A 288,358-nucleotide genomic window follows, 5' to 3' on the forward strand; every position below is an offset into this window, starting at 1 on the left:
AATTATCAAAATGAAATTCCCTTATATTATTAATGTGTGACAAATAAAACTTTTTTTAAAAAAAAGAAAGGACAGGAATAAGGTACCTTTCAAGCAAGCATCTGGAAAATCTCAGTACATCTTTCCAGGCAGAGCAAACAGTAAGAACCAAGGCACAGAGGACAGATGTGCTTCTGTGTTGGAACAGCAGCCAGGAGTCATCAGAGAGGTGTCAAGGGATGATCTCAGACAGAACCTTGTCAGTCAAAGCAAGGTCTCTGAATTAATTCTAAGTCAGACAGAAGCCACTGAAACACTGGAGAGGGTTGTTGTAGCTGGCTGTTCTATTGTGAAAACAGACTAGAAGTCCACTTAGAAGACTCCTGCAGCAATCGGGCTGAGAAAGGATGGAGAAATACACACCACAGTCAGTGGCCTAAAGTGATGCAAGGAGGCCCACAGATTCAGCTGGCTCCCTTCATCTCACTCCCCTTATAAAATAGAGAAGCCAGGTGAGGTGACCTGGCTTGATTCATGTAGGATATTTTTCATAGAAGATATATTCATGAATACATTTCATTTGATAATATACTTACTTAAGAACTCTACTAATTTAAATACTTTAGGAAGCTTGGGTAAAACATACCAGATGCCTGCCCAAAAGGTATCTTCTAAACTTCCCAGAGACTGACATAGCCTGACTCAAGAAGGAAAAGTGGTTCTAGGCAACTCTTGTGTAACTTAGCCATTGAAATACCCAAATGCCTAGTAGACACGGCTTCTTCTCATCCACTTTAGTCCTCTTGGACACAATACAAGCATAGCTGTGGTATATAAGTAAAGCACAGTTATATGAGAACATGGGTGGTGTGGACCTACCTGGGGAAGCCTTCATTAATAACCCTACGTGGATGACGATCTCCACCCCTCCATCACTGTTGTGTGTTCATAAAGTTAAAAATGTCAAGTAGTGGCTGGTAGAGTGGCTTAAGCAGTAAGAGGATCTGCCTCACAGGCATAAGGCCCTGAGTTCAAACCCCAGTGTCACAAAAAAAACAAAAGAAAAGTCAAGTAGCAGAGGTCCTTAACTGTCTACTTACTGCCCTGGACCAGCATAGCCACTTCATTGTGCATCCTGAATGTTGTAGTTGTGTGTGTGTGTGTGTGTGTGTGTGTGTGTGTGTGTGTGTAGCCTCACACATTTTCCCTGTGTGTGTGTGCATCCTGAATGTTGTAGTTGTGTGTGTGTGTGTGTGTGTGTGTGTGTGTAGCCTCACACATTTTCCCTGTGTGTGTGCATCCTGAATGTTGTAGTTGTGTGTGTGTGTGTGTGTGTGTGTGTGTGTGTGTGTGTGGTCTCACACATTTTCCCTGTCTGGTGATCTTGAGGCTTGTTTTCTAGTCACTAACCAAAGGACAAGGTTTTGAGGGGTAAATCCCTGATTAGTGAGTTCTCTCTCCTTCCCCCTTCTGCTATGTGGTTATTAGAATGGAAACTTCTCACTTGAAAACCATGTGTCTTTAAACACGGCAAACATAGCAGATATCCCAGCTGGACAGCTGCTCAGCAATGCATGGTAGCAGCCTGAGGTGGGGGTATTAGAAAGAGTAAAAGAGAAGGGGTGAATTTCATCAAAGTGTATGATATTATTATGTGCATGTATATAAATCACACAATGAAACCCTTTGTATAGTGAATTTATACTAGCTACAAAAACAACAACAACAAAACAGCCTGAGGAGCCAGAACCCTAGAAATGGCCAGAAGACCACAGGTTACCATCAGTTCTTTCATCCACCATGTCTGGGGCAAAGGATCCATTGTTCTTCTCACTTTATAATCTGGAGACATTTTTCCCTTTCAAAAATCTTTACTATTCTTTTTTATCTAGCTAAGTTAAGGAAAGAGCTAAGTATGGATCACATGGAGCGACTTGTCTTAGGGATGGCTACATACATGGCGGGAGGTTAACTGAAACAAATGACCAATTCAATCAGCTTTCCTTGAAGACAGAAAAGTATCACAAAATTATAAGTATCATATAGGACCTTTAATTCTAATTGTTAACACAAAACCTTGATTTCTTTAAATCACTTTTTAAATTAGTAATAAGGCTGACTGGTTTGAGCTATAAGGTTTGAACTACTTCAAATAGGAGACTTTATAAACTCTTTTCTTGTGTTTCCCAAATTGGAAGGTGCTTCTACATGGCTGTGCTGATTCTCATAACAAACCCTCTATAGGTCAGGGTCCTCTAGGATTAAAAATGTAATCCCAGTGAATAGAAAGAAAAATGAGATATGGAATGGTTAAGTCTCAGTGGCAAACACTGCAGAGGCTTACACAATACACAGGGGATCAGAGCCCAGGACTTGTCAAGTTCCCACTTCCACACTCACCCCAGGAAGAAATGTAAGTCATGATTCGGGCATCCATAAACCCATGTGGTATATATGCATTCTGACAGAACAAAGTTAAAAGTTTCTAGGAATAAAAATACTTTTATTTGAAAAATTAAAAAAATTACCATTTATTATTCCAATGGCATCCACACTAAAAAGGTAACAAGAAATGTGAAATTTTAATGTTTAAGTCAGTATTTCAAAAATATAATGTCAATATGTAATCAGTATAAAAAGGTACTACTAATGAGATATTTTGCATCTTTTTCATGGTAAGTTTACAAAATCTGTTGTGTATTTTATGTTTACTCTATTTCTTGATTCAAAATATTTTCTATGTATTTAGATTCCATAAAATTTACAGTTGAAAAAGCAGACTCACATACCCAAGTTGTTCCAACCATGCTTGAAAGGTTTCTCGATCACTGAGTTAAGAATTGATATTTAAATTAAAAAAAATTTTCATGAAAAATTCAGTCTGTTGCACATTTCAAATGCTCAAGAATTACAGGTAGACGGGGGCTATGCTCATTGAGCAGAACTGATGTAAATACCCATAGGATGTTTGCAGAGGGTGATTGCATGACAGCATTCAGAGCAGACTGCCTTTAATTTTCTCAAGACTAGAGAACTTTTCTGTAGCTCAAACTTTTGCTGTCCTCATAAACATTTTATAAATGATTAAAATGGTTCTTAGTTGTATTTTCTCACAGTCTGCTATGTTTTCTTATAAACCTTAAACTGCTCTCAGATTTAACGCATAAATGTTCCCGTTACATTACGAACAGACTTAAAATCACATGAATTCTAAAACAACCCAACTGGTCATATATCTTTAACCAATGCAAATGTTAATAACATTGTTAAATTAACCTGTAAAAAACAGCATTAAAAAGCAATCCAATTATAGATTTGTCAAAGCAAGATGAAATATTCCTACAGTTATTTACTCACATAATACCTAAAAATCAAAAAGTGAAAATATTTCTATAGAATACTTTAGAAAGAGCTATCCAATTTAATTCATGATCTGTTGGAAGTTGCATTTAAAAAGTAAATAGTAAGCTACTTAGGTATGAGACCTAATGACAACAGCTGTAGTATTTATTTACCTTACATCTATGTTACCCTGGAAATGATAAGACACACTGATCAAAACAGACACTAAAATCTTTGCTATAAGTGAGTAATTAACCCTGTGCTCAAACTGCTGCAATAATATGAGACTCAGATGTTGGAGGTGATTAAGGTTGTACAAAGGAAGGTTTCTACCACAGGGTATAGAGGAGCTATTCTCCTTACATCCTGGCTGTCAACGTTTTGGCTTGGTCCCGGAGTTCCATTTTTGCGATTGCTGAGAGGTGGACTTCATCGGGTCCATCTGCTAAGCGCAGAGCTCGTATGAAAGCATACCTGAAAAGACAAAAAGAGTAGAGCTCACAGGAGTTATAGAAGAGGATGTGATACTTTAATCTCATACAAATTTGAAGCTATATTCATCCCACCAAGGCAGGGATAAGAAAAGGAGTATAAGGAAAATCAAAGGAGAATGCCAAATAATTTCTGGGAAGCCATTTTAAAGTTCCTACCTTGGGAGGATTCAAGATGGCTGAATAGGAGTACCCAGCACCCCCCTCCTCCTCCATAAAGAAAAATCAAAGTACTACATATAGCTGCATTTTGAGGTTAGAGAACACTAGAAATAAGCAAGAGAGAGACAGGAATCTTACACAGCTCAGAGGAACTAGAAAGAAGGAGAAACAAAATACCCTGGCTTCTCCAACCCCAGTGCCACAGCCAGAGAATTGGGAGCCTCCCTTCTGCAGTGGTCAGGGTGAAAAAGAGTTCCAGAAAACTCAATGAGTGCAAGTGATACCAACCCTCACTGAACTGCATTCTATTTAGACAAGCAACCTGAAGTCTGCCCAGTAGCCTTCTGTTGGAAAGATATTCCACATCATCTCCCAGCAAACGATAGTGTCAGGAACCATCTGGAGGAGTGAGTTATTGTCTGAATTTGGGCTTCTCTAGGACTTACAAACCCCTGCATACTCCCATCTCTGGAAACCCCACAGACAATCCACTGTACTGGCTCAGGGAGTAGGTGCCTCGTGAGCCCAACTTAAACTAGCAGAATGACTGTGACCTAAGCTCACATGGGGCCCTATACTGTAGAGGACAGGTGTTGCAACATTGGGCGGAATGAGGATAGCACCCTTGAAACCAAGAGATCAAGGTATTTGCCCTCTGAGGTTAAACGCATGGTCAGACAGCTGCATGTGGACTCATACCAGTACAGGACTAAAAACAGGTGCCCCTGCAGTTCCTAGCCCCAACCTCTGTATCATGCTCAGGTACCTGTTATGGAGCAGGAAGGGAACACCATGGTTCCTGTTGTTGCCTGCTCCAAAGAGCATGCTGACAGGATATTGAGCAGCTCTGGTGCTCCAGACATCATGCCACCCCCACATGCACTAGGCCAAAGAGGATCAAGAGTAATTTTACCTGAGTTCAGCTGCAGTCCTGCTTCCATACATGCACTACAGATAAAGGTTTCATAACAAAATTCACAGCTCAAGCAGCTACCCTGCTCCCCAACTTAACCCAGTGTGCACTACCACTGAAGCTGCTGAGAGGAATGGCACCATTCTCACTGCCACACCTATTTGGCTCCTGCTGGCACCTACCCCCATGCCTTGCCCAACCACAAAGTATTAACAGGACTGGATATGAGTGCCACAAAGGGAATGATGTGTTCCGGACACTGCCTCTTCCTGTGAAAAATCTGGCCATGAACCACTGACTGAGCAAAGGATAGGTGCACCCAGCCCCTCACCACTGCTGGGGCTGCCAATGCAGAGGCCCTTGCTAGAACTATAGGTGGCATCAACAGTGCCTGAAGGAAATCTCTATTGCCTGACAGGGGTCACCTCCCCATGGTAGAAGTAGCCATGATTACCCCACACCCACTGAACTGCTAGAGTGTCCCCAGTCTTGTGTGACTCACAGTGACAGTGGATCCCTCTGACTCTTACATGGTACATATGGGGCCCAAAGTCATTAACCACAGCCAAAGCTATAGAAGACTACATTGTGGTAGACAGCTGGAAACAAAGCCAACAATGCACAATAAATGTATATCCCAAGACACATCTTCAAAGGAGAGCCCCTTACTAAAACTCAAATCATATGTGGTAGATATAAGTGGTGTGTGAATTTCAAGGTAGAGAACACAAGAAATATGAAACTGCAAAGTAATGGGATGGCTCCAAAAGAACATAATGACTCAACTTAAAATGGATGAAACACCTGGTACAGAATTTGAAAAAATGATTATAAAAAGTTCAATGAGTGCAAAAGACTATTATTGGTAAACAGTTAAATGATGTAAGGAATATAATTCAGAATATGGGTGAGAAATTTAGCAAAAAGAGATTTTTGGAAAAGAACCAAGCAAATATCTTGGAAATGAGCTGAATATATGAAATAAAAAATGCAGTCAAAAGCCTCAGTGACAGACTAGATCAAGCAGAGGAAAAAATATATGAACTTGAAGACAGGTCTTATAAAATATCCCAGTCAGACAAAAAAAAAAAGAAAAAAAAAAAGGAGAACAGGAAGAGGGAAAAGGAGAAAGTGAGCATCTCAGACCTTTGGAATGCCATTAAACAAATGAAACACACACACAGTTTTGGAATACCCAAAGGCAAGAAAAAATGTTAAAGCCATTCAATGAAATAATAAAGGAAAACTTCCCTAATCTTGGGGAAAATGGATGTCTATGGACATACATGTACAGGAGGATTACAGGACCCCAAATAGACATTACCAGAGAAGATCTTCACAGTAGCATGTTTGTAGTCAAACTATCAAAAGAACAAAACAAACCAAGAATTTTAAAACCTGCAAGAGAATAGTGCCAAGCCACATTTAAGGGTATCCCAATTAGACTAACAGAAGATTTCTCAACAGAAAATCTACAGGCCTGGAGGGAATGAAATGATATATTTGTATTCCAAGTCCTGAAAAAAAATAAAATTGTCATACCTAGAAAGACTGTACTTCAGAAATAAAGATGGCTAAAGACCTTCTAAGACAAGCAGAAACTGAGGGAATTCATGATCATCAGACCAACTTTACAAAAGATGCTTAAGGGATTCCTACATTCACATCATGAAAGCATGTAAAAATATAAATTCCATTCCAAGGGTAGAAACATGAAAGAAAAATAGAAAAGCAATGTAACATTATCAATATACTAAACCATCAAACCAGAAAGATGAATGCAAAAGGAAGAAAAGAACACAGAATATTCAAAATAACTAGAAGAAAATAAACAACATGACAGAAATGTCTTTACCTAGCAATTACAACTTTGGATAAAAACACTAAATTCTCCAACTAAAAGATACAGATTGACTGAATAGATTTAAAAAAAAGAACCAACAATATGCCACCTGTAAGAAACTTACTTCACAAGTAAACAAACATATTGAAAGTGAAATGATATCAAATGATATTCTAAGCATAAAGAAACCTAAAGTGAACAGGAGTAGCTATACTCATATAGCTACAAAGAGATGAAGATGACTGTACAATAACCACAGAATCAACTCAACAAGAAGATATAATGATTGCAAATCTTTATGTACCTAATGTCTGATGTGAAAAGTTTCATGAAACAAACACTATTAAACTCAAAGGGAAGTACAGACGTCCAACACAATCATAGTGAGAGGGGCATCTACACACTACTTTCACCAAGAGATGGATCATTCAGACCAAAGAAAAAATCAATAAAAAACAGGAATTAAACTATACTATAGATCAAATGGTCTTAACAGACATTTATGGAACATTCCATCTAAAAGCTATAGAACATACAGTCATCAGTGCCTAGAACTTTCTCTAGACTAGAGCATATATTAGGCCACAAATTTCAAAAAACTTATTAGACCCAATCAATACATTTTTTAAAAACTGAAATCATGTGTGATCACAATGGATCAGCCTTGAGTTCAAATCCCAGAACCACCAAAAAAAAAATAAATACCCCAAAACTGAAGTCAACAAAAAGAAAATTTGAAAATTATACAAATACATGAGGCTGAATAACACACTTCTAAATGATCTCCATTATGAAGTGGGTTCATGAGGAAGTCAGGGAAAATTTAGATACCGTAAATAAAAATGTAAACGCAATACAACAAAACCTGCTGTGATGCAGCCATAACAGGGAAGTTTATAACAATGAGTGCCTACATTAAAAATATAGAAATATTTCAAATAAACAACCTAATGCTACCTCTCAAGGACTTAGAAAAGGAAGAATAAACCAAATTCAAAACCAGTAAAAGGAAGGAAATAGCAAAGATTGGAGCAAAAGTTCAATGAAACAAAGATTTTTAAAAAGACTGACAATATCAACAAAACTTTAGCTAGACTAACCAAGAAAAAAGAGAGAAGACAAATAAAATAAGAAGTAGAAAAGAAAACATTATGAATGATACCAGAAAAATACAAAGGATCAATAGGGATTATTATGAAAAACTCTATGCTGACGAATGGGAAAACCTGGAAGAAATGGACATATTTGTAGACACAAATGACCTACCAACTTTGAACCAAGAGGACATTAAAAAAAAAGCCTGAATAGACCAGAAGTAATATTGAATCACTAATAAAAAGACTCTGAGCTGAAGTATAGCTCAGTGATGGAGTAGTTACCTAGAATAGGAGCCTATGTGAGGCCCAGCACTACCAAAAAGAGTCTCCCAAAAAAGAAAAGCCTGGGTTTCACTGCTGAATATTACCAAACTGTAATGACAATTCTTCTCAAGGTGTTCTGAATTGAAAGGGAACCCTTCCAAACTCATTCCATAAAGCCAGAATTACTCAGTTCCAAAACCATACAAGGATGCAATAAAAAATATAAATGAGTATTTCTGATAAATGCATTCGGTAAATTCTCAACAAAGGACTAGTAAACACACTTATATGCCACATCAAAAAGATCATTGCCATAATTAGGTTGGTTTCAACCCAGGGATGCAAGGATGGTTCAATATACAAAAATCAAGAAATGTCATATATGACATCAACAGAATAAAGAAGGAAAAAAACATATGGTCATCTCAATATAACAAAGGCTTTATATGACAGTCTAACAACCATCAACATACTGAATGGGAAAAAGCTAAAAGAATTTCTTTAAGATCAGGAATAAGGCAAGGTTACCCACTCACCTTCTTATATAATACAGTACCAGAAGATTTAGCTGGAGTAACTAGGTAAGAGAAAACAAAGGACATTGCAAATAAGAAGGGAGGAAGTGAAATCTCTGCCGCACATGGTAAGATTCCATATATAGAATCCCAGAGACTCTGCCAAAAGACTAGTGGATAAATTTCTGATAAATTCAAAAAAAGCAGCAGGAAACAAAATCAACACACATAACTTAGTAGCTTTTCTCTATGCCTGCTGGCAAATTTTCTAAGAATGAATTCATGAAAGCAATTCTATTTACAAAAGGAATATTAGGAATATGTAGGAATAAACTTAACCATAGAAGTGGAAAACCTCTAAAAAAATTAGAATGAAAGATATTGAAAAAGACAAAAAATGAAAAACCTCTAGTGTTCATGGATTAGAAGAATAGTCAAAATGTCCATACTACCCAAAAGGATCTACATATTTAATGTAATCACCATCAAAATGCCAATGACATTCTTCACAGAACTAGAAAAAACAAACCTATAATTCATATGGAAGCACAAAAGCCCTGAATAGTCAAAGCAATCCTGAGCAAAAAAAAAAAAAAAAACTAAACTAAACTAAGTTGGAGGCATCACAGATCATAGTACCTGATTTCAAGATACACTATAGAGCTACAGTAACCAGACACCATAGTACTGGCATAAAATCAGGCACATTGATCAAGGGAGCTAAACAGAGTTCTAGGAAATAAGCACACATACAGCTAGCTGATTCTTGACAAAGGCACAGAAAACACACAGGAGAGAGAACCTCTTCAATAAATGGTGCTGGGAAAACTGGATATTCACATGCAGAAGACTGAAACTTGACTCCTATTTCTCACTACTACCAAGTCAACTCAAAATGGATCAAAGAACTAAATGTAGAACCCCAGACTCTGAAACTACTAGAAGAAAGCATAGGGCAAACACTTTAAGACTTTGATACAGGCCATAATTTTTCTGAATAAGGACCCCAAAAATCCAGGGAAAAGTGACAAGTGGATTATATCAAAATAGAAAGCTTCTGCACAGCAGAGGAAACAATCAATGGAGTGAAGATAAAACCTACAGAATGTGAGAAAATATTTGCCAACTATTCATCTGACAGAGGGTTAATGTCCAGAATACTGAGGAACTCAAAAATCATAACAAAAAGTAATTCAATTTAAAAAAATGTGAAAATGACCTGAATAGATACTTCTCAAAAGAAATACAGATAACCAACAAATATATGGAAAGAACTTGGTATCATTTGGCATCAGGGACATGTAAATCAAAACTAAAGTGAGATACCATCCCATCCCATTTAGTCTAGCTATTACTTTAAACAAGCAAACAAACAAATACGGGTGGTGATGTGGTGGAAAAGGAACAGCTGTACACTGTTGGTGGGGATGCATATTAGAATAGCCATTATGGAGAACAGTTTGGAGGCTCCTCAATAAACTAAAAATGTCTACTGTATGACAGAGCTCCCTCAATTCTGTGTATATATCCAAACGAATTGAAGTTTGTATACAAAGCGATACAGGCACACCTGTGTTTACTGTGGCATGGTTCACAGTAGCTAAGGCATGGATCCAGCCTAGGTGCACATCAACAGATGGATAAAGAAAATATGTACATAGACACAGTGGACTGTTATTCAGCCATAAAGAAGAATGAAATCTTCTCTTTCGCTGTAAAATGGATGGAAATGGAGGACATTATGCAAAGGGAAATAAGCTGGATACAAAAAGACAAGTACCACATGTTCTCTATGCAGAAGCTAAAAATGTCAATCTGAAAGTAGATTAAGTGACCACCAGGATCAGGGAGGGGGAGGAGCTATGAAAGGGGTAGATGGATACTGTATTACATATGTGACAATATCATACTGAAACCCTTTAATACAGACAATTCATACATGTTACAAAATAAATGAAGTTCCTCACTTAGAAAAAACAATCTTTTCTTTTTGTTTTTTGAGGCAGAGTCACGCTAAATAGCTGAAGCTAGTCAATTCACTATGTAACCCAGGCTGGCTTGGAACTCTTGGTCTTCCTACCTCTGTCTCCCAAGTGCTGGGATTACAGGCCTGCACCACCCTGCTTGGAGGGGAAGCAGAATCTTCAATGGCAGGGTCAGGGGGGTTTGTCTCACTCTTGGATTGCTACAGCTGACTAGAAGTTGCTAGAACTAAGAGATCTTAGGTGAGCCACAGGCAGTAAATGGTATGGCACGATATAGTTAGTTCTTTCTTAAGGTTAAAAATTTGTAGGTGTGACATTCTACCTCCACTGTGATGGAGAAGGTGGCGCTGTGCTGTGTATAGAGATAGACAGATGGGGAAAGGAGAATCTTCCTTCTTTCCTCCCAGTAATCAGAATCTAGATGTTAGGTGGTCACTGCCCTGCATTGCAGCAAATTCAGCTGCTGCCTCCCTTGTCCTAGTGGACACAGAGCTCGCTCTGCATCCCTCCTCTTCTTCCAGTTTTAACGCGAAACTCCCTGTTCAGTCTACAGCCCAGGAACCCTCAGTGGGTCCCTCAGTGTAAAGATTAACATAATGGAGTGAGATGATGATTGTAATCTTCCTGTATGAATTGATTTAGCCTTCAATCACCTTTAAAGTAAGATGATATTTTTATTTTCTTCATAAATAATTAGTATCAAGGCATATGTAGATTTTATTGTAATTTATTTTTCGACTGACACATGATGTTTGTAAATATTTCATCTCTATATTTTGAATTCCAAGCCTATCAAGTAAAAAACATATATTTTTTATTTTGTGTGTGTGTTATATCAGGATTTGAACTCAGGGCCTTGTACTTACTAGGCAGGCACTCTTCCACTGGAGCTACACCCCAACCCCATGCCCCCTTTTTGTTTCTTTGAGACAGGGTCTTACTATGCAGCCCAGGATGGCCTCAAATTTGTGATCCTCTTGCCTCAACTTCTGAGTGCTGGGATATAGGTGTGTACCACCATACTAAAATTACTTAGCAGTTAGCATTTTTTTTTACAGTGCTGTAGATTGAACCCAGAGCCTTGCAAATACCAGGCAAGCCCTGGTCTACTGAGATACATCCCCAGCCCTCAAATACAGACATTCTTAAATGGCATCTACTCACATGCTAGCCAGAGGGTAATCCTGTGAAACACCAGCACCTCCACACACCTGGATGGTCCTGTCAACGATTTTGCAGACGGCCTGTGGAGCAGCCACTTTGATCATTGCGATCTACATAAGCAAAACATGGAAAGAATGCTCCTTTTTTAGGCTACACACAATGTGCTAGAATTTGATATAATGTGGATTTTCTCTGTGAAGCGAAACAAGGAAACTTTCCCACACCCAACTCATATTAAAACAGGATCTTTGGTGAAAGCCAACAAAGAGATCTCCTGCACTGCAGGGAATGGCCATATATCAGTCAATAAAGACCTTCTGGAAAGAGACGTCTCTTCCAAACCAGATTCCATTCATTTATTTTTAACTTGCCTTGTTTCCAAAAGAATTTCCGGCAGCTCATAAATCACATTCATCACATTTAGGATCATAAAGGGGTTGCACTAATCAGCTTTCTCTTGGCAATTTTATGGGCTTTCAGAATTAAGTGATTAATTCCATACAAGCCAGAAACATAAGACGATGGGATAACAGTGCCTTTTATGAAAGGTTCCTCATACAGCAGACCCATCCTGTGCATTCCATATACATGGTCATGGTTCCCCTCCACAAGAGCTCCAGGCCACAGCCACAGAGGCAGATACCTTGCTCCTGACCACATGGCTAACACAGTGCTGTGGTGTGTACTATTAGGTCCAGGTCTGCATAAAGAAAGCCTAGGACTTCCCCACTCCTTGTTGCTTCATCTCAAGAATGCTGAAGATATTCTGCATCCAAAAAATTAGCAAGTGAGAGAAATTTATAACTTTTAAGCCAATATTACATGTGGACTTTCAAATATTCTGAGAGCCACCTAGGCTTCATGAAACCTGAAATTCCTGGGAGGAAGTGAAAGCAGCTCTGTAGTTGGTGGTCCGGAGGACCTCACCTCCTTCCTGGCCTTGGCACTGCCCAGAGTATCTATTTTGTGGGCAGCTTTCAAGGTCAACAAGCGGATCTCCTCAATGGCAATTCGGCTTTCAGCGATCCAGTGAGCCACAACCTCCTGCAGGGGAGCAAAGGGAAGTGGAGATAAGCTGGTGTCTCACAGCCACGTGGAACAGAGTCTTGTAGTCTCATGAAAACCCTTTCTAGCCCAACTGTAGTTCACAAGCCTTACTGTATACAATGACAGAGTTCATTTATTCAATATTCACCAGCCTAGTCATATACCTGTGGAATACTACAAAGTTGGATGAGTTTAGAAAGAAATTTTATTTATTCAGAATCAATTATTCTGGATACCTTAATGTCAAGGTGGCTGAACTGAGCAAATGTCTTATTGACAAACTACTTATGAGCTCTCTTCAAGGCTCATCGCATGCTCTCATTGAAACAGATGGATTGTGGGTGATCTGGTCATAGACAAACTAGATAATACCCAGCACAGTTTCAGTGTGGGGATGGTCCAGCAGCCCTTTATTGTGCTATTTATGAAAATGATCCTTTTCTTTGGTAGATAGTTCTGTGAATCAGGTACAGACTGGTGTAACCATAATTGGGATACACAGTAGTTCCATTTCACTCCCCAAAAAAACTCCTTAATGCTTCCCCTTGTGGCCTTACCCTCCCCCACCTAAACTCTGGCAACTACTGGTAGGTTCTCCATCTCTATAGTTTTGCCTTTTCCAGAATGTCATAAAAAATTAAATCATCTAAGTGGAGGGGTTGAATTCAAGTATGATATATTTGATACATAGTAAGAACCTTTGTAAATACTCCAATGTACCCCCACCCAGCACAACAATAATTTTTAAAAAAATCAAATCATCTAGCATATATTCTTTGGAGACTGGCTTTTTTTCACTCAGTGTAATGCTTTTGAGTTTCACCCAAATTGTTCTGTTTATCAACTATCCATTCTTTTTAACTGCTGAGTAGAATTCCCTTGTAGGGATGTATTATAGTTTGCTTATCCATTATCTGTTGAAGGATATTTGGGTTGTTTCCAGTTTTCAATTATTAATAGAGCTTCTGTAAACATTTACATTAATAAAATAAAATTAAAAACAAAACAGTGGCTATCAATGAAACAAAGATCTTGTTAATGTTAAGTCCTAACATAGCTTAGGTAAACTAGGCCACTTACTCTAAAAAAACACAAATTACCACAACTTATCCAATATACAAAGATAATTTGAAGAACCCTGCAGTTATTAGACTGAATTTAAATTTATCATTCTACCCTACCCATCTAGTCTTTATTCTGCCTCAGATAGTTTCACAAAGAATTCTACCAAAAGTTAAAAAAAAAACACTAATTTTAGAAAATCTCTTCCATAAGGTAAAGAAAAAAGTAGAACATTTTCCAAATCATGTTGTAAAGCTAATATTACCATGATGCCAAAATCAGATAAAGAGAGTAAGAAAAAGTAAACTATAGACTGATAGACCTCATTAATACAGGTGCAAAAATCCTTAACAAAATGTTAGCGAATAGTGGAATAGTCATTACCAAAGGCTGGAGAGAACAGGAGGGAGGGTGGGAAGAATGCAGAAGGGCTGGTCAAGGAGCACTGAGCTAGTTAGATAAGAGAAATAAGTTCTGATGTTCACTGCAGAATACAGTGTAGATGATGATGAACGATCATCATATGTTGAATAAGAGTGGTAAAAACTGATATCCCCTCTTTGTGAATAAGGGAACACTAAGCATATGTGAACTATAGGTTTTTGGTAAATGTTCTTGATCAAAGAACATTTGAGGTAGATGATGATGCTGTACTGTATATTTGAAAAGAGCTGATTTTGTTTCACCACAAGGAAATGATAAATATTTGAGGACATTGATATGGTTACCCTAATTTGAACACCACATGGTACCCATAAACACGCAAAATTTAACATGTATCAGCAAACAGAATTTGGAAATACACTAAAATCTTTGTACCATGGCAGTGGAAGGTTTCCAAGGATGCAAATCTGGTTCAGTATTTGAAAATCAATGAATGTACTCCACCATATCAACAAATTAAAGAAGAAAAATTATATAGTCATATGAATCAATGTAGAAAAAGGGTTTGTCAAATTATAACATTCATTCATAATAAAAACTCTCAGAAAACTCGTTACAGAGAGGAACTCAATTTGATCAAGAACATTTACCAAAAACCTATAGTTTACATTATGCTTAATGTTCCCTTATTCACAAAGTGGGGATATCAGTTTTCATCACTCTTATTCAACATATTCCTGGATATTGTAGCCAGTGTTACAAGGGAAGGCAAGATAATAAATGGTATAAATATCAGAAAGGAAGAAATGAAACTGTGCCTTATGTGTAGATGCCATGACTATTTATGTAAAATTATAAACAATCTACAAAAAAATCTCCTAGAATTAATAAGTTCAGCAAGATCACAGAATATAAAATAAGCAAATAAAAATTGACTATCTTTACATATACCAGTAAAGAATGTGTGGGACACTGGAATTAAAAGCACAATGCCATTTATAATTGCTCAAAAGCTAAAACACTCATAAGTAAATATGGTCATGTGTTGCTTAAGTATGGGATGCATTCCGAGTAATACGTTGTTAGGTGACTTTGTTGCTTGTGAACATTGTAAAGTGGACTTACACACACTGACACAGGTACGTCACTACCCCCATTGTATATGCAATCCATTATTAACCTTAACACCATTATATAGCGCATAACTGCATAACAAAACATGGATATATGACTTGTGTAGTGGAAGATATGCATAGATGAGAGAAGAAACCAAAGAAAAGCTAAACAAATGGAGAGGCAAACTATGTTCATGGCATAGAAAACTTTACACAGTAAAGACAGCAATTCTTCCTAAACTGATGTATAGCTTAATGTAATTACTATCAAAAGCCCAGCACGTTTTTTTGCAGATATAAACAGGATTATTTAAAAAATTATATGCAAAAGCAAAGGGACTAACATAGTTGAACCATGTTTGAAAGGGAAGAATAAAGACAGAGGAATAAGCTTAGGTTATTTGAAAACTAGTTATATAACTACAGCTAGCAAGATTATGGTGCTGGTAGAGAGACAGACATAGATAATAAGGACAAAATTGAGAATCAAAAATATGCCTGATTGAAACAATTCAATGGAGGAAAAATGCCCTTTTCAATAAAAGTTGTTAGAGTAATTAGACAGCCACAGGCAAAAAAAACCCCATGAACCTTGACCTAAGTCCCATACTTCATACAATAATTAACTCAAACTGTACTGTACAATCAAAAACTGTAAAAAAAAAAAACCAACCTGTTTTTAGAAAAACAGAAATCTACAGGATATATGGCAAGGCAATGAGTTCTTGGAGTTGACACCAAAGTGTGACCCATAAAAGCAAAAAAGAACAAGTTAGCGCTCATTAAAATTAAATAATTTCGCTCTGTGAAAGATGTTGTTAAGAGGATGAAAAAACAGAGTGGAAAAAAGTATTTGAAAACCACACATCTGACAATGGACAGTATCTAAAATATTTAAAGAATTCTTGAAACTCAACAGTAAAGACACAAACCTATCCAGTTAGTCGGTGGGTGTAAGATGTGAACTAAGAGAATATAGATGGCAAAAAGCACATGGAAACATCTTCAACATGTGTAGCCATGAGGGTGATGTAAATTAAAGCTTCTTGAGACATCGCTAAAAACCTATCAGAATGACTAAAATAAAAAACTGTGACAACACCACATGCTGGTGGGGATGTGTGGAAGTTGGGCATCCACAGTTGATGAGAATGAAAACGTGTTTCTTAAAAAAATTAATCATAAAATTACCATGGGATCCAGTAACTGTACTCTTTGGTATTTATCTCAGGTAAATGGTGACTTATATTCACCCAAAAACCTACGCAAATATTTATAGCAGCCTTATTTGTAATGTCCCTAAACTAGAAACAACCTAGATGTCCAATAGGTAAACAGTTAAGCAAACTATGGCACATTCATACGAAGGAACTCAACAGTAAAAAGGAACCAACTATTGATCCACACAACTTGGATGAATTCCCAAAGAATAATGGCTGAGTAAAAAAAGCTAATCCCAAAAGTTTACATATTGTATGATTCCCTTCCTGGAGTGAGATGATTATAAAACCAGAGCATGGATAACTGGTTGCCAGGAGTCAATAAGGAGGTAGGGTGAGAGCAAAGTGAGTGGGGGCCATAAAAGGGCAATACGAAAGACCCCGAAGTGATGAAAATGTTCTAGGTCCTAATAGCGTCCATGACGACACCATGCTTCTGATATGGTACTACAGTTTTACAAGATGTTACTGCTGGGGGAAAACGGGGTAAAATCTGCATGTGTGTCTGTAATTATCTCAAAATTAAAACTAATAAAAATTGGTACTTGCTTCTCATTTTGCTTCGGGAACATTCTCTGCGGGTTTTCCTCATTATTCATAACTTCAAGAAGTGGGAAGGTAAGTGGAAGAATATGGATTGATCTATCATAAATCCCAGAAACAACTAAACCATCATTCTGCACTGAAGCCTAAATGTGTCTGGTTGGCTGAAATGGGTTCTTTCGGTTCCGATTTGAAACTCAGAATTCAGTTTACAGTGAAGACGACTGTTAAGATAAATTAGAACAGCAGGCAGTGCTTTGATTTAAGCCACATAACCTCCCACAGGCACGTTTATGCTTAGTCTTCTTTGCTCCAGGATGGTTTCTTCAGCTGAGGATGCTTGATTTGAGTTTCCCTAGAGCAGTGATGTTCAGTATGACAGCCACTAACCACACATGGTTACTGAACATTTGAAAAATGCCCAGTCTGACTGAAATGTAATATAAACTGTAAACACTCAATTGTCAAGAATCAGCATTAAGAAAGAATGTAAATTATCTCATTAATGTTTTTATATTCATGTTGATCACACTTTGGATATATTGGGTCAAGTGAAAAATATTTTAAAAATTTACTTCATCTGTTTCTTTTTACTTTTTAAAGATGTTGCTACAAAGCCAGCATGGTGGTATGTGCCTGTAATTCTAGTACTGGGGAAGCTGAGGCAGGAGGATCACAAGTTTGAGAGCAGGATACATAGACCTGATCTCAAAAACTTAAAAACATTAAAATGTTGCTACCATACCCAAAGATTTAAAATTACATTTGTGACTTGCAGTGTGTATAAGTCTACTTACTGAGTGTCCCTGCCTTAGAGGGTGAAACATGACTCTGAATTAGCAAACAGGCTGCTGGCAGTCAATGCGTACTTTTTTCAGGCTGGAAGTCCGGGTAATTATAACTTCATGACCAGATTCAAAATGCATTTACTTAAGAGCTTTAGGATAAAGGGATGTGTTTTCAGCTGGATCTCTATGGACCCCAGACTTGCTGGAAAGCATTAAATGGGTAGAAATGAGTGCTCTAGGAAACTGCCAAATTTATTTACTAAGATGGAACTTTGCCTCAGAGCCTGGAATAATTTAGAAGACAGCTGGGAGGAGTCTCCAAATTCAGGGAATTTTATAAATTGAAAAAAAAAAGCTGGCTCAGATTTCTGTTTGTGACATGCTCACACATCTCTTTTTGCTTTTGCCAGCTCATTTTATTTATGCCAGATGTGAGAAGTTTCCCAAGAAGAGAGGTGAATTTGTTAAAAGCCCAGGCTTGTTCTGCATGACACATTAAACAGGTAGAAAAGAGCTTTCTCTGCAGCACAGTATTCAAACAGCACTCAGAAGCAGCACCTGGGTAGAGTGCTTTTATGTGCAAGATGCCTGTGGGTCGGCTTCACTGTGTCCTCCCTTTACGCTGCTCCAGGGTGTGGATGGCAAGCTTAGAGGAAAGGGGAAGCAGTCATGGTCAAGGCCATGAACAACTCTTTAGTTCCTATTCAGCAGCAGCAGGACAGTATCCATGACCCAAAAGGTTGCACTTTCCCACTGCCTCCCACAGTGCCTATCTACAGTGCTGAACCCTTGTCCCTGTCATGTACTACAGGGGTTCCCCCAAAACTATTCCCAGGTATGGTGTCATAAAGCAGGCTGCATTTTCCCCATAAGAACAATGTTGCAAATCAACCATATATATAATGAATGAGCATAAATATTTCACAAAATACTACCATAAGTAACCACTGCCATGTTTTTGCTTTTCCCTCCTTCCCTCCTCTCCCCCTTTGCACTACTGCTAATATGAATATTAGCATTAGTAACTATTGCTATTTTTACTAACATCGAACATGTAATATTTCACAAAAAGCAGACATAGCTATAAGAACTTAGGTAGAAAATGTACTGCAAAATTTTGTAAGCTGTTCATAAATGTACTTTAAAAGGGCATTCATATACTAAAATATACATGCCCAGAAGACACAAGTATGATTATATCAACACAAGTTTGACCTAATAATATGATAGATATTTAATAATAACTTTTCTTATTTTCTTAAAAATTACAAATGGCTTTGGGTGATGATTTGGCTGTCCTGCCTTCTGTAAAAAGTTTTCCAAGGAAGTCTGTTTACATATTTACTAATCTTGATTATACTGCCTACATGTAACCATGTTTACAGTGCTTTATAAATAACAGACTCAGTGGTATATAATTTACAGATGAAAATTCAAAACATCACAAGCATCCCGCCCATCCCATTTCTACGTGCATTTCTCAAGAACAGGAAATTTACTTCCTCCTGAAGCAGTCCTTTTTGTTTTTAAATCTACTGGAATATTCCTCTTTTCTTTGTGTTTTGGGCTATTTTCCTTTATATTTAAACTTCTCTTGTCCTAATTTCTTCCAGAAAACTGAAGGACAAGGCAAGTAAATGCCTTTTTCCATGACAGCCTCCTTCTATCCACAGAGAGCTCTAATGTACCAGGTTTTCTAGAGAACCAGAGTCTGAGATTGCTGAAGCAATTGTCCACACTCTGTGCTGAGATGTGGTTGCACATTAGGAACTATGCACTTTCATAAGGATATATTTCTTATCAGCCCATACTTAAATAGGGAATGTAAGTATGCTTTATGGGAAAGAATCACTTTACTTGTGGAGAGGGACCTCTCTTGCCTCTAACACTGTATTTGTTCATTGTTACTGGAGTGAACTGGCTATACTAAATTCAAATAAGAAATCATCCTTACGTGCTCATACAGTTTCCTCTTAAAGGCTTCCCTCTGTGCTGACCGTTCACACATGATCTGCAAAGCACGTTCTGCCATTCCTACTGCTCTCATACAGTGGTGGATTCTCCCAGGGCCAAGGCGGCCTTGGGAGATTTCAAATCCCTTACCTTCACCTGTGAGAAAGAAAATGGAATGTGAAAATGAACAAGCCCATTCCTTTTCTTACTTATTTACACAGGCCCTGAAAAAATGAGCTGCCCTCAATCAAAATGATCTTCTGGTGCAGAAAAAGTGAATTCTACAATAAAGTTTACTATATGTTTACGGGAATTTTGATTTCTCTGTTTTTTTAAAGCCACTATCATTAAACATTGTAATCAAATTTAAGAATAGTCCCTTGAGTAAAACATAAGTTACTTTATTAGTGCTTCAAGAGTTACAAAGGTAGATGAGTAATAGTCCCTAGACTAGGAATTTGGGATCAAGATGGAACAAGGGTAAGGAGTATAGAGAATATCAAAGAAAGACAAAGGAGGGAGAGACTGTTTATCACTGTAACCTTAGGGCCTGGCAGATGTCAGAAGCTTGTTGAGTGGATAGGGTAAGAAACACAAAAGCATTCTTGAAAGGGGTGGCATTTGAAATATCCTTTGGAGTCTTATCGACTCCACCCAATAAACAAGAGGATCATTCCAGTGTTGAGTTATTTGTTCTACTTTGTATCTAAGACTTGAATTCAGAAAGTACTAAAGTTTTCTTAAAACAAGTAGAGGCCTACGGATCATGTCTTAGGAAAAAGTATGTTGCTTAGAATTGTGTGATTTTTGTATTTAGCTATGTTTTCAATTGATGTAAAATACAAAACCACATCTAATATTTAAATAGAACTTTACCACTTCATGTAGGAAAATCTGTCCTTGATAAGTGGAGCAAATAAAAGGGGAAGTATCTAAATTAAGGCTGACTGCATATCCCTTTCTAGACTTAGACATGAAAGCATGAAGACACAATACTGGAGAAGAGCTTTGCAAACTTATTTCACCTAGTATCAAATTGGTGGCCGGAACTCGCACTTGGTTAAAATGGATTTCCATATGCCCGCCATGCAATTGATCTATAAAACAGAAAATAAAATTTTAAGAGAAAAATGAGTTGACCAAAAAAAAGTCATAGATTATTAATCTGCTGAAGTATAAAGCAGGATTTAAAGAACCCATTGACATTTCTAGTAGATATCAATCAGCCCTGAACTCCCATCACCTACCACTCCAGAAAGCTCATCAATTGTTCAAGTTAGAAAAGATTGTAGAAATCATTTGATCCAGAGACTTTCTAGTTTGTTCTCTGAAGCTGCAGAGCTATGGGGATGCAAAACTGAGCTCCATAATGTTTTATTATTGCTTTTTCTTTTAATATAGTGTGCATTTGTGTGTGTGTGTGTGTGTGTGTGTGTGTGTGTATGTTTACAAAAGTTTGCTTGGAAAAAAAGACTCAATGTTTAAAACACTGAAAGTAAGTAGTGTAAGTCAAGTTAATGCTGGCAGATTCAAGGGTCCTGTTTGGGGAACAGGCTGTTTCAGCACTGGTGACAAAGCAGACTTGGGCCTGCATTCAGGATTGCCACTCCCAGTCTGTACTTGTTCCATTCTGTGCTGCCTGTTGATAATGCTGGCACTTGAATCACTGAGACTGGGAACCCATCCACATTTTTGTCTTTGCTTCACCCACCCCTTCTCTTCATCAAATTCTGGAGATAATCTCCTGCTACCTCCACCCTTTTCCTGTCAGGATAGAATTAATAGATGACTCTCTCCACACTGTTTCTTTTGGCCTTGGGATATAGGGAGTTGGAGAAGTGCTGGTGAAATTTTTCGTACTGAAAATTCAAAAGTAGGCTCTGCAGTGGAGCGTATTTTTACCTAAGCTACACTTAAGTTCCTGTTGGTGTTTTTCAGGCTGTTGCTATGCAGTGCAACCTCTCATATGGAGTTTGCTTCAGTGAGCTTGTTCATCTCACTTCACCCACTGTACCTAACCTGTGGGTACATTATACAGCTGCATCACACAGGTTATGATGTCAAACATTCTATAAAATTGCAAGTCTTTTAGCTGCTACTCAAATGCATTCATCAGTCATGTTCAACAATACAGAGAAAGTCAGACTCAACACTGAACCTGAAGTTCAAACATTTTTTTGTGAAATTTGTCACCTGCAAATATGCTGTAATTTACTTTTTTACATGATTGTATTATTGTCTCTTTTTTTCCACCAGCATGTAACTCCACAAACACAAGGGTCTTAGTCTACTGTGTTCACTCATTCATTAATGCTCTAATCACCTAGAACAGTACTCAGTGTTTAGCAAATACTTGCTGAGAGGGTCACCCGTGGAGCATGGGCAGGGTGGACATGTGTATAGGATGGAGGACAGGAAACAAAAGTAGTCTTGCTTCTTAGAAATTCTACCCAAGGGCAGAAGAAAGGAAATGATTTTCACTCAAATAAATCAAAACCCAACCTAGCTCTTGTAGGTTGACCAACAAAGCTGAACTCGGAAGACAAAAACTGGACGATCTTGATTGAATTTAACCATATCTACTTCATTAATCCATTCTCATGGAAGTCTCAAGAAGACTGGGAGTTAGAGGTGCTGTTCCTTGAATACAACCTGCCTTTTCTCAAGCAGCAAACAAAATGAGGCAGAATGTTGCACTGTCTCTTTTTATCTGCTCTATCCTGATGTCCACCAACACATTAAGAGAGCTGTTGGGCCAAAGGGATTTCCAAGTATACAGGGCACACATTAAATGCTATCTATTCCTGCCAGGCACCTGTGGCTCACGCCTGTAATCCCAGCTACTCAGGAGACAGGATTAGGAGGATTGTGGTTCAAAGCCAGACCAGGCAAATAGTTTGTGAGACCCTATCTCAAAAAAAAAAAAATCCATATCAAAAAAGAGCTGGTGCTCTTGGGGATATACCCAAAAGACTGTTACTCCAGAGGCACCTGCACACCCATGTTTATTGCGGCACTATTCACAATAGCCAAGTTATGGAAACAGCCAAGATGCCCCACGACTGACGAATGGATTAAGAAAATGTGGTATCTATACACAATGGAATTCTATGCAGCCATGAAGAAGAACAAAATGTTATCTATCATTCGCTGGTAAATTGATGGAATTGGAGAACATCATTCTGAGTGAGGTTAGCCTGGCCCAAAAGACCAAAAATCGTATGTTCTCCCTCATATGTGGACATTAGATCAAGGGCAAACACAACAATGGGATTAGACTATGAGCACAGGATAAAAGCGAGAGCACACAAAGGAGGGGTGAGGATAGGTAAGACACCTAAAAAACTAGCTAGCATTTGTTGCCCTTAACGCAGAGAAACTAAAGCAGATACCTTAAAAGCAACTGAGGCCAATAGGAAAAGGGGAACAGGTACTACAGAAAAGGTTAGATCAAAAAGAATTAACCTAGAAGGTAACACCCACGCACAGGAAATCAATGTGAGTCAATGCCCTGTATAGCTATCCTTATCTCAACCAGCAAAAACCCTTGTTCCTTCCTATTATTGCTTATACTCTCTCTACAACAAAATTAGAAATAAGGGCAAAATAGTTTCTGCTGGGTATTGGGGGGGAGAGGGAGGGGGCGGACTGGGTGGTAAGGGAGGGGGTGGGGGCAGGGGGGAGAAATGAACCAAGCCTTGTATGCACATATGAATAATAAAAGAAAAAGAAAAAAACAACAAAAAAAAAAGAGCTGGTGAAGTGGCTCAAGGTATAGGCCCTGAGTTCAAGCCCCAGTACTACAAAAAAAAAAAGCTATGCAGATTCTAGTCTTCTTGCCTGTTAGTTCTTGGACACATTTATTGAGTACTTACCCAGGTAGCCAAAAACTGACAAAGGCCTTATTACTTGTATACCAGGTGTGTCCATTGGAACAAGAATCATGCTGTGTTGCCTGTGTCTAGTCAAAAGAAAAACAGTGTTGGGGAAAGCTTGCTAGGAGGAGAAATGACCTGATGTCAGGCAGAGTCTAAAGCATCTTTGTTGTTGTTCTTATCATGGGATCACACAAGTAATGCTGTCTGGACTGGGAACCATGTAAAAGACACACCTAGCACAGACTGATGCAGGCTGTGATTTGAAGCAAAAATAGTGATTCAAAAATAAGTGAAAATTCTTTGAGGTTTCTTGTTGCTCAACAATGGTAACTGGGAACTAATGTACAAAATTAAACATTTCAAGGCTATTGCCTTTGATCTAAACATCTAATCCAGTATTACAGACACTTCTGAAAAATGTCATGTCTAATCATCTCATCCAAACAACTTTGATGGCCCAGTGACACTTTCCAGTGCCAGAAAGTCCAGTGAACACAGCAACACTCCCTAAAATGCTTTCTAGCTTTATCTTTCTGTAAAATACTTGTAAAATGCAAACGTATGACAACTAATCTTAATAATAATCATATTATTATGATTTGTGAGCCCCACTGGTGTGTTTTAAGTAAATGAAATTGGTAGAAAGTGATTTATTCTTACATAGATGTCTCAATCAGAATTATGTTACCTGGATACAGTAGTTTCAGTTCTTCCCAAAACAATTGCTAGTTTGCACTTGGGATTCCCAGCTCCTAAAACCAGGGAGGAAGTGAGTAAAATACATTATAAAAGGAAATTTCTTACTTGACATTTCACTCTGAAGGTTCTGATCCTTCCAAGTTTAACTCTGGCCAAAAAAAAGAAAAATCTGTGATTCATAAATATTAATTCTTTGGACAACACTGTATATCACCCAAGAAAAATGGTTAGGCAAGGACAAGATTGGATTTCATCATTAAAAACTTCTGAACAAAAATAACCAGAAGTCAAGGAAGCATGAAATGGCTATAACCCTTACAACAAAACAATGGCTCCCATTCATACCATTTTAGACATCAGCACAGTAGAGTAGCCTGTGAAATTTTATATGACCAATATAATAGTTTATATGTCCACATAAATGAGGCTCTGAGCTTACCCTCAGAAAACTGGTTTCTCATTTATTGATTTATTAAGGATGAAAAATTTGACAACATAATGCTATTTTCATTTTAATGCAAAATTTTATTTTTATCATATTTCAGAAGTTTGTGAGAATTCCCAAAAGGAGCCTTCTTACAAAAAGTACATTTCATATTCACCAGTAAACTGAAGAACATAGCTGATCTCTCAGGGAAACTACTGGCTCTCCAATTACAAAGTCACGAACAACTGGATTGGACTAACTTAAACATATCTATACCAAGTTTCAACCAAATGATCAGATAAAAATTTATAATTTCTTATAAAAAAGAGGTTTGAAGAGATTTGAAATCATATAAGGATTTGGTGAGAAAATTAAGGAATTATGTGAGAGTTGAAAAACACAATAAAATCCCAGGAGAGATGGAGGGGTAACATAGATGAAGGGAGACTTAAAAGGTATGCCAACCTCGTCAGATTTTAGAGTTTACAACGGATCCCAATTTGATCAAACAAAATAAAAAGTACTAATGGCAATTATGATTTTTAAAATTATTGTTGTACTGGGGTTACTCTGTGACATTTACAAAAGCTCTTACAATATATCATAGTTGGATTCACCCCCTCTGTTATTCTCCTTTATTCTCCTCTCCCCCCATTCCTGGAATAGTTTTAACAGGTCTTATTTTTCCATTTACATACATGTGTTCACAGTATTTGCGCCATATTCACCCTCCTACACCCTCTCCCCACATTATTAATGATAATTATGAAACCTACATTTGAATACTTGCTGGGTATGTAATGACATTTAAGTTACACACTGGATATGTGAGATATTAAGCCTCAGAAAGGGCTCCTTTTTTTTTTTTCAGGTGCTTTCATTTTTATTTATTCATTCAGAATAATTGGTAATTTACATATGTAGTTAAAATTATTCATTTTATTTATATTTTCATATTCATCTGCATAAAATTACAGATAAAAATTTCGTGGTAGTTTTTTTATGACCTTCATGTGTATAGTATAGTGTCCCCCTCATGTCTGATTGTGTGTGTGTGTGTGTGTGTGTCTTCACTGTGTTTTCTTGTCTGATTTTGTGTGTGTGTCTTCACTGTGTTTTCTTGTCTGATTTTGTGTGTGTGTCTTCACTGTGTTTTCTTGTCTGATTGTGTGTGTGTGTCTTCACTGTGTTTTCTTGTCTGATTTTGTGTGTGTGTCTTCACTGTGTCTTCTTGTCTGATTGTGTGTGTGTCTTCACTGTGTTTTCTTGTCTGATTTTGTGTGTGTGTGTGTGTCTTCACTGTGTTTTCTTGTCTGATTTTGTGTGTGTCTTCACTGTGTTTTCTTGTCTGATTTTGTGTGTGTGTGTGTGTCTTCACTGTGTTTTCTTGTCTGATTTTGTGTGTGTGTGTGTGTCTTCACTGTGTTTTCTTGCCTGATTTTGTGTGTGTCTTCACTGTGTTTTCTTGTCTGATTGTGTGTGTGTGTCTTCACTGTGTTTTCTTGTCTGATTTTGTGTGTGTGTCTTCACTGTGTTTTCTTGTCTGATTTTGTGTGTGTGTCTTCACTGTGTTTTCTTGTCTGATTTTGTGTGTGTGTCTTCACTGTGTTTTCTTGTCTGATTGTGTGTGTGTGTGTCTTCACTGTGTTTTCTTGTCTGATTTTGTGTGTGTGTCTTCACTGTTTTTTCTTGTCTGATTTTGTGTGTGTGTGTGTGTGTCTTCACTGTGTTTTCTTGTCTGATTTTGTATGTGTGTCTTCACTGTGTTTTCTTGTCTGATTTTGTGTGTGTGTGTGTGTCTTCACTGTGTTTTCTTGTCTGATTTTGTGTGTGTGTGTGTGTGTGTGTGTGTGTGTGTGTCTTCACTGTGTTTTCTTGTCTGATTTTGTGTGTGTGTCTTCACTGTGTTTTCTTGTCTGATTTTGTGTGTGTGTCTTCACTGTGTTTTCTTGTCTGATTTTGTGTGTGTGTCTTCACTGTGTTTTCATGTCTGATTTTGTGTGTGTGTCTTCACTGTGTTTTCTTGTCTGATTTTGTGTGTGTGTCTTCACTGTGTTTTCATGTCTGATTTTGCGTGTGTCTTCACTGTGTTTTCATGTCTGATTTTTTTTTTGTGTGTCTTCACTGTGTTTTCTTGTCTGATTTTTTTGTGTGTGTGTGTGTGTGTTCACTGTGTTTTCTTGTCTGATTTTTTTTTTTGTGTGTGTGTGTCTTCACTGTGTTTTCTTGTCTGATTTTGTGTGTGTGTGTGTGTGTGTGTGTCTTCACTGTGTTTTCTTCTCTGATTTTTTGTGTGTGTGTCTTCACTGTGTTTTCATGTCTGATTTTTTGTGTGTGTATGTCTTCACTGTGTTTTCTTGGTGAGACTTGCCTAGACCTTTATCTCTTCTTTTGGACCTTTTCAAAGAACCTGAAACCAGCTTTTGGTTGTATTATCAGTAAGGGCTCCTTTATAAATGTAACCACAATATCATTAGCACACCTAAATTCTTACTAGATATGTAATAATATTAAACAATTTAGGCATGCTAATTATATCAAAATTACATTTATAAGGAGACCTACCTAAGATGCATAGTAAAATATGTGTGAAAGAAACGATATGATGTCTGGGATTTATTTCAGAATAATATGGTGGGGGAAGAATGTGAGTAGGGACAAAGTAAGATTGACCATGCATTAAAAATTACTGACTTTCAAAATTATTCAAAGAGAATTCCTAGGAAACTTCAAAATGCTGTAGGGATGATGATGAGGAATATGGATGGTGTAGTGAAATGTCTGGAAACAGCCTTCTAAGAGTGACCATCAGGAGTAAAGGGAGACAGTGCCCAGAGGAAAGAGCTGCTTTGCCTCTATAGATGGAGAAGGGGTTGGGAAGAAGACGCAGTGAAGAAACAAGCCAGAATTAAGAGAATGATGACTAGGTAAGAAACAGAGAGCAAGGCAAGCAGCAGGAAAAAGAAAAAATATAAAATTGAAAAGCAAAGTTAAGAGAGAAGAATAGTCTGCCTTAAATGCTAGCACTGGTATCTGAAGCTTTGAATGTCCTTCCAGTTGAGCCTGTGATTCTAGAAGAAACAAATGCACTCAAATGCATCACTATAGTTCCTGTAGAGCCTTCAGTCTAACTGAGGAGATAATAAGTAACAGAGAAAACTATGCAATGGAAACAGTCTAGAATTTCCTGAAGTTCAGAATGGAAACTGAGTTGGCAGCTTTTCTAAAACCAACTTAAAGAGATTCAAAATGGTAGAAATCTAAGTTTGCCTCCCATTACTCCTGAGAGTCTCATTGAAATAAAATATATATATATAAAAGTACAATGAAGATGTAACTGACAGAAAAGGAAGTAGAGGAAGGGAAGCACAGGATTGTGGGTAGTGATGGCCACCGGCAGGGGAGTGATTTTGGTAAACATGGAGAAACAGGCAGAAGCAAGTTGTCCAATTAAATGGGCAGAGAAGTCGGTGTCTAGAAAATGATGTAAGGGGAAGAGTTCTGTCCTCAGAAAGCATAACTGAGAAGTGAGGCTACGAAAGAGGGATTAATCAAAGATTTACAAGTAAGGAAATGGAGCAGTTGGCACTCTCACAGGCAAGTAGCTAACATTTAGACTGAAGGGGGAAAACATACATGAGTGACAAAGAAATTGAATAAAGTTACTTGGATACTGGGTGGCTATAGCCTGGAAGCTAGTTTCCTTATTAGCTGACCCTAAAGGGAATCCCAGCCCTGTTTTCCTATAGAAGTCCTACTCAAGAAAAAAATATTGCTGGAAGAAAGTTCTGTTAGTAACAAAAACACCTTAGCCAGTGGCCTTTCCTTTCTTCCTAAGTATGAATGGAAAGCCAGCTGTATGTGAAGAGCACCTGCAGCGTTCAGGAGAAAGACTGGCATAATATAAACTGGAAAACTGATCACAAAGAAATGAAATTAAATGAGAAACAGAGCAAACCTGAAAAGTAAACAAACAAACAAAAATCTGAGGCAAACCAAACAAGAAGAATTCTAGCATGAAGAATTCTAGCATAGAATTCTAACATGAAGGATCCAAATGTAGCACAGCCATAAAACCAGAAAAGGATGTTGCCTGAAAATAAGAACATAAGCAGGTATAGAGATTAGCATGATTGCTAAGACAAAGCTGGAAGAGAAGCACTAAAAAATTATGAATGTAGAATTAAAGATGCAAATTAGACTACAAGTGTGTAAAGAGTAATAACAATAAAAGCAAATAATGCAATAAAAAATGGTGATAAGAAACTCCAGGAAAATACTTTTTACATGTACATCTGATCTGTGGTCCAAAAATAAAACAAACTGTAATGTGGGAATGTAAAGTGCTTAAGAAAGCCATCGTAAGCCAAGTTGTGGAAACAGCCAAGATGCCCCACTACTGACGAATGGATTAAGAAAATGTGGTATCTATACACAATGGAATTTTATGCAGCCATGAAAAAGAATGAAATGTTATCATTCACTGATAAATGGATGGAATTAGAGATCATCATTCTGAGTGAGGTTAGCCTGGACCAAAAGATCAAAAATTGTATGTTCTCCGTCATATGCGGACATTAGATCAAGGGCAAACACAACAAGGGGATTGGACTTTGAGCACATGATAAAAGTGAGAGCACACAAGGGAGGTATGAGGATAAGTAAGACACCCAAAAAACTAGATAGCATTTGTTGCCCTCAACACAGAGAACTAAAGCAGATACCTTAAAAGCAACTGAGGCCAATAGGAGAAGGGGACCAGGAACTAGAGAAAAGGTTAGATCAAGAAGAATTAACCTAGAAGGTAACACACATGCACAGGAAATCAAAGAAAAAAGAAGAAGAAGAAGAAGAAGAAGAATTAACTTAGAAGATAATACACATGTACAGGAAATCAATGCATGTCAACTCCCTGTATAGCTATCCTTATCTCAACTAGCAAAAACCCTTGTTCCTTCCTATTACTGCTTATACTCTCTCTTCAACAAAATTAGAGATAAGGGCAAAATAGTTTCTGCCTGGTAGCAAGTGGGTGGGGGAGAGAGGGAGGGGTCAGGGGGGTAAGGGAGATGGCGGGGGGAAGGGGGGAGAAATGACCCAAACACTGTATGCACATATGAATAAAATAAAAATTAAAAAAAAAGAAAGCCATCGTAAAGGACCGTGAGGGTAGAAGCGCTCCTTACAACGGCCAGCTCACTTACATTGCGTCAATTATGGAAGGACACAGACTCCAATGCATACTTAGGCCAGCACCCTACAGTACTCACAAAGTCCTAAAGCGAGTGCTATGGGTTGGCTTCCAAAGTTTAGAGTCATCCTGTGGTCAGCCATGACTGTGGTTACAAGACAGAACATAAATGTTAGCAATCCTGACAGTGTAAAAGAGGAAGGGACAAAAGGTAGAGAAAGAGAAAGAAAAGAACTTGTGTTCTTATAAAGTAGGGCTTAAGGAGATTGTGTCAAATGAGGGTACAGAGAGAGACTTAAAGATTATCTGTAACTTAACATTGCGAATATTTTAATGTTAAAAATTAAAATAATAGGGATGGAGGTGTGACTCAAGGGGTAAAGCTCCTGTTTAGCAAGTGTGTGAGTTCAAGCAATTTACCACCAAAAAATAAATAAATAAAATAATAAATTAGCTATATTAGGATAACGCAGAGAGCTACAATACAAATAGGCCAAAATGTCATTATTCAAATTGCAGTTTCAGTGTCAAAAATTAATATCTTGAGAGTAAGAAAGAAAACACGTTAGAGTAGAAACCAGAAGGCAGATGTTGGGCATGTCCAGGGCATGGCATGGCGTGTGGAGATGGAGGAAACAGAGTATGCTTAGATATCTTCTCATTTGTTACCATTTCTAATTGGATGATAACAACAGTTTTACAAGTATTAAAGAAAAAATATCTAGCCTACCATCTTGTAAACAAATCTGTAGATCCCAATTGGGAGGAGACTGAGAGGTTTGCTGAGTGAACTATAATTTTTTTTAATTATCTCCTAATTTCCTTTTAACCTGAGCTTTCACTCTGCAGGCTGTGGCGGCATCATTTCCCTGCTTCTATGTGATAACACGCAATTCCAGAAATCTGTGTACACTACCTGATGAAATCCTTAAAAACATTCAAAATAAGCTTTCTCTGGGAAGGGGAAGGAAGAGAGAAGACGGCATTGTGACTAAAAGGTGTGACTGTCCATCCCCAGGCTGGTCCCCAGGCTCACGGCAGGTAAGGCCACACCTAAACTGACTTAGAGCTGGAGTCATAACACTGGTTTCTCAAAAATCACAGCCGCAAGAATCGTATGAACATGTAATCACAGCTATGATTTTATCTAATACTAGAAAGGGAGAGCCATTTTAACTAACAGAATAAAATTGGCCAACACATTGTATAATCAGATCACAAATATGTTTAGCAAAATTGTTTCTCCCCAAATACATGACTTATTGCTATGTTATGTATGAGACAGAGATTAAAACCATTTTCTCCACCCTTCTGGGCTTTTGCCATATAATCTTTTTGCAAAATTTCATTGTTCCAAATAACATAAAATCAGAAGCTATTATACTGAAAAGGAATGAATGTTTTTCATGAAAAGAAAAGCATCAGCATTTTCATAAACACTAGTAAGAAAAATGTAATTGTTCAAGGACACTTCACTATGCCTCAAAATTCTGAAGCATTTGTACTGACATTAGAACAAAAGTCCTTAATTCAAAAGAGACACCCTTATATCAATCAATGCTATGGTCTAAATGCTATAAAGTCCCCAGGGTGCCACTAGCGGGAAGTGGTAGAACCTCTGTGACTGGAGCCTAGTGCAAACTCCTTGCATCACTGGGGTGTGCCCTCAAAGGGCATTGTGGGAGCCCGGCTCCTTCCTCTTCCACATTTCCTTCCTTGTCCCAAGGTGAGCAGTTTGCTCTACCACAGGCCCCTGTATTTCCACCCAGCACCCCTACTGGGTCTAAAAGCAATAGATCTCAATGATCATGGACTAGACCTCCTACCCACTTACTCTCTCACACATTCTCTCTCTCTCTCTCTCTCTCTCTCATTGTGGAGTTTTGAATTCCTTATCCAAAAATAATCAACTAAAAAAAGTATTTTTTTAGGCCAGGTGCAGTGGCTCGAGCCTGAAATTCTAGCTACTCAGAAGGCAGAGATCAGGATGATTATGGTTAGAGGCAGGCCTGCCCAAAAAGTTCTAAGACCCCATTTTGGTCAATAAAACCTGGATGCAGAGGCATGTGTCTGTCATCCCAGCTATGTGGGAAGTGTAAATAGGGGGATCTTGGTCCAGAACAACCTGGGCATAAAGTAAGACCCTATGTTGAAAGTAACAAAAGCAATAAAGGGCTACCTTAGAGTGGCTCAAGTGGTTAAGCCTACCTAGCAACCATGAAGCCTTGAATTCAACACTCAGTACCACTGCCAAAAAAGTACTTTTCTTATCCTTGATTGGCCCTGACTGTGCAATAATACAAGTCATGCCTTGGTTGCTAGAAATCACAGAGGAAGAATCTTTTATAGAAGGGCTCACTTTTAACTTTCAACGATAGTTTTCCACACGAGCGTCTTCAAGGTTTTGGTTGTTGGGAGCTTTGGCCAGGGCTCAGAGGCTTACAGGACTTCCAATAAAGTACAAAGCTGAGTCTCCTTGCCCTACCATCTCCTTGTGAGCAAACTTCTGAGAACCACATTAGGACAGAATGACACAATTTGAAGTTGACTTCTTAAGAGTTCTTTTCTTTCTCTGCTCTCCACTCTGGCAATCAACAACATTTTGGGCAAATCCTTCAAGGTTTCACAGATCCTAGAAAAGAAGCTGAGGCCTTCAGAAGTATAATCTTCTCTACCATTCCTCTGAATCCAGTCAAAAGCTTTCTCTACTACCCTTCAGAATATATCATTTTTATCTCTAATATTTCCTAATATGCTTACCTTGTTCTTTCTACCATGAAAAGATTGTTGCACCACCCTTAAACAAATCCCCATAAATTTCAGCTATTGGGTCAATTTTGAAGAAAGTTAAAAAATAAAGCAAATAAGTCTTTCATTTTGCCTTGCTCAATATAACACAGAGAACAATTTAGATTCTAAAAACAATATCTAACTTGGCTCTTTGTGTGATCATTAAGTAGAGGAAGGAAGGGTGAATGCATGGTTTATGAAATTTAAAATATTTTATTTGACCTTGATGTTTCAGAAAAATGAGAAAAAACCCTCACAAATATCTCATCCCCTCTTAGCTGCAAGCAGAAAGAATCTGACAGGTGCAGCAGCTGAACGCCCTCTTACAAAGAGCATTTTTCCTCTTTTGTATCATTTTTAGTTAGTGAACAGGATACAAAATGTCAGAACACAATATATCAGAGGAAATATGAATGGTCCAGAGAAAATTTCAACATATCTTCTGTCATAGGCCTTCATGAATGAAAACAGATGGCATACATGAAATATTTTCTGTTTTTAATCCAGATTCTGTGGCATTCCAAGGCTGCCCAAATGCCAGGATTAAGTCAGACTAAAAATTATATCTTCCTGATATTTACTTGTGATTTTTAAGTTCTCAGGCACTTGAAACTACATGGTTATCAAACAAAAACATTTTCTAACAAAAGGAAAAAATGACAAGTGGCAAAAAAGCATGACCATCACGTATGGATGTGGTGTGACACAATTGAAAGATTGATGTAAACAAATTACATGACATGACGTGACACACAGCTGACCTTCACAAAGTCTCAAGTCTGCTTCATCTACCAATACTGAATTTCAGAGGTAAAATACTTCACGCTCATTTGGCCTCAGCAACAATTCAAAGTGGAATAATAATAATAAAAAACCATTGAGTTCAGTACCATTTTACAACAAATTCTCATTTGTAAAGAAAGGTGTTTTTTTTTAATCATACAATCACACAGTTAAGGGAGAAAACACTACCTTGAGCTCTCAGAGCTCATGTTATTTATAATGGGGACACATGCTTTCACATTCACTGAGTCCACCGTAGGAAGGTTTACGTCCACATAATAAGGATACACGTAGCTGTGATTGGCTGCTGCACTACAGCATATGATTGGATCAAAAACCATCTTTCTCATACTATCCCTTCTTTTTTCATCCCCTTCTTTTCTTCTCTTCTAGGAAACCATTTAAATATATTGGTTTCTTCCAAAAGTAAGTGAAAAACCCTCCAAGTCTTGTTTCCCCCGTCTCCCCTACATAATAGGAAGCATAATTTAAGTATTCTTTTTTTGCATTGCTTTGATCTGAACAGCTTGATTGATGTATTATTGCCTTACAAAAAATGCTCATGAGTGAGGTGCGGTGGCTCACCTATAATTCCAGCACTTTGGAGTTTGAGGCAGGAGAATCATCAGTTCAAGGCAAACCTGGGCACATTGTCAGGCCTATCACAAAACAAACAAACAAAGAAAAAAAAACCAAAAAACAAAAAACAAAAATAAATAAATAAATAATAAAAAAAATTCAAATAGAGTTGAAATTTTCAAAAAATTTAAATAATCAGCCCATAAAAAACTAGAAGAAAAATAATAGTTCTCAATCTCTGGATGGGAAAGAATTTTAAACTTTAAAAATTATAAATGGAGCAAAAGAAAAAGATCAGTTGGGCGCCGGTGGCTCACGCCTGTAATCCCAGCTACTCAGGAGGCAGAGATCAGGAGGATCGAAGTTCAAAGTCAGCCCAGGCAAATAGTTCACGGGACCCTATCTTGAGAAAACCCATCACAAAAACAGGTTGGTGGAGTGGCTCAAGGTGTAGGCCCTGAGTTCAAAACCCAGTGCTGCAAACAAATAAAAAACAAAATTGAAAAGCAAAAGACTTTTGGGGAAAATATTTCAACAGTTATGACAAAACACTTACAGCACGTCCTTAGAATGAAAATCTGTGTAAACACGAGCCGACAACAAATGTACAAAGAGAGGAGATAAGAATTAAAGAGATTTTTGAAGTGTTTCGCTTTCCTACTAATCAAATGCAGAACAAAGCAATTGTGGCATGCCATTTTACCATCACCTGGCAGGGATGATACTCAACACCACTGTGTGGTCCAGTATTTCCCATGTGGTTGGCCAGGGTCTATAAAGCATCCTGACTACATTACAAGTCATTCAGAAAGCAAAGTGTAACTAAAATACATTCTATTGGTAAGGTTGTGTCGTTTGTTTGCTTTGGTGGCACTGGAGTTTGATTGAGCCACACCTCCAGTCCATTTTGCTCAGGTTGTTTAGAGATGAGGTTCTCACAAAATATTAGCCTGGCCTGACTTGGAATCACAAACCTCCTGGTCCCAGTCTCCCAAGTAGCTAGGATTACAGGCATGAGACACTGGTGCTGGCTTCTACTGGTAAGGTTTCAGGGAAAGAGAAACTTCCATACATTACTGGGGGGAGAACAAAGTATACCATTCCTCTAGAGTACAATTTGGCATTGTCCAAATAGATGCATTTAGTCTTTGACCCATCAACCAAAGTTCTGTGCTTAGTCCTATAAATATGGTTGTTCCTGTATGAGATGGCAGGTATTCACTGCAGTAGGATTATCTGTATTTGCAGAGAACCGGACATCAAACCAATGTCCACTGATAAGAGACTGTAGACGTACATTATGAGGTATGTCCACACGATGTATATGTATGTCTTCTAAACAAAGACTCTGACATGAAACAACTCCAGGGTTATTATTCAGTGTGAATAGTCTGAACAGTATCTTTGGTGCAAGAGAAAGGGGATAATTATTTAGAGTTGGTCATATACTTAAAATTCCTAAGTGAGATTAGATTAAGTTCATTTCCCCACAACAGCTACAAAGTAGCTCTCCATAACATTATTCATGAAGCAAAACACTGTAAACAAGGCCAGGTGTGGCAGTGGATGCCTATAATCCCAGCTCCTTGGGAGACAGACATAGGAAGATTGTGGTTTGAGGGCAACCCTGGGTGAAAGTTACTGAGAGAGACCCTATCTCAAAAATAAGTTGGGCATGGTGGTGCATAGTGGTTCCAGCTACTCACAGGCAGAGGTAGGAGAATCATGGTCCAAGGCCAGCCTGGGCAAAAGTGCAAGACTCTGTCTGAAAAACAGAAAGCAAAAGGACTAGGAGCATGGCTCAAGTGGTAGAGTACTTTCAAATAGTGACACAGCAAGTGCAAGGCCCTGAGTTCAATTCCCAGTACCTCCAAAGTGAAAAAAACAAAACAAAATGACAATAACAAAAACCCACTGGAAACAATGCACAAGTCCTAGCCAGGCACTGGTGACTCATGCTTGTAATCATACCTACTCAGGAGGCAGAGATAAGGAGGATCTAGGTTCGAAGCCAGCCTGGGCAAATAAATCGTGAGGTCCTTTCTTGAAAAACCCTTCACAAAAATAGGGCTGGTGAAATGCCCTGAGCTCAAGCCCCAGTACCACAAAAAAAAAAAAAAAAAAAAAAAAAAAAAGTCCTATAATAGGAGGGTAGTAGTCAAACTATGATAATTAATGCAGTAAAAGATTATTTAGCTACTGAAAAACACCTTTCGTAGTGAGTTTGGAATGACTAATGCATTTTGCTTAAATAAATATATGACTAAAATCTCATCCGTGATATGAATTCAATGTAGAGACACTCAGGGAAAAATCATAAGGTTATCTAAATAGTGCTCAAGACAGACTTCAACATCAGTGATATTCTCCAGGATAATTTAGTCAAACATCTATCATTGAGCAAAACAACACTACAAGAGAGGAGCTGAGAAATGGGCGTGGGGAGAGAGAGTCTCGGAACAAGGGACATTGCTGTACAAAGACAGGAGATCATTTTGATGTTCCATTTATGGAAAATCAGAATCGTAGTGTCTCAGTTCTTAGGGACATCGCAAGAAATGGAGGAGAGGTTCAGGGGAAAGGGCGCTAAAGAAACATCACGTAAGTGATTTGAAGAGTCGTCTAAGGTGAGTGATGCCTTTCGTAGTCTCTAAAGCTGAATGACTGCCTTTCATTTTGTTCCTGTTTTGAGACAGCGTTCATGCTATGTAGCTCAGACTTGCAGCTCTTCTGCCTCCAGCCTCCTGAGCTGGAATTACAGATGGCATTATCACACCCAACTAGCTTTCAGATTTTGTCAACTCTCTCTTAGTTGGGTGTGAAACAATGTATAGCTGCATCTTATTACTTTGTTGAGAGGCTTGTTATTTCTCTGAGAAGCCAGTTGTTTCCCACACCTCTGTAGATGTCTGCTTGTAAAGTGTCTCTCTCATCCAAAATGAGGTCATCTCTGTCACTGCTCCCTTACACTACTTGGGAGGTGGAGGCAGGTGGCCCACACATGCAAAGTTACTGAGACCCTATCTCAAAATGAAAAAGAAAACAAAAGGACTGAGGGCATAGTTCAAGTAGTAGAGTGCTTGCCTACCAAGTTCAAGGCCCTGGGTTCAGGAGGAGAATGTAGAAGAACTTGGCTGTATTCTCAGACATCACTGGGGGAAAAATAAAGAGCAAAGAAGGCAGACACAAGTGAGCCTCTTGCATGAATCAATAAGTGGGCTAGATAAATCTCTTGGAGAAAAAAGCAGCACAGGTCTAAAATAACTTCTACACATGGACACTGAGGCTGGCGTTGTATGAGAAAATAAGTAGGGTAACTGCCATGCCAATGTGAGGAGAGCTGAGCTCAAATAGAACACCAGGAGCCCTCAGTGTATACATTTTCTTTCTCTAACTCTTATTTGTTTGGAAGCATGGGAAAATAAACAGCCTCCCCAGACAAAAGGATTTTGAAGGGGTATATTCTAATCCTTGAAGGAAGAAGGTGCAAGAAGACAAGTGAGGGTAAAGCCATGGGAAAAGGCACACTTTGGCTCAAGAATGGAGAGAAAGTACAGTGAAACCAGAAGTCTAACAGTTTAATATTAAATGATGAGGCATAAAATATTATGCCTATAAATGCCTAATAATTACTTATAACTTAGTCTTCAAAAAGATAATTTTCTGAGTTAAGATCTCTCCTTTTTTTTTTTTTTCTTTTGTAGGCAAAACTTCCTAGAGTATTCTAGATGCTTCCAGCCACTGCCTGTGGCTGGCTGCCTGGATGCCAGGGGCTCTCCTTTTCCTTTAGTATCTGTTACTCAGCTGCAGGCACTTTCTTGCTCCCTGAGCTGAGTGGAAACTTTGAAAGGTCTGCACTTTTGTAAATAAAATGGAATTTGTATGGTAGGACACTTGAGAATTTGGATTTGACTTCACAGGACAGTTTTCAATAAAATAAAAGATCAAGTGCTCATGAGGTTAAATTTCAGGAAAGTGCTCTTGGATCCAAGATAAAGGCGGGGTGTAAACCGAAAACAAAAGCAGCCCCGAGTGAGAAAGGCCCCTGATTTTCTGCTCTGTACTCGAGAGTGCTCCTCTCTGCTGGATGAAACAGGTTGGTTCCTTCTTTCTTTTCGCATTCTGACTTGAATATGATTTTTTTTTAAGCTCAAAGATTTAAAAAAATCTTTTTTTTATACAGATTTCTGTATTTTTACCTATAGAGAGGGAGACCTGATGCACAAAAGTTTAAATATTTATTTATATGAACAGAAAGAGCAATTTAAAAACAGCTGTACACTTTGACATTAAAATGGAAATCTGAATTTAGCAAGAAGACAATATGATTTTCAATATTTGTAAAACTTTGTCAATGAGCAATGAGGTTTTGCTCTACCATTTTTCTGCTTTCTTTTTATAAACAATACTTTTTGTTGTTAGAGTAATTATAAAAGCACGTCTTTATATATATATTTCTGAGAAGGATAATTTCTACAAATAATTTCCATTTCTACTGTTATTTACTCACGTTATTTGTAAGATGAATCCTACTTTAAAATACCCTTCCCTAATATTTTATATTTGGGCATATTATTCTTTATCATCAGGTTCAAGATTCTATCATGATAGCAAAGACAAGAACAAAGTTCACATCTTGTTAATAATTAATGCATAAAAAAAGCTAGAGACCATAGTCTTCTTCCAGACTGGAACTTTTTAAGTAACCTTAATGACAAAAATAGTCATTTTAAATTGTTGGTCCTTGGCTTTTGTATAAGAAAAACAATTCTGTATGTGGTGTCTCTCCTCAAGGGGTTCACCTGGACTTTGCCTGACTCATTTGGAAAAAGGTTAGTGAGTTTAAGTCTGTCTTGAAAATGAGTAAGTTAGCATGCTGTTTTGAAAATATTATTTTCATGATCGATTCTGTAAGATTACTTGAGATTCTTCAACAGACAAAAATAACCAAAGGAAGTAGAAAAACTAAGGAAAAATAAGACAAAATTCAGTACTACAATAAAAACTTTGAAAGTCATATTATTTAGTTTAGAGTTTGCAAATTCTGTGCAACCTTTACTTAGTACTATGAGGGGGTGCTGTTAATCAATACACTGCAGCCACTTAATGTTGAGGCAGGAACTTTGGGGGCTTCCTGGCATATCGTCTGTCTATTCTAGAGCAACAACTGCTGGCAAAACCTTCGGTTTCTCAAATATTTATTGAGCAGCTAATGTGTGCCAGCTATGTCAGTAAGGTTTTAACTACAATCACAAACCAAGCAGCTCATACTTTAGGGAAACTGAAAGCCTAGGACCAGGTAGTCCAGGATATGCATCTTTTCCATTCAGAAAGGCTCTGGGAGACAACATCCAAGTAAATTAAGAACTGGCTTTTCACAGGAAGGGCAGGAAATAGTGCTGGATAAAGGAACAGAATGAGCAAAGAGGTCGACAGGTGTGGCACGCTGCATGCCAGGTAGCTATCTGCTGGCACATCAGCATATCACTGTGGTGGGCAGCACAGAGCAGAGGTGGCTGGAGCTGTGAAGAGCACCACATGGCAGAGGGAGCCTTGACTATCATGCTAAGGAGGCTGCAATATGTCTTTTCGAGGAAGGTGTGTTTCCCATGTAAGGAGCTAAGCAGGGGAGACAGAACACTCTGTGGCAATACGACTTTTTTTTTTTTTTCCACAGTGCTGGGGTTTGAACTTAGAGTCTTGGGTGAGCACTTTACCACTGAGCTTTATTGCTTTAGCTGTTTTTCAGATAGGGTTTTGTGCTTTTGCCTGGGGCCAACCTCAGCCTAGATCTCTGCCTCTCAAGTAGCTGGGATTACAGACATGCACCACCACACATAGCCCAAGAAAAATGTTTTAGACAAGGAGGTGTCAGGAGAATTCCAGATAAGCAGAGAATGCAATAGATAGAGCAGGGGAGAAACATGAGAGCCAGAGAGTCCAGACTGGATTGAGGAGACATATTTAAGACCTATCTGAAAGGGAAAATCAGGACTTATGGACTGATTGGCAAGGATGAAGGTAAGAGAGGAGTCAGGGATGGTGTGGGCTTACAGCCTAGACAACCAGGTGACAATGGTGCTATCAAATAATAATACACAATAAGTAAGTGGTGACAGATTTTGGAGAGATGTTGACTAAAAATAGGTTTTGTTTTATAAACTAGTAAGACCCAAGATAAATGCTACACTGAACTTATTTAACATATTCAAATTAAACTTAGAAATAGCACAGCAATGAAAAATTAAAGTACATTTATTTTTAAAAATAAAACAATTTTAATTTTTAATTTATTGTAGATACAGTCCATGAGACTAAGTTATGTAGGCAAAAATTAGAACTGATTAAATCTGACTAAACTTTCATACCTTAAAAAAGATCTTTACATAAAAGCTTTCAATCTATTTAGGACTTAATGATTAAGAAAATTCAGGGTACTGTTTTTCAACCCTGTGCAAATCCCAGTTCCTATGTGCAGACTTGTCAAAATAAAGGATGGGTACTTAATCTTGGGGATCTACTTCAATACAGAACCTTTGAAAACTTTTTAAAGAGTGGCAGATTTGGGCTCACATATGTTACAGCAACAATCTATTCTCTAGCAAAAGCACAAAACACATGCTGGGCAAAAACTCATTCCTTTGAAGCAATATTAAAATTGGTGTCTTGTATTCTTTCTGCCATGTAGATCGGAGCCATGGCTTTGGAGCATAACCAGTCAACAGATTACTATTACGAGGAGAATGACTTGAACGACACTCATGACTACAGCCAGTATGAAATGATATGCATAAAAGAAGAGGTCAGACAATTTGCAAAAGTTTTTCTCCCTGCCTTCTTTGCAATAGCTTTTGTCATTGGACTTGCAGGTAATTCCATAGTGGTGGCAATTTATGCCTATTACAAGAAACAGAGAACCAAAACAGATGTGTACATCCTGAATTTGGCTGTGGCAGATTTACTCCTTCTGTTCACTCTGCCTTTTTGGGCAGTCAATGCCGTTCATGGGTGGATTTTAGGAAAAGCGATGTGCAAAGTGACTTCAGCCTTGTACACAGTGAACTTTGTCTCTGGAATGCAGTTTCTGGCTTGCATTAGCATAGACAGATACTGGGCAGTAACTAAGGCGCCCAGCCAATCAGGAGTGGGGAGACCTTGCTGGATCATTTGTTGTTGTGTCTGGATGGCTGCCATCTTGCTGAGTACACCCCAGCTGTTTTTTTATACAGTAAATGACAACAGCAGGTGCATTCCCATCTTTCCCCACCACCTAGGCGCATCCATGAAAGCATCGATTCAAATACTGGAAATCTGCATCGGATTTGTAGTCCCCTTTCTGATTATGGGGGTATGCTACTTTATCACAGCATGGACACTCATCAAGATGCCAAATATTAAAAAATCTCGGCCCCTCAAAGTTCTGCTCACAGTGGTTATCGTTTTCATCATCACTCAGCTGCCTTATAACATTGTCAAGTTCTGCCAAGCCATAGACACCATCTACTCCCTGATCACCAGCTGTGACGTGAGCAAACGCATGGACGTGGCCATCCAAGTCACCGAGAGCATTGCACTCTTTCACAGCTGCCTCAACCCCATCCTCTACGTTTTTATGGGAGCCTCTTTCAAAAACTATATTATGAAAGTAGCCAAGAAATATGGATCCTGGAGACGACAGAGACAAAACATGGAGGAAATTCCTTTTGATTCTGAGGGTCCTACAGAGCCAACCAGTTCTTTTAGCATTTAACTCTAAAACTGCTCTGCCTTTTGCTTGGATGCACATGAATGATGCTTCTTCCTTAGATTAAACATTTGCATTATTCTGAAGCTCAAATCTCAAATGCAGTTGCTATAACTTATAACAAAGAAGAGCTTGGGGGTGGGGGTGAAATGAAGGAAGACAGAAGCCAAGATGAGGAGACAATAAATGTAAAAACATGAGAATTAAATAAAATTAATAACAGGAAAATACTACTAACAGGCATAAACAAAGAAACTAGGCTATAAAGATCTTTGTGATGATGGAATAGGTTTATATCTTAGTTACACAAGGGTATGTACTTGATATAATGACATACAACTCTACACATTGTATCAGTTTCAACTTCCTGGTTTTGATATTATTCTAGAATTACCTAAGATAAACCACTGGGTTCATTCATGGGTGAAGGGTACCCACCATTACTCTGTACTATCTTTGTAACTTCCTGTGAACTTATAATAATTTCAAAACAAAAGTATTTTTTTAAATCACTATGCTATAAATTAGGTAATCTAAAACTGACTAATAAGGAGGTTATTTAGGGGGCATTTATAATTTTTTTAATTGTCCAAATTTTAATGTAAGAATTTTCCTGATAATGTTAATGCTTGAATAACTCTGCAGGTAAAAATCTATTTTTTTCTGTTTCATAATTTATAAGTAATTTTGTAAAATTGCAGAAAGAATAACAATTAATAAGTCCCCCCTACCTCGGCACCCTCCCAAAAGAAACAAACCACCCATAAGCTCTTCTGGTCCTTTTTCTGGTAAGTTTCTAAACACATAATTTGCTTCTATGATGTCAACTTTCTTTAATAATAAATAAGGAAAAGTATCCTAATATATGTGAGGTTTATTGTGTATATCCTAGAAGCAATCTTCAGATAATTTAGTTATCTAGATTCTAATTTTTATAACTTCCTAAATAACTCATCCATTGAACTGGAAATGTTAAGTGAAATAAGCCAGACTGAGAAAGACAAATTTAACATGTTCTCTCTCAAATGTGGAATGTAGAATTAAAAAATAAAATGAATGACATGAGTGTAAAACATGGGTGGGGTTTGGGGTGGACTGGTAGGGGGTGGGAACCAGAGAAAAGGAGGAAAGTGAAGGAGTGGGTAAAGGGGAGGGTGAGTATGATCAAAGTACTTCATTTGCACGAATGAAAATAGAAAAATGAAACCTATTAAAACTGTTTAAAAAGGGGAGGAGGTAAGGAAGAATAACAGAAGAGGTGACTTTGATCAAAGAGCATCATATGTATATATGGAAATACCACAATGAAACTCCGTTGTACAATTAATATTACCAATAAAAAGAGAGGAAAAAAAGAATATCCATTTCTGTGAGTTGATTACTGAGAGTTGACTAATATTTGATGTATATTTTTATTTTTCATTTAAACATGTATATTTTTACTAATTAAAACTATATACCACAATAAATTATTATTGTTTTTCTTATTATTACTGATGGGGCTTGGTATAGGCTAAGCAAATGCTCTACTACTGATCTAAACCCCAGATCCCACAATAAAGTATTTTTAATAACATGTACAGCTTATCTTTTTAAGTTGCTGTTCCTTTTACCCATTGCTGAATTTGAAAATGCTTTCAAAAGCAGAATTTAGAGAATTATGAAGATTATTAGTAACTATGAATCTTAGCATTATTGTAGCACAAAGGATTAAACTACTGAGTGAAAACATGATCATAAACACTCACCACTGCTCCACCATTTCTTGCCATTTATTATGTAGCTATCGCCATCTCGCTGGATAGCACATTCAATATTTGTAGCATCACTGGAAGCTATGTCAGGCTCTATAAATAAGCAAAGGCTGAATTTACAGGCAGGTAGATGTTAGTTTGCAAAAGACACGTAGGTAAGGGATGCAAACTCTTTGAGGACAGAGATATCCTTGTCTTTTCATCTTCCCATTCATCCACCATTCCACCCCGGTTCCCTCCCAACATATGCTTTTCAGGTATTTAATAAATGAGCATTAGAAGAAGGAGTGGATGAAGTCTACCAGACACTTGGGTTTAGCATTCTGAATTGTGCTCGTTTCCCTCATTGATGTGTGGCTTAGTATACCACTCACTCAGTCATTTCTCCAGTCACCAAAAGCAGATATGATATTGTTTTTCACTTTCCACAGTGAGAATCTGCACTAAATATTGGCAAGCTGGGTCCCCCTACCATCTAGTTTCTGTCTTAACAAATTTTAACTGTGCCTTACAAGTTCCATTGGGATGCTTTCTCAATCTACATATCTTGAATTTTTTGTAGCCTGTTCAACACTTAGGTCTCCAGAAAGGTTTCCAGGGATGCTCTTCAATGACCGCTTGACTGTATGGCATTTAGACCTACCTTGCTCTCGCACTCACCTGCACTTGTTTGTAGGCTTCCATTTTAAATGAGTCCTTCAGATATTTCTAAGACTTGACACTCAAGTTTTTAGAAATGGGACTGTGTACTTATTTTGTAACTATCAGTTGCTACTATGTAAATAATACATCCTACTGTAAGTGTTCTGCAAGTTCTCTTGCTGACTTAAGTATAAAGAACTTTGTTATTATAAATTGTTACAGAAAACCCTAAGATCTGGCTGTTAATGAAAGCACTTAAAATTATGGCCAAATCAAATTCAGTTTAATCCCAGATTCAACTATGAGACAATGATTTCTGTCTTTTAAAGGGTTCTTCATTGATGTTTCCTGCATACAAGCAGTACCAAAGCCACTTCTATTAACATGCTCCTAGTTTTATTTTCCTGCATCCTTAAAATTTGAGCCACATATCCACCATCAAGTTCTACTTTTCTAAGTTTATGGAACCGTTGAGCATTTTCTATCAATATAAAATGATCACAAAAATGAATACTTCATATATAAGGACAAAAACAATCTTAAATAGCCATGGATAGCAATTTTAGAAATGCAAGTTAACAGATTAAGAGACTAGGTTTACTCTGCTGCTAATGCTAAAGCAGGTAACCAGAAAACATTATCTGGTGTTGTCCCAAAGGGTAGGACAACTTTATTCTGTACATTTAAAAATAGCAATATTTAAAAACAGGCTCAAAACAAGCATATTCACATTTCAGGTGATGAGGAAATTTGACTAGCACACAGAGCCACATCCCATGCTGCTCAGCTGACCTACAATAACCCCAGGGAGGAGGCTGATTGGCCTTTACCTGTCATGCAGAAGGCAGAAGCAATGTCCCCTTGAAAAAGAGGCTCCAGCCACTGCTTCTTCTGTTTCTCACTTCCATACAGGTGCAGCACCTCCATGTTCCCTGAGTCTGCACATAAGAAGAAAAATCATTTGCTTTACATTAAGACTTAAGTCCACAACCTCCTGTAGATAATACAGACATGTATCTTCAAACGTCTGCTAACAAAAATATTCTGAAACGTATATTACATATGATTTATAATGATGGCAGGCCATAAGTAATCACAAGTGTATGGTGTTCTCTGTATATTTATCTGACTTGTTCTGAATCTCAGGCTAGTTTATTCCATGGCTTTAATGAGGTCTAACTCAATTCAGACTGCAATAAACAATTCACTGGTCTAAACCTTGCCTGTAAACCCTGTATGCTCTGCTGGGAGTGGGTGCACTGGTCCTGGAGATCAATTCACATCACAGCTCTTAAATCTCCTTGCTGTTCCTCCAACATGCCCTGTTCCTTCTGACTCCCGCACTTTTAATTGGACCAGGTCTTCTCTCTGAAAGTCTACCAGTTATTCATAAGTAAATTCCTGCTTATGAGACACCTTTTCTGCAAGCATCTCCAATGATCTCCTCTGAAATATCAACTTCCTCTGAACTCACATAGTAATTACTGTCTGTTTACTGCTAACATGGCTCTTACTTCGGTGCATACCACCTGGAAAAGTACTAGGTCCTCTGTCAAGCATGTGACAGAGTCCATGCCCTGGATAGAAAATAGCAGATCACTTCAAAGATCCCCTGCAACCCCTGGAGGGTGATGTTCAGTACATGATACACTGTGCTGTGTCCCTCAGCTGTAAAGATGCTTCATGCTCATCCTGGTGCCTTTCTCAGATTGCTACGCCTATAAAATTTCTCAAAATACTGTTTAAAATCTTTCTCTTGGATGCTGATCACTCAAGATTTTGAGGAAGGAAATTTCATTATCAACTCTTACCATGACTTTAAGGATAGTTGCTGGAATACCCATGCAAACTGAGTTAAGTCTAAGTTAAGTCTTGTTTGTGCTGTGTTCAAACCCTCCTTAGAAAATTAATGTTATACCAAGATGCACGAAGTTCCTTGTAGATGAACACAAGCCTAACATTCTTTGTAAGTGAGAGAGAAAAGAAGTCCTTGGTTATAATTAATGAAGTTCATTGTTTGCTTAAAATTCAGTGTTACTTGTTATAGTTAAGATAAATATTGAATAAAAACTTCCCAAATTATCAGTTTGAGAAGTTGGCAAAGTTAGCATTTATGGGGTGGAAAAATAAGCCCAGATATTTTTCATAAAATTTTTTCCATTCAAAAAAAAAATCATCCCAAATTCCACCCTCCCCCAAATTTTAATTTGGGATTAAAATTGCCATTTTCAACATTCAATGTACGATATTGTATGGCTTCTTGAGGGCACAAATAATAGGACAAATTGGAAGACACATATGTTTCCCGTAAGCTTTTCTAACTACAGTATTTGGGAAGTTACTTGGGTAGTTTAGATAGAAATTAATCCTCCTTACTTCAGAAACCTTCCAAACTATTTAATCAGCATTAGTTACATTCCTTTCTTTATCTGCTTTGAAACCCCTCCAAACACAATGTCCAAAACCTTCATGAAGATATCTTTAGTGCAGAAAGAAAACACCTAGTTTTCTGCATCCAGTTTTACACAACCTTATTTGCTTAAGAGAGTTGCTTAATCATTCCTCAAAGAAAATGAATTTCTCCAGTCAACTTTAAAACCTCAACAATTTTGTGATATCATTTATAGTATACCTGCTAGACCTGAGAAATTTTAATTCTAGGAAAAAGTATCCATTTAGTGGCAAGTGACTTCGAGGTTAAATGAAAAAATAGTGTCCAAGCTCTAGCTTATAAGAAAACCTTCAATAGCAAGATTTGTCATTAGTATATGGTATCTGTATTATTAGTGTATCATGAAACCAATTTAATGGAATATGGCTAGCATTCTCTAAAAAAGAAAATTTAAAAAACCCAATATATTAAACTGCCTCATGTAGTGAGGAAAAGCACTTTTTCATGAAACCTCTCTCTTGGTAATATTTAGTAATCTTTATCCATCCACCCATCTACCTATCATGAACCCACATGTACAATTGCATATGCTACATATTAAGTCACAACAAAAATTTATTCCTTACTATAAACAGCAGTTTAAAAAAGTCTTAAGCAGCAGGATACAGTGCTCATGCCTATAATCCTAGTTACTTGGGAGACAGACTGGCAGGAATGCAGTTCAAGGCCCGTCTGGGCAAAAATTTCTAGAAACCCCCATCTCAATCAATAACTGGGCATGGTGGCACATGCCTGTCATCCCAGCTATGCAAGGAAACATAAATAGGAGGATCATGGTCTAGCCTGGCCTGCGAGTAAAGTGAGACCTTCAGAATGGCTCAAGTGGTAGAGCATCTGTGGCTGGTCAGCAGGGAAATGACAGGGACTCACAGGGATCAGGGAGTGTGCCACGGCTAATTTGAAAACACCTCCTTCAGACTACATTCCAGGTTTACTCCGCCTTCCTCTGTCTTTCTGAGTTTTCACAAATAACCTTGGAGGCAACCTAGAGTCCCCCTTTAATCCCTCCTATCCAATCAGGAAATCCTCTTGGCTCCACCTTCAAAATATATTTACAATCTTTCCATTCATCACCCCCTGTGCCCCAGGTTAACCCACTATCATCTCTCACCAGGATTGTGAAGCAAACTCCCTGCTTCCTTCCTTCTTCTCATCAATCCTCAACATGGCAGCTAAATGATCCTTTAAAAACTTAAGTTATATATTGTCCCCACTCTGCTCAAAATCTCCTGACTGTAGAACCCATATCTGCCCTGTAAGGCCCTTTTCTAGCCACACTGGCCTCCTCAGCTATTCATAGGATACAGTGATCACACTCTTGCCTTGGGGTCTTTGCATTTTCTGTTCCCTCTGCTGTGAAAAGTCTTCCCCAGGTATCAGCCTGGCCTTGCTGATCATCCTTAAGCCTTCACCGAATACTGTTTTCTCAGTGAGGTCTATACCACCCATTTTATTTTAAATTGTAACCCTCTGTCTCTGTCCCTTAGTGCTCCAGAACTCCCCTACCATGTTCTGTTTTCAAGCTACTCTTCATTTCTACGTTTACTGCATAATTTACTTGTTTGTTATCATTATTGTTTGTGTTTATTTCCCTTTATCAGAATTAGGTCATTAGAGGCAGGGATCTTTGTGTATTTTATTCACTGATACACTGTTGTAAGGATCGAGGAATCAATAAATAACCGGTGAATGAATGGGGAGACAGGCTAACTAAAAACCTTGGGACTCTATCCATTCCACCCAGCCATAGAAATACCCAATCTCCAATCAGAATCCTGATATACCAAATACCTTTGGTGGCTACTTCTATTCACCTATACGCTTACTATAATGATGTTCCACAGAGAATAGTTAAATGAAAATCTCAGATCCATGTTTGTATTTAAATTAAAGTAACTGATAAGTAAAGTTATAGCAGAACCTAAAAATGAATGACTGTGTAGAAAAACTTATGCAAGAAAGAAATTTTCAGGACTGTTCAAAATATCAAAGAAGATTCTGTTTTAAATTAATAAAGTAACCTGGTGCTTGGCAGTTAAAGACATTTGGAGCAAAATGGCATTTTCCTGTTTCTTCAGCAATCAGGGCATAGTCCACCTGGCTGAGCCCGCTCACCGCTGGGAGGAACAGGTTCCAGAGGCCCTCGGCTTTGGCCATTTCCTGTCAAGGAGGTGAACAAGCGAAAGGGATCCAAACTTACCACAACCCAAAGTAACTTATTTGTGAAAGATATTGGTGCTTACGCTTTTCAAAATTTAAAAACATTTATGGAGTAATTTCTTTGTATTCCACAGTGTACAAAACCAAGTGGTTACTAATTCATTGTAAATCACTGGCTGTTTGGACCTCTTAAAGACATATCTTTCTTCTAGGCTTCCTTAGATTTCACTAAAGAACTAAATTTGCTTACTTTAGAGTTTCTCAAGAAATCAGAATTATCACAAAATTTCCCACATTTGAGTATAATTATGTCAAATGTATTATTTTATGCATTTAAGTTTCTTACATGTGTTGCCAGTAGGACCTGAAGACATGAAACATGGACTCAGCCCTTGTGGGGCACTGAGTTACACCCCAGCCCCCAGATACCCTGCTTTGACTTCAGCCTAGATTTAGTGCTGGCTGGTAACAAGTAGTTTTGATCTTACGTCTTTCTTTCTTTGAGCAGCTGAAGAGTCCGTCTTCACCAGCTACCATACACAGAGCACTATGTGGCCTAATTTATAGGTCATGAATTCTATTTTTTAACTTTCTTTTTTAAAAAAAGTTATTATTATATCAATGCAATTATCCTCTAGATATATAACAACAAAAATTAAGGTCTCCAGAAACACTTGCTTATGAATCTCCCGATGTTAAAAGCTTTCTGACTTTTCTTACCTTGAGTTTATCAATCACTGAAGGTTGTTTCCACACATCTGCTGAATTTTCATTTCGAACATAGTACTCATGTACCTCCTTCAAGTAAAGAAGGAAACAAAATTATTAGCTTCAGTTAATGCAGAGTAAATCGTGTCATAAATTGAAAATATCTAAAGTAAACATTTTTATGTGAAGAAACTTTTTAGCGGCTATCAGATCAGTAATACATCTTGTGTGTGTGTGTGTGCGTGTGTGGTGTGTGTGACAGCATTTATGTAGCCCAGAACTCACCATCATTCTCCTGCCTCCCAAGTGCTGAGTTTACAGGCGTATACCACCATATTAACATATCTTTTAAAAATCAGACACAAAATCATAAAATTCCAAAGGTTTGCTGCCTACAAAAATATGCTGCCTGTCTCAATATTAGTTAGTAATCACCCAGTATGGGCACAGAAACCCCTCAACTAAAAGGCCAGGCAAAACACTAAAAATAATTAAAGTATGTATTTAGTAATATCTGGCTCTGCTGGAAGGGACAGAAGTCCCTTGAGGCCAGGAACAAACAAGTTTAACTCTTGTTGTTCATGCAGCCTGGAGCCAAGCTTGTCTGCTATGGAGGCTGACCTATGTTAGCGAAGGCCTGGCTTTAATTGCCTACATGGGCAGGGGTAGAAGACAAAGTCAATGCCTGAAGCACAGCAAGAGGGAGGGTTGGGGGCCACCTCTTCCTTCCACCAAAGGTAGGATGCTTGATGGGTAAAACCTAAGTGGGAAAAGAAAGAAAAGAAAAAAAAAACATAAAAATCCTCATACTTCAAGGTTTTTTTTTGTGGTACTGGGGCTTGAACTCAGGGCCTACATCTTGAGCCACTCCACCAGCCCTTTTTTTCTGATGGGTTTTTTTGAGATAGGGTCTCAAGAACTATTTGCTCGGGCAGCTCAAACCTCCTGATCTCTACCTCCTTAGTAGCTACGATTACAGACTCATCCAAGTTGGAGATCTCAACTTAAGACTATGTGGCCCTGAAACCTCAAGCCAGAAATTAAGTTTACAATGTTCCTGGTGACAGTGCCACCCAAAAGCCTGGCAGAAACAAAAATGAATCCTCTCTGGAGGAAAGCGCTTTAAAGGAAAGCCTTAAACAACTCTTTCAGATAAGATTACAGTCCAAGGAACATGAGTTCACCATGAAAAAAATCAATAATCAGGAAAATAAACAGGCCACCATGAGCAAAAATTAGCAAAAACAGTAATTCAACAAAGCTGAGTCACGTTTCCCAAAGAATCTAAATAATGTTCTCATAGACGATATACAATATTGTGCTCGGTAGATTCTAAGAATAAAGAAAGGACTTTCAAAGGTGACAAGACAAATCTGAAAAAGAACTGAATGCAACTCAAGGAAAAGAAAACCTACTGTTAAAACCTTGACAGCAGTGGTTCTCAAACATTGGCAGGTATCGTTATAACTTGGGGAAGTTGGTAGAAAAATGGGAGCACAGGCCCCATCCTACTTCAGTGAGCCTGAATTTCTGAGTTTTTAAGAGCACTATAGGCAATTCTTGAAACACTCCAAAGTTAGAGAACTGAGGTTATGTGGATGATTGAAAAGTAGATGAGAAACAATCGAGAAAAATTAACAAATTGGAAGAAAGACCTAAAGAAAATATTTAGGATAAAGTGCAGAAGTTCAAGAGAAGGGAAACACAAGTGAATAAGAGATTTGATGGACTCACAGAGAGGTTCTAACAGAATTGTTTTTGAAGACATAGATTAAAAGAGTCAATATTTAGAAAAATTATTCTTAGAAGTTTTCAGAACTGATCAAAGACACCAACTCTTAAATTCAGAAAGCAGAATGAAACCAGAAACAATAAAACTACACAACATCAAAGAGAGAGAAAAGCTCTTAAAAGGAGAAAGCGGAGGGGGAAAAAAGAAGATTAGTGGTCATTAAAACTGAGATCAACAAATGAAGCCAGATATCAATGGGATAATATCTTCAATTACTGGCAGAAAATGACCAGCAACCCAGAATTCTATATCCAATAAAACTATCTTTCAAGAATTAGGGTAAAACAAAGGTATTACCAAAAAATAAAGTCATTATTCCTCATCGCCCCAAAAGAGATAAAAGAGAAGTTTGCCATCAGATTCTCACTAAAAGAAACTGATTCTAGAAGAAATATCTGAGTTGCAAGAATGAATAATAAACAATGTGAAAACTAATTTGGGCAAATTTAAATTGAAACTCTAGATAAAACTATACCAACATCCACTTTGTCAACTAAAGGAAGTAAAGTACAACAAAAATATTGGACAACAATGGCATTATCCACTGCTTTGGAAATGCATTTATATTTATAAATATTTATAGGATCTCTATATCTCTTGATTTTTCTATACTAGATAGAATTACTGGGTTAAAGGCTTATGGGTATTGCCAAAACTCATCCATACTGTCAAATTATTTTCCAAAATTATTCTACCAAGATACACTCCTATCAGCAGTGCACTTAAGTGCTCCTTTTATTGAAGAGTCTACAGGACTTCTATATTTGATGACAACTTTGAGGAGACAAAGGTCTGAACTTTCGAAGGCACCCGGATGAATAGGTCTTGTCATTTCTGCCAGGAAGTCAGTTAAATTGGAAGATTTCCTGTTTGGGATTGTTTATTATTTCCATCCCTCATATTGCCATAAAAATAGTCTATGCTATTGTGTTTGGTAATAAATATATTGTGCAACACATTTACAATGACCTCAGCTCTGGCTACCTTCTTGTGACCCTACAGTGCTGAGAAATTATACCAGTGTTTATACAATTGTTTTGAAACATTATCTGTTGCTTCATATTCTAAAGTCCATCTATTTAGAGAACTGCAACATGTATTTGTGGTATTGTAGGACTCAGAATTAAATAAATATCTCATTGCAAAAGAATCTTATTTCTTATGAAAAATAATTTATTCAGCCAGGTGTGGTGAGGTGCATTTATAGTTCCAGCTGCTCGGGAGGCTGAGGCTAGATAATTGCTGAAGGCCAGGTAGAAGGAGCCAAGATGGCTGGCTAGAAGTATTCTTTGCACAACTCTGCCAGAGATGGCACAACAAAGAAGCTATGTTTCAAGGAGTGAGAGAGAGGGACAAAACTGGGAACCAATAAATAAGTGAGGGGATGGATCCCTAAACAGCATGGAGACTTGGAAAAATCAGAAAATATACTTGATGTCTGGTCAACCTTCCCAAAATCCCAACACTAACACACTGCTGCCTCAGTTACTAATTAAGGTGCTACTTGGGTTGGGTCAGAATCTTAAATCTGAGCCTCTAAATAACTTTGTAATTACTGTTTTTTTTCACTTTAAACTTACGTCTACTAGAAAGAATCTACAGTACCCTGACCCTAGTACATTATTACACTCAGTAGGGAAGAATGTTAAAATTGTGTACTCCAGAATAGGCTGTTGCTAGTTCCTGTCTGACATGCTATTTTTAGTATTCCTGATCAACTTTAAATAGGAAGAATTGACTTTTTACATTTTCATAGATAATGAGTTATATTCTCACTATATACTATTAAAGGAGTTTCAAAAGGTCATAGAATAGTTCCATGAGGCTTATTTTTTCTCTTTATAGAAAATTTGCAAAATATACAAAAAGTCACTAAGAATCACAGCAGCAAAAGGTACATGATGTTAAAATTTTGGTGTATTATACAATACAACCTTAATTTCTAGATATGACTGTTTGGGTTTTTATAAACTCATAATGAGGCAGGCTAGAAGTAGGAAAAGTTTGGGGGGCAGGTAGGTTGCCTAGGGATGGACCAGACCACCCTCACCTGGCCAGGAACCACCATGTCCCTCCCAATCATTAATTATTGGCTAGGAACCTCCTCCTTCTCCCCTTCTGACAGGTTACCATAGGTTCTGAAAGCATCTGACAGGGAGAAACATGCTCTTGACCTGTGGCTTCCACCTATGCTTCCCTTTGTATTTCTCTTCCCTAACTTTTAATAAACTCCCTTTACACCCGTGTGTTCTGCCATGAATTCTTCCTGGTGGGATACTAAGAATTTGGAATTATTTTGATCACAGCCTGCACCAGCACCATTAACAATAATATTTGACTGAATTTTCTATGTTTTCGCCTTTTCTTTTTTTCTTTACTTTTTTTTGGTGGCACTGGGCTTTGAACTCAGGGTTTCATGCTTTCTAGGTAGGTGCTTTACCACTTGAGCCACTCTGCCAGTACCCCAACCCCATCCCTTTCCATTTTGAAAAAGCTATTTACTTTTCTTCAAGTATTCTTCCAAATGTGTATGTCCCAAGCCAAAGATTAGTATTATTCAGAACCAATTTTTAAGGGGTAAGACATTTTTACAATGCTGGTACAAGTTTTTAAAGGAAGAAAAGCTGCAAGTTATCGAAAATGGGTATGGCCCAGATTTCAAAGATTTGAAAGATAAAATGTGGCTTTTCTTACAACACAAAACTTGGTTAGTCTTCTCTTTAAAGCTCCGGGTTTTTTTTTTTTTTTTTACTTGCAAAGCATTTTCTTTTTTTGCAAAATCTTTATAGTATTTTAACAACTGCAGGATACTAAGTTCAGAGATATATCCCATCTCACCTGAGACCTTTTCTTTTGTGCTGCAATTTCTCTTGAATGCCTGTTCATTCACATTTAGGAACAAAAGGGCAAACCTGTAGGTTTGGTTTCCTCTGCCAATTCTATCCTGTGTTGTGAATACTGGGCTGATTGCAGGCACTAGCACACCAAGAGATTGGCTTCCTTTTAGGTAGGAATTAGACAGGCTGACAAGTAGTCCAGGGTCTCTACGCAACATCCCACCAGACAAGCAAAAAAAAAGCAAAAGCCAAAACACAGAGGGCCCTAACCTTCATTTTGAAGTCCTGGCTTCTTTGAAATAGATCAGTTGTTTTATTTTTCTAGAGTACTTCCATCGCCTTCTGATTGGGGCAAACACCATTGCTATGCAGGGTGGTGAGAGACCAAGTCAAGCAGCCCATCTCATTATTCTTCTGTTCTCATTCTTGCTCTCCTTACTAGCGAGAGGAGTCCACTGTGGACTAATGGTTACCACCCGTGCTACAGCCTGCTCTTATTTCAAACCTCTAAAAGATGTGGCTTCCTCTGTGGTGGCTCTTTCCTGGGTAGAAAACATTCTCTTTCAAAATCTAATTTCCTCTTTCTTTTTCAAAACTGTTAGTCATCTATTATGCCCTCCTGCTTTCCTGCTCTTACCAATTTATCCTATTGTCTTAAGACTTCTTTATTGTTAATTCAATGGGATTTTTATTTGAAGGAGGGGAAGGAAATATTGAATTTAGATCCTCTATTATGAACTAAAAGTATTGCATTTCCTTTTTAATACTCAAAAGTCCAGAGTTTTAAGTCCCTATATTTAACAAATACTAACTAGAGCAGAGAATATTCAGTAATATCTTAACATCTGGACAGAAGAGGTGACTAGTTTTTAGAAGGAATTTCCTCAGATTTAAGTATTTTTAAGAAACTACACCCCACTCTATTGAGAAATGTTCATCTCAATCAAGATGTTTACTGAAGATCTGAAAATTATTCCTGTAATTCAAAGATTAACATGAACTTCCCTATAAACCCATATCACTCTGAACATAGTTCTTAAAAGAATTTTGGTCTTTTTAATTTTCCTATTTGATTTTTGTCAGTCTAGCTCTAGGCCTCTCAGAATCACACACAATTAGAATGGGAATTTATTGCCTATCAAGTCAGACATAACATTGTAGGTGAAGAAATTCAGGCCACACAAGACCAGCTAGCACAAGACCATCCAGCCTGTGTCAAGTATCAACTAGGATCAAACCATTAAAATGCTCACACCATCGTTTCATGCTACCTCCCTTACATACTGTCATAAGAGCATGTATCTTCTTCACAGCATTTATTGTCTCTTATTTAATGTCCCTCTTTCTGGGTAAAGTGTAAACTCTCTAGAAGTACAAACCTGCCTATCTTGCTCTTTCTTTCACATTCAGTTGCTCCCTGGGTGCCTCACCTGTCATTAGGTACCCAATAATTTTTTTGCTAACTGAATGAATGATACACCATGTTGTCTCTCTGCTTTCCATGACCTTACTGGAAATGCACACCTTAAATTAGTAGCTCATGGAGGAATGGAGGGCCAGTATCTTCAAACAGTTTGAAATGATACGTAATTTCTCTGGGCACATCCATCTCAGGAAGTCTGTGGTTCTCATTACATTGAAAAAAAGAAGCAGAAAGTCACTACTTTAGGAAAAGGTATCCAAAGTAGAGTTTTACTCCAACATATTCCAACTTCCAAATGCTAAGTCCCATTGGCTTAGCTTTAGTTCCACAAACTTATCTGTTCATTCCTTTGGCATATTTTAGAAGCTTAGAATTTCCCAGGCTCAATTAAGGTAAGGTGGAGAATCTGGGAAGCACTGACTACAAAGGAAATGACGCCATGGTTTTCCTATGGCAGAGACAACAGATGCGTTCACCTATGGTCCTTTAACAAACACACTGTGTACACAGTACCTTTTCAGCCGGCATGATGTGTTGTTTCATGAAATGCTTCACCTTAGCAAGAACTTCCTGGCCTTTCCTACTTTGTACGAGCAGGTGTCTGGTGGTATCAACCTGTGTCAGTGCAGTATTGAAAGTTCTTTGACAAACAAGAAGAGGAGGGGAAGAAGAAAAGAAAAAAGAATGGTTACAATTCCAAAATCATTATGATCTATTTCTGAAGATAATGAGAAGTCTCTCCAGCTAACCAAAACTATCTCTCACAAGGAGGTGCCATATTTTGAGGGTTTTATTTCTTTCTTCTTTTTTTTTTTTGCAGTGTAGATACCAAACCCAGGACCCTGAGAATGTTAGGCAAGTGCTCTACCTCTGAGCCGTGTCTCCAGTTCCACGTAATTTTCTGCTTTTCATATCACGGAGTGAAAGTAGAACCACACTCTCTTGGACATGAAACTTTAATGCTTAAAACACTATTTGGGAGAAATATAAGCTTAGCATGACCTCAACCAATGCTGCTTTGAACATCCATTGAAATCAACTCTCATAATCTCTAAAAGGAAGGAAAGGATGTGAACGCAAACATAATCATTCTCTCAGGATATGCTTCACAAATACATTGCAGGATGCTGTGAAGACCTTTACAAATCAATATGGAGAACTCTGCTCAGAAGCTCCTAGACACCATCAATAGCTACAGCAAGGTAGTAGGATATAAAATCAACATAGAAAAATCACTAACATTTCTATACACTAACAATGAGCAAACTGAGAAAGAATGTATGAAAACAATTCCATTTACAATAGCCTCAAAAAAAATCAAATACCTAGGTGTAAACCTAACAAAAGATGTGAATGACCTCTACAAGGAAAACTATACACTTCTGAAGAAAGAGACTGAGGAAGACTATAGAAAGTGGAGAGATCTCCCATGCTCATGGATTGGTAGAATCAACATAGCAAAAATGTCTATACTCCCAAAAGCAATTTACATGTTTAATGCAATTCCCATCAAAATTCCAATGACATTCATCAAAGAGATTGAAATACCTACTGTTAAATTTATATGGAAATACAAGAGGCCACAAACAGCCAAGGCAATACTCAGAAAAAAGAACAATGCTGGGGGTATCACAATACCCGTCTTCAAACTATATTACAAAGCAATAGCAATAAAAACAGCATGGTACTGGCACAAAAACAGACATTAAGACCAGTGGAACAGAATAGAGAACCCAGATATGAAGCCACATAACTATAACCAACTTGTCTTTGACAAAGGCGCTAAAAATATATGATGGAGAAATAGCAGCCTCTTCAACAAAAACTGCTGGGAAAACTGGTTAGCAGTCTGCAAAAACTGAAACTAGATCCATGTTTACCACCCTATACCAATATTAACTCAAAATGGATCAAGGATCTTAATATCAGACCACAAACTCTGAAGTTGATACAGGAAAGAGTAGGAAATACTCTGGAATTAGTAGGTATAGGCAAGAACTTTCTCAATGGAACCCCAGCAGCTCAGCAACTAAGAGATAGCATAGATAAATGGGACTTCATAAAACTAAAAAGCTTCTGCTCAACAAAAGAAATGGTCTCTAAACTGAAGAGAACACCCACAGAGTGGGAGAAAATATTTGCCAGCTACACATCAGACAAAGGACTGATAACCTATATATATAGGGAACTCAAAAAACTAAATTCTCCCAAAATTAATGAACCAATAAAGAAATGGGCAAGTGAACTAAACAGAACTTTCTCAAAAGAAGAAATTCAAATGGCCAAAAAACACATGAAAAAATGCTCACCATCTCTAGCAATAAAGGAAATGCAAATTAAAACCACACTAAGATTCCACCTCACCCCTGTTAGAATAGCCTCATTAGCAACACCACTAACAGGTGTTGGTGAGGATAGGGGAAAAAGGAACCCTCTTACACTGTTGGTGGGAACGTAAACTAGTACAACCACTCTGGAAAAAAATTTGGAGGCTTCTTAAAAATCTAAACATTGATCTACCATATGATCCAGTAATATCACTCTTGGGGATATACCCAAAAGACTGTGACACAGGTTACTCCAGAGGCACCTGCACACCCATGTTTATTGCGGCACTATTCACAATAGCCAAGTTATGGAAACAGCCAAGATGCCCCACTACTGACGTATGGATCAAGAAAATGTGGTATCTCTACACAATTGAATTTTATGCAACCATGAAGAAGAACGAAATGTTATCATTCGCAGGTAAATGGATGGGATTGGAGAACATCATTCTGAGTGAGGTTAGCCTGGCCCAAAAGACCAAAAATTGTATGTTCTCCCTCATATGCGGACATTAGATCAAGGGCAAACACAAAAAGGGGATTGGACTTTGATCACATGATAAAGGGAGAGCACACAAGGGAGGTATGAGGATAGGTAAGACACCCAAAAAACTAGATAGCATTTGTTGGCCTCAACGCAGAGAAACTAAAGCAGATACCTTAAAGCAACTGAGGCCAATAGGAGAAGCGGACCAGGAAATAGAGAAAAGGTTAGTTCAAGAAGAATTAACTTAGAAGGTAACACACATGTACAGGAAATCAATGCATGTCAACTCTCTGTATAGCTATCCTTATCTCAACTAGCAAAAACCCTTGGTTCTTCCTATTATTGCTTATACTCTCTCTTCAACAAAATTAGAGATAAGGGCAGAATAGTTTCTGCTTGGTAGCAAGAGGTAAGGGGATGTAAGGGAGGGAGCGGGTGGATGTTGGAAGAAATGACCCAAACATTGTATGCACATATGAATAAAATAAAAATAAAAATAAATTAAAAAAAAATCAATATGGAGGCAAGCACAGCTGGCTGTGATGTTACAAAGACTACCCATATCCATCTAGAAGATGGAGTGTGAAAAACAGCTGTTCTAATGTTATGTCAGGGGTACTGTGACTAAAGCATCATGGCATTAAGTACGGAGAATGTGACTGGAAAAGTGTGTGAGATGCCTCAGAAACCATGGAGACATGGTTTTCACAGACACTTGATAAATGTCAGAATAAAATTTCATGAAATATGATGGTGAGAAAGAGCCATATTTCTAAATTAATAAATAATCTTATATAAAACATAATTTTAAACAGGTATATGTAAATAACTTAAATATTAGAAGGAAACATTTGAGAAATTTTCTTTTTATTATTATTTTTGGGGGGGAGTAGGGTTTGAACTCAGAGCTTTATGCTTGCTAGGCAGATGCTTTACTGCTTGAGCCACATCTCCAGTCCTTTTTGCTCTTATTATTTTGGATGTCGGATCTTGCTTTTTTCCCAGGCTGGCCTGGTCCTCAAATCTCCTGTTTTAAACTACCTGCCATAGCTGGGATGATAGGCCGAGCCACCACACCCAGCTTTTTTCCACTGAGATGGGATCTCACAAATATTTTTTGCCCAGGTTGACCTAGAACCATGATCCTCCCAATCTCAGCCTCTCAAGTAGCTAGGATTATAGGTGTAAGCCACTGGTGCCTGGCTTGAGAGTTTTATCTGTATTATGCATCCAACTATTAAAAAATACTTTTAATCATAAATATTGAAGCATATAGCAGATTTACAAAAAAAAACCCAAAACCCTACTGTGACTGGCAACAGCAATCCTAGCATAAATAATACAAATAATTCCTATCCCTTTAAAAATCATAATCTTCACGTAATTATTGTTAACTAAGTGAATGAATGGAGATGCCACATTGCCTCCCCATTCTGCGTGAACTTATTGAAACATACCCATTGAAAGCTTGAATTTGAATTATCCAAAGAATCTGTTTTCCTTACCTTCTTGAGAGTTGTAATCCGGTTTCTGCCAGAGGTTGCACAATATTGGCAAACAGAAAGCTATCCTCAGATGAATTATTTCCCAAAAGATATCTATTGTACACTCCCTGTAAGTAAATTAACATAGGGCAATTATAATTCATTGAAAATGTCCTTCAATCATCCAATCAGCCTTTCCAGTTTCTCAGCTATGTGGGGAACTAAACTCAAAAGGGAAAAAGTTGTAAATTATACTAGCAATGTTATAAACTTACATGAAAGTAAGTCTTACTCGTACCATGTACTCATATCATGTACCACTTTCATCCAGGCAGAATTGTCACAGATAATCAACCCAAACTTGAAAATGATCTCAACAGTTACTAAAGGAGCAAACCTGCAAACTCCATAATTCATCTCTAATAATCACCGTCTTCCCTTCACAATGGCAGTAAATCTAAAGAAATCAAATGGAATCAAACACTAAAATGACAGAGAAAGCAATGAGATGACCTCTGATATCTGATCTCATTTTTGGACCCATACTTTAGGTAAAACTGTCTCCTTAGGTGTTCACTGAATGTTAATCATTTTTTCATAATTCCCCATTCTGTACTTCAAATATAATGCACTCCCCTCCCCCAGCACAAACGACTACATTTCATTATTTTCTTTATTTAATAAACTACTGTAATAGTTTTTCTTTTTCCAGTTTTGTATTTTCAGTTACAATGGAATGCTATGATCATCTCTAAGGCTAGTACAATATAGCCGATGATGTACATTTTAATTTCAGTCATAATCTATGTCAAACTTTATTAGAAATAAAAGCCATTTTAAATTTAAAGCCTATTTGGTACCTGATTTGTGGAAACTGACAGACACAGAAGCTTACTCATTTTTAAAAACCTACTCATTTGACATTATCAACTTTTTTAGAATATAGGATGAGATGTAATTTAACTATTTCCTAGAAGACATTTCAGTTATTATGAATTCTCAGGACAGGGAAAAACTAGCATAATTTTCCTTATTCCTTCTTTTCTCATTCATTTTTGTCTCAAAAAGTCTTATTTACTTTTCTTCCTCTAAATCCTAGTCTTGATGAAGCATCTAAATTTCTTAAATCCTTTAGGAGTCAAAGTACCTTGAAATTAGATTAGGATAAAGAAGAAGGTATTTGTTTAGATGTAACTGGAAAAACACAATTTTATGCTCAATTTCCGCACACTTAATCACATAAGTATAACGCTAGAAAGTGGAAAGTTTTGTTCAACTATTCACTCTAAAACATATTAAGAAGCTGCTAAATGCCAGGGACTGTACCAGCCTCTGGTAATTCTTCCCTTGCCATCAGCTGTGGTTAATAAACAGCTTTCGGTCTCAAGCGGAGGTCACGAAAAGATTTTAGTTTGTTTTTACACTGGCTATTCAGGAACTGCAAATTCTCACATGCTTTGGTCTACTTTGTCATTATATGTCTTCCTCTCATCTTCTATCTTGCAAATTCATTATAAAAAAAAAGAAAGTGGTAGCACTAAAGTCCTATTCTATAAATTCTAGACTTGTATTTTACCTGTATCTGATACTGGTCAATCAGAAGCAAAATTGTCTAAGTGTAAAAAATATAAAAACCTTGAAGACCAGGAAATATCATTGATAGTACATTAGTATAATGGTGAAACATATGTTTAAAAAAATCACCTGTGCTATTCCAGCCAACTTAAAATATGAGAAGGCAAGAAAGAAATTCCAGTTGGGAAGATTAGGATTAATGCCTCTGCAGTGACAATATATAGAAATCAGTTCTTCCACTGCTGGTACTCCTATAGAAACAGCACATAAAATAAACTTTAATAAAAAATGTCATGGTGACTACTTCAAAATGTCATAATACAACATATAAAACATAACACAGCATGTGAAACAAAATATAGTAACCATGAATCCACACATGTTCTAAATATTGAACATGTTCTAAATATTGGAAATATTGCAGTATGTTATACACAAAGGATTATATTTTGTCATAAACTATCAAAAATAGGATGGTAAATTTAAAGTCAATAAATCAGAAACATTTTCAAGAAACAAAATCTAAAAATTACAAGATGATTATAGTATTTTACTTATGACAATAATCTAACTTTATACTAACAGCCATCTACACAACATTTGCTTTTGTACCTATGTTTTCTTGAATATGAGAACCTTGATTTATCATCGGAAGTGTCCTTGGCCAAAAGTAGAACAGGGAAAGATGAGCTAAGTCTGACAGAGGATGACCAATGGTTGACAGCTCCCAATCCAATACTGCTATAACTCGAGACTGTAATTTAAAAATAAAACAGCTAAAATAAGGAAATAGCAGAAACAGAATACATTCAAAATCATGTTTTCCTTCAGGAGCCAATATAAGGCCATATTTTCCAGTCTTTACTCATGTTGGCACGTCTCATTTATGAAACAACCAGTTCTCCTTGGCTGCATAGCACCAGGTCCTCTGGTGCTATTACTGGCCATCAGGCCTTCTGTGTTTTGCTTCACCCAGCCTTACTATCTCTAATATCAAGCAGAGCCAAAAGTAGGTGAAACTTCTCAACTGGGAGTAACTATGGTAAAGAATTTTTATATAATTACACATTTGCTCTGGTGATGAATCTAACTATAGGACAAATATTATACAAGCAGCTTGAGAGTTTGAGAAGAATGGAAAATATTAGAAAAAGTCATTTGAAAAAACTCATATATTTACTAAGAGATGAAGTTATAGTCTAGATAAAATTACGCAGCCAAAATTTCATGACCCAAGTTCCAGGACAGAGATCATACAAAGCCAAGGGGTAAGAAGTGTCTGGAGTAAGAAGTAATGTAAGGTCAGGAAACTTTCTAACTCTCACAATACACATTCACAGCTCAAAAGTTATTAATTAAATTGATTCCAAAGAAGGTAGCTTTTGAAGTAACTGGGTAAGAAGTGTGGCCCCTACAGGATAAGAAGTCAAATAGAGTCCTGAAGGAACCATGGAGTCTAAAGTAAGAGCAATCAAATTTGTAGCATCTTAAAGGAGGTGTGAAGAAGTAAAAGAAACCAGGTGTGGTGATGCACACCTGTAATCCCAGCATTCAGGAGGCTGAGGCATTCAGGGAGAGGGAGAGGGAGAGGGAGAGGGAGAGAGAAGAGCAGAAGGTAAGGTAAGGGGACATGATCAGAGATAAGGGGTTTTAATTTCTAGATCACTGAAGCTGACCAGTTCCAGTGGATGAGAAGTCTGCAGGTCTGAGCTCAATACCTTCTTTACCACTGTTTTGGACTGCCTGTTGTGAACCCCAAAAATCTTATGAAACTCTAACTACCAGTAGATGGCATTAGGATTTGGGGCCATGGGGAGGTAATCAGGTCATGTTGGTAGAGTCCTCATGATGGGATTAGTGTTCTTATAAGAACAGGAAAGAACTTGCTCTCCCCTCTTCTCCTCTCCTCTTCCTTCCCTTCCCCTTTCTTTGTTCTCCCTTCTCCCCTCTCCTCTCTCTTCTTCCCTTTCCTTCTCTTCTGGTATGACTTAGAAGAAGGCCAATTGCAAACCTAGAAGAGTACCCTCACCTGACATTGGATCTGCCAGCACATGGACTTCCCAGCTTCCAGAACCATGAGAAATACACTCTATCGCCCTGTGTTACAACAGCCCAAGCTGACTAAGACAACTACCATAGAGCACTTAGTAAAGATTCTAGTGGGTGAGACAAACATTTTAAAATACTTGTAAAAGTAGAAAGGTTAATAAAAAGATTCCTGTCTTTTCTAGCTATAAAATTAAGCTTTATAACTATGTTTTTCTTCTACTGCCCTGACATTTTAGAGACAATGAAGAAATAAAGAGAACTATACACTAAGAGTACAAGTTTTGGCTGGGGACATGGCTCAAGCGGTAGAGTGCCTGTCTAGCAAACACAAGACTGAGTTCAAACCAATACTGCCAAAAAAAGCAAAACTACAAGTCATGTTTTGTATATTAAATCATTTTTTTCTTTATAAGCTTATCCATAAAACTCTGCAAAGCAGATAACTTCAGAAGAACCAGGAATACATCTGTGATCTTAAATATATTTGAATAATAATTACTGAATGCAGATGAATATCTTTGGCTTTATCTGTTTTTAATTAAATATTTTTGCCTTTCAAGTTGAGATGACAACATGCAGATTTCATATTAAACTCCCAAATCTTCAACATTTATCTACCAGGTTTTTATATTTGGAAAGCTCAGTAATATTTTCCAGGAAAACAGCTTCTTTTTCACACACTGGGGTGAGCATGTTGTGCTACTGAAATACTCTAGCGTGCTTCACATGCGTAACAGATAATTCACTGGGAACGACTGGGGCTTGAGTAATACATTGGTTTTGCCATACCCTTTAGCAACCTTTTACTGGCTCACCCTGTACATTCCTAGAAGGTTTGTCATCTAAAACTTGCTTTGGTTTTATTTTTTCTTAATTGTTGTGTTTTCTTCTCTTTTCTAAGAGAGGTTCTGGTATGTAGTGCAGATTTGTCTTGAACTTGTAATCCTCCTACCAGCCACCTGAGTGCTTGGATTATAGGTGTGCACTACCATACCAGCAACTGTTATATTCTCTGATAATGGAAATATAACATTGCTGTTGCTTAAAAAAAAAACCAACCTGAAACCATATAGAAATACACAATTACAAGTCTACCATAAGTCTATCCCTTCTAACCACTGATGGGGTTTTAGTGCGTATTATGAAAGATGTGCATATACCTCAATATTTTTCTGAAGAACAGAGCTTGACAGGGATCTTTGAAAAGCGGAATGGGAAAGTGGAGAAGAAAAGAATGGAAAAGAGGCTCACTGAAACAACGTGATCGCCAGTCATGTGCCAGGTAGCCGTGACTCACTCCACTCCGATTACTCCATTTTAGCTGCCTAGCAACCCTGAAATGTTGGAGGGTTTCCCCAACTTAAAAGACACATCGATTTGCTGGCTTTGATGCTGTACTACAGTTGTGTAAGATCATTTTGGGGAATCTGGATGGATATTCAGGAACTTTCTGTACTTGCTTTACAGCTTCCTGTGAGTTCATAATTATTTCAAAATAAAAAGTTAAAAGATGAGGCATAATTTGCTTTAAGTTTACAGTGCTACGGAAGGAAAAGTATAACTATATGGAACTGCAGGAATTAATCAGTGATTTATTCACTGCCATCAATTCCTTCAACATGGATTTATTCAGTATAATGTAAGCACCTGCTCTATAGAGAGAAGATAGGGCCACTGCTTTAAAGGAGCTACAAGGCAAGTTAAGTTTTGCCTCGTTGGGAATCTGTTGTACAGATTCTAGAGCAAAAGTAAGAAAAACAGGTTAAAGACACAATCCTCAGCCTCAAAAGAAAAAAAAACGTTCAGTCCTGACCATAGAAATATGGACAGGCGAGTACACGCATACACATATTAACCCCTGTAACTCTGGGGCTGATTTTGCAATTTGTGGCATGACCTCATAAACACAGAAAAATAGTCCAAGTCCTTGTTGGGAATTTTTTAAAAAACAGGTGGAAATGACACACTATTAGCTAAATTTACACTTTACAGTTTTGTAGCTCCTAAGGTCACCCTCAGTGGGCATCTTCCCTTCTCTGGCTGCTCCTGTAGCTTGCCTTGAACGATATGACAGCCTAACACATACAGTTCCCATGCTGTCTCCTGGGTATCTTCCCTCTCCACCTGTGTTTTAAACTCATTAAGAGGTATGTTTCCTTTCCAACCCATGTTTCAGAGCACAGAGTTGATAATGAACAAATGCTAGATGGCTTGGATTCTGTCAACAACTTTTATTGTCAAGAGGTGCATGCTTTAAAAATGTGTTAAATAAAATGAAATTCTGAAGTTGCAAAAAGGAATGGCTACAATATTTATTGGAGGCAGAAGTTGAGTAAATTAAACTAAAAATTATGACACTGCTAAATATAAGATAGAAGATATTTTTCTATCATATAACCCTAAAACATTAAAAGATAATGATGTATATTAACAAATTAGTATTGCAGCTAAATAATGAAAAGCTGTATCTATTATCAGTTGTTTCTTTTAAAAAAAAAATGCCTCTTCCAAACAATTCAAGACTTTGCTTGTCTGAAAGTAAATAATATCTGTTTGGCTCCTTTAATCCTATAAAGAAATGATTTTAAAATATGAGATCAAGTGTGAAAGGGGAAAACAATTTGATCTTTACTATAGTTTACCATTACTTTCAGCAAATTAAGACTAATCCTAAAATTTAAACAGCTTAGTAAACAACATATAATCCACTAGCGAATCTAAGTTCAGATTTCCCTTTACTTGCTTAAGCAAAGACTAAAAAGCAAACTGGGTGTGGTGGTGCACACCTGTGATCCCAGCACTCTGGAGACTAAGGCAGGAGGATCTGGAGTTTGAGGCCTGCCTAGACTGCATAGTGAGTTCAAGACCAGGCTGAGCTAAATAGCAAGACCCTGTCTTTAAAAACCAAGGGCTGGGGTGTAGGTCAGTAGAAGAGTGATTGCTTGGCATGCATAAGGCTCTGAGCTCAACCCCCAGTACCACACGAAAACCAAAGGGGGGAAAAAATCCCTATAGTTAAAGAGTACGTAGAGAAGTCTATATTCAAAGATAGGCTCTGAAATATTAGCAAATTAAAAGTATAGGTCAGAGAGCTAGGGATATAGCTCAGTGGTTAAGTGTTTGCCTAGCATCACCACTGGATCAATCCCCAGTACTACAAAACAAATATATACATATATATATATACATATACACACATACGTGTATATATATTTATACGTATGTGTATACCCACATACATATATATCAGAGACAAGCCAGATCCAGGTGTTTTATGTATAAGCTTCTAGAATTTTTCCAGATATAAGGTGACAAAATTAGAATTTGGAATCCAAATAAAAGGTTTACACACACACATGTACACACATGCAGTCACCTTTGTATGATGGTAGGGTTTATCATTTTTGTTACTTTATGATGGGACAAAGGCCATATGTATTCAGTACAATCCAAGTTTGAATTCTGAATTTTAAAGATCTCTTGGTAGCAATCTGTGGTTCAACACTGACTTGTGGTTCTGGACAGTAGCAGTGAGCAGCAGCTCCCAGTCAGCCACACCATGGCCAAGGTAAATAACCAATACTCCACAGTGCTCTGTGTTGCTAAACTATGATGTACAATAGGTTAGGTGTATCAAGTGTATTTTTAACCTACAACATTTTCAAATTACAGTGGGTTTATCAGAATATAACCTCAGTGTAATTTGAGGAACATTTCTGTATACTTATAACACATATAATTTTAATACCAAATTGACTTTTCCATAAAAAATTTTTCTATCCTGATGGTTCATGTATCCACATGTCTTAGCTTCTGAGATCAGATGAGATCAGGAGTATTCAGAGTGATATGGGCATAGACCCATGTGTACCTAAAATTATTTTGGGACTTAGAATTGATATAGCACTACTTTGAATTGGAACAACAGTGCAATTTGTAATGGTATTTTCCCTAGTACTCTTCCTGTAGGGAAGGAATATGAAACCTAGAAGTGAAGTACATGAATTTGTAGCAGCAATTCCTGTCTTAAACAAAATTTAGTGTTGTAAGAAAAACTAATGGAACCAGGAAATGCTCCTCTAAGAAGTAAGATTCAGGGATCTGTAAATCTTTGTATTCTTTACAATTCTTTTGAAGCCTTAAAGAGGCTTCTGAAATTCTCTTTTCTGAGCTTATGATAAACAAATGAATTCTTCATGACACATGACCAAAGAACCCAAAGAAATGTAAATGAGTCAAAACAAAGAGCAGGACATAGACAAACTGAATACATTAAGTAGTAGATGGAAACTTTCTTTGAAAACAGGGATACACATGTAAAAATTTCAAATCCTTTTTCAGTAGTAAATCCTATACCATTTAAGATTAGAACCAGCCATAGAGGTAGGCATCTAGCTTTGGTAGGAAATCTGCAGGGCGGATTTCTGAAAGTTTTGAGCATGAAGACCTTCCTGAGCTATAGGGGAAGAATGGGGCTGAGTTGGCTCCTTCAGTGCTGTGCTCTGGGGGAACAATTATTTAGTGCTTGTGTCTCAAATCAGACATACTTGATTTACTGTAAACATGCTTACGGCACCTCTTTAGGGTGGAAAATGATGTTATCTAGTCTGAAGTCTCCATGAATCAAGTTCTCCTCATTGTCATTATCTGGCAAGTTCTTCATTAGCCACTCAGAGAGCTGCTCCATGGCTGGGATGTCCTGATGAGCTGTGGCTTGATATTGCTTTGTCCAGACCGATACCTAAAGTGATGTATAAGAAAAATAGTAAGGGCTAAGAGTGGAATGCAAGATTCAGCAATTCTAAAATAAGATAAAATTAATCAAGTCACATTTCATTTTACTCCTAAAATGCTCAAGACAAAGGCTTGTAAGTTAAACTCATGGCAGCCTAAAATCTTAAACACTTCAGTTTCTCTTCCCACTAGCTAGTTCTATTTTAGCTACCTAACTTTTTATTGGGAAAAGAAAAAGTAGTGGTCTAGGCATCAAGAGATGTGTGTTATAGTTTTCATTCAGTAATGACTTCAGGGATGAAAAAAAAGAATACATACAAATACATACCTATTGACAAATGAACATCCACACTCATGGAAGAAACAAGTAACCCATGAAAAAGGAAATACTGAGTCAAGGAGGAGAGTTCTTATTTTTAATTTTAATATTCTTTCCTATAACCAAAGAGTCTCCTAAATATACTATAGGTAAGAGTAGTACAAAGACTTTCTACAGCTCTTAGACTTAAAAGAAAACAAATCTACTTATTCTCACAGACCTCCAAGAAGTGTGACCATATTATTTATCTGCTTATATCTTTCTTCATTTTCCAATGTATCTCTGTTTAATTTAGTGCAACAGAGCAAACATCTTCATATCTCTAAGTCTTACTGATCTACGTTTAAATTATATCAAAGCCATTTACTTGTGTGTTACCTAATCAGTGTAAACCTCACTGTTGTTTCCTCACTAGCAAAATGGGAGTAATAATACCTTGTTGTCAAAAAGATTAAAAAAGAGAAGATCCATAGGCTCAACTAGCATGCTAGCTGGCATGTAATGAGTAGTCTCTAAAACTCAGCTCCCTTCTCTCCTCAGTCCCCTCCCCAAGATGACATGCTTATAAAAGGGAATAGCCCCATACATATCCGATCTTGCTTTCTTCTGATTGAAATGGTCACTGTCTCCTCCCCACCACTCTAAATTCTCTTTCATTATTGCAAGACATATCTTTCCCAGGAAGTTTTCCATCCAAGTAATGACATCCCAATCACCACGTTCCTCAACACAGCTCTCATGAGGAACACCAAATAATTCACTAATAGATTATGTGTACTTTAATGCCATCGTCCAGTTTTGTGTATATAAGATTCGTGTATAGGTCTGTCAAAAATGACCACAAGTTTCTTTAGAGGAAGAACGTATTCCTATTTTCTATACTTTTTCTATTTTCTTGATATTTAACACAGTAAGGCTTAATAAACATCTACTATTACAGCTCTGAAAAAGGAAAACTGGATAGAGAATATATTGGTGAATTAAGTGAAGAATCTGAAACAGATGCCTTTGCCCAAAAAAATCCAATAAAAACACCAAATTATTTTATTTTAAAAGCAAGCCAATGTGAAGGATGATGTTAAAATAGCAAATTTTCAGAAAATTATATAATAAAAAATGGGGTTTTGACTAATAATGCACAGTAAATTATTTCTCAGAATCTTTTAAAATATGCTTTTTGTACAGATGTCTTACCTGTCTTTTGCAGTACCCAGCACCTATTCCATACCCTTCCAGCTGCAAAGACTGTCTATCCAAGGAATGTAGCCGAGCCAAAGTTTCTGTCATGGCCACATAGATGGCTGAGCGTTCCGCTTGGCTGACTCCAGGAATTGTGAAATCACGAAAGATTCGACCCTGTGAAAGGGATTACAATAGGAATTTAAATGTATGACAACCCAAACCAGTACTTCATAGAATATTTTAGAAACGTGTTCATTTGTGAAACGTGTAATACGAGTATACGTGCTAAAGGGAAAATACAAGGATGCGCCAAGATTAACTCAGAGGTGCAAATTACTACAACTTGAGTTGTACACACAAAAGAATTAAAACACAATTTGAGTTTATTCTTAATGGCTTGATCTTTCTATGTGGAGCGGGTTTCCACTGTGCCTTCTGGACAATTCTGATAGTGTCAGTACAGCTCTTTACTGACACCTAGAGGAAACTTCAAGAATAAGTCAAGGTGACCTAAATATTAAATTTGTTCCTAGTCCATTCCAGCCCTCCCTTATTGAGTGTACTCAAACTAAAACAAAATTTTAAGCTCCTGCAAATTCAATCGACTAAACATTGAATAAACTATATCATTTAAGAATATCACAATAAAATTTCATCTAATAAAACACAGTTAACTTCATAATTAAAAATAAAAGCAGCAAACAAATAAGATTGTTAACTTACTCTCACGTGTTCCATCACGTAAAATTCTGTTCCAATGACAGAGACGTCACTGCAGTACAGCAACGGCTTGGGAACGGGGAATCCAGTGGAAAACAAGGCTTTCTGAACTCTAAACTCTCTATCAATCTGAACAGGATCATAGATTATTAAAAACCAGACACAAAGAAATTTAGTAACTACTCATGAGCTAACCTTAACTAGGGCTAAATGTCATTGTGCAAAGATATTGACAAATAACCTAGAAGAGAATACTAAGAATTTTTTTTTTTTTTTTTTTGGTGAGACTGGGGCTTGAACTCAGGGCTTCACACTTGCAAAGCAGGCACTCTACTACTTGAGCCATACCTCCAGTCTAGTACAATCATTATAATTATCAACCATACAGCTCTAAAAAATGATCATTTAATGGGATAAAAGGATGGGGTTTAATCCTAGCCATGGTAATATGAAGGCAATAGCTTCTGACCACAATATTTCATAGGTTTTATTGTAAAGCATGACTTTGTTCTCATAGGTGTTCTGCTCACTGACTTGCTCTCGCCCTTCCACATCTCTCCCAAGGGGCTCGGGCAGTGTTTCTTCTGTATCAGTCAGCTATAGGGAGCTGGGGGAGAAAAGGGTGGTGGTAGGAAGAGAAAAGCTCCTGCCCCTTCTGGAGATGAAGGGAGGCACATATTTCCAAAGAAGGGGTATTGGGCCTTTCATGGTATCCAGGGCTACTGTGGAGGGCAGGATATCTAAATGCTATCTACCAGTAAGATAGGCAACTAGAAGCGAACTGGTACTAAGGTCAGACACCAAGTAATATAGCAAGAGGAAAATGGCTTCCTCCACCAGGTCTGATGTACAGACCAAAGACCCAGGGCAGAGCTTTGACGCAGACTGAGGCAGTGGTGACTGGCTGTTTCTAAGAAGGGGAACTATACAGCTTGCCTTGTCATCAGGAATTAAAGTAGCGACCGCTGCAATAACTGGAGGAGGAAACCAACTAAAGCCAAGTCCAAGGTGAAAGGAGCCAGGGGCACCAGTGACTGTAGAAAGTAACTTTTATAACTACCCTGGTGCCAGGAAATGAATGGAAAATGTGAAGGGGGAGAAAACAAAACGGTTAGGGAGACATAAAGTGGATGGCAAAGTGGGAACCCTACTTTTTCAATAAAGATTTGGGGAAAATCAAGGAAGTTAAAACAAAGTACTCCAGATTCTTGGAGCTGGACTTGTGCTAAGAGCATTTTGTTGCATTCTAATGGGTTCTGGTAGAACACTATCAGGAAGAGAAGCAAACAGTGCTTCTCTTATTGTGACATAAGTGTCTGGATATAGATGGGACTCTCCTTCAGCCATGCTCTATTGAGATTTGATAAGTTACTCAGCTTTTAAAAAATCTTAAGCATCTAAGTTATTTTATGTTTCTGGGAATTTGCATTTTTCTATTACTGTGATAATTTTAAGTCTACCCTACAATGGTCCTTCCCCAGTGAACTGGGCCTGGGGAGCTCCTGTTAGTCATACTTGTAATAACACCCTAAATATGAACAGTGTTTTCAATGATACTCTCATCTCTGCCCTCTCCTGTTCTCTAAATATCCATACATAATACCCAATTTTGCAAACAGGAAAGCTTAGTTTTTTTAAATTGACAAATGATATTTGTACACATTTATGTACTTATGAGGTACAATATGATGTGCATATATTGGGTACTGAACAACTCAGGGTAATTAGAAAAACTTGTTTTTGAACAAAAGAGGATTGCCATAGTAAAAATAGTAAAATAATTCAGCAAGCAAATGTTGTCATTAGATGTAATAATTTAAACATCTAGAGCTGAGTAGCACTGAAAATATCCACTGGCTGATTATATTTCTAGCCAAGTGTCTAGGAAGAATCAAATCCACTAGAAGACTGAGTTTTACTCAAGATTAATAGTTGAGGGCTGGGAATGCAGCTCATGGTAGAGCACTTGCCTAGCACGCACAATGCCCTGCTTTGAGCCCCAGGGTGGTGGGGGTGAGAGAAGAGGAGAGGAGAGGGAGGGACGGAGGGAGGGAGGGAGGAGGAGAAGGAGGAGAGAAAAGAAGAGAAGAGGGAAGAGCAGGAGGAGAAGACAGAGAAGAAATAGTCTAAAGATAGCCTTAGATTTCAATCCCAAATTCTCTTTTTTTTAAAAACAAAAGGGCACCATTCAAGTGAATTTTTAAATAAGAAATAAAATGCACTTCCTACCAGCTAGTAACCATAAGATGATTTTTAGAAGCAATTTTAATTGCTCTTGTGTTCATAAAGGCATTCATCCGTCACCAAAGAATTTATTATATATCTCTGTCATACCTTATGTGCCTTAGGAAGAAGTGTACCTGGTGGTTTTTTCCTCAGTACATATGCTTGGAAGCCCTTTTGGAGATAAAAGGTTGGATTCGACTGTCCTGATCTAGGTAAAAATAAACAAGAAAGGTCAATTAAAAGATATGTTTACTTCTTCCCCAAATTCTACTGAAATGTCAGAAGAAAGAAGAAATGAAAATAAATCCATGTCAACGTTGGAAAGCCAGCAGGACTGCCAACAGAAGTCCTACCAGAAGCTCCTAGGCAGTTCTCCCAGTGGTGTTCAAACAGACAGTAACATACTTGCACTGAAGAATCTACAACCCACACAGGCAGAAGAGAAGACCTCACCCTTTGACTGTACAGCATGTTTTATCACAAGTCCCTCGGGAGCAATGCCTAGATCTAAGCAAATAAAAGAGACCGTAGGTGATATGATGGGTCAGAAGGGAATTACAGGAGGCTGGAACAGTGGGTTAGTGCTCTTCGTCTGTCCATAAAGCAATAACCCCACCAGTGTTTCCAATGCTAGCATCTGAGTACAGCTCTCTATAGAGGAGAGCCATGTGACATCTCAGAGCGGACAGCTGGGCCAGGGAAGTATAACAGAGCCCCAGGCAACACACAGATACCAAGGCATTGACTTTCCCTGCCAGGTGAACAGAAATCCTCCCGTCGATTAAGGATATACACTCGAAATAACAAAACTATTTATCTGTATTTTCACTTATAATACCGACCAAGTTTTAAAGAACCCATTAGTACAACAGAAAGAAGCAAAACTGAACAAATAGACAAATCAATCCCCAAAACATCAGGTAATAGAGGAAAGTGAAAAAAAATCCTTGAATTTTCTTCCCAGAACTCCACCCTTTACTGGGAAAGAACATGAGGAACTCCTGAGCACAGTGGCTCACGCCTGTAATCTCAGCTATTTAAGAGGCAGAGATAGGAGGATCATGGTTCAGAGGCCAACCTGAGCAAAAAGCATCAAACTATCTGAAAATTAAATTAAAAGCAAAAAAAAAGTGGGGGGCTGGGAGTGTGGCTTAGGCACTAGAACACTTTCTAGGCGCTAAGTGTACATGTTTCTTCCACAAGCAAATATATTCTCCCCAGTACTCAGAACAAAGAGCACTGATCTCAACATTGCCTAATGCTGTGTGGGTGTCTTTTAGTGCAGAAAAGGAGAGACAGTGATTGTTGACGGTCAGGTATTGGGATCTTCTCAAGCTTTGTTGTCTTTATTGACATGGGGTAACTTTTCTGTGATATTGCAAGATTCAAGTGACAATGAACTTTACAAACACATCTTTAATGCCCAATGTCTGACTGGATGGGTTAATAATGAGACCATTCTTCAGTCATATCATACCAGTCTTTCATGATGGTAAATGACCTGGTGAAACATAAAAGGAAAACCAAGAGCTTCTTATTGAAGACAGAATTACCATGTGACCCAGTAAGTCCTCCCCTATGTATATATCCACGAGAATCTAAAATACTAACACATGCAAGAACATGTACGTGAATGTCCACAACAGCCAAAAATTGGAAATAACCCAAATGTCTTTTCACAGATGAAAGAATCAACAAAATGTGCTATAGCCACAGATGGAGTATTACCGGGCTGTAAGGGACGCTGGTACATGTGACAACATGGAGGAGCCTTGAAAACACTGTGCTAAGTGAAAGAAGCCATACACATTATGTTGACTGCACTTTCGTGAAATGTCCACCACAGGCAGATCCAGAGTGACAGGAAATAGATGAGTGGCTGCTAGAGCACGGGGTGGGAGGAGGGAGGAGGGAATTGGGAGGTATGAGATGTCCCTTGGGGGTGACAAAAATGTTCCAGATGAGATAGTGGTGCACAGAGATTACACAATAGTGTGACTACACTGAGAACTGAATTATGCACTTTAAGACTGTTAGAATTATGAATTTTATGTTACATGAATTTTATCTCAAAAACAAGAATTTAAAAAACTAAAAGCTTTTCTCCTAAGCAAATACACCATGGTTCTAACAAAGATATAAATAAATAAATAAACAAACAAACAAATAAATGCAGAATCCCACCTGCAGTATCGGGTTATTACCAACACTGTCAGCACAATCCTGCCAAATTTAACCACTCCAACCATCAGGCCTCCAAACAGTCTGGAACCACTGAGGATCTCAATGTAAGAATCACCAGTGAGCCCACAGCCAAAACTATTACTTAGGACTTGGGTAATAAGCCATTTGGTGCAAAAAGAAAAATGTTGATCTATAACTTAAGAGGTGGCATTTTTACTTTTCTAATCTCTATGAATAAAGACAGAATCCTTACATTTAGGTGTGCAGCTAGGGACACTCGCTTTGTTGGGGAAGATTTTGAGTACACCTCAATCTCCTGAGATCCTAATAGGCCACTCTTCACATTGGGTCACTCAGAAGAATATAAAGATGAAATGCGCCATGCAGGCAGGACAGCATCAATGAGTTTCTTCAGCAGAGTCTCACAGTGACCCAGGCAGCAGCCTAGGGTCTGCTCATGTCCACTATACCTCCACAATGAGATTCCGAGGCAAGGAAATGAGAGCAGGCATGGGGTACGCGTGAGAGCTGCTCTGGCTGAGAAACCCGTCTTAGTTCACTCAGGATGCTGTAACAAAATATCATGGACTGGGTAGTTTATAAACAACAAACACTTCTAGCTCATATCTATCTTGGACCTGAGAAGTCCAAGATCAAGGCACCAAAAGATTTGGTGTCTGGTAAGAACTTGCTTTCTTATAGATGGTGCCTTCTCACTCTTTCCTCATATGGCAGAATGGGCAAGGCAGATCTCTGGGACCTCTTTCATCGCACTAATCTCTGCCCTCCTGCTCTAATCATCTGCTAAAGGCCCCCCCCTCTTAATATCAAATTCGGGGGAGCACAAACATTCCGACCACAGCAATGCTTCACGCTCCAAAAGAGCCATTCTCTCTAGCAGTAGTCTTTTTGGGCATAATTTCCAGTGCTCTAGCAAGGGACATGACCAGTTGCAAGGACTCACTACAATTAGAGAAGCCCAAAACCCCCAACTTCCCAACAGATACAGTTTATTTACAGACCTTCCAGTCCAGATGCAGTTTATCAAGTTAAATGCTGGTAATCTATGCTGGCAGCTATATAAGATGCCATCTTGCCCCTTGCCCAGAGATAAATTTGCTGATCCTCTATATCACTCCTTTTCTTTTGGTATGGATGCCACTGGTGGAGTCTTGACTATTCTGATCAAATAATACTACTGCCCACACCAAGCAGCCTCCGACCATCACCATCTGCTCTGAAAACCAGTTTTGTTTGTTCATTCAGGTTTGTGAAATCAAGTGAGCAATGATGAAAATGAACAGCCTGCAGGCATTCCTCCTGCATCCTTTGGCTTTTCACAGGCTGAATTTTTGGTATTAATGACAATAGCATCTCAAACATGTTTGCTGTAGAAAAGATAAGGAAAAAAAAAGATTATTAAAAGTCGAATGACACGATATGTGAGCATAGAAAACACCGAGTATAGCATCCAAAGGGCATAGCACAAAGGTGAAGATGAGAAGCAAAGAGGCAAACACTCTCTAAGAAGTCTCTTGGATTCTGTGCATAATAGGCCATAGTGGAAGATGAGAGACATCACAGATGAAGCCAAATAGTTGGTACTGGGGTTTGAACTCAGAGCCTGGTGTTTGCTGGGCAGGCCCTGTACCACTTAAGCCATACCCCCAACCCTTCTTGTTCTTCTCACTTTTTAGGCAGGGTATTGCATCCCCCCTCCCTGTGCCTCCTACTTAAGCTTCCCTCCCATAGCTGAGATGACAGGTGCACACCACCGGGCCCAGCTATTGGTTTACATGGGGTCTTGCTAACTTTTTGCCTGGGTTGGCATTGAACTGTAATCTTCCTAATCTCTGCTTCCCAAGTAGCTGGGATTACAAGTATGAGCCACTGCACCCAGCCAAAGAGAAGATTCTTGACAAGTACAATGGAATAATCAAACAGCTGGCCAAGAATCAGATTATTGAGAAGGAAGAATTTAACATCCACAGAAAGATCTGGAGAAGGTCCAAAACCCCATAATATCTCAGTGACCAGAGAGAGCAGGTACCATCCTAGGGGCTTTGCTGGGGGCTTCTCTGGACGTAGTTGTTCTTCCCTTTGGAGGTGCCCCTTCTGGAATCATGACTACAGACATAAACTAAGCCACTCAAAACACAGCATGTATCTGAATATGAACACGACTGTGAATTTTAAAGGACTGTGATTTTGTAAGAAGTTATTTCAGTGGCATTTTAAAAAAATCGGATTTGAGCTGAAATTCAATATTGCAATACAGGGCCAGGCACAGTGGTTCTTGTCTGTAATTCTAGCTACTTGGGAAATAGAGATTGGGAGGATCATGGATTGAGGCCAGACCAAGGGTGGGGGGTGGTTAGCAAGACATTAACTCATCAAATAATCTGGGATGGGTATAGTGGTACACAGCAGCACAAGACCCTATCTGAAAAATAACCTAATGTAAAAAGGGCTGCTGGTGTGGCTCAAGTAGTAGAGCTCTCAGTTCAAACCCTGATATTGCAAAAAAAAAAAAAAAAGTCACTAGATATTTTGAGTCCCTGAATATACACAAGGAAAGGATCTACCTACAGCTGCACTTTATCCATATGCTAAGTAGAAAGTGCAATTCATCATAAAACAAAGTATTTTAAAATTGACATCATTTGAAAGAAAAAAAGTGACCCCAGTGCACTTGGTATGAGACTGTCCACTTCACTACAAATACCTACTGACCCCTTCCTACTTGTGGCTACTCACTGCACAGCTGTCCTAAGACCACCAGAATTGGTCACCTTGTGTTCCTCACCCCTATTTATGTCATTGACTATTTATGTCATTGACACAAGAAGTCCCAAATTCCCCCACTTGTCCAGCATTATAGTTCCCATAAGGGTTTGTACATTTCCTGTATTGTTCTCCTACCTAACCTCCTGACACCCTTCTACTGTGTCTCTGGAACTCAGCCTTCTTCCTTCCTCCCTCCTTCCTCCCTCCTTCCTCCCTCTCCTTCCCTTCCCCTCCCTCCTTTCCTTCCTGTCCTTCCTTCCTTTCCTCCCTCCCTCCTCTCTCTTTCCCTCCCTCCCTTCTTTTCCTTTCCCCCACCCCTTTCCTTCCCTCCCCTCCTCCTTCCTTCCCTTTCCTTCCTTCCTTGTGGAAAACCAGCTCATGTTTAATTGTGACATTTTAAAATTGCACAAGTTTTTGACATCTGTCCTCCCAACCCCATATTTAGTTTCTTAAAATGACAGCAAAGCATTACCAATCACAGGTTTAATAAGTTTACTCACTATTCATTTGAAATATCATTCAGATCTGGCCATGGCGAACAGTCAATTTCCATCCTCCAGTGTTGAGAAGTTTGTTTTCTGAGCATTCTGTGTTGCAATCACACCTGTCCAGAACTGGTACCTTCACATAGTTGGGGAACTTTAAATGCACCAGTGAAAAAAGTTTTTTTCCCTTCAATGGGAAGAAAGGAAATTACTCCTCAATACCCAGCTGCTCTGGCTGTGAGGTCTGTGAGTTCAAACCCCAGTCCTCCCCCCCCCAAAAAAAAAAAAAAGAAGAAGAAGAAGAAGCAAAACAGTGATGGCTATAAAGGGCATATTGAGGTGCAACTCTCACATAAGCTTCACAGAAAAATAACAAAAATAAATCCACAAAATACAACAGAGACAAAAATTCCAGTTGTTCAGAGAGAAGGGACTATGCAGAGAGCTCTTGGCAGAGGGTCTTGCCTGCCCTTGCAGGGGAAGGAGAACAGAAGAAAGAGCCCCCATCCAATCCTACCCATCCCTTCTGGACAATAGGTGACTCAGTGGCCTGCAGCAGCTTTCAGTGTCTCCAAAATAAAACAAATTTCTCCTCCATCTTCACTCTCAGCTAGCCTCCCGAGTCAGTGAGAAAACAGAAGCAATCAGACATGAACTTCCACATGCCTACACTAGTAAGTCTACTGTACACCATCATCAGTATTCATATATATGTCTTCCCTCCAAAATCCATAGAAGAATGTTCCCATCTCTGCCTAAGAACAAACCCATCTCGTGAGAACTGGATTCCAGTCTACTCTTGACCTGTCTCAGTCTTTGTTCTCTACCTTCCTCCTGTACAAATTCTAGATCATTGCTATCAGTATACAAACTTACTATTTTTTTTTTAAAGAAGCCTTTTCTCAATCTCGTTTCTACTTAAAACATTCAACTTCCATTTTGTAGAAATGTTCCTGGTTCCAATGCTCCTTCTATTCTAAGACCTACTTCAATCAAGCTTTCATTCCCATCTTTCCACTAAGACTACTTTGTCAAGGTCACAAGTACAAACCACAGTTCTCTCCCACCTCTCTGTTCAATCCTTCTCAGATTCCTTTGTATCTTCCCCTTAATTCTCCAACTTCTTAATACGGGGTATTGTGGACTCAGCCACTAAACCTCCACCTTACATAGACTCATTTTCTAGGTAAGTGTTTCAATGTCCTGGCTTTAAATATGTTCTCTTTGTCAAGGACTCTCACATTTGTGTCTATTTCAGATCTCTGACCAAGCTACAGACTCATGTAGATGTTCAACTACCATACATTTTTACTCAAATGTCTAAAAGGCATTAAAACTTAACGTTCCCAAACTGAGCTCCAAGTATTCTCCCTCTAAGCTGTAGCCATCTCTGTTTCAGTTCATGTAACACTATGCTTCCAGTTACCCCTGGGAAAGCAGAATATTCTTTCTTTTCCTCTCCTGCCCCACATCTGATCAGTTAGTAAATCCTTCCAAATAGACCTTGGAGTCTGACCACGTCTCACCCATCTTATGCTACCTGTTGGTCATGCCTCTAACAGCTCTTTGCTAGAACACTGTATTACACTGGTCTTATTTCTACACTTGTCCTCTTCAGTCGACTCTCAAGAAAGCAGAAATTCTTAAAACACACACACGCACACACTCACACAAATCACTTCCTTCTTCTGCTCAAAACCCTCTAATTTCTCCCCATCTCAATTCAAAATGACATCCAAGTCCTTAAAACAACTGGCAGGACTCCTATTGCCCCTGCTTATATCACATGAGCCACACTGGGCTGGATTCCTCCACGCCCTAGCACACTCCCACATCAGGGCCTTTGCTTTCCTGGTCTGCTGGCCTGGAACACTCTTTTCCCAGATATATACATGGTGCACATCCTCATAGCCAAGTTTTTGCTAAATGCTACATTCCCAATGAAGCCTTCCTGTCACCCCTTTAAATATATCCTAGTCTTTCTCCCCCCAGTATGTATTGACTTCTAGAATAATATTTAGAAATTGATTTTGTTTGTTGTCTTCTTCAAATAGAATGCAAGTTCCAAAAGGAGAGGTTTTTCTTTTATTATATCACCAGTGCATGGGATAGCACCAGGTACATATTAAGCACTTAGCTGCAAGTCACAAGTTTTGTTGTATCAAGCTATAATAATGCTTTCATAATTCTTTAATTCTAGGTATTTTGTATTCCCAACATGATTTAAAATTTGAAAATTAAAACAAATTTTGTAGAACTAAAAAGACAATGACAAAATGAGTAAGGCATAAGAATAATATCACAAATTCCAATGTCGTGGAAATTACGACATTGAAGCCTTCTGTGTGTCCTGAGTTTATATTTATCATTCTCTTGAAGTTTATCTTTTTAAACAATATGCTCTTTATTTGTCCATGTTTTTATTGTGTTGTGGACAGCTGTAGCAGAATTATTTTCACCACTATAGGATATTCCACTGTATGATTATTCAATTTATTCATCTAGTCTGGTATTGATAAATATTGTTTCCTGGATTTTTGCTATTATAAACAGTGCAATGAATGTTTTTGTAGATTTTTCTACTGCTATGCTAGTCTGAAAAATTCTTCAGTACACCTAGGAAGTAGAATTTCTGGGTCACGAGGGCGTCACTAACTCACACCCCTTGTTGTCCCATAGCATAACCAATGCTTCCTAATTTAAAATGTCAGTCTGGTGGTATGAAACGGAATCTCATTTGTTCTTAAATGTGCACTTCCCATGTTACTACAATGTAATGAGGCTAAGCATCTTTATGTGTTTTGCCCATTTTTCTGTTTGGTTATTGTAGTTCTTAACACTTAGATAGTAACTTTTAAAATCCATGATATGCAGTGAAAAGTGAGTGGGACTTTTGAATTAAGATGTCATGGTATCCACATGGAGATAGACAAACAGGTCAATGAAATAGAATAAAAAAATACTTTAATGTATGACAGTGCTAGCAGGAGAATCAGTGATGGAGGGGGCCGTGAGGAGAAAGATTTCAATAAATTTTACTGGAGTAATTATTATCTAATGGAAAAAGTTGACATTAGACTCCCTATTATACCTCACCCAGTCTGGGGTAGATAAGAGACTTGAATGTTAAAGGCAAACCTAAACATCTGGGAGACATATAAGACAGGGTCAGTCTCCATGTGGATACTGTGTCATCTTAATTCAAAAGTCCCACTTTGTTATTCTTTAGGGGTGTTTCTGCTATTGTTAGCTCTGCTCTTACACATAAAAATGAGGAGCAATTTTTTTTTCAAATTAGAGGGAAATTAGGATTTTGATTAACATATTGAATTTATAGATCAGATGGGAAAAAATTTTATAATATATTTCTTTTTTGTGTGTGGTACTAGGGCTTGAACTCAGGGTCTACACCATAAGCCATTCTACCTGCCTTTTTTTATGATTCTTTTTTTGATAGAGTCTCACAAACTATTTCCTGGGCTAGCTTCAAACCACCATCCTCCTGATCTCTGGCTCCTGAGTAGCTAGGATTATAGGTCTGAGCCACTGGTGCCTGGGATTCTTCTATTCATGTACATGGTATCTCAATTTTTAAATTCTTTTTAAACTCCTAATGCAGTGTTGTCACATTCTTTACAAGAGTCTTATAAATCTTTTATTAGATTAATATTTAGGTGATTTATCCCTTTGATGCTCTTATTATAGTTTTCTTGAGTTTATATTTTAACTGCTGCAAATGTGTAAGAATGCAATTGATTTGCATACAGATCTTTTAATAAACTATTATTATTCATGTAGATTATTGGCTTTTTAACCAAGGAATCAGTTAGTTTCTTAAGCATGTATTTGTTAGCTGTCATTCTTCTGTTAAAATTTCATAACAGATATTCTGAAAATGTGTTGCTTTTTTTTTAAAGATTGATACTGCAAAATTTTTAAGACTTCCTTTGTGGTTTACTTTGTCTTCAATTTTGTTTTTGGCAATATTGGAGTGTGAACTCAAGGTCTGACTTGCTAGGCAGGTGCTATACTGCTTGAGCCACTCCACCAGCCTTTGTGATTTTTATAAAGTCTGTCATGTTTCCTGGAAATAAATGTGTATTGTCTGTGGGATCCATAGTTCCATATGTGTTTATGAAATCAAGCTTGTGTAACATTTGTGTATTATAAAACACAGGATGGTCTGGAACCAGTGCTCTTTCAGCATGAGCCTTTGGAGTGCAGAGGATACAGGTGTGTGTCATCATGCCCAGCTCTGGAAATAATTTTTATGCCATGACTAATTTACTGAGTGTGATTAAGGTTTAAGAATTGAGTATCTCTTAATTAGATAACTTTCCCACAACCCTATTAAATATTATTAGCTCATTTTTGCCAAAGCCGGACTTGTTGTTCAAAGGGCAAGCTGGCCAAATTCCACAGTAAGTGTATTAACAGTTGAAATTTGAACTTTGACCTATTTTAGTTTATTTACAGCTCAAGGCTTCTAGACTGGAAACCTCAGCTACTGTTTATACCACCTCTCCTTCAGTGCCAATGATAAAACACCATTACTATATCGTGTGACTGCAATGCTCAAGTTCTTTCATCCATATATAGTTCATTATTCTCACGACTTATCAGAATGGGCAAATATTACAAATTAGGGGAGTTTATGTAACATAGTTAAACTGTGCTTATAAAAACACTATTTTAAAATAAAGTTTAAAAAACTTTATTATAAAACACTAGATGAAAGCCAGATTCATGATGGGAAGGGTACTCTCATTTACCTTCATTCCCTCCCTTCAAAACAGAATTAAAAAAAAAAAAAAAAGCATGCTCAAAATGGTGCTGTGAATCGCTAAGTGGAAGGACATGGATCCAAACGTATCCCCCAAGCGGTGCCATTAACTCAGCCTCTGGAAAATACGGCCAGATAAAAGGACTGACACCAGATTCTCAGAAAGAGATCAATGTAAAGGTTGTAGTACAAAAGGTCAGAGCAGAGATCTATTTCTCAATAAGCTTCCTGCCTCGACTACCTCAGTGAATTCTCTAGCACATAATTTCATTCTTTAACAAGATTCACTTGCATAGAATACAGAAATGTTATTGAGCTTCTATTACTGTTCTTGAATTCGGAGTATCCCAGAATAGAATTTGGGTGACAGATCACAGCAGCTCCTGCCTGCAGGACCCGTCACTGCAGGAAAAGAAATCGGTATAGGGGAAACTAGGAACCCACCTAGGGCCAGAGGAGGCGAGGCGCAGTGCAAATTTGTTAGGCTGGAGGCGAAGCCTAGTCTGGATACCTGTATTGAGTGACCGTCAGCGCAGCCCCAGGATCTGCCCCAAATCCAGGTAAGTGCTGATTTAGGTAGGCCTCCAGGGACTTGCAGTCGAACTTGTGCTGGGGCAGCACTTCAATGGTCTCGGGTTGGTCGGTGGCACCTGACTCCATGATTGTCGCCACTGCTGCAGGCCACAAAGGCGTGCAATCCACAGGATTTGAGTGCCAACTTCGCTCGAGTGTAGCAAGTACACACCGGAGCGTGGGGGCGGGGCCTGGCTCTGACCAATCACACGCCCCCTGCTGCAGGTGTGAGCAACGTGTCTGCGTTGGCTCTAACCGGAAAGGCGGGAGGCTCCCAGGCTGTGTGTATCTGCGTCAGGGATGGAGGCTTCGGTTATCAAGGAAACAAATTCACAATCCTCTATGTGGGCGAATAAGGATGCAGAAGCCTCTTACACTCCCCCCCATTGTTTGCGGGAGAGTTTACTGAGATAGAAAAGTAGCAAAAAGTACAGCTCTGGAGGGATCCCAAGAGAGGCTGGCCCCATCCCCAAATTAAATGCACGATCCGGCCGGAAAACCGGTTCAGAAAAGAGACCGTCAGAACCCCGAGCCCAGGAATAAAAGGTCCTAGTGTTTCTCCTTGTCTCTTAGAACGTCAACTTCGCGGTTCGCCTGCTCTGGGCACTTACGACCCGGGTTCTGCTAAAGCCTGCTTTAGCACATCCTGCGACAAAAGGAAGCCCAAAGAGGCGAGCTTTTGCTGTGGCGGAGCGATGAAGGCGACGCACCGGAAGTAGTGCCGTGGCGGGCCCGTGGGAGGGGCGGAGACGTGTCGGTCCGGCAGGCATTGGGAGCACTTCCGTAGGTCTCTGAAGCAGGAGGGCGAGGGCTGGGTGTCTTCCCTACGCGACGTACCCGTGGTGGGCCCAGCAGCGTGGGGCGGCGGCGGCAGCGGCGGAGGTCCGGGCTGGGAGCTGTGGCAGCCGGGGCCCCAGCCATGGCGGAGTCGGTGGAGCAGCTGCAGCAGCGGGTTCAGGAGCTGGAGCGGGAACTGGCCCTGGAGAGGAGTCGGCGGGGCCCCGGGGGCGGTGACGGAGGGGGCGGCCGGGCCCGAATCGAGAAGATGAGCTCAGAGGTGGTGGATTCCAATCCCTACAGGTGATCAGCGGCGCGAGTCGAGTCGAGGGGGGCGAGGTCCCGGCCCGCAGGTGGTCAGGAGCAGCCCGAGTCCCGAGTCCCCTTCTTTTGGTCTGTGGGTCCCATTCCCAAATGGACAAGGCCACGTCTTAGTGCTAGTCAGAAGATAGCCTTTATCTTTTTATTTAAAAAATGCAAGCGAGTTATCCATATGGTTGCTGCTCTTGCCAACGTGTCCTTGGTTTCCTGTCGCCCTTGTTTCTACTGGTCAGTCCACCTCGCTGTGTTAAGACTGATACTTAGAACTTTCAGAAGATGACATCAGATATGAAGCCCGCTAAACATCAGCTGCGAGTTTTATAAAAGCCTATCAGTGCGTTTTAGATGGGGGCAGCGCGGGGGGGGTGGTTAGCCCTACTCTGGGATATTAGGGTGCTCCTTAACGTACTCTTAACCATTCGACTTTGCGAGGCCTGCCTGCCCCTCTCTTTGCCTTTCTGAGTTTCTCAGAAGGCCAGTCAGTACAGCAGGTGAAATACAGTGTCATCCTCAAGAATAAGGACTCCACAGCTGGACTGATTGGATTAAAATCTCAGCTGTTTTAGTAGCTGGGTAATCTTGAACAAGTTCTGAACTTCTCTGCTTCAGTTTCTTAGCTGTAGAATAGTAGTTGCACATGGTAAGCCTTGTCACAAGACTGTTGCACAGTGCCTTCAGTAGTAAGCAGGTGTTGAGATTTTTGTTACATGCTAAGCTCTTTACATACAGGTCTCTTCTCACCACACCCCTCAGGGATTGCTGTTATTTTACCCCCATTATTTCGGTAAGAAAATTGAGGCATAGAGGAGCTGCCTTGAATCAAATACAGTAGTAAATAATAAAGCCTAAGCTAGTGTCCTGTGTATATTAATCCAAAAGTCACATGGAACCATGTTCCAGGTAAAAGTCAGTAAGCCAGTAGGTAGTATGGCTAAATGCTGGATAGTTTTAACGTGGGTGAAATAGGGAAGGTATAATTGTTGCTCTTTTGTTTTGGAGCATGATTTGATTTTTAAGACAGGTTTTACTTGTGTGTGACACATAAAGCCTCAGTGACAGTGTTAGGATATGCTTTTTAAACTGCATTGCCAAATATGAAGGATACAAAATATTTCGTTTTGAGCAAGCATGGACAGTTACCTCTATTCGGAGTGAGTGGAAACTATTTTACTTGACATCTTTTTCATTTTACAAATAAAAATGTTGGAATTTTCCCTCAAAGGAATATGGGTTATACATGTGAAGTTTTCTTTCAGAAATTGTAAGATGGTCCCTTGACACTATAATAATTACAAAACTTTTAGGACTTGTCTGAACATTGAGTATTTTCTGTCTCATTTGCACCATTTGCCTTTTTAAAAAACTGCTACAGAGGAGATGCCAATTGATACCCAAGGGTGTTCACTAGTATATGAAAATTTGGTCAGCTTTATTTTTATTTACTCATTTTATTTATTTTTTTGGTGGGACTGGGGTTTGAATTCAGAGCTTTGCACTTGCAAAGCAGGTGCTCTACCACTTGAGCCATGCCTCCAGACCATTTTGCTCTGGTTATTTTTAGAGATTGGATCTCAAAGACTGTTTTTCTGGGCTGGCCTCCCAAATAGCTAGGATTAAAGGCGTGAGCTACTGGCACTGGCTTTCATTTCTTAAGTATAGACTCCATGGATACAAAGTAGACATGGCCTTTTCTTTTCTAAACTTACCAAATGAGTGTGGGATACATAGAAAGGTAAAAACATGCAGTTTCAATACAGGTGGTGAAAATTATGCTAGTAAAAGTACAGGGTAATTGCAAACTATAGGAAATGGTTTTGTATGTGTTCAACACCACTTTAACCTCATCAAGTGATACAAAAGAAATACAAAGTCCCTCACAGAGTCTTTTTTAGTTTGGAAGACTAAACGTACATGGAATAATGATCAGACAACACAAGTAACTGAAATTAAGTGGTGTAAAATATAATTATAAGCATGTGGAGAGACTTGAGAGGCAGCAGAGGCTTTGAGGATAGAACACCTGGTTTCAAATCCTGACTCAAACCCAGCTCTGAGTGCTGTTTGCCGGTTAGCTGATCTTGGACAGAAAGTCAATATGAAACTTTTCCCTTATTTGTGAGGGAAGATTGTAATACATTTTTCTCAGGTTATTTGTAAAAATTAAAGGGAGAATAAAGGTAAATGCTAATAGATTGATCACAGGAATGTACTATCACTTTCCCCAATCCCACTAAATGGACAATAAAGGAATTTTTAAGTAGGAATATATCCCTCATTGACAAAAGAGGGTTTATGTTAATTGTGGGGAGAGAAGCTGGATAATGCATTTGAAGATTATAGTGACAGGTTTGGAAAGTAGAAAAGGGATCAATGAAAGTTAACTGATTGAATAGCTTCTAAGAAGCTGAATTTTAGCCTACATTCCAGCTTGTACCACAGAATCTCCTAAAAGGTTCAGAAATAGACACAGACTTCTAGAAGGGCTTAAGGTAGGGTTAACAAACTTTTGTTGAAAGCCTTTTGAAAAACCAAATCCCATGGCCCCTACTCCACTGTGGTAGCTGGACACATGTCCCTTCAGGAGAGTAAAATAGAGGATATACAAGTCTTTGTACCTGAAGGGACAGAAAATAACTGAGTACTTAAATCCTGAATGCTGGTGCTCCCACATCTCCACTTAAACAACTCATAGCCAGGGGTAAACACCTTTCAAGGGAGAGTTTGAAAAATTCTTCAAAAAAAAAAAAAAGAAAAAAGATCAAAAGACACATATATCCTGGCCAGATCACCCTATAGCAAAGCTTTTTTTTTGTACTGAGGTTTGAACTCAGTCTAGGCAAGTATTCTACCACTGGAGCTATACCTCTAATCATTTTTGCTTTTAGTTTTTTTTTTTTGAGCGTTTACCCAGGCCAGCCTCAGATCTTGATCCCCCTACCTCAGCCTCCTTCCTGGGATTACAGGCATGCCCTACCATGCTCAGCCTCCATCAGGTCAAACCCCAGGACTGCTGGGGTTTGAAGTGAGGGCCTTCTCCTTGAGCCTCTCCACCAGCCCTATTTTTGTGATGGGTTTTTTCGAGATAGGGTCTCACGAACTGTTTGCCTGGGCTGGCTTTGAACCACAATCCTCCTGATCTCTGCCTTCTGAGTGGCTAGTATTAGAAGCATGAGCTGCCGGCACCTGGCCAACCTCCTTTTGTTATTTTATTTTATTTTTTGGCAGGACTGGGGTTTGAACTCAGGGCCTCACACTTGCTGAGCAGGTACTCTACTACTTGAGCCACTCCACCAGCCCTGCCAACCTCCTTTTGAATACCATTTGAGAGCTGCCTGGGCAAAAAGTTAGTGAGACCCCACCTCAGTTAATAAGCCAGGATTGGTGGTACAGGCCTGTAATCCCAGCTACATGGGAGGTATTGGTAGGATCATAGTCTTAGCTGGCCCCAAGCCAAAAGCAAGACCCTATCTGAACAACAACTTAAAGCAAAAAAGTCTGCTCAAGTGGTAGAGTGCTTGCCTAGGAAGAGCAAGGCCCTGAGTTTAAACCAGAACCAACAATAATAATAATAAATATGATTTGAACAAAGGGTTTAAGAAGCTCCTAACATCAAAGAAACAAAAATAGCAACTGGGGCAGGCTAAGTTCTTATTAGTATTGTCATGAGAGAAACCATTGCATACGGTGCTATAAAAAGCATCATTCAGATAATTAAAAAGAACTGTTATAAATGGAGATAACAGAAGTGAAAGCTTCAATAGAAGGATTGGGAAATAAAGTTGAAAGGAATCACCCAAATGGTGCAGAAAACTAGAATGGAATGGTAGAAAATTGGAGAGAGAAAAATAAACATAAAGGAATATCCAGGAGGCCCAGCTTCCAAATAATACTTCCAGAAAGGCAGTCTAGTAAGACAAACCAAGGAAATAACCAGATTCTTTGAGGAAATTTCCTAGAACTAAAAAATGTGGGTTTACAGTTTGAAAGGATCCACCAAATATTCAGCGCAGTGGAGGAGACTAGATCCACACTCAGGCACATTGTAAAATGGCAGAGCTGGAACCAGACACCAAACACTGAAGCAGTACCTTAGAAATTTTATGGAAAATTCTTTCCTACTTTAGACTTCTCTATCAAGTTCAGCCATCCTCTGTGTGTGTGTGTTTGTGTGCGTGTGTGTGTACGTAGCTTTCCACACTCATATTCTTTTCATTGACCATTTTTATAAGGAACACAATTTTAATAAAGAACATTTCCAAACATACAGTCTCTCTAAATTTACCTTTGTATTTCTCTTTGCATAGCTACTAGAAAGTGTTCCTTCAACCATAACATGAGAAAAAAATAATCTATAGCAGAAGCTTTCAAACTTTAGTTTGCATAAGAATTACTCAGAGGGCATGTTAAAACATGGATTGTCAGGCTCCACAGTCAAGGTTTCTAATTAAGAGGGTTGGATGGGGGCACAAGAAACTGGCATTTGTAGCCAGGTCCCAAGAGGTGCTGTTCTAATCCTCAGGCAACACTTTAGAGCCATGCAACTGTATGATGCAGGAAGCATAGAAATATTATGTAAAGGAATAAAAGAGGATTCGTAGTACAACTACTAAAGGAGACACAAGGAAGGGAGCTGTGTATGCAATAGGTCTAGAGACACCACATCAGATTCAATTTCATTAAGATGAAATTGGTAGGACAACTCTGAATATGAATGTGTCTAGAGGAATTGTAGACAACTGGTTAAGAGTGGGGCTTGAATAAGAGAAAATATAGGCAATTAAGCACAAAGGAAGACAGTTACTATGTTCAATAGGGGAAAGAGTAGATTCTAAAATACTGCATGGCCCAGTTGTGAACAATTAACATCTAACTAAAGTGACCGTATACCAGTGTTTGGAGGCTGTGGGATAGATGGTAAGAATGAAATCTTCAGATAATGCCTAAAACTGAAAATCAAGAAATAACATTGTTAGTGTGTGAGTGATAGTGATAGTGAGTGAAGAAAGGAAAAGGGAGTCGGGACCAGAGGACTAATGAATTTCCTAACACACCTGGTAGATGGATCATTTTGACACTTAAAGTGCAAACATGGAAATCGTATATGTATAGAGATTTTATATGATATATATTATATAAACTTTAAAACTTAAAGTACCTAGTACCTCTTAGAGCCCTCAGCATACAGTAGGTGCTTACTAAAAGTGGGCATCATCCACTATGGGCAGTGGCAGCAAGTGAGTGGAATTCTAGCCTTGAGCATATTCTGATGATGGAGATTCAGTGTTGATGTTAAATATCTGCGTACACTAACAAGCATGGAAAAATGCTGACAATTCACTTCAACCCTTAACTTTTAAGCCATGAGATGTTGGTCTTCGCCACGCCTTTGAAGGAAGGTGCTTTAGAAAAGAATATTGTTTCACACGCTACACTTCAGAGAGTATGTGAGCGTCTGTGTTTCAGTCCCACCCAGTAATTTTGTTTCATCTAGTAAAAGCCAGCTGGAGGATTCTTTTTCTTTTCAAGGAGTAGTAACGATTGAATTTCACTGTTTATTTTCTGTGGTGATATATGTCTGTTCATGTCACTATTAACTAAAAGATTGCAAACTTTAAAAATTTTTTTTCCTTTTTTTTTTTAAGCCGCCTGATGGCTTTGAAACGAATGGGAATTGTAAGCGACTATGAGGTATGGTAAACCTTTCCAAGACTTTGAAGATATTTTGAGTAAATGAAAATAATTTCTATTAAATGAATTATTAACTAGCACATAATTTTGTATTCCACAGAAAATCCGTACCTTTGCTGTAGCAATAGTAGGTGTTGGTGGAGTTGGCAGTGTGACTGCTGAAATGCTAACAAGATGTGGCATTGGTAAGGTAAAAATATTTTTCTTGTCATGTAGGGAACTACTCACTCCTGGACCAAATCAGGTACAAATTAGGACTTTTTTTTTCCGCCCTCAGTCAATGGTCTCTTGGTTTGTGGTGTATTATTCAGAGCGTTCATTCTACCTAAAGGGTTGAGACATATCCCTATCCAAACAAAAGCTGATGTAATTGTGAATTAAAGATTATTCAGTTGTGTTCAGGAACTTTTTTGGCGGGTGGGGGGGGTTAATACATAAACAATTTGGAATAAGTGTTTTAGGTATACAACTTTTGGAAAGATGACTTGAATCAATAGTATGAGTAAAACATTGAAACATCTAATGTTTTATTGAACACATAATTAAGCACATAATCATCATAAAAAGCATGAACATTTCTTACTTTTGAAATTGAACTAGAGGATGTTCCAGATATTTATTTATTTATTTTATTTAGTGGTGTCTGGGGTCAAACTCAGGGCCTTATACATGCTAGGAAGGTGTTCTACCATTGAAATAAATCCCCAGCCCTCCAGATATTTTTTAACCTATTTTAAAATTGATTTGGATTGTATGTGGGAAGGAAAAGTAACCCTGTACCAGAATTCAATCCAATCTTAAATTTATAAAGCCACAGTATATGATTAGATAAACTTTCCACAATTACGCCCTTGGATTTTAATAGAGCAAATATTTTCCCATATAGTTTATCAGCCCTCCTTTTCTTTTTGGCAGTACTAGGGTTTGAACTCAGGGCCTCACTCTTGCTAGGCAGGTACTCTGCCACTTGAGCCACTCTGCCAGCCCCTATCAGTAATTTTTAATATATTGGGCTACACCAAATTCATGAAAGATAGTGGTTTCAAATTTGACATTCATTCATCAGTGTAAAAATACCAACACCAAAATACTAAAAATGTTTATTAAAATTTTAATATGCAAGTGGATTACAAAGGCAGGCTAGAAATTGCTTATAGCTGACTTAAGTATCTGACTCATGACTTAGGGATATTAGAGATCATTGAGATGAGTGTTCAAAGTGTGTTTGAGTGTGTTATCAGAATCACTTGGGAAGGCTTGTTAAAACACAGATTGCCAGAACCTACCTCAGTGCTTTCAATGCAGTAGGTGTCAGGTAGATCTAATAGTTGTCATTTTTAACAAGTGCCCAGGTGATTGTGATGATGTTCTAGTGACTAAACTTTGAAAACCACTGGAGTCTTGCTACTCCAAGTCTGATCCCCAAATAATAGCATCAGCATCACCTGGGGGCTTGTTAGAAATGAAGACTTCAGTTCCTACTCAAACGAAACCACTTGAACTGTAACTGCATATGAAAGTTGGGGCCATACTTTTGCCCCTCCAGCAGGCTCCAGGTGACACTGCTGCTACTAAAATTAGCCACATTTTCAGTAGCAAAGAGATAATTACTGCTGTAATTGGAATCACCTCGGAAGATTTAAAAAGTTCTGATGTCCAGATTGTACCCTGTGCTTGGTAAATCAGTCTCTGGGGGTTGGATGCAGACATCATTTTTAATAACTCTCCAGTGATGCCAGTGAGCACTCAAGTTTGTAAACCAAAAGTCTAAACAGGTAAGTTTCAGGAGCTCTTTCTTCAGTCTATAAGCCGATAAACAAGAAGAGGCCCAGAACCCATTTCTCATCCCTGGAAGCAACTGGTACTCCCTGGATCTCCAGATCTTGGCCAACTGCTTTATTTTATAGCTGAGAAAAAGTCAGTGCTCTGTCTGTGATCAGAGCTAATCTGTGGCAGAGTTAACTCAGTTCCAATTCCCAAATTTAGATTTCCTGCAACTTACTCATAAGCTATGAGGCAGAGCCTCAAATTGAATACTTGACCTCACCTTGTAAATACTTATTGGATGAGACTAAGTAGTTAAAAAAGTTAGAGAGGGCATAAGTGAGATCTTTTTTGGCAAAATATTAACAGTTCTGTAGGTGGTGTCATCATGGGCCAGGTTATTTTTTTAAGTTTCTATATATAGAAGAAGGAAATCTCATCTTTGTTTTTATTATTAAATTTAGGGTACTGAGAATTGTACTGCATATTCACAGAATTTTAGGTCAGAAAGAGACATTGAAAACCCTTGGTTCTAACCTGTTCTTTCTGATAAGAAATGTGGTCTTTTGGCTGTTTGAAACATAGCCATCACTTATGAAGTGAGTTCTTGACTTTTAGCCAAAAATTGGAATAAAGGAGGGTTTTGGCACAAATTTAAAAACTGGAATGAAATGGAAGGAATGCTAATTTCTCAGGAAACCCATTTAGGGAGGCAGCACAGTATTGCGGTTAGAGGGCAGATGTGGATTAAGATGCCTAAATTTGAATCCTGTTCTCAATACATAGTAACTGAGTGACTTTTTTTTTTTTTCATTTTTCTTTTATTATTCATATGTGCATACAAGGCTTGGTTCATTTCTCCCCCCTGCCCCCACCCCCTCCCTTACCACCCACTCCACCCCCTCCCGCTCCCACCCCTCAATACCCAGCAGAAACTATTTTGCCCTTATCTCTAATTTTGTTGTAGAGAGAGTATAAGCAATAATAGGAAGGAACAAGGGGTTTTGCTGGTTGAGATAAGGATAGCTATACAGGGCATTGACTCACATTGATTTCCTGTGCGTGGGTGTTACCTTCTAGGTTAATTCTTTTTGATCTAACCTTTTCTCTAGTTCCTGGTCCCCTTTTCCTATTGGCCTCAGTTGCTTTAAGGTATCTGCTTTAGTTTCTCTGCATTAAGGGCAACAAATGCTAGCTAGTTTTTTAGGTGTCTTACCTATCCTCACCCCTCCCTTGTGTGCTCTCGCTTTTATCATGTGCTCATAGTCCAATCCACTTGTTGTGTTTGCCCTTGATCTAATGTCCACATATGAGGGAGAACATACGATTTTTGGTCTTTTGGGCCAGGCTAACCTCACTCAGAATGATGTTCTCCAATTCCATCCATTTACCAGCGAATGATAACATTTCGTTCTTCTTCATGGCTGCATAAAATTCCATTGTGTATAGATACCACATTTTCTTAATCCATTCGTCAGTGCTGGGGCATCTTGGCTGTTTCCATAACTTGGCTATTGTGAATAGTGCCGCAATAAACATGGATGTGCAGGTGCCTCTGGAGTAACAGTCTTTGGGTATATCCCCAAGAGTGGTATTGCTGGATCAAATGGTAGATCGATGTCCAGCTTTTTAAGTAGCCTCCAAATTTTTTTCCAGAGTGGTTGTACTAGTCTACATTCCCACCAACAGTGTGAGAGGGTTCCTTTTCCCCCGCATCCTCGCCAACACCTGTTGTTGGTGGTGTTGCTGATGATGGCTATTCTAACGGGTGAGGTGGAATCTTAGTGTGGTTTTAATTTGCATTTCCTTTATTGCTAGAGATGGTGAGCATTTTTTCATGTGTTTTCTGGCCATTTGAATTTCTTCTTTTGAGAAAGTTCTGTTTAGTTCACATGCCCATTTCTTATTGGTTCATTAGTTTTCGGAGAATTTAGTTTTTTAAGTTCCCTGTATATTCTGGTTATCAGTCCTTTGTCTGATGTGTAGCTGGCAAATATTTTCTCCCGCTCTGTGGGTGTTCTCTTCAGTTTAGAGACCATTTCTTTTGATGAACAGAAGCTTTTTAGTTCTATGAGGTCCCATTTATCTATGCTATCTCTTAGTTGCTGTGCTGCTGGGGTTTCATTGAGAAAGTTCTTACCTATACCTACTAACTCCAGAGTATTTCCTACTCTTTCTTGTATCAACTTAAGAGTTTGGGGTCTGATATTAAGATCCTTGATCCATTTTGAGTTAATCTTGGTATAGGGTGATATACATGGATCTAGTTTCAGTTTTTTGCAGACTGCTAACCAGTTTTCCCAGCAGTTTTTGTTGAAGAGGCTGCTATTTCTCCATCGTATATTTTTAGCTCCTTTGTCAAAGATAAGTTGCTCATAGTTGTGTGGCTTCATATCTGGGTCCTCTATTCTGTTCCACTGGTCTTCATGTCTGTTTTTGTGCCAGTACCATGCTGTTTTTATTGTTATTGCTTTGTAATATAGTTTGAAGTCAGGTATTGTGATACCTCCTGCATTGTTCTTTTGACTGAGTATTGCCTTGGCTATTCGTGGCCTCTTGTGTTTCCATATAAATTTCACAGTAGATTTTTCGATCTCTTTAATGAATGTCATTGGAATTTTGATGGGAATTGCATTAAACATGTAGATTACTTTGGGGAGTATCGACATTTTTACTATGTTGATTCTACCAATCCATGAGCATGGGAGATCTCTCCACTTTCTATAGTCTTCCTCAATCTCTTTCTTCAGAAGTGTATAGTTTTCCTTGTAGAGGTCTTTCACATCTTTTGTTAGGTTTACACCTAGGTATTTGATTTTTTTGGAGGCTATTGTAAATGGAATTGTTTTCATACATTCTTTTTCCGTTTGCTCATTGTTAGTGTATAGAAATGCTAATGATTTTTCTATGTTGATTTTATATCCTGCTACCTTGCTATAGCTATTGATGATGTCTAGAAGCTTCTGAGTAGAGTTTTTTGGGTCTTTAAGGTATAGGATCATGTCGTCTGCATATAGGGATATTTTGACAGTTTCTTTACCTATTTGTATTCCTTTTATTCCTTCTTCTTGCCTAATTGCTCTGGCTAGGAATTCCAGTACTATGTTGAATAGGAGTGGAGATAGTGGGCATCCTTGTCTGGTTCCTGATTTTAGAGGGAATGGTTTTAATTTTTCTCCGTTAAGTATAATGCTGGCTGTAGGTTTGTCAAATATAGCTTTTATAATGTTGAGGTACTTTCCTTCTATTCCTAGTTTTCTTAGAGCTTTTATCATGAAATGATGTTGGATCTTATCAAAGGCTTTTTCTGCATCTATTGAGATGATCAAGTGGTTTTTGTCTTTGCTTCTGTTAATGTGGTTTATTACGTTTATTGATTTTCGTATGTTGAACCACCCCTGCATCCCTGGGATGAAGCCTACCTGGTCGTGGTGAATAATCTTTTTGATGTGTTGCTGAATTCGATTTGCCATTATTTTGTTGAGGATTTTTGCATCAATGTTCATTAAGGAGATTGGCCTATAGTTCTCCTTTTTGGAGGTGTCTTTGCCTGGTTTTGGGATAAGTGTAATACTGGCTTCATAAAATGTGTTTGGCAGTTTTCCTTCCCTTTCTATTTCATGGAACAGTTTAAGGAGGGTTGGTATCAGTTCTTCTTTAAAGGTCTGATAGAATTCAGCAGAGAATCCATCAGGTCCTGGACTTTTCTTTTTGGGGAGACTCTTGATTGCTGCTTCAATTTCATTTTGTGTTATAAGTCTATTCAGGTGATTAATTTCCTCTTGGTTCAGTTTTGGATGATCATATGTATCTAGAAATCTGTACATTTCTTTTAGATTTTCAAATTTATTTGAATATAGGTTCTCAAAGTAGTCTCTGATGATTTCCTGGACTTCCATGGTGTTTGTTGTTATCTCCCCTTTTGCATTCCTGATTCTACTAATTTGGGTTTTTTCTCTCCTCATTTTAGTCAGGTTTGCCAGGGGTCTATCGATCTTGTTTATTTTTTCAAAGAACCAACTTTTTGTTTCATTAATTTTTTGTATGGTTTTTTTGGTTTCTATTTCGTTGATTTCAGCTCTTATTTTTATTATTTCTCTCCTTCTATTTGTTTTGGGATTTGCTTGTTCTTGTTTTTCTAGGAGTTTGAGGTGTATCATTAGGTCATTGATTTGGGATCTTTCAATCTTTTTAATATATGCACTCATGGCTATAAACTTTCCTCTCAAGACTGCCTTAGCTGTGTCCCATTGGTTCTGGTAGGTTGTGTTTTCATTTTCATTGACTTCCAGGAACTTTTTAATTTCCTCTTTTATTGCATCGATGATCCACTCTTCATTAAGTAATGAGTTATTTAGTTTCCAGGTGTTTGCATGTTTTTTGTCTTTACTTTTGTTGTTGAGTTCTACTTTTACTGCATTGTGGTCAGATAGTATGCATGGTATTATTTCTATTTTCTTATATTTGCTGAGGCTTGCTTTGTGCCCTAGGATATGATCTATTTTGGAGAAGGTTCCATGGGCTGCTGAGAAGAATGTATATTGTGTAGAGGTTGGATGAAATGTTCTGTAGACATCTACTAGGTCCACTTGATCTATTGCATATTTTAGATCTTGGATTTCTTTATTGAGTTTTTGTTTGGATGACCTATCTATTGATGATAATGGAGTGTTAAAATCTCCCACAGCCACTGTGTTGGCGTTTATATATGCTTTTAGGTCTTTCAGGGTATGTTTGATGAAATTGGGTGCGTTGACATTGGGTGCGTACAGATTGATGATTATTATTTCCTTTTGGTTTATTTCCCCTTTTATTAGTATGGAATGTCCTTCTTTATCTCGTTTGATCAATGTAGGTTTGAAGTCTACTTTGTCAGAGATAAGTATTGCTACTCCTGCTTGTTTTCGGGGGCCATTGGCTTGGTAAATCTTCTTCCAGCCTTTCATCCTAAGCATATGCTTATTTCTGTCAGTGAGATGAGTCTCCTGTAAGCAACAAATTGTTGGATCTTCTTTTTTAATCCATTTTGTCAAACGGTGTCTTTTGATGGGTGAATTAAGTCCGTTAACATTGAGTGTTAGTACTGATAGGTATGTGGTGATTCCTGCCATTTAGTTATCTTAGTTGTTTGAAGGTTTGATTGTGTGTACCTAACTTGATGTTACTCTCTTCTGTCTTGCTTTTTCTTATCCTGTGGTTTGGTGCTGCCTGCCTTTTCATGGTTAAGTTGGGTGTCACTTTGTGTGCAGGATCCCTTGCAGAATCTTTTGTAATGGTGGCTTTGTGGTCACACATTGTTTTAGTTTCTGCTTATCATGGAAGACTTTTATTGCTCCATCTATTTTGAATGATAGCTTTGCTGGGTAGAGTATCCTGGGGTTGAAGTTATTTTCATTCAGTGCCCGGAAGATCTCACCCCACGCTCTTCTTGCTTTTAATGTTTCTGTTGAGAAGTCTGCTGTGATTTTGATGGGTTTACCTTTGTATGTTGTTTTTTCTCTCTTACAGCCTTCAATATTCTTTCCTTAGTTTCTGAACTTGTTGTTTTAATGATGATATGTCGTGGAGTAGTTCTATTTTGATCTGGTCTGTTTGGTGTCCTGGAGGCCTTCTTGCATTTGTATGGGAATATCTTTCTCTAGATTTGGGAAATTTTCCGTTATTATTTTGTTGAATATATTACGCATTCTCTTCGCTTGCACCTCTTCTCCTTCTTCGATGCCCATGATTCTCAAGTTTGGTCTTTTGATGGAGTCAGTGAGTTCTTGCATTTTCTTTTCACAGGTCTTGAGTTGTTTAATTAATAGTTCTTCAGTTTTTCCTTTAATTACCATTTCATCTTCAAGTTCTGAGATTCTGTCTTCTGTTTGTTCTATTCTGCTGGATTGGCCTTCCGTTTTGTTTTGCAGTTCTGTTTCGTTCTTTTTTCTGAGGTTTTCCATATTCTGGCTGTTTTCTTCTTTATTGTTGTCTATTTTTGTCCTGAGTTCATTTATCCATTTATTCATTGTGTTCTCTCTTTCACTTTGGTGTTTATACAGTGCTTCTATGGTTTCCTTTATTTCTTCTTTTACTTTTTCAAATTCTCTATTTTTATTGTCTTGGAATTTCTTGAGTGTCTCCTCTACATTTTGGTTGACCACATCCAGAATCATCTCTATAAAATTCTCATTGAGTACTTGTAGTATGTCTTCTTTTAAATTATTCTTGTGGGCTTCATTGGGTCCTTTGGCATAGTTTATCTTCATTTTGTTGGAGTCTGGATCTGAGTTTCTGTTCTCTTCATTCCCCTCTGGTTCCTGTACTAATTTTTTGCTGTGGGGAAACTGGTTTCCTTGTTTTTTCTGTCTTCCTGTCATTGTCCTTGGTGTTGTTACTGTCCCTGTACTGTGTGTAATTAAGTATTTTCTAGCTTGTAATAATAACAATGGTAATATTGAGAATGGAAGAGTGAGCTGAGATGGAAAGCAAGAAGTTAAAGAAAAGGGGAAAACAAATATACAGACAAGAGGGAGAAAGCAGAACAAGGTATCAGACAAGAGAGTTTCAAAGGTATAAACAGGGAGTGTTAGTGTACTAATCTACAGTAAGCTGAACAGACAATAGAGAGACAGAGAGAGGATTGAAAGTCAAAGATAAAAAAAATAAAAAATAAGTATATGAAAGTAATATCTATTTATAAAAATGAATTAAAATAAAATGGAAAATAGAAAATTAAAAAAAAAAAAACCAAAAAAACTTCCAAGTTTATATGCAATGCAATTTCAGTCTTAATAATTTGGATGTCCGTCTCAATCTCCAGTCCTGGAGTTGGTGCCTCAGATGTTGTTCTGTAGTTGTCTCATCAAAGGGGATGCATAAAGTAGAACAAAACTACACTCACACACACACAGAAGATAAAAAAAAAAAAAAAAAAGCCCCACCAAGTGTCCCCAGTTCAAATGCAATACAGTTTCAGTAAGTTTTTCAGCTTGCAGGTGTAATTCGGTTGTTCTCTCATCAAAGGTAGGGAGAAAAAGAAAAAAAAGCGTCTGGAGGCAGTTCTGAGAGTGGTATCTGCAACTGTGGCTTGCCTGCCTGCTGCTCTCAGCCTGTAGCTGGTGGCGTTATTTATGCAGATCTCTGGGGTGAGCTAGCACTCACCTGGTCCCACAGGCTTTGTTTGCTCAGAGTTCTCCTGTGCGGGAGCCTCTGCTACAGGCTTTCCCCTTTCCAAGCACTGGGAAAGGTGACACTGCCCCGCGTTGTCAGGCCTGCGTGTTTATTTACAGTTCACGTGGGAAGGGGGTCTTCCCTCTTCTCACAAGCGTCCCAGCTCCTGGTTGCTGGCGCGCCCCGCTCCCGCCAGAGCCTCTCCGGCCGCCCGGCTTGTTTATTTACAGTCCTGGGAAGGATTCCCTTCCCCAATCTTCAGTGCTCAGGGCGCCCCACCCTCTTTCCAGCGTGTCTTAACTGTTCTTATTGCTTAGTACTCAGTTTCTCTTTTTTCCCCGGGTGGAGGTCAGTCTGTCCAGGGGGCTATGCTGCTCTGGCCCAGGCTTGTCTGTGGGGCTACCGCGGTACCGCGAAGCTCACCTGGTCCGCGTCTTCCCAAGCCGTATGGGCGCCGGCCACTGGCGGGGGCCTCCTTGGTTCTCCGTTTAACGTGAAGTGGAGATTCTCTGTGTTGGCTGGAGATGTGGAGGAGTCAAAGTTATGCCTTTTCTTGGTGATTATGCCTGCAAAGTGTGTCTCCAGCGTCTCTCCAAGATTTCACTATAGGAGGCTCGCTTTCTGCTTCCTACCTCTAGCCGCCATCTTGGAATCCTCCACTGAGTGACCTTAAGGCAAGTTTCTTTGTTTCTTAGATGAGGATAATAATACCTAGGTATGTACCTGACATGAACACCTAGTATCTTACGGTTAGCTAATACTGTTCTTAAACTATTAAACCCACCTAATATAAAGTTCACTAGTTTATTATTTCTAGTTTTGGGGGGTATGTTTTTCATCAGAATACCACTGTTTTCATTTTAGTTGCTACTCTTTGACTATGACAAGGTGGAACTGGCCAATATGAATAGACTCTTCTTCCAGCCCCATCAAGCAGGACTGAGTAAGGTTCAAGCAGCAGAGCACACTTTGAGGTAAATGGGATGGTGATTTAAAGAAATACACAGAAATCTATCTGTGTATTTGGTATGGGTTAACCTAATATCTAAATGGCCTTGAATTTTACTCTAAAATGCAGATTTCACTTATGCAAAGAACTCTGTTACCTCAGACATGGGTTGGCAAACTTTGTATAAGGCTAGGTAGTGCGTATTTTAGTCTTTATGAGCCATGTGGTCTCTGGCAACTGCTCACCTATGGAGCTATAGTGTGATAGGAGCCACAGGCAACACAGAGTGAACAAGCATGTCTTTATTCAATAAAACTTTATTTTTGGGTCTGAAACTTGAATTTCATAACATTTTCATGTCATGAAATATTCTTGGTTTTTTCCTCTGCTGTTTAAAAACTGTTCTTACCTTGAAGATTGTACAAAAACAGGTGGCAGGGCCGTAGTCTGTCAACCCCTGTTGAATTCAGTAACACGTATGTTAGGGTCCATGCATGTGTGTACTGAACTGAATGGGGAACAAAAGGCTTTTTTGTCAGGCTGAGCTGCAGCTACCAGAAGTAGCAAGAGCTGACTTTCCAGCACGTAAACTAACCCAGACTGGGGTGAGAACATTTTTGTAATCCTTATGATCTATACACATTTTTAACCTAGTCCTTGAAGTGGGACAAAAGAGGTAGAAGAGGATTTGGGTTTCCTTTGAGTATCTTGAATTCCTCTTCTTTGCTGTATGTCAAATGCACTTTAGGTCTTTCAACTTTTTTCCCTCTCTACTATTTCTTATTAGTAGTCTTTATAGTCACTCTCTGTTTCTTTCTTAGGAACATTAATCCTGATGTTCTTTTTGAAGTACATAACTATAATATCACCACAATGGAAAACTTTCAACATTTCATGGATAGAATAAGGTAAAGTTTTATTTATGAGTATTTTGTGCAATGTCCAGCTCAGTTAAACAAGTTTTTAGAAAAATCTGATTAATTCAGTGAACTGGAAGATTGATGTTTTTCTGTCTTTAAAAATAGAATTTTTTGTGAAATGTCTTATGTTTGAGAAGCTCAGTTAAAAAATGTCAACAAAAGAAAAAAATAAGCCAAACGAGTAAAAATTACAGTAATTTAATAAGGAACCCTCGATTTTAAGTTCTGTGCTCTAAATTGTATTTCTCTCTGAAAATGGTTTCTTCAGGGTCAGAATACCTCTGAATCATGAATTGCATTAAATTGGCTTTTATTACATTTATATTGACACACGAATAAGTCTGTGAAAGCTGATAGGGAAATGGTACCTGTTGTCAACAGACTTTACCCTTGGCCTACTACAGTATGATATAGATAAGTTACTCAGTACTTGATATATACTGTGTTGTAACTATATATGCTATGTTTTAATTGTACTTGGACATTTAATGAAAGAATAAAACTAACTGAATAAAGTCTAATTGGAATGTATTTTGTATCCTGATTTTTTTTCTCAAACAAAATTAATTTTCTTTGACTAGTAATGGTGGGTTAGAAGAAGGAAAACCTGTTGATCTAGTTCTTAGCTGTGTGGATAATTTTGAAGCTCGAATGGCAATAAACACAGTGAGTATTCCTGTTATGTGAGATGTTAATTCAAGGACTTACCTGTTTTTCTGTGTATTCTGTCAGTATGGAATACCCATCCTAAAAATAGTTCTCAATTTAATCTCATTTTGGTGTTTTATTTTTAATATTCTCTTAGCCTACATTTAAAATTTATGATCATAGCTGTGGGACCTGTCTAGCCTTGCTAGTGTGACATAAGTCACAATGTCCCACTCTCTTATCCCTGTGTAAAGTAACAAATACTTCTGATTCATGATTTTTAATAAATGAGTATTTTATAATACGTACTCTTGGGGACCATTAGTTTCAACTTTTTTTAACCTTATTATGTATATACATGTATAAATTGAAAACATTTCTCAAAAATAAAAAATAATTACTGTTCTTTTGAGTTGTTTTTGACTTTTCAGTCAACACTTAGCTTTTTTTTGTGGAAATTTTAGAAAAATTTTTACATTAATCTGACAAGAAATCTAATAAACTATGGCTCAATTTAATAAATAGGTATTTACTGACTGCTTCTTAAATGTTATTTGCTCTCAAATAGTGTAGAAATTGCAAAGGAATTCAGTTATTTGTGACTTTCCTTTCTTATCCTAAAACTTAATGTTTAGAAACCCCTGCTGATCCATTTAGTTAAGTCTTAATACTTCATGAAAAGAAGTTACAGGAAGTTACTTTGCTCTTTTATTTTCTTCCTGTGTTTTCACCTACTGAGGCTTGTAATGAACTTGGACAAACGTGGCTGGAATCTGGGGTCAGTGAAAATGCCGTCTCGGGACACATACAGCTCATGATTCCTGGGGAGTCAGCTTGTTTTGCGGTAGGCCTTGTTTGTTTGGATCACTTTTCACTGTTCTGCGCAGAGTTCTTAGAGGGATTGAAAATGTATCACAATTCACAGAGAAAAATGGCCTGGCATGTGATGGAATACTGCTTGGAGCATGTTATACTTTTCCCTCTTCTTTTGAAATTGTTTTCTTCTATGCTTCTTCATGTAGTGTGCTCCACCCCTTGTGGTTGCTGCAAATATTGATGAAAAGACCCTGAAACGAGAGGGCGTCTGTGCAGCCAGCCTACCTACCACAATGGGAGTGGTTGCAGGGATCCTGGTACAGAATGTGTTGAAGTAAGTGAGGCTAACTTTTGAGTTTTATGTGCTTTTGATCACTGTATTTCATGCAGCATTTCAAAAATTGTAATTGTCAGCTAAATATTTAATTTTTTAAAATTTACCTTTAAATATATTTTTATTTGATGTATATGACACATTTATTATACATTAGGCCATATCGTCTTATGGACCATATAATATATGCGATCGGTGGTTGTTGATCTAAAATGTATTTAAATGTTTCGTGACTGTACTTACAAAACACTGAACAGATAGGTATGTCTCTGCAGACCTGCCCAATGATGGGCACTTAGGCATAAACACACTTGCTTCAACTATCTTGACTTAACTTACTAAAAATAATTCGAATGTGATTAAACATTAACCAGAGAAAACCTTTGCTATCCAAAAACCCATATCCACCAAGTACACATTTTAACCATAGCTAAAAATAAGCAAAAAGAATTCTGTGCAACTGGGAGTTTATGAACCACGTCACACTTTATTAAAGCAGAGCCCTTTAGGGTTCTCTAACACTGGCCATTTTTTTCTTACTTTACAGCTTTAATAAGTTAAGTTCTGTTTCTTAAGCCTCCAATATGGTAACAAATTGCAGCTTGATACAGGGAGGCATCCTGATAACAGCTGCCAGCAAAGACATTGTAGAAAGCATACATTAATTAGAACTCTCAAGATGACAGTCAAGGGCCGTGTCACATAAGAGCACATCGCCCATATGAATGTCATTAGGCCCTGGTAAGCAGAACATTTTATAGTATTGTACAAAAACAGAAAAGAATGACTCCAAAGTATTCCCTGAAGGCTACATCCATCCTCTATTGATGGACATTTACACTACTTACACTTTTATTGTTACTAACAGTGCCACAGAGAACATCTTACATGTATGAATACTAAATTTCTGTATAGTACAGATTTGTATAAATGCAATTTATCTCAGTAGATATTACCAAATTTCTCTTATAAAAGGATTGTACATTTCCATCATAGTATCAGAGTACTTGCTTCACTCATTAGGTATCATCAAATTCTTTAAGCTATGTCAATCTGATAAAAAACTGGGCATTTCATTTTGATTTCCATTTGTAAAAAGGGTTAGGCACTTAGCTTTTCTGTGAGTTACCTATTATCTTTTTCTGGTTTTTTTTGTTGTATATCGAGAACATGCTTTTGCAAGTCTTTTTCCAGTTCCCCTTTATGTTTTATACATGAATTTTTCTTCTGTACAGAAGCTTTAAAGGGGGGCTGGAGGTGTGGTTCAAGTGATAGAGCACCTGCTTTGCAAGTGCCCCCAGTCCCACAAAAAAAAAAAGAAAAAGAAAAATAGAAGCTTTTAAGGAATCACACTTGACATTTACAGGGAAGGGGACACAAAGGAGTTTTATGGGACATTGGTGATGCTCTGTATCTTCATCTGGTAGTAGGATGTATATAAAATTTTACTGTGCTCCACATTCAAGACGAGGTACTTTATATAAAGTAAGTTATGTTAAAAATTCTCAAATTAGTATATTTAGTGCATTATCTCAAGAGATTGTAAAAACATACTTCTTTCACATTTTAATGTCTCTGAAACCATTGTGCTTTTAAGTTTTTAACATGTCTTACTTTAATTGCCAGCATTTTGTCTTTGGAGGTTCAAACAGTAATAGTTAATTTTACAGTTGATTAAATGGAGTAATCTCTTTTTTTCTCTCATTCATCTAAGAAACATAAGCACCTACTGTGAGCGAGGCTCTGTAAAGAAGATAGAAAGTCTCTGTTTTCCGGGTTGCATGTTATGAGCACCATTACCTACCCTAAAATCATTCTTTTAAATGCATTTCTAGTTCTTCATGGTTTTGTTCCTTTTAGTCTACTTTGGCTTGTTTCTACAGGTTTCTGTTAAACTTTGGCACTGTTAGTTTTTACCTTGGCTACAATGCAATGCAGGACTTTTTCCCTACCATGTCCATGAAGCCAAATCCGCAGTGTGATGACAGAAATTGCAGGAGGCAGCAGGAGGAGTATAAGGTATGTGTCAACCTGTCAGTGTCAGAATCATATTGCATATAATAACTTAAAAAAAAAAAGCAGATTTAAAAAAAAAAAAGGTAAATGGATTCTGTATTTTTATAGTTCTAATTTATTCAGCATACTACAAAAATAAGTCTTTCTTGCTAATGGTAAGACAAGAAGCCTGTCTGAATATTGGATGCTTCTGAGAATAATTGAGAATGAGTAGAAACATGTTGGTACTCTTGATTTCTACAGAAAAAGGTAGCCGCACTGCCCAAGGAGGAGGCTGTTCCCGAGGAGGAAGAGATAGTGCACGAGGACAACGAGTGGGGTAGGGGTTCTTCATGAACTGAAGTGAGAGAATAAAATGAAATCTTCTGTGGTAGAAAATACAAGATTATACAAATTTTGAATAGTTATTGCTTTTATGAAGTTTCTTCAAAATTCAGAATCAAATTTAATTCTTCAGGTATTGAGCTTGTATCTGAGGTTTCAGAAGAGGAGTTGAAAAATTCTTCAGGTCCAGTTCCTGACTTACCTGAAGGAATTACAGTGGCATATACCATTCCCAAAAAGGTACTTCTAAAATCTGATTTACCCATAAGTAAATATCAGATAAGAAAAAAAATATGTATATCTTTTTACATCTTCATCCTACCTTGTGGTACCAATGCAGTATCTCCTGCTGTCGGTATTTTATACTATAGACAGTGAGATGTGAGAGCATGAGGTACTCAGTGTTGATAGGGAGACAATGTATGGCTTATTTTAAACTCTTTGAAAACACAGGCACAAAATGATTTTCTTTACTCATTAATGTATAGTACATTTTTGATTAAATGAAGATATTTTTTGTATTGATAGTTTTAGCCATAATACCATTTAAAAATACTTCAGTAGAAAACCTACAAAACCTTTCTTAAAGAAGACACAGAAATGGCCAGCAGGAATATGAAAAATTGCTCAATATCATTAATCATCAAGGGAAAGTAGATCAGAACCACAATGAGGTATCACATTAATCCAGTTAGAAAGGCTTTTATCAGAAAGACAAAAGATAACAAGTACTGGCAGGAATGTGCAAAAAGGGAACCTTTATACACCATTGGTGGGAATGTAAGTTAGTACATTCATTATGGAAACCAGAATGGAGGTTGCTGAAAACATCAAAATTACAACTACAATATACAGGATCCCAACAATCCCAGTACTGGGTATATGTCCAAAGAAAATGTAATTAATATGTTCGACATCTGTACTCGTATGTTTACTGCAGCGCTATTCACAATAGCCAAGATGTAGAAACAACCTAAGTATCCACTGACTAATGAAAAGGTAAAGAAAATGTCACACACACACACACACACACACACACACACACACACACACACACACACACACACACACAGGAATACTACTCAGCCATGAAAAGGGTGAAATCCTGTTGTTTGTGACAACATGAAGGGAACTGGAGGTCATTATGTTATGTTAAGTGAGATAAGCCAGGCACAGAAGACAAGTATCACATGATCTCACTCATGTGGAATCTAACAAGGCTGGTCTCATAGAAGCTGAGAATAGTAAAGGAAAAAGTAAGCTGAGGGAGGAATAGGGAAAGGTTGGTCAACAACCACTAAGTTACAATTAGGTAGGAGAAATAAATTCATGTGTTCTATTTCACAATAGGGTAGCTATTGAAAATGCTCTGTACTGAATGTTTTCATCACAAAGAAATGATAAACGTTTGAGGATGTAAGATCTCCTTACCCTGATTTGAGCACTACACAATACGCACATGTATCAAAACATCATGTGGTACTCATGTGATTTCATTACCCACATGAAATTACTGCCTTGTAAATTAAGTGCCAGTGGGAAAAGTAAAGGACTTTGTTTCTCCTAAAAATCATAATGCATATTTATTAGAGAAAACTTACTCTATAAACTTTGAGCATGGTTTGAAGCTTACTGATTCCTAAGCATAAAGCATTTTATGTAGTTCTTTTTTCACTGTCTTTTGTTGACAGAAAGAAGACTCTGTACCTGAAGTAACAGTGGAAGATTCTGGTGAAAGCCTGGAAGACCTCATGGCCAAGATGAAGAATATATAGATAATGGACTGGTGTATTTTATTTTCTATGCTTAAGCTATTCCTTTAAAATTAAAAAGTCAAAACTAATAAAACTTAGGGCAACATTAGTTGATGTATATTTGTTCACTGAATTGTTGTACATTATGAAAATACTGGCTAGTACTTACTGCTCCTCTCCAACTAAATAACTCTCCTAAAGCCTATGAATTAAACACACTGCAGCATTTACCAGTGTTAATGAAGCTACAGCATTGAAATGGCTTGGTCTTTGGAGGGAGGGAAGGACCAACTGGATCCTATACTTTTTCTTTCCAGTTGTCCCTTTTGGTCTGCTGCCTGAGGACTTGAACATACAGTAGTACAAACACAGGGTGAGGGTCAAGAAGTACAAGCTGTTGGTTACAGCTAGCAAGTATCCCCTCTTTGTGCTTGGAATTGATTCCTGCAAAAAAATTGCCCACTGCTGCTAACTTGACCAACAATGACTTTAAATAGTTAACCTATAAAATAAAAACATCCTCTCAGATGTTTTTTGAAGCACAGCCTGGAGTGTTGTCATTGGAAAAGTTTGTAAACCTATGAATTAAATTCTTAAAATAAGACAAAGGCAGATAAAAGAACACTGTCATCATAGGTAGACAGATAAAGGTACTTTCAGGAAGTATAAGTTACATTTTATCCCACACTGATCAAGAAAAGAAATTTTATCTCTCACACATATATATGGAGTCATTGTACTGTTTTGGAGAACAAGGCATACATTTAGATGAAGATCATCCAGATTATGCCTATTTACATAGGTTTCTCCTGAATTTACTTCATTCATATTTGATTCCCACAGTGGTGAGATTGTTGGCAAGGTCTGTTCTGCATAGTAGGCATAAAAGAAGAGTTCTAACTTGCCTCCACAGTGACTGACAGGTATTTATTCATTCCCTGGTTGTGACTAACCTCCAAGTTGACAAAATGGTTTTCTTAGGAGTTGCATATAAATATTGAAGACAGAGCTTTGAATGGGATACATTAACAGTGTTTTGAGAACCAATAAGTATCAGGAGATGTAACCATTACTCATAGGCTGTTTCTGAGCTGGTCCTCTTGGAAGAATTTTGCTTTGGAGATATTAATGTCTAAATTGAATCCATAGGGGGATAGCAAACAAAAGTACATTTCTCACTTGTAAAATAAAGTTCCAAAAGCCAATTTTAGAAATTCAGTATTTTGAGAGTGTAGGATTGTACTTTGATTCTTAGTGAAATCAGGAAGTGGGATGGTTTTATTAGCTTTGGAATTTTTATATTGATTTGGTAGGTTTACCATTTTTACAAAATCTAGTATACTGAATTACAGAATGGCTTTTCCAGTTACTAGTTTTGGTGGGATTTTGTTTTTCTGGAACTGGGGTTTGAACTCGGGGCCTTGCATTTGCTTAGGCAAGTGCACTACCACTTGAGCCACACCCCCAGCCCTTTTTGCTTTATTTTTCAGATAGGGTCTTGCGCTTTGAGCCCACCTCCAGCCACATTTCCTCCTGTTTCCCTCTCTCAAGTAGCTGGGATTACAGGCATGAACCACTATTCCCAGCTGGGCTAGAGAGGTTTTGAACTTTAAAAGTGAAATGAAGTCTTTGTAGAATAGTTCTTTGAAAACTCTGGTATGTGAGTTTACCAAGAATTTATTTGCAATTAATACATTTTTCTGGTTTGATAAAGTGTAACAAAATCCATCATGTTCTAAAAATCTTTACTCTTAACTGTGCATGGCATCAAATTTTATCTAGTGTATCTCATTCTTTTGTCTAGCATCTTACTGAATTACCAAAAAAAATCTGACAACAGGTATGTTGCACCAGAGTGCCGTCTTGACAGTTTGTCATAAAAGCTTGCATAAGTAGGCAGGAGGTAGTCAGTTTTGAGATGTTAATCATCGCTGGGCTTTGCATCACTCAGTAAGTGTTTGGCCAGATTTATGAATACTGTCGAGTCTAACATGAAAGACTAAAGAGCAGTCCCAGTCATGCCTTAGCAAAAATACTGCAAATGGCAGGAAAACAAATCATCCCACTTTAATTCCTTTGGTAAAGGGACATTATTTTTTATGTAGTAGGGAAAATATGTATTATGGATTTCTTCTCATAAAAAATATTCCTGGATACTTAAAAACACACTGACCAAAAAAGTAGTAACTTCAGGCATATTTATTAAGGAAGCTTTGACTCCTCCCAAGTCATGTTTTGGTTTTTCCTATTTCCCTTCTGTACAGTGTTGATGACAATTATAACAATCCAGTTTTATGATTGCATTGTCTGAAAGCTCTCTCTCATTGTGAAAGTGTATATTAAGAAGCACATAATATGCCTTTTTGAGAATTTCAAATACACTTGTACACAGAGATGTCTATTACAACTGTTTTATCTAAGTAGACATGAAAATGTACAGTACATATTGGTAGTACAATAAATAGATCAGAAAATTTTTTTCATATACTTTTGAAATATATAGTGATCATCACCCAGATAAAATTAATTTTTGCCATAAAGTTACTTTGAAGAACAATAGTAGTTTCTAATATTTCTGTATGTTTTTCAAGTCCAAATTTTAGAGGAACAAAAGAATAAATACTAAGTTTTTTCAAGGTTTGCTTAGGATACTGGTCATATCATCTCAAAGCAGTTTTAAGGTGATAAGTTTAACCATATCTTAACTTCTAATAGCTTACTTCTAAAATCAATGTCTGGTATACCTGTGTTTCAGTTATTCAACATACCTTTCACAGCTAACAAACCGAGAAAGATATGTTATCATCATATTTTATCTTCCTTTTTTATTCCCAAAAGGGGAAGAAGGATGCTCATTTTATAAGATCCTGCCTCATTTCTTCAAAGTAACCATGAGGTGTTTAGAGTTTTACCAGTGCTTCTCAAACTTATGTGCATAAGAATTACCTGGTGACTCAGCTAAAATGCAGATTCTCAGTAGGTGTGAGGCAGAGTCTAATTATTTCCTAAGTTCCCAGGCAGTAATGATGTTGATTCGAGTAGCAAGGACTCACAGAACGCCAACCAAACCCTAGAGTCACCAAAGTTCTTTTTTTCTTGGCGAGTTCTTCAAGTTAGGCATTGACAACATTCAAGTCTTTTGATAAACTGTTCAATGTGTTTCTTAATTATATAAAGTGTGGCCCTCTTATAGAAGCTAGAGTAGAAAAAGAACTTGAATTTGCAATTTTATTTTAAAACCATGAAGTATGATTTTTACATCTTTTACCTTGACATACTAGAATCTTACAACTAAATGGACAATGCCTCTATATAAATACATAAATGGTACAACGCAATATCTGAAATATGGCAATACTTGCAAAATACTTAATATAAAAATGGCAGACTAATTTGAGTTTGAGGTAAATGAAGACACAGATTTAGGTCAATTATGAAAGAAAATAAAGGGCTGAGTATTCCATTTTGAGGAATGGCCAAAGAATCCTAAGAACTTGATCTGCTGGCATGAATGTCTTTAGACATTGCAGACACAAACACAGTAACAAGCAAATGTGCAATGTAGAAAGCATAGAAAACGGGGGTTGCCCCAACTTAAAAAAAAAGCTAAAATAAGATATAAAAAAATGTAGCAGCTAGGAATTCCTGCGACTAATCTGTCTCACTGAAGACAATGCAAACTGTTCATAAACATCCCTAACTGAGGTAGAGAACTGGGTCAGACCACTGCTGAGAAACACGGCAAGGAATGAATGGCAAGGCGGCAGTTGCTTGTGAGGAAGGAGAAAAATCATGGAGTTCTTGAATCTGAACTCTTGTCTTCGCTGCCTTGCCAGCTCTTCTTGGATAGAGACCAATCCACTCCTGCCATCTCCACTGCTAATGTGTCTATACCCTTGGATTCCACACAACAGAAAATGGATTACTTTGAGTCTATTTAAATAGACACGATCACACTGAAACTTAATACAGTCCAATACAACTTCATAAAAATACCAGTTAAATTAAGTTTTAAATTCTAACTTTCCAAGTGTTTAATTATCTTAAGGTATGGTTGCAAAGAACTGCAATTGCCACTATTATCTTTGTCCTCGAGGAAGGAAGACATTAGGAGAATGAGCAGTTTTCAAGCTAAACGTGTCTCCACTTGATGAATGTCTGGAAGGAGCTTTTCCACCCAACAGTGACGTTTCTGCTTCTTTTATTTCCATTGCTCTTTTGTATAGTTCAGCAGCTTTTTCAAAGTCTCCTTCCTCATAGCTTTCACCGGAAAAAAAAAGAATTTTAAATGACCTTATGGTATTTAAAAAAAAGAGTAGTGGATAATTGCTTGTTTTCCCTCTTTTCTGGTATATCCAGTCAGGCAGACCTGTAAAACAGGACCCCCAAACTCTGTCCCGCGGGACATTTTCATGCCTCGTATGTCCATCATTCAGACAACTAAGGGATGCCCTGGAGCTGCTAAGGGAAGTTATTTATTATCTGCAAAGTTATTTATTATTTGTTGAGCAAGCAAAGCTCAGCACAGTAAATTAGCCCGTATCACCCCCAGCAGCAGGTCAGCGGCACATGTAAACCGCCCTCACTATTTGCCCTGACACCCTCCTCTGCACAGTAAGTCTTGCAGCCTTCATTTCGCTTATGGATACAACTTTAGTATCTCTTAAAGTAGATCAGCAAAACTAACCCCTTGTCCCTCCAAAAAAGAACACCTTCAGCAGTAAATATTTTCTGCTGTTCTGCACTCAGTCAAAGCTATTCTAAGAGACTTGGGATGTATGAGAAAAGTGAAAAACTTCCTACCTGAGCACAGCTAGATTTTTTAATGTTTCTCCAACTCGAGGGTGCATCCGACCCAGGCTATCTTCATAAATCTTTAATGCCCTTTCATATAATGGCAAAGCTTCAATGTGCTTTTTCTTAAAAAGAAATAATTACAATGAAATTATTGTGTTCTATACTATAATCATTTTGGTAAGCATTTAAAAATATTAACATTCTCCTAAAAGATGCAAATAAACAGATTATTTTATGAATATTAACAGGAAAAGCAGTGTAACAGAAAAATCTAAGTTTGATACCTGGTCTGATAACCATCTGACCTTCAACAAAATAAGAAGAAATCTTCTTTATTGCCCAGTGGGTACCATAGCCAGATGCTACAAGCTTAAAGACAACATTCTATAGAATCTAAAAAACTAAGCCTGTCTCTGAACTAAACACTCAGTTGGTGTTTAATGCTCAGAAACAGACCAATGTAACTTCAATAATTTCTCAAATACTAAAAAAGGAAGAAATAGTAGATAAAAAGTAGCCTCAAATTTTCTTTATTTTCACTTGGTCATTAACTCATCTCTATCCATATTTGATTCCTGAAAGCCATTCATGTATAAAAAATTAAAATGTACAAGTTTGGGTGTGGTACCTCACCCCTATAATCCTAGCTACCTAGGAGATGAAGGTCAGGAGAATGACAGTTAGAAGCCAACCCTGGCAAAAAACACCCTGTCTCAACAAACAAGCTGAGTGCACCCATGTAATCCCAGTTACAAAGGAAGTATAGGCAGGAAAATCACAGTCTGAGGTTGGCCCAGACCCTATCTGAAAAATAACTAAAAGCAAAAAGGGTAGGGGATGGGCTCAAGAAGTAGAAAGCCTGCTTAGCAAGTACAAAGCCCTGAGTCCAAACCTCTGTACTGACAAAGGAAAGAAAACAAAGTAGAAGCTCACCATTTGGCTGTACAGCACTGCCAAGTTCACCAAGGCGGTGGCTACACTGGGGTGCTTTGGCCCAAAGGATTTCTGCCGAATTTCAACAGCCAGTTCATACAAAGGTACCGCTTTGTCAGGCTTTCCCTGGAAAACAAAAGTGTCATCTAACAAAAGTATTAAGGCAACAAATTTTCCCTTAAGTAAAATTTTGTACTGAGAAAGCAATTTTGAGGAAAAACGTCCCTGAAACATTTCCTCCCAGTTTAATGCTTAAGTTTATTAGGTGACTGAAAATCTAATAGAATATGTAAATAAAGCTATACTAAATATAAAAATAATTTCTCTAATAACTCAGAAAGCCTTTTAGGCTCACTTATTATTCACGTTTGCAGTGAAGGAAAATATGCTAAGATAGATTTACGTTAGCTACTGTACTTAAGTTTAAAGATGTCATCAAAATAAAAGCTCACTCCCACCAAATCCCCTCCAGAATTTTCTAATTATTTCCTTTTGCTCAAAGGTTGAGCGGAAATTACAGCAATCGCCCCTTCTTACTACCACACCAACTTCAGTGCCAGAAGACCAGCACGCACGCTGTAAGCAAAGTCTGCACACAGCCCATGCAGCTCTGGAACTGCACTTGCTGAAAGCAGACTTTGTGGGTAGTTTTTGGTAAAGAGATACAAAAATTCCAAACTTCACTCCTATGGCAAAGAATGGTTACACATCATTGTAGTGAAGAACAAGTAAAATAAATGTTTTTTTTTTTTCTTTGCAAAACTAAAGGTTGGACCCCAGGCTTTGTGCATGCTAGGCAAGTGCTCTACCACTTGAGCCATGCCTCCAGCTCAAGAATGAATGAAATAAAAAAGATCATTTAGTCACCTACTAAGATACCTTCTGCAGCCATGATAATTGGGTGATTTGTAATGTTTATGGTTGTTTTAGACAGCAGAGATAGTAATGATGGAATTTTAGAATTTCTGAAATGTATCATAAATTTAATTTAAACTTGAATGAATTTGTATTTAGAATGTATTTTCAGAAAAAGATCCGTATCTTAATAAAGTCTGAAATAATATTTCTAAATGTTGTCAGTTATTTGTTAAAAACAATGAAATCATTATATCCTGGGTGTGGTGGTATATGTCTGTGATCTCAGCACTTGGGAAGCTGAGATAGGAGGATCATGAGTTTGAGGTCAGCCTGAGCTATACAGTGAGACAATGTCTCAAAAACAACAAAAAATAAATTATTATGATTTTTAAGAAGCTCATCTAAAATGCCCTATCCATCAGAAGACAAATGAACCTACTGACAGTAATTATGGCTTAACTGGTTTACTATAAGACATGTAACCATGGCAAGAATTACTCACCATTTTCTTATACAAGATTGCAAGGTGCTTCACTGTGTACGCCAGAGAAGGGTGGTCAGGAGCCAGTGCTCGTCTCCGGATGTCCAAGGCTCTTTCATACAGCTCTTCTGCCTTGTCGTACTGCTTCTTTTCATTGCACAGAGCTGCCAGGTTATTCAGAGACTGGGCACAGTCGGGGTGATCTGGCCCTAGAACTCGCTCCCTCATTTCTAAGGAGCGCTTCAGAAACTGCTCAGCTGTCCTATGAACAAAACCCCAAAACAGTTTAAGCAGTTTATCCTGTAGCGGTCAGAGTCCTGAGCCAGAGTGAGGTGAACTGAATCATTTTTAGTCTCCATTTTTTTTTTTGGTAGTACTGGGGTTTGAACTCAGAGCCTCTAGGCTCTGACCACTTACGAGGTAGGCGCTCACACTTGAGCCACTCCACCAGCCCAAATCATTTCTATTCTTAAGAAAGAGATTAAAGAGAAGGACTCAGCTCAAGTCCATGGCCCTCCTGACCTCCCTCCCTTTGTTTCCATAAAGTACCTGCATGTACTCGACTCTCCGCCTCTCCTAAGGACAAACCCACAAATATTCTCTGAAACACTTTCTAACCTTTACAATTATTAGACCAAAGCCAAATAAAAGATTTTAGTATTCATTCATTCTTTCTTTCTTTCTTGTACTCTTTCTTTTCTTAGTACTCTTATAGTGAGTACTAAGTAATTATTAGTAAAAGAAGCTTCTATGGACTAAAAATTTGTTGCATTTTTCTGAAGTTTTAAATTTGTTGGATGTCTCTGATGTCCAAAGAAATCTAAAAAAACACCTTATTTTTCAGAAAGTATAAATACTTTTTAACTAGAAAATATAAATACAAGGCTAGGACTGGCTCACGTGGTAGAGTACCTGCCTCGCAAGAGACCCTGAGTTCAAACCCCAGTTCAGAAAAGAAAACATAAATGCCATTTTGAGTCTTTTATGTCCAGGTAAACTATAGAATAAAACTAGCTGCTATCTCTATTCTTCAGTTTGACCTCCATTGATTTCAAATTTCTTCTTCGATGTTTCATGTACAATGTCAACACAAACTCACTTTTATATTTGAGATCCTAAGGAAACATCGTGAACTGAAGAAGAGAAAATGCAACTTTCAATGTGGGAATGTTCAGAGCCTAACATCCAACATGAAATCAGCACGGTTTCTATCATTTTTTTCTAGTGTAGGACTCTGACGGACAGGTAAGACAGCTTTGCCTGTGAGGGACAAAATGGGTATTTGTTTTCATGACTGACACCACGGTACTCACTCCAGGTTGTTCTGAAGATAGTAGAGGACGCCCAGCTCATTGAGGGTGCGGGCGTTATCGGGCGTGTCCTTACCTAAGGTGAGCTCTTCTAACTGCAGGGCCCGTCTGCGTAGAAGGGCAAATCCATACTGTAGCAGACACAAAAAATTAAAAACAATAACTAAATTTCCATCCTTGATTCTGGAAAAATCCTTTTTTTTTTCATTAATCTAAATGACAACTTTTTTTTTTGGCAGTACCAGGGTTTGAACTCAGGGTCTTGCTGCTTGAGCCACACCTCCAGCCACCACCAACTATTTTTAAGTAGCACACCAAATCTAATCATTAGTAAGAAGACACATATTGCCACATGGCATCACGTTCTCAAATTCATTAGAAATTATTTTGTGAAAATGATTATATTTTAGCAAACATATACCAACCCACTACTGAACACTAAAAATTGGGTTCTTAAAAATGCAAATACCATTTCAAACCAACCAAACACGCTATAGTTAGATTTTTGTCAGCAGTTAAAAAAGTAAGTTTTTATGTGTGTGTGTGTGCTCAAATGGAAGAACTCTTTTACATCTCGACTAAAATGAAAAAATTTTAAAATGGAAAAATTTCTTTATTCTCTTTTCTAATCCTTTGCAAAAAAATAAGAATCAAAGTAGCTTTAAATTTCATCTTTCAAAATCTAACCTTCATGGGAACTTTATAATTCCACTTTTTAAAAGCCTGCTAAATTGTACTTGTCAGTAATACTAATACTTAGGCACGTATTAAAAATAAAAAAGAAAAAGTTATCAGTGCCTTTCTAGAAGTCACTTTAAAATCTAAAGCTCTTAGCCAGGCGCTGGTGGCTCACACCTGTAATCCTAGCTACTCAGGAGGGAGCGATCAGAAGGATCACGGTTCGAAGCCAGCCCAGGCAGTTAGCAAGATCCTATCTCAAAAAAACCCATCACAAAAAAAGGACTGGTGGAGTGACTCGCAGTGTAGGTCCTGAGTTCAAGACCCAGCACCGCAAAAAAATAAAAAATAAAAAAAAAATCTAAATCTCTTAAGGTTTGTGCACTTAAGATATTCAGAATTATTTTCCTCCGGCTCAAGATACAACATAAAAGAAATCTCTCATTACCAAGTTGCCTTTTCTCCTTGTAGCTTTCTGACGAATTTTAAAGGATTTTTTCCTAAAATGTTCAGCTTGTTCATATCTTAAAAAAAAAAAAAAGTATGCAGGTCAAATAAAAGAAACATTCAGAAGATCATATCATACACGAGTATAATGAAAGCACCCTTTACCTGGTGTGAGACCTTTCCTGGCTCTAAACACACGGTGCCCTAGTAAGAGTCATGCAGTTCAAACTCTTGAACAACTTGGGAGACAGCAGGACAAAATAAACTCTAAGTAGGTGACATTTAATTGTTTTAACTGATTTGCCTCATTCTGAATGTCTAAAGAGCAGCCTAACTAAATGAAAATTCAAATTTTTAGTTTACTGCAATGACAACTTCTGCATGGGTTAATTTTTAGTTAAATATAAATGTGAAATTCACACAAACTTTGTGTGAAACAATCCCTGTAGAAGTCAAGGGAGAAACTTCTGATATGTCTCCCTGTGACAGAGCGAGAAGTCACTTTTGACGGGCGGCCCTCGGCGGTGAGTCTTACTTGCTCTGTCTCTGGTACAGGGCTGCGAGTGCCGCGAGCTCCCGGGCAGTACGCGGATGGGCTGCACCGTAGGCGTTTTCCGAGATCTCCAACGCCTGCTTGTATAGCTGCTCCGCGTTGCCAAACTTCTTCCAGTGCACGTGCACACTGGCTAGTTGGTGGAGCGACTGGGCTACTCCGGGGTGATCTGGATCCAGTGCGGTTTCTCGAATTTCTAGAGACCTCTGCAAGGGCACCACAGCCTGGGGGAGAGGGGGAGAGGCTGAGAACTGTCCTGTACTGAAGCACAAAGGATCTCAGCACCCCACACGAAAGCTGCTTCGCCACCTTGGAAGGAGAGAATAGACCCTCGCTTCCATCAGGTACCTGACTGAGAAGGCCCAGGTCCTTGAGAAAGCAGCCCAGCGTCTCATAAAGGTCAGCCAGGCGGGTCATGCTGTCCTCGCCCTCACAGCTTTTCTCAAATTGCTTCAATGCGTCAAAGTACTCTGATGCCATCGCGCTTTTGTCTTTGCCAACAAACTGCCAGTAACTCAGCAACTCAGCAAAGTGTCCCCTGTTTCAACAAGTAACAGAAACTTGTAACAGATAGACTTTAAAATCCACTACAGGGTGAAAATGCCAGAATTCCTATCAAGTTACTACTTATAGGCAAGTGTAAGTGTAGAGGGTCACACTTGGACAGTCACCTGGGTCCCACTGCTCCCCAAGTGTGTGATCTGCCCTCCCACACCTGCAGAAACGGGGCCACTACACTGCTAGCCTCAGTGCTGCTCTACTTGGTCACAGCCCACAGTAAGGACTCCATGGTGCTGCCTGTTATCATTAATATCATCATGGTTTCCATTGTGGTCTGAATGTGAAATGCCCCACAGGCTCATGTGTTCAATGCTTGGTTCCCAATTGGTGGCACTATTTTGGGAGGTTGTAGAAACTTTAGGAGGTGGGGCCTGGCCAGAGGAAGTAGGTCACTGGGAGTGCACCTTTCAAAGTTACACCTGGCCCCTGCCTCCTGTCCACAATGAAATGAAGAAGCTCCTTGGCAACCACACACTGCCGCCTCCATGATGGTCTGCCCAAGGGCATGGGGCTAAGCAGCCGTGGACTGAACTCTCTGAAACTGTGAATCAAAGTAAATCCTTCTTCCCTTAAATTGCTATGTCAGGTATTCCGTCACAGTGATTCTCCAATGGAAATTCATCTGAATTCCTTTTCGATATTTCATGATGTGCAATTAAATTAGTTTGCTCCAAAAATTATTTTAAGGGATGGAAATGAGATTAGAAGATACTAATGGAACAAAGTGCCATAGTGTAATCACTGAGTGATAAAATTTATTCATCCAGAGGTGATTGTAAGTAGGATGAGAGAGAACAAATCTGACTTCAAAGGAATCATGAAAAATTGCAATGGAGAGCAGAAAAAATTTAACAAGAGCAACAAAGAAACATGTGAGGATAAGCTCACTTAGGAGCCAAATTATGTAGCTTCTTTATGAAAAATGTCGAACTTTCTAAGACAGAAAAATCCCCTCCTGAAGCTTAGTAGGTCAGAAACTTGGTTTATAAAATGGTAGCTATGTCATTGAAAAATTCAAAGATCTCAAAGGAGACAAGCAGAATACATCTGTGAATCCAGGTAACTCTTTCTTTAAATTCTTTAAGAGTGCAAACTCCCCATTTCCACCAAAAAAAAAAAAAAAAAGCCATTTTTACTGTTATAAAGAGAGTAACAGTTTACATGTACCTATAGCAGGGAAGAGGGCCAGAAAGGAAGCAAGTCTGTGTTCTGATAATGTAGCAGGGTGAGGGAATGGCATAGCAGGGAGATAAAACTTAAAGAATCTGAATGTGAAGAAGGTCACTTAGTACTGGGACAAAGCTAGCCAATGAAACAGTGTGTAACCATGTATGGATTAAACTTTGTATCTGGCTTCTGTAACCTGCCTAGAATGGTGTACAAGGCAAGCCCCTTTGTTCTCAGAGCTCAGCCTTTGGATGTGATGTGAATCCACTGAGCCACTGCCAGCACGTTAACAGTCATTGCTTCCTGAAAAGCCTTGGTGTCCCATTTCCCCACTTGCACATCCCACAATATACCCTTCTGGGAAGAGATGTTCTAGAACAAGCTGCTTACCTTTTGTAAAGGTTTTGAGACACAAAGAGATTGAGCAGGCAGTCGTGCAGCTTCTGTTTACTTCCCTGCTGCTGAAGAAGCCAAGGGAGCTCATCTGCACTTCTCCAGGTCACTCGGTCCTGACTGGGGAGAAAGGAGGCAACGCTCAGTGATGCCCTCCCACAGGAATGCTTCCAACGGCTTCAGAGGAATGTTGGAGGAAGAAATGCATATTCACATGTTTAACATGTATGTCTTTCTTTAAGTGTGATCTCATACTGAGAAAGTTGGGTCATAATCAAAAACTTTACCAAGCTATGAATACATTTAATGATCAACCATCAGCCAAACTTCCCCAGACATATACAATAAAATATCGAGACACACAAGAGAAGTCAAAACCTTGGGCTTTTAAAACCCCGTACTTGAAAGGTATTCTTATAAAGGTGAACTTCAGTGAACCCAAATGTACACAGAGTACACGCACACATATTTTTAAATAATTATGCAGAATAAAATAAAGATAACAGCATGATCCTTCATTGATTTCACCTAAGTTTTAACCTTTAACATGGCATTAAAGACTCCCTTACACAATTATCTTTTGTTCTCTTAACATTAAAAGAATAGGGAAAGAATGTTCTTTTTTTCTAATAGTAAAATTTTTACACTTCGAGTTGTAAGCTAAGAAAGATAAATAAGGATACAAAGGGAGAGTGTGCTGCAGACGTTATGGAGCAACACACAGTTATGGTACCTTAGCTGCAAGGAGAAATAGCTGATGAGCTTTTGCCGATAGGAAGAAGTAATGGTGGGATCCTCCATGTACTCCAGTCTCACCGTTTCCCAGGCCAAGGGAGGGAAAGAAAAAAAAATATTGCATCCTGTTTTAAGTAAGTCACTGCACATCTAACAATGAATTTGTAAAAAGGAATTTATAATTATTTTACTTTTATAGGTATATATTAGAAATGGTACTACAATATTTTAAAATTCAGGTTATATTCATGTGATACACTTATTTTAGAATAAAAATTCCTATACTAATACCTAAGAACCCCAAACATTTTAATTTAAACTTTTAGCTAATATACTCTTTAAAAATCCCAGAAAAGTAGAGTGAAAATTTGCTTAAAAGAGTAAATTATATTTAAGTGATATACAATAAAGGAGAAAAGCTGTGAAATTACAAACATTTCATGGTTACAAGTATAACACAGCATAGTCAGATGGACGACCTCATTTGTATGCCCCTACAAGTCAATCAAGGCACAGGACATAAGAGTCGTATTAGCCAAGAGTCCTAAAGAGTTATGGCTGTGTGCAAGACACCAAGTCTAATACCTGATGAAGACCAAAGGCCATCTCATTTCTTTTCACAGCCCTGTGGTAAACTGGAAAAGTCTGCCCAGGACTCAGAATTTGCCTAAGGCTAGGCAGCCACTGAACTATGAAAAGGCAGATTGTAAAAACAGGCTGACCACAGAGTTCTAGTTCTTAATTCATGTATAATTGTAGCAGCAATTCAATTAAACATAAAGCTGAAAAAAATTTTATTTTCCGGAAAGAAACTACGTTTTTGTTATGTCTTGGTTTTTTGGCCTTTTGTGACTGTTTTTTTCTGTTTGTTTGTTTTTAAAATTTTGCTGTGGTAAGAATGATTAATGAAATCTACCCTCTTACCGAACTTTTAAGTATCTAATTTAGTGTTGTTAACTACGGGACAATGAGGTACAGCAAATCTCTACTATGCCTCTTACAAATACCACTTTTTAAAAAGTAATTTATTTACCTATTTATTTGGCGGTACTGGGTTTGAACTTAGGGCCTCACACTTGCTAGGCAGGCACTCTACCACACAAGCCACAGCACCAGCACAGATAGAATTTGTAAAGTAATAGCACTTCATGAAGTTACCACATAAGCATTTTATTAGACAAATTTTACATCTAACCTAAAGTAATTACCAAAAAATTATAATGCCAAATTACAGATATATTTGTTTTGTAACTAGAATATTTAACACAATAAAGTATAACATGGAATGAAATAGACACTAATAAGTAATAATTCTTATTAAGAGATGCTTGAAATAACTTACCTGCAGATGTTGGAACCTGAGCAACCCACAGCCATAAGTCAACAAACACATTTTGTGTAAACTGTGGATAAGGGAAGTCAGGACAGCCCAGGACATCTCGGGATACAGTTCCATCAGTTCTGATTCACTGACACCATTGTGACTGACATTGACCAGGCAGAGAATCTAGGTAGAAGAACAATGATCCCAAAGCACCTCTATAAGTAAGTAGCAGCCACTAAGATTTTCATAATTCTTTTGGGCTTTTTATTAACTTTTTACCCAAACTCATAATACAAATAATTTAATAAACCATAAAACAGATTTTTTATAATAAAGCATGTTTTTCCAAAAGGCATTGATCAAGAATAACTGTCTATATAAAATCTAGCACACCAAAGGTTACATACATAAAGAAAAAACTTTAGTGAAAATTAAAACTGCATAAAATGCATCCTTAAAACTAATGACAGAATTCTAATTCAGGGAAAACACTGGCAGGTAATAGCTCTCCAGTTATAAATGCCTGTGAATAGCAGACGACATAAAATAGGTCACTGTAAACCAGAGGCCAGGTGCTGGAGCTGATGTCTGTTCCTGGGAGAGGTGGAGACAGAGACAGGCAGCAGTTGCAGTGACATAAGGGCTTGAGTTTCACATCCACAGTGGGATGGAGGATGAGCCCTCAACCTCTATAAGGCAAGAGGCTGGACCTGGAATACTTGCCACTACCAGGACCTATCAAGGGCTATGCGCTCAGTAAGGAGGGACATGAGCCAAGTGTCAGCCATAAACATGGAGACCACACAGGGCGCTCAAGGGTGCCATGAGAAGTCAAAGCCCTGGAAACCAGCCAGCTGAGAAATTAACATAAAAACGGACCCAGGTTCAAATTATGAGTTCCGCAGGGTGGCTAAATCATAAAATAAATTTTCAAAATCAAAATTGAATATGTGAACAAATAATTATTTTAATTATCAAATACTTAATCTTCACAATAGATGTGCAGCATCTTTATGGTAGAGAAGATAAAACAGTACCTAAAGAAGTTAACTGCATAGTGTAGAGTTATTTAGCTTTTCATGGAGAAGATTTTTATAATTCTCCCTAAATAAATGAGGGCTGGCAGAGTGGCTCAAGTGGTAGAGCACTTGCCTAGCAAAGGTGAGACTCTGAGTTCAAATCCCGGTACCACCAAAATGAGTTTTTGTGCCACTTGTGGAGCAAATTTTATTTATAAAATAAATATGCCTGCCTATCTCTGTCTCCACTTTGCCTAGGCACATCAGCTATAGTAGCAGGTCCTCTGAAAACTCACTAAGGCAATTGTGAAGAACAGTAACAAAGAGGACTTGAGTTGTGATAACAAAGTGTGGTGTTGGCAAAAAATAGGAAAACTGAGTAGAAGAGTCTAGCACAAACCCTTGTGCTTGGTAGGCAGGTGCTCTACCACTTGAGCCATGCCTCTCCTCTTTTTATTTCTGGTTTTTTTTTTTTTTTGCCCAGGACTGGCCTGAGATCATGCTCCTCCTACCTATGCCTCATGTGGCTGGCATAACAGGTCCATACCACCATGCCTAGCTTACTGGTTGAGATGGGGACTGGGGTCTCACTAAGTTTTTGCCTGGGCTGGCCTGAACCACGATCCTTCTGATCTCCACCTTTTGGGATTACAGGCATGAACCACTGCACCCAGCTAAAAGTAGATTCTTTCCTCACACAATAAACAAAATAAATCAACATGAGTTAAGGATTATATACACACACACACACACACACACACACACACACACTGTAAAACTTTTTTATACACATGGAAACACTCATAATAACAAAGGATTTTTTAAAGATATAATAGGCATAGACCATAAAGGAAAGTGTTGATAAAATTTGATTTTCTTTTTTCAAAATAAAACTTTGAATAAACGACACCATAAAGTTCAAAGACAAGACACAAGTAAGAAAAAGACATTTATTTGCAAACTCTGTAACAAAGGACTTGCATTCAATACAGAACATTTAAGACCTCTTAAAGATGAATAAGACAAAGACAACCTCATTAAAAAATGGGGAAAGAACCTGACCCAGCAATTCCCATAAGAAACAAGGATAACCAATGAGCATGACGACATGAGAAGTCTCAATGATAGTCGGCAGGCACACTGGCTGCCAGCATTCTTGTATATGCTTCAAACATACTGAGCACATAGTAAAAGAGAATTATCCACTTCAATTCACACAACTACAAACAAGGAATTGCTTTTATATGTTCCTCACACTTTACCTCTCTCATAAGCTCTTTATCAACATCCTTTGCCATGGATTCCTCGATGGAACGCAGAGCAAGTCTATAGAGCGAAACTGTGTCTTGACACTGGAGACACTGGTGAAGGATTTTATCCACGTTGCCTGCTCTCCCAGCACTGTTAGAATTGAAAACAGATTTAATTTCTGACAGGCTGCCAACTGAAAACTTGGGGGTATATAAAAACAATGTCATCTCTATTGTTTGCATTACAACTGATAATGGGTTCAATCAAATGCAACACAGGAAAATGGCAGTTTTGTGGGGTTGCTAGAGTCATCAGTTTATCTCACTATACCTTTTAATTTGATTCAAAACAAGTGCTGGGACTTAATCTATGTTAAGTAATTGCTATGCATTGTGGGACATAAAAATGAGGACATGGCTCATACCGTCCAGAAGCATGCCACCTACATTCAAGAAGCCAAGAAGTAATGACAAGCATTGTTAATTAGCCATGCATACTGAATTTTGAAAACATCAGGCCAAACTAAAGAAAATCTTAACTACAAAATATTACACAAGGGCTAGGGGTGTAGCTCAGTGGTAGAGTTCCTGCCTGGCATGCTTGAGTCCTTGGGTTTGACCCTCAGCACTATAAAAAAAACAAATAAATAAACAAGCACCCATAATATTTACCAGCAGTTTCTTTTTTAAATACAAAATGGTCCCTGTAGTCCCTCTTAAGGCAGATACTTCAGTAAATATTTTGAAGTATGTGGAAGGTGACTCATCCTCTGAACTGCACTCACTTTTGGCGTAACTTAACAGTGGAAAGGATGGTGGAAATGTCACTGGCATTTTAGAAGATTTTCTTATTTCAAACTTGGTGCTCAAGATGAGAATGTGAAATTAAGAGGCAGGGGTACTCGATTCAGGAAGTAAGAGTTGTGCAAGGATTATTATATGCCATGATGAATACCAAAAATAATCTTTTTAAAAAAGTCTTTGAGGATAGACAAAGTAGAGTGAAGCTGTACTGAAGAAGAAATATAAGTAGCAAAACATTCTAATGCTTATTTAAAGGCAGGTTACTAATGGATACCAAAAACAGAAGAACTGAGCTGGCAGAGTGGCTCAAGTGGTAGCAGCACCTGCCTGGCAAGTGTGAGGCCCTAAGCGCAAACCCCAGTAGCGCCAAAAAAATAAAAAATAACACAAAAGAACTACTTAATGACAAAACATTTATCAGGATTTGAGAACAGAGACAATCAAAAATTCCCACTTACCAACCTACCAATATTCAAGGACCCCTGAAATAATATTATTACACCTCATTTGTCTCTTCCACTTTCTTAAAACCTCAGCAGGTAGTAACAAGCACTTACTTACGAGGGACCCCAAATGGGAGTGAAGACCGCCTGTTGTAACTCCAATATGAAAGGGTAAGTGTGATCAAAATTACACAAATGTATCTCAAATTATGACAAGTCTTAGGCTAGTCAATCTTCAGCAGTAAGTCACATTCTCACAGAGTGTTAATTAGGATAGACAGAAACCCAAGTGGCCCAGTAAAATGTTGCAGTGGGGTGCAGCTCTCAGTTCACAGGGTGAGGAATTAGTCTGCAGCAAACACAAAACATATAGAAGATCAAGGACAATGACCACCACTTACCGTGTCATCATTTTGCTGAAAAGGGTGACATAGAGGGCATTGCGGGTTGTAGCAGAACGACAATGCTGCTCTAGCTTCTTCTCCTGCACCAGTTTACCAAGGAAACAAAAATATAATAAAGACCATCCTGGAATTAATCCGTCATTGCTACTGAGTCATTCACAAATTCTCCAGCAGAACCAGCACTGTTCCCACCACCTCATCAGTGACATCCACATGGGTAGTGGAGGATCCCCTGGCTACTGTCAGCCTTGCAGCTGCAGACAGCAGATGCAGCCAATATGAAGACACCCTTTTGCCTTTAATACCTGTTTAGTATGATATGGCATTCCTTGAGACCAAAACCTTTTCTTGGCAGGACTGGGGACTGAACTCAGGGCCTTTCTCTTGAGCCAACGCCCCGTCCTTCTGCTTTCAGTTTGCTTTTCAATAGGGTCTCACACTTTTGCCTGGGCCAGGTTTGGATGGTGATTCTCCTACTTCCACCTCCCACGTGCGTGGGATTACAAGCATACACTACTGTGCCTGACCCCAAGACCAAAATCTGTCTATTGCTTCTTCTATGTCTGCCATTAAAGAGGGAGTGCATATACCAAAGTAACTACTAAACTCAAATTTTCCTTACGACAACAGACTTCCTATATTGAATTTTAAGTCTCATATAAGATATTTTTACTGGAAAGCTGACAAAGAGAAAAGACAGAATCAAACTTAAAAAACTTACCTGCTCTTTACTCACTGACATGTCTGCAGAGTGGCATTCTGAAAGTATAATACATTTTGCATCGTTTGGATTTAAAGGATCTAGGTGAAGTGTAGGCCACAACCTTTTGTTTAAAGAAAAGAAAAATGGAATTCTAATAATACAACAAGAACTATAATTTGCCCACGCGCGACACAAGTTGAAATCGGTACAGGAATTAATTTTTACACTACCTTAGAAATGTAATTAATTTTTACTTGGCTTTAGAAAATAAGCAAAGCTAATTTCTGTTAATCATATTAAGTAAAAATAGTTTATTATATTCCTTCTAACATGTATATCATTACTTTCACAAATTAACCACAGCAAAACAAATAGTATATATATTAGAAACGGTTAACGTTTCTAATTCTATGTCCCGTATTTTCGGCAAAACAAAATGTAGGGTTTTAGTACTTACAGGCTTTGCCTCCAAGTGCTTACGGTATAACTGCAGTTGAATTATTACAGCATACATTCTCACTGCGGTAGCAAAAGCTATTTCTGGGAGAGGCGTAAAAGTCTTACTCTTTTGTGTAAAGCACAAATACCCACATGTATCTGTTTAGACATGTAACTGACATGGGATATGGGTATAGTATTAAAATTTCTTAGGGTAGAAAGATTAATAAAACATGTCTTTGTGGCCCACAGCAGGTAAAAAATAGGTCACAAAATGCTGCCCTATAGAATTTAACCCTGTATCACTTTGTTTTAGGGCTGTTGAAGTGAGCTCACATTTCAAGATAATGTATGTCTAGATTATCATTAGACTATAATTCTTGGCCCTCTCTTCTGTTTTCTTTACCCTAAATTCAACTGTCTAGTAGACATCATGATTTGGATCTATGATTGGCAACTCAAATTAACTATGTGCAAAATATGAACTCACCACCTTTTCCCCACAAGCCTTCCTGTCCTTGGGTTTCCAGTTCTACGCCCTGAAATCCCAATTACTTTCAGTTTCTTGAGTCAGAAACTCAGAATCACTCTAGCTTTCTCCTCTTTCCTTATATCCCAGGTCTAACCTCTGACCGACCCCTAGAGATATTTTTTCTTGAATGTATCCATTTCTTCCCATCCTCATTGCCAAATTTACAAAAACACAAATACACATCAACAAACTTATCTGGTGGTTTCTTTATGCTACCTCCATACATATAGAAGTAACATATCTTGATCCTCTTCACCCTCCCATACCCTCTCCATTCCCCTCCCCCTCCCATCGAACCCACTCAGTAGTGTCCATTTTGCACTTAAGTCTCATTATTTTTTTGTTATTTTAGACCCAGATTACACATATATGCCAAAACATGTTATCTGGCTTTCCGAGTTTGGTTTATTTCACTCAATATGATGATCTCCAGTTCCATCCATTTCCCTGAAAATGGCATAGCTTCATTCTTCTTGATGGTGAATGACTCCAAACATACTGTATGCACAAAGGGAATTTTCACATGACCCTCCCCTTGTACTATTAATGATTTCTAAAGAAAATAAAGTTTTAAAAATGGTGGTGTGGGGAGGGTGAGGTGTGGACCAGATGGTAGAGTGTTTGCCTAGCAAGTGCAAAGCCTTGAGTTCAAACCCCAGAACCATCAAAAAATTTTTTTAAAAACATGAAACAATAAACAAAAAACAAAAAAGAAATGTTTTTCCTTGATTGCCCTTCAAACATCTTGCCTAACTGGGAAGAACTGGGGTTAGTTAGCACCATACCTCCAGGCAGCAGGGCACGTTTCTACATTCACAGAAACGATTACTCTGACATTCACTGGCAGGGGATCAATCAGCCACTTCATATGTTTTTCAACTTGCTTAAAAATACAAAAGTAAAAGTTCACCTGTTAAATCAAAATATCTCAAAGCAACCCAATAATAACTCCCCCGGTTAAGTTAAATTCTCATTAATTTCCCCTTATTATTAAGGATAAAAAAATCTTACTTTTGGCTGATTTATCTTAGAATTTTAAAAGAACAAGTGACAAGACACTATTATCATCAATTTGAGTTCTGATCACTAAAGGAAATACCAAGGCCCTAATAACAAGTTAAAACAAATACTCTTTTCTAGATATGTAAATTCAATTGGTTTTTCTATTTACTTGCATATAGTACATTTTTGTTTATCCACATTCTTCCTCCCTAGAAATTAGGCAGAAATTAAAGAAACATCATCATTTTCTTCTATCAGCATATACTTTAAATGCCTGCTGTAGCCATTACTGATATTTTGTCTTTTTCAGAGTCTGCTAATAGATAGTAAAGTGAAAACAGTACCTGAACTTGATCGATAGAGTCGATAACGATGATGATGCTGCCCTGATGACGAGCAGAGAGTTTCTCTAGCCAGCGTGGAAATTCTTCCAGAAGTTTAGCTGGATCAAGCGTCAGTGCAGATACTGCCCAGAAGTGCTGCATCAGCTGCAAGGTGACCCCAAGCACAAGGGAAAGCGGTTGGCAGTCTGTTGCAGCTGGGAAATCTTTCTACCCAGCTTTCCAAACCAAAATTGACTCCCCAAGGGGACCTACTGGTATTTAGCACTATTTTTAACCTTATACAAAATTAAAATAAGTGGCTGTGAGCCGAGTATCCCTTATTCAAAATGCATGGCATCAGAAGTGTTTCAGATTTCAGATTTTTTTGGATTTCAGATTTTGGAATATTTGATATGCATCATAAGTATCTTGGAAATGGGACCCAAGTCCAAACAAAAAATTCATTTATGTTTCATACACCTTCTATACACAACCTGAAGGCAATTTTATACCTTTCAATGTGTGCTTGCATTTTGACTGTGATCTGTCACATGAGGTCAGGTGTGGAATTTCTCACTTGTGGTGTCATGTTGGCTCTCAGAGACTTTCAGGTGTTTGAAAATTTCTGATTTCAGATTAGGGATGTTCTACCTATAATACTGAAGATCTGTTTATATTATCTACCTAGTCCCAACAATTTCTGGATCGAAATTGAATTCTGATAACTCCAAAAGACTGCACACCATACCTTTAGAGTCAGTCGCTTAATTATCAAGGAGGACTCGGAGCTGGCTGACATGGGTCTCCCCACAAAATGGGAAAGAATCAGCGCGTTAGGGGAATTCTTCTGCTGCAATTGAATCCTGAAGGAAAAACACAGCTTTACCAGACTGACAAAGCTCCTCAACTTTCAGCAACAACAAAAAGATTCTGCAATGAACTAGACACTAAATGCTGCCTAACTGCCAGCAATCACGTGGTTAGTCCCTTTGTAACAGACATGCAGATTTCTGAGTTTACTCTGTTGTTAGAATCTTTCAAACAAAGTTAAAAAATTATAGATTAATTTCAATTGCAGACTGAAGTTAATTGGAGGTTTAAGTGTTAGTAAAATAAGCATTTGCTTTTTAATTAAAATATGCTATTAAAGGGAAATCTGTTAGATACAAAGATACTATTTTCCAAACACAACATTAAATGGAAGTGGAATAAACAATTACACATAACTCTGCAATGTAAATAACTAGGAATGAAAGAAAATACCCAGTTTTTAAATATAATGAAACTTGAAAGCTTGTTAGCATCTTTTTTTTTTTTAATTTTTGAGACAAGATCTCACTACACAGCTCAGATTTGCTTAGAACTTGAGATTCTTTTGCCTCTGCCTCCCAAGTGCTGGGATTATGGTGTGTACCACCACATCTGGCTTTAAGTTTACATGAACTGTTCAGAGTAATTTTGATGTTCCTCAGGGTTTATTTTACTCTGAATAGTATGTTTGTCTTGTTTTAAATATTTAAACTCCCAATAAAAATTTTAAGACAAAGCCAATAACTGAAAGCAAAGTTACCTCCTTCTATAATCCACGACTGCAAGTCACATTGACCACCCCCTCACATAGCACTCCTGCATTTCCTACCTATGTAATTTACATACACAATCATGAATGCTCACACTTCTTACTCCTTCCCAATTATGCATCTTCTGTCTGACACCCAAATCCCATGCTCTTCAGGGCATGAACCTATCATTTTCCTCCTCTGTGCTTTTTAATGTTCAGAACAGGCCACACAGGAAGGCAGGCTAGTGATATATTCTGTCCAGGGATTGCAAGTGACGAGATTGCACTGCACCATACCACTTTGATAAAAGAAGGGACTTTCCAGAGCCAGGTCCTCCAGACACCAGAAGGGGTGGAATCGGGGCTGGTGCCACCACCAGATCATTAAGGCGTCGGTAATACTAGGAACAAAAATGAATTCACGCTGTGAGAAAGCTCAAGACTATGAGAATACTAAAGAGAGTCAGATTCTGATTTTCCTCCATAAACAGGAGAGAAAAGTTGCATGAGAAAATGGAACTCCACTGCTCACCAACAATGCCTTTTTATGGCTGGTGAAATACATTTGACGTAGTAAACCTAGAATGCAACAGTTCTCCCATAATTCTGCTGTCAATTAATGAGTGAGGGACAACACAGGACCCTGTGGGGGTTTGAAACATGTAAATGTTTTGCAGAGTGCTAAAGTGAGGTTATGATGTCATGCTGGGGTCCCTAAGCCATGGGAAGTACCCAGGAAGGCCTTGAGGGTCTCACCAGGCATTCTAGATCTACTCATCAGAAGAACTGATGCTGATTCCAGGAATTGCTGGAATTAAGCCCAAATAAGAGCTGGGCCCTGCCAGGCTCCCAGCCTGCCCCACAGGATAAGGTGCAGATGGGCTGCCTATCTTTATGCAAGTTCAACAGCACATGTTTCCCAAGCTTTCCTCAGACATTCAAAACCAGGTACAGAGGCCAGGCACAGAATCTCATACCAATAGTCTCAGCTACTCAGAGGTGGATATTTGGAGAGCTGTGGTTCAAGGTCAGCCCAGGCAAAAAGTCAGCAAGGTCCCATCTCTACCAATAAACTGGTGTGATGATGCATGCCTGTGATCCCAGCTACCTGACAGACAGAGGTGGACTCATGGTCTGAGGTTGGCCCTAGGCAAAAATGCGAGGCCTTCTCTGAAAAATAACTAAAAGCTAAAAGGGCTGGGGGTGTGGCTTGAGTGCCAGAGTGTCTGCTGAGAAGTGCAAGGCTCTGAGTTCAAACCCTAGTGCTGACAAAATAAATAAATAAATAAAACTGGTTCAGAGCAGAAAGGATATACTCACAAAATCAAAATATGATAGTACTTATTAAAGAGTTTCCAAAGTTATCTTGGGGTTGTGGATACTTATTAAGTGTACCAATGATCTAAATGATAGCAAATAAAGAACTTTTTAAAAATTGTAGTAAGTGGTTCATAGCTAGCTTTCAACTAGCTTTAGGGTAGTAAAATTCTCCAGCAACTACAAGAAATGATTTGGTAAAGTTTTTCAATCAACTTCTCTGCTTATAATATTCAGATACAGAATAAACTACCCAGAAACTCAAATAATTCTGATAGCAATGACATCTGTGAAGAAAAATGAAGGATTTCATTGATTTATTACTACATGAACTAAGGTTTATGGTCCCACAGAAAGTTAATTTTTAGATCCATAGTTCCCAAGTTAACACCCCTTGCTACAGAAGAGAAAGAAGAGGATCTGGAGCCAGAAGACCCAGGTTCAAATCCCAGATCTACAATCCATAATCCATTCCCCATAGCCTCTCAGCAAACCATAACTGGGACCTTTCAGTTTCTTTTTGTTGTTTCTTTTCTTTTATTATTTTTTTTGTGTGTGGTACTTGGGGTTGAACTCAGGGCCTTGTGCCTGTTAGCAAGTGACAGAACGCCTGCCACTTGAGCCACACTGTCAGCCCCTTTTCCTCTGTTTACTTTGAGACAGGTTCTTGCATTTACACCCAGGCCAGCCTGGATCACTATCCTATTTATACTTCCTGCATAAATGGGATGACAGTCACATGCCACCACACCCAGCTTTCATTGGTTGAGATGGGGACTTAAGAACTTTTTGCCTGAGCTGGCCTCAAATCACAATCCCCCATATCCCTGCCTCCCAAGTAGCTAGGATTATAGGCATGAGCCACTATTTCTGCCCTCAGTTTCTTTCTTTATAAATAACAACAGCAATACCTCTTTTATAAAGTAACTACTAATTTAATATTTATCTTGTGCTCAGTACTGTGCTCAGTGCATTATCTGGCTTAATCCTTGCAACAACCCTACAAGGTAGGTACTCTTAGTTATTCTCACTCTATAGATGAGGAAGTCAACTTAGAGAGGCCAAGTGATTTGATTAAAATCCAGTTAGGAGATAATGGAACCAGGACATAAACACAGCGTGAACCATAAACGTTCTATAAAAATACAACTGTTAATGTTAGCTTCTGAATAGTCTTCGAAATACTAGTTCTTGTATTAATTTTTAATACCATTAAGTTTTTTGGTACTCAGACATACCTCCTGGTACATCAGGTTCTGTTCATTTGTTTAGATACTGAGAGATGCTGGTTACAGATTAGTAAAGGAGGACAGATCTGCCTGCTGCATGTACTACTACACTCTATTTTCTCAATGCCTGACATTTTTATTCCTGTTAAGAATTTTGAAGAATGGGCAGCCTTACCAGTCATCTCTATTTTCCTAGCTATTCCAGTCCTACTCTGGGTGAGCGGTAGATGGTGGCATCATGAATATGTGTTGATAAATCTAATCCATAGTGACAAATGCTTGGTGCTTGTGAGCACATCTGAATGTCACATATCTTTCATATGACACAAACTTAAGCACATCTCAACATGGACGACTAAACAGTGAGCACAAACAACTAACACAGTCATAAACCTTGAATAGACTTGGATGAAAACCAGTCATGATATAACCATTAAGTGAGGACTAATCTTTGTCAGAACAGTCCGAAAGCTTACTTTCTCAAATCCCAACTCCTGGGCTGAGTTAGAGGCCTGCTGAAAGGTTTCCATTTGCTCTTGTTCATCATGTATGTCCCACAGAACATCCCCAAAATCATCTTCCTCTGGAATGGAATCCTCACTGCCCAAATCCTTAGTCTCCAGGTCTGCATTTTCAAAGCCCAATATGTCCTAAATACAAACACAAGAAAATAATTAAGAATGAAAACTTTGTAGCAGAGGTTAGCAGGCCCAAAGTGGGCTTCACCTACTGAGGAGAGCAAGTCTGAATCTACACCTGCATTATACCTACATTATACAATCTATATTATACAAATACCTATAAGAATTCATAATTATAAAAATAGATACTAATTTTAAAATGAAGAAACAGAAAAATATTAAAGTAATAAAAACAAAGACCTCTTTTATTAAAAAAGAATAAAGTTAGAGGGTATTTGACTGTGATGGGATTTGTTTTCTGAAAAATGCCATGACATCTGTGCTTATATCTGGCTATTGAATAATTTCAAAAGTTTCCCTGATGCCTAAGAGATATGCCATAAAAATTTAATCACTGAGATGTTATCAAATATCTCTGCTGTCCTATCTAGTCTTCTATATTAGATCACTGAAAATAGCTTGTCCTTCAAGCACTGAAGATGCCAAAGGTGGCCAGTTTCATTTTGACTGATCAATTTTGCTCAATTCATTTCATTTATCTTGGCCCTAAAACATATGTAAGATTGTTTAAAAAAAAAAAAAGGGTCAAAATTGACAATGACATCTTTTACAATAGAAATACTATACAAAACATGTTGCCAGATAACATATCATTATGGTTTGGAGTCACTCTTTTTCCTCATACAATTAATTTTCATATCTGTAATGCAAGTTCATTTGAAAAGGTAATCTAATCCCCTCCTTCTCAAATAGAGCACGTGGTTCCATGGGGTAGGTGTTGGGAGGGATGGGCCACCATGGGCTACACATGGTACATCTTTCTGTTGGGTTCATTTTACTTGAAGATGGGGGGGTTATTTTTCTTTTGATTATATTTATTGGTGTTTTTGATGATGTACAATAGTGACAATGATTTTTATATTAAAATAAGCACAGCATAACATCAAGCAGAATATATATCACATATAAATTTCTAAGATAATACAGTAGACCCTGGGTATCCATGGGTATACAGTTCCAAGAAGACCACTGTTGAGAAAAAGCAAACATGCTCAGGCTGCATAGAGCTGAGTACTGTACTGTGGATTCTTGATTCATTCTTTCCACAATGCCATTCAACTTCCACTAAAGACATGCCACTGTGGGGAACAGAATATGAGACGCCTATGAGAAGTGACTTAAGCACAGCTGTACTCACTGTTCTGCAGGCTGAGCTTGGCACAGCCCCAGCCACAGAATAGGGTGAGACTAAGATGCAGAGCAGCTGCTTTTCCTAAGATGTTTATGTCAAATAATCTGCAGGCTGAAATTTGGCACAGCCCCAGCCACAGAAGAGAGCAAAGAAGGAGAGATGCAGTTCAGCTACTTTTCCTTAAGTTGTTTAGAAGCAGGAAAACAGGTTCCTCAATGTCACGCCCCTCCCCAAGAACTGTTGCTCCACCTCCTTGTTTACCACCAGATATAAAGACTTGCTGAAGGAGGTCACGAGGCTTTCTGATGGGGGATTTTGGTTGAATGATGCTGACACTGACGCTGGCTGCTGTGTCTCCACCAGAGCTGCTTTCTGCACCAAGAACTTTATACAGAGGCTTTAGAAAAGCTAAGCTAAAGAAAAGCTAAAGAGAACATGGGACAGTGCAAGTCTAAGGACTGAGACTTATGAGGTATGCTAATGCAGTTTTTAGACGTGGCTGCTGTGGTTTGTCTGCAAGTCTGAGCACTGTGACTTTAAAGAGAAAACATGGGACAGTGCAAGTCTGGCCAAACAATGTAAGTCTAAGGGCAAAGACTCTAACAGAGATTATGCTAAAGAAAACATGGGACAGTGTGAGTCTAAGGAAAGAGACTTTAAAGAATAGAAAAGAAGCAAGGTTTTAAAGAAAGACTTTAGAAGCAAGGTTTTAAAAAACTGTAAAGGAGTAAGGCCTTAAAGAATAAAGATAGAGAAAAGAAGCAGAGTAAAGAAGAGTTATTAGAGAAAAGAAGCAATGAGGCTGTTGTGCATCTCCATCCAAGTGCCCAGCATACCTGGCCCCAGCTTTGTCTTCTATCGTTTGTCCTTTGTGCATCTCCCATCTACCCTAGTTAGGCCCAGTTAGGTTCAGTAGTAACAGGAGTGAGAGAAAGCTCACTCTATGCCATCTTTTGGCAAATCTCAAATTTTCACTTCAATTAAGCACATTAATTTTTACCTTGCTTTTTGGACACCATTTGCTTTTTGGGAGGCAGATTTGCACAAAATGAAGGGCAGGGAAACACTCAGCATATCACACAATGATTTAAACACAGCAGCTGATAAGGCAGGACTGACTGAAAGCTTCTCTGCATCAACTGAGCTGTGTAATGCAAGCACTAACACTTAACATTTTACTTTTTGAAATTGCTTTTGATTTTTTATTTATTATTTTGGATTATAAAACTTTGTGCTTCATTATTGTGTAGGACATTTTACACTTAACAGGTATTGAAAGATCAACCAGTTCTGTGAAACAGATAAGCAGTAAACACATGTGGTTCTAGAAATACCATGATCACATCACAGGGAAGACTCCCAACAGAAGCAATGCCATTTCCTCAGGTGCTGTTCTCAAAGAACGAACAGGTAGCTTTCTCTGAAAAATTCAACTTTATGGAAAACAGTCTGAAAATATTTTAGAAGAGATCTCACAAAGTATGCATATGCACCTGTTTAATGACCTTTTCCACACAAATGTAAGTTTTATATACTCCCTCTGCAGGATCTCCTGAGTGATCAATGATCTAGAAAAAAAAAAAAAAAAGGAGAGAGAGAATTTAAAACAATAACAAAAAAACCCCCACAGAAACAGCAGCAGGAGGAGGAGGTGGTAAACACTTTTAGAGTGAGCATGTGTCTGGAACTATTCTAAGCAAATATAGTCACAAGGAAGATATTATTATTACCCCCACTTTCCAAGAGGGAAGTAAGCACGTAACTTGTCTGAAGTCACATAAAAAACTCAGTGTGAGTAATGGCACAATAAAAGGAAAGTATACATTTCTACCTGACCTTATTGTGCCTCCCACCACCACCCTGTTCTGAGCCTCCAGCATCTCTCACCTGGTTGGCTGCAACAGCTCTCAGACTCCGCCTACTGCCCTCACTATTCTCCACTCAGCAGCCAAAGAGAGCACAGCCTGTTATTCTTCAGCTTAAAGTCTTCCAGCGGCTCCCACCTCACTCCAACGGAAAAATCCAAGGTCCTTAAAAAGATCCCTGAGGTTGTTCTGGATCAATCTGGGTCACCTCTCCTGCTTCTCCCAGTAGTCTGGCTTCCTTTCCCTCCCCAAGCACACCAGGCCCATGACCACCTCTTGACTTTTCTGTTTTTCCCTTTGCCAAGGAGGTTCTTTCAAAACTCCGGTGAATTTTTACCTTGGCTTTGCTGGTCTTGTTTAGATTAGAAACTTGATCGATCAACTGCTGGACAGAGTTGGAACTGACTTTCCCATCCTCCAAACGATGGTAAATCAACCGCGGTTTTCCTTCAGAGTTTTTCAGAAAAGCTTCTTCACAGTCTTCCCATAAAAGGCTAGATTGGAAATCAGCATTTCTTGTGCTATACTGCACTATGGCAGCAAACGGTTAGTCAACCAACCCAAGCACCAATAAAGGGGTTTTACTACGGTGAGAGGTGGCTAGGAGAGGCCCAGGGAACCGCACATTGTTTTTTGGTGGGACAGGATTTGAACTCAGGGCCTCACACTTGCAAAGCAGGCATTCTGGTGCTTGAGCCACACTTCCAATCCATTTTGCTCTGGTTGTTTTGGAGATAGGGTCTCATAACTATTTGCCCAGGCTGGCCTCAAGCTGCTATCCTCCTGATCTCAGCCTCCCAAGTAGCTAAGATTACAGGCATGAGCCACTGGTACCCCGCGCCATAGTTAGTTTTTATTGGACTTCTGGAAAAATCTTAGAACTAATAATTTGGTGGGATTTTTTACACCATAGGAACATTGCAACCAATTTCCCCTTTCTAGGAAATGTTACATGAGAGTTGTACAGAGGCAAATTAGAGGTGTGTGCGTGTTCACGCAAGCATGTGCGTGCACGTGTGTGTGTGTAAGGAATAGTAATTACATGATTCAGAATTTGCAAATTAAAACACTAGCCCCAAAGATAAATGCCGATTACAGATTTCTGTGCCAATACAATCTACCAATCCACAAACATTTTCTACATTAAAATCATTCTGGCCAGGTTCTACAGAAACTTAGAATTTCAATGGTCCATTTCTTACTATTTTGGAGAAAATCTATGGGCCTTCTGTTCATACAGGTTTGTATTTCAAAACCACATGCTACAAAATTCACACTCAGGGCTCAGATGAACTGATGTGGTTCAAATACTCTGACGAAACAAACAGGTCATTAATGACTAGTTACTGAAGTCAGAGATGGCAGGCCAGCTGATGCACAGATAATCCACAGTTGGGAACCAGCTGGATGTGCAGGAAGAGCAGATGGAGATGCTGCTGCTGTGTGAGGCAGGAGGAGCTGAAAGAGTGAGACTGAAGAAGAGTGAGGTTCAACAGTAGAATCAGAGCTCTACTTAACGAAACCCTGCAAGGACACTGTACAGCTGATCTAGCAAAACCAAGAATGAGCACTGAAATGTCCTGAAAGATGATATAATTACCCTTTGGGTACTGAAGGCTTCCTAAGAGGGAGCTCTTCTCCTCCCTTGGGTCTTGGTTGCCCCTCTGTGCTTCCAAGACCCAGGGCTGCACTGAGAATTGAGCATTCTCAGGGGGCATGGCTGCCCAACACGCATCCTGATGTAATGAAACAGGGCCAATCAAGAGCAGAGAACACCTTCATCTGGACATTCCTACAGAGCCAGGCTCCCCTGGACTCTCTATGTCTCAGCTCTCACCCTTCATTGAAAGGTTCTCCTGTGAACCTATATTCAAATAAATTTGAAAATCTTAAAGAAATGGACAGATTTCTAGATACATATGATCATCCAAAACTGAACCAAGAGAATATTAATCACCTGAATAGATCTATAACACAAAATGAAATTGAAGCAGCAATCAAGAGTCTCCCCAAAAAGAAAAGTCCAGGACCTGATGGATTCTCTGATGAATTCTATCAGACCTTTACAGAAGAACTGATGCCAACCCTCCTTAAACTGTTCCATGAAATAGAAATGGAAGGAAAGCTGCCTAATACATTTTATGAAGCCAGTATTACACATATCCCCAAATCAGGCAAAGACACCTCCAAAAAGGAGAACTATAGGCCAATCTCCTTAATGAACATTGATGCAAAAATCCTCAGTAAAATAATGGCAAACCGAATTCAACAACACATCAAAAAGATGATTTACCACGATCAAGTAGGCTTCATCCTAGGAATGCAGGGGTGCTTCAACATATGAAAATCAATAACATAATAAACCACATTAACAGAAGCAAAGACAAAAACCACTTGATCATCTCAATAGATGCAGAAAAAGCCTTTGATAACATCCAACACCATTTCATGATAAAAGCTCTAAGAAAACTAGGAATAGAAGGAAAGTACCTCAACATTATAAAAGCTATATATGACAAACCTACAGCCAGCATTATACTTAATGGAGAAAAACTGAAACCATTTCCTGTAAAATCAGGAACCAGACAAGGATGCCCACTATCTCCACTCCTATTCAACATAGTACTGGAATTCCTAGCCAGAGCAATTAGGCAAGAAGAAGGAATAAAAGGAATACAAATAGGTAAAGAAACTGTCAAAATATCCCTATTTGCAGACAACATGATCCTATACCTTAAAGACCCAAAAAACTCTACTCAGAAGCTTCTAGACATCATCAATAGCTACAGCAAGGTAGCAGGATATAAAATCAGCATAGAAATATCATTAGCATTTCTATACACTAATAATGAACAAACTGAAAAAGAATGTATGAAAACAATTTCATTTACAATAGCCTCAAAAAAATCAAATACCTAGGTGTAAACCTAACAAAAGATGTGAAAGACCTCTACAAGGAAAACTATACACTTCTGAAGAAAGAGATTGAGGAAGACTATAGAACATGGAGAGATCTCCCATGCTCATGGATTGGTAGAATCAACATAGTAAAAATGTCTATACTCCCAAAAGTAATCTACATGTTTAATGCAATTCCCATCAAAATCCCAATGACATTCATTAAAGAGATCGAAAAATCTACCGTTAAACTTATATGGAAACACAAGAGGCCATGAATAGCCAAGGCAATACTCAGTCAAAAGAACTATGCAGGAGGTATCACGATACCTGACTTCAAACTACATTACAAAGCAATAATAATAAAAACAGCATGGTCTGGCACAAAAACAGGCATGAAGACCAGTGGAACAGAATAGAAGACCCAGATATGAAGCCACACAACTATAACCAACTTGTCTTTGACAAAGAAGCTAAAAATATACGATGGAGAAAAAGCAGCCTCTTCAACAAAAACTGCTGGGAAAACTGGTTAGCAGTCTGCAAAAAACTGAAACTAGATCTATGTATATCACCCTATACCAGAATTAACTCAAAATGGATCAAGGATCTTAATATCAGACCACAAACTCTAAAGTTGATACAGGAAAGAGTAGGAAATACTCTGGAGTTAGTAGGTATAGGTAAGAAATTTCTCAACAAAACCCCAGCAGCACAGCAATTAAGAGATAGCATAGATAAATGGGACCTCATAAAACTAAAAAGCTTCTGTTCATCAAAAGAAATGGTCTCTAAACTGAAGAGAACATCCACAGAGTGGGAGAAAATATTTGCCAGCTATACATCAGACAAAGGACTAATAACCAGAATATATAGGGAACTTAAAAAACTAAATTCTCCCAAAACTAATGAACCAATAAAGAAATGGGCAAGTGAACTAAACAGAACTTTCTCAAAAGAAGAAATTCAAATGGCCAAAAAACACATGAAAAAATGCTCACCATCTCTAGCAATAAAGGAAATGCAAATTAAAACCACATTAAGATTCCACCTCACCCCTGTTAGAATAGCCATCATCAGCAACACCACCACCAACAGGTGTTTGCGAGGATGCGGGGGAGAAAGGAACCCTCTTACACTGTTGGTGGGAATGTAAACTAGTACAACCACTCTGGAAAAAAATTTGAAGGCTGCTTAAAAAGCTAGACATTGATCTACCATTTGATCCAGCAATACCACTCTTGGGGATATACCCAAAAGATTGTGACATAGGTTACTCCAGAGGCACCTGCACATCCATGTTTATTGCGGCACTATTCACAATAGCCAAGTTATGGAAACAGCCAAGATGCCCCACTACTGACAAATGGATTAAGAAAATGTGGTATCTATACACAATGGAATTTTATGCAGCCATGAAGAAGAATGAAATGTTATCATTCGCAGGTAAATGGATGGAATTGGAGAACATCATTCTGAGTGAGGTTAGCCTGGCCCAAAAGACCAAAAATCATATGTTCTCCCTCATATGTGGACATTAGATCAAGGGCAAACACAACAAGGGGACTGGACTTTGAGCACATGATAAAAGCGAGAGCACACAAGGGAGGGGTGAGGATAGGTAAGACACCTAAAAAACTAGCTAGCATTTGTTGCCCTTAACGCAGAGAAACTAAAGCAGATACCTTAAAAGCAACTGAGGCCAAGAGGAAAAGGGGACCAGGAACTAGAGAAAAGGTTAGATCAAAAAGAATTAACCTAGAAGGTAACACACACGCACAGGAAATCAATGTGAGTCAATGCCCTGTATAGCTATCCTTATCTCAACCAGCAAAAACCCTTGTTCCTTCCTATTATTGCTTATATTCTCTCTTCAACAAAATTAGAGTTAAGGGCAAAATAGTTTCTGCCAGGTATCGAGGGGGTGGGGGGGAGAGGGAGGGGGTGGAGTGGGTGGTAAGGGAGGGGGTGGGGACAGGGGGAGAAATGACCCAAGCATTGTATATGCATATGAATAATAAAACAATAAAAATTACACAAAAAAAGAAAGGTTCTCCTGTGATTCTGCCATGAAGGGAAGTGGGTTAAATTAAATACATCAAAGAAAAACACTTGGACAAGCAGTGTCAAGAGTCTGACCATCTCCTTTCTATGCACCTTCTCTGATGAACGAGAATGGAGAGGCATGGTGCCTGTGCTCCTCACGCAGCGTGACCTGCCACCTGCTTCCTCCTCCTTCAGCTAAGCAGGTTGTTAGCATACTTTGCTCTAAACCCAATTATTTCATACCATAAATATTTACCTATAGAATTTCTCATGTGAGAACTGAATGACGTGAGAAGCCAGTGAACAGTATCTGTAAGAACTCTGTGGGTTCCATCTGCACACAAGGAATAATTACCGACTGCGAAAAAGGGTTTCCCCACGTAGCTCCCAAGCTGTTTAGGGGCAATTTTTCTACGTTCATCTTTTGGGAAGGATGAGAGAGTCATCAGAAGAGATAAAGGAGCAACCTGCGAGAAATTAAAAAGTCCTCAAACCAACAACCTGTTTGTTGAAACTCATCCCTACTGTCACGTGTGTGTGTGTGTGTGTGTGTGTGTTAGTTATGTTGTGTGTGTTCAATGTGTGTTGTGTTATGTGTGTTATGTATGTGTTATGTGTGTTGTATATGTCTGGGTGGTATATGTAGTGTATGGTGCATACGAGTTTTGTGGGGGGGGTGGTGTGTTGTGTGTTGCATTGTATGTGCAGTGTGCATTGTGTGTATGGTTGTATGTGGTATGTGTTGTGTTGTGAGTGCTGTGTATGTGTTGTGTGTATTGTGCTGTGTGTGGTGTGTTGTGTGTTGTGTTGTGTGTGTTGTGAATGTTAGTGTTGTGTGTTATGTTGTGTGTGCGTTGGGTGTGCAGTGTGTTGTGTGTACTGTATGTGTGTGTGGTGTGTTGGGTGTGTTGTGGTGTGTTGTGTATGGTGTGTGTGTGGTGTGTTTGGTGTTGTGTGTAATGTGTTATGTTGTATGTGTTGTGTATTGTGTGTGGTGTGTTATGTGTATTGTGTGCTGAGTGTGTTGTGTTTGGTGTGTGTGGTGTGTTTAGCATGTGTTTTGTGTGATGTGTTGTATGTGTGGTGTGTTGGGTGTGGTGTGTGTGTGGTGTGTTTGGCGTGTATTGTGTGTATGTGGTGTGTTTGGTGTTGTGTGTGATATGTTGTTATGTGTTGTGTGTTTGGTGTATGTGTATTTGGAGTGTGTTGTATATGGTGTGTACTGTTTGTGTGGTGTGTTTGGTGTGTGTTGTTATGTGTACTGTGTGTTGTGCTGTGAATGTTGTGTGTGTTGTGTTGTGTGTATTGTGTATGTGGTGTGTCTGGTGTTGTGCTGTATTGTGTGTGTGTGGTATATTTGGTGTTGTGTGTGTGGTGTGTGGTGTGTGTATGTGGTGTGTTTGGTGTTTGTGGTATGTTTGGTGTTGTGTGTTGTGTGTGTATTGTGTGCATGGTGTGTTGTGTGTGTTGCATTGTGAGTGTTGTGTGTGGTGTAGTTTGTGTGCTGTATGTGTTGTGTGTGTTGCACGTGTTGTGTGTTGTATGTTGTGTGTGTGGTGTGTTGTGTGTGTTGCATTGTGAGCATTGTGTGTTGTGAGTGTTGTGTGTGGTGTTATGTGTATTGTGTTGTGTGTGTGGTGTGTGTTGTGTTGTGAGTGTTGTGTGGGTGTGGTGCAGGATTGGAACCCAGGGCCTCAGGCACACCAGGAAAGTGCTCTCCCATGCACTTTACTCCCAGCCCCTGCTGCAGTGAAAGAAGCAAATGATGAAAATGCAAACACAAGTTAGAAAAATTAAAGCAAAATAAAGGCAAAGCAGAGGCTGAAACTAAATTTAAGAAATTATAATTCTTACTCTTTGAAGAGTAACTCTTAAAATATAAAATGAATAAAATTTTAGTCAGACAATAATTCTGCAAGCAGAAGTAATAGAGCCTGAAACAAATGGGAGGGAAATGGAAAGATAAAAATACATGTTGAGTGTAAAATAATGTGTGATGTTTCATTAACATTCTTCCCCTATGGCAAAGGAAAGAACGAGATGGTTTCAAAGACTGAAAACAAGCATTAAACTAAAATAAGCTGGAGGTGGTGGTGCATGCCTGTAATTACAGCACTCAGGAGGCCGAGGCAGGAGGATTCCAAGTTTGAGGCCAGCCTGGGCTGCATAGCAAGATCCTGTCCCTCCTCACCCACCCCCCAAAAAAATCAAAGAAAAATAATGTAATAACAAATGACATGTTTCCAAGTAAAATCCTACCCAAATATTAGTAAAACAAATGAAACAAAATATAGTCTTTTTTTTCCAGCACTGGGGATTGAACTCAGGCCTCATGATTGCTCAGGTGCTCTACTGCTTGAACCATGGCCCCAGTCCTTTTGTTTTTGTTTTTCAAATAGGGCCTCACACCAACTTTGCCTGAGATGGCCTCAGACCAAGATCCCCATCCTGCTTCCTGAGTATTGGGATTACAGGGATGCACCACCAGGCCTAGCTAAGGATATATCATAAATATAAAAACATGGTAAGAAAGGGGAAGGGTTGATAGAAGGGAAACCCAGCTGAAGGCAATCAAGTTGAAGGATTCCCTAAGCGTACTCTGGGGCAGGCTCAGTGACCGCTGGTTCCTGCCCACCTGGCCAGCAGGCAGTCTCAAGGAAAAACGACAGGCTGCACTACAGATGAACTGGCAAAACATGAGGCCCCACCAGCTTCTGCACACAAAGTCAGAGCTGGTCCACAAAAGAGAAATGCTTTGGAAGCATTAAATCCAATCAGACTACAAATCAAGGAACAAAGGCCTACTCTGCCTTTTAGTTATGTACCTCATTGCAGACAAGATTCAGTAGATGATAACAATCACATTACAAGAAGAAATGTTTGCTTTACTGTTTATTTAGGTAATGAGTTTCTCACAGCAGGTAGTATCGAAAGCAAGAAACCAGGAGTCACTAACTTTTTCTGAAAAAGGCCAGAGAGCAAACATTTCAGCTTTGAAGACATACGTTTTTGTGTATCTAGTCAGCTTTGTTGTTAGCAGCCACAGATAATACATGAATCAATTAATGTGGCCTGACTCCAATAAAACTTTATTTATAAAAGCAGATACCTGGTGGGATTTGGCCTGGGTCAGAATTTGTCAAGCCCTAATTAAAATGATCTTGACATTTAATGTTGCTGATCATATGATTTATTAAACAAGTGTTAGTAGTCTAAAACTTAATTTATTTTACTTATAGAATCTGTTGACTTTTGCATATCATTTTTGATTATAAGAATGCGATTAGAACTTATCTTTGAAGTTCATGTGACAATCTTGATTCTATTTGCAGATAATGCTTATCGTAAATTCCAGAATTTTCCAGCTCACCTTGGTAAAGTTGAATGGATGAATAAAATTACTAAAGAGCTCTTTTCAATCTCCCATTTTCTTATGGTGAGGTTTTGATTTTCAACATCTATTGGGAAATAAACAGCGTGGAAAAAATATCCCATTGTCTCACACATCCTTTTAAGTTTAGGTGAACACTCCTGAAAATAAATTGAAATATGTAAAAGCATAATAAACTAGCAACATAGCAAGATCCATACTACTTAAGAAAGCTTGCTTTAGAACGGGTTACGTTGGGTATTTTCCAATATAACAGCTTAAAATAATAACAAATCACATTTTAAAGAAAACCTTAAAAAAGCAAATTTCTCTCTAAAACCAAAATACTAATAACTTAAAAATGCGGCTATTTTCTACGGCAGAAAATGATTTGTTTCATGATCATAACAACAGGAGAAAATACTAGACTATCTTATTTTGGTATTTGCTTCTTTTTGTTATTTCATCACAAACAGTTTCTGTTTTATTATTCTAAAGAATGCAAAACACAGATCCATCGCTCTATATAGTACAAAGCTTTCACTATGAGACATTTAACACCAAAGCAGACAGATCTATGTTAAAAATATGATGGCTGACAATAAATTAAATTCCTAAGTAATGATAATTATTATGCAAGAAATTATCTAACACCCTCAAAATGTCTGGGAATACCTGTCTTCAATTGATGGAGGGAAGCTTTAAGCTTTATTTTCATATTTTATCTTTGTGTCAAAATTGGGTAATATCACAAGGATATTACCCAGTTAATAACTTATTAAACAATCTGTCATATATTATTACAGCAGGTTTAGTCCAGGACATGCAGATTTATACTTCCAAGAGTGGTAGGCAAACTTTTTCAATAATGGAACAGATGGCAAGTATTTTTTTTTAACAAAAATAATCATAGCTGACAACTTGGATGGTTTTAGCAGGGACCTTTGCTGTCTATTTGGTTTATGTCACAACTTACTCTGCCTTTGAAATGCCCTTGTAGTACAGCCACAAGTTATATACAAGTGTGAGTGTGTGTGTGAGTGAGTGTATGTGTGTGTTTATATATATAAATGAGCCTGGTAATGTTCCATTGAAACTATTTACAGACATCAAAATTTGGATTTCATATAATTTTCACATCATGAAATATTATGTGTTTTTCCAATAATTCAAGATGTGAAAACCAATTTTAGCTCTGGACATATGAAAACAGATAGCAAGCCAGTTTTGGCCCACAGGCAACAGTGTGTTCACCTCTACCTTACAATAACTCCAAGAGCTGCCTTGAAAATTTCAAAACCATGACCAAGAGTAGATTTTGTTATTGTCTGAAATAGATTCAAGGCTGGAGGTGCCAGCTGTAACTAGAGTAGGCACGATCAGTGAAGGTCTAGCACATTGTTGGGCATGTACAATGAAGTATTTAAAAAACAATAAGGTTCTAACACCTTGCTTTGATATTCAAAAGTAATTACAGCTGTTAGAATCTTCTTTTTTAGTCTTAGCTCCTGTCCCAAGAAAGGTACTCTCAGAAAGTTAAATAAAAACAAAGAACCTTGATTCATCGTCTATCTTTCTGTGCATATATCGCAATAGTGAACTAAATTCTCTCTTAAGAAAATCCCAAGATGCTTCTTGTTCTTTAAGACACATAATCACTACTGGTAGCGAATTTCTTAGTTTAGATACAATAGTATCTAAATAGGATAGAATACTAACTTGTATTTTAAAGCAGGAATACAGAATTTCTAAATATCCTCACCTTAAGGAAAAGCTCCACTTCTGGCTGGGTTTCCTCTGTGTAAATGAGGTAACATCTGACAGCATTACTCCACAGAGAATGAGAAAACAGGGGAGTTACCTGTAACAAACTAGCTACAGCAATATCCCAGTCATCTGAAAATAAAATTTCCATGAGTTAGTGAAACAGTTACCAGAACACAGTTGACAAGGCGATTCAAACACGTGTGACACTCCTAGCACACAGAATGCAATCGGATCTCACATGTTAACACTGACACAGAAGGCAATAAATTTTCTAACCTTAAATGCTATCCTGAGACTTCAAGCGATGAGTGTCACTAGTGGCTTTCGCTGGAGTACCAATGGTTCCAGCTCTATTTTACATGAATTTTTCAGTTATTTTGCTACTTGAAGGGAACCTGAATTCCCAGGATGGCCTGTCATTTTCCCTTCTGATTCTTGAACTATAATGAAGCAAAAAGAAAGTTCAGAACTGGTATCAAGGGCTAGAGGTATGGTTCAAATGGTAGGGTGCCTACCTATCAAGTATGAGGCCCTGATTTCAACTCCCAATACCACCAAAAGGAATTTAATGTTATCAAATGAAAAGTAGCTCTATACTATTTAGTGAGACTGAAAATTTTAACACATATTTGGCTAATTCAAAAGGTGCAATTTAAAAAATGATTTTCATTTTGCTAATACAGAAGTAATTTCATAGTTTTAAGAAGAGAGTAGCACAACTTGTAACTTCTTAGGTTTTTTTTTAAGCAGTACTAGGGTTTGAACTCAGGGTCTTCAGCTTCTGAGGCAGGTGCTCTACCACTTGCACCACTCCCAGCCTTCTGCACTGTTATTTTTAGACAGGCTCTCATGTTTATGCCTGGGCTGGCCTGGACTTCAATCCCCCTACTTATGGCTCCAGAGTAGCTGGGATGAGGGCATGCACCACCACATCCAGCTATTATTGTTTGAGATAGGTGCTCATGAGATTTTTGTTGGTCTGGCCTCAAACGGTGACCCTCCTGCTCTCAGTCTCCTGAGTAGCTAGGATTACAGGCATGAGCCCCCATGTGACCTAACCAGATTTTTTTTTTGTACTTTGCACCATCAAGGCCATCAGATAAGTACAGGGAAAGACTAACACCTACTATTTCTCAGTTAATCTACACCGACTGAAAATTCAACTAGATCCAGTTGGCCAGGCTGGCTGAAGCACCATGTGATTCCAATACAGATTATGTAACCTCAGCCCCCTTAGTTGGTCACAGCATCAGGGCAGAATGGTATGCCAATGGAAGGTGCCCAGAACACAAATGTCATGCTGTTAATGGCAGTTACTTTATTGTGAGATTACAGAACACGAACAGTCACTCCCACTTGGCAGGTAACTGGCAAGGGGCAGCAGGTGTTACCTCTGTTGATGTTCGCAAAGGGTCCTTCCACGTCTATGGAACTGTGGGCAAACTCGGGCCCTCTGACGGACTGCTGAAGCTGGATCATGCTCCCTATGGAAGGCTCACTTCCCAAGGCTCCACCAGCCCAGTACTCACACTGGGTTCCAGCAGCTGTGACAGCAAGGGATTGTCACCTTGTGAAACCAAGTAACTGAATGTTCAAAAACTCAGCACATTTACCAAGCAGGATTTCTAATTTTATAAATACTAAAACATTATAAATACAATAGATAGTCAAACAATGATTTTAAAAGTTCTTGACCACCAACTTTTGGCAAAGCTCTAAGCTGCTGGTTAACACAATTCTGGTTAACAAATTCAAAGAGGGAATTAAAAAGGTTTAGATTTTTTTTCAGTACTGAGGCTTGAACTCAGGACCTCACACTTACTAAGCAAATGCTCTACCACCTGAGCCTTGTTCACCCTTTAACAAGGGAAACAACAAAGCAATAATAAAATCAACAAAAGGATTATAATAAGAGGGCAATCAAAAAGCCCCATACAAAATTCTAAAAACCATTTCTTTTTTTTTTTTTCCTGGTCCCCTTCTCCTATTGGCCTCTGTCGCTTTAAAGTTTCTGCATTAGTTCCTTTGCATTGAGGACATCAAATGCTATCATGTTTTTTTGGGTTTCTTACCTATCCTCATACCTCCCTTGTGTGCTCTCACCTTATCATGTGACCAAAGTCCAGTCCCCTTCTAAAAACCATTTCTAACTATGTATCTTAAGTATCAATTAAAACCTGGAGGAAAGAACTTCACAGGTAGACAGTTGACAGCGCGCTAGTAATTGATACTTATAACTTATTAGGCTGTAACTCTCTCTACACAGGGATTACATCCTTCTTAACTTCCCAGCACACAATTAATGTCTATACAACAACTACTTATAAATGTGCAGGTGATTTTCCTAATAAGTCTTTTGGCCAGAACACGGCATTCTTGACTGCCTGTGAGTAAACTGCTGTTTTGGGCTCACTCTCTGGCAAAACCGAGCTTACTATTTGTGGCTTTATTGAATCTCCAATGGGTAATATTCCCAAACATTCCTTCTTTAGGTTTAAATCAATATATGAAGAAGAAAGGCCTAAAAGAGATGTTGTTTTTCTTAACTTGTCAAGCCAATCACAATAGTTTGGAAGCAGTACACATTTGAATCTACAACACCAAAACAAATCACTATGACTAATCTGACAACACAGAGCTATTGTCTCAGTCCCTCTTGACCAATACGATCTATTTCATTTATTTCTCAAAAGTTAGTATAAAAACAAAAAAGACCAGGATGTTGGCCAGATCCAATGATACTAAATAAAAATTAAAAGGAATTGTCAGCTGACATATTTTACTCCAAGAATATAACTATGGTCCCTTATAAATAGAGTGACAGTATTTTTTCTCCTGCATTTAAAATAGAATCTTTTCCTTTTCTTCATTATTAGTCACACTTTACTATCACCTTCTTATAACATGGTGAATTCTTTCATCCTGTGATTTCAAGCTTCTTTATTGCAAGAAAATATATTTTCTCTTTAACTACAAAACAAAAACTTTTTGAATAGCTCATGAAACTATATTAGAAACCACTTAGTGAAATATAATGCAGGTATTCTACATAATAGTTGCAAAGAATACATCATTCTATGGAATAATGTTGCAAAGAATGATAATTCCAGTATCCATTATACCCTTTAGTGAAAGATCCAGACACTTTAGTTGGACACCATGTTTGCCTGGCTATTAACTATAGTTTCTAATCTTCTTAGATTTATTCTGGCCAATGGGATTGGAGCAGAAGTGATCTGTATGTCTTTCAGGTTTTGCCTTCAAGAAAAACAATGTGCTGTTCTCTTTCTTTATCCCCTTGGCTAAAATGGAGATGTGACAGAGACCCAGGAGTTCATAGACCAGAAAGAGAAAAGCTATGGGTTAAGGTTGTCACAGCAACCTGGTAGAAGGACCCTCAACCCCAAGTTCATGTACTTCAAGAAGAGGAGGTGTCCTTCCAGCTGAGAGAGAGAGAGAGAAAAAAGGAGGAAGAAAGGAAGAAAAAAGAAGGGAGAGGAGGGAAGGAGGGAAAGGGAGGAAGAAGGAGAGTAAGAAGAAGAAAAAAAAGAGAGAGAGACAGACTCTTTAACAGCAACCAAGCAAAAACCTAGCTAATACAGACAAAAGAAGGATAACAGGAGTCAAAGTTGACTCTACATGTCACCTGAGCTATGGTGAAAGCTCAACATATCCTTAATACAAGTGTACACTTACCAGTAACATCTGCACAGTTGTCGTCTGAATCAGACTCCCCAGGGTCAAATATTTGGATCCCCTGAGCCTGCAGTCTCTGAAGTTTGCTCTCCAGTTCTCGCTTGGCTCTCAGTAAGTCCTGAATTTCATTTTCTTTGGTCTCCCTAAAAATCTTTGAAAAGGAGAATTTTAACTTTAAACTTTTTTTCCATAATCAAAATTCTGTGGCATTAGCTTTTCAGGGAAAAATCTTTCATTCAAAAAAAATTAATATGCATTTGGTCCTCCATCTCCTCTTTTGTTGACTTCTTTTTTTTTTTCTGACAGTACTGGGGTTTGAACTCAGGGCCTCACACTTGCTAGGCAGGCACTCTACTACTTGAGCCATTCCATCTCCTCTTTTGTAGGATAAAAATCCCAGGACCTTTACTTTATGGTCTCAAAACTGGAACCCACTGGAATCCCAGCAGGATGAATGTGTGTCTTGTAGGGCTGTCACGTGTACTATATGATGTTGAGCAAGTCTGCCTCCCTCACACCAAGTGCCAGCAATGTCTTCCCACACACAGCATCCCAAGTATTTCCAACTGCTCTACCCCATGTAGAAACACATTTTCGTCACCAAAATCTCTATTAAAATGTTCACTTTATATTTTTTCTTTGAAACTATCTCATCTACCATGTCCAACTCAAAAATGTAAAATGTGCTCCCCTCGAGCTCCTATAACCTTGAGTTCTACATGATTTGCTTCTATTGTGGTATATACAAAGTTCTCAAACATACTGCTTTTATTCTGTCAGTCTACAGGGTAGAAACAAATGGGTTTACCTTGAACTGCCTTTTAACCTTATCTCTGTCATGTTCAAATGTTGCAGCTCTCTCCATTGCTTGATATTTTGCTTCTAAGGCACTTTCTTTCTCCCGGAGTATCTTCTGGTAAGTTTTTTGAAGGGCCTGCAATAATTCATCTTGTTAGCTCTTAACAAAAGCAGTCTTTCTTCCAAATTTCACATTCTTATATATGTCACACATCTTAGCATTTTAATAATCTACTCACCATTTTACCAACTATCAAGGACAATGTGTTGTCATGTTATTCAAACGAATAATGGAAAAAAACCACACGATTGAGCTATAGCAAATAAAGACACTTCAATAGTAAGCTTTCAATGGAAATTAACACATTTCCCTTGAAATTTTCCATCAGCTCTTGAATTTCCCTGTGCCTGTGTTCTACCTCTAAGGGAATGAAAAATACAGTTTGTAAGGCTTTATTTGAAGGACAGTTAATTCTGGGAGTCCAGTGCTCCTTGGCACTATGTCATGCTCATCTTACTATCTCCTGACCTCTTCACAGTGCCTGACACACTGTGGGCCTCCAGCAGATATTTGACTGACTGAATGAAATAAATACGGAAGAGATTTTCCGTGTCTACATATGTGAGAAAGCAACCAAATGGGTTACACAAGGAATTAGGATTGCTAACTGGAGTAGCCTGAGATGGGTATTTGTCAACCCTCCCCACACTGCTCTACCTGCTTTGGTCTTCTTTTCCACCTGTAATCTCACAGTGGTTTCCAGTGGCTTGTTCACATGAAATCAGATATCTGAACCGCACAAGATCATTTTATGTAGGCAAGTGCATTAAGGTAGTTTATAGGCCAACAGATAAACTGCAGTAAGTTATCTTCCCAGAAAACATGCTAGTTACACCACATCCAATGAAGAGGTTTCATGAAGAATGCTCAGACCAGAAGGAAAGAGGCTTCTTTCTCTTACAAAAATGAGCCTGAGGTGTTTATTTAATCCCTACTGTGATAAGCCCAGGAACTCTTGGGCTGCCAAAAAATCTCTCCCACAATAAAGAGATGAAACAATACAATTAGCATCAGAGGGGCCCCCAAGCCCCTAGCATAAAGCCTCATAATTCTGGTCTCGGCACAGCAGCCTCTTGCCTTATACCCAATCTTAATGAATTAAAATGGATCTGCTACAATGGTGGACATGCACGAACTGCTCTAAGTACATGAACCAACTGGACTAAAGGAATTTGCATACATCCAGGGAAGGTTTTCAATCACAGCAGGTAAAGATGGTGAAAATCAAAAGGCTTCCAGAAAAATTCCTATCAAGATCATTAAAACTCAACAGCTGCGGTACTTCACAAAGAAGCTTAGCCATGTGCCCCGCCTGAAGGTTTGTAAAATTGGAGAAGATGGCAACACTCTTAGAGAGAGTTTGCTGAGTTCCTTCAACAGATGTCACCAAAGTCGCGCCTACTTCCCCAGTTCCCTGGGGACTGGCATTCGCGGCTTGAGGACGCCTCAAGCTAACTGCTTGAAGGTGTCTGACAAGGAATCACGTAGACTCGAAGAAAATAATGGTCCCTAAAAATGAGGCGCAGCTTCTGCCCAACTTTAAAATTACTTGCAGAGGGGTACACAAGAGGACGCACAAGGGACAGGCCAGGCGTTCAGGGTGCAGCCTCTTAGGGCAACCACGCAGCTGCGCGTTGCGGGCAGGCCGCCCGCCCTGGGCCTCAGTTTCCCTGGTGGCGTTACCTGCAGCTCGGCGCGCAGCCGCTTGTTCTCCGTGTCCAGCTTGGCCTCGCGGCGGCCCATGGACAACAACTCCTGGTTCTTGCTGACCCGGAAGATCTCGTACTCCTTCTTGAGCCGCTCGTACTCGGCCGCCGCGTACTCCAGCTCCGGCACCGACGAGCCCGTGGACTTGAAGCTGGCTCCCAGCAGCCCGCCGCCACCCGCCGCGCGGGTCATCGACCCGGGCCCGGCCCCCGCCGCCCCCGGCGCCACCGCGGCCCCCGCGCCCCGGCGGAACGAGTTGCGCAGCAGGCGGGCCTTGGGCTTCACCTCTACCGGGATCTCGCAGGCCTCGCCGCCCCCCGCGCCGTACGTGTCCTCGATCACCTCCCCGCCGGCGGGGCTCACGAGCGACGAGGCCGTCCCCATGGCGCTAGTGGCCGCCGCGGCTCCCCTGCTGGGTACCGGGACGGGGCGGGGCCGCGGGGCGGGGGCGGGGCAAGCGGAGCAGGGCCGGTCAGGGCAGCACGTTCCGAGAGCCGAGCAAGATGGACCGCGAGGGACAGCAAGAATGGAAAGGTTAGCATATTTAAATATATGCTAATTCTAAAATAAAATTAAAGAGGGACTGCCAGGGAGCGGCTGAATCATGGGGCCGGACGAGCGATGTGGGCGGGGCGAGAGGATGGGCGGAGCTAACGGGGCGGAGCGAATGGTGTGGGCGTGGCGAGTGTGGACGGGGCGGGCTAGCGGCGTGGGCGGGGCTTAAGGGGCGGAGCGAGGTGCCAGGCGGAGCTAGTGGGGAGGTGCAGGACGGGGCGAGCGGAGCAGCCTAGGTAGCAGAACCAGGGAGAAAGGAATTAGCAAGAAGGGATGGAGGTCGCGAGAACAGCAGGATGGGGCGGGGCGAGCCAGCTGCTCACCTGTGGCACCCAGGAGGGACAAGTGTGAGGTGGCAGGGGCTTCTCTCCGGTGCCTCTGCTGGAACCGAGGGTCCCTGGCAGGCGAGTGGCACAAGGAGCCCCGGACTGGCTCCCCGCTGCTCCATGTCCGGCTGCTGCCATTTCTGTCGTCCCTGACCTGGGGAAATCTGGAAATGTATGCAGTGACTTCTGTGTGCCTCTCAAGAGGTATCTCTCCACACGCATATAGATAGAATAACCAGGAAGGCAATGCCGGCTAAGAAAGAGCTTTTAGGCTTTATAGCCTGAAACCACCACGGACCATCCTTAGACAAGTCAGGTTTTATAACTCGTGGCAACAGGGTCACTGGGGGTGAGAGGTGTACAACTCTGAGGTATCTCGCCACCTAAAAGAGAAGAACGAGTATTATAGTATTTGGGAAAAGGGTGGGGTTTGGGTAATATGAAAAATGAAGAGATGGGGAGAGGGGAGGGTTGCTATGATTCTTGTTCGGTCTTGTGTTCTTGCCCCTCTGCCTGCTAACCTAGGTGTCTGACTTCTCCAGATTGGAGCTCTAGGCTAGAAGGGAGGAAAGGGGCAAGAAAGACTTTATTTGACATGCTTGTGAGCTGGGTGTTGGTGCTTTTTGGACTTGGTGACTTGGCCCTTTCTTTTCTAGGTAATTTTGTAAATTCTTCAAAATATCAACACTCCCCCACCCCCCCTTCTGTCACTCTCCCATTACCGGAAGCCTTTAATCTTCAATACCTTTTGGGCTGATGCAGTTTTATTCCAGGTGTTGTGCATTCCTTCCCCAGGCATAAGGAACCCAGTGACACTTTAAGCATCCTCTCTGCTGATGTTTATTCATTGGTCCAGGGCCTCCTTGCACCAACCTGATAGTCCATACCATGGTGGGGAGGAGGGCAATCTGACCCACAGGTGTTGCAGTTAGGGTCAGCCATCTGAGATGGAAATAATCATGCAAGGTGTTTATTAGGGCATACTCTCGGGTTCAGCACCTGTGGAAGGAAAAGGGAAAGAAGCAAGACTGGGCAGAAGGAAAAGCTGAGCTGTATTACAGTCTCAACACAGGCCTTGGCCAACTGTACAGGAAGTTTTAAAGCTGGTATGGCCCTGTGGAGTTGCCCTAAATTGGGAGCTACAACTTCATGCTTGGGCATAGCAGTCATCAGCTCCTTTTGACTGATGAGGACTGACACTGAGAGTAGTCTGCACTTTCAGGAGCTAGAAGTCAAGTCCTTCAGTCTTCACATCTACCACAATAGTCAACATAGCATTTTCCTCAAAAAACTCTAGGAATGCAGACCAATTCTAACCTCAAAGCAAACTCTCCTTCACTCCTCCCATCCTTTCTCGGCTGTTCATCCTTTCTCAGCTTTTAGATTTTCTTCAGGCTTTTGTATTCTTTGAAATCCAAGAAGTTCTTGAGGTGGTCTCCTGAGATGAAGGGAAACATTTCCTCTATCATAGTACTTTAAGAATGTCTACCTTTTCAAACCCTTTCTGATCTCTAACTTCCAATTTCTGTACCCTCCATGCGAATCAGGGATTTAAGGATCATCCACCAGGTTTCTGACCAATTTCTTTGAAATTTCTGCATCTTAATACTATACCTCCTTTAGAATGTGCCTCAGCTGAAGACTTCCATAATTACACTTGCATAATAAAATAAAATGGCCTTCACCTATTTCCTCCAACGACTAACTACACTCACTGCCCACAGTTGGAATAATTTCAGAATCTGTAGTTCTAGGGCTGAGAACCCTTAGCAATGGATCTCTTCTTTCTCTTCCTCTTCTCTATCTAGTAATAGCTCACATCCTCCACCTTTGTTGAGCTGATTTTCTCCTCACACCAATGTGGTTTTGATTTCCTTTTAGAGTTCTCTGCCAACCCTCACTTCTGTCAAAGTCCAGGTTCTTTAAGAAAATTTCCCTGGATAATTGTAGCTTTTGAAAGTTTATCATCACATCAACAGTTTCAGTTCAACAACAATTGCATACTGTGTGCAGAGCATTGTGTCCATAACCCAGTTTTCCATTAGTTGCATCTATATTCTATCAATTTGGATTTTGGGTAATTGCTGTTGTGGTTATACCATGCATTGCTACTGAGGTTCTCCTGAGCAAATATCATAGTAAAAATGGCTGATGATCTAAAGAGATCAATGATGGCCCTAGTTCTTTAAAAAAAATATGGCCTAATTGTCATTGCTATCCTTCATAACCTTGAAATTGCCTTGCAGATACTCCCAAAACACAAACCCAGATTTGCTGAGATTCTGAAGATGTTCCCCCGATATAGTGACTACCAGTTTTCTTTCTCATTACACATACTATATATACATTTAGCATGCATTCTGACCTTGGATAACCATTGATCAGTGCCAAAGTTGACCAGACAAGTGAGTGTGCTCACAGGTGACCAGATATAGGATGCCAGCAGAGACTCAGGATAATAATGTGTTTGGTTTTCTGAATCCTAAACCATCAGGGGATGAAGTCTAATTTCCAATTTTATCATCTGTTTTCCTTGTTTATGCTGGATATAACCCACCTACTCTGCATTTTGAGAGGATAACTCTGAACACACATAGAGTGAGGAATAAAATATCTGGCAGGTGGCCTTTTGCAGACCAAAGATGGCCACAAGTACGTTTCACATTTCTCCCATTGAAAGAAGAAATTTATGACTAGGATGGGCTAAGGTTTGTGGGAGCAAGTGCAAAATGGAAGTGAGTGCACTTGTTCAAAAAGCGTGAAGAATTTCAAGATGAAAACTGTTAAATCACGACAGCAGCCCATTTGAGTATTGAGCCCTGAGAGGCTCATGTGGGGCTCTTCAAGGGGTTGTGTGGTAATGAAGCCAGCTTGTTTACTCAACTCGTCTTGAGTCTGGGTGAGCCATGTGACTGCTTTGACCAACAGACTATGGCAGAAGTGACGCCGTGACAGTTTTTCCAGCCCAATCCCTGAGAGAATAACAGTCCCAAGTATAGTGTCCTGGAATACTCTAGGAGCCTTGTGCCACCATGTAAAGAAAACTGTAACCCCAAGACTGCCATACTGGAGAGCCCAGGTGCAGGCATCCCACACGATACTCTCAGCTGTGCCTGACCCTCCACCCACATTTTCCAAGGCACAGGAAGTAAGGCCATCTTGGACTTTTCAGCACATTCACTACCTGGATACAAATGGACATCAGTAGGGACCACAGAGGGCAGAATCACTCAGCCAACCTCTGCCCAACTTCCTGCCTCACAAAATCATGAAATATAAAATTGATATTGGTTTAAGTCATTAAATTCGGGGGTAATTTGTTCTTACACCTAGATCAAGAAAAACAAATCCTCTGCATTTGATCTGGGTAGCTTGTAAAATTAAAAACAATGCTGGTACCTTTTAGAAAATATGTCTTGTCTGGGCATGATGGTGTATGTCTATAATCCCAGCAAATTAAAGGCATAGACATGAGGATTGCAAGTTCAAGGCCAGCCTAGGCTACATAGTAAGACTGTCTCAAAACAATAAATATGACTTATAGGATAAATGTCATATGTAATTTTGGTCAGAATTATTTGGGACACTTCTTAAAAATTGAGGTAGTTTAACTTCTAAGACTGGAGTCTTCAGTCTTAGGCTCCCAGCTGGTGTTTATGTACTCTTTAAGATCTCAGAACTACTGAGATTGCATAAAATTTGTGACCAGGAATGATTTAATTTGCTGCTACTCAAAGAGTGATCCACAAGCAGCACCATCAGTGTTACAATGAAGCTCGTTAGGAGTCAGATTCTCAGATACCATCACACACCTGCTGAATTGCAATTTGCAGATTAAAACTGCATCACTGCCCATGATTTGAATATCTATTAAAACTTGAGAGACACTGCTGGAGAATACCGTTCTTAACCTTGGCTGCATATTGAAAACCACCTGAAGAAGTTGAAAAACCAAAAGACTACTGCCTGGGTTTCACCCCCAGGCCAATTAGATCAGAATCTTCAGGGGCTGGGCTCTGCCCACCATTATGTTTGAAAAGCTCCACAGAGAAGTTTAATCAGTAGTTAAGTTTGAAAGCCAATGGTTTCATCTCTGCCCCTGTCTCCTTATTGCCTACTCGAGCACAGTCTTCTTTGGTAAGCATCTGGGTGTAAGTTTGCATCCAGGTTCCTATTTGGGCCTTTCGTCAGCTTACGATGGGATGGCACGTGTGATTTTGGCTTTGTAGATAGCATCGCACTTCAACTATAGAGACAGACATGGCCTCACAAATGGTCATAATGTCCCATAGAAAATGTAGCACCTTGGCAAGCCAGGAGTGGTGGTACTTGGCTGTGATCCCAGCTACTCAGACAGTAGAGGCAGGAGGATCTAGAGTTAGAGGTCAGACTGGGCAAAGGAAGCCAGACCGTTTCAAAAAACAAAATAACAAAACAGGGCTGAGGTCAGAGCTCAAGTGCTTACTTATCTCCAGTGGTGTGTGTGTGAGGGGTCGGGGAAGGGTTGCACCTTGGAATAAATGACCTGAGGGAATGCTTTGAGACCTAGAGTCTGAAAATAGAAAACAAGTCTACAAGAGGGGACTTGTAGGAGTGGGACTCTAGCTTGTTAAAACTGTGGACTTTCTCACTGGTCATCTACTTACTTCTACCAAGTGAACGCTGACCTCTACAGCCCCTTACTACAAAGTCCATAAGTATGACTCTAACTTCAGGAGTTAATTAACAATAGACAACAGTGGATTAGTTGATTAGGACAAATGATTAGTAAGTTTCTGTGGTTTCACACTTCTGCCAGCAGGTGTCAGGAGAACCCAGGAAAATATTAATTTGGGTGGTAATTTGTATGTGTGAAAAAAGCTCATCTTTCTTTCCTGAAGATGACTGTAAAGAATTCACCCAGGTGTGGTTTTCATTAATGATTACGTTTCCTTGCTTAGTGCTCATCACAAATAATAACAAGACACTGGAAATTAGTTATGAAACAGACTGACAGGTTCCACAAGCTTTATAAAGGACCAGACAATAAATAGTTTAGGGCTGGTGGAGTGGCTCAAGTGGTTGTGCACCTGCCTAGCACTGAGTTCAAGCCTCAGTACCACCTAAAATAAAATAAATATTTTAGTTTTTGAGGATCATATGGTATTTATCACAATTATTAAACACTGCCACTATCCACAAAATCAGCCCTACACAATGCACGAAAGAATAGCATGTCTATATTCCAATAAAACTTTATAAAAACAGGTGGCAGGGCTGGATTTGTGCTGGAGGCTATAGTTTACTGATCCCTGAACCACAGGGGCAGTTGTCAAACCTGGATACTTTTTTGGAATTGCCGGTGGTACTTATTAAAACTTCAGAGTTTTGTAACTCACATCAAACCAGCTGAATCAAAATATATGTGAGTGGTACTCAGGCACCTGAATTTGTTGAAATCCCCTTCTGAGTCAAAAGTGAATACTGACTTAAGAATCAGTAAGCCAAAAGAAAGTTAATTGCCTCTTTTAGGGAACCATAAATGAGGTCCACTTTGGCATAATATAACTACTGATGGTTAAAAAGATAGAAATGTAACGTTAAGGCTCAGATATATAGGTACCCTCAAAATAACATCAATAAAGGATCATTCCTATTAAGCCATGAAGACCATGGATGCACATCCTGAGCTATCCTGACTGATAGAGGTACATACTGAGTTAGTATGAATAGGAAAGAAAAAGGGATTGACAAAAACATTAAAGGGAAGGAAAAGAGATTGTATATAGTACTTTTGCCCAATGCCCCAAATCTTCAGTAAATTTACAAGCTCAAAACATGCTTTTATTTTTGGCTTGAGTTAGTGATAGTAGTTTAAGGCCCAGGTGGGTACAAGGGACAAGGGTAAAACAAAGACAACACACACAGATGCAGTTGCCAAAGAAAGAAAATATTTTAAATATGGCTGGTCCATTCCTCATAAAGTGTGTTCTGTAAAGGTAGGGCTGCCCTGGGCTATTTCAGCTTGGGATAAACAATGTGTGGACTTATAGAAAGCCATTCTTTAAAAAGAGCTGCCGTGGGTTTTGTTGAGAATATGATCACAAGTATATTCACCTGTGGTGCTGTATGATGCATACTGCACATTTGGGATATTTGTTTAACAAATGAAGCAGTTCTATTTTTCTGGAGCAGAACACCTATGATATAAGAAGCCATTTGTTTCTTTCTTGCTGAGGAAAGAAAGTTCCTTCATTTATCTGATTCAGGACTGTTCTCTCACCTCCCTCCACCTCTGGCTAGTGTTTAGCTATGAAATGGAATAGAACCTTAATATCTTCTGTGGAACCATCCATCTCAAATCTGGTGACCACTGCCCACTTAGGCTGTGATTAGTGACCGTCATTTTGTTTTTTACCCATACGCAATGCCCATATGCCAGATTTAGTCATCTCCTACAGAGGATAATGAAGTCCTCTTCACTACTGTATAAATTTGAGAACGAACGAATCTTTTCTCACTTCACTCAGCCAAAAAGAAGAGTCAGCTGACATTTGTAGTTGCAAGAAAAATACATATCTTCATAAGTAATGTGTGGCTAAAAATGGTTGGTTTTAACTTTAAGAGTTTAATACATAGGATTTATCTTTTACATAAGATTTATTCATGGTTACAGAATTTTAATTATTCTTATCATAACATTGGTAGGATTTTTATATGAGTTGCAGCACCAATTTAAAATGATTTCTATGGCAGTGCTTAGTTTAAGAATCTTTTAGCTGGGTGTGGTGGCTCATGCCTATAATCCTAGCTGCTCAGAAAGAGGATTGTGGTTCCAGGCTGGCTCTGGCAAAAGAAGCACAAGATGCTATCTGAAAATAATCTAAACCAAAAAGGGATAGGGGTGTGCCACAAGAGGCCCTGAGTTCAAACCCTAGCATAGCCAAAAAAGGAAGAAAGAAAGAGTCTTTTAATTAGTATTTGAAACATACTTTCAGGAGAAAAAAATTTAAACAAGGTGGCTGGTGGGTCAACTCAGCACACAGCTGATGATACAAATTGCAGAATTAAAACAACTCAAGTACCACTGTCTTGTGTATTCTATGGGAACATGCTTTCAGCATGTTCATTCAGATTACTTAGGAACTCTTAGTTGTTTTGGTTATGAAATCTTAGCAGTTACTCTGTCTATGCTGGTACCTGTTAGGCACCTTCAACTATAGGTCAAAGTGGATACATCCAATTGGTCTGGTCTGAAACAGATGCTCCAGCTGGGAGGGGCTCTGGAGGAGGGGACACGGAACAACCTGCTCTACTGTTTCCAATGCTTAGATTCTAGCAGGGTCTGGTGCACAGTCTTTGACCTCTTGAGCTTTAGTTTCTTCATCTGAAAATAGAGACAGAGAGCAGCTCACTTCATAGTCATTGTCTACAGCTAGACCAGCAAACTTGAATTGATTAAGGGTTGTTCCTCAGGGATCCAGAAACCACACTATTTCACTTAGCTAAATTCTCTCCTCTAACTAACTTAGTAGGGCAACCCAAGAGGGAATTTGACAAGCTTGACAGGTAATAATTCATTCTCAAAATGCAGAAAGATGTTTCGATTGACAATCCAAGAGAACTCAATCTCTCTGTGACAGAAATTACTGGCATTCTTAAATACGCATTATTGTCCTAAAAATATTATGTCTTCACTGGTTTTCTGGCTATTTCATTTTGAAACAGTGGCAAAACATTTCACAGAGATAGTAGATAGTCTGTTAGATTCTGAGATTAAAATGCAGGAAATGCCCGGCTTCTTTTTTAAATTAACCTTCAATCGGCAAAAATTATGTTCATGGTGTAGGACATCACATTTTGATAGATGTATGTATTTCAGAATGGATAAATTAATTTGAATAACATATGCATCAGTTTTATACACTTATCTTTTTGTGGCAAGAACAAAAAAAAAATCTCCTGTAGCAATTTTTAAGAATATAATACCCTGTTATTAACTATAGTCATCATAATATACCATAAATCTCTTGAAATTATTCCTTTGGTTTAATTGAAATTTGGTAGGCTCTGACCAGCATCTCCCCAATTTTCCCCACTCTTTCCTCCAGTACTATTCTTTTCTCTGCTTCTACGACTTCTTTTTTTAGACCACATGTAAGTGAGATCACGTGGTATTTGTCTTTCCATGCCTGCCTTATTTCACTTAGCATAAAGATGTCCAATTCCATCCATGTTGTCACAAATGACAGAATTTCCTTCTCTTTAAGAGCTTAACAGTATTTTATTATTTATAACAGTATTATTATATATAACAGTATTTTCTTGGTGCATTCACTGACGGACACTAAATGGATTCCATTTTATAGCTACTCTTAACAATGTTGCAATGAACATGGGGGTGCAGGTGTCTGTGAGATATGGGTTTCATTTCCTTTGGATGAATATATATATATACTAAGTATATATATATATACTTAGTAGTGAGCTAGTTGGATCACATGGTAGCTCTATTTTTAATTTTTGAGGAACCTCCACACTGTTTTTCATGATCACTGTACCAATTTACATTCCCACCAGCAGTGTGCAAATGTTCTCTTTCCTCCACATCCTCACCGACATTTACCTTTCATCTTTTTGACAATAGCCAGTCTAACAGGTATGGAGTGATATCACAGTTTGGTCTTTATTTGCATTTCCCTGATGATTAGTGATGTGAAGAATTTTTTCATATACCTCTTGGCCATTTATATGTCTTCTTTTGAGAAATATCTACTTAGGTTTATTGTCTGTTTTTAAATCAGATTGTTCGCTATTGAATTGTTTGAGTTCCTTTTGTATTTTGGATATCAGCCTCTTAAAGATGTCTCATTTACAAATATATTCTGTTCTGTAGGTTATCTCTTCACTCTCTTGATTGTTTCCTTTGCTATGCAGAAGATTTTAGTCTGATATAATCCCATTTGTCTATTTTTTTGCTTTTGTTGCTTGTGTTTTGCCCAAAACGTCATCATCCAAACAGATGTTGTAGAGCTTTCCTCCTATTTTTCTTTTGTAGTTGTACAGCTTCAGGTCTTATAGTTAAGTCTTTAATCCATCTTGTGTTGATTTTTGTTATGAGGTGAGATATGGTCCAATTTCATTATTTCTGCATGTTGATATCCAGATTTACCTGCACCTTTGTAAAAGAGACGGTCCTTTCCTTGTGATGTGTTCTGGGCACTTTCGCTAACAATCAGTACTTTGAACTAATAGATTTCTTTCTGGGCTCTCCATTCTGTTTCATTGGTCTATGTCCCTATTTCTGTGCCAGTGCCTTGAATCTTGATTACTATAGCTTTGCAGCCCATTTTCAAACCAGTTAGTGTGATGCCTCCGGCTTTCTTCTTTTGTTTGAGATGGATTTGGCTATTCAAGGTCTTTTGTGGTTCCTTATAACTCTTAAGATTGCTGCTTCTATTTCTGTGAGAAATGCCATTGGAATTTTGATAGGGATTGCATTGTACCTGTAGATTGACTTGGGTAGTGTGGACATTGTAACACTATAGATTCCTGTGAACACAGGATAGCTTTGCATTTATTTGTGTTTTTTTCAGTTTCTTTTTTGGCAACATTTGTGTTGTCTCCAACACCTCAGATTATTAGATGATAACAGACTCTCAAACCAAACTGAGTCAAACAAAGCCCAATTTATTTATTTATTTATTTATTTATTTTCTTTTATTATTCATATGTGCATACAAGGCTTGGGTCGTTTCTCCCCCCTGCCCCCACCCCCTCCCTTACCACCCACTCCGCCCCCTCCCTCTCCCCCCCACCCCCTCAATACCCAGCAGAAACTATTTTGCCCTTATTTCTAATTTTGTTGTAGAGAGAGTATAAGCAATAATAGGAAGGAACAAGGGTTTTTGCTGGTTGAGATAAGGATAGCTATACAGGGCATTGACTCACATTGATTTCCTGTGCGTGGGTGTTACCTTCTAGGTTAATTCTTTTTGATCTAACCTTTTCTCTAGTACTTGTTCCCCTTTTCCTATTGGCCTCAGTTGCTTTTAAGGTATCTGCTTTAGTTTCTCTGCGTTGAGGGCAACAAATGCTAACTAATTTTTTAGATGTCTTACCTATCCTCACCCCTCCCTTGTGTGCTCTCGCTTTTATCATGTGCTCAAAGTCCAATCCCATTGTTGTGTTTGCCCTTGATCTAATGTCCACATATGAGGGAGAACATACGATTTTTGGTCTTTTGGGCCAGGCTAACCTCACTCAGAATGATGTTCTCCAATTCTATCCATTTACCAGCAAATGATAACATTTTGTTCTTCATGGCTGCATAAAATTCCCTTGTGTATAGATACCACATTTTCTTGATCCATTCGTCGGTGGTGGGGCATCTTGGCTGTTTCCATAACAACAAAGCCCAATTTAAAAATCCATTCACAGTACCCATCAGTAGTCCCAGCATTCTGGAGACTGAGGCAGAAGGATGGCAAGTTGGAGGCTAGCCTGGTCCACATGGAAAGACCCTGCTTCAAAGAAACAAAACAAAACAAAGCAAAATAACAATAACAAAGCACCCCACTATACTGAAAGTGGAAGGAAGGATTCTTTCTCATGGTAGAGGAAACATAACCAGAATAGAATACAATTTTAGTCTTAACAAATTATTCATTGGTAGTACAGAATTATAGGGTGTAACTTGGGGAATAGTTTTCCTAATCTCTTTTTATTGCCTATAATTAATGTTTTAATCCACTCCTGTGGGACTCCACTCTCCTCAAAACTCCATCCTCTGCTTTTCTTCCAGTGTGACTGGGTTTTGATTGGGTCTCTCCTTAGCTGCTGCATGTGTACAAGTGATATTTAAGTCCACCCTCTTACTCTTAAACTTCACTCTTCTGTCCATTTTTATGTAGCCCTTTGGCAAATGTACTTCTCCCACTGGACATTCATCAGTGGCTCAAATTATAGCTGACAAAGCCCATCTTCTAATCTTTCCTATAGAAGGGCAGCCATAGTGTTTTCCCCAAAAATCAGATAACTAAATCATATTTATGACCTACCAATAGAGTCTTACCAACTCCACCAAGTCAGCCTATGCAAATTTTACATGACTCCAGGCATTAGAAAGAGCTTCCAGAGGTTCAATTCTACAGCCCTTGCCTCATCCTATGCCTCACAGACATAAATTTTGATTCTTGGTGGTTGCTTACAATTTCCCTTTAAGACAGCTAAAAAAAATAAACAACCTTGGTAGAAACTTCAGATTCATTTAAAATCTATTCTTTTTCTTTCTTCTATATATGCTATTTAGTATCCAGGATTGTTCACTTTTCTTTTAATGGATTTTAGATTATTGTACCATCTTTTTCCTTAGTGCAGCTTTAAGGCCACTGCAATTTTAGCCAAATGTTGGAACTACATTTCCATGACAGTACATTCCCCAGGACTGGTCCTGACCAATTAAGCTCTGAGACTTCCAAAGCTTTGACATAGTGAGAGGGAAAAAAGGGACAGTGAGTCACAGCAAGGTTTGTCCACTATGTTCTAGTATGACTTTTGGTGAAATCTTTTACTTCTCTATGCTGTTCTTGCTTTTTGTTTCTGTTAGTTACCCCTCCTCACTCCCATCCCCACACTTCAAACTGGAAAGTGGGATGGCAATGTGTGCCACATAGACCAGATGTGAGGGTTTAATGAGGTGACTCTCCTAATGGTGGCTAGTTAATTGTGCCTTCTCTCTCTTTCACTTCCACACCATCCCACCCCTTTGCATCCAGGAATTAAAAAGAACCAATTTCCTGAGAGAGTTAAAGGTTTGAAGTTCAGACAGAGGTAGGTTTTGATGTCATATATATTATTAGTAAAAATCAACAAACACGTATTTGTCACTTCCATGCAATTTGCTTACTGGGAAAGCTCAGCTTTGTGAAATTCTACCCAAGCCCAGAAGTGGAAAAGGAGAGATGCAATTCCAATAAAAGTCCATGTGCTTTCTGTACCCACCAGTCACCTGCGGGTCTAAGGCCTCCATAAAAACCCTAAGTGCTATATGTTGGATATTGTCTTCCAAATTTATAGCAGATTACAAAACTGATATGACAGGAGCATTGGCAGTACTGACAGCAGCAGCCGTAGCTCAAAGTCAAGGACAGAAGCGGGAAAACTACAAACATTAGGTAGGAGAGTTAAAAAAATGAGTCATCTGGCTCCCACGGCATTCCTGTAGTGGAGCGAGCTTTCTCTTGCTCCTGTTCCTCCTGACCTAACTGGGGGTGACGGGAGATGCAGAAAGGACAAAAGATAGACAAACATGCATAAAGCTGGGCCCAGGTGTGCTGGGCACTCAGATGGAGGCACACAGCAGCCTAGTTGCTTCTTTTCTCTATTATTCTCTTCATTTACTTTGCTTCTTTTCTCTATCTTTCTTCTTTAAGGCCTTACTCCTTTACAATTCTTTAAAACCTTGCTTCTAAAGTCTTTCTTTAAAACCTTGCTTCTTTTCTATTCTTTAAAGTCTCTTTCCTTACACTCGCACTGTCCCATGTTCTCTTTAGCTTTTCTTTAGCTTAGCTTTTCTAAACCCTATGTATAAAGTTCTCAGTGCAAACGTGCAATGTCCCATGTTCCCTTTAATCTCTAGCATAACTCAGCAGCCCACCAGTAGTGTCATTCTGGCAAGCAGCCCACCAATCAACCCATCCCCCAACAAAAAACCTCAAGTCCTCCTTCAGCAAGTCTTTTATATCCTGTGGTAAACAAGGAGGTGGAGCAACAGTTCTCAGGGAGGGGTGTGACATTGTAACAAGAGAAAACTGCCTCCCTGCTTCTCTGAACTTAAACAACTTAGGAAAAGCAGCTGTGCTGCATTCTGCCTTGCTCTCTTCTACGGCTGGGGCTGTGCCAAACTCATCCTGCCATTGAGCACAACTGTGCTTATGACAAGTTCTCATAGGCTTCTCATAATCCACTCCCCACACTGTAGTCCCTGGGAGCACTGTAGAGTAGCAAAATAACCCATGTTCACAATAATGAATTTTAACTGTTAGTAGTGAGTGTATAAATTATGCTGTTTGTAACTGGCTTAAGTATATTGAGAACTATGTGGTAGTCTTTATTAAATTTTCATACTAATAGTTAATATGTTTTTCTAAGTGTAGAAAAAACCCAGGGCCTTGTGCTTGCTGAGAAGTCACTCTACCAGTTGAGTCACACCCCCAGCCTTTTTTCTCTAGTTATTTTTCAGGTAGGGTGTCATGTTCTTGCACAAGACTAGCCTCAGATCACAATTCTCCTACCTATGTCTTCCACATAGCTGGGATGACAGGCATATTACTACCATTCTTGGCTAGTTGGTTGAGATGGGGGTCTTGCTAACTTTTTGCTCAGGGTGGCTTTGAACTCAAGATCCTCTTGCTTTCACTTCCTGAGCAGCTGGGATTACAGGTATGCACCCCCACACCTGGTTTAATATGCTTTCTTTAAAACTGTATTGTTGGGAGAATTCCAAGATGGCGGCTAGAGGGAGGAAGCAGAAAGCGAGCCTCCTATAGTGAAATCTTGGAGAGACACCAGAGACACACTTTGCAGGCATAATCACTGAGAAAAGGCATAACTTTGACCCCTCCACGCCTCCTGCTGGTGCAGAGAATCTCCACTTCACGTTAAATGGAGAAACAACGAGGGCCCCGGGCCACCAGTCGCCGGCGCCCAGACGGCTTGGGAAGACATGGACCAGGTGAGCTTCATGGTACCACGGTACTCTCACAGACAAGCCTGGGCCAGAGCAGCATAGCCCCCTGGACAGACTGACCTCCACCCGGGGAAAAAAGAGAAACTGAGTAATAAGCAATAAGAACAAATAAGACACGCAAGAAAGAGGGTGGGATGCCCTGAGTGCTGAAGATTGGGGGAAGGGAATCCTTCCCGGGACTGTAAATAAACAAGCCCGGTGGGCCGGAGAGCCTCTGGTGGGAGCAGGGGCATGCGCCCAGCAACCAGGAGCGGGGAAGCTGGTGAGAGTGGCGGAGGGAGGAAAACTCCACAGGAGAGGAGGGAAGACCCACTTCTCACATGAACTGTAAACAAACATGGCGGCTGGCAGGAGCAGCAGCACCGCCCAGTAATCAGGAGCAGGAAAGCTTGTGAAAGTGGCAGTGGGAGGAAAACTGCACAGGAGAGGGGGGAAGACCCACCTCCCACATGAACTCTAAATAAACATGCAGGCCTGACAACATGGTGCAGTGTCACCTTTCCCAGTGCTTGGAAAGGGGAAGGCTTGTAGTAGAGGCTCATGTACAGGAGAAATCTGAGCAACAAAGCCTGCGGGTCCAGGTGAGTGCTAAGCTCACCCCAGAGATCTGCATAAATAACACCTGCAGCAACAGCAGGCTGACAACAGCGGGCAGGCAAGCCACAGCTGCAGAAACCATTCTCAGAACTGTCTCCAGACTCTTTTTTTTTTTCTTTTTTCTTTGTCTCCCTACCTTTGATGAGAGAACAACCAAATTACACCTGCAAGCTGAAAAACTTACTGAAACTGTATTGCATTTGAACTTGGGACACTTGGTGGGGTTATTTTTGTGCTTGTGTGTGTAGTTTTGTTCTTCTTTATGCATCCCCTTTGATGAGACAACTACAGAACAACATCTGAGGCACCGTCTCCAGGATTGGAGACTGTGACTTCACTGCATTTGAACTTGGAGGTTTTTTGGTTTTTTGGTTTTTTAAATTTTCTATTTTTTCATTTTATTATAATACATTTTTATAAATAGATTTTTCTTTCATTTACTTATTTTTTATTTTTATTCTTACCTTTATTTTTTTTATTTTTGATTTTCAATCCTCTCTCTGTCTCTCTAATGTCTGTTCAGCTTACTGTCGATTAGTACATTAAAGCTCCCTGTTTATACCTTTGAAATCTTCTTGTCTGACACCTTGTTCTGTTTTCTCCCTCCAGTCTGTGTATTTGTTTTTCCCATTTCTTTAGCTTCTTGCTTTCCATCTCAGCTCATCCTTCCATTCTAAATATTACCATTGTTATTATTACAAGCTAGAAAATACTTAATTGCACACAGTACAGGGACAGTAACAACACCAAAGACAATGACGGGAAGACAGAAAAAACAGGGAAACCAGTTTCCCCACAGCAAAAAATTAGTATAGGAACCAGAGGGGAATGAAGAAAACAGGTACTCAGATCCAGACTCCAACAAAATGAAGATAAACTATGCCAAAGGACCCAATGAAGCCCACAAGAATAATTTAAAAGAAGACATACTACAGGTACTCAATGAGAATTTTATAGAGATGATACTGGATAGGGTCAACCAAAAGGTACAGGAGACACTCAAGAAATTCCAAGACAACAAAAATAGAGAATTTGAAAAAACAAAAGAAGAAATAAAGGAAACCATAGAAGCACTGTATAAACACCAAAGTGAAAGAGGGAACACGATGAATAAACAGATAAGTGAACTCAGGACAAAAATAGACAACATAAAAGAGGAAAACAGCCAGGATATGGAAAACCTCAGAAAAAAGAACGAAACAGAACGAAACAGAACTGCAAAACAAAACGGAAGGCCAATCCAGCAGAACAGAACAAACAGAAGACAGAATCTCAGAACTTGAAGATGAAATGTTAATTAAAGGAAAAACCGAAGAACTATTAATTAAACAGCTCAAGACCTGTGAAAAGAAAATGCAAGAACTCACTGACTTCATCAAAAGACCAAACCTGAGAATCATGAGCATCAAAGAAGGAGAAGAGGTGCAAGCGAAGGGAATGCATAATATATTTAACAAAATAATAATGGAAAATTTCCCAAATCTAGAGAAAGATATTCCCAGACAGATGCAAGAGGCCTCCAGGACACCAAACAGACCAGATCAAAATAGAACTACCCCATGACATATCATCATTAAAACAACAAGTTCAGAAACTAAGGAAAGAATATTGAAGGCGGTAAGAGAATAAACAAGTAACATACAAAGGTAAACCCATCAAAATCACAGCAGATTTCTCAACAGAAACATTAAAAGCAAGAAGAGTATGGGGTGAGATCTTCCGGGCACTGAATGAAAATAACTTCAACCCCAGGATACTCTACCCAGCAAAACTATCATTCAAAATAGATGGAGCAATAACAGTCTTCCATGATAAGCAGAAACTAAAACAATGTGTGACCGCAAAGCCACCACTACAAAGGATTCTTCAAGGGATTCTGCACACAGAAAGTGAAACCCAACTTAACCATGAAAAGACAGGCAGCACCAAACCACAGGAAAAGAAAAAGCAACACAGTAGAGAGTAACCTCAACTTAGGTACACACAATCAAACCTTCAAACAACTAAGACAACTAAATGACAGGAATCACCACATAGCTATCAGTACTAATGCTTAATGTTAACGGACTTAATTCACCCATCAAAAGGCACCACTTAATGAAATGGATTAAAAAGGAAGATCCAACAATTTGTTGCTTACAAGAGACCCATCTCACCGACAGAAATAAGCATAGGCTAAGGATGAAACGCTGGAAGAAGATTTACCAAGCCAATGGCCCCCGAAAACAGGCAGGAGTAGCAATACTTATCTCTGACAAAGTAGACTTCAAACCTACATTGATCAAACGAGATAAAGAAGGACATTCCATACTAATAAAAGGGGAAATAGACCAAAAGGAAATAATAATCATCAACCTGTATGCACCCAATGTCAACACACCCAATTTCATCACACATACCCTGAAAGACCTAAAAGCACATATTAACTCTAACACAGTGGTTGTGGGAGACTTTAACACCCCATTATCATCAATAGATAGGTCATCCAAACAAAAACTCAATAAAGAAATCCAAGATCTAAAATATGCAATAGATCAAATGGACCTAGTAGATGTCTACAGAACATTTCATCCAACTTCTACACAATATGCATTCTTCTCAGCAGCCCATGGAACCTTCTCCAAAATAGATCATCTCCTAGGGCACAAAGCAAGCCTCAGCAAATACAAGAAAATAGAAATTATACCGTGCATACTATCTGACCACAATGCAGTAAAAGTAGAACTCAACAACAAAAGTAAAGACAAAAAACATGCAAACAGCTGGAAACTAAATAACTCATTACTTAATGAAGAATGGATCATCGATGCAATAAAAGAGGAAATTAAAAAGTTCCTGGAAGTCAATGAAAATGAAAACACAACCTACCGGAACCTATGGGACACAGCTAAGGCAGTCCTGAGAGGAAAGTTTATAACCATGAGTGCATATATTAAAAAGACTGAAAGATTCCAAATCAATTACCTAATGATACATCTCGAACTCCTAGAAGAACAAGAACAAGCAAATCCCAAAACAAACAGAAGGAGAGAAATAATAAAAATAAGAGCTGAAATCAATGAAATAGAAACCAAAAAAACCATACAAAGATCGATTGACCCCTGGCAAACCTGACTAAAATGAGGAGAGAAAAAACCCAAATTAGTAGAATCAGGAATGCAAAAGGGGAGATAACAACAAACACCATGGAAGTCCAGGAAATCATTAGAGACTACTTTGAGAACCTTTATTCAAATAAATTTGAAAATTTTAATGAAATGGACAGATTTCCAGATACATATGATCATCCAAAACTGAACCAAGAGGAAATTAATCACCTGAATAGATCTGTAACACAAAATGAAATTGAAGCAGCAATCAAGAGTCTCCCCAAAAAGAAAAGTCAGGACCTGATGGATTCTCTGCTGAATTCTATCAGACCTTTAAAGAAGAACTGATACCAACCCTCCTTAAACTGTTCCATGAAATAGAAAGGGAAGGAAAACTGCCAAACACATTTTATGAAGCCAGTATTACACTTATCCCAAAACCAAGCAAAGACACCTCCAAAAAGGAGAACTATAGGCCAATCTCCTTAATGAACATTGATGCAAAAATCCTCAACAAAATAATGGCAAACCAAATTCAACAAAACATCAAGAAGATTATTCACCACGACCAAGTAGGCTTGATCCCAGGGATGCAGGGGTGGTTCAACATATGAAAATCAGTAAGTGTAATCAACCACATTAACAGAAGCAAAGACAAAAACCACTTGATCATCTCAATAGATGCAGAAAAAGCCTTTGATAAACTCCAACACCATTTCATGATAAAAGCTCTAAGAAAACTAGGAATAGAAGGAAAGTACCTCAACATTATAAAAGCTATATATGACAAACCTACAGCCAGCATTATACTTAAGGGAGAAAAACTGAAACCATTCCCTCTAAAATCAGGAACTAGACAAGGATGCCTGCTATCTCCACTCCTATTCAACATAGTACTGGAATTCCTAGCCAGAGCAATTAGGCAAGAAGAAGGAATAAAAGGAATACAAATAGGTAAAGAAACTGTCAAAATGTCCCTATTTGCAGATGACATGATCCTATACCTTAAAGACCCAAAAAACTCTACTCAGAAGCTTCTAGACATCATCAATAGCTATAACAAGGTAGCAGGATATAAAATCAACATAAAAAAATCACTAGCATTTCTATACACTAATAATGAGCAAACTGAAAAAGAATACATGAAAATAATTCCATTTACAATAGCCTCAAACAAAATCAAATACCTAGGTGTAAACCTAACAAAAGATGTGAATGACCTCTACAAGGAAAACTATACACTTCTGAAGAAAGAGACTGAGGAAGACTATAGAAAGTGGAGAGATCTCCCATGCTCATAATTGGTAGAATCAACATGGTAAAAATGTCTATACTCCCTAAAGTAATCTACATGTTTAATGCAATTCCCATCAAAATTCCAATGACATTCATTAAAGAGATTGAAAAATCTACTGTGAAATTTATATGGAAACACAGGAAGCCACGAATAGCCAAGGCAATACTCAGTCAAAAGAACAACGCTGGAGGTATCACGATACCTGACTTCAAACTACATTACAAAGCAATAACGATAAAAACAGCATGGTAGTGGCACAAAAACAGACATGAAGACCAGTGGAACAGAATAGAGGACCCAGATATGAAGCCACAAAACTATAACCAACTTGTCTTTGACAAAGGAGCTAAAAATATACGATGGAGAAATAGCAGCCTCTTCAACAAAAACTGCTGGGAAAACTGGTTAGCAGTCTGCAAAAAACTGAAACTAGATCCATGTATATCACCCTATACCAAGATTAACTGAAAATGGATCAAGAATCTTAATATCAGACCCCAAACTCTTAAGTTGATACAGGAAAGAGTAGGAAGTACTCTGGAATTACTAGGTATAGGTAAGAACTTTCTCAACGAAACCCCAGCAGCACAGCAACTAAGAGATAGCATAGATAAATGGGACCTCATAAAACTAAAAAGCTTCTGTTCATCAAAAGAAATGGTCTCTAAACTGAAGAGAACACCCACAGAGTGGGAGAAAATATTTGCCAACTATACATCAGACAAAGGACTGATAACCAGAATATATAGGGAACTTAAAAAACTAAATTCTCCCAAAACTAATGAACCAATAAAGAAACGGGCAAGTGAACTAAACAGAACTTTCTCAAAAGAAGAAATTCAAATGGCCAAAAAACACATGAAAAAATGCTCACCATCTCTAGCAATAAAGGAAATGCAAATCAAGACCAAGCTAAGATTCCAACTCACCCCTGTTAGAATAGCCATCATCAGCAACACCACCACCAACAGGTGTTGGTGAGGATGCGGGGAAAAAGGAACCCTCTTACACTGCTGGTGGGAATGTAAACTAGTACAACCACTCTGGAAAAAAATTTGGAGGCTACTTAAAAAGCTAGACATCGATCTACCATTTGATCCAGCAATACCACTCTTGGGGATATACCCAAAAGACTGTGACACAGGTTACTCCAGAGGCACCTGCACACCCATGTTTATTGCGGCACTATTCACAATAGCCAAGTTATGGAAATAGCCAAGATGCCCCACCACTGACGAATGGATCAAGAAAATGTGGTATCTATACACAATGGAATTTAATGCAGCCATGAAGAAGAACAAAATGTTATCATTCGCTGGTAAATGGATGGAATTGGAGAACATCATTCTGAGTGAGGTTAGCCTGGCCCAAAAGACCAAAAATCGTATGCTCTCCCTCATATGTGGACATTAGATCAAGGGCAAACACAACAATGGGATTGGACTTTGAGCACATGATAAAAGCGAGAGCATACAAGGGAGGGGTGAGGATAGGTAAGACATCTAAAAAATTAGTTAGCATTTGTTGCCCTTAACGCAGAGAAACTAAAGCAGATACCTTAAAAGTAACTGAGGCCAATAGGAAAAGGGGACCAGGAAGTAGAGAAAAGGTTAGATCAAGAAGAATTAACCTAGAAGGTAACACACACGCACAGGAAATCAATGTGAGTCAACTCCCTGTATAGCTATCCTTATCTCAACCAGCAAATACCCTTGTTCCTTCCTATTATTGCTTATACTCTCTCTACAACAAAATTGGAAATAAGGGCAAAATAGTTTCTGCTGGGTATTGAGGGGTGGGGGGAGAGGGAGGGGGCAGAGTGGGTGGTAAGGGAGGGGGTGGGGGCAGGGGGGAGAAATGACCCAAGCCTTGTATGCACATATGAATAATAAAATTTAAAAAAAAGTGTTAATGCTTGAGCTTAGGCAAAATAAATCAGAATTTTTGTTTGCTTAGAGCTGTTTACAACATATTTTTATTTTTAGTTAACCAATAATTGTACATATTTATGGGGTATAGTATTATATTTCAATGCATATATACACTCTATACTGCTCACTTATCTTTCACTTCAAACATTATTTCTTTGTGTTGGGAACATTCTAGCTAGTGCTACTAGCTATTTTGAAATACACAATTAATTGTTGTCAACTAAAAAAAAAAAAAACTTTATTGTTGGCCCTTCACCAGATAAATTTCTGTTATCATGACACTTCAGTATGTGAAATCTTTGTGACAAGTCAGTTACTTCCACTTATTCCAGTGTGTGTGTATGTGTATATGTGTCTGAGTACATGTGTGTATGTTCATGTGTGAGTTTGTGTGTATAGACATAGAGACACATAACCCTTTTTGGGAGATTTTGCTGTAATATACTCAAGTAACACCCTCCACACCCCTTTGACCTCTACATTGGGAGATTCAGTTACTGAATTCAGATTCTAGTATGGCTTCATAGAACATTGGTACAGTGAAGCCTGAGAGGACAAAACCACATCTATCAAACACTGTTACCCTGGGTAATTTACTGGAAGAGCAAACATTCTTCCAGTAAATTAGATCTTTCTTCACCTCAAGAAGTAAAACTTCAGGGTTCCCTTCATCTACTAAAAAGTAATTTTTGTCATTCTTCCCTCTACCTTAAATTATTCCCAGTGTTTCAGCTTCTTAGAGCAAATTGGCTTCCCCAGAACTAACTGTTTTGGAAATTACTTTTCCTTCCTTAGAAATAATACCCATATATTATTGAATTCTATCACAAAGTTTCTTTCCTGGGTAATTTTTCTTCTGTAACCTCATGAATTTAAATACAATTGTTACGTAAGCCAATATATTTAAATATTTATTATCTACACTTGTGACTTAATTTGTACTTCTTTTCCTATTCTCTCTCTCTCTCAAAATAAACCAAAGACCTATATTCAACAGATTGTGGAGTTTTGCTTCCATCTAAAAGGAAAAAAGAAAAAATATGTACCTTACTTTCATTTATATTAATTGAGTATTTAAAAATATTTTACCTCTCCATATTAGCTTGTTACACATTGACATTTTAATCTTTTAGTGATTACTCTACATATTTCAACATGTTTCCTTAGCTTGTTAGAGTTTGTGATGAATTGGAGCTTTTAACACATCAGACAATGTAAGAGTTTTGTAACTTACACTTCATTTATTCTACCTTCACCTTTTGTGTTTTTGTACTCTACCTATTGTAAACCCCAGAAAACACAAGACATGTCAATACTTACTGTATTTACGTCCTGTTTACCTTTTCTGTTGTTCATTCCTTGCTCTTCTTTCCTGTTCATTATTCCACTTTTTTTTTTTCTGAAGGATGCTTTTGCTGGCTGTAGAATTCTAGGCTGGCTTTTTTTTTTTTTTTCCTTCAGCATTTTAAACGTGCCCTGCCATAGAGTCCACAGCTCTCATGGATTCTGTTTAAAAGTCATCCATAAGTCTCATTGATGAGTTTTTGATGGTAATGTTTTTATATTTTTTTTCCTGGCTGCCTGTTTGTTTTCTCTTTATTCCTCACTTTCAACATTTTGACTGAATTTTTTTGCATTCTACTTGGAATTGAAAGGGTTTGTAGCTTGACATCTTAGATTATTATTTTTGCAAAGTCTTAGCCAACCCCTCTTCAAATATTGTTTTTGCCAACTTTTCTATCTCTTCCTGTTCTGGTTCTTGGTTAAGTATATATTTGATTTTTTTACTCTATTTTATATGTCTCTCAATCTGTTTTCCACATTTTTCATTACTTTATTCTCACTGGGCTTCCATGTGAATATTATATAACTATCTTCACTTTCACTAATGTTTATTTGAGTTGATCTGACTTCAGAATCACCTATTGAATCATCTATTTATACTGAATTTATTAATTTGGTTATATTTGCTCATTATATTAGAATTTTAATTTAATTCCTTGAAACAGTCTTTTCCTTTCATAAAATTCTCCATCTATATTCTTAAACACACTAATTTTCCAGAAATCTAACTAGACCAAAAGACTTTGGTAGAAAACAAATCTGGTGAAAGATGACTGCTGCCTTGGTCTATTGAACCTTATCTCCACGAATAGGAATGGTAAACCTGAGATATAAAGGTACAAATAAATGACATTAGATGTAGCAAAACTCATGCTTATCAAGAGATAACATTTTTAAAAAAGAAGTATGCAAGCCTCGGACATACAGAAAATATCATAGATCCAAAGTTTGACAAAGGACTTATATCCAGAACATACAAAGAATTACTACAACTTAATAATAATCATTTGAAATAGGCAAAGGTAAAATAGAGAAAGAGAGAGAGGAAGAGAGATCTGTTTCTTTTCCTATAAGGACACTAGCCCTATCAGATTAAAGTTCCATTGTAAGATCTCACTTGATTTTTATTACTTCCTTAGAGGCTGTCTCCAAATACAGTTACATTGGGAGTTAAGGCTTTAACATATGGAATTGGGGAGGTGGGGAGACACAGATTAGTTCATAACAGCATGGTTATAGAAATAGATCCATTTGTCAACATTGTATAGTTCAGATCTGTCTTTCAATGATTTTAATTTCCACCTTGAAAATTTTGTAAAAAACAATGATAGATTGAGGATTAGTGAGTGGGTAGAGGAATAGATGAAACAGTGATTATCTGAAATAACCATTCAAATACTGAATGATTTTAACTTGGGTGATAGTTACATGGGGATTCATTCATCTAACCTATTATGTATATGTAAATCATTCTATTTACCTTGTATATGTTCCAGGTTTTTAAAATAATAAAATGTCTTATTAGCAAAGAAAAGCAGCATGTGTTAGCGGACAACACTTTGTAGAGGTGAAAATTCTGTGTGACATTCCCCTGAACTAAGCTCCAGCTTAGCTGTGTTTGTGCTGTGTGTCTTAGGCAGGGCACCTCTGGGTTTGGCTTACTCATCAGGCGAGTATCAACACATCATACAGATGTAGTAAGTGCTCCTTAGGTACAAGATGCTAGGCACTATGTGGGTTTAGCGCACATGACCATCAAAGTCCTGTTCAGCATGTAAATTCTATAACCATTTTTAGATCATAAATGCAGGTCACTCTGTCTTTTGCTACACCTAATGTCATTTATTTGTACCTTTATATCTCAGGTTTACCGTTCCTACTTGTGGAGATAAGGTTCAATAGACCAGGGCAGCAGTCATCTTCCACCAGATTTGTTTTCTACCAAAGTCTTTTGGTCTAGTTAGATTTCTGGAAAATTAATGTGTTTAAGAATATAGATGGAGAATTTCATGAAAGGAAAAGACTGTTTCAAGGAATTAAATTAAAATTCTAATATAATGAGCAAATATAACCAAATGAATAAATTCAGTATAAATACTCTCCTATATTTTCTTTGGGAAGACTTAGGGTTTTAATGTTTAAAGCTATGATCTGTCATAATATTAACATACTTGAGATCACATTGTGTTTATGGTTTTGCAACTTATTCCCATCTCCAACACAATTTCATCAGTTTTTTCACGTCATTGAATCACTTCAAAAATAATATTAGAGGGGGGTATGACTTCCTATGTGGATGTGCCATCATTTATTTAATAATTTCTTCATTTGGGGACATTTAAGTTATTTATTCCCATTCTCTCTCTCTCTCTCTCTTTCTCTCTTCCTCTTTCCCTCCTTCCCTCCCTTTCTCTCTCTCTCTCCCTCCTATTATAAACAATATTTGCAATTAAAATAGTTTTGCATATATATGTACATTTTGATACATTCCTAGAAGAGGAATTACTGGGCCAAATGGGAAGAAACATCTGTAAGACTCTCAATGCGTATCGTATCCTTAAATGCTGTCTAGAAAAGAATTGCATATTTAAATTTCCTCCTGTTTGGGCTGGGGTGTAGGTCAGTGGTAGAGTGTGTTCCTAGCATATATAAGGTACTATGTTCAATCCACAGCACCAATAAACTACTTAATAAAATAAATTAAATTCCCTCTCAGTAGCATATGATAAAGGCTATCCTAATTTCTACTCATTGAGTTGTAGTCTTCTTTAAAGTCTTTTCTCCTTTGACATATAAAAGGTATTTCTTATAGCTTTGGTTCGTATTTCTTTTATTGTTAATAAGGTTGAATTTTTGTTTTCCTCATTTTTTGGATAGCCAGTACCTTTGCTGTGCTTTCTTATCCATTACTTACTTACAGGGGTCCTACCTTTATTTCCTTTGAGTTTGTTCCAGAAATATAGAGATTAAGAATATTAGCTACTTATTTCCTACCTATGTTATTGTCAGTTTTTGCTTATGATATTTGGTGGTGTTGGTGGTTCTACTCACAATTTTTGTTGGTTCTGTAAAGATGTTTAGAAATATGTAATAGTAAAATTTCATGGACAGGGAGGTAGTAGAAGTGAGATAAGCATAATGTCTTTCACTGGATGGTAGAGTAAGATTTTTCATCTTTGATTTGTTAAGCATTACTCTGTATTCATGAGGTTGGTCCTTTGTTTATTCTCTGCCTATTTCCCTGTATATAAAATACGGATAAGTATTAAAAATTTATGAGACTCCTGGATTATAGTCTAATTAAATGCAAAGAATTTTGCTTATAAGCTATTTTAATGTACAGTACATATTGTGTGGTAGGTAGAGACCCATTTTCTTTCTTTTTACATATTTGTAGGAGATAATTTGCAGCTATTATTTCATTTTTAATAGCAAAAGGAAATTTATTATACTTTAGAAAAACAATTCCCAAAGAGAAAAGAGGTATTATTGAAAACAGATTCAGTTGCCATTGTATATAATATCCTGGGACAATTAAGGAAGAAAGACAAATGTTAATTAACAAAGAAGATGCATTCTAAAGACCCCTTTGATATTGGGCACAGCTATGCTTTCTGAAAGCTTACCACAATAGCTATCCCTCTTGGTAGTTAAGACCAGAATTCACAAATATTCATTATTAACTTAAAACATTTTACTTACATCAAGTGATTTCCTTTGGATTCTGAGATCATAGATTCATTGCAGACTTTGACTTTTTGTATTCTAGTCCTTTGTAGACTAGACTGTTTGTCTAGTTTTATAGTTATGAGAGCTAAGGCTCAAATAATTTCAATATTTTCTCAAAAATTCCCTAAAAACTAATGCTAGGGTCAGATTAGAACCTATAGTCTCTTGCCATCTACTCTGGAGTTCTTCCATAGGTCCACATTGAGTAAGGGAAGTTAATATATAAATTAAAACACAATGAATTTAATATTAAAAGTAAGCCACTTCAAAATACATACTTTTTGGCATATAAACCATTAGTCCAAAAGCTAACAGGTTTTCTTGTTCTGAAACAATGATTTCATTGTTTTCCCAATGTAATAGGAAAGAAGCCACCAAACCCTAGCATGTGAAAAAATTGTGTATTTAGAAAGAGGTACAAATTATAACTTTCAGGAAGTTTGTCATTTGCTTATAGAGAGAGAAAATCTTGCTTTACAAGTCTACCAGATGTCAGAAGCCAAAACTTTCAGAGGTATTTTATACTTAAGAAAAAAATAAATCTAAAAACCTCTTTTAAATTTACTTCAAAGAAAAAATATTTGCTGCAAAAACTCTCCAGCTTATTTGTGAAAAATGAATTGTCATTTCATTTTGGAACAAGGCAAACAAAGCCATAAAAAGCTCTGCTCAAACTGTCAGAGATGCATACAGCTTTTAAATCAGAAGGGAAACTCCTGCTGCATTTTAAGCCAGTGCTTTGTTATGACAAACCAAGAAAGTAGTTGAAATGATGAATGAAAAACCCCAACATTTTAGCATTTACAACAGTAAACATGCTATCTACACTCTTGTTAAAACTACTGCAGGGTGTGACAGATGGAACCCTTCTACTGACCTTCAGGGAATAAACTACTTTCTGTAAGCTGTGTGGAAAGCTTGTTATTATCTAGATTTATTTTAAGTTAGATGGATTGTTGTTCGGTAACATATGGCTTTAGTAGCTATCAATAAAAAGGGACCCAACTAAATGCTATTAATTTAGTGACATGTCTCATCTAAACAGAAGTTATCTAGGTAGACATATCAGAAGATAGGGGAGTCTAAAGAGTTTTGAGAATCTTTTTGAAAATGAATCAGGAAGTAAGATACTGAATGAGAGATTGTAAAAGCACAGTCATATTTAACTTAGTAAGCCCAAATTAACAATGTTGATAATTTTTTCGGTCACACTCTCCTACAGAACATTAAACTGTCCTAATTAGATTCTCACAGAATAAACTATAGTGCCAGTACTGGCTGCTAGTTTTACTACCTTATTAAATTAAGTGCCTTTATATTTGTTGCCCTTAATGCAGAGAAACTAAAGCAGATACCTTAAAGCAACTGAGGCCAATAGGAAAAGGGGAACAGGTACTAGAGAAAAGGTTAGATCAAAAAGAATTAACCTAGAAGGTAACACACACATACAGGAAATTAATGTGAGTCAACTCCCTGTATAGCTATCCTTATCTCAACTAGCAAAAACCCTTGTTCCTTCCTATTATTGCTTATACTCTCTCTTCAACAAAATTAGAGATAAGGGCAAAATAGTTTCTGCTGGGTATTGAGGGGGTGGGGGGGAGAGGAAGGGGGTGGAGTGGGTGGTAAGGGAGGGGGTGGGGGCAGGGGAGAGAAATGACCCAAGCCTTGTATGCACATATGAATAATAAAACAATTAAAAAAAAAAAAGAAGCAACCCACACAGACACACAAAAAAACAAAACCCAAGAATCCCGGTAGATGGAAAGGAAAACCTTAAGTAAATAAAGGCAATCTGAAATCCAAAAAAAAAAAAAAAAAAAAAAATTAAGTGCCTTTAAAAAAATAGCTTGGACCAATGACTATATGTGCAGATGATATAAATGAGCTCACATGAATGGTGAAAGATCACAGCCATGGAGGGAAAGCACCTACGTCTTCCTTAGCAGATGGAAAGGGTGAAGGCAGAGTACACAGCAAGGAGAATCCAATCCAGAGCTCTCCCTGTGAACCAAGCCTGAAGTATTAGGCTGAAGCATTTTCCCACAGTTTTCTTAATAAAAAGGGAAATAGAGATGTAGTTAAATAAATTTACCAAACAGTTCTTTTTGGGGTGTGTTAACTCAGCAAGAAATCTATTATAGCATCCTGCTTTTAGGTCAAGAGGAAAATAGTCAGTGCCACTCAGGTGTTTTGAAGTACTCCCAAAAGAGAATTATGAAGTCAGAAATATGACTGCTTAACTGATAATTAAAGAAATGTAGACTGCATTGAAACATTCTAGAGTGTTGCAGGTATGGCTTTGATATTAATTTGACATGTATGTCAGTTCAGTAGAACGGATCCCACAGAATTACTTTTTGGCAATTTGCTTTTTTGATGCTTTGAGATGATTCTGGCTGGGTCACCAGTAGTGTCAAAGATCTTGTTGGCACAGGAACAATGGAGTGGAGGGAGCGTACATACTTTTTGTAGGGTTAACAATGGTCCCTTACAAATATTGAAATCATGCAACCATTGCTTGCAAGGTAATTACCTTGCAAACTCTGTCCCCAAATGGAGCATCTTATAAAATTCAGAAAGGCAGAAGGATCTAACATGAGGCTATTTAAGACTTTAACTAAACTACAGGAGGAAATAAAAACAGAGTGTTACAGCTATCACCCAATGTTCTGATGACTCTATCTATCCATGCTCAGTTGTAGATTTGCACTCATAGAAATTTAGCATCTAGGAAAGACCACTCCACTGAAATCAATTCAAATGTTTCCAGGACATTAATCAGGAACCAACTCAAAATTTATTCATAGGAAACTATTAATTGCTATTTTTTACAAGGTTCTCTTTGAGCTTTTGAATAATAATTATATGAGTGAGGTAAGTGGAAATCTTTATTTGGGATGGTAAGGATGATCTACTAATCAGAACCTTGTTTGTTTTGTAGCAATTTCCTTCTCTCAGTCCTTGATATTTTAGGTCACCATCCATATGGGTGCATGGTAAAAGCTAAGCCTTTGGCTATTTTGCTAAAATCAATCAACAATCAACAATTTAGTTTGTTCATGTATTAATTGTTCCATTTCAAGCTAACATTCTATTTAACCAAGGTTATTACTCTGAATGGATATAACCTTGAACAATTCAACATGTTTAAACCTTAGTATTTTGTCAGAATTACAAAAAAGAATGAAAAAAATGGGAACAGAAATAGAATCTGTTTCACAAAGTATGTAATAGGAGATAAAACCCTGAAGCACTCAACACGGGTTGGGTCAAAGCGAGCACTCAATAAAGAGTTAGTATTTATCAAAACTTAAAGCTGTAAGGATGAATGTGTGCATTCCAGTGTGTGCATATGTCTTTTGCCTATAAAAGCTTGTCTGTTTATTTTGCCATAGTTTTGTTGCTTAAAAAAAAAGCACCTTTTGGAATTTCTAAAAACACCTAACAAGAGCAGACTGCATTATAACAAACAAATAAACAAACATTGGCTTTAAAGCAAAGCAGTATGGATGCATGTTATAAATATTTATTTTGGATTATTTGAAAACTACATATTAAATCTGAGATCTTTGATATAAGTAAGAGGTTTTGTTCTCAGACTATATGAATAAAGGCAAACTACATCAACCAGAAATATGATTCCTTAGCTATTCTACCTTTTTTGAGTTGTTAATATGGAAACTTTAAAAAATTTTTCTTTATTCATTTATTCATATGTGGATACATTGTTTGGGCCATTTCTACCCCCCTACCCCCCACCCCAGCTTCCAGGCAGAACCTGTTCTGCCCTTTTCTCCAATTTTGTTGAAAAGTAGATATAAGCAATAATATCACTACTTCCCGGTCACCTACCCATATTGACCTCTGTCGTTTTAAGGTTACTACATTAGCTCCTCTGCAGTGGGGACATCAAACACTTTTAAGTTTTGGGTTTCCTACCGTTCCCTATTCCTCCTGTATATGTCCTCCCCTTAGTGTGTGACCCAAGTGTAATAATATTACTGCATTTGTTTTAGATCTAAAGTACACATACGAGGGAGAACATATGATTTTTGATTTTCTGAGCCTGGCTAATTTCGCTTAAGATGATGTTCTCTAGTTCCACCCATTTACTTGCGAATAATAAGATTTCACTCTTCTTCATGGCTGAGTAAAATTCCATTGTGTTTAAATGCCACATTTTCTTGATCCATTCATCAGTAGTGGGGCATCTTGGGTGTTTCCATAACTTGGCTATTGTGAATAGCACTGCAATAAACATGGGTGTGCAGGTGCCTCTGGAGTAACCTAAGTCACATTCCTTCGGGTATATCCCTAGAAGTGGGATTGCTGGATCATAAGGCAGATCTATGTTTAGTTTAAGAAGGCTCCGTATAGTTTTCCAAAGTGGTTATACTAGCTTGCATTCCCATCAGCAGTGTATGAGGGTTCCTTTTTTCCCATATCCTCACCAACATTTGTTGTTAGTGGTATCTTGATGATAGCTATTTTAACAGGGGTTGAAGTGGAATCTTAGTGTGGTTTTGATTTGCATTTCTTTTATGGCCAGAGATGGTGAGCATTTTTTCATGTGTGTTATTGCCATTTGAATTTCTTCTTTTGAAAAAGTTCTGTTTAGTTCAGTTGCCCATTTCTTTATTGGTTCATTGATTTTGGGGGAGTTTAGTTTTTTGAGCTCCTTGTATATTCTGGTTTTCAGTCCTTTGTCTGATGTATAGCTGGCAAATATTTTCTCCCACTCTGTGGGTGGTCTCTTCAGTTTAAAGACCATCTCTTTTGTTGTGCAGAAGCTTTTTAGTTTTATGAACTCCTATTTGTCACCATCCTTTCTCTTAGTCGCTGAGCTGCTGGGGTTCTATTGAGGAAGTTCTTGCCTAGACCTATCACTTCCAGAGTATTCCTTGCTCTTTCCTGTACTAACTTCAGCGTTTTGGGTCTGATATTAAGGTTCTTGATCCATTTTGAGTTGATTACTAGTACAGGGTGATAGACATGGATCTAGTTTCAGTTTTCTGCAGGCAGCTAACCACTTTTCCCAGCAACATTTGTTGAAGAGGCTGCCTTTTCTCCATCGTATGTTCTTGTCAAAAACATAGGTGTGTGGATTTATATCTGAGTCTTCTATTCTGTTCCACTGGTCTTCATATTTGTTTTTGTGCCAGTACCATGCTGTTTTTATTGCTATTGCTTTGTAATATAGTTTGAAATTGGGTATTGTGATACCTCCAGCATTGCTTTTTTTGCTGAGTATTGCCTTGGCTATTCGTGGTCTCTTGTGTTTCCAAATGAACTTTAGGGTAGATTTTTCAATCTCTGTGATTTTGATGGGAATTACATTAAACATGTAGATTGCTTTTGGTAGTATAGCCATTTTTACTATGTTGATTCTACCAATCCATGAGCATGGGAGATCTTTCCACCTTCTGTAGTCTTCCTCGATCTCTTTCTTCAGGGGTTTGTAGTTCTCCTTGTAGAGGTCATTCACATCCTTTTTTAAGTTTACTCCTAGGTATTTGGGAGTTTTTTTGAGGCTATTGTAAATGGAATTGTTTCCATATATTCTTTCTCAATTTGTTTGTTGTTGGTGTATGGAAAAGCTAATGATTTATGTAAGTTGATTTTGTATCCTGCCACCTTGCTGAAGTATCTAGGAGTTTTTGGGTAGAGTTATTTAGGTCTTTAAGATATAGGCTGCAAATAGGGATATTTTGACAGTTTCTTTATCTATTTGTATTCCTTTTATTTCTTCTTCTTGCCTCATTGCTCTAGCTAGGAATTCTAGGACTATGTTGAATAGGAGTGGGGATAGTGGGTACCCTTGTCTTGTTCCTGATTTTAGAGGGAATGGTTTCAGTTTTTCACCATTAAGTATGATGTAGGCTGTAAGTTTGTCATATATAACCTTTACAATGTTGAGGTACTTTCCTTCTATTCCTTGTTTTCTTAGAGCTTTATCATGAAGTGGTGTGGATCTTATCAAAGGTTTTTCTGCATCTATTGAGATTATCAAGTGGTTTTCGCCTTTGCTTCTATTAATGTGCTGTATTACATTTATTGATTTGTGTATGTTGAATCACTTCTGCATCCCTGGGATGAAGCCGACTTGGTCATGGTGAATGATCTTTTTGATATGTTGTTGAATTTGGTTTGCCATAATTTTATTGAGGATTTTTTGCATCAATGTTCATTAAGGAGATTGGCCTATAGTTCTCCTTTTTGGATGTGTCTTTGATGGCTTTGAGATGAGTGTAATACTGGCTTCATAGAATGAGTTAGGCTGTGTTCCTTCCCTTTCTATTTCATGGAAAAGTTTAAGGAGAGTTGGTATCAGTTCTTCTTTAAAGGTCTGATAGAATTCAGTGGAGAAAAGTCCTGGACTTTTCTTTTTTGGGAGACTTTTGCTGCTTCAATTTCATTTTGTGTTATAGATCTATTCAGGTGGTTAATATCCTCTTTGTTCAATTTTGGATGGTCATAAGTATCTAGAAATCTGTCCATTCAATATTTTCAAATTTATTAGACTATAGGTTCTCAAAGTAGTCCCTGATGATTTCCTGGATTTCTGGGGTGTTTGTTTTCTCCCCTTTTGCATTTATTTTACTGATTTGGGTTTTTTTCTCTCCTCATTTTCTCTCCTCATTACTAGATTTGTGAGGGGTCTGTCAATCTTGGTTATTTTTTCAGAGAACCAGATTTTTGTTTCATTGATTCTTTGTATTTTTTTTTTGTTTCTATTTCATTAATTTAGGCCCTTGTTTTTATTATTTCTCTTCTGCTTGTTTTGGGTTTTGCTTGTTCTTTTTTTTCTAGGAGTTTGAGATGTAGCATTAGGTCAAAGATTTGAGATCTTTCTGTCCTTTTAATATACGCAGTCATGGCTATGAACATTCCTCTTAGGACTGCCTTTGCCGTGTCCCACAGGTTCTGGTAGGTTGTGTTTTCATTTTCATTAACTTTCAGGAAACTTTTAACTTCCTCTTTTATTTCATCAATGACTGATTGATCATTGAGCAATGTGTTGTTCAGCTTCCAGTTGTTTGCATGTTTTTTACTGTTGTTTTTGTTGTTGATTTCTAGTTTTAATGCATTATGATCAGATAGAATGCATGGCATTATTTCTGTTTTCTTATATTTGCTCAGACTTGCTTTGTACCCTAAGATATGATCAATTTTGGAGAAAGTTCCATGGGCTGCTGAGAAGAATGTATATTGTGCAGAAGTTGGATGAAATATTCTGTAGACATCAGCTAGGTCCATTTGATCTATGGTGTGATTTAGTTCTAGAATTTCTTCATTGATTTTTTGTTTGGGTGACCTATCTATTGGTGATAGAGGGGCATTAAAGTCTCCCACTTCCACTGTGTTGGGAGTCTATATATGCTTTTAGGTTTTCAGAGAATGTTTGATGAAATTGGGTGCACTGATGTTGGGTGCATATAGGTTGATAATTGTTATTTCCTTTTGGTGTATTTCTCCTTTTATTAGTATGGAGTGTCCTTCTTTATCTGCTTTGATCAATGTAGGTTTGAAGTCTGCTTTGTCTGAGATACGTATGTCTAATCCTGCCTGTTTTCAGGAGGCATTGGCTTGGTAAACTAAGCCAGTGCTTGTTTCTGTCGGTGAGATGGGTCTCCTGTAAACAACAGATTGTTGGATCTTCCTTTTTAATCCAGTTTCCCAAGCGGTGTCTTTTGATGGAGGAATTAAGTTCATTAACATTCAGTGTTAGTATTGATAGGTTTGTGGTGATTCCTGTCATTTAGTTGTTTTTGTTGTTTAAGGGTTTGATTGTGTACAGCTGAATCAATGTTACTCTCTGATTCCTTGTCTTTTCTTCTCCTGTAGTTTTGTACTGCCTGTCCTCACATGGTTTTGTTTGCTTTCATTTTCTGTGTACAGAATTCCTTGGAGAATCTTTTGTAGTGGTGTCTTGGTGGTCATATATTGTTTGTTTCTGCTTTGGAAGACTTTTATTTGCTGTATCTGTTTTGAATGATAGTTTTCCTGGGTAGAGTATCCTAGGGTTGAGATTATTTTCATTCAGTGCCTGGAATACCTCACTCTGTGCCCTTCTTGCTTTTAAGGTTTCTGTTGAGAAATCTGCTGTGATTTTGATGGGTTTACCTTTGTATATTATTTATGTTTTCTCTCTTACAGCCTTCAATATTCTTTCCTATTCTCTGTGCTTGTTGTTTTAATGATAATATGTTCATTTTGGTCAAGTCTGTTTGGTGTCCAAACAGACTTGAAGGCTTCCTGTTCCTGAATGAGCAAAACTTTCTCTAGATTTGGGAAATTTTCTGTTGTTATTTTATTGAATATATTATGTATCCCTTTTGCTTGTACCTCTTCTCCTTCAGTGCCCACGATTCTCAGGTTTGGTCTTTTGATGGAGTTGGTGAGTTCTTGCATATTCCTTTCGCAGATCTTGAGTTGTTTGACTAATAGCTCTTCAGTTTTTCCTTTAATTTCCATTTTATCTTCAAGTTCTGAGATTCTGTCTTCTACTTATTCTAGTCTGCTGGAGTGGCTTTCCACTGTGTTTTGTATTTCTGTTTCATTCTTTTTTCTGAGGTTTTCCATATCATGGGTCACTTCCTCTTTAATATTGTCTACTTTCATCTTTAACTCATTAATCTCTCTATTTATACTTTTCTCCGTTTCACTTTGGTGTTTATTTAGGGCTCCTATGAGTTCATTTATTTGTTTCTGTGTCTTCTCATATTCTTTATTTTTGGTATCTTGATATTTCTTGAGTGCCTTTTGTATGTTTTGGTTAACAGTGTCTAGTATCATCTCCATGAAATTCTCAGTGATTACTTGCAGGATTTCTTTGAGAATGTTCTTGTGGATATCATTGGGTTCCTTGGTGTCATTTATCTTTGTTTTGTTGGAGTCTGGAGCTGGATATCTGGTTTCTTCGTTTCCCTCTGAATAGTGTATTAAATTTTTTTGGAGGGGGGCAGAATGGTTTCCATCCCTTTTCCTTCTTCCCATCACTCCACTTGGTACTGGGCAACTATGTTCTTGATAGGCTAATTGATGGTTTCAGTCACCTGTTTTCTTTCCCTTGATTTAATTTTTGTTCTGTGGCTATCTTTGGTTTTTAGCTCGGTGTGTATGTGCTGTTTTTATCACTGCTCTGGGTATAATTTAGCATTGACAAATTCACAATACCCAGCCAGTAGTTTATATGTTATATAGAAGATCCTCTGGTGGTAATATCTATAAGCAGTGGGAGTTGAGGGGTTAATATTTGTGATGCTAGCTATAGAAATTTGGGGAGTTGGATAGGGTTGAACTAAAGGTGGAGATGGGAAGTGGGGTGGGTAAGTGGGAAAGCAGTGTGGGGGCTGCTGTTTTTGTGGTCCTTGTGTGTGTTTGGGTATATTTCTGTTGTTGTAGAAAAGGGTGTTAGTGTTAGGGATTGCAGGGGTTTGGGGTTGTGCAGAGTTGGTATAGAATGATGTTCAGTGGTTGATGAACGTGAGTGAGGGAGGGGTAGTCTGGTGACAAGTTAGGGGAGAATGGGAGGGGAAGGTGAGGGCTGGGTCAGAGGGGGCAGAATGAGTTGTTGAATAGGGGAGCAATGGGTTTTATCACAGGAGAAGAATGGAGAGTGAAGAGGGTGAGAGTAGGAATGAGAGGATGATGATGGTTGATAGCATAAAAAGAGAAAAGGAAAAAAGATACTAGGAGTGAAAGTAAAATGGAAAACCCACAATAATAAAACTAACAACAACAACAAAAACCCCCTCAGAAATCAACAGGGAGAGATGAACAAATAAACAAGAAACAAAAAAAATAAACAAACAAATAAAAAAAACTCCAGGTTCAGGAACAACAGAATTTCAGTCTTAGATTAAGTTCTGGTGTTACTCCTCTAGCATGCAATCCTGGTGTTGAAGCTTACTTAAGCAGAAGCTCTGTCGTAGTCTCACCGGGTGGTTGGGTTGTGGGTAGTGTTTTTTTCTTCTGTCTTTCAGAGGCAGCTGCTTGGTCAGTTCCTCCCTCAGTGAAATGTGGCAGTTTAAGTGCATGTTGTCCTCTGGTTCGGGAGATCAGCTCTGTAGTCCTCCAGCTGCCCTGTTTTGGAGGTGGCTTTTCACTGTACTTGTTTACTTGGGGCTTGTTTCTTTGCCTTGCCCCCTTTCTCTTGGGCAAGGTCAGCTGCTCTCCTGCTGTCAGCTCTTTGTGATGGTTCACTGTTTGTTTTTCAATTTTGCAGAGTTGTTTGACTTTGGGTGTTTCTCACTGGCTCAGGAGATGAGCTTTGTGGTCTGCTACCTGCCCTATTTCAGGCAGTGACTTATCACCTGCCAGCTGTCAGTATTCCTGTCTTTCCAGCATTTGTTTACTGATAGTTCACAAGGAGATTAGCTCCTTGCTCCTCCTGCTTCTCCAGTGCACTTTCAGTAATCTCACCCCTTCCACTGTGTACTAGTTTTCAGTTCATTGTTTATTGTTCAGTTTTTTTTTTTTTGCAGGGGTGGAGGGTCAGTCTACCCAGGGGGCTATGCTGGTTTATCCCAAGGGTGGCTGGGGGAATACTGCACGATATTTGGCACTCACCTGTTTGGTCTGCAAATGTCTCCCAGGCAGGTTTGGAGCTGGTAGTGGTGGTGGCAGTGGCGGCAGCCCACCTGTTTTCTCAATGTAATGTGGCATGGAGAAGCTTTCCATGGACTAGGGGTTCAGGGTGTCGAAGTTTTGATTCTCAGTGCTTTATTTCCACCAAGTGGAAATAAAGCGTCTCAGCAAGGTTTTGGGGTCACAGAGCTCATGCTTTCTGGTTCTGCACCCTAGTCGCCATCTTGGATCTCTCCAATATGGAAACTTTTAAAGGAGAGTTTCCATTCTAGCATAAAATATGTGATGACATTATATTTAATTAAAATTATTTTTCTAACAATGATTCTTCTAAATGAGCTCATTAATAAGATCTTTAAAATATCTTTTCTTTTTCATATCAAGCCTAAAATAATAAAAGCTATCATAAGAATTTTTCTCCATTGTCATAGACTTAAAATGTTTATATTCTACCCATCTCAAGAATGACCTAAAATAAAAATGCCACTTCTGTTACAGAGAGGTTAAAAAAAATCCTCATTTGATTAATGAGCTCTAAAAATGCTGGACAGACCGTACCCAAAGCCTGTCTCCTGACTGAACTTTAACCAGGGACCTCACCCTGATGCAGCCAAATCTTTGTCATTTCTTAGGATGTGCTTTTAATTATTCCTAATCCTACAGCAGACAGCCTAGAAGCAGGGAGATGGAGCTTCCTGGAGCTCTGACCTCCATCTCTGTGCTGTTCATTCATTTGGTCCTCAGCAGTGCTTGGCCTGTATCCTAACCTCTAAGAGCTGGGGATCCAGTGATGGTGGAGACACTTTCACTTTATATTTGTGGCATTTTAGAGACCTGAGAAGGAGCACCGATAGTAAGAGCAAATTATGAGTAAGAATAAATTATGAGTACCATTGTATAATTTCAACTGTGAGCAGATCAACACAGGAGAAATTCACTGGACCTGGTGAGGGGCATGAAGAAAGGCTCCCCTGGGGAGAAGCTGTCTAAAATGAAGTCTGAAAGGATGAGACAGAATTCTTAAATGGAAAAGGCTATTCACAAGATGGAATTTAGCTGAGTGAAAGGATTTAAAAGAAGTATATAATGGCCACAACAGATTGTGTAGGATGCAAGTGTGGTTGGGGAGAGATTCCTTAGAAAGCTTCTTTTGAATCTACACAAAACAAGAGATTGGTGTGAAATAACATGATGGTAGAGATGGAGAGAAGTGATGGAATTCAAGAAAAATTAGATGTGGGGAGTGGGACAAAGGAGAATGTAGGTGGGGCCTACGTTTTCTGGTTATGAGATGGGAGGAATGGGTATTTGTTAACTTAATAATGAAAGGTGGAGGATCTCATTTTTAGGAAACAAGTTTTTATTTCAAGCATGTTGAGTTTGAGGCACCTTCAAGTAGTTGTCATTTCATCGGATACTAGAGGGCCTATCTAGCACTTCCCTGCACTATGGGTCAGTGCCACATCTGGCCTCTTGAGGATCATTTTAATTCCCCTCACAAACTTGAAGTAGGAACCCACATCAAGTATAGATCTTGGAGCTGAATTCATTGCTTCAGCCTATATGAAATTCCTTCCTACAAACTCCAATGACCTAGCTTTCTATTACTGTGACAAAATACCTGAGATAAACAACATAAAAGGAGGAAAGATTTATTTCAGCTTACATTTTCAAAGCTTACATTTTCAAAGGTTTCAACTTGGTCTTGTTGTTTTGAGTCAGAAGTGAGGCAGAACATTATTGCAGAAAGCATGTGGGTGGAACAAAACTGTTCACTTCTTGGTAACCAGGAAGCAGAGAGAAATAGAGAAAAAGAGAGAGGGTGTGGGGGTGTGGCGGTGGGGAACAGGACAGGGCTCCAATATATTCTTAGAGGGCACGCCCCAATGATGTACTTCTTATTGGACCCCATTTCCTAAAGGTTGCACACTTCCCAATAGTGCCACAGGCTGGTGACCAAGTCTGTAGCACATGGCCTTTGGGGGTCATTTTCAATACAAATCATGACAGTCCCATTGGAAGAAGACTCTTGATTCCTGTCCACATATAGCATCCTTGAGCTCCAACCAGTGATGTAGTCTCTCCTTTACTCTTCAAAGAGCTATAGGTGAAACAACTGCTGGAAATCCTGTCCTTTCCTCTGGCCTATTTTTCCCCTACCTGTCTTGAGCCTCTTAAACATTTTCAGCAGCAAGCTGAGTCTATGCATTCATCTGTGGGTTTTTGCCTCGATTTTTAAAATTATTTATTTTTTAGTTTCCTTATCTTTTTAATTATTGTTGTACTGAGGGTACATTGTGATATTTACCGAAGTTCTTATAATATATCATAGTTGAATTAACCCCTTCCATCATTCTCCTTTATTCGCCTTCCCCACACTCCTGGAACAGTTTCAACTGTTTTCCATTTTCATACATGAGCACATAATTTTTCCACCATATTCACCCTCCTACACCCTTTTCCTTCATCCTTCACCTCATACTGGTGCCAACCCCCTGTTTTACCTTCCTGTTCCCTGTTTTTGAAAAAAGACATTTTTGTTTGTATAGTATAGCTATATAGGGAGTTTCATTGTAACATTTCCGTGTATATGTGTATTATAACCCAACTTGGTTCATTCCCTCTATTTTTCTCCTTTCTACCTTCTTATGGTGATTCCAGCAGACTTAAAAATCCATATTCATTCTTTTATAGAAAGTACATCAACCATATTCACCTTCTTAACGTCCTTCTTTTACGCTCCCTCTTCTGTTAGTGATCTCCCCCAGCATGACCTGCTTTTTATAACATTACTTGTATTTGCATTAGGTCTATATTTCACATATGAGAGCAAATATGTGGTCTTTGGCTTTCTGAATCTGACTAACTTCACTTAAGATGATCTCCAGTTTCATACATTTACCTGAAAATGACAAAATTTCATTCTTCTTTATGGCTGCATAAAATTCCATTGTATGTAAATACCACATTTTCTTAATCCATTCATCAGTTGTGGGGCACCTTGGCTGTTTCCATGCTATCATGAATAATGCTGCAATAAATATGGGTGTGCAGGTGCATTTATTGTAACCTGACTTCCATTCCTTTGGGTGTATCCCTAGGAGTGGAATTGTTGGATCATATGGCAGTTCTATTTTTAGTTTTTTGAGGAGCCTCCATACTGTTTTCCATAGTGGTTGTACTAATTTACATTCCCACTAGCAGTGTGTGAGGATTCCTTTTTCCCACATCCTTGCCATCATTTGCTGTTGGTGGTGTTCTTGATGGTAGCCATTCTAACAGGAGCGAGGTGGAATCCTAATGTGGTTTTGATTCACATTTCCTTTATGACTAGGGATGTTGAGCACTTCTGCATGTGCTTTTTGGCAATATGGACTTCTTCCTTTGAAAAAACTCTTCAGTTCATTGAATCACTGCTTTTTTTAGGGGAGTTTAGCTTTTTGAGATCCCTAAACATTCTGGTTATCAATCCCTTGTCAGATGTAGAGCTGGCAAAGATTTTCTCCCATTTGGTGGGTAGTCTTTTCAATCTGGTGACCATATCTTTTGTAGTACAGAAGCTTTTTAGTTAAATGCAATCCCATTTGTCAATACTTTCTCCTAGTTGCTGAGCCATTTGGGTTCTATTTAGGAAGTCATTGCCTATGCCTACCAGTTCCAGTGTATTCCCTGCTTTTTCCTATACTAGCTTCAAAGTTTCAAGTCTTATATTAAGGTCCTTAATCCACTTTGAGTTGATACTTGTTCATGATGTAAGACATAGATTTAGTTTAAGTTTTCTGCAGGCAGATATCCAGTATTCCCAACAACATTCGTTGAAGAGGCTGTCTTTTCTCCATCATATGTTTTGGGCATCTTTGTCAAAAATCAGGTGGGCATAGCTGTGTGGATTTATATCTGGGTCCTCTTTTCTGTTTTACTGGTCTTCATGTCCGTTTTTGTGCCAGTACCATACTGTTTTTATTGCTATGGCTCTGTAGTATAGTTTGTAGTTGGGTATAGTGATACTTCCAGCATTGTTCTTTTTTGCTCAGTATTGCCTTGGCTATTCACAGTCCTTTGTGCTTCCAAATGAACTTAAAGGTTGATTTTTTGATGAATGCCATTGGAATTTGATGGGGATTGCGTTGAACATATAAATTGCTTTTGGTAATATAACCATTTTTACAATATTGATTCTGCCAATCCATAAGCATGGTAGTTGTCTTCTGTAGTTGTTTTTGATCTCTTTCTTCAATGGAGTATAGTTTTCATTGTACAAGTCATTTACATCCTTTGTTAAGTTTATTCCTAGGTATCCTTTTGAGGCTATTATAAATGGAATTGTTTTTCCTATATTCCTTATCAGTCTTTGTTGTTGGTATGTAGAAAGGCTACCGATATTTATAAATTGGTTTGGTATCCTGCTACTTTGATAAAGGTGTTTATGATGTATAGGAGTTTTTTTTGTGAAATTTTCCAGATCTTTCAAGTATGAGATCATGTCATCTGTAAATAGGGGTAGTTTTACATCTTCCTTTCCTATTTGAATTGCTTTTATTTTTTCTTCCTGTCTTATTGCTCTGGCTAGGAATTCCAAGGCTGTGTTGAATAAGACTGGAGACAGTGGACACCCTTGTCTGGTTCCTGACTTTTGAGGAAATGGTTTCAGTTTTTCCTCATTTTAGTATGATGTTGTTTGCCTTATTGTTTGATGAGGGTCCCATAATGGTGACCCCCTCCTTCCAAGGAGCTGATTCTCAGCTGCTTCTAGCTCAGACTTCTCATATGATTCTATTTTTGGCTATTATGGCTAGAACTGAGAATACTGACAGTTTCCACATCCCCAGGTTCAGTTTGATGGCTTGCCTCTGAGGTGATTCCCTCAAAAATAATTTCTACAATCCTGTACCTTCAATTTGATAACAGAAAGATAATTTGTAAATATAGTAATAATTATAAGTTATTCCCTCCCCAAAGAACAAAATCATTTTCAGTGTATAGATGTCTATTTTTAACCATTGATTGATTATTTAATTTCCTTTTTCATTTAACAAACATCTACCTCTCATTTCTCCCCTTTTTTTAAGACAAGGTCTTGCTATGTAGCCCAGGTTGGCCTTGAACTCTTGATCCTCCTGCCTCATCCCTCTAAGTGATGAAATTATGGGTGTATAATCACTATGTCCAGCTCCTAGACCCCTTCTTGTGGGTTGAAGTAGATGGAAGGATTCCTTCTATGCTCGTCCCTTGGGAATTGACTAAAGAAATCTCTACTCTCCAATAATACTAAGAAAAATAAATGGTGCAGATGCTCCTGGCACCGATAGGGTTAATTACTTCTGACCCAATTTCTCAAAAACTTAATTCTCAGAAACAAATAGAAAGCCTTTATTTGCTTGCTAAAAACACTTTACTGATTTATTTCTCAACATCCCACTCCTGGTACATTCACAATGGTGCCTGAAATGTTTAAAAAGCTGTAACCTTCATTCACAATTCCGTGTGAATCTACCTGTCATAAGATTTTTTTTTTGTCTGCCTTAGGTTTGGTATGCAGAGATAAGTTGGCTTACTGTGCCATGTTTTGAGATATAATTGTATATGACTGATAATTTAATGCACCCCCCCAAAAAATATATCTGAAAAAAATGAGACATCCCAGTATTTTCCAGCTATCACCCCATGCATTGTAGAAGAAACGAGGTGGGTTATTTTCAGTTGCATCTAGAAGGAAGCTGAGTCACATGTATGCTAATGATCATCCAAATGGCGATGGTTGCACACACTAATAAATTCCTTGGAAGGAAATAAAAGCGTAAGATCAGAAAGGTAGCTATTGCTGATGGAACTGCCATCCTTAGTTATTGAAGACGTAGTGCCTCAGAGCCTTGCCCTAGTGGCTGGAGCCCAGATATCTGAGGAGGAGGTCTAGGCTGGCTGGAGCTGGTTTTCTACAGGGGACTTGTCGGGGGAAGATTACCAATTTTACAAGAGTCAGAGAAACTTCAGACTGAAGCCCCTGCTGTGAAAGTTGGGATAAAGGGTGTTGCTAGGGCAACAGGAAGAGGAAACAAACAGGAAAAGGCACATCCCTTCTCCCTCCTCATCCCTACAGTCTTCCTCTAGTGCCCTTAACTGACAGATCCCAACATCTGGAAAAACCAAATGTGCTTTGCAGAGTCCCAGCTCTAGCATTATGAAGCATAACATAGAAAGAGGTGAGGGTAAGGGTTGGAGTTATAATTGGACCTCAGACTGTTTTGCAGTTAAATCTTGGTTTTGCTTGTTACTCACTGTATGACTGTGAGCAGTTGTTTAACTTCTCTGGGTCTCAAATCCACAACAGTAAAATGAAGGTCATGTTCCCTTATAAGCTTGCTTAGTGAACCTCTAATAAGTAGATTCTAATATTCACTTCTTTGTTTATGTAGTACTAGTTCCCCTCATTCGTTTCCTTGAACCACTCCCAGCATCATGGCCCAAGTGACCCAATCCTTGGAATGGCTCTGGGTAGAGGTGCCTTCCATGCACCTCATAAAAGCACCACCCCCATAGCCAGTGATTTGGAGAGCCAACAGGTGGCAAGGTTGGATTGTGGTCACAGTGTGGGGTGGGCAGAAGTTAAGCAGCTGACTTGTGATCCATTTCTCTCCTGTTACCAGGACAACATTCTTGGGAGATAAAGAAAACAATGACTTGATATAATTTTCTTATAAACATGTAGATAATTGACCTCCTGGTAAATAAACTAATGAGATTTTGTAGGAAGAAAGCCCTTCCCTATGGAAAGCTTTTAGCAGCAATGACCTTGGGTTAAAATTGCTTTTGGAAAATTAACCAAGAATCTATGGATTTATGAGGCAGGGTTCCCTAGAGAATTTTAAGTCATATAATGATCAGGGTATAAAGGAGAAATGAAAACCTCTCTGCTTCATGAAGTAATTCACAAATCTCTAGTGGCCCCATCAGTGCTCTGGAGCAGAGAATGCATGTCCATCCCAGGAAGGATGACCTGGGAGCCACACTCCTGTCCTGCATCTCTTCCTGTGTCATCAGCGCCTCTGTAATAGAGTTCTCCATAGAAACAGCACCAATGCAGAGACTTACATACAGATTTATTGGAAAGATTTGACTCATACGATTATGGAGGCTGGCAATGGCAAGTTCCAGGATTGCTATTGGGCAACCTGGAGTCCCAGGAGGACCTACAGTGTGGTTCCAGCCTTGAGACCCTTAAAGAGTTGATGTTTGAGTCTGAAGGCAGAAAAGAACTGATGTCCCAGCTCAAAGCGGTCAGGCAGGAGGAATACCTCTTATTGAAAGAAGGGTCAGCGTTTTGTACTACTCAGGCCTCTAATTGTCTAACGTTACTTTAGAAAATAAAGGTTTTGGCTGAGTTGGTGGCTCAAACCTGGAATCCTAGCTAAATGGGGAGGATCAAAGTTCAAGGCTAGCACAGGCAAAAAGTTTGTGATACCCCTCTCAACCAATGATTGGGTGCACTGGTGCTTCTGCCATCCCAGCTAAGCAAGGAAGCAGAAATAGGATTATGGTCCAGGCTAGTCCAGGCATAAAGTGCAATCCTATCTCAAAAATAACCAACACAAAAAGGAGTGGTGAAGTGGCTCAAGTGGTAGAGTGCTTGCCCAGCAGGCAAGGTCCTGAGTTCAACCCCCAGTACTCCACCCTCCCCTCCAAAAGAAGGGAAGAAAGAAAAAAAAGAAAGGTTTGTCCCCAGCTCTGGATGAAGCCCACTCACACTAGGGAGAGCTAACTCTTCTGTTGAGTCTACTGATCCAAATGTTAATCGCGTGAAGCTCTGAGACAGATCTCCAGCCCTCAGATGTTCACCTATCCAGAAATAGTCTCAGAGGCACACCCACAATAATACTTGAGCCAATGTCTGGGGACCCTCGGGACCAGTCAAGTTGACACATGAAATTAACCATCATAACTTTTAAAATTCTTGTCTCCTTAAACTTATCCATAAAACTTGATGCTGAGTAACAGAAAACCTCTAACCCAAAGAATTGTTAGTGTTGGCCAGCTGTGCTTTGTCAGTGAACAAAGTATTTTGAGCCCTAAATGCAAGAGGCTGTTTAGATTCTTAACAGTGTGTACCAGTCATGTTGGATTTTTAATTCATTAAATAATATACATGTCCTGGAATCTAACTCTTAATGCTTTCCTCTGGATCTTATAATTTTTCCTTCTTTAAAGGAATAGAGGGTAAAAAAAAAAAAAAAGAAGAGTGTGCTATGGTCTTCCCCCAAATTCATATATTGAAATCCTAACTCCCAATGTGATGGTTATAGGAAGTGAGGTAGGACATTTGGGATGGGATATTGTCCCAGGTACTATAACCACTTTTAAAAGCACTGACTTCTTACTTGGGCCCACTGATTAACTAAAAGCAGGAGAAAAGCTTGGCAGCCCTGCCTGCATTTTGTATCTGTCTTTGTTCTAACCCATTTACTTTGCAGTCACTTTGGAATTTAGAAAGGACGGGACTGATTGATAACATCTTTATGAGATGTTACCAAGCAACAGTGAGCCTGGCAGGACAGACCACCCCTGAAATGAGGGCAATCACCTGGAGCTGGAGTAATCACCAACACCCTGAAGCTGGAGTGATCATCTTATGGGAACCAGATTGTTCCCTCAAGTGATGATACTGATAACAACTTCTCCAGGACCCTGGAAGAAGAGGACTGAGATAATGGTCAATCAGACCCCACCTGACCAATTCTGAGACAATGAGCTACCAGACTACCTGCCCCCACCTCTGACCACAGAAACACATCTGTGACTGGACTGTTTAACTACACATACCTTTTGCCCCCTGCCCTAATTCTGTGTGTTAGAAGCTAAAGTTCATTTTTGTATCCTGAACATGGCTGAAGACAAGCTGAAATGCTTATGCTGCATCTTCCCATGGCTACCCATGTGTAATGAATTTCCTTACTCTGCTCTTCAGTACATCTTTTTATTTGGTAAATAGGGGTGTATGGCTGGACCTCACATGTAGAATCCCAAGAGTTTGGTTTTGGGGTCCAAAACTCAAGTTTCAATATGATTAGGTCATGAAGGCAGCAGCCTTGTGAATTTCATTAGCACCTTTATAAAAGGCTCTGTAGTGCTGCCTCGCCCCCCTGTAAGGAATGTGGTTATTAAGCTAATCTCCTGTGCACAGGTGCACTCTCTAGATAAGTACACTCTTACTAGTTAACCACTCAAGGACAGCTAGTTGAAACTAATGGCTGGATTTGCATGCACAATAGAGGTACTAACTTGGCTATATGCCAATTCTGTCTCTGTTGGTATAAAACCCACTGCTGGAGCTGCTGCTGCTGATGATGATGGGGACTGACTGACTGGCTGATGGCTGCAATGGATGATAAATCATATAAACCTCCTTCCTGGCCCCTATTTGAACCCAGTCAAAGAACTGAGTCAAAGGACCTATCAGCTTGAAGCAGGATATTCGACTCTCAATTGATGTAGCTAGCAGGATACCAAGCAGCTGGATATGGAACCACACCCCCTTTTAACTCTGTGGAGCCCCACTGAGAAGGCACCATGTATCAGCCAGGGCATAGGCCCTCCTGAGATATGGAACCTGTCAGTGCTTTGAAGTTGGACTCTTCAGTTTCCAGAACTGTGAGAAATAAATAAGCAACTTACGTACTATTTTGTTATAACAGCCTGAAAAGATCCCCCTTAGAAAATAAAGTTTTTAGTTCAGCTCTGCTGTCAATGGCCTTGGGTACAATCCTTAGTCCTTCTGAACTTCAGCGTCCTTATGTGTACAATGTGAGATAATCATACACTGCTCTCCTCCCAGGCTTTCATGAGAACCATGAGAAATGTAGGAAAATAACAACAAAAAACCTGCAAAAGTACAGAGTTTTGCTTCTGTATGGATCTACACCCATGCATCCAAAAGTAACGCCTCTATGATTTTCAAAACAGTCCTCTCCATATTTTCCACTGCTTTTAAGAACTTGTGCCTAAAAGTGTAGAAAAAAAAAATCAAAATTCTCTTACCTAAACTGATACCTACAGTTCCCTAATTCATCTGCCTTCTAAAACATATTTTTATTCACAAACTTATTTTATAAAGTACATCTGTCTTAAGTACCCAATATAATCAATTTTGACAAACGTATGTACCTGTGAAGCCCACTGATGTCTTCTCTGCCTACCAAGACATGGAATGTCTCCTCTGCCTACCAAGACATGGAATGTCTCTGCTACTCCAGAAGGACCCTGTGCCCCTGCCTAGTCCATGAGTGATACCTGCAGAAACAACCAGAACTCTGATTGCTATTGATGTATGTTAGTTTCTCATCTTCTAGAAGTTCACACTCTTGTGTTTGGTTTATTTCATTCGATGTAGCATTGTTGAAACTCAACCATATTGTTGTGGATTTGAGGTAGGCTTTTTACATGTTTTTCTTCCTAGTATTCCATTGTGTGAATATAATTTACCCATACTTCCATTTGGATTGATTTTAGTTTTTAAAACTAAAAACTAAATGGCTCAGGGCAGTTATATAAGTCTTTGTGCAACAGAGCAGATGGGAATTTCTCTCCTTTATTATTATTTTTTTTGGAGGTACTGGAGTTTGAACTCAGGACTTGTGCTTGCCAGGAAGATACTCTACCTCTTGAGCTCTGGTTATTTTGGAGATAGGATCTTGCTTTTGGGTCAGGCTGGTCTGAATCCTGATCTTTCTACTTTACATTTCCTGTGGTCTGTGGGATGGCAGGGCATATACCACCACGCCCACCCTTTTCCTATTGAGATGGAGTCTCACAAACTTTTTTTTTTTTTTGCCTGGGCTAGCCTGGAACTGTGATCCTCCTACTCCCAGTCTCCCAAGTGGCTAGGATTACAGATGCACAACACCAAGCCCAGCACAAGATGGGATCTTGTGAACTCTCTGCTAGGGATGGCCTTGACCATGGTCCTCTTGATCTTAGCCTTCCAAGTAGCTAGGATTACAGACATGAGCCTCTAGAACCTGGCTTCTTTCCCCTAATCTTTTAAAGACCCATCCTTTTCTCATGGTATCCAAAATTCTGCAGAGAAACATCTGTAGCCTTTCCTTCGCTCCTGAGCTCATCTGAATTGACTTGCAGAAAAGTAACCTGTTTGTCCAGAAAGAAAACATAGATGCTAGCCCCAGGTCCCAGGTCAAATCCATTCCCATAGAAAAGAAGAGTCAGAGCTCTTGAACGATTCCAACCAGGAAGGAGTGACCCAACCAGCTCTGGGATTCCCCATTCAGCTTCTCACCCATTGTCTCATGGAACCCACTGTGACCCCTAAATCCCTTCTCACTCCCTCCCCAAAATGGAGATTTGATATAGAAAAGTCTCCTATTTTCCTCAGGACTTGTCTTGAATAAATCCATTTTGTTGCATCAATTTTTGTCTCCCATTTTTTTTTGTAGATCACTGAGCAGTACTAAACTTAAATTCTGCTAACATTTGTATAAACATATTTTTTCATTCTTTTGGATAAATACCAATATGTGTAAGTGAAATTACTGGGTCATATGTTGATGATGTTTGTTCAACTTTTAAAGAAACTGCCATACCATAACTGCCTAAAGTGTGTGACAGTTTCAGTTTTCCCATATTCTTGCCAACAATTGGCAGTGTCAGACTTTTTTCACTGTAGTCATGGTATGTCATGGCACACCTGGCTCTTGAAAAAAAATGTTTTTACTCTTTTCTTTTTTTTTTTTTTTTGGCAGTACTGATGTTTGAACTCAGGGCATTGCACTTGCTTGGCAGGCACTATAGCACTTGAGCCACACTCCCTGCTCTTTTGGTTTTGGTATTTTCCTGAGAGGGCCTCACATCTTTTGCCCAGGGCTGGCCTTGGACTGTCATCCTCCTACCTATGCCTCCCATGTAGCTGGGATTACAGATATGTGTGGCCCCTGTTTTCTTTGATTCTTAACCTGGCATCTATGAAACCCCCTTGAGATACATTCTTGAAGTTATATGAAAAAATTTTTGCCTTCTTACATTTCTGTGAGTATAGTCTATAAATTTTAGCTTCTTGAAGGAGTCTCTCATCCCTAAAATATTAAATTTATGCAAAGTATGTCTCTAAAGATGGAACATCTGGTCCATCTGATAGGGTAGTAAACTAGCAGGGGTCAGCTATTTATGCTCTCACTTCTTAAAAATTTTCTTTTACTGTAACATTCAGTTAAATATAACACAAATTCTTCCTAGCTCTTGATGTCTTAAAATATGATTTGGCCCAGATTTATAGAATGTTCTCATGCATCCACAGTCTTTTCTATAATGAAAATCATGTCCTCTGGCCCTTGTGCTATTAGGAAAGGAAATTTAAATTTCTGATTTGATTAAGAAAAAATTAGTCATGGAGCCTTTCACAGTGAATGTCTTTGGCCTACTGAAGCTTGAGCAAATAAAGCAGGTGGGGACAATTGTTGCAGATATTCCACATGCTCTGTAGGACTTGATTTAAGATTGTGATTGGCCTTGTCATTGTTGCCTTATAGAAATTTGCTTTTCAGATTGTTTCTCTCCTCTTTCTCTCCCTCCCTCTTTTCCTCCCTCCCTCCCTCCCTCCCTTCCTCCCTTCTTCCCTCTCTCCCTTCCTTCCTTCCTTCCTCTTGGTACTAGGGATTGAACTCAGCACCTCATGCTTGCTAGTAAATGTTGTTTATTTTCATATGCAAAATTTAGCAAAAGTATTCAAAGCATCCTTTGTGTATTTGTAATTTAAAAAGTCAGTGAGCTTCTGAAAGGATAAAGTTTCTTTTGTGAAAATCTTCACATTCACTTTTAGAATTTATGCTGAATGAATTCAAGGATTAAAGTACTGAAAAAGATTTACTACTCCTGTGGATGTAGTGTTTATGCTCAGTTCATATGCCATTAACGGGCAGTGGTCATGTCTAGTGTCATTGTGAAAAAAAAAAACAAACCACCCACTTTCAGCCTTCATCTTAGTAAAAGTCATTTGTTAGGAGTTTGAGTTTAGATACAAACAACATAGCATTACCTATTAGCCAATCTATGCTGCATCCAAATTGCTTGAGTGTTAAAATAATGAGTTTATAGTATGATCATCCCATCACTCCAGACTGCTATAGTCATAAGAGTGTTGGTTCAGTATTTCAATGATGGTCACTGCCTAAGACTAGGGAGACGTAAGGAAGGAGAGAAAGGTCTGCTATGCTTTTTTGTTTTTGTAATGTCTTTGTTGAGACCTAACACACATACCATACAACGCGTCCATTTGAAGTATGAAATTCAGTGGACTTTTCAGTATGTCCCAGAATCATGCAACTATCATCACAATCCGTTTTAGAATGTTTTCACCAACCTAAAGCAGTCACACCATTCCCAGCCTTTCCAGTCCTACATAACTATGAATCTACTTTCTGTATCTATGGGTTTTTATGAATTGGTCTGTTCTAGACAATTTATATACCTGGAATGAATAATACATAGTCTTTTGTGACTATATTTTTTAAGTTACATTATTTTGGAGGTTCATCCACCCTATAGCATATACCTGTACTTCATTCTTTTTTTGTTGTTGGAGAATGTTCTATGTTATGGCAATACTGAGGTTTGAACTCATTTTTCACTTTTTAATTTGGCGTCTTCTTGTTACTGAATTACAAGAAATTCTTGTTATGCTTTTGAGTAAGAACATGAAATGAAAAAAAATTGTTGATAAGGGCACCTCTAAAATGATAATGATATATACATAGTAATTGAGATGCTTGGAATCACAGAATTTAAGAACTGGATGTCACCATAGAAACCCTCAAGGCAAGGTCCTTCTTGTACAGGAAATAAGTGATCAAGAATGCTAATTGACTTCCTAAGGATCTATAGCCAGAATTCAAAGAAGAGGACTCAAACCCAAGTGTTCTTTAGGCAGAATTGGCTACATCTATTGGAGGCACTATGTTGTCTGAAAATGTAGCAAGATGCTCTGGGCTGCCAAGAATTCTTAGATCTTTGTTTGACTCTTAGTATTTGAGGATGAATCCAACATTTGTATTTCCTGCTAGGGATCAGACCAGGTTTCTGTTTTAGGCAGGATTAATGGATAATGAGTTGGAGCAGTGCTTCTGAAATTCAAAAGTGCATTAGAATCACGCAATGAGTTTGTGAGAACACAATTGTGCCCAACATGCATAATACATTATGCCACATAAATATATTTTAAAAAGTAAGTGTATATGATGCATGAGTGCCTTTGGCAGAGATTGAATAATGTGTGCAGCACTTATTACATGACCCCAAGAAAATATTTACTGGATGGAAATTGAAAAACACAGTTTTTGGTATATAACTTGTGCATGCATCAATATCACCTGGAGGGCTTATTAACACACTTCGAGCTGTCCTTCAACCCCTGAGCTTCTGATTTAGTAGATCTGGAAAAGGACCCAATAATTAGTATTTCTAACAAGTTCTCAGAGGAGGTTGATCCTTATTGGTCTGAAAACTGCTACACTGGAGGAAAGAAAACATGTCAGTGTCTGGGGCAGGGATGGTGTGGTGGATGACAAATGCCAATTATAATACAATACCATATACAGTGATAAAGCTTTCCAGAGACCCTTAAATAATCTCAGTCTCTTCTAGTGCACATGTTAGAATAAATGACTTACTTTTTGTCGTGAGAATTTGAAAGGGAGAAGGTAACAAAAATACTGACATTGTTGCTTTCCCTTATACCATCTGAATCTTAGATGATAATTTTAAATATATAAGTCATATAGAATGGCTGCTTGCTCTAAAATAAGGCAGCAAGAAGATACCACTAGGGTACAACTGCAGAGCCAACCAAATCACCCTGAAAGAGCTAAGTTGTAGCTGGGCTGGTTTAGTACTTAACACTGACTCTTGTACGCCACAGGTCTGCTGCAAATATTCGTTAAGTAGATGGATACCTGCTTTATTGGCCCAGGGTTTTACTTTGGCGCATGACAAATTTCCACTTGATTTTATGGATACTTTTCAGGCTTTTATATCAAGATGAGAGGCATCTGCATTTTATTAAGGCTTTCTGAATTCCTGCACATCTTTTTCTCCTGAGAGTTCTGAACCAATATTTTTCCTTACCAGTAGCTAGTAAGTGATCAAATACATTTAACCATGAATACCACATATCTGATACATCCTGCTATTTCAATTATTTTTGAATTTTAAGATGAAGTATTTGGAAGCTATCTAGTGAATCACCCTAGAAAGAGTATGTTTTAAGTTTTTAGTATTAAGTGTAAGTTTTTAGTTTTTAGTATACTTATTGTTTTGGTTGAGTCTAGTGTAAGAAGTAAGGAAGTTTTTGTGGATAACCTTATAAAAGGTGTTCATCATTAAAAAAAAACAGATAATAGATCCAAGATTGAATAAGCTATATAAAACTAGAAAACTTTCATGCTGTCAAGACACCAGGCCACATTTCCAGAACTACTTTTACCATCTAAAATGGTAAAATATATAGGTATATACTGCCTTATTGCCTTATTGGAGCAAGTGAGTAGAAAAGTGCCTGCTCTTTGGGAGTCAGAACTGTGTTCACATTCTTACCTCTGGGATGTTGGCTGTCTGTGATGTATTTATTTCTCAGATTCCATTCAGCATGGAAGAAATGATTTCCTCCAGCTGCTGCAAATGCTGCAGACTACTTTCATTCTGGTCCCTTTCATTCAGAATGAATTCTGGCCCCTTACCCCCTCACAGCTGTTAGCCCCCTGTCAGAGCAGCTGGGGCCTTAAGACTACTGAAGCCCAAATCCTCCTTCTGCCAATCCTGCCTCTTGCCCTTCCCTTCCAGCTCTTGAGTCTGAGAATATTCCCTAACAAACTTTCTTTTTTTTTTTTTTTGAGTTTTGTCACACATTTTAATGTTAAAGGTTTAATTACTTTATTACATGCAAAGTAGTGTGAATGGTTTTCCCCACATGGGAACACTGATTATAAAAAGATGACATATCACATGAATTGTCTTTTTAAATTGAAAAGCTAACAAATTGTCTACTTACATTTCTCCCAAACACCCACAAACCAGGTAGTAACTGATTCTAGACAACATATTCAAAGCTGCGAAGATTTAAAAAAAAAAAAGTCCTCAAGTCCAATTAAGAGCCCTGCTTCATGTAAGCTGATCAGTATCAGGGGTACGTGCTTGACTCTAGGAGTCTGGAGGACATCCCAATATCCCCACTCAGACCATTAACTTCAAGTAGGCCTTTTCCAGTTTCCGACTCATGAATAAAGATAATAAAACTTTTTGCAAGCTGTTTTATTTACAATGACAACTTTTAAAAGCTTAACTAGCGTTAACTGGACAATGAACTAGGCAGAAATTGCTTGACAGAAGAGGAAAAGTCCAAAATGCCACTTTCTACAGAGGACCCATAGTTCAGTTTTATTCAGAGTAAAGAGGAAAGCTTTTGCTCATACTAGCAGAAACTCAGTCATAGGTTTGGAGTCTGTACTCAAACTACACATGCAATGAGGACAATCTTATGCTAAGACAATTGATGTGCTGCATTTGTCTACTGCCTGTCTAATATTAACAATTATAAACAGAGCAGTGCAACGAGTATTTGGAACAATCCTTATAGTGTTACAGTGTCAGGCACAATTTTTCACTTTTCTTCACACCACTGGTTCTCTTTGCGTACCTGGGCTTCCTCCTCTTCAGTGAAGTCATTTTTGATATTGAAGGTTTTGCGAATCTCCTCAGGAGTTTTCCCCTTAATCATATTGGCAACAATCTTGCATGTCACATCAAGCAAACCTTTTATGTCTAAGTAGTTTGCAGCCAAAATGAGTTCAAAAAGTGTTCCTTGGTCAACTTTCAGGAATTCTTGGTCCCAAACAGGGATATCGTCTGTTCTCTTTTCTTTGTTCTCATCATCTTCAGGAGGAGGGTCATCCTTGTGGTGGGTGCACCACTGAGTGACCTTTTTCAATATTGCTGCATTAACATTTGGTAGAGGAACTGGGTCATCATCTCCTTCATCATCCATTCCCAAATCTTCCAACATGGTCTTGATGGTCACAGATTGTTTGGCAATTTCTACATTGACTTCAAATATCTCTCCATCAGAACTCTGCAACTTAATTGAAGGCATGGTGTTTGGTCTTAAGGAGACGGCAGGCAGGAGGCTGACGGAGGTGGCGCAGAGTGCGCGCCAAACGAAGAGAAAGGTGAGAACAAGGCCACTACCCCTAACAAACTTTCTGAACACAAATGTCTATCTTGGAGTCTGCTTCCAAGAAACCCTAAGTTGCAGCAATGATATTTTATCATGTCACTTCTTTGACCCTAAAAAGTTTCCTATAACAATGTCTGCTCATTTTAGATTGTCATCAGAACTAAATCAGATGCATTGAATTGCTCCAGCACAATGTCAGATACAGAATACAGGCCAACAATGCTAATTTTCTTTCTAGCCCCAACGAGATTTTCTTCCTGTTTCTAATGAAGTCTACTCACCTGATCCAACCAAAAATAACATGTAGAATCTGGAATTTGAGTTACTGTGAATACTTGCAGTGGATTTTCCCAACCTCAGGCAAAAGAGACCCATTCTGGGAATGTTATAAAGAAAGATGGCTTACAAAATAATACTGCATAGCTGGGTCGGCCAGGCTATGGCTTCCAGAAACTGCTTCTGCATTAGATCATCTCTGAGAGCCAAGAAAATGGATAATAAACATTTTTTAAGTTAATGGCCCCGTGTTTGGTTTAAATTTTCAACTTGATAGAGTAGGACCCCATTTTGGGAGTCAATTTTTTAAAAAAGACATTACTCTTTTCTCCAAAGAACTACCACATGGCAAGAACACACTAAAGGGCTTCATCATGCAACCTGTTGGATCCTATGGTTAGTAGAGCCATAGGTGAGTCTATGGTATATACATTACATTATGCTTCATTACATTAAAATGTGGAAAGTCTACAGTCCACATGTCACTAAAGGGGTTCAACCCAGATGAAGGATTTAGGTGCAACTCTAATTGTTCATTTTGACAAATATTTATTAAAAATAATTCTGTTATAAATCCTGGGTATGTACAAGTCATTAAGATAATACGGTCCTCTGCCTTCAAAAAACTCACATTCTGGTCCTTGAAGGTGCTGGTTACATGGGCTTCTATAACTACAGGAAAGAGGATCAAAAATAAAATGTCTGGAATGGAAATTTATTTCCTAATTTTTCCCTCAATACAAATTTATGTACTAGTGAGAAAGTAGGTAGCATAAATTGCTCATTATTCCCTAATACCCATTCTCTTCTTCCTTTTAGTAATAGACCATTTCCCTTTCAATTTTAGTGGGCATATAGCCATTCAGATAGAGACAACATTTCCCAGCCTCCCTTGCTGCTATATGTGGCCATGTGACCACAATTTGGCCAAAGGGACATAAGCAACAGTGATGTACATGGTTTCCGGGTCATACCTTAAAAAGGAAACTCTGCCAACACTGTCAGTTTCCTCCAATGCAGATGACCCATCTACAAATGAAAACTACAATTTAAGAATGTACAGATTAAATATATATGAGTTCTGAATTGCCTACTAACTCCAGATTATTACATAAGTGATAGATTTTTAACTTATTTAAGCCCTTACATGTATTTGTTATTGTTGTTGTTGTGCTGGGAGTACATTGTGACATTTACAAAAGTTCTTACAATATATCTTAGTTGAATTCACCCCTTCCATCATTCTCCTTTATCCATTTTCCCCCTCCTATTCCTGGAATAGTTTCAATAGGTCTCATTTTTCCATTTTCATACACAAGTACGTAATATTTCTACCATATTCACCCTCCTACACCCTAACCCACATCCTCCCGAGGCAGGACCTGTTCTGCCTTCTTGGTCTCCATTTCTGTAAAAAACAAAATGACATTCTTGTTTGTTTAGGATAGCTCTATGGGGACTTTCCTTGTGACATTCCCATGTATGTAGGTATTATAACCTGAATAGGCTCATCGATATTTTTCTCCTTTCTACCTTAGTCCCCTTTTTATGGTGATTTCAACAGGTTTAAAAATTCTGTATTCATTCTAGTATAGGAAGTACATCGGCCACATTCACCTTTTTAGCTTCCTTCTTTTGCCATCCCTCTCTCATAGGTGACCTCCCCTTAGCGAGACCTGTTTTTCATAATATTGCTTGTATTTATATTAGGTCTATATTCCACATATGAGAGAAAATATGCAGCCTTTGGCTTTCTGAAGTTAACTGGTTAACTTTGCTTAAGATGATGTTCTCCAGTTCCATTTACCTGCAAACAACAAAATTTCATTCTTCATGGCTGCATAAAATTCCATTGTATATAAATACCACATTTTCTTAATCCATTCATTCTTCAGTAGTGGGGCACCTTGGCTATTTCCGTAGCTTAGCTATTGTGAATAATGCTTCAAAAAACATGGGTGTGTAGGTGCCTTTATTGTAACCTGACTTCCATTCCTTTGGGTATATCCCTAGGAGTAGCATTGCTGGATCATATGGCAGTTCTATTTTTCATTTTGTTTGAGAAGCCTCCATACTGTTTTCCATAGTGGTTATGCTAATTTACGGTCCCACCAACAGTGTATGAGGCTTTTTTCCCCACATCCTCACCAACATTTGTTGTTATTTATATTCTCGATGATAGCCATTCTAACAAGAATGAGATGGACTCTTAATGTGGTTTTGATTTGCATTTCCTTTATGGCCAGGAATGTTTAGCATTTGTTCATGTGTTTTTAGCCATGTGGACTTCTTCCGATGATGAAGTTCTGTTCATTTCATTTGCCCATTTCTTCATTGGGTCATTGGTGTTTGGGGAATTTAGCTTTTTGAGCTCCCTGTGTATTCTGGTTATTAATCCCTTGTCAGATGTATAGCTGGCAAAGATTTTCTCCCATTCTGTGGGCTGCCTCTTCAATCTGGTGACCATTTCTTTTGTTGTGCAGAAGATTTTTAATTTCATGCAGTGCCATTTGTTAATCCTTTCTCTTAGTTGCCGAGCCATTTGAGTTCTATTTTGAAAGTCATTTTCTATACCTATTAATTCCATTGTATTCCCTGTTGTTCCCTCACTGGCTTCAAAGTTTCAGGTCTTATATTAAGGCCCTTAGGCCACTTCAAGTTGATACTTGTACAGGGTGAGAGACATGGATCTAGTTTCAGCTTTGTACATGCAGATATCTGTTGTGAGCTTTCTCGTGACCTAACTGGGGGTGACTGGAGATGCAGAAAGGACAAATGATAGAAGACAGACATGCATAAAGTTGGGGTCAGGTGTGCTGGGCGCTTGGATGGAGACACACAACAGCCTCGTTGCTTCTTTTCTATTATTCTCTTTTTTTTTCTTATTCTTTAAAACCTTACTTCTAAAATTTTTCTTATTTTCTGTTCTTTAAAGTCTCTTTCCTTAGATTTGCTCTGTCCCATGTTTTCTTTAATCTCTCTTAAAGTCTTGGCCCTCAGACTTGCACTGTCCCATGTTCCCTTTTAAAGCCTCATTCCTCAGACTTGCACTGTCCCATGTTCCCTTTTAAAGTCTGGGTGCTCAGTCTTGCACTGTCTCATGTTTCCTCTAATCTCTAGCATAACTCAGCAGCAGCATCATTCTTTCATGCAGCCTGCCAATCAATCACCAATCCTCCATCCATCCCCCATCCTTCTTCAGTGTGTCTTTTATATCCAGTGGTAAACAAGGAGGTGGAGCAACAGTTCTGGGAGGGGTGTGACATTGTAACAAGAGAAACCTGCGTTCCTACTTCTCTGAACATAAACAACTTAGGAAAAGCAGCTGTGCCGCATTTTGCCTCTCACTCTGTTCTGCGGCTAGGGCCATGCCAAACTCAGCCTGTAGATTATTGCACACAACTGTGCTTATGTCAAGTTCTCATAGGATTCTCACAATCTGTTCCCCACAGCTCTCCAGTTTCAACATTTGTTGAAGAGGCTGTCTTTTCTCCATTTTATGTTTTGGATGGCATTGCTAAAAATCAGGTGGGCAGAGCTGTGTGGATTCATATCTAGGTCTTCTATTCTATTCCACTGGTTTTCATATCTGTTTTGGCCAGTCCCATGCTGTTTTTATTGCTATAAGCCCCCTATATTTTAGATTGTCCATATTATAGTAGCTTCTTTGTTGGTCTCCCCATTTATAGATGAGGAAACTGATTCAGATATTAGATTTGCCCAAGTTTATTTAGCTAGCAAGGTGGGAAAGCTGGAATTCAAGTGTAGATAATTTGTATTCAGGTTCAATTTCTTTTTCCTCCAAATGGATGCCTTATAGGAGAAAACTAAAACATTTTCAAGTCTGTAAAGTAAAAGGCTAAGGAAACATGGCCAAAAGTTCATAAAATCAAATAAAGATATTTTAAATAGGTCTTATTTTATCACATATTAGAACTGGGGGGCCTTTTCTGAAGATCAAAAATGAGAGATTTAAGGTTAATAGAAGGAGAAATTGTCCTCTTTTCCACAGAAAGTTAACTAAAAAAAATTACAACACCAAGAAGTGCAGACAATATAAGTTGGCTGAAGGTGATTTAGGTTATTCATTTATGATAGACTCAGATGAGGGGATTTTTGTGGATACTTGAGTATATCTTTAACTTATATTTTTAAGTTTTAAAAAACTCTGCCTTCTCCACAAGTCTTCCTTGAATCCTCTGTCAGCCAGAAATCTCAGATGGAGTGGCTGGCACCACAAGGCATTCCCTAAATTCTTGTGCTAGTGGTAACACAGCACACCAAGCTGTGAGCTGCTACATTGCCAACAACTTCAACAAGGAAGAAGACCATATGCTAAGATGTGACCTCCATCACATCTTAAATTCACAGTGATGAACAAGCAGGTGTTTAATAGCCATATTTTTCAATTTGTTGGCAGTTTAAATTTTGGAAGCGCTTCAATTCTTCTTGTACCCACTACCAGAACACTGTAGTCTGTCTTCAAGTTGGCTGATTTTGGACCCTCCGAATGAAAGAGTAACAGAAATAGTTCTTTGTCATACTCCCTGTGGTGGTTCTCATGTAATCCTCCTCCTTTCCTTTTCTTTCAAGGAGTATCTTTTGATACAACCTACCATCACTCCCTCTCAACTCTAGGCCTGTTATCTGTTTCTTTCCCTGCTTCTCTCTATTTATGATAGAAGGAATATTTTATTAAACCAGTGGTTTCCACAGTGATCCAGAATCAACTGGATGGTGATTGCTTAGGCTCCACCAGCACCAGCAGTTTCTAATTCTGTAGATGTTGAGTGGGGACTAAGAATTTGCACTTGTAGCAACTTACTTTCCATCTATGCTGATGCTACTGGCTTAGGACACATGAAAACACACCAATTTCTTTTTGCTCACTGTAAGAGTTGCTCTATAAACTCTCCTCTCCTCTCTAATCACACTATTGACTTCCTTAGTCTCATATTTCTTTGTAGCCCCAGAATTAGGTGATTTACCTAACGAAGTAGACAGCTCATGAATATTTGTTGATTCCCTGTTATTATTAAATGAATATTTACTCCCCACTCCAAAAGTTCATGTATTGATATCTAATACCCGATGTGATGGTATTTGGAGGTGGGGCCTTTGAGAATCAGTTAGGTCATAGCAGTAGACCCCTTATAAAGGGAGACTAATGCTGTTATAAGAAAAGAGCAGAGAGCTAACTCATGCTCTTTTTGCCATGTGATGAGATGAGATATTGGCAATCTGCAACCTGGAAAAAGGCCCTCACTTTAGTCTGAATCTGCTGTTGTGCTGAGGTTGACTTTGACTCTCCAGAAGTGGTTGAAACAAGTGTCTGTTGTGTAAGACATTCACTCTGTAGTATTTGGTTATAGCACCCTAAATGACTAAGATGACTGTGTAGTCCCCCTCCACAACCATTCTCTTACAGATAAGGACACATCTCCTTTCAGCAAAAAATTTCTCCTGCACAAAGCTTTCTTTAAGATGCAGAATTGCTCATAACCCCCGCAAATCTCATTGAGATATGAGCAATTGGACACTATTTCCAATGAATCATACATAGTCTGCTCTGTTTTTTATATGCCTAGAAGACTAAGCTAATTATCTTTTGGTTGTTGGCAACTTCCCAATAAAAGATCTGTCAAATGTAATATCACAAGGCATTTGGCAACAACAAGAAGAGTAAATTAGGAAAGAATAAACATTTTCCCCATTAGAGTAAGGAAGGGGTATAAGGAGAATAAAATCACAATAGCAGTTTAAGGTACTCTTTTCTCATGAGAACATTCAGGAACCATGTTGGTTTGCAGCAGTTAACATTCAGTTCCTAGGGAAGATACTATTCTATTTCCATGCAACCTTTTCTCTGACAGCTCAAAGCTTGGCTTAGTCCCAGAACCATTTTCTAGCCCCATGTAACTCCCCAGTTGAACTCTGAAGAGAAGAGCCTCTCAATGATGGTTTTTAATCTTTCATAATGTTTTTAGAATTTTTGCATTAAGGCATCTCAAGGCCCCCATGTACAAGATTTTTAAGTAATATTTTTCTAATTAATTGGCCTGAAAAATATAACCAGTCATCAGAATGCAATTATGATATCTTAGTTTGTTTGGGCTTCAATAACAAAGAACCACAGACTGGGTGGCTTACAAACAACAAAAATTTGTTTCACATAATTCTGGAGGCTACAAGTAACTTTTCTAAGGGCATTAGTCCGATAGGCCTTGTCTAATTCTAATTACCTCCCAAAGGTCCCCCTCCTAATACCATCTTGGCAGGGTTTCTTTTTTTTTTTTTCATTTTTCTTTTATTATTCATATGTGCATACAAGGCTTGGTTCATTTCTCCCCCCTGCCCCCACCCCCTCCCTTACCACCCACTCCGCCCCCTCCCTCTCCTCCCCCCTCAATACCCAGCAGAACCTATTTTGCCCTTATTTCTAATTTTGTTGTAGAGAGAGTATAAGCAATAATAGGAAGGAACAAGGGGTTTTGCTGGTTGAGATAAGGATAGCTATACAGGGCATTGACTCACATTGATTTCCTGTGTGTGGGTGTTACCTTCTAGGTTAATTCTTTTTGATCTAACCTTTTCTCTAGTTCCTGGTTCCCTTTTCCTATTGGCCTCAGTTGCTTTAAGGTATCTGCTTTAGTTTCTCTGCGTTAAGGGCAACAAATGCTAGCTAGTTTTTTAGGTGTCTTACCTATCCTCACCCCTTCCTTGTGTGCTCTCGCTTTTATCATGTGCTCATAGTCCAATCCCCTTGTTGTGTTTGCCCTTGATCTAATGTCCACATATGAGGGAGAACATACGATTTTTGGTCTTTTGGGCCAGGCTAACCTCACTCAGAATGATGTTCTCCAATTCCATCCATTTACCAGCAAATGATAACATTTCGTTCTTCTTCATGGCTGCATAGAATTCCATTGTGTATAGATACCACATTTTCTTAATCCATTCGTCAGTGGTGGGGCATCTTGACTGTTTCCATAACTTGGCTATTGTGAATAGTGCTGCAATAAACATGGGTGTGCAGGTGCCTCTGGAGTAACCTGTGTCACAGTCTTTTGGGTATATCCCCAAGAGTGGTATTACTGGATCAAATGGTAGATCCATGTCTAGCTTTTTAAGTAGCCTCCAAATTTTTTTCCAGAGTGGTTGTACTAGTCTACATTCCCACCAACAGTGTAAGAGGGTTCCTTTTTCCCCTGCATCCTCGCCAACACCTGTTGTTGGTGGTGTTGCTGATGATGGCTATTCTAACAGGGGTGAGGTGGAATCTTAGCATGGTTTTAATTTGCATTTCCTTTATTGCTAGAGATGGTGAGCATTTTTTCATGTGTTTTTTGGCCATTTGAATTTCTTCTTTTGAGAAAGTTCTGTTTAGTTCACTTGCCCATTTCTTTATTGGTTCATTAGTTTTGGGAGAATTTAGTTTTTTAAGTTCCCTATATATTCTGGTTATCAGTCCTTTGTCTGATGTATAGCTGGCAAATATTTTCTCCCACTCTGTGGGTGTTCTCTTCAGTTTAGAGACCATTTCTTTTGATGAACAGAAGCTTTTTAGCTTTATGAGGTCCCATTTATCTATGCTATCTCTTAGTTGCTGTGCTGCTGGGGTTTCATTGAAAAAGTTCTTACCTATACCTACGAACTCCAGAGTATTTCCTACTCTTTCCTGTATCAACTTAAGAGTTTGTGGTCTGATATTAAGATCCTTGATCCATTTTGAGTTAATCTTGGTATAGGGTGATATACATGGATCTAGTTTCAGTTTTTTGCAGACTGCTAACCAGTTTTCCCAGCAGTTTTTGTTGAAGAGGCTGCTATTTCTCCGTCGTATATTTTTAGCTCCTTTGTCAAAGATAAGTTTGTTATAGTTGTGTGGCTTCATATCTGGGTCCTCTATTCTGTTCCACTGGTCTTCATGTCTGTTTTTGTGCCAGTACCATGCTGTTTTTATTGTTATTGCTTTGTAATATAGTTTGAAGTCAGGTATTGTGATACCTCCTGCATTGTTCTTTTGACTGAGTATTTGGCAGGGTTTCAACTTATGAATTTTGGGAGATGCAAACATTCGGTTCATAAACAATCCTATGAAATTATAAAGTATAATTGCAATTTTCTTTTTTATTCTAAGTTGGATGCAATCCATAGAGATTTATCTTTCAAAATAGGCAGCATGGTTATAAGGCACTTACTTTACAGTAAGAGAACTAAGTGGGAGAGGCTTAATCCTAACAAAAAACTTTCATTTAAAGAGGATCTACATATTTTGGGAGCATTTAGCAATGGTACCGTGGTGACAAAAATATGACTTGCCAGATGGCACTCACCTGACTTATTTGGGTGAGCCCAAATGCATTTCAGAATTTTCAATCTGGAATCAGAACAGAGTTTGGTTTGTGAATTTATATGGTAGTTACTAGGGATATGACCTTGAACAAAGAACAAATCTCTTAGTCTTTGTGTTAGAAAATAGGGGCAAATAATAGGACCTATCTCATAGAATCTAATAAGCTTGAAGAAGAGACTACATTCACCTTCCTTAGCACAGTGCCTGGCACAGGAGCTCCGAAATGTTTGCTACTCTTCTTAGGAGTATTGTTAGGAACTAGTAAGAATGGGCAAAGAATGTATTTCAGCACTTCGTCTTTCCCGAGTGCTTAGATCATGTCTAGGGAAAGTCCTTATTTGTTAGATTTCGCAGTTGCTTAACTAATCAGACTTTATCGTTTCTGCCATGCCTGGGCATTTGAGTGAGCTCGGTCACCTATCCAATTGGTCCTGGTCTTCTAACTCCAAGCCCAGCTCCCTCTGTAATCTCAATCTCCTCCAAACTTTTCTGCTTAAAAGGTGGTGGTTGTGACATAAGAGAAGGTGCTGTTGCCATGATTTGCCATATCCTCTCAGTCCTTAGAGGGCCCAGCTGAGATGAAGTCCCATATAATTTATTACCTGCTCCCATCTCTTAGAAGAATTTAAAGATATTCATTGTGAGAACTGGTCTTCTATTTAACTCCTCCAGAATATCTTGGACCCATCCATTTCTCTTCATGTCCACTGCTGTCATTCAGTGTACTCCTCTAATTCAGTATGCTGTCATATCTTTCCTAGATTTCTGACATTGCCTCCTAATGAGCTCACTTCTTCCACTTTCACCTCCTTCCTAACCAATCTCCACCTCAGCCATGTTGATCTTTTAAAAATGCAATCCCGACCACAATGCCTCCTTAGAATTCTTCAATACCTCCTAGGATCGTGTAATAAAATACAAAATCAAGAACAAGGCCTCTTGGCCTTGTATGACTTTGTCTCTGCCACTTTCTCCAGTCCCTTCTCATTACCTCTCATCTTCTCCCTCTCTTTATTATAGCTATACCAGCATCTTTCAAATGCTCAAATGTGCCATCTCTTTCTCAGGGCCTTTGCACATGCTGCTCTCTTTCCCTAGGATGTTCTTCTCCAACTCTGAACCTGCTTGACTAATTCCTCTTTTAGGTTTTAATTCTATTGTTGCTTTCTTGGACACTCTCCACTCATCCCCACCCCCAAATATGAGTGATATACCACCTGTTATTCTCTACAGACTGTATTTTTCTCCATATTGCTTAGCATGATTTGTAATTTTATATATAATTATACATTTTCCCATTTCATGTTTCCCCCCTCTTCTACACTGTGTGATGCTTGTATGTTTAATTATTCTCTTAGACCTGGAAATTTGAAGCACGGTCTGTTTAGCCTCACAAGCACTCCCTTTCCAGCAGGGACTCAGGGACACAGGCAATTCCACCTTCCGGTCCTGCCATTATGTCATTTATACTGGCAAAACAAGAGGGAGCATGGAGGATTGTGTTGGAATTATTATGGGCAAAACAGGAAGAAATATATATCACTTCCTTCTGCGTTCCATTGCTCAGAACTCACTGGTTTATGATACGGCTTCATCTAACAGCAAAAGAGGCTGGCAAATACAGTCTAACTGTGTGCTCAGGAAGAAGAGGTGAGCATAGGTTTTGGATGCCCAGGGAAAGAACAACTAGAATATGCCCAGGTCTGAGTGATGGGTGGTGCTTTCTATGTGTTGGTAAACCTACATTTAGCTGCTCACAAGTTCTCCTCACTATGATCCTTGGCAGAGATACATCTTGTACTCATTCATTGGTCCATTCAGGTCTAAATGACTTCCTCTTTCTCCCTCTGGTTGACTCCCCTAGCCTAGCAATTCTCTGTCCTTTTCCTTTTCCCCTGGCAATTCCCTGTTCAGCTCAGAGGAATCTTTTTTCATGTAGTGGGATACCTGGGCAAAGTGAAACCCTGTTCATTTAAAAAACTAAATTCTCTCAAAACTAATGAACCAATAAAGAAATGGGTAAGTGAACTAAACAGAACTTTCTCAAAAGAAGAAATTCAAATGGCCAGAAAACACATGAAAAAATGCTCACCATCTCTAGCAATAAAGGAAATGCAAATTAAAACCACGCTAAGATTCCACCTCACCCCTGTTAGAATAGCCATCATCAGCAACACCACCAACAGGTGTTAGCGAGGATGCGTGGAAAAAGGAAACCTCTTACACTGTTGGTGGGAATGTAGACTAGTACAACCACTCTGGAAAAAAATTTGGAGGCTACTTAAAAAGCTGGACATCGATCTACCATTTGATCCAGCAATACCACTCTTGGGGATATACCCAAAAGACTGTTACTCCAGAGGCACCTGTACATCCATGTTTATTGTGGCACTATTCACAATAGCCAAGTTATGGAAACAGCCAAGATGCCCCACCACTGACGAATGGATTAAGAAAATGTGGTATCTATACACAATGGAATTCTATGCAGCCATGAAGAAGAACGAAATGTTATCATTCGCAGGTAAATGGATGGAATTGGAGAACATCATTCTGAGTGAGGTTAGCCTGGCCCAAAAGACCAAAAATCGTATGTTCTCCCTCATATGTGGACATTAGATCAAGGGCAAACACAACAATGGGATTGGACTATGAGCACATGATAAAAGCGAGAGCACACAAGGGAGGGGTGAGGATAGGTAAGACACCTAAAAAACTAGCTAGCATTTGTTGCCCTTAACGCAGAGAAACTAAAGCAGATACCTTAAAGCAACTGAGGCCAATAGGAAAAGGAGAACAGGTACTAGAGAAAAGGTTAGATCAAAAAGAATTAACCTAGAAGGTAACACCCACGCACAGGAAATCAATGTGAGTCAATGCCCTGTATAGCTATCCTTATCTCAACCAGCAAAAACCCTTGTTCCTTCCTATTATATTGCCTATACTCTCTCTACAACAAAACTAGAAATAAGGGCAAAATAGTTTCTGCTGGGTATTGGGGGGCGGGGAGAGGGAGGGGGTGGAGTGGGTGGTAAGGGAGGGGTTGGCGGCAGGGGGGAGAAATGAACCAAGCCTTGTATGCACATATGAATAATAAAAGAAAAATGAAAAAAAAAAACCCTGTTCATGATAACATTTTGTCTGTGTGTAGCATCCACCTGTCCTCACCATGGTGCTGAGGATCTAACCCAGGGCCATGTGCATGCTCAGTGTGCTCTACCATTAAGCTGCACCCCAGCCCCTCTAATGTCATTTCTAGTCCCTTAAAGTATTCTCCTTTCTGCTTTTGACATCTCTCCTCCAAGGCAATGAACACAGCCTAGCTAAGTGGAAGCAGTAGAAGAAAAAAGTGAAGTACTGGGACAAAATAACATTAGTTAATTTCCAAAACATTGTCCTACAGCAAATACAAGCTCAGTGAAGGTAGAGATGATGCCTGCATGTTCACTACAATGTCCCCCAAATCTAGTAAATGGACTTAGTAACAATTCATTAGGTAAATAACTACAAGACAAAAGCACATGGATGATGTAAGAAGCAGCACACATAGATACCTTTTGCATTTGATCATTTCATACCTTTGCAGGCCTTTTCCCCAAAGGAATGTGAGTGGTGCTGCTTCTAGTCCTGAGGGGAGGCTGGAAAGAGCTGGAGTCACAGCACCCTTGACTCTGTAGGTTCTTCATATTCTCTTGCACCCCCACATACACAATATTCCCACAAACACTTGGAGGAAAGAAGCCAAGAAAACAGGACAGGGTACAATTTAAAAAAGGAAGATGAATACTCCCTCCAGTGCCTGGCACATAGGAATAAGTTTTATTTGAGCAAGAGAAGACATACCCAGTTCTCCCCATCCAGGGACTAAAATGGGCAATTCATGGGCATGCATTGAATTCCAGCATTCTTTCTTTGAAAAGTTATTAAAGAGAGCTATACTGTATCCCCATCATAATGTCACTCTTGTCCTTTAGCAATAGACTGGGTTTATTTTCCCAGTTGGTCTCTCTGACTCTCAAAGGCTGGGTAAGTGCTGCTAAATGGCCTGGGGAAGATGAAGTCCCCTGCAGGAGGAGGCTCCCACCCAACCCTGAGAGGGAAAAAGATATGTCTTAAGATGAACTCTTGCTTTGTTTTATTCTTTTTGAGGCAAGGCCTCACAATGTAGCCCAAGCTGGTCTTGATCTTGCTATGTAGCCTAGGTTAGCCTTGAACTCATAATCCTCCCATCTCAGCTTCCCAAGTAATGAGATTACAGGTGTGCATCACCATGCTTGTTGATTTAAGATGGATTCTTTATCATTTGTCCCTCTGATGATCTTACTAAGGGAGGCAAAATTTAGTGAAAAACTTACTTTTCCTCTCATCAGTCTTTGTGGCAGATGCTCCAGGTTGGCACTCCCAACTTTCATATCAATCCCCCTCCTTTCTGACCTAAGTGTGTAATACAAGCTAAAAAACAAAAATAGTCACTTTTTCCTCTATTGCAACCCAAGGCGGTCTTTTGGATAAGGACACATGTTACTTCTCCCTTATTTTTCTTTCTTTCTTTTGTACCTTGAGTGGATAAGATGGCAGCAGCTGTAGCTGACATTTTGTGACCATGAGGGAGAGGCCAAGAGACCCCCAGGGAAGCTGGCCTTGACATTGTTGAACCATTGAACTAATGCTAGAAGACACCCATCTTCAGACTGTTCCTAATGTGGGGAGGTATAAACCCCTCTTTGTTTAAGACACTGAAATTAAGGATTCTGCTACTTGAAGCCAAAGCATTTCTTACTGACAGCTCTTCCTTTTTTATTTTTCTTTTTTCAAGAAAAAGGTAAATGAACTAGCTATAGTAATAAGTGTAAAAGAATTTCACAAAATAAATAAAAATTTAAAGATGGAATTTCAGCACAGGAAAAACATCTTTGAAAAAGAACAAAGTTGGAGGATTTACACTGATTTTAAGACTTACTCTAAAACTAAGAATTTGTAAAGTTTTTCTAAATTAAGAGCACATTATTGGCCAAAAGGATAGACACAAAGATGAGTGGAAAACAATACAGAGCCCAGAAAAGACAGGACTGTAAAACAGTCTTACACTGGAGCAGTTCTGCAGAGCGAAAATATCCATCAACTCAAATTATCTTTCACCTACAATGCAAAGTCAGCTGCTTTCCCAGTGAGCTTTGCTTAGCCTGAGATAACTTTCAATCATCCTAAATGTTTAAAAATAAGTTCTACAGGAACCCTTCCTTCACTGGGCGATGTTCTCTAAATTTGTGCCTCTATGCTATTTCCCTTTGATCTCTCAGGATTTTTAGGGAAATTCCTTTTGCCCCTAATTGTGGGCTGGTTCTGGCTTTGTCCACTCTAGATAACACCTATACCACATCTCCTCTGGAACCTTGTACCTACAAGGATGGGTCTTCCCTGTGCTTCTAACTCCCTTTTCCTGCTTTTCCTCATTTTGTTCTCTTCCAGACACATCATCGATTCCATTCACTCAGTTGTCTTTGACCCCACAATCTTCTTCTTTCTTATCCCTTTTCTTTTTTTCAAATTTTTTTCATTCATTTATTCACATGTGCATACATTGTTTGAGCCATTCCCCCCCCCGCCCCTCACCCCCCCTCTTCCCCCCACCCCCTTGCTTCCAGGCAGAATCTGTGCTGCCCTTATCTCTAATTTTGTTGAAGAGAAAGTATAAGCAATAATAAGAAAGACAAAGTGTTTTTGCTAGTTGAGATAAGGATAGCTATTCAGAGAGATTCCTAGCATTGCTTCCATGTACAAATGTGTTAGAACCCAAGTTGATTCATCTCTACCTGACCTCTTCACTAGTTCCTGATCCTCTTCCCATATTGACCTCCGTCACTTTAAGGTTTCTGTATTAACTCCTCTGCAGTGGAGACATCAAACACTTTCCTGTTTTGGGATTCCTGCCTGTACCCATACCTGCCATATGTGCTCTCCCTTTACCATGTGACCCACGTCCTACAACATTGCTGTATTTGCCATAGATCTAAGTCCGCATATGAGGGAGAACATACAATTTTTGGTCTTCTGAGCCTGGCTAACCTTGCTCAGAATGATGTTCTCCAGATCCATCCATTTACTTGTGAATGATAAGATTTCATTCTTCTTCATGACAGAGTAAAATTCCATTGTGTATAGATACCACATTTTCTTAATCCATTCGTCAGTAGTGGGACATCTTGGCTGTTTTTATAACTTGGCTATTGTGAGTAGCCTTGCAATAGACATGGGCATGCAGTTGCCTTTGGAGTAGCCTGTGTCGCATTCCTTTGGGTATATCCCCAGGAGTGGGATTGATGGATCATATGGCAGATCTATGTTTAGATTTTTAAGAAGCCTCCAAATTTTTGTTCAGAGTGGTTGCACTAGCTTGCATTCCCACCAGCAGCGTATGAGGGTTCCTTTGTCCCCACATCCTCGCCAACACCTGTTGTTAGTGGTATTTTTGATGATGGCTGTTCTAACGGATGAGGTGGAATCTTAGTGTGGTTTTAATTTGTACTTCTTTTATGGCTAGAGATGGTGAGCACTTTTTTATGTGTTTTTTGGCCATTTGAATTTCTTTTGAGAAAATTCTGTTTAGTTCAGTTGCCTATTTCTTTATTGGTTCATTGATTTTGGGAAAGTTTAGTTTTTTGAGTTCCCTGTATATTCAGGTTATCAGTCCTTTGTCTGATGTATAGCTGGTAAATATTTTCTCCCACTCTGTGGGTGGTCTCTTCAGTTTAGAGACCATTTCTTTTGTTGTGCAGAAGCTTTTTAATTTTATGAAGTCCCATTTGTCCATCCTTTCTCTTAGTTGCTGAGCTGCTAGGATTCTATTGAGGAAGTTCTTGCCTATACCTATTACTTCCAGAGTATTCCCTTCTTTTTCCTGTACTAACTTCAGAGTTTCAGGTCTGATATTAAGGTCCTTGATTCATTTTGAGTTGATACTAGTATAGGGTGCTAAATATGGATCTAGTTTCAGTTTCTTACATACAGGTAACCACTTTTCCCAGCAACATTTGTTGAAGAGGCTGTATTTCCTCCCTCATGTATTTTTGGCGCCTTTGTCAAAAATAACGTGGGCATAGCTCTGTGGATTCATATCTGAGTCCTCTATTCTGTTCCACTGGTCTTCATATCTATTTTTGTGCTAGTACCATGCTGTTTTTATTGCTATTGCTTTGTAATGTAGTTTGAAATTGGGTATTGTGATACCTCCAGCATTGCTTTTTTTGCTGAGTATTGCCTTGGCTATTTGAGGTCTCTTGTGTTTCCAAATGAACTTTAGGGTAGATTTTTCAATCTCTGAAATGAATGTCACTGGGATTTTGATGGGAATTGCATTAAACATGTAGATTGCTTTTGGTAGTATAGCCATTTTTACTATGTTGAGTCTACCAATCCATGAACACAGGAGATCTCTCTACTTTCTATAGTCTTCCTCAATCTCTTTCTTCAGGGGTTTGTAGTTCTCCTTGTACAGGTCATTGACATCCTTTCTTAAGTTTACTCCTAGGTATTTGATTTTTTTTGAGGCTATTGTAAATGGAATTGTTTCCATATATTCTTTCTCAGTTTGTTCATTATTGGTGTATAGAAATGCTTTCTTTGAAAAAATAAATAAGATCAACAGACCCCTGGCAAACTTGACTAAAATGAAGAGAGAAAAAAATCCAAATCAGTAAATCAGAAATGCAAAAGGGGAGATAACAACAGAAACTACAGAAATCCAGGAAATAATCAGAGACTACTTTGAGAACCTATGTTCGAATAAATTTGAAAATCTTGAAGAAATGGACAGATTTCTCGATACTTATGACCATCCAAAATTGAACAAAGATGATATTAACCACCTGAATAGATCTATAACACAAAATGAAAATGAAGCAGCAATAAATAGTCTCCTAAAAAAGAAACGTCCAGGACCTGATGGGTTCTCTGCTGAATTCTAATCTGACCTTTAAAGAAGAACTAATACCAACCCTCCTTAAACTGTTCCATGAAATAGAAAGGGAAGGAACACTGCCTAATTCATTCTATGAAGCCAGTATTACACTCATCCCAAAACCAGACAAAGACACCTCCAAAAAGGAGAACTATAGGCCAATCTCCTTAATGAACATTGATGCAAAAAATCCTCAGTAAAATAATGGCAAACCGAATTCAACAACATATCAAAAAGATCATTCACCATGACCAAGTCGGCTTCATCCCAGGGATGCAGAAGTGATTTAACATACACAAATCAATAAATGTAATACAGCACATTAATAGAAGCAAAGGTGAAAACCACTTGATAATCTCAATAGATGCAGAAAAAGCCTTTGATAAGATCCAACACCATTTCATGATAAAAGTTCTAAGAAAACTAGGAATAGAAGGAAAGTACCTCAACATTATAAAGGCTATATATGACAAACCTATAGCCAACATCATACTTAATGGCGGAAAACTGAAAACATTCCCTCTAAAAATCAGGAACAAGACAAGAGTGCCTGCTATCCCCATTCTTATTCAACACAGTCCTGGAATTCCTAGCCAGAACAATTAGTCAAGAAGAAGAAATAAAGGAATACAAATACATAAAGAAACTGTCAAAATATCCCTATTTGCAGATGATATGATTCTATATCTTAAAGACCCAAAAAACTCCATCCAAAAACTCCTAGACACCATAAACAGCTACAGCAAGGTGGCAGGATTCAATATCAACTTACAAAAATCATTCCTTTTATAAAACTGTGAATCAGTTGTTCCCTGGCTGGAAGTCTCCAGTAGATTTCCCATTTTCCACAGGATCTCTTCCTTCAACACAGACAAGGCTCAATGGGCTTTGCATGATCATCTGACGGGACCACTCTGACCCCACATCTTGGCATGGCCCTACCCCTGAAGGTCCCCAGCCAAATATCATTTTCTTAAGAAGGCCTTCCTGTCCATTCTTCCCAAGACACCCCATATCATTCCACTGAGTTTTAAAGTTTTCTTCAAAACTTTATCAGTTATAATTTCTCAGTCATTAATTTGCTTATTTTCTTATTTTCCATCTCTACTTCTCCAAAGTGCCATGACAACAAGGACCTTATTTGACAACGGATGACATATACCTTTGGTCCATAAGAAAATGAGCTTACCTAGGTGGAAAGATCTATAAATAGAGTTATCTCTGTTTTTTCAGAACAGTCTCGGTTATTCCATATAACTATTAGCAGCATTCACATTTGTTCTCAAAGATGTAAAAGGTGACTAGCGAGCTACACTGTTACCCTACCTATGAGGCACAGGAGCTTGTGTGTGAGCATAGACCTAGTCATGTGAGAGGTTGGTTTCATTCGAGGGATGCTAAGGGGTTTACTGTGGTGGGAAGATGTGGAAGTGGCAGGGCAGGTGGGAAAGTTAAAGGGATTGGGATGGCTAAATTCTTTACAGGTCTTGTGTGTCCTATCAAGCTGAATCATGAGCAGGATTGATTAAGTGTCCTCTTGCCTGCTTATAGAAGAGCTGTTCATTGAGCTTTGCTTTAAAGAGATTTGGGACTAGGATTTCCAAGCTGGAAATATTTGTGCTCTGCATGTTCAAACAATAGGACTATTTAAGTTTAAATTTATGTAAACTAAAATTAAATAAAAATGTAAACTTCTACTTCCCTATTACACTAGCCACATTTCAAGTGTTTGGTAGTCATAGTGGCTGCTGTAGATATGGAATCTTTCCATCATCACAGGAAATACTACTGGACAACACTGCTCTAGATTTTTTCTAGATTAATGGAAACTAAGTTGACAAGGATAACTAAAGACCACATGTGATCCTGGATTAGGTCTTAGAACAAACAAACAAACAACATCAAAAGTGGCAGAACCCAGTACATCAGTAGGATATTTGTGACAATTAAATAAGGTATATAAACAACAGTATCAAATCAATACTGATCTTGATAATTATATAATGGCTACACACAATGCAAATATTGGGAGGCATCAAGCTTTGTGCTGTCTGGCAGCTTTTGCATATCAGAAATCACTTTACAATGAAAAGTCAAATTCACACACATATACACACACACATACACATGCACGCACACTTCTCTAAAAGCATAACCTTCAATTACAGGTAAGATAGCATAATTAGACCACTGATTCTTAAATTTGAGTGACCACATAAATCATCTGGGGATATTTTTAAAATGAAGATCCTAATTCCATAGGTCTGAGATCATTCTTGAGGTTCTATATTTCTAAAAAATGTCCAGCTAATGATGACATCAAGGTCCACGGAACATTTCTGGAGCAGCAAGGATGTTCAGAACTGCAAATATTCGAACTTTTACACATCTAAACTGAATGGCAAAGCTGTTAACGTTGGAATGTTAGCCATAAAGGTAGCAGTTGACTTTCCTCTTTGGGTGGGTCACATTCCATGAATGGAGTGGAAATATCATTGATGATACTCTGAAATATCTTCTTGTTAGCCATTGGCTCCTAAAGACTATGTTTTGCTGTCTTGTTTTGGTTTTGTGAACTCATAAGGGAAAGAAAAAGTCTAGAAACGCCATGCCTCATTTTCAGCACACATCAACTGATATTTTTACTTATGTAAGTACAATTGTAATAAAAAACATTTCAGTGTACACTGTTGTTGAATTTTTGAAGAGCTTCTGCTTATAGCTTGGGTCTAATTATTCTTGTCTAAGGGGAGATGAATTGGAGGATTGGTTAATAATCACGTATTATGTAAGCCTTTGTGCACTCCCAATTACTGAAGTGTTTTTCTTTCTCCATAGGTGGGAACAAAACAAGTGGTCCTTCTGAGAGACTTATACCAGTGTCAACTCTGCTTTTCCTTTTCTCATATTTTCAAGCCTTTGTTTTGTTCTTGAAATAGATTATCAAACTTACATAATGAGCCTAACTTTGGAAGTTTTATATGGGTTTCATTTTTGCTGCAGGTCTGACTTTGACTCTCACACATGGTGCCTTTTTTCCTTGTGTATTTTGTTGAACTATGCATTGTTCATTGCCCTTGAAATCTGATCTGGGGAAATTCTTTGAGGCATAGAGCACAGATCAGTTCCTCTAGAAGATTTACTTTTGCCCATTAGATCTCTATGGCTCTGGGAATACTTTAAATTATCAGTGTACACATTTTTGGAATTTGGTTGCAAAGGCCTATGAAGGTAGTTTCCTGATTATGAATTTTCATGCCTGGCATTTTCTCCTTCCTCGTGCCATCAAGGTTTGAGGTGGAGAATTTTTCTTTAATGTCTCTTTAGAAAGGAGCTGGGAGTGAGTTTATTTCTAGATTATTATTATATTGAAAGTACAGTTGTTTGGAGACCAGTTCAATGGGATGAAGTAAGAGTTCGTGTTATACTTTCCTCCTTGGGAAGACCTTGATTTTGTTGTCTGTCCCTGCAGACCTGAAAGGTCTAATGTTTTAGTTCATTGAACTTAGCCAAGGTCTTCAGGGTGAAATCACCTTTCACTATTTCCATTATTTTCTTGCTGTTTCCTTGTTTAACTTTATGCCCAGGTAGGCTCAAATGTCAAGTCTCTTTCTTCATTGTGCAAATTTCTAAAATCTTTTGTTTTGACTTAAACTATGGCTTGGCATTCAAAGATCGGTTTTGGCTTGGCATTCAAAGATCGGTTTTTTGTTTGTTTGTTTTTCATTTTTTATTATTCATATGTGCATACAAGGCTTGGATCATTTCTCCCCCCTGACCCCACCCCCCTCCCTTACCACCCACTCCGCCCCCTCCTTCTCCCTCCCCCACGCCCTCAATACCCAGCAGAAACTATTTTGCCCTTATCTCTAATTTTGTTGTAGAGAGAGTATAAGCAATAATAGGAAGGAACAAGTGTTCCTGGTTGAGATAAGGATAGCTATACAGGGAGTTGACTCATATTAATTTCCTGTGCGTGTGTGTTACCTTCTAGGTTAATTTTTTTGATCTACCCTTTTCTCTAGTTCCTGGTCCCCTTTTCCTATTGGCCTCAGTTGCTTTTAAGGTATCTGCTTTAGTTTCTCTGCGTTAGGGGCAACAAATGCTAACTAATTTTTTAGGTGTCTTACCTATCCTCACCCCTCCCTTGTGTGCTAAAGCTTTTATCATGTGCTCAAAGTCCAATCCCCTTGTTGTGTTTGCCCTTGATCTAACGTCCTCATATGAGGGAGAACATACGATTTTTGGTCTTTTGGGCCAGGCTAACCTCACTCAGAATGATGTTCTCCAATTCCATCCATTTACCAGTGAATGATAACATTTTGTTCTTCTTCATGACTGCATAGAATTCCATTGTGTATAGATAGCACATTTTCTTAATCCATTCGTCAGTGGTGGGGCATCTTGGCTGTTTCCCTAACTTGGCTATTGTGAATAGTGCCGCAATAAACATGGGTGTGGCAGGTGCCTCTGGAGTAACCTGTGTCACAGTCTTTTGGGTATATCCCCAAGAGTGGTATTACTGGATCAAATAGTAGATCAATGTCTCACTTTTTAAGTAGCCTCCAAATTTTTTTCCAGAGTGGTTGTACTAGTTTACATTCCCACCAGCAGTGTAAGAGGGTTCCTTTTTCCACGCATCCTCGCCAACACCTGTTGTTCGTGGTGTTGCTAATGATGCAAAGATTGGTTTTTGAAATGAGGAATACCTTTCTTTTGGTGTCTTGTCTTTGATGCAATATGCTAATAATTATCTTTTTATAATAAGTGCATTTTGGAAAAATACATGTCTCCTGAAACAATGAAGGTCTCAGTCTCAATAGAGATTTGATTTAGAGCAGAGAGTAGATGTGGAGTAAACAAATAAGCAAATTGTAAATAACAGTTACATCAGTTAATATAAAACTATTTCTCTGCTATAAAAACATACTTGAGGCTGGGTATGGTTGGTTACTCCTGTAACCAACTCCTGTTGGTTACTCAGTTAGCTACTCAGGAGTCTCATGGGCCATTCCTGACTCCAGGCCTTGTTCCAGGCCACTCTCAATCCACTTGGGTTAGGTTAACTTTGGAGGCATAGTGTGGTGGTCTTGATCTCTTCCTCATGGGAGTGTCTTAGGCTCCAAAATGCAAATCTAACTATCTAAATTTGGTCACACTCCATATATCAATATTTTTGCTCTTTCTCCCCCAAAGGTACCAAATTCTACTTTATCTGTCCATTCTACTGTACATCGTATATGTCCACTACCCACATTTTAAAAATGAAGATACTGAGGCACAGAAAAGTTGCTCCCATAGGGTGACATACTTGGTCTTGAAAGAGCAGAGACAATAATTCTTGCCTTCTAAATTGTAATTCAAGGAACTGTTATTTGTAGTGAGATGCTTTTGTTTTGTGGATTTTTTTCCTGGGGGTTTGAAATCCTAAGTTAGTTTCTCTCTAGGATTCTTGACCATATCTTTGCTGCCAGCTGAAATATGCTCAGACATGCCGGGCACCACTCATTAAGTCAGCCACTGGTTTAATGGTTTTGGAAAACTCACATCACGGTTCCCCTTTATGATGAAGGCTAATTGAGAACCAGCACTGAGCACACTGGTTGCCCTAGAATGTGTTTTGCTGCCTCTCTGTGGCCCAATGAATCTAGAAAATTCTTATCCTATAACCTCGATTTTAATGCATGATTCCTGTTCAACAGTTCCTTTGGACTCTCCATTAAGCCAAATCTTTTCCAGGTGTTTCTGATTCTATTCCATCTTAAACAGTTGTCACTTGATCAATCACCATGTGTTTCTCTGCTGTGGCAGAGAAAACACTGTGAGACAATCCCTTTATAGAGTCCTAAATAGGAAGCAAGCAGACCCCCTTGCTTAGGTGCTAGGCACACTTGTCTTATCTTCACCTCTCCCGTCTGTCTCCCATCTACCTCCCAGCAGTCACAGGACTAGCTGTGGAAAATTCTGGGTGTTCTATCTCCTCGGTACCATATGTTCCTTCTCCCCCACTGGGCATCAAGTAATATTCAATGATCTCACCTTCTAGGCCTACTCTTGATATGTTAAAGGAAAATGAAAGGAATTTAGAAAATCCTTTTCTGTTTTTAAAAAAATAAGTCTAATATTCCAATGTAGTCTCTGTGTCTGTGTATGTTCACAAACATCCTGTTTTGGCTGCTGGAATCTGAATATTAACTGTATTCCTTTTGTTTCTGCAACAATGCTCCTAATTGCCTTCCCTCCCCTTTCCACTCCCTACTCCCTGTCCACCTCCAGCCCCAGATTAATGCTGTCTCCTGGATAAGGAGATGCTTCCTATGAAAACACAAAGAAATTCACATTTATATGGCTTAATATATTATCCAAGTTACACTTTCTACAGTTACTCACTGTGGGCTCAGGCAGTGGGCCAAGTATTTCCTACAATTTCTCTTTTAGTTTTCATAAGTTTATCTTACAGATGGGGAAACTGAGACTTACAGTGGCTGAAGAAACTGCTTCTGAAATCATTCCTAGTTAAATAGCGGATCAGGATTCAAACTCAAGGGTTGTCTAATGACATAGCTTGGGCTCTAACCATTGCTCTCTTCTGTGTCTTTCTAGAAGAGCATGATAGGAAGGGGCTCCTCCCTATGAAATTCCTCCATGCTACCTATATTTTTTTGAAGCCCATTTGCTGCTCTAAGGAATATGTCCTAATAGCAAACTGTGGGGATGAGACTTGAAAGAGGGCACAAAAACAGAGATGACACAAATAGTGATTGTAACAGCAAGAAAAAATGACACAAATAGTGATTGTAACAGCAAGAATAATGGCAAAATATGTACACAGAGGGCTTTGTTTAATCCAGGGAAGTGTCAGAAATATCTCATTGTGAAGCACAATGTAGCAAGAATGGCCACCAGGTTGAATTATATTTTGGATATCTTTATGTTGGGCACATAAGCAAGGGTGCAAATTATATGCATTATTATTTTTTTTCCTGGGTTTAGGCAAGTCATGGAAGCAGTAAATTTTTCTTGGCATACAGTATTCCAGTTAGACGTCTATAAAAACTGTGTTTCCTTGTTCTAAATTTAACAAAGTTGAAATGGATGTCTCTTTACAGTTGCTATCATTTCCACTTAATCTTAATTAATAGTTTAAATTTATTCCTAGGAAGTTATTGTTTCACTCTATAATTATTCAAGGGAAGATTTGAGTGATAAAAATGTTAGCATTGTGCTATTAAAAAATAAAGACAAAGTATGGTCCCTGGATTAACACTATGGACTTTGCTTGGCCCAATCCCAGACCATATGTGGTCTCCTAGAAGCTTTTGAATTTATGTTCATAATTCATCTCATGCTAATATTTTCCTATATTCTTATTCAGTTGTACCACATTGAATTACCTTGGCTCCTTTGTCCAAAATCAATGAATATAAATATATGTCTATTTTTGAACTGTCTCATCTGTCCTGTCAATCTATTTCTCTATCTGCCAATGCCACATTGTCTGGATTACTACGCTGTTATAATGACTATATCCTTATAATAAAAATGAACTCAGATAGAGTGAGTCTCCAACACTGGTCTTTTCCCCTCCATTTACTTAGGTCTTCTTTAATCTTTCCCAGCTTATAGCTTTTGGTGTATATGTCTTTCATACATTTATTCCTAAGATCAATCGATCTATCTGTCTATCTATCCATCCTCTCTCTCTTTCTCTACCCATCTATCTGTGTGTTCACATATATGTGTTTGTGCCATATGCACATAAATGCATGTACACATTTTAGTGCTACTATTAATGGTATTTTTTGTTTGTGGTAAAGCAAACATAACAAAAATTCACCATTTAAACCACTTTAAATGTATAGTTCAGTGGAATTAAGTACATCACAGTGTTGTACAACCCTTACTCTAGGATTTGACCTTTATTCTAGGGTGGGGCATCGACCTTAAATTATAGCCTTTCAGGGACCTGGAATACTTGAGGAGCTCAATGAAATCTTTCCATTGTAGCTGAACTGCAGCTTTGCCTGCCAACACCGCATAACTTACACTTGCCACCCTCAACCCTGGCCCAGCAGCAGCCTCTGTTAGGCCTCATGGGCTCTTTCCTGGAACACGTGTAGACTGACTTTCCAATCAACAGTCCCAGGTACTTGCAGGCACATGTGGACTTTTGCTCACCTTCTTCACAAACAGGCAATTTTATACTCTCTGATGTCCTGCCCTACAAATTTCAGTTCCCTTAGCAGCACTTTCATCTGGTCTGTCTCTTCCCAGCCTAACGATTTGCAGCTTCCAGCTCATAGTTCATCTGTGGTCAGGAAAATGCTACCAAGCAAAGAGCCAAGGTGAGTATGAATCATAGCTCACTTGAATCCTCTCTCAAGGACTCTGATTAGACACTGACTATTGCAGCTGTCTGAAAACTACCACCTCATAGTTTTTGTTTAGGTTAGTAGTGTGTATTGTGGGAAAACAAAAAAATCCTGTGAATAGTCACTACAGAATGGTTTAAGTCTCTCGCTCTCTCTCTCTCTCTCTGTCTGTCTCTCTCTTTCTCTCTCTCAGAACATCTTTCTGAACTAATATTAGCTTAGCCAATACAAACATTTAATTTTGTCATGTAATAATGGACATTCAATGATTAAGGATCCTTATTTTTCTTTCTTTCCCCTGTACCAACTTTGTGTGTGTGTGTGTGTTATTTTTATGTTGGGGTATGTTCCCTTTATTCCTAGTTTCCTCAGGGGTTTTATGATGAAGGGATGTTGAATTTGTCAAGGGATTTTTCTGTATCTATTGAGATGATGGTGTGACTTTTGTCCTTTATTCTATGTTTGTGCTATATTACATTTACTGATTTCTGAATTTGAACCATCCTTGCATGCCTGAAGTGAAACCAACTTGATCATGGTGTATGACCTTTTTAATGTGTTCTTGAATTTAGTTTGCAAGTATTTTATTGAGAATTTTTGTATCTATGTTCATCAAGGAAATTGATGTAATTTTTTTTGTCATGTCCTTATCCTGTTTTGGTATCAGGGTACTACTGGCTTCATAGAATGAGTTTGATAGCATTCCTTCCCTTTCTATTCATATTTGTTTTTTAAACATTATTTGTTATCTCATGTTTGCATGGTGGTTGCCACTGCTCCTAGCATCCCATCCTCACATAGCTGTTCTCTGGGCAGTAAGAAGGAACAGGTCTCATATATATATGTATATATACATATATATGTATATATACACAGAGACCTATTATATATAAAGAGATAAAGATTATATATAAAGAGATATATAAAAAAATCAATGCTTGGGGAAGGCCATACCTGTTTTTATTAGGGAGAAAAACCCTTACTGTACACAAAGTTCTCCCGGTAGACTTCACTTCATATTCTTTTTGGTCAGAATGGGAACAGACCTAAGTCAATTACTAGCAAAGGCAATAGATTTTATGAGCAAATAATGACTGAACTCCTGAAGAAATGTGAAAGGCCCAGGTTCTTTGTTCATTTTGCTGCCTGAACAATAGTAAGGTTTTTAAAATGAATAAAGAAGAGAAAATTCTTGTTGGTGGTAGCAACCAATGACAAAAATAAGGCCCCCCAAATCAATTATGAAATTTGCAAAACTCACAAATAAATTAACAGAATACCTTCACTACATTTGACATCTTGTTTCACCTTACCCTGTTTGTGGAGGTCAAAATTATCTTTCTGAAATACAGATCTGACTTTGCCACAACTTTGCTCAAAAATTTGCTGGCTATCAATCACTAAAAAACAAATTCCTGAGCATAGCATCTTGTTGGTGTTGACACTCAGAGTTCCTCTCTCTGCCTTTGTCATATAACCTTTGCCCCCTCCCTGGTGCAGTACCTTCCTGTGTCTGTTGTTGCTGACAGCTCACCTTCCTCCCATACTCCCCAATCTACTCATTTTTGAAGACCCAACTCAAAAACGCCACCTCTTCCATGGTGTCACCCCAATAGTCACAGTTTCAACTGAGTTCCTTTACCTCTATGCTCCTGTTGTACCTATTATAATATTCCCTTTAAGATGTTTAGTGGCAGGTGTGCTTTGCATCATGTTTTACTCAGGTGTGTGTCCTTGTGTTTTCTCATGCAAAGATGACATTTATGCTCACAGCAGTCACCAATCCAAATTCTTGGTTGTGAGCTCATGGAAGACATAACTAAATGATTGCAACATGACTTTCCACTAAGCTTAAATGTACTTCAAGGCAACTGGGGACATTATTAATTTATTATTAGTAACTGCTCCAGGCAATTATTACTAGTCAGTTAAATGAAATCTGCCCTCATTCTCTAGCTAAATTTATGGACTTGTTCATAATCAAAGCTTCCTGCTTTGCTCAGTTGAAGTGAATTTCCCTGCATAGATTTCAAAAATAGTTTCACCAAGACTGCATTGCTTCAGGAGATGGGAGAAAGCATAATGCAGTAATCTATGGCATTGTAGCATTCAGAGAGGCTGACCACACAGGAGAAACCTGTTAGGAAGAGCAACAAACTCTTGCCAAAGGGAGCCCAGGCTGTCAGATCTATTTTATTCTCATCTCAAGAAACCCACCGAGAGATCTTGTTATTCCTGTAGTTTAGAATCCAAGAATGAGACAGAAGTCTGTATCAACTGTGTATAAGACCATGCTCTGGGAGTCTGTTGGGTCAAGAGAAGGAGTGAGAATAAAATGCCACAATCCATTTCATTACTGTGGGACAAATTTCAAAAGACATGGTGTAAATTTCTCCCATGGGAAGAGCAAGTGTCTACAACAAATAGGAATTTCTGGGCTGGCGGAGTGGCTCAAGTGGTAGAGTGCCTGCCTAACAAGTGTGAGACCCTGAGTTCAAACCCCAGTACCACCAAAAAAAAAATAGGAATTTCTAAACCACACAGACATAAGTCTCATGTTCAGAAGTCTACTTGGGAAATGACGGATACACCAAGGGCTTCTTTGGTGATAAGGTCCATTTTGAATGTTTTTCTATTTCTTTGAAAACATTCTAAGACTCTATTATCCAATACGGTAGCCATTGGTCACATGCAGTTATTTAAATTACAATTAAATAATGTTTAAAATTCAGTCACACTGGTCACATTTCAAGTGCTCGACTAGCTACATGTGTGTCTAGTGGCTACCCTATTGGCCAGAGGGGTACAGGACACTTCCATCATTGTGGAAAGTTCTAGTGGACAGCACCGTTCTAAGGCTCCCTATAAAAGACCCAAGGTCTGCTGCATGGTACTTATGAAGTTTTGTTTCTGTGCAGCAATTATATTCTTTGGTATTACCGTTATTTATATTCTACAACTTTTATTTATCTTTCTTTCACCAAAATAAGTGCTTTTCTCTTTATAGGCCTCTCTGTTTAATGTCTCATTTGAGAAAATTAGCAAGGAGGTATTTATTTGCTGTAGTTAGAGGTCTGTGTGGTAAGTAAGATTCTGTTATTTATTTTCTATTGCTTCTTTATTGTGGCTAATAAGTTAGCTGGTCCAAATGAATTCTCTTTTGCACCTTGCTGCACACTAAGTCAGCTAGATACTGTATGATGGTGTGAATTTAAGTTGCCTAGCATTTTGCCTCACTAAGGAACATGTAGAGAATTCAGTCATTTAAGAAAGAGATAATTAGGAAATAATGCACCATAAAGTCCTAACTATTCAGTGACATTTTTATTCTTGCCTCTTTCCCTACCTTAAATAAAAGCCATCGAACATAGAGAGGTGCATAAAAAATATCACTAAGGCTTCCATATTCGTTTCAAATGAGGTTCATTTGAAGTAACAATCTAGGCCATGGTGTCTATCTAATATTAAGTTCATTCTTCGTTACAACTCAAAGCCATGTGTTTATTTTATTTATTCCAATGACAATGAGATTAAGTGTTGTTAAAAAAATATTAAGCAAGGCAAAATATGAATAAACAAATAAAATGCATTGCAGTTTATGAGACAAAAATCTCATCTTCATTTTTGTTCCTGTGGCTCCACAGATTAATATCTGTCCTTGTTATTTCCTAGTCAAATACCTCTTTGAATAAAGCCTGGACTGACTATTTAGCATTCACTTTTGTTTTTTAGTCATACGATCCTGAGATTAAAAGCCTGGGATATAGTTGGGATAAATGAGCCAGCACCTCCCCTTTCCAGCTCCATCTTTGTCATGATAGCTGAGGTGGGATGGTTAATCCAGCGCTGTTACTTCCAGTTGTGCAGATCTAAAGTCCTTTAATATCATGTCCTTTAGCCATTTCATCTCAAAGAGTTTGACTTCTGAGCCAACATTGTTGGATTTTTCTGAGATTTAATAAGAGTTCTTGAATATGTTTTGGTTGCGATTCAAGACTAGCATTCATTTTTTTCTCTATGACTATAAACTTTAAAAATGGAAATGTAATTTATGTACAGTGAAATGCATAGATTTTTAAGTATATAGTTTGATGAATTTTGACAAATACATACATTATCTAACCCACCATCAAGCTATAGAAGATTTCTATCTGCTAAGCAAGTTCCTTTCACCAACCTCTCTTTGCTTCTTCTACAGAAGACAATCGCTGTTTGGATTTTATCACTGTAGCTTGTTTTGCCTGTTTTAGAATTTCACATATATATATTCTTTTTTTCTTTTTCTTTTCCTTTTCCTTATTTATTTATTTATTATGGTACTTGGGTTCAAACTCAGGGCTTTGTGCTCTACCACTTGAGCGATGCCTGCAAACCTTTTTTCCCTCTGGTTATTTTTGAGATAGGGCCTCCCTTTTTGCCAGACTGGTCAGAGTGCGATCCTCCTGTTGTACGTTTCCTGCCCTTGCTGGGATGTCAAGCACAACACCACCATATTCAGCTTTTTCCATGGAGATTGGGTCTCGTGAACTTTTTTGCCTGTGCTGGTCTTGAACTGTGATCCTCTCAATCTCAGTCTCCCAAGTAGCTAGGACTACATGTATGAGCCATCAGCACCAGGCTCATACAGTGTATATTATTTTGTGTCAGGTTTTCCTTAGTTTCTATGAATTTTAATTAAATGTTCCAATATCTTTTCCATCCACATTTTATGTGGACTATCTGTCTTTAAAACATTCAAATATTGTGGGTAGAGATTTAATTTTTAAAAGTCCAAGACATTGGATTAGTATTTTGGAAACAGCTTTATAATTCCTGGCTACATGTGAGTTTTTGTAAGTTACTTAAACTCTCTGAGCCTCACTTATCACTTTAAAGTGACTGTTGTAATATTTCACAATGTTTTTATTAAGATAAGATAAAATAATGTATGTAAGTAGCCACCAATTGTGAGTATTACAAAACTGTCAACCCCTATCTCTTTTAGGCAATACATTCTATAGAAGTAACCAACCTGTCATCTTGGCCATCTTTGTGACTAATAACATATTATCCATCAATTACAATGAATATATGACTGTCAGTTGCTATGTAGGCTCAACTCATGGTTGTTTTCTTATACAACCACAACTTACATTTATTTACCTCTTGTTTTTGTATGTTTGCTCATTCAATCTTCATTATATCTTCTATGAAAAATAACTTCCATTATTTTATAGATAAGGAAACTGGGAGTCCATGTAGACTTTAAAATCAGACCTCAAGCACTTTCAGTGGGCAATGCAATGCCCCCTGAGGTAGAGATAAGGGGGACCCAAGACCATCAAGCCTTGTTACCATTGCTCTGCAACCAGAGGGTTTCCAGTGCAACTTGGGGACCCAGGATGGACAGATGTGTGCATTCACTGATGCTCTCCATCTGCCTTCTGCCTCTTGCTCAGGTGGTGCTCAGCTGTGAATTGACTATGGTCTGATGATTCCTTTCTTTGTTGATTCATTCATGAGCAGATGTATGCTATTCTGGCTACTTTTTTTGACTGCTATATGCCAGAAACTATTCTTGGCACTGGAAATTCAACAATATGCAAAATAGAGCCCCCCCAAACTCTGTTGTATAGGAATTTACATTCTGAAGGGAGAAGATAAACAATAAATTCATTTACTTATTTATTGATGGGATCAATAAATACTTTGGAGAAAAATAAAACAGAATAGACACCTGGAGTACCTCAACATGGTACTCCAGGTTTATAAGTAGGGTGGAGGAAGACCTCATCACCAATCAGTTTGAGGAATTGATAAAGTAAAGGAGGTGGGGAATGAGACAGACAGATGTGGGGCAGGATGGGGGGGAGGGGCTCCAGGCAGAGAGAAGAGCAAGTCCAGAAGAATTAGTGCAGGAGGGTGCTTGGTATCTTCCAGGAACAGCTGGGATGCCAATGAACCTGGAACAAGGTGAGCCAGGGGGCAGGGATAGAGAGAAGTCACTGTGGGCCAGACATGGGAGGGGGATCTTTACTGTTTTAAGGAATTGGGCTTTTCTGGTGCATGAGAGACTAAGCCATGGGAGGATTCTGAATAGAGAAATCCCATGATCTGGCCCAGAATTTTAAAGGCTTATTCTGGCTTCTGGGATGAGAACAGGCCACAGGAAAGAAAAGATGGAAGCAGGGATAGCAGTTAGGAGGCTGTTACAATCATCTAAGCAAGAAATGCTGGCTTAGGTGGGGTCAGTAATGGTGGAATTCACGAGAAGTGGTTGGCTTTTGCGTAAGGTTTGACGCTAGAGCCAATAGGACTTGCTGATGGATGGGCTGTGTTTTGTGAAAGAGAGGTTAAGATGTCAGTGGCATTCTTTTGAGTTGGGGAAGGACAGAGCCACTATCAACTGAGATGGAGATGTCAGGGAAAAGAATAGGTTTAGGAAAGGAACATCAAGAGTTCTTTTTTTTTTTTTTTTGGACGAGTTGAATTTACGATGTCTGTTAGACATCAAGTTGAGATGTTGGGTGGACAAATGGGTATATGAGTCTTGAGTTTAGTCTGGGAGTTGTTAGAAAAGAGAAAAGGTTCAGAGTAAAGTTTACAAGAGCATACCCAGGTGTGGGAATGTAGGCATTAAATGGAATTCCAGAGAGAGCCTCTGGAATTCATGAAATGTGGGTTAAAATGAAGGCTGTCCCTCAATTACTGAATGGTTATTAGAGAACTTTTATTCTTCTTATTATTTAATATTTCTATGATTTCTAGCTTATTCCTCATCCACTCTTTTCCTTACTAAAGAGGTTCTTTACTCATTTTATCTTTCGAATAAAAACCAGACCTGCAGGCCCCTTGATCTGGACAGCCTTACAGATTAATGGGCACTGAAGTTACAACTGGCCTCTTTTTGAAATGGTTCTCTATTCCTTTGAACTCTTTAGAAGTTAAGATGAAGCCAAGGATGCATAAAATAAATATGTATTTTGTGGGCTGTAGGATCTTATCAGTGTAAAGAACAGAGTTTTACTTCAATATAGTTCTGTTCTCCTGGGAAAAGATAAGAAGCATTCCAATTGCTTTGTTTTAATCCATGACCTTGAGAACTATCTTCCTCATACAATCAGAGAAACAAAGTCTTACTTTGCCGAAGTGTGGGTGGACATAAAATAATCCCTCCACTGCTCTAGATGTAATCATATAATCTTCAGGTTGTTTGAAAAAGTCACTATGTGAGTAATATAAAGATGAAATGAGAGATAACATACCTGGAAATGTTTTGTTCCAGTTACTATAGGTGCATATAAAGTCACCCTAAAAGGCAGTGGAACAAAACAGATCTCAATCCTATAGGCAATGAATTTGATTAGGCACACAGCAGGGATGGCTTGTCCTGATCAATGATGTCTGTGGCATCAGGAAGAAGACAGGAAGACTGGGAGGTAGAACCATCACTCACTCAACTGTCAGGTGCTACCAGGTGCCAACTAGGGCCATAGCGATATTCCACATGGGCTGCTCCATGTGGAATCTTGGCTTGCTTGCAGCATGGCGGCTGGATTCCAAGGCTGACAACCCTGAAAGAGAGAGCCAGGTGGATGCTGTACCCTTTGTATGACCCAACCTCAAGGCACACAGCATCACTTCTACGATAATGTGTTATTTAGGAACAGTCTTAAGTTCACCCAGGTTTAGTGGAAGGAACAAAAGTGCTTTATTTCACTGGCAGGCGCATCACCCACATTGTAAGGGGAGCATGTGGGATGACCATATAAATCGGTGCAGCCATCTTTGGAATAATACAGTCTGCTAAGGATTTAGTGACTTACCAGGATTATAAATTATTAGTTTGCAGAGTGTTTGGACTAGGAAGTAGAGAGGAGATAAATGATAAACACCTCCGGGAACAGATTGGGTTAAGCATCACTTAGGAATCATTTTAGGAGTGTTTGTTTTTGCTTTCTACTCTGCGCATCATGAAAATGTCATTCTGGCAAAAGGTCTTCCTGTATCTTAGGTTCATTGTCTCATTAGGACAGCATTTGTAAAGAGTGTTGCTAGATGACAAGCTGCTCAGAAGGACACAGGGAAGTGACAAGTGGTGGAGTTGCAAACAATTACTGAAGGCCCTTGAGAGTTGGCTGGCAGCACCCACAGGAAAGTAGAGACAAGCTTTCCTGTAGGAAACTGTTCCCATCCCTGACCAGAGACCAGTGAATCCTATAATCCATCCCGTGCTTAATATCTACCAATTTCGCTCCAGACATGTACAGAGAGGATCAGACTAAATTTGCCTTTTTCCTATGTGGACTTAAATCTGGGGAACACAAAGTCATTGCCATGAACCGATTTTTAGAAGTAATTGGTGGTTAGATCCAGGTTAGAGGACAAACTAAGAAGGCTTAAAACCTCTAGATAAAGACCAAGAGGGAAATGATTGAAATCCTTGGTATTATGAAAGCTTGGGACAAAGATAGCACAAAAATATGGAGAAATCTGGGAGACTATTTGGCATGATTTCAAATTCCCAAGCAGTGGCTATGCTATAGGCGCATACAACAAGATGATACTTTTTTGTCTTTGCCCATAGACAGTGCCATAAGAAGAAGTTTGATGCTCCCTATTTGCCTCCTGGGCAAAGTGACACAAAGCAGGAAGAAGGAATTTTTAAAAGTAAGGAGTGCCTAGGTAATGAAATACTAGCATTGATCTCAACTCATAATGGAGTTTGAATGGACCAGATTTTTGCAGTTTTCAAAGTATCATATAGCTAAGGCTGAGGTTTATTGATTGGTTTTATTTTAATCAACCTTTAAATATTGGAACCTTAGAATGTTGGACTATGGAGTTCCTATAAATGTTGGGATTTGACTGCAGGGGTTGCAGAAGCACATGTATCCAAGGGAATGGTGGGTGCTATAAGAGTGTTGTGAGGTCCAGGTTGACTTGATAAAGACTGGGAAGTATTTTGTGGAAGGAAAAGTGAGGGAGCCAAGGGTAGAGAAAGGAGTTTTCCTAGAATGGGTATCTTATGGAAGCCTTGAGGGAAGGATTTGGAAGGAAGGTGACAGTGGGAGATTGCCTTAGGGATGAAGTCCAGAGCTATTCCAATGTAAGTTTAAGAGAGAAACAATGACCATGGTGAGTAAGGGACTTATATTTTATGTTCTGAGAGACACTGTAAAATTTGGTAGCTCACACTTTCAAACAGAACAATAATTATTTACATGGTTGGGTAAGTCTCTGCCTTATGTGGTAGAAACTTCCACTGGTCACTTTGTCCTGTTCACCTCTCATCCTGGTTCATATGAGGTTACTCTCAACCTTCTGTCTTCTGTATAGATGGGGCCATGTATCTAGCCTGGCTCATGGCTGTGGACAGAACAGACATGGGAACCAAAGTGTTTAATTACTGGTGTATGATTCTCTAATTCTCAGTCCTCTGCCACCAAAACTGGTATCAGAGGAACCTGCTTAATGCAGCTTCTACTTGTATAGGTGCTGGAGTGAGGATGATATGGAGCAGAGTCTCTACCTGCATTCATGACAATGTGAAATGGTTATGTTTTATGAGTAAGAAATAGCTGACTTATTAAGCTGCTGAGATTTTTGAGGTCATTTATCACCTCATAGTCTAATATCATACACAACTCAGATGTGCAAATACTGTACCATGATTTTATATAATATATTTAATCTTACTGTCAAGTCTGCACTGTATTAGACTGACTAAAGGAATTAAGATGTACTGTTTGATGGGAACAGTCTCATTTTACACACACACACACACACACACACACACACACACACACACACACCAGTGTTTCAAACTCTTGGGGTTTCTATGCCAGCCAACATGGTATCTAGGATAGGCGATATCTCATTGCTCTTGTGGTAGAAGGGAAGAGATGGCTTTATGCCCTTCTTGGTCCCTAGATACCTTTATGGTGAGGATTGCTGCTGATGTGTCCTCTCTGCATTCTTACAGACCTCTTAAGTTCTCAGTCTCAGGTCTTGGCTAAGTTCCATTCAAGACCTTTGACGAGGAGGTGCATCCCATGTTCCATACTCTGCTACGGAGCTACCTTTCCATGGCAGTACCATTTAGGCTTGCTAGTCTTTACCCTACCTATAAATTTTTGTCCTCTCCCCACTGATCATTGGGCATGTCCAAATCACCTTCTTACTACCTCCTCTCCATCTTACTTCTATCCTTTCACTGTCCATTTCCACTGTCTGAGCTGAGGATCAGAGAAGCAGTAGTGATGGACCCCTATGAGACCAAACAAATCCTTCCTCCTAGTCCCTTTCCCTCTCAATCTTCTTTCCCCCATCTAGAGTATGGCCTGACCTTTCTGTCTGGTGAGGACTTCCTCCCAGTCAATTCCTTGTTCTCAATCATTTATAGACATTTTTATTCTAGATGCTTCTGCTTCCTTTCTTAAGGCATCAAGCCTGGATGCTGAACATGATTGCTGGACTGAATAATTTTTTTTAAAACATAGGTTAACAATTTCAAGATAGCTACATTCATATTTATAAAGTTCTTTCTCCCTGAAAATTCTGCCTGCTAGCCTGACATCACTGGTATTTTCTGCCACTTAAAGACTCTTGTGGCCTTTGTTGTGTGGTACGCACATTGAGGAGTGAGTACATTTCTGGTGCACATACTTTGTGTTCAAGTTGGTGGGTCACAGGAGAGCTCCTTCCACTCTGTGGATCACTATATATTAAACATTTGTCCATAGCCAAATAAACGCAGGATTTAACCTCAAATTCCCAGAAGAACCCTATGGGAAATACAGTTATTTCTCTTAGGTCTACCAGCTGCCTTGTTTTTCTGAACACCATAGCCCAGTTTCCTCTAGGGTCTAACTTACATAGACATGGCTTATCTTAAGACCTCCAAGGATCAAATAAATAAATGTTAGTACTTTACTTTTTAAAACATTTTCTTTGTTGCATCTTTGTTCTGTATATTGAGGTTTTTGATGTATTTTATCTTACTAAGAGAAATTTTCATTTTCAAATGATAGAGCATCAGTAATATCATAAAACAAACCATCTGTGCAGGTAGAGGATATAAGGAAGTGTATGGGAAGCTGTTGAAAAAGGGGGAGAGAGATAAAGGAGTAAGGAAGAGTAATTGAAGAGATTGAATGGACCAAAGTAAAGTATACATAGAGAAACCTCTTTGAACATCAATTTAAATATTAATAATGAAAGACAGGACTGTAAAATAGATACAGTGTGCATCTGTGGGGTAAAAGTAGGAGGGGGAGGATGAATGAAGGAGATTAAGGTGAGGGTATATGGTTGATGGACTTCATATACTTATATGAAATAGAACAAAGAAACCTCTTGCAATTGCTTTAAGTGGGGTGGGGAGGGGATTGAGGAGGAGGGAGGATGAGGATGATTTAACCAATGTACAATATAAGCCTTGGAACTGCCACTATGAATTTCCCCCTGTATAACGAATATATTGTAATAAAATTTTTATAATGAAAAAGAGAAATTCTCATTTTTATGAGAATTGTGTGATTTTGTACCTCTCTAATGGGTTACTAGATATGATATCCATGGACCATTTTAAGCCAAACTCCAGTGAGTCTTGCTGCATTTAAACCTTGAGGATGGTTTGACCTGGAGATGCTTAGTTGCTCTCTATGAAAAATAATGATACTCAAGACCTTCTTAATTCTTTTTTCTAGTTTACTGCTGAGTATTTTTATCCATGCACCGTCTTGTATTTATTGAACCCAAGATACTTTGTCTCTCAACTCCTCACCAAACAAATCATATGTCAGGAATATGCCACTGGTCTTCTCTACTTTCAGATGCTGACAGTTTGTGCTAGATGAGAGATGCTACATTTATCTCTGGTGGCAGGGACAATACAAAGGAACCCCTCTTTAGTTAACAGGGGGATGATGGAAGGAGCATGTTTGTGAGCAGATGAATGGCATTTTTAACAAAAGATTCACTCTTGCGTGTTACTTTGAAAGTGAATCTATTTATACTGGAAAAATTTTGTGCATTAATTCAAAAATTTCTCAGGTGTACCTCTACACTAATACTAGTGTAGTACTAGTACACTAGTAGCTGCTTTGTGGCTACTAGTTCCTGTAGACTTTAATCTGCTTCATGCAGTACATGAAGACTGAGATTTGCATTTGTACAAGGCTCACATCGTGTACTTCAAGTTTTTACCCTATGGCTTCTCTAACATCACAGGCTGGGATTCAGCTCTGTACTTAGAGATGAGCAGTTTCCAGAAATTCAGGAGCAAATTCCCACATGAGACACCCTTGACCGATGGAAGATATAAGCAGATAGATAAATGCTTCCTGAGTTTGTCCCCAGGGTAGACACTTCTGAGGTGCAGTTCATAAGGATCCTTGGGATATCCTGGTAGATCAAACACTGACTGCTCAAAGAAGTGACCAACTTCTTTCTTCCTGTCCTATTCACTTGCTCCCTGGGAACCATATTCCAAAATAAATGCAAAGAAAAATTTTTCCTCAGGTTCTGTATTAGTGGAAATTCACACTAAGGTAGAATTCCTTTTTTTTTTTTAATGCAAGAGGAGCTAGCATTTTCTCTTGTTTCTTACTTACTCCTCATTAAAGTTTACCAATTGAGAGCCAAACATAAGGCTAAACATTTGTGAGTTTGGTAAATGAGAAAACCAGATGTAGTAATTATTCATTTATCCACATGGACAAATGGATTACCCCCAATCATTTATATCTGATATTAAGATGCACCCATTCCCACATTTGCTGATAGTTAAAACCCATCTTTCCTGTTCTATTCCTAGTTCAAGTTTCTTCCAGCTTGACTTTTATAACCTAGGATTTTGTGGTACAACAGTGGGCAAGAGATCTTGGAGAATGTACAAAGCTGGTTTAATTGTAAAAGTTCAGTTGCAATTACCTGCTGCATGTCATACTTATATTTTACTCACATCAATTGATACAAATAACAAAGGATTGGTTTAATTGATAATGATGATATCAGGGCTGGAGATATAGCTTAGTAGTAGAGTACTTGTCCAGCATACACAAGGTCCTGGATTTGATTCTTAGCATTGAACAAAAAATAAAGATAATAATGACATAACATGATTTCCTTCCATTTAGAACTGGAGGCCTGTCCAATTAGCAGTTTCTAGTAGATACGCTGTCAACATGGCTAGGAGCAGAGCAGCCTGTAAAATGTAGCAGGTTTAAAGAAGATGGGGTTAGAAGGATACCTTCTTAGGTGAAGCTGGGCTGCCTCCAAATTCTAGAGCCTTATGAGCAAGGAAGGGCAATCCTGGTGACCATTTCCATAATTAATTTTTGTGTGTGTGTGTGTGTGTGTGTGTGTGTGGTGATACTGGGGCTTGAATTTAGGGCTTCTTGCTTGTTAGGAAGGCACTTCACCACGTGAGTGTGATGACTCCAGCACTTTCTGCTCTGGTTGCTTGTACAATAAGATTTGCTATTTGCCTGTGTGGGCCCGACTATGTTCCTCCTATATATGCTTCCCACAGTAGCTGGGATGGCAGGCACCTGCCACTGCACCCAGATATCAGTTGAGATGAGGTTTCATAATCTTTTTGCCCAGACTGGCTCAGAGCCATGATCCTCCTAATCTCTGCCTCCCAAGTAGCTATGATTACAACTGTGAGCCGCCAGCACTAGGCTCATAATTCTTGAGAAGGAACTTCTCTGTCCAGGAGGTTAGAATCTCATCAGCTTCTCAAAGGCATGAGTATACTCCAGAGAACTTGGAGGAGAGGGTCCTTTAAATCGTCCCATCCACCAGGATGCTAAAGTCAGGTTTCTACTCACTTGATGGCATGTTTCACGTCATATTTATCCTGTTATTGCTAATTTCTGAGTAGCCAGTGGATACCATATGGACTCTGGTTTCTTTATGCTTTTTGTCAGCACAGGCAATTTTAAAGAAAACCTGGCATGACCCCTTTCCTTGTGGTTGAATAGTGTGGGTGATTATCTGTTGTGGAATCCCTCCAGCCTTCTGTTCACTTTTGATCACTTTGTTTCCTTTGGTGAATCATAAGAATCATGGATTATACATATGTTTCTTTTGGAAATTTTCAGTAAAATGCTATCTGGATAAAGAATTTTAAAAGTTGGTTGTATTAAGCCAGGCATGGTGGTACCCATAATCCCAGCAGAAAAGGAGGATAGAAAGATTGTAGTTCAAAGTTAGTCCAGGCAAAAAGCATAAGACCTTATCTGAAGAATGACTAAAGCAGAAAGGGCTGGAGACATGGTTCAAGTGGTAGAGCACTTATCTAGCAAGCACAAGCTCTGTGTTTGAAACTCCAGTACTGCCCCCAAAAAGGTTAGTTGTACTAATTAAGGTGATTTCAGGTATAATGACAGAAAGTCAAATCAGAGCAAATGAAGGAAAGAAGCACAGATATTTAAAGGCAGGAGTGGAAATGAGTGACCAACACATTCTAGGCCTTTCTCTTGACGGTTTGCTTCTCACAGTCTTTATTTTTCTACTTATTTTTCTCTTTCTTCAACTGGTTTGCTTCTCACATGAGAAGAAAACATGGCTATTGATAGGATTTACCTGAATTTTTTAATTTATAGGAAAAGAGATGTCAGATATCAAATTTCTGAGAAAGGATCTTAAGTGGTCAACTTGTTTCATATGCTTACCCTGAAAGTAATATGGTCAGGGCAGGTCAGAGGTGATTTGCCCATATATCTTCTCCTGGACCAATTAGCTGAAGCCAGGCACATTTTGTGCAAGATGACTGGTCCAGAGGTAACCCTCTTGAGAGTGAGGCAAGGATAGGAAGGGATGATTTCCAAAGAAAGCAGGGGAGGGTGGAGGTGGTACATTGTAGTTAGAGAAATAATTGTTTATACATTGATCTGAAGGAATTAGACCCCTATAGTCAATAAGCTATAATTCATAGAGAGTACCAAATACATCTGATGCTGGGAATATTAAATAATTCCTTTAGGAAAATGGGGTGTCAAAAATATCTGACTCCTGATTATAACATGGATGAAGATATGCAAACAGTTTAGTAAAATGTGTGAATTTACAAAAAATGTGTGAAGATTAGAATGTTGATAGAAATGAAAGTTAAATAGCAAATGTTTATAATGTGTTTTCATTAGCCAAGCTACTAAAACACTCCTTCAATAAAATGTATAGTTTTATATGTCTTACTTGTTTGTTGTTGTTAGATTTTGAACCATTAATTTGTTACATTAAATGGCTTTTGTGGGACTAGGATTTGAACTCAGGACTTCGTGCTTGTAAAGCAGGTGCTGCACCACTTGAGCCACACCTACTAGTCCATCTTGCTTTGGTTATTTTGGAGATGGGTTCTCAAGAACTGTTTGCCTGGGTTGATTTTGAACCTTGATCCTCTCAATCTCAGCCTCATAAGTAGCTAGGATTACAGGCATGAACCACTAGTGCCTGGCTCCATCATTTTTTTTTCTTAACTGTGTTAGGATTCTCTAGAGTAACAGAACCGATATATGTATAGATGTATATGTATATATATATGTAATTATAAAGGGAATTTGTTATATTGACTTACACAATTGGACAATGGTCGTCTGCACTCTGGAGAGGCAGAGAACCCAGTAGCTGCCCAGTCCAAGATGCTGGAAGCCTCAGGACAAGGGGCCAGTGATGCATTGCCAGTCTGAGGCTGAAGTCCTGGAAGCTAGCTCGAGAGTCACTAGTGTGAGTCCACCTGGAAAGTATGAAGAAGCTGGAGTCTGATGTCCACTGGTGATGGAAATTTTAGATGGACTCATTCAAGGAAAATGGAGCTTGCATTTTCTGGCTGGCTTCCTCCTTCTGCTTTTATTCCCTCTGAATCCTCAGCCTTTTGGATGGTGCCACTTACATTCAGGGAGGGTCTTCTCTCCCTCAGTTGCTATTCCACACCCCTATGGTTGCTGTAAACACTCTCATGGACAACCCAGATATATGCTTTACTAATTTCCTATGCATCTCTCAATCAAATCAAGTTGACAATCAAGATTAACCATCATATATCATAACATTTTATTAATAATGAAATCCATATTAATACCTGTACATCTAGTATATTCCTTTAAATTCCTTTGTAATAGCCATCTATGGAACCAATTATTTCTGATATAACATTACTGTAACTATGGTATTCATTGTTATTAATTGTACAAGTAATAAATGATTAAGCAGTTATGCCCTGGAGGTTTTTTGCTTGGTTTTGGATTTTTAACTGTCACTTACTTTCAATATGACCTTGATAAAGTTACTTAATCTCTCTATGCCTTAGATTATAATTATAATTATAGCTTGTTGTGTACAATTATATTTCCACTTTATAACTATAAAAATTAGTAAAAAGCAAAATGCTTAGAAAAGTGCCTGGCATGTAGTCAGCATTCAGTAAATGCTATTATTTAATTTAATTTAATTTCTTATTAGCATAAATGAATTGTACGAAGGAGTTTCATTGTGTTACCTTCATACATACATATAATGTACTTTGATAAAATTCTTAGTGGTATTATTATTACTATTCTTTGACCATTATGACTTTCTCTAGGATTATAAGCAAATGGTTAAAAATTGTTGTATACTTATTCTTTAGATTTTTATTGAAATCATCACTCAGGAATCTGCCTTTTTTTTTTTTTTTTTGGTACTGAGAATTAAAACCAGGGTCTCACATGTGCTAGCCAAGCACTCAACCACTGAGCCACACCCCCATCTGAAATGATCACCTAAAATGAGCTCCTCACAAAAAGTTCATGAATTCCATATTGCATGCAAAAATAAAGGTTACTGGTTTTGCTCTGAAAACCCCAGACCAATGATTTTTAATCTTCCTGGGCGCAGGTTTAAGAGTCAAGGTCAATTTTGCTGCATTCTTTTCTTCCTTCATCATGACCACTGGAGACTTGCGGGATTATCCAGTAGCCTGGATAACAGGTCATAATGGATATGTTGTATGAACAGCAAGGGAATTCTGTTGTTTTAAACTACTTAGATTTTGCTATTTTTGATTTCAGAGGAAGTCCTTCAAATAAGATCTCTGGGGAGGAAGGTATCTTTGGGCACTGGCTAATGGCTAGGCTGGTTCTTCTTTGGCTACATTTCATCCAGGAATGAACACATGCAGATTTAAGATATCAATTTCAGAGAACACCACATTCCTAAAAGCAAACATCTTAATGCAGGATGAAAAAAGACCCTATTTTGTGCAATGATGCTATTATTATTTAAAACTGTCAATCACTTGAAATAGTATATTAAAGTAATAAATTTCTAACCGAAATCCACAAAGCAGACCTCATTTAAAGGCTGCTATCTCTGTTTGCTTGGTAAGACCCACAAACTCATCATTTCAACACTTCAAAATACTTGTATTGATAAGTTATCTTTCATAGTTCTACCTAGTTTTAAATATCCATTTTATCCATCCTTTTCAATGCTTTAACTTATACTAGATTTGCTTTTTCACTGTCCAGAAATTCCTTCAAATTGTCATTTGGTATTTTAAAATAGCATTTCCAACTTCACCAAAAGACTCCTAGACACTTTAGCAAAATAGCAGGACACAAAATCAATTTATAAATATCAGTAGCCTTTCTACATACCAACAATGAACAGACTGAGAAAGAATATAGGAAAATAAATCTATTCACAATAGCCTCAAAAAATACCTAGGAATAAACTTAACAAAAGAAGTAAAAGACCTCTACAATGAAAACTATAAACCACTGAAGCAAGAAATCAAAGATTAAGGAAGTCAGAACGATCTCCCATGCTCATGGATTGGTAGAATCAACATAGTGAAAATGGCTACACTACCAAAAACAATCTACATGTTCAGTGAAACCCCGATCAAAAATTCCAATGACATTTATCATAGAGATTGAAAATAAGCCTTAAAGTTCATTTGGAAGCACAAAAAACTGTGAATAGCCAAGGCAATACTGAGCAAAAACAGCCATGCTGGAGGCATCACAATACCCAACTACAGAGACAAAGCAAGAAAAGCAGCATGGTACTGGCATGAAAACAGAAATGAAGATCAGTGGAACAGAAGACCCAAATATGAATCCACACAGCTATGACCACCTGATTTTTGACAAAGGCACCCAAAACATACAATGGAGAAAAGACAGCCTCTTCAACAAATGTTGCTGAGAAAACTGGGTATCTTCATGCAGAAAACTGAACTAGATCTATGTCTTTAACCCTGTAGAAGTATTGACTCAAAATGGATTAAGGACCTTAATATAAGACATGAAACATTTGAAGGTAGTGCAGGGAAGGGCAAGGAATACACTGGAACTAATAGGCATAGGTAATTACTTCCTAAACAGAACTCAAATGGCTCAGCAACTAAGAGAAAGGATTAACAAATGGGACATGAAATTAAAAAGCTTCTGCACAACAAAAGAAACAGTCACCAGATTGAAGACGCAGCCCACAGAATGGAAGAAAATTTTTCTCAGCTATACATCGGACAAGGGATTAATAGACAGAATATACAGAGAGCTCAAAAAACTAAACTCCCCCCAAATCAATGACCTAATGAAGAAATGGACAAATGAAATGAACAGAGCCTTTTCAAAGGAAGAAATCCAAATGGCCAAGAAATACATGAAGAAATGCTCACTATCCCTGACCATAAATGAAATGCAAATCCAAACCACACTAAGATTCCACCTCACTCCGGTTAGAATGGCTTATCATCAAGAACACAAACAACAACAAATGTTTATGAAGATGTAGGGGTAAGGAACCCTCATACACTGTTGGTAGGAATGTAAATTAATATAACCACTATTAAAAACAGTATGGAGGCTCCTCAAACAAAATAAAAAATGGAACTGCCATATGATCCAGCAACACCAGTCCTAGGGATATATCCCAAGGAATGGAAGTCAGGTTATAATAAGGCACCTGCACACCCATATTTATTGAAGCATTATTCATAATAGCCAAGGTGTGGAAACAGCTAAGATGAATGGATTAAGAAAATGTGGTATTTGTATACAATGGAATTTTATTCAGCCATAAAGACAAAATAAATTTTGTCATTTTCAGATAAATGGATGAAACTGGAGAACATCATTAAATTAGCCAGGTTCTGAAAGCCAATGGCTGCATGTTTTCTCTTATATGTGGAATATAGACCTAACACAAATACAAACAATATTATGAAAATGAGGTCACACTAAGGGGAGGTCACCTAGGAGAGAGAGATGGCAAAAGAAGGAAATTAAGAAGGTAAATATGGTTGATGGATTCTCTATACAAGAATGAATGTAGAATTTTTAAACCCATTGAAATCACCATAAGAAGGACACTAAGGTAGAAAGGAGAAAAATAGAGGGGATGAACCAATTCGGGTTATAATACATATGTACATGGGAATGCCATAGTGAAACTCCTTGTATAGGTATCTTATACAAACAAAAATATCTTTTTCAGGAAATGGAGAATAGGAAGGTAAAACAGGTCCTGTCTGTGGGTTGGCACCAGTGGGATGGGAAGTTATAAGGAAAAGGTGTAGAAGGGAGAATATGGTAAAAATATTATGTGCTCATGTGTGAAAATGGAAAGATGAGACCTGTTTAAAGTATTCCAGGATGTGGGGAGAGAGGAGGATAAAGGAGAATGATGGAGGGGTGAATTCATCTATGATATATTGTAAGAACTTTTGTAAATGTCACAATGTATTCCCAGTACAACAATAATTAAAAAAGAAAAAAATAGCATTTCTACAGCTGGCAGAGTGGCGCAAGCTGTAAAAGCTGCCTAGCAACCATGAGACCCTGAGTTCAAACCTCAGTCCTGCAAAACAAACAAACACACAAACAACATTTGCAGTAATTTCTGGGCAGAGAATGAGTACACAGTTGGATTAAGGGCCCAATTCAAAGTTGTGAACTGGATTTTATTGATCCCTTGGTACTTGCCTAAATATATCACAAACTGCAGTGTAGTAATCATTGATGTCAAAGGTTTTAAACTTTTTCTGTGATGTTGAAGATTAAATCAAGGGTCTTGAGTATGCTAGGCATGTGTTCTACCATTGAGCTACATCCTCAGTCTTTGGTTATTAGAGACAGGGTCTCCATGTAGCCGAGGCTGGCCTCAAAGTCTCAATCCTTCTGCCTCAGCTTTCCAAGTGCTGGGATTACAGGCATGAGCCACCATGCCCAGAATAAACTTTTTCTTAAAAGGCCAAATAGTAAATTCTTTAGACTCTTTAAGCCAAACAGTTACTGTCACAACATTCAACTCTGCCATTGTAGCAAAGGGATGCAAAGAGCTCTGCCTATGTCCAGGTGCTGGTCTGTGGGCTATCACGTGCCTCCAGTAGAATTTTTCTTTGAATCTTACTATGAGTATAAGGATGGCGAACTATATGAAAATATCTTTTGTATTCATTCATTTCTTAGAAAAATCTAGTGAGCTAAAGGAATGACACACAAATGTACTTTGTCCCAGATGTATTTGGCCTCTTCTGCCATGATTCAGGGTTTTATTAGCAACTCCACTAGCTGTGGGATACATACTAGGTCTACTTATCTCCTAGGCAAAATTCCTAATTTTTAGAATAAGAATTTGGACAGAAAGTAGTATCAATGAAGGAACAGTTGGCATTGAGGCAGAACAATTTCTTCATGTATGAGGTCGTCCTATAGATTTTGGGACATTTAAAATGTCTGACCTTTCACCAATACCACTTCCCAGTCTTTATAACAACTCAAAATATCCCAAAATATTTCCAAAACAATCTGAGTTTTGTACATCCTGCATTACCTCTAAAGTTTGTTCCAATTTTAGGACTCTATGACTTATGTTATTTTTTTGAAAATTAAACCCTTTTTACTTGAAATTTAAGCTAGTCAGAAAATTCAGGTAGCCAATTTTGTCTTGTATGGTGTTGAGTGCATAAATATTATATATTATGACTTTATTTTTGTGTTTTGAGAAGACAATAAGTAAATAACTTGTGTTCAGTGTTAATTCTGAAATGTTGCATGCAAAAGACCTCACTGTGTTTAATCTTTAATCCTTCTGCAGCTCCTAAAATGGTAACCACTAGCCATATGTGACTATTTAAAGTGCAAATTAACCAAAATTAGGTAAATTTAAAAATCCAGTATCTCAGTAATACCAGCCAGATTTTGCTACATGTCTGGTTACATATGTGGTTGGTGGCTACCATATTGGACAGAGCAGATATGGGATGTGGTCTTCAACACAGAAAGTTTTAACAGTGCAATCTCTACCATCCTAGTCTGACCACTTATAACTGATTCAAGATATGTTATGCTTCATTTTATTTTACTCAGTTCATTTTTGATACCAAGAATGTCACTGTATTATAATTATCTAGCAACCCGGAAATGAAAACCTTCTGCTTTCCCATTCAGGAAGGCTGAAAGTTTACTGCGATCAGTCATATATACACTTGGCAATTAAGAAATTTTGATTTTTTGTGTGGATGATCAGAATGTAGAAGAACTGAGAGTCCAGATTTTTATTAGTGGAGACCTAATAAGACCTACTTCTCTGTTTCCAGGAGCTTGCAATTATAGCCATTTCCATAGTCATCACTTCTTAAACAAGTCTGGAGCCATTAGAGGCAGAAAGCTACTTGCTTTGGCTAAAGGCTTTTGATTGTGTGAGTTCACTTCCTGAAGAAGACTTGCTTGCTGCTATTAGGATTAGAGTTTGTGCCTGACAGGGCCACTCTCACTTGTTTTTCTATCCTGGAACCCCACCTATCTACATCCTGTCCCAGGAGGCAGGACTAGGCTTGGAATCTCAGAGTGGATGAGGCAAGTGTAAGAGTGTAAGATCACAGGTGGGTTGATCAGTCCCTTGTCATCAACATGTGCTGTGTTTTAATTAGTGGAGCTTTTCTTATCTCCATGCCTATATTTTAATTACATGTCATGTAGAATGTCTTACATTCTAGATGACAGCTCCCAACAGTCCTTCAGAGGCCCAACTATAATTTATTGCTGCTTATTCAAAAGTTCCAGGTGGTTTCCTGCTTTAGATCAACTCATGGTTATAGGGAAAAAGATCTGTGGGTGAAAGCCAATCTGATGATCAGGTCTTTTACCAACCTCTAACTCTGCAGATCCATTTATTTCCAGAGAACTCTTTAAATGGGCAAATAATCTCTTGGGACTGTGCAGTCATAACAGCTAGCTAGCACTGGGAAAATCCTTATATTGTACCAGGCTCTGGGCTAGATTTTCACATGTATATTTATTTCACTGAACCCTCAGTCCAAACTCCAGCCTTGCCATAGGAAGATAATTGGCTGTTTTAGTAACAGATGCTTACCCCAGACCCAATCATCTGGGCTGGAGAGGCAGGGCAGGATAAGATGAGTGGGGATAATAATTGAAAATCTTGGTCCCCTCTAGAATAAAGCTTCTGTGGAGCTTTCTTTATGGAAAAGGCTGGGGATTTACAGGCATTGATGTAGTGTTTCATTTACGGAGAGAAACTGCAATGTGACAGAAAATAGATTAAAATTCACTCCTGTCTAGTAGGTGCTTATATTTTTGGGATGTGATTTCTCATTTTTCTCCAGGCTACATAATTCTAAGTGAATCAACCAATACTTTGTGGGAGGCTATGAATTTGAACTGAGCACCTGCACTAGGCCCAATAGAACAAACCAACATAAAGTTTAATTGCAGGAAGCCTTGTAGATAGTTAAGGAATTAAGCTGTAACCAATGACTAGCTGTCTAGTTGATTTGGCTAAAAACCAGTTGTTTTCTATGACTCATCTCTGCTTTTCTATTAATACAGTCATTCCACATTGTTGTTTAGATTCCTAGGATCTGCCCTGGCTCTGGGAGTTGCTGATTTTCGAGTCATTTTTGGCTTTGTTTTGCTTTACTCAAACTCTCACATTCAATCAGTCTAGAATACTCTCCCCTCTCCCCTTGCAAATCAGATTTAGGTAAAAATTCTTTTCCTATTCTACATGTTAAAAATATTCTTACCTATAAACTTTTGAGACTCAAAGTTACCCAAAAACATGATGCTCTGTTTCTGAAGGTCCCATTTGGGATTTTGGTTGAGGTTGTTCTTGAAAACTGGGTCTGAGCACATGAGGACTGGCTCCAAGGTGCTATGAGATTGAGGAAAGAGATGCAGACACTTAGGATTGCACAGAGTGCAATATATTGGTGGTGATGATGGAGGGTGCATGCTGGCTGAAGCATGGGGGTCCTGGGCAGCAGCAAAACCAGTTGGATACCTACAATTTGGTTCAGAAAGAAGGGCATATTTATGGGTTAGGACAAAAGTGATTTCACTCCTGGCTAGAATGTGCCTGGTTTATCTTAAGCTGATATCCAAGAATCAGGTACATCCCTGAAGACAGGGACTGGTTGGAAAGCCCCACATATCATTCCCATGGTTTTATCTATATATAGTTTGCTGGGAAACTCTGACTAGAGTTACTCAGGGCAATCATGGTGGTTAGAACTCAGGATGGCTGCAGTCATGTCAAGCTTTCAGGCCTTAAGTTCTATTTTTTAAATTGTTTTCTCTAACACATAATCATTTTCACGGAAATGAAGAGAGGTACTTGTGTTTTCTGTCAGCATATACTCTAGTTAGTGTTCTCAGCTCTAGCAACACAGAATTGTGTGGGAGCTTTAAAAAAAATGCCGTTGCCACAATATACTTCTGAAAACTTTCATTTTAGTTGTTTTGGGAAGGCCTGAGCCTCTCCAGGTAAGGTTCATGTATTGCCAGGGGCCATCGCCACGGTTCTCAAAATAATGGCTCCCAACCAGCAGTATCAGAGTTTATTAGAAATGTACATTTAAGGGCCTCAGACTGATTTAGAAACTTTGGGGGTGAGCCCAGAAATCTGCATTTTTTTTGTCTTTTTTTTTTTGCAGTACTGGGTTTTGAATTCAGAGTCCTGCTTTTGCTAGGCAAGTTCTTTACCACTTAGGTCACACCTCAATCCTTTTTGCTCTGATAGGGTCTTAGGATTTTGCTCAGGCTGATCCTCTTATTTATGGGCTCCTGGTGTAGCTGGAATCATAGTTGCCATCACACCCAGCTTTCTTGGTTGAAATGGATGCAACCTGTTTTCACAAGCCCATCAGCTGATTGAAATGTACACTTAAGTTTCAGAACCACTGGTCTACAGTGAGCTGTTTATTATAGCTCTTCATAGACCCATACCTCAAAATTGAAGTAACCTTTTGGAGGTGGCCTCTTGAGTCAAATTTGTCACACAGCTTGACAAATTTCCTAAGAGCTGCCCTGGGCTCTCTTATTGCTTAGCAGAAGGTTAATTGTTCTGATAATTCTGGCAATCTTCAGCTCATTTGTTTATGATTATTAATTAACAAAATAAAACAGCTAGTCTAGTCTCCCTCAGTGGGCTGTCTTTATTATTTCCTTTTTTTAAAAACATGATTGTTTTACTAATTGTTTCAGACAATTGCTTCTTGCCCCACACCTGTTTCATGACATGATAAATTGGCTGGGTATTAAGTGGCTGGTTATTTTATCTTTAGCTGCCATGACATTTTTAAGGTTTTTGGAAGAGAAGAACCAACAATGTTTTTTTAATTGAAACTTATGATAATAAATATTTTTATAAACACACATATAAAGGATAATGTGCTTGCCATAGAGCAAATACATATTGCAATGTAGTTCAACAGAAGCTTAGTACAGAGTATCAGATAGGAGCTAAATTTCAGGGTTCTGTGTTGTCATGGTTATTATATTATCATTGTCTGTTTATGAGTCTCTCTACTTTTAAGTACTGAGCTTCTGGGGTGGCAGTGCATAGCTTATTTTCTGTCATGTTTGAGGAATAGATGAAAGAATGAATGTGTGATGGCAACATGAAACACTACCCGGTCACATCCAGGGCATCATGTTTATTTTGTCCCGGGGGCCATACTATTGATGACTTAATACAAAGGTGAAAGTCAGTCTGGGACATTGGGGTCCTTTGGGCAATATAATGGGATCTAGGAGGAGAAAGGGGACATTGGAAGGGCATGGAGTGTTCCTTTGTAGCCATGGAGCTGATTCTTCCCTCCCCTATAACAACTGAGAAGGCTCTGTGCTGTCCTGCAGTGAGTTGCAGAACTGTGGGTGCCAGAGAGTACCCCCATATTATAGCAACAGAGAAAGAATTAAAATATGCCGGTTATTGGTCAAGGTCCTTCTCTCCCTGGAGGCTGAGGTATCCATGGTGGGCAGAGGGGGGAAAGTATGGCAGTAATTACCCATTTGGGGCATATCCCCCAAAGATACTCCTTGCTGATCAATTGTTTAAAGCTGTATATTTAACACTATGATGGAAAGACTTGGAGCAGGTGAACAGTAAGGACGTTCTCCAAAGGTCAACTCATCCCCCAGGTGAGCCTCTGGCTTCAGTGTGACTGGGGTGGAGTGTGGAGCTGGGTGGAAGGTTTAGAAAGGAAGCAGTTTGACAACCAAAGGTCACCTCTGGAGGCAGGTCACTCCCCTATCACAGGTCAAGCGAAACAAGCAGGGGAGGAGGCCTGGGAGGGGAAGGGGACATCTGATTGTGGGAGGTGCAAAATGGCCTTTCTGGAAACTCTCAACCATGACAAAATGTGGGAAAGTCCATGAAACAGTGCAAACTAATGAGGCCTTAGAGCAGGACTTCCCGTGTGACCCAGGAGCAGGCACCATCTTGGCTAGGTGACCAGTGAAAGGCACAGGGCCTTGAGGTGGGGGAAGCACAAAAAAGATCCATTTCTGCCCATTTTTAGGAAAGCAATAACCTTTTTTTTCTTTTTTTGGATGAATGATTTAGGTTTGGGGTCCCTAATCATGCTAGCTGATTTTTCTATCACCTTCCTTCCTTCAGCCCCAGTCCATTTTCTTCTGTCTCATTTCCCATCACTGTGCCACGTGTACTGTCTCCCATGGGTGTCTTCCCTTGCTGATTCACTCACACAGGTGAAGCTGGTATCAACAATCTATAGATATATGAAAAGTTTTATTCTCTGCCCACACTAGGGCTCCTCGTACGTATGTTTTGTTAATGGCCCAGCGTCCATTAGAAGCTTCCTTTCGGTACCTTCTGTTGACTATGGTAGCTCCAGCCTCAGAGCCTTTGTCATTCCCCTACCTAGAAAATTCTCTTCTCTTTCCTAAAGCTAAGGTCTATCATTTTGGTCTTCAGTTCAAATGTAGTAATCACAACACTAGAGAAAACTAACAATACTATTATTTCTGAGTTTGTTTCAAGTACTAACAACATTGTTTTATTTTTCAGAAAGTTTCAGTATAGCATCATGGTTAAAGAGCATGGAGTCTGGAACCAGAAACCTTACCTTTTAATCTCAGCCCTGCCATTTACTGTGGGTAACCTTGGGCAAGTTCCTTAACCTATCTGAGCTCCAGTCTCTCCATCTGTAACAGGGGAAAATACTAGTACCCACTCCCTAGGGCTGCTGTAAGCTGAAAATAAGCAATAGTTATTTTAATAATTCATTTCATTAAAAATAGAAACTTAACATTTAATACATTTCAAATGCAAACATATATAAGCCTATCATAAGACAAAATGAAAATATTAATTTATGAAAAAGCCATTAGGCATAGATAACCTGCTATGAATTATTTGAAGACACAATTAATAGAAACTAAGTTTTAAATAAAATAAATTGATGCAAGATAAAAATGACTAAAACCAGATTAACCATGGGACATTAAATGTGAACTATTTTTTCCATCTTTTAAAAAAAGCTGTGGCCTTAAAAAGCCAAAGAAGACAATGATGTCATTTTTGTAACTCCAGAGTACGTCTTGCAGAAATATTCAGTTATTAGAAGTTCCTGGTTCGTAAATGGCAAAAGGAGATGTACAACTAATACCACTTTCTTCTTTCTGATTCTTCTTCTAACTTTGAATAGTCCCGTCTCTTGGTTGACATCCTTGAGAAGAACATCTTTCCCCATTGGAACTACAGAATTCCTCACCCCTAACAGAAAATCCTAAATATGATAGCTAGAGTTTTTGTTTCAGCATTTCTGGCTTATTGTCACTTTGCAGTTTCTCATGTATAGGTGAAGTCTCTTAAATGTATCCTAGAATGTCTGTATCTTACTCCATTATTTTGGAAGGCCTTTGCTCACTGTCATTCTCTTGTGTCAAGCATGCCCTCCACCCCCTTACTGGGAATTGAACTCAGGACCAAGCTTGCATTCTACCACTTGAGCCATGCCTTCCCTCAACCCCACACCCCATTTGTGTGTGTGTGTGTGTGTGTGTGTTTTGTTTTTCAGATAGGGTCTCAAGCTAACTTTGTCCTAGCCTCCAAGCCCAATCTTTCTACCTCTGTTTCCTGAGTAGCTGAAATTACAGGTGTGAACCACATACCAGGCCCAGTATAAATAAAGTTTTATTGGAACCTCATTCACTTATGTCTTGCCCATGGCTGCCTTTTTGCAATACAATAGCCCCAAGTTGAGGAGTAACAACAGAGGCTATGTAGCCCACAAGCCTTTGTGTGCATTTTTAGGAGAGCAATAACCTTTTTCTTTGATGAATGATTTGGTTTGGGATAAAAACATTTACTTTGTATAAAAATGTTTACTCTTTGATCCTTTACAAAAAAAAAAGTGTTTCAATTACCTCTTTATATCTTTCCTTCAAAATTCTCACATAATTTCTAATGCTCTATCAGGAGCTTATATTCATCTCTCACACTTTGCTTTAAGCTTCACAAAGACAAAATCACATCTATCATTCTCATTATTTTATTTCCAGAACCTGAAATAGTAGTGGCACATCCAAATGCTCAATAAATGGTTGATAGTTAAGTAATTAGATTACATACAATGATAATTTGGGAGCAAATGGCACACCTGGGGTAAATCTCCCTCTCTGTTCAAACCTGTGAGGTACAATGGTGAAGGTCAGAGGAGATGATGCACTAAACACTCAGCAAAAATTCTAGAACCTGTAATGTGCCAAATGACGGACAGGGATTATTATGTGAAATCCTCCAAATTTCCTTTTTACAATGCCATGGAGCCTTTGCCACCAGAGAACAGCCTTGTAACTGCACAAAATTAGTAGGATGTGTGTTCTCTCTATAGCACACATTTAGTAAGTGCCTACTTCATGCTGGTAAAGACACTTCCCTTATTTCATAGCTTCTGGGTCTCACCAGTGCTCCTAATTTTTATAAGCCCTTGCCAGCCATGTCTTCCCGAAGAGAGGATCAATGGAGAAGCCAGCAAGCTTACAAAAAAAAATTTCCTTTATTTATTTATTTATTTTATCATTTTTACAGTTACTCACATGTGTACACGTTGAGGGGTTTCACCTTCTCCCCTCCCCAGAGATTCTGGTTTAATTGTCTAAAGGCAGTGCTCTTAACATTCCCCAGGTGATTCTCATATGCAGCTAGTCATGTCAGTTTTATCCATTCCAGACTACTCAGTGAATGTGTTCTGAGAGACCGAACGTATAAGCAGAGAAAGGCCAGACTAGATGACAGTAGAACTCTGACCCACAGTCTCTGCAGTAACCCATCAACAGCTGCCAGCTTCCCTCTTCTACCCTACCCCAGCCCATGGCCAACTACAGAAAAGTCAAACATGCTACCCAAACAAATTGCTTAGGTGGCTGCTTCCATTCCAGTTAGCCTGCACTGGCATGCTCATGCTGACAACTTCAAGCAAGGCGTGGCATACTGAAGCCTTCCCTTGTTTTCACTGACAAAAAAACCAACCAAAACCCCCTTTTTTTTTTCCACGTAAGGTTTTTCTGTTCTGCCTACCTTTGAGACTGTCAAACACAAATGACGATGGCTGGTTCTCTTGCTACATCAAATTCTGATAGAGAACCATCTGGATCCTGAGTTCAATCCCCAATAACAGGAGAGGGGGATGTCACACAGCCTCTGATTACTTTCATTTGGGTGGTCTTAGAAAATTTCCACAGAGCAACTGTTCTTATTTACTGTAACTAGTACTGTAACAGTTACACATACAAATAACATACTTCTTCAGCATGTTACAAGAATCAGGTAACACTCATTAATTAAGCTAAGGAGAAACTAGAATAAACATAAAGATTCAAGTGTGTTTCAGAGAACCCAAGAGCAGTGTAGTTGGGGGTTCAGGTACCCAGAACTGGGGATTGTATTCTAGTTCCAAATCCCCAGAGACTGCATTGACCCCCCCCCGCCCCCCATCAAGGGGGCTCCTTTTTCTGCTTCCCCCCCATGTGGGTTGCTGGCAGGAGGTCAGTTCTCACAATAAATGGAGGGGGTGGCAGCTAAGGAACACATTGTAGCAGTAAAACTTTTTTTAAAAAGTAGCTTAATTAAATTAGAAACTTGTATGAAGTAAGGTTTTTTTCCCCGCTCCCTTGTGGTTTTGCCCTTCTTTGGCAAAGCACACCTTGTGTAACTGAAGCTGCAATTCCAGCATCTTGAGGTCATTTTAACATTTTGGGGAAAAACTACCCTTGAGACTATGTGGGCTCTGGATACCAAAGGTGTACCTTTACTCTCTACATTTAAAACTTAACTCTCAGACATGTACCTGTCTTCATCCCACAGAGTCCCCAAGAACAACCATTACTTGATGAGGTGTGTACACATTCAAACAACAGCAGTGCTCCTTGCTGTCCTTGTTGGGGGGCTTTCTGTCCTTGGATCTTGTTGCCCAGCAGCTCAAGAGTCAGGATAGCTATTTGGAGCACCCCATCTTCCCACTGCATTTTCTCCACCCCTCCAAAGTGAGTCTGTTTTCTGTCACTCCACCAGTCCACAGCAGGGAGGCACTGGGGTCCTAGGTCACAGAATTCACTGAAGTGGAACAGGCTTACAGCCATCCACACAAGGACACAATTAAACATAAGTGTATGCCAGCTTCTTTTTAGGTGAGTATAAATTGCAAAGAAAGAGTTTGAGACACTGGGCTTAAGCCAAAACTAGGGCACACTGTGCTTCTCCCATCAAAACCACATATCAAAAGTACAGAGGAGCCCACAGGATTAAGTCTGGAATTGACACTTTCAAAGGAAGCTTGGAGAAAAACACTGCTTCAAATGTCCCTGAAATGATAACCAGGACGTCTTGATATCAAAGATTTACTGAAGACATGAGACAGTTCCCATTATGCAAATAACATACCCTTCCTTTTTTTGTCAAGTGTGAAGTTCAATTAATGTTTTATTATGTGAAGTCAAACGGGCACCTACTCCTTAAACTTCTAGCTTTAAACAAGCAGCAGTGTTGTCTGTCTGCTTTGATGTCTGCTTATCTCTAAGTGTAGAAAGCTTGAACAAAGACTTCTGGGAGTTCTGCACTGGTTATGCAACTGCAGAGTTCACAGCCTCTTTGTCCTCTTCAAGGTCTTAGGGACTATCTGATGTGACATTTCCAACCCAGATATTTGAGGATAGCTTCAGAAAGACTGTTGTTCCCTGTCATTTTTTCCTCTCCTCCTGGGAAACTGGGAAACTAAGAACATGAATATGGTTGATATACTCTCCATACAAGAATGAATATAGAAATCTTAAACTAGCTGGAACCACCATAAGAAAGGAACTAAAGTAAAATGAAGAAAATTAGAGGAGATAAACCAGTTGGGGTTATACTACACATAAACATGGAAACATCACAAGGAAACTCCCTGTGTACCTTTATCTGAAACAAGCAAAAATGACATGTTTTCCTTTTTATCTTTTTTCTTCTACAAAATCAGAGAACAGGAGGGTGGAACAAGTCCTGCCCAGGATGGGAGGGCTGGCACCAGTGGGAGGGGGGAGGTGGTGGGAAAAGGGGTAGGAGGGTGAATATGGTGCAAATACTGTATACACATGTATGTAAGTGCAAAAATGATACCTGTTGAAACTATTCCAGGAATGGGGGGTGGGGAATAAAGGAGAGCAGCTGAGAGGGTAAATTCAAGTGTGATGTATTTGATACATTATAAGAACCTTTGTAAATGCCACAATGTACCCCCCACCCAACACAACAATAACAGAAAAAAAAATAAAGTCATCCCACTGGGAGGTTATAGACTAAATAGAAAAAGAAAAAGAATCCTCCCTTCCTCCCTTCTCTCCCTCCCTTCCTCCCTTCCTCCCTTCCTCCCTTCCTCCCTTCCTTGTTCCCTTCCTTGTTCCCTTCCTTCTTTGGCAGTACTGGGGTTAGAATTGAGGGCTTCCTACTTGTTAGGCTGGTGCTCTATCCCTCAATCCACACTCCCAGCAGCCCTTTTTGCTCTGGTTATTTTGGAGATAGGGTCCCATTTTTTGCCCAGGCCAGCCTGGACTGCAATCCTCCTATTTACGTTTCCCACTGTTGTGGGATGACAGGTGTGAACCACTATGCCCAGCCTTTCCTGTTCAGATTGGGTCTCACAAACTTTTTCTTTGCCAGGCTGACTTGGAACTGTGATCCTCCCAGTCCTAGCCTCTTACATAGTTGGATGACAGGCACAGCATGCATCATTATGCCCAGCTATTGCTTGAGATGGGAATCTCATGAGCTTTTTGACAGGGCTGGCCTTGAACTTAGATCCTCCTGATCTCAGCCTCACAAGTAGCTAGGATGGCAGGCATGAGCCACGGGCACCTGGCAAAAAGTAATGTATGTTTTGGCCCACTTCACGGGGAATCAAATGATAATCAGTGGAGATTCCAATGTGGAAGTCCTAACTTATTGAGCACCTCCTGTATGCCACGTACGCTGCCAGGACCTAGAATTCAGTGGTGGAGAAAAGGATAAGAGTAATTTTTAAAAATCACACAGCAAATGTAAACTTTAACTGTGACAAGTGTCCCAAGGCAGAGGTACATGTGACCAAGTCTGTTTTAGGGGATTTGATCTAGGTTAGTGATCAGGGGCTCCCCCACTGTAGTGATGATTGAGCTATAATCTGAAGGGAAAATGGAGTTGAATAGGAGACAAGGGAGGGGAAGCATTCCAGGTAGGGGGAATTAGATGTACAAAAGCCCATTAAAGAAGAAACACAGGGAACTGGGCATGGTGACTCATAGCTGTAATCCCAGCTACTCAGAAGGGAGGCAGAGATTGGGAGGATTACAGTTTGAGGCCAGCCTGGGCAAAAAGTTAGTGAGAACTCCCTATCTCAACAATCAAGCCAGGCATGGTGGTTCATATCTATAGTCCCAGCTACAAGGGAGGTATAGGTAAGAGGATCACAGCTGGAGGCTGACCTAGGCAAAGTGCAAGACCTTATCTGAAAAATAAGAAAAGCAAAATGGGCTGGGAGGATGGCTCAAGTGGTAGAGCACCTGCAAGGCCCTGAGAAAGAAAAGAAAAAGAAAAAGACACAGGACCTGAAAGATCACATGACAGGAATACTGGCACTTGCCCTGCACCCTTATAACCAAGTGTGTACATTGCGGGGGAAAACAAAAGCAACTTTGCATCCCGAGACACTCCAAAAATCAGAAATACCCTGTCTACTCTGTGACCCCCAAGTGAATAAAGCCTGGAGCCCCTTTCTGAAAGCTACTAACAGCCTTATCCCTGACTTTTATAACGGAGGTGTCCGAGTTACGTTATGATCCTTGTGGGTATGACAATCAGGTAAGGATCCCATCTCCCTCTGAATGATACTGTGGCTAGAGTTGTCCTAAGTGGGGCTAGTCCCACCTACTGGCAAAACGTCCTGCAGGCCACATTCAGAAATCTCATCCTTATGTTAAGAGCAAGCGGGAAGTCATCAGGGGTGTTGGGGACACAGTCTCTTACATTTAAAGAAGACCACTCTGTCTGCAGATGGAAATGCTTACAGAGGGATAGAATAAATGCACCCTGTTCTGGGGGTACTGGTGACCAGGGGCAAAATGAAGGAATGGGATGGAGAGACACTTAGGCAGTAAAATGACCAGAAAGAGAAACTGTAATTACACTAACTAGACTCTTTCTAGGAGCCTTGATTTAAAATAGAACCTGGCTTAATTTGAAAGGGTTTTCACTTAGAAACCAAGAATGAAGACTCATGACTTTGGGATATTTGATACCTATTGTCACCAACCTTAGCTACTGAAGTCAATCAGAGGAGTCACTTAGCCTCCCTCCCTCGCACTGGGGCTCATCTTGACTGTACATTAGAACTACTTGGGGAGCTTTGAAAAAAGATCCTGGTTCTTAGTTGCACCCAGGACTGAGTAGTTAAATCAGAGTCTCTGGGAGTTGGAGGCAGGGTTTGTTAAAACATTCCATGTGGTCCTAATTTATGTGATTTCAATTTCAGCTAAGGTCAAGAACCCCAGTCCTGGAATAATTATAGAAACACTGCCCCTTATTTTCCAAATGAGGGAGGGGCTTAAAGCCCAAGAAAGCTTCAATTACTGATCCAGACAGAACTAGTTGCTGCTGGTTTATCACCCATCAGTTAACAACTAACTCTAAAGCACTTAGCATTTACCCTGAACTGTGGTGGCTACCGTGGAATTTAGACGGAATGTCAGTGGGGTACCCTATGAAACTGTGCTTTTCGTTCTTGTGAAATTATGGTACCTCAATTGTGATGTCAAGACTAGGCATGGTGACAGACATCTGTAGTTCTAGCTATATGGGAGGCTGAGGAGATAGGAGGATTGTGATTTGAGGACAGCCCAGTCAAAAGTTAGCAAGACCATATTTAAAAAATGAGTTGTATATGATGCTACAAGCTTGTACTCCCAGCTAGGAAGAGATAGGAAGATCCCAACCTGAGGCCAGCCCCAGGAAAATAGTGTGAGATCCTTTCTGAAAAATAAAGATGAGGGAGCTGGGGGAGTTACTCAAGTGGTAGACTGCTTGCCCAGCAAGTGTAAGGCCATGAGTTCAAACCCCACCATAATTGGCTTCAGGTTTTATGTCACCACACACCTCCCGCCACCACTCCAGGCTTTTCTAGTCCATGTCCTGCTAGTCTGAAAACTTTATGAGGATATGGATTGTGCCTGAGTTTTGCTCACTATTAATCCCTGTATGCAATAAATAGGGTTACCTACCCTGAGTCAGAGTCTGTTCTAGGATCCAGCATAATGCCTGACACAGTGTAGACACTCAAAATGTTTCTGTCTGTCACAAAAAGGCAGGAAGGGGCATATGGAAAAATGAGGATATCTCCCTTTCCCTCGGAACTGTGGTTTTCAGAGTGGTCACCAGAAAAACGCCCCTTGTGGACCATGTTGGAAATGCAAATTTCCAGGCGTTACTCCAGATGAGCTGTGCCCAGTGATGTAGTTTAAGAAGCACCCTAGGTGATTCTGATGCTGTAGTGAAGCTGGAAGAACTGGAACTGACCACACACGTCAGGTGTCAGTTAATCAATGCCACCTTTGATCCTCCTGCCGGCTGCCTCTTTGCCTGTCCCTCTTCCAAAGCCTCCCACTTGCCCCCAGAAAATCAAAGAGCTTGAAGTGACCCCTCAGATCTTGCTCTCCCAGGACAGCTCTACCATCAAGCTGTGGTCTACACCTTCCAGGAAGGAGAGAATGCAAGGTACACACTGCTGAAGCAGCCAATTTGATTTGGCACCACTTAACACAGATTTGAGAACATCCTTTTTAAATGAGTGAGCTGCGTTAGACATCGACACTGACATTGTCATAAATCAGGGTTGGAAGTGCTGACTAGTTATAAAGTTTGATATCACTTGGCCTGTGGTACATACCTTACCAACTCCAGCCTGCAGGAACCCCCATTTGCTTTTGTTTTCCCCTGGCTGGGGCTGCCAAGAATTCCTGAAGGAAATCTCAAAGCCTCGCTGGTTTGGTCTACTCCCATGTTGCGCCATCCAGCTTTGCTCAGGCCCTCCCTGGTATTCACGATCTCCTTTTACTCCTGCCCATCCATTCACCATGAGCCCCACTTGTACCATTGTTAACTCCCAACAGTGACCTTCACACTCCTTTTAGAAGGTCAAGGAGTCGAACATACCCTCACTTTCCTTCTCTCCACCTCATCTTTCAGCATCTCTAGTTTTCTTTTTTCTTCATATTTCATTTCATCTCATTTACAGGTGATTTGCTAAGAATCTTTGTTGTGCTAGAAATATTACAGCCCGTAATCCTGCCTAGAGTGCACTCAGGGAAGACCAATAATAATCATACAAGAAAGCAAATGCATCAAATACATATACCAATATACAGTGAGATAGGATCATTATGCACTGTGACTAAGCGCACACACACACACACAGAGGGAGAGAGAGAGAGAGAGAGAGAGAGAAGGAATTAAATCAGAGGCAAACAAGGCTAAAATCACAATGTGTATAGGAAGTAGGAAAGTCCTAGGAAGAAGAAATAGATTCTCTCTCTTTTTCCCTCCCCCTTCTTTTTCTTTTGCCTACAAATAAAATGAACTCCTCCTTTGTAACACATGTCTTCATGATTCTGGGATTGATTTCTAGTTGTTTTTTTTTTAATTCCACTTCTGTACTGAAACTTTACCTTCCATTAAACAGGAGTCTAAATCCTACGGCCTAGAACTCTTTATTCTTGACTTGCTTCTAGGATGGGTTTAAACCTAGTGCTTCCCGAATTTCTGGGAGGTAAAGCTAATCTTACTCTTTAACCTTTCCAATTGTCTCTTCACCATCAATACACATGCCTCTTTTGTGAAATCACTATTTTTCCAGCCAGAAGTGACTAGGCCAGGGACTGATACCTTATAGCACTCTCCTCCTTGACAAGTGACAGCACTTTCTGCCCTGTTGTGACTTTCTCATTCTCCTTTCTGGGGCTGCAAAATATCAAAGGCAAAGAACTGTAAATGAAACTTTAAAAAAATTCTACCATAGCACTTTGCCCTTGGAGGTACTCAGTAACTATTTAGAATGGATCAATGTTGCAGCTCAGCAACATTGATATTAAGTAATATCTTTAAATATTTCTCTTTTTTTTTGGTGGGACTGGGGTTTGGAGTCAAGGCTTCTCACTTGCAAAGCAGGTGCACTTGAGCCACATTCCAGTCCATTTTACTCTAGTTATTTTTGGAGATGGAGGTCTTGTGAATTATTTGACCTCAAACCACAATCCTCCCAATTTCAGCCCCATAAGTAGCTAAAATTACAAGCATAAGCCACCAGCACCTGGCTAAATATTTCTTAATTAATGTGATGCACTAAAACATTTCATGACTTTCAAGGCCTAGAAGCTGAAAATTGAATGTTAAAGCTGGGGGGAAAATGGAAACTTCCTACAAAAGTAAAAGCCAGGCCCATCTATAGCCCTGGTACCACCAACAGAACCTCAGTAAAGGTTGTCAAAGCAACACCGAGCATTGCTTCCTTAGTCAATATAGCTAGCTTTTTAAGACATAGGACTGTAGAGGGCTATATTACACTTGTTAAGTATATAATTGCCTTTTCACTCTATAGTAATCCCCATTCCTGCTATTATAGCTTTCTGGAATATGTTCCCACGCTCTGTCTCTTACTCCTCCCAGTAAGCAAGGGTCTTGGTAGACCGCATCTTTCATGTTAATTTCCATTAACATGCCTTTGTGCAGCTGAGTGCTAAATGACGCGCTATGCATGCGTCAGTGCCAGTGGAGTTTTCAGGAGGAGAGAACTTGAAAAGTTGTTCGGAAAGTTTTTGTGGCAATAAGACCAGAGCACAACCTCCAAAGAGAGTTGGATTCGGCGAGGCCAAGTGTGGGATGAGGGACCGCCTGGCTGCACGAGGCTATGGATCAGAGCAGTTGACAGGCGGAGCATCACAACTGAAGGGGATGGAAACCACTGGCACCAAGTGTGCTCAGAACCGTTGAGCTATGCTGGAGTGTGCAAAGATTCAACCACAAGTCAGTCAAAGAAGGCAAAGTGTTTCTACTGATTTATTTTTTTAAAACAAGTCTTAAAATGTTGGTGACTTTCTAAGTCCCATACCCCAAATCCTCTCTCTCATTTGTATGGTAGCAGGGTGAGTGGAGACATAGGCCACAAAGGATAACATCTTAGAAGTAAAAGCTGACTATGAAACACTGTCTAAGGTATTTTAAAATTGTAAATTGGCAACTCATAGTTGTATATATTTATGGAGCACAAATAATGTTATGAGTTATCAATACATTGTGGAATAATTAAATGAAACCAATTAACATATCCATCACTTAAATACTTACCATATTTTGTGGTGAAGCATTTGAAATTTTCAGTAGACTTAAATAATGCCAAGGGTTAGATCTGCAATCGAAAAATCTGCCTATAGCCTCTTGTACTTCTTCTTTTGAGACCTGTCCAATTTTTTGTCCATTTGTATGAAGGAGAATAAAATTATATAATTTGCAGAAAAATGGATGGAACTGGAGATCTTGATGTTAAGCTAGATAAACCAAGCTCAGGAAAATAAATGTCACATTTTTGCTCATATCCAGACATCATCATTGTCACTGTCACAATAATATGATATGATTGTATTATAAAAGGGGACTGTTTTGGAGAGAAAACCAATGGAAAGGCGGAAGAGAAAAGAAAAGGGTGATGGGGGTGAATATGTTCAAACTACATTTTGTGTGTGTGTGTGTGTGTGTGTGTGTGTGTGTGTGTGTATGAAAATAGCATTATGAAACCCACTGAAAGGAGAGAGAAGAGTTAAGTCAAGCACTGGTGGCTCATGCCTGTAATCCGAGCTACTTGGGAGGCTGAGATCAGGAGGAAATAGTTTGTCAGAGACCCCACCTCTAAAATAACAAGAAGAAAATGGACTGGAGTTGTGGTCAAAGTGGTAGAGCACCTGCTTTGCAAGCATGAAGCCCTGAGTTCAAACCCCAGTCCCATCAAAAAAAAGTAATATATATTTAGATGGGGTGAATTTGATCAAAGTACATTACATGCATGCATATTAATATCACAATGAAACCTCCTTGTATGATTAACTTATACTAATAAATATAAATATTTATATATGTCCTTTTATTTTGTATTTTGTATTTTATATGTTATATACATGAAAAATACATGAGAACCTCAAGAGATGGTTTTTTACTGCAATACTAATTTACCAGGGAGGCAAACTGCTTAAAAGTAGCAGTTTTAAGTCAGTACTTGCAAAAATTGAGCTTATTGCTACAGTAGCAGGAGGCAGCTCCAGAATTTATAGCAGTATTGTATTACTGCAGTTAACTTTATGCTTTATGATTTAATGCTGCATCTTTATGAGCTTTTTATTTTTTCCATGCTGAGAGTGGAGCCCAGGGTCTCATGCACTCTAGGCAAACACTCTATCACTGAGCCACACCCCAGCCTGTTTTATTTGTTTATATTTCTCTCAGCTGCAACTGGAGTCATGTATAGTCTGTGTTTGTGCAAGTTTTGATAACTTTTAACTTGTTATGTTGGACTTGTAAATGGTAGACTACTGTCTACATACTTTGCATTCATGGTATCCCTAACTTTACTTACTTTTTTTATATTTCTGGATGCTTGGTTGCTTTGGAAGTTTTTCCAAATTGTTACAAATCTAATTTTAAAAGTCTGCATATAAGTGGTCATGTGCAATTCCAATCTCTTTTTGTTCAAGGGTCAACTATAGGTTCAGCAATTTTGAAATGTTTGCTATATTATAGAGTAAAAAGTTTTAATAAGGAGGAATACATTTTTTTTCTTGAGGTATATCACCCAGCATGGTAAGTATATTGAGTAATAATGTATTGTATATACCAAGGATGTCTTTATCTCATTTTTATTATTTTAAAATAGGCCATTACCAGTCCCCCCAAATTCTAAATTCTACATGTTAGCTACCAGGCAGAAAGAAATCGATATTCTGCATCTTTCCCACAATTACCTGTGTTTATGAGGGCCTGTTGATTGAAGGTGTGTTTATTTATTTATTGATGGTACTGGGGTTTGAACTCAGGGCCTTGCACTTGCTAGGCAAGAACTCTACAACTTGAGCCATGCCCTTCCAGCCATTTTTTGCTTTAGTTCATTTTTCAGATAGGGTCTCCTGGTTTTTACTTTGTGCTGGCCTCAGACCATGATTCTCCAACTTCTGCCTCCAATGTAGCTGGAATTACAGTCATGCCTAGCTTGTCCAGCCTTTTTTTTTTTATACTGTCTCACTAACACTTTTGCCCAGGCTGGTCTCTAACCTTGATCCTCCCATTTTCACCTCTCATGTAGGCATATTTACTTAACAGAGTCATCCATCCAAACTCAGTGGGCTGGGAAGGGCAGGGTTACAGGAAAGTCTTCAAAGAGTATCAGCTTCTAGTGATCCTTCTCCCTGGGAACAAGTGGACAAGTCGTGTGGCAGATTTGAAATTCTCTGAAGCCATTTCTTTTTTTTTTTTTCATTTTTCTTTTATTATTCATATGTGCATACAAGGCTTGGTTCATTTCTCCCCCTGCCCCCACCCCCTCCCTTACCACCCACTCCGCCCTCTCCCCCTCCCCCCACCCTCAATACCCAGCAGAAACTATTTTGCCCTTATTTCTAATTTTGTTGTAGAGAGAGTATAAGCAATAATAGGAAGGAACAAGGGTTTTTGCTGGTTGAGATAAGGATAGCTATACAGGGCATTGACTCACATTGATTTCCTGTGCATGGGTGTTACCTTCTAGGTTAATTCTTTTTGATTTAACCTTTTCTCTAGTACCTGTTCCCCTTTTCCTATTGGCCTCAGTTGCTTTATGGTATCTGCTTTAGTTTCTCTGCGTTAAGGGCAACAAATGCTAGCTAGTTTTTTAGGTGTCTTACCTATCCTGAAGCCATTTCTAATTCTATGCTAACATTAGACCTCAGTGTGATGAATATAACTCACCAGTTGAAGCCACTTGACCATTATTCTCATTAGGCATGTGTATAACATCACTTTCCCCCTATGAGAAACCCAAGTCATTTCACAAATTGCCAAGTCGACACCATCCTCATGCTCTCTGAGCAAGGCAAGTGCAAGTTGCATTCAGATGAGTCTAGGGAAGGAAGATGTTATTTTTCATTTAATATTTTTAGTCCCACCTGTTTTTCTCAGCTATGTGTTTTACTTTACTCTGATTGTCTCTCTTGCTGTCTGGCATATCCCATTCAATTCTTAGATTTCTTTCCTTCTTTTTCTTAAAAAGTGTGAGGCAGGAGAGTTTATTGAGATAGAAAAGTGTGAAGTGGGAGAGTAGAGTCCATAGAGTTGGGAGGTGGGATTCCCAAGAGAGGGTGCCCCAATTCTTGGATTTCTGATTGGAGGCACTTTTTGCAATTCTCCAAGTTTAGATTGAAAATTTATTTGCTTTAACATCTAAAGTGGTAAATATACTACCCCTGCCTCTATTACCAATCTTTTGTCTTGTAACCTTGAATAATTAGACTGTGAAGAATTCAAGGACTGGCCGAGATGGAGGTTCATCTGTGTTTATATCCCTGGATTTGAGCTCAAATCTGGCAGTTGGAGATAGTAGGTGCCATTTGAACAAAAGAATAAAAGCATGAATGGTCATTCCATTCTGATCTGCCTCATTAGCCATTTTATGATGTCTGTGGAGAGGTATAGAGATGGGATACTGGTAGATACGACTAGAAGAAGGCAGGGAGGATATCTATAAAATGTTAATGATGAAAATCCTTAATTGCACTTATGTTAGAAAATAGGAATTAAAATATACCTCACTGAGGATCTTTATGTAATGTATTTCTTGGGAGCTATCACATCTCAGGAGCATCTATTGTGATAATGGTGATGCTACCTATTTCTCTCTAAAATTTTTGATCCTCTGTTCTTGACATTAGGTTGTTCCAAATTCTGAAAGTTCTCAGACTTTAACAGAAAGAAGATCCAAAAGTTCAGACACACCACAGGGTGGCAAAAGCAAAGTGGTCAACACAATTGAGCATTATTTTTGTGCCAGAATAGTTATAGATAACACTTTCATTTAATCTTAATAACCCATAATAAGGTGAATAAGATCCTTATTTTGAGATAAGAGAAGAGAGGCTTAGACTTGGTGTTTTAGGGAATCTTTGATGAAAACAAGGGAAGCTGAGCAGAATTCTATCGACGTGTGAGAGTGTAAGTCTTTCCATTGTGATGGTACCATTTTGCGTTCCCACCAGTAACATGGGAGTTTGTGTGGCCCCACATCCTCTTCAGCAATATCAAGATTTCCTTCAGCCATTCTAGCATTTGTGCAATACTTTTAATGTTCATTTTCCAAGTGGATTATGATATTAAACGTACTTTCACAGGCTTATCTGTCAACTTTATGTCTGCTTTTAAAGAAGTACCTAAGACCTTGGCCCATTTTAAAAATTGGTTTGCTTACTTTCTATTGTCACATTTTGAGAGTTCTTTATATACTTTGGGCATAAGTCTTTCATCACATATGTGAATTCTCAGGCAATTTTCAAGAGTCAAATGGCCATACTTGCATAGGTCACGGTCTGAACCTTCATAGATCTTTTCCATTGATTTATGTGTCTCCATCCTTTTATCACACCATCCTGTATTGATTCCTGTAGCTTTTTAATAATTTTTGAAAGTAGGTAATGCAATTTCTCCAACTTCATTCTTCCTTATCATTTTTTAGTTATTGAATTTTGCCTTTCTATATAAAATTTAAAATAGATTTTGATCCCTGGCACCACAAATACAACAACAACAAATAAACCAAAAAAACCTCACTTTATGAAATCTAGCTGGGTGCCAGTGGCACATGCCTATAATACTAGCTACTTAGGAAGCTGAGACCGGGAGGATCGTGGTTTGAGGCCAGTGTGGGTAAATAGTTTACAAGACCCCATCTCCAAAATGACCAAAGCAATGGACTGGAGGTGTTGGCTGGGAAGTAGAGTTCAAGCCCCAGTCCCACCAAAAAAAAAAATCTATTTGTATATATCTACAAAACTCCTTTGGGGCTTTTCATTTGTATTGGTTAACTGCATAGATCACTTTGGGGAAGAACTGACATCTTTTCTCTTATTATCTCCTGCCATTTATTAAGATTCTTTTTTAAAAGTTCTTATGTAGTTCTCATGTCAGCATTTTTTAGTTTTTAGCGTATAGATCTTCTACGTGTCTTACTGTATTCTACTTTGTGAGTTATCACAAATGTCATTTTTGAAAATTTCAGTTTCTAGTTGTACATTGTTAGCATATGGGACTACAATTGAGTTTTTAAATGTGTTGACTTTGTATACTGTATCCTTGCAAAAAATCACTCATTAGTTCTAGGGGCTTTTTGTAGATTTCTTGAGATTTTCTACATAAGTAATGTATTTTCTGTGAATAGTGATAATACTATTTTTTCCTAATTTATGTTCTTTTTATTCCTTCTTCTTGTTTTATCACACTGGCTAACTTTTCTAGTATAATGTTGAAGAGACATGGTGGGAGTGAATATTCCCTGTCTTGATTCCAGTATTAGCGGGAAAGGATTCTTTCACCTTTAAGTATAATGTTATTTGTAGGGTTGTAGATGACTTTTATCAGGTTGAAGAAATGCTCTTACATCGTTGGTTTCCTGGATTTTTGTCATGAAGGATGTTATAATTTTTCAAATTTTTTTTGCATATGTTGGTTATGTTTGTATAATTTCTAATACTCTTAATATGATAGGCTACATTAACCATGTAACTTTTCTAAAATTGAATCAGGCCTACATTCTTATGATAAACCCCACTTGGTCATTGTGTAGCTTTTTTTTATGTACATTAATGGATTCAATTTGCTGATATTTTGTTGAGGATTTTTGTGTTTATTTTCATAATGGTTGCTGGTCTGCTGTTTTTCCTCTCTGTCTCTTTGTTTCTGTGTGTGTGTGTGTGTCTTAGTTTATCACAGTGATATTGGCTTTATGAAATGAATTGGGAAACATTTCCTACTTAACTATTTTCTTAATGAGATTATATAGAATCACCATGCTGTTTTCGTAGAGTGTTTGATAAATTTACCGGCAATACCATTGGGCCTGGACATTAATTTTTCTAAAAATTCAAAAATTTGTTTTCTAAATTATCATATCACAAAATGGACTCATTTTCCTTTTCTATGAGATTTAAAAACATGCAAGATTTGTTCTTTTTTTTAGGGGTATTTTAAAATAAAAGTTTAATTTCTTTAATAGTTATAGGATTTTTGAAGTTATCTATGTTATTTTACATGAATTTTGATAGTTCATGGGTTTTTGAGAAATCAATACATTTCATTTCAGTTGTTGAATTTTTGTGCACAGAGTTGTTCATATAATTATGTATGTGTGATTATATATAAAAAATTATAATCACTTTAATATTTATGAAGTCTATAATGTTTTCCCTTCTTTCATTCCTGAATTCTCTTAGCTTTCCTTCATCTGAGAATAACTTCATTTTACTTTTAGTCCTGAAACTCTGTGTTTACGGCCCTTTTCATTTAGCACTTGAAACTTTTGTGCTTCTTTCTCCCAATTTCCATAGTTTCTGATGAAAAACTTGCTGTCCTTTGAATGATTATTGTTCTATAGGTAATGTATCATTTCTCTGTGACTTCATTCAACTTTATTTTCTGATTTTTATGTATTTGGGCATGGGTTTCTTTGAGTTTTTCCTCTCAGTTTCTTGAATCTTTAGTTTTATGATTTGAAATAAACTGGGGAAATCCTTGACCATCATTTTTTTTGTTTGTTTTCAGTACCATATTCTTTGTTCTCTTCTTCTAGAACTCCAATGACAAGACTGTTAGATATTTCTTTTTACTGTTTTTTGTGTGTCTGTTCCACACATTCCCAGGTACCAGTGTTTTTTTAAACCTGTTTTCTGTCTGTTGTAGAAATTTAATAGTTCCTATTAATCTGTCTTCCTTCAAGATCATCTACTGTCACCTCTCTGTCGCCTCTATTAAGTCTATCATATGAAATTTTTACCTAGTTATTATATTTGGACACTCCATTATTTCTTCTTTCTACTTATGTTTTATTGTTGGTATTTCTATTTTAACCTCAAAAAATTTTATTATCATACTATTATTGTACTGGGGATGCATTGTGCCATTTTAACTTTTGAGAGTGTTCAAAATTACTATTCATATTTTTATAGTATCTTATTTAAAGTTTTTTTTAGATAACTCTAACATCTATGTTATCTTGTTATTGAAGTCTTTTGATTTCCTTTTCCCATGTGTTTTGATATTTTTGAGGTTTATGCATGCCAAGTACATTTCAATTATATTCTTGGCACTTTGCATATTGAAACACTCTGGGTTTAGTTTTAATCCTACTTTAGCAGACACTGGACTTTTTTTTTTATTGTTTTATTATTCATATGTGCATACAAGGCTTGGGTCATTTCTCCCCCCTGCCCCCACCCCCTCCCTTACCACCCACTCCACCCCTCTCTATCCCCCCCACCCCTTTGATACCTTGCAGAAACTATTTTGCCCTTACCTCCAATTTTGCTGAAGAGAGAGTATAAGCAATAATAGGAAGGAACAAGTGTTTTTGCTTGTTGAGATAAGGATAGCTATACAGGGAGTTGACTCACATTAATTTCCTGTGCGCACTTGACCTTGTTAGGCTGCAAGTTCCAATCCACTTTCTAAGGGATGCAGTTGCAATGTCAGCTTATTTTTCAAAGATTTTACAGGATCAGTTGGATCTCTCTTATGTGTGTGACTCAGTGGTCACTTTGGGATCTAGGCAGGAGTCTCCTTATCAGCTCAGTTCTCAAATTCTTTGCTATGCTAATGAAGATCAGACCCCTAACACACAGGTCAGGCTAAGCCCAGGAGTTCCTACTAGATTCTTGATGTTGCTTTCCTGAGCTCCTCTTTGTGCACTATCTCCCAGGTACTTCGGTTCCCTGCAGTTCCCATGTTTGGCACTACAGCCAGAAAAGGCCACTTCCAGTTCTGTTGTTATACTGTTGAGTTAGGAGGACAGAGAGGTGGGGGACAATCATTGGGATTTGGCTTACCCTTTGGGAGCTGCAGTTCCATGGAACTGAGAGGAAGTTTCTCCTTATATCTAGTAGTTTTCCTTTATTGTCACACACTTGCCCCTGGATTGTGGAAGGTCTAGGCTGTAAGAGAACAAAAGGAGAGAAAATAATTGAAGTAAATACTCTATTTTTTTTCATTGTTTTATTATTCATATGTGCATACAATGCTTGGGTCATTTCTCCCCCCTGCCCCCACCCTTTACCCCCTCGCCCCCTCCCTCTCCCCCCACCGCCTCAATACCCGGCAGAAACTATTTTGCCCTTATCTCTAATTTTGTTGAAGAGAGAGTATAAGCAATAATAGGAAGGAACAAGGGTTTTTGCTAGTTGAGATAAGGATAGCTATACAGGGAGTTGACTCACATTAATTTCCTGTGCATGTGTGTTACCTTCTAGGTTAATTCTTCTTGATCTAACCTTTTCTCTAGTTCCTGGTCCCCCTTTCCTATTGGCCTCAGTTGCTTTTAAGGTATCTGCTTTAGTTTCTCTGTGTTAAGGGCAACAAATGCTAGCTAATTTTTTAGGTGTCTTACCTATCCTCACCCCTCCCTTGTGTGCTAAAGCTTTTATCATGTGCTCAAAGTCCAATCCCCTTGTTGTGTTTGCCCTTGATCTAATGTCCACATATGAGGGAGAACATACAATTTTTGGTCTTTTGGGCCAGGCTAACCTCACTCAGAATGATGTTCTCCAATTCCATCCATTTACCAGCGAATGATAACATTTTGTTCTTCTTCATGACTGCATAAAATTCCATTGTGTATAGATACCATGTTTTCTTGATCCATTCATCATTAATGGAGTATCTTGGCTGTTTCCATAACTTGGCTATTGTGAATAGTGCCACAATAAACATGGGTGTGCAGGTGCCTCTGGAGTAACCTGTGTCACAGTCTTTTGGATATGTCCCCAAGAATACTCTGTGTTTTAAGAGATCTCTTTTCTTCTCCAGGTCCCCAGACTAGAGAGATTCTCATGGGTCTCTCTCTCTCTTTGTATCAGAGTGCCCACATTTATGTTTCAAGCTGCATTGAGTTCAGGCCAGAGGAAACCAGAGGGGAAAATGGTAATTTCACCACCACTTTGATATTAATTTGCATACTGGTATTTTTTTTTCTCAATCCAGCTGCTGTTTCCTTTCAGAGACCTTGGATATCTCTGCCATGCAGTCTCTCTAGGTTTTATTGCCACATTCAGCAGGAAAGAAAAGGTGGCACGATTTTTTTCCATGTTACCTGGAACCAGAACTCTGAACATCTATTTTCATCACTCAGAATCCTTTCACCCTGGCAACAGCCCCTTACTTTCCTTTTGAGCAGCAATGTCCTTCCCATTTTCATCCCAGTTGCTTCCAGAGGAGTTGGTCTCACTATGACTCATAGTGCAGAAAGTGATTCAGGTCTAAAACAATCCATTCAATGCATTTTCCTGCCCAAACTGACTGATGTCGTTTTGAAAATAAGACTCACTCAGAGCCATTGAGATGGAAATTTGAGAAATAGCACTCTTTTCTCTCACCCCTTTGGATTTAAACTAGGACACTTTTAGTCCCAGAAGCTGCTGGGGCCATAGGGGAGAAGGTGCTTTGGAAGGTACCAACACCAAGGATGAAGAACTAAGGAAAGAAGAGAAGGAAACCAAGTTCAAGTATCATCATTTTAGTTTTGGATTTAATGTTATGTGAAAAGAGTTAGATCTCTTTTTAAACTCTCAAATTACTTGTGCCAGTAGGTTGTTTACTGCACTGTGCAGCTGTTTTCTGACACTTGCAATGGAAATATTCTTTCCATTATCAGTCCTATTATTTTGTATTTTCTCACATATTAAAAAGTGCTAACTAGTTATAATCAGTATTTCCTCTTAAAATATTTTGCTTTTATCTTTTTTCTTATGGATTTAGGCAACTTTGGTATTCAGCTGTCCACTTAATGCGAGGGAGATGTCAATAAACCAGGATTTTTCTGAAAATCTTTATTTTTTTCTGTAGGGCACAGTTATTATCAAGTGCCAAGGCGCAAAAAAAATCTCATCCAATGAATTCTCCAATATTTCTGATGGAATATGGGTTGTAATGAAATGGAAAGTTGGGTAGGTGTTCAAACAGATGAATATATAAAGTTGCCATAATGTGGATAGACTTTGTAAATAAGGATGGTTTGACTTCTTCTTTCCCCAGCTGTATGCCTTTTATTTCTTTCTCTTGACTTGTTGGTCTGGCAAAAATTTAAGCTCAATATTGAATAAAAATGGGGAGAGTGCAAACTCTTGTTTTGTTCTTGATTTTAGAGGTAATGGTGTCAAGTTTTTCCCCACTTACTATGATGTTGGTTGCAGGTTTGCATATGTAGCCTTTATTATGTTGAGGTTTTTGTTCCTAGTTTCTTCAAATCTTTTATCATGAAGGGATGTTGGATTTTGTCGAAGGCCTTTTCTGTATCTATTGAGATGAAGATGTGATTTTTGTCCTTTATTCAATTTATGTGCTGTATTGTGTTTATTGATTTGTGAATGTTGCATCCCTAGAATGAAACCAACTTGATCAAGGTGTATGATCTTTTGATATATTGCTGAATTCAGTTTGGAAGCATTTTATTGAGATTTGCTCTAATGTTCATTAAGGAAATTGGTTTATAATTTTCCTTTTTTATTGTGCTGTTATCCAGTTTGGGCTAATATTGGCTGCATGGAATGAGTTTGATAGTGTCTCTTCCCTTCTGTTTTAACCACTTAAGGACCATTGGTGTTCTTCTTTAAGGGTCTGGTAGAATTTGGCTGTGAAATCATCCTGGACTTTTCTTTGTTAGGAGAACATTGCTGCTTCATCTCATTTCTTGTTATAGATCTGTTTAAGTTGTTTATATTATCTTAGGTCTATTTAGGCAGGTGATATACATCTAAACATTTATCTATTTCTTCTAGATTTTTCCAGACTAGATTTTGAGACTAGGTCATAAAAATACTTGTAGCTTTTGCTTGAATGTGTGTCTCTCTCTCCCTCTTTCTCTCTCTCTGCCCCCTACCTCAAGCTTCCATGTAAGCAGCCCCTACTGCACCAAAACTGCCATGTTGGAGAGGCCAGGGTAGACTTCCAGTTGTATCTAGGCACCAAGGGATCAGAAATGTGACTGCATTCATCAGTACCATCACATCTAGTGACATCAAATTCCACAAATGCCACATGGAACAGAAGGATTGCCCAGCCTAATCCTGCCTTTATTCCTGACCTACATCATCATGTGATATAATGAAACTTATTTTAAGCTACAAGTTATAGGGTAGTTTACTACACAGCAATAGACAACAGAAATACAACCTTTATTATGTTCCTCATCACATTGGCAGACTCTCCTTACCCTTTGGGTAGTTCCAAACCCTAAATTTCTAATTTCTTCCCTCAACTTGTTTCCCATAGTGATTTGCCAAATTTGATTTTTTTTGCATATGTCTTGCAAAAAGGTGTTAGTTATTATAACCTATTTAAAATAGTCAATTCTATCAGTTCTTAGGAAAGTGGAGGCAACTATAGAATCAGAAGTGGTTTGGACAGGAAAGACCATTCTTGGAGCTTTTTCATACAAAGTCCAAAAAGTTGGTTTACTATTTTCTTAGTCAGTGTCTGCCTGGATCAGAAAGTATCTAATCTTGAATAGAAGACCTGAGATGATATATTTTAAGGATTTCCTGGGTCTGGAGTCTGTGATTACAGAGTCCTTACCTGCATATGCTTGATATAACTTCCTTATGCATATCCTACCATGGGTAAGTGGCTCTTGCTTATATATAAAATGAATTGGAATGAATCTCATCCCATTGTAAATCTCATCTAGGGTAAATTGCCCATCTCTCTCAAGTAACCTGTCCTAGAAAACTAATAAACTACAAATCATATTTCAAGAATGCCTAAAATCATAATATTTAGCCCATAATCCATACATTCAGGAACAGCTTTGCATCCAGGACTATCCACAGAGCTCTCCTCTCATGATGGTCTCTACCCAGACAATTGCCACTACTGGAAGTTTTATATCTCTACTCCATTTCCCCACTACTAAAGAATCTTCTCTGTGTTCTATTCTCTGTTAGGTGATCTACTAGAAAACCTATGAATTTCTTCCCCCCTCCCCCAATTCTTCTACTTTTTAATATATGAGATGCAAACAAGTGAGCAGGCATATTACAATGAGTTAGCTCAATAATTATAGAGTCCTATGATTAGCTTGATTGGGTCTTTAATACATCTTATGATGAGTAGGAGTGTTTTCATGTTAAAAAAAAAACTGGTTATCTGTACTTTTATGATTTCCAGTAAGAGAAAAGCTATTTAGTGTGGTTGTGCAGTTGGAGATGTGACATGACTCTGAGCTGGACAAGTACCAGAGAGTTATCATTTTTCTTAGAAACTAAGCAGGAGTATTTAAAATACTTATTTTCAATTTCTGATTATAAAAACTAACACATTCTCACTGTAGAAAGTTGAGACATGTAAGAAAGAATGAAGAAAATAGAAGCTAGCCATATTTTTACCACCTGGATATAATCATTGTTAATATTTTCTGTTTTTTATACAACTAAATAAAAATACCTTACAAACATTTTGGATGATTTTTGTATGTGGATCTGTGCTTTGTACATATATGTGCATGTATATAGCTTTGTTTCCAAGCAGGAATTTTTCACAGGAGTGGTTAAATTTTTGTCCTACTTCTTATGTATCACGAAAAATGAGAAGATTAAATTCTGCCTTATCTGTCTTGCTTTCCAGTTGGAAAGAGTTATTTTTAAACTGGAAAGCAATGTGGGTAATTGGATAATGATAACGGCAACAAATAAGAAAGTCAGTCTTCAGATTTTTATAGCCTCCTTACCATATCTTTGGATGCATAAAAATTAAGCAAGGGTCTTGACCACATTTTAAAATGCCATAAGCAGGGAGATTCCAAGATGGCGGCTAGAGGGAAGAAGCAGAAAGTGTGCCTCCTAAAGTAAAATCTTGGAGAGATGCTGGAGATACACCTTACAGGAAAAACCACTGAGAAGAGGCAAAACTTTGACACCTCCACACCTCCAGCCTGCGCATAGCATCTCCACTTCACGTTAAATGGAGAAACCAGGAGGGCTCCTGTGCTACTGCCAGACGCCAGCGCCCAGATGGCTTGGGAAGATGTGGACCACAAGGTGAGCTAAGCGGCATGCAGTACTCCCACAGACAACCCTGGGCCAGATCAGCATAACCCCCTGGACAGACCGACCCCCACCCAAGGGAAAATAGAAAACAAAACAGAGTAATAAGCAATAACAACAAAAAAGACACATAGCAAAGAGGGCGGGGCACCCTGAGCGCTGAAGGTGGGGAGGGGAATCCCTCACAACAAGCTGGCTGAAGAAGGCAGGATCAGCAGCACACGCCCAGCAACCAGGAGTGGGAAAGCTTGTAAAAGTGGCAGAAGGAGGAAAACTCCACAGGAGAGGAGGGAAGACCCACTTCCCACGTGAGCTGTAAATAAACACGCTGGCCAGAGAAAGCAGGTGCACTGTCACCTCCCCCAGTGTGCTTGGAAAGGGGAAAGCTTGTAGCAGAGGCTCGCGCACAGGAGAACTCTGACTAAACAGAGCCTGTGGGGCCAGGTGAGTGTTAAGCTCACCCCAGAGATCTGCATAAATAAAGCCTCCAGCAACAGCAGGCTGACAGCAGTGGGCAGGTGAACCACAGCTGCAGATACCATTCTCAGACCTGTCTCCAGACTCTTTTTTTTTTCCTCCCTACCTTTGATGAGACAACAACCGAACTACACCTGCAAGTGGAAAAACTAACTGAAACTGTATTGCATTTGAACTTGGGACACTTTGTGGGTTTTTTTGTTTGTTTGTTTCATGTTGTATTGCTTTGTTTTAGTTTGTTTTCCCTTTGATGAGACAACAACAGGACTACTTCTGAGACACCATCTCCAGGATTGGAGGCTGAGGGACTAACACCAAAATTATTAAGACTGAAACTTTATTGCATTTGAACTTGGAGATTTTTTTTTCAATCCTCTCTCTGTCCCTCTAATGCCAGTTTAGCTTACTGTTGATTAGTACACTGTCTCTCCCTGTTTATATCTTTGAAACTTTTGTTTGTTTGTTTGTGTGTTCTGGTTTTTTTAACTTGTTTGTTTATTTGTTTTTCCCTTTTTCTTTAACTCCTTTGCTTTCCCTCTCCTCTCACCCTTCCATTCTAAATATCACCATTGTTATCATTACAAGCTAGAAAATACTTAATTGCACACAGTACAGGGACAGTAACAATATCAAGGGCAATGATGGGAAGACAGAAAAAAACAGGGAAACCAGTTTCCCCACAGCAAAAAATTAGTACAGAAACCAGAGGGAAATGAAGAAAACAGATACTCAGATCCAGACTACAACAAAATGAAGAAAAACTATGCCAAAGAACCCAATGAAGCCCTCAAGAATAATCTAAAGAAGAAATCCTACAGGTAATCAATGAGAATTTTGTAGATATGATACTGGATGTGGTCAACCAAAATGTAGAGGAGACACTCAAGAAATTCCAAAACAACAAAAATAGAGAATTTGAAAAAGCACAAGAAGAAATAAAAGAAACCACAGAAGCACTGTATAAACATCAAAGTGAAACAAAGAACATTGTTAATAAAAAGATAAATGAACTCTGGGTGAAAATAGACAACATTAAAGAGGAAGAAACACAGGATATGGAAAACATCAGAAAAAAGAACGAAACAGAATTGCAAAACAAAACGGAAGGCCAATCCAACAGAACAGAACCAACAGAAGACAGAATCTCAGAACTCGAAGATGAAATGGTAATTGAAGGAAAAACCAAAGAACTATGAGTTAAACAACTCAAGACCTGTGAAAAGAAAATGCAAGAACTCACTAACTCCAACAAAAGATCAAACCTGAGAATCATGGGCATTGAAGAAGGAGAAGAGGTGAAAGCAAAGGGAACATGAAATATATTCAATAAAATAATAACAGAAAATTTCCCAAACCTAGAGAAATCTATTCCCATACAGATGCAAGAGGCCTCCAGAACATCAAACAGACCAGATCAAAATAGAACTACTCCACGACATATCATCATTAAAACAACAAGTTCAGAAACTAAGGAAAGAATATTGAAGGCTGTAAGAGAGAAAAAACAAATAACATACAAAGGTATACACATCAAAATCGCAGCAGACTTCTCAACAGACATTAAAAGCAAGAAGAGCGTGGGGTGAGGTCTTCCAGGCACTGAATGAAAATAACTTCAACCCCAGTATACTCTACCCAGCAAAACTATCATTCAAAATAGATGGAGCAATAAAAGTCTTCCATGATAAGCAGAAACTAAAATAATATGTGACCACAAAGCCACCACTACAAAAGATTCTTCAAGGGACTCTGCACACAGAAAGTGAAACCCAACATAACCATGAAAAGATAGGCAGCACCAAACCACAGGAAAAGAAAAAGCAAGACAGTAGAGAGTAACATCAAGTTAGGTACACACAATCAAACCTTTAAACAACTAAGACAACTAAATGACAGGAATCACCACATACCTATCAGTACTAACACTTAATGTTAATGGACTTAATTCCCACATCAAAAGGCACCGTTTGATGAAATGGATTAAAAAGGAAGATCCAACAATTTGTTGCTAACAGGAGACCCATCTCACCAACAGAAATAAGCACATGCTTAGGGTGAAAGGCTGAAAGAAGATTTACCAAGCCAATGGCCCCCAAAAACAGGCAGGAGTAGCAATACTTATCTCTGACAAAGTAGACTTCAAACCTACATTGATCAAATGAGATAAAGAAGGACATTCCAAACTAATAAAAGGGGAAATAGACCAAAAGGAAATAACAATTATCAACCCATATGCACCCAATGTCAGCACACCCAATTTCATCAAACATACCCTGAAGGACCTAAAAGCATATATTAACTCCAACACAGTGGTTGTGGGACACTTTAACTCCCCATTATTATCAATAGATAGGTCATCCAAACAAAAAATCAATAAAGTAATCCTAGATCTAAAATATACAATAGATCAAATGAACCTACTTGATGTCTACAGAACATTTCATCCATCTTCTACACAATGTACATTCTCAGCAGCCCATGCATGCTTCTCCAAAATAGATCATATCCTAGGGCACAATGCAAGCCTCAGCAAATATAAGAAAACAGAAATTATACCATGCATTCTATCTGATCACAATGCAATAAAACTATAACTCAATAACAAAAGTAAAGACAAAAAACATGCAAACAGCTAGAAACTGAATAACTCATTGCTTAATGAACAATAGGTCATTGATGAAATAAAAGAGGAAATTAAAAAGTTCCTGGAAGTCAATGAAAATGAAAACACAACCTACCGGAACCTATGGGACACAACTAAGGTAGTCCTGAGAGGAAAGTTTATAGCCATGAGTGCATATATTAAAAAGACTGAAAGATCCCAAATCAATGACCTAATGATACATCTCAAACTCCTAGAAAAACAAGAACAAGCAAATCCCTAAACAAATAGAAGGAGAGAAATAATAACAATAAGAGGTGAAATCAATGAAATAGAAACCAAAAAAAACCATACAAAGAATTAATGAAACAAAAAGTTGGTTCTTTGAAATAACAAACAACATCGACAGACCCCTGGCAAACCTGATTAAAATGAGGAGAGAAAAAACCCAAATTAATAGATCAGGAATGCACAAGGGGAGATAACAACAAACACCATGGAAGTCCAGGAAATCATCAGAGACTACTTTGAGAAACTATATTCAAATAAATTCAATTATCTTAAAGAAATGGACAGATTTCTAGATACATATGATCATCCAAAACTAAACCAAGAGGATATTAATCGCCTGAATAGATCTATAACACAAAACAAAATTGAAGAAGCAATCAAGAGTCTCCTCAAAAAGAAAAGTCCAGGACCTGATGGATTCTCTGCTGAATTCTATCAGACCTTTAAAGAAGAATTGACACCAACCTGCTGTAAACTGTTCCACAAAATAGAAAGGGAAGGAAAACTGCCTAACACATTTTATGAAGCCAGTATCACACTTATCCCAAAACCAAGCAAAGACACCTCCAAAAAGGAGAACTATAGGCCAATCTCCTTAATGAACATTGATGCAAAAATCCTCAACAAAATAATGGCAAACCGAATTCAGCAACACATCAAAAAGATTATTCACCACGACCAAGTAGGCTTCATCCCAGGAATGCAGGGGTGGTTCAACATACGAAAATCAATAAACGTAATAAACCACATTAACAGAAGCAAAGACCAAAACCACTTCATCATCTCAATAGATGCAGAAAAAGCCTTTGATAAGCTCCAACACCATTTCATGATAAAAGCTCTAAGAAAACTAGGAATAGAAGGAAAGTACCTCAACTTTATAAAAGCTATCTATGACAAACCTACAGCCAGCATTATACTTAACGGAGAAAAACTGAAACCATTCCCTCTAAAATCAGGAACCAGACAAGGATGCCCACTATCTCCACTCCTATTCAACATAGTACTGGAATTCCTAGCCAGAGCAATTAGGCAAGAAGAAGGAATAAAAGGAATACAAATAGGTAAAGAAACTGTCAAAATATCCCTATTTGCAGACGACATGATTCTATACCTTAAAGACCCAAAAAACTCTACTCAGAAGCTTCTAGAAACCATCAATAGCTATAGCAAGGTAGCAGGATATAAAATCAACATAGAAAAATCATTGGCATTTCTATACACTAATAATGAACAAACTGAAAAAGAATATATGAAAACAATTCCATTTACAATAGCCTCAAAAAAAAATCAAATACCTAGGTGTAATCCTAACAAAAGATGTGAATGACCTCTACAAGGAAAATTATAACTTCTGAAGAAAGAGATTGAGGAAGACTATAGAAAGTGGAGAGATCTCCCATGCTCTTGAATTGGTAGAATCAACATAATAAAAATGTCGATACTCCCAAAAGTAATTTACATGTTTAACGCAATTCTCATCAAAATTCCAATGACATTCATTAAGAGATAGAAAAATGTACCGTTAAATTTATATGGAAACACAAGAGGCCACGAATAGCCAAGGCAATACTCAGTCAAAAGAACAATGCTGGAGGTATCACAATATCTGACTTCAAACTATATTACAAAGCAATAACAATAAAAACAGCATGGTACTGGCACAAAAACAGACATGAAGACCAGAGGAACAGAATAGAGGACCCAGATATGAAGCCAAACAACTATAACCAACTTGTCTTTGACAAAGGTGCTAAAAATATATGATGGAGAAAAGACAGCCTCTTCAACAAAAACTGCTGGGAAAACTAGTTAGCATTCTGAAAAAAACTGAAACTAGATCCATGTATATCACCCTATATCAAGATTAACTCAAAATGGATCAAGGATCTTAATATCAGACCACAAACTCTAAAGTTGATACAGGAAAGAGTAGGAAATACTCTGGAATTAGTAGGTATAAGTAAGAACTTTCTCAACGAAACCCCAGCAGCACAGCAACTAAGAGATAGCATAGACAAATGGGGCTTCATAAAACTAAAAAGCTTCTGCTCAACAAAAGAAATGGTCTCTAAACTGAAGAGAACACCTACAGAGTGGGAGAAAATATTTGCCAGCCACACATCAGACAACGGACTGATAACCAGAATATATAAGGGAAATTAAAAACCTAAATTCTCCCAAAATTAATGAACCAATAAAGAAATGGGCAAGTGAACTAAACAGAACTTTCTCAAAAGAAGAAATTCAAATGGCCAAAAAAATATGAATAAATGCTCACCATCTCTAGCAATAAAGGAAATGCAAATTAAAACCACACTAAGATTCCACCTCATTAACAACACCACTAACAACAGGTGTTGGCAAAGATGTGGGGAAAAAGGAACCCTCTTACACTGTTGGTGGGAATGTAGACTAGTACAACCACTCTGGAAAAAAATTTGGAGGCTACTTAAAAAGCTAGACATTGATCTACCATTTGATCCAGCAATACCATTCTTGGGGATATACCCAAAAGACTGTGTCACAGGTTACTCCAGAGGCACCTGCACACCCATGTTTATTGTGGCACTATTCACAATAGCCAAGTTATGGAAACAGCTAAGATGCCCCACCACTGATGAATGGATTAAGAAAATGTGGTATCTATACACAATGGAATTTTATGCAGCCATGAAGAACAAAATGTTATCATTCACTGGTAAATGGATGGAATTGGAGAACATCATTCTGAGTGAGGTTAGCCTGGCCCAAAAGACCAAAAATCGTATGTTCTCCCTCATATGTGGACATTAGATCAAGGGCAAACACAACAAGGGGATTGAACTTTGATCACATGATAAAAGCTTTAGCACACAAGGGAGATATGAGGATAGGTAAGACATCAAAAAAACTAGGCAATTCCAAGATGGCGGCTAGAGGTAGGAAGCAGAAAGCGACCCTCCTATAGTGAAATCTTGGAGAGATGCTGGAGACACACTTTGCAGGCATAATCACTGAGAAAAGGCATAACTTTGACTCCTCCACATCTCCAGCCGGCGCAGAGAATCTCCACTTCACGTTAAACGGAGAAACGAGGAGGGCCCCCGGGG

General features: G+C 38.6%; 3 protein-coding genes and 1 pseudogene across 18 annotated transcripts; 2 read left to right on the plus strand and 2 right to left on the minus strand.

Annotated features, from left to right (window-relative positions):
* Window positions 1-1,128: 1,128 nt before the first annotated feature.
* LOC109692188 (nephrocystin-3) lies at window positions 1,129-153,023 on the minus strand. Of its 11 annotated transcripts, XM_074059673.1 has the most exons (46): window positions 152,384-152,829; window positions 150,650-150,775; window positions 149,842-149,992; window positions 147,537-147,689; window positions 146,141-146,274; window positions 144,379-144,539; window positions 136,402-136,558; window positions 135,693-135,767; window positions 132,843-133,016; window positions 130,118-130,221; window positions 129,008-129,122; window positions 128,281-128,424; window positions 127,720-127,817; window positions 125,983-126,085; window positions 125,259-125,341; window positions 123,623-123,761; window positions 121,359-121,524; window positions 120,016-120,109; window positions 119,280-119,402; window positions 117,510-117,699; window positions 117,144-117,385; window positions 116,610-116,685; window positions 115,487-115,614; window positions 114,195-114,435; window positions 112,835-112,960; window positions 111,908-112,023; window positions 72,938-73,037; window positions 70,607-70,732; window positions 69,896-70,057; window positions 68,225-68,389; window positions 62,212-62,353; window positions 61,729-61,850; window positions 60,046-60,152; window positions 56,240-56,366; window positions 50,330-50,434; window positions 49,687-49,764; window positions 48,828-48,966; window positions 45,185-45,292; window positions 43,707-43,805; window positions 24,434-24,497; window positions 23,743-23,828; window positions 20,893-20,964; window positions 19,869-20,023; window positions 12,683-12,799; window positions 11,756-11,865; window positions 1,129-3,795 (listed from the first exon to the last, which is right to left on the minus strand). In XM_074059673.1, the coding sequence occupies exons 1-46, from the start codon at window positions 152,789-152,791 to the stop codon at window positions 3,681-3,683; spliced, it is 6,126 nt and encodes a 2,041-aa protein (XP_073915774.1). In that variant the 5' UTR covers window positions 152,792-152,829; the 3' UTR covers window positions 1,129-3,680. The 11 variants fall into 11 exon arrangements, 6 of the variants coding, with proteins under 6 accessions (XP_073915774.1, XP_020028251.1, XP_073915770.1 ...); XM_074059669.1 differs by lacking the exons at window positions 1,129-3,795; window positions 11,756-11,865; window positions 12,683-12,799; ... (15 more) ...; window positions 70,607-70,732; window positions 72,938-73,037 and adding an exon at window positions 109,286-111,364 and having other exon boundaries at window positions 152,384-153,020; XR_012443205.1 differs by lacking the exons at window positions 1,129-3,795; window positions 11,756-11,865; window positions 12,683-12,799; ... (17 more) ...; window positions 111,908-112,023; window positions 112,835-112,960 and adding an exon at window positions 115,273-115,433 and having other exon boundaries at window positions 114,312-114,435; window positions 115,560-115,614; window positions 152,384-153,022.
* Ackr4 (atypical chemokine receptor 4) lies at window positions 36,700-43,461 on the plus strand. Of its 5 annotated transcripts, XM_074059678.1 has the most exons (3): window positions 37,987-38,310; window positions 39,009-39,046; window positions 40,903-43,461. In XM_074059678.1, the coding sequence occupies exon 3, from the start codon at window positions 40,912-40,914 to the stop codon at window positions 41,962-41,964; it is 1,053 nt and encodes a 350-aa protein (XP_073915779.1). In that variant the 5' UTR covers window positions 37,987-38,310; window positions 39,009-39,046; window positions 40,903-40,911; the 3' UTR covers window positions 41,965-43,461. The 5 variants fall into 5 exon arrangements, with proteins under 5 accessions (XP_073915780.1, XP_073915779.1, XP_020028252.2 ...); XM_074059679.1 differs by lacking the exons at window positions 37,987-38,310; window positions 39,009-39,046 and adding an exon at window positions 36,700-36,841; XM_020172663.2 differs by lacking the exon at window positions 39,009-39,046 and having other exon boundaries at window positions 37,988-38,310; window positions 40,903-43,459.
* On the plus strand, window positions 84,387-107,648 carry Uba5 (ubiquitin like modifier activating enzyme 5). 2 transcript variants are annotated; one of them, XM_074059674.1, is made up of 12 exons: window positions 84,389-84,721; window positions 90,382-90,427; window positions 90,528-90,617; window positions 100,208-100,317; window positions 101,114-101,200; window positions 101,794-101,878; window positions 102,600-102,704; window positions 102,883-103,010; window positions 104,894-105,029; window positions 105,270-105,345; window positions 105,484-105,590; window positions 107,042-107,648. In XM_074059674.1, exons 1-12 carry the CDS (start codon window positions 84,561-84,563, stop codon window positions 107,123-107,125), a joined length of 1,215 nt encoding a protein of 404 aa, XP_073915775.1. In that variant the 5' UTR covers window positions 84,389-84,560; the 3' UTR covers window positions 107,126-107,648. The 2 variants fall into 2 exon arrangements, with proteins under 2 accessions (XP_073915776.1, XP_073915775.1); XM_074059675.1 differs by lacking the exon at window positions 107,042-107,648 and having other exon boundaries at window positions 84,387-84,721; window positions 105,270-105,368.
* A 53,164-nt stretch (window positions 153,024-206,187) lies between the features above and the next one.
* LOC109675847 (S-phase kinase-associated protein 1 pseudogene) lies at window positions 206,188-206,829 on the minus strand (annotated as a pseudogene).
* Window positions 206,830-288,358: the final 81,529 nt, after the last annotated feature.

The sequence above is a fragment of the Castor canadensis genome, chromosome 17 (assembly GCF_047511655.1).
Source record: "Castor canadensis chromosome 17, mCasCan1.hap1v2, whole genome shotgun sequence".
Lineage (NCBI taxonomy): Eukaryota > Metazoa > Chordata > Mammalia > Rodentia > Castoridae > Castor > Castor canadensis.

Excerpts from the sequence above, each read along its gene's own strand:
- Uba5 (XM_074059674.1), top strand. The coding sequence starts at position 84,561 with ATGGCGGAGTCGGTGGAGCAGCTGCAGCAGCGGGTTCAGGAGCTGGAG. Across the intron at positions 90,618-100,207 it reads CAAGATGTGGCATTGGTAAG|TTGCTACTCTTTGACTATGA; the intron begins GTAAAAATATTT and ends TTTTCATTTTAG. Across the intron at positions 101,879-102,599 it reads CTCGAATGGCAATAAACACA|GCTTGTAATGAACTTGGACA; the intron begins GTGAGTATTCCT and ends TCACCTACTGAG.
- LOC109692188 (XM_074059673.1), bottom strand. The coding sequence starts at position 152,791 with ATGGGGACGGCCTCGTCGCTCGTGAGCCCCGCCGGCGGGGAGGTGATC. Across the intron at positions 60,153-61,728 it reads AGTTGGCTGGAATAGCACAG|GGAGTGTACAATAGATATCT; the intron begins GTGATTTTTTTA and ends ATTTACTTACAG. Across the intron at positions 20,024-20,892 it reads GGCCACCAATTTGATACTAG|GTGAAGGTAAGGGATTTGAA; the intron begins GTGAAATAAGTT and ends TCTTTCTCACAG.